The sequence below is a fragment of the Bombina bombina genome, chromosome 9, assembly GCF_027579735.1.
Source record: "Bombina bombina isolate aBomBom1 chromosome 9, aBomBom1.pri, whole genome shotgun sequence".
Classification (NCBI taxonomy): domain Eukaryota; kingdom Metazoa; phylum Chordata; class Amphibia; order Anura; family Bombinatoridae; genus Bombina; species Bombina bombina.
This window is the reverse complement of record NC_069507.1, coordinates 158,855,983-159,144,340: the sequence shown is the minus strand read 5'-3', so window position 1 is coordinate 159,144,340 and position 288,358 is coordinate 158,855,983. Positions and strand designations below refer to the sequence as shown.

Here is a 288,358-nt window from a genome sequence, read left to right as displayed (position 1 = left end):
TTTTTGGCTTAGGAGTATCATCCGTTTGGCATATGAGACTGCTGGACAGTAAGGATTTACTATTGAAATAAATAAAGGGCACTTTCATTCATGAAGTGTAAGATACTTAATGTAGAAAGCTCCTTTATTTGATTCAATCGATTGCCGCTCTTAGCTCCTACAGCAGAGCACGGCTAAAAAATGTTTTGGCTAAGAGGTGACGTTTTTCACCTTTTAGCCAATAGCTGTGCGGTAAATCCGGCTCCCATGGGCACCAAGTCGGATTTACTGCACGGCTATTGGCTAAGAGGTGAAAACGTCACCTCTTAGTTAAAAAATTTTTTAGCCGTGGGCTGCTGTAGGAGCTAAGAGCGGTGATCAATTGAATCAAATAAAGGAGCTTTCTACATGAAGTATCTTATACTTCATGAATGAAAGTGCCCTTTATTTGTTTCAATAGTAAATCCTAGCGTTTGTAAAACACTAGGATTTACTTTCACTTTAAGGTCAAAAGAAGAACCCTGCAATAGTGCAGGATGTTATTAATTACGTGCAAGTGTAGTCTGGCAAAATAATGCTTTGGTTCATACGAGAGTTTGAACTGAAAGCTGCAAATCTAAATTTAAAATATTTTTTCCTTACAAAATAGGCTGTGTCTAAGACTTCAAGGACCTGAGAGAAACATCTAAACTGTCCTGAAGAAATCCAAGGATCTGGGAACCAGTGGTAGAGTCTCAATGAAATCGGAAAAAATAGTTATGTATCATGAGTTCTCAGCCAAAGGTGTCACACAGAATAAGGGCAGAAAAAAAATGAATTTGTTATTTTTGTAATGTTTTTAGAGGGGTTGCAGTGTTCTCCACAGCAAAGTTTGCCAGCTGGGTCTGGGTAGGGGCAGTGTAATATTTTCTAATAATATATTATTTTCTGCTATCCAAAGCACAAAATAATTGCATAATTTAAAATAAATGTATCTAATGATAATTTGTGCAATACGAATTTAACATTTTTAATATTAGCTAATTTTAGTTTAATATAGGCTAAAATTTTAGCGGGGTAGTCAGTAAAATCAGCTGGGTGGTGCACCCGCTAAAAAGGTCCTGGAGAACACTGGGTTGCGTGACCTTTTCTCTTACACACATCTCCTGTTTTATTGTATCTGATTTTAAGGACTCGCTTAGCCCGTGTAAGGCATACGCAATAGTATGTAAATGGTCATCAGTTTATGCATGGGATAGCCCTTTTTAAATGCTTATATTCTTGTATAAGAGACTGTATATATTGCAGACAAATTAATTACCCACCTGCATTCTGCTAACATATAGGGGTCGATTTATCAAAGGCTTACGCCAGCCTTCGACCCCCTATGACTGCAGGTTCTCACAAGAACCTGTGCCAGACTGGGGTGTGTATGTCCGCTGTAGCATGATAAATTGACCCCATAGACTGCACTATACATTGTCACTTATATCTTTGGTTTGGTTAGTTTTGGCATTCACTCTGTGTTTTTACATCTGCTTAGAAAAAAAACAATAATCATGAGTTCCAAGTTAAATCTCAAAGTATATGAATTGTGTCGTAAAGCAACCCCCCCCCCCAAAAAAAAAACACAACACAACTTTGCTTCCTGACCACAGTAATACGTCCAAAATATTGATACCACTTTAAGTGTTGTAAATCCATTTTCTATCAAAAGTTCAATAGTTCTATTTTCTGTCTGCATTCAGACTACAAACACTGTCCATAACACAAGCGTATCTGTCGTCATTAGTTTAATTACAAAAGGATTGTGTATAACCTTGAAGTTGCTGTTGCCAGAATTAAACCAATTAAGTCTAAATAATAGTGCCTGTCTAGACAAAGATGCAGAGTTCTCAAAGGGCAAGAAAAATTGCGTAATATTTTTCTACACTTTCAAATAACCATGGCTAATGTGGTAGTCAGTCAACAATACTATGATTATGTTTTCAGAACTCAAAACAAACCTGTTACTATGGCTACCGACTATCAGTAGTTTCTACAAAATACTTCAATCTGTAATAAAGGCATATCGCAGTGATGGTGGAGCTGTATAATGTACTTTATTAAATAGTCCAAAATATTACTGCTCTTTAAATTATGATAAAAGCAGCATTTTCTTTTATACATTTGTTAAAGGGGCATTGGAATGGAAAAATGACATGCTTTTATTTGTTAGAAAATGTCATTTTTATACTACTCACCATGGAATACAAAGGGGTTAAACATATTGGTAAAGTCCTGCTTTGGAGCTGCTGGAGTCAGTTGGCAACAAACGTCACACCGCCAATTACTGTCTGTGTTCAGCTGGAGAGATCCAGTGTTTTGGGCTCCAAAGCTGGACTTTACCTATGTGTTTAAATAAAATAACCTGCATGCCTTCTGCATCAGACACATTAAATATAATTTCCTTTAACCACTGCTGAGACATTTCATACCTTTTCTAAGTAGGTTGTATGCTATTGCTCTTTTTGTACAGGAATTTCAATCTCTCGTTATGTGACATCAATGCCAATCATATATTTATTTCATCAGATCAGACCATTCACTTTCAGAAGATACCTTTTAGTCTTCATATATTGTCCAAGACTATCAGGCAGTCACCATCCAGGAGGAATAAAGTAATTTTGACTGAGTAATTTTTAATGTCCTTTTATAGGCCTCTAGTTATCAATGTTTGTCGGACCTGATCCGAAAGTGCGGATCAGGTCCGACAGACCTCGCTGAATAAGGCGAGCAATACGCTCGCTGTATTCAGCATTGCACCAGCAGCTCACAAGAGCTGCTGGTGCAACGCCGCCCCCTGCAGACTCACGGGGAAATAGGCCGCCAGCAGGGGGGTGTCAATCAACCCGATCGTACTCGATCGGGTTGATTTCCGGCGATGTCTGTCCGTCTGCTCAGAGCAGGCAGACAGGTTATGGAGCAGCGGTCTTTGTGACCGCTGCTTCATAACTGCTGTTTCTGGCGAGCCTGCAGGCTCACCAGAAACACGGGGCATCAAGCTCCATTCGGAGCTCGATACATATGCCCCAATGTCTTCATGGCAAGCAATGCCATAAACCTTTAAATAATATTTGTTGTCTTCATATTGTATACCCTCACAAACTGTATAAAGAAAATAAGTAGGAATAAAGCACAGTTCTACAATTCTAAATACGTTTTAAAATTACATAAACTTATTGGAGAGGAGTGACCAAGTTCCTTGAAATGGTGCTATATACAGTTGGTCTAGCATAAAACGTTGCTTATTTGTACACTTTGACAATTCACTTAAAGGGATACTGAACCCAATTTTATTCTTTCATGATTCAGATAGAGCATGCAATTTTAATCAACCTTCTAATTTACTCCTATTAGCAAATTTTCTTCATTCTCTTGGTATCTTAATTTCAAAAAGAATGATTGTAAGCTTACGAGCCGTCCCATTTTTGGTTCAGAACCCCGGATAACGCTTGCTGATTAGTGGGTACATTTAGCCACCATTCAGCAAGCAGTACCCAGGTGGTGAACCAAAGATGGGCCAGCTCATAAGCTTACTGTATTTGTACATGTATGCTGTATCTGAATTATGAAAGCTGAAAATTGGGTTTAGTATCCCTTAAATTATATAGAAGTTCTAAATATGTGTTTATTTACTGAAATTAGAATTTAGGAATCTCAAAATAAATCCTGTCTAGTGCTTTTTCCCAAGTGATGTATGATGATAACATGACTGCCATATGGAACTACAACCTTGTGTTGAAATGTTAGGTCCTGTGTCTTTCCAAGCTGAAAATACAATTTACCTAGGGGCAGGCCCATATGATCGTATAAAGCTATATTGAATAAGCACAAACAAGAGGCTAAAACAGATTGCTATTTGAATACAGGTTCAAAGACATTTAAACCTGCTGATATACTGAGTTGAAAGTCCTTTTAATAAAATGCTAGCACATCTATTCAAGTACAGTTCTTGATGTCTGTAAGAATCTGCTCATGTATACTTCTCAGTACACAAATTAAACCACAAATTTTCTCTTGAATTTTATTTGTCTGAAATGGTGTTTTGAAAACAGTAATGAATTAAATCTTTTTTTTGTGATCCTGAAACTGGCCTAAACTATTGAAGTGTAATCTATCTTTTTTCCTGGCCTGCTGCCACATTTCTGTGGGCCCCAGGTGCCCTATGACAAGCTTTGAATTCAGGGAAGTCAAACTGATAAAGGACTTTTTATGTCCCACAAACAAAATAACTATTTCTTGTCAGAGGGAAGTAGTTGGCAACTGTACCAAAACTGGAAATTCTGCTGACCTAAAACTGATTGCTACTAATAATGTGATTGAATATTTCTGTGCTTTCTAAACAAAGATTAAATTGCTTTAGTTTTCTCTTTTTATAGGAGATAGATAATATTCTTGTAGCTAATCCTTTTAGAAAACTAATTTTTGTACATAGCAGAAATCTCTCAATACAGAAGTCACTGTCCAATAACACTACAGCACAAGTATGTATTTACCTCCATCTGTTGTATTCGAGTAGGAAAATATCACATAACACTTTTACAACTGGGTGTTAGTATTAAGCTCTACAGGGGTTAAATACATATCAATATCAACACCGCCACCATTATAATATTTCCTTTTAATTCTTCTGCAAGATCACCTAAACCAGGGGTCAGCAACCTTGGCTCTCCAGATGTTTTAGAACTACATTTACCATGATGCTTAAGTGTCTTTAAGCTGCCTAAGCGTCATGGGAAATGTAGTTCTAAAACATCTGGAGAGCCAAGGTTGCTGACCCCTGACCTAAACTAATATAAAGGTGGAATCTTAGTGGTAGGTGTATGTTTGTTTGTTTTTCAAAAGGATTATGAGTATCTCTGATCCTGTGTATTTTGAACAAAAAGGCACTACTTCACAATTATGTGTTATTGCTCCTGAAATCCAAAGCTAGAATTACTTCTCTGCAATGAAAAACAGGGTGTTACTCTTGACTGTTCCCAGTTAAATATTTTTGGGAGCCTGTGGTAGAATTTTAAGCTCTGGACACGCGCATTAAAATACAGAAGCAGAGACATGAGGATGGATAATCTGTTGACACTAATTAGCATATCTCCACAAACCTTTAGGATTACAGAGAATGTAGAAGGCACATGACTGTATAACAGTTTTCAGTTTGCCTTTTGGACTTTCAGCATTGCCAACAATTATTATAAAGGTTCTAATTATGCATATTGTAGAAGTTACAGAAGGCATAGAAGATCATTCTTAGTATCTTAGCTGCAAACATTAAGACTTTGTGACATCATATTTGGTCAGGCATGTGTATATGTTTAAACTGGAAAGAAACATTATATTTCCTTCAGAATGTTTTTGTGGGTCTTCAGTGTGCACTTACAGTTCTGAGTATAGGAAAACCCTCAATTTTTACAGTTAAATTACAGGAAAAGTGGGCAAAATAATGAATACAATATTTTGCAAAGTTGTTTTACTAGGCATAACTAAACATTTTACATTACAATTTAAAAATGTTTTATGTCCCTTTAAGGTCTTTTAACCCCTTGGGCTATTTGGACGTAGGTACTACGTCATACAGTACTTTGCCCAGCATACTGTGCTGATGTAGTACCATGTCCAACACATAGGTGCATGCTGTCAGCTTAGACAGCGGTGACTGCACCTGGAGGCAGAAGGCATCTGCCTTCATATGGTAAGGGAGCACTGATCATGCTCCATTACCATATGATGGCAGATCACTGATCATGACAGTCTGTCACTCTCTGTAGCAATCATGGAGGGGTGACCCTACACTACAGAAAAAATCGATCTTGAAGGGGCCACTACACTAAAGAATAGAAAAATATACAAAAAATTGTAAACAAAAAATGTTATTTGCTAATGGCACACTGGCTGCCAGTAACAAATATGGCGGGGGGAGGGTAAGAGAGCTGTTGTGGGGGATGAGGGAGGTGATCACTACACCAAAAAAAAAAAGAAGAAGAAAATAATTTAAAATTAAAAAAACAAACTAAACTGCATACTGGCAGACAGTCTGCCAGTACCTAAGATGGTGGTGACCAGAAGGTACAAGGACCTTAGGGTCTCTGAGCAAGTGCTCTGTTTAAAGTGCTGGTGCACGGTACATACTTAAATACACTTTTAAAACGGCTATATCTTTTATTAGAAGCATTTTTGTTAATACATGTACTGTATATTGCAAAAATGCTTCTATTCGAAACTGAAATGCATCCATGTGGATTCCAATTTTGGCTGGAATGTCCCTTTAATACAGTTCTTCTAATAGATTGGGATGGACTACATAATACACTATAAATTTTAAATACATTGTGATATTGGAAAAATGCTTTTATTTAAACTTTAGATTTTAATGTGCATGTACATTGTTATTGTAATAGAATGACTAAAAGAATTTGTGATATATATGCTACATTTGGTAGGCCACTCACCTAATTACATTTCTTGACATGCAAAATACATTTTACTACAGTAGAGCAATGTTTATTGATACACTATGGGGACGATTTTTCAAGCTCCGAATGGAGATTGATGCCCCTTGCAGAAGTTATGAACCAGTGGTCTAAAGACCGCTGCTCCATAACTTGTCCGCCTGCTCTAAGGCGGCGGACAGAAATCAACCCGATCAAATATGATCGGGTTGATTGACACCCCCTGTTAGCGGCCAATCTGCAGGGGGCGGTATTGCACAAGCAGTTCTGGTGAACTGCTTGTGCAATGATAAATGAATGTGCAGCGGACATAATACGCTACATCGTATCATGTCCGCTCGCACTTTCATAAATAGACCCCTTTTGTATCCAGTTCCAGTGCTAAATTATTTTAACCTCTTTGGGATTAATACAATCATAAATGTAAAACTTGAAAATACAAGTTGAACATATTTCTAAGGACAGTTGAAATGTAACTTTTTTTTTTTTGGTATAGATATATAGACGATATATTCCTATTATGGACAGGAGAAGAACAGACTCTTACACACTTTTTAGAGACCCTGAATTCAAAAACAGATTACCTAAAATTTACCATGGAAAGCAGTACAGATAGAATTAGCTTCTTAGACACAATGGTATATATTGAAGAAGGTAGATTAGAATGTGATATATTCTCAAAAGCAACAGATCGCAATAATTTACTTAGCTTTGATAGTTTTCATCCTCCTAATACCATAAGAAGCCTACCATATAGCCAGCTACTCAGAACGAAAAGAATCGTATCCGATTCCAACAAATTACAAATCAGATTAGATGAAATGGCAAGCAAATTTAGGGAAAGAGGATATCCGAATCAAATAATACAAGAAAATTTGGAAAGAGTGGATCAGATTGAGAGAGATTCTCTCCTTGAACCTAAATTCAGGGAAAAGAAACAATTCTCGGTACCCCTGGTAACACAATATGGGTTCCATAGTAGAAAACTAAAAACCTGTATTAATAAACATTGGTACCTTCTTAAAGAAGAACCACAATTGGCAGAAACTTTTAAAGATCCGCCCCTTTTATCATACAAGAGAAACAAAAACCTGAAAGATGTACTCGTTAGAGCTGACCTAGGGACTAGAGGTCTAGCTCCATCTTTACAAAAGAAAGGTTGTTTCCCTTGCTATAATTGTGCACAATGCAATTCTATGATAAGAGGTGATATTGTGACACATCCACACACTGGACGTAAGATAGAAATTAAAAACACATACACATGCAACTCAAGTTATGTGATATATGTTATTAAGTGTCCATGTGGATTAGCTTACGTGGGAGAGACCACCCAATGTGTCCGTGACAGGGTCAGACAACATAAAGCTGCCATAGGCAACTCAGATTGGGATGCTCCAGTATCTCACCATTTCACAATGGCATCCCACAACAAAAGCCAATTGCGGTTCCAAATAGTAGATGATGTCCCTCCTTTTAGGAGAGGAGGGGATAGACAAAAAGCATTGTTCAAGAAAGAAGCACAATGGATAAGAAAATTGGACACACTGTCACCTAGGGGTCTCAATAGAGATATTTCTTGGGGACATTTTGTATGAATAAGATTTTTCCAGCTTAAATAAATATTCAATGGGTGCTTAAAACACAATAATAAATATTTATTTTGTCTGCATAAAATAATCCCCTTGTAGATATTTATTTTGCCCCCCTCTGTTAGTCTTACAACCCTATACAGCAAAAAGTATTGGTTATATAGAGTCTAATTTAGGTTTACATCTAGACAGGTAGATCAAATCTAAATATCCAATAGGCCAAGTGAGAATTTAATCCCTTATAAAGAGACCCTATCCGTGTAATTGGGTCAACACATATTTAAGTAACGAAAAATATGTATACCAAGAACGAACGTTTATTTTCATATGTTCGTTTGGTTTAAGATAACTGTGTCATTTTGTTGCATCGTTGCTGCCTCAATAATCACTATGCTCGTGTAGTGAGATTATCACATTTAGTTAGTTTTTATATAGCTTTAAGTCACATTATTTTTGTTTCGTATAATAGTCGAATGGGTGACGTATTAGATGGGTGTGTGTGTATGCACCAATAGATTCACGTTTGGGCCTTTCTAAAAGAGGCCGGTTCCATGATGACGTATACTCCTTGAGAAAGGGCGGAGTCCCGAAACGCGCGTCGGAGTGTAAGGCTGCTCACTGAACCGCTTGTCGATACAAGGACTTTGATGCAAAAAGATTACAGAAAAGAGCCGTGGTTTCATAAAGACACAAGACCGAAACAAGTGTTTGTTCTCCCGTCCGCATGAGTGGATAAAAGTCGGGGGCATCTCCAGTTATCCAAAAGGATGTGAAATCGCAAGTATTATAAAGCTAATTAACATGCATGTTCTAACTGGCCAGCTTCTATACTAACACAGACGCAATACAGATGATTGGTAACACACCTGCTGATTTAACACACGGCTTCCATCACATTAGAGACGCTTTAATTTATTAACACTCTAATACCTGGAAAGGGTCAGAAACTTTATGCATATGTTACAACATGAACTGTTAGAATACTTACGTACCGATACCCGGGCTGAACACTACCCAACCGCAAGTGTGGTTTAAAGAGGGGAACTTGGAAAGAGCCTTGGAGTATATAGAGTGTTAACATATAGTTGAATACATATGCTGGATGAACTAACGGCTTTTTGTTCTGTTTTGCACTAACCCATAAATGTGCTTATACTCATCATAAAAAGGTGTATGCTGAATAAGGGAATAATTACAGAGCTCAAAATGTTATTCAAATTTCATGTATAAGAAGATACATTTATAATCGAAAAAGAATCTCCTTACAGCAACCATATCTGAAAAATTGCATCTAAGAGTTTAAATTCAAAACCACTGTGAAAGTTTTACATGTCTAAGGGACTGTTCACCGTTTCATCTACATGAACTTTCTAAGACATTAATAGCGGTTTTTCTGAGAGCCTTGGTTGATTCTTCCAGGGACGCCTGGGTTGAATCTTATTATTTTATGAATGAAAGTAGTTTGCATGTGTGGATGGACTGAAAGTTGTGGATTCATATTATAGTATTGTAATTAGATACCTTGTAATAAATTACATTTATACTTTTGCTAAATTGAGGTGTGCTGAGTTTCATTTTTTGGTCCCTTTAATACAGTTCTTCTAATAGATTGGGATGGACTACATAATACACTATAAATTTTAAATACATTGTGATATTGGAAAAATGCTTTTATTTAAACTTTAGATTTTAATGTGCATGTACATTGTTATTGTAATAGAATGACTAAAAGAATTTGTGATATATATGCTACATTTGGTAGGCCACTCACCTAATTACATTTCTTGACATGCAAAATACATTTTACTACAGTAGAGCAATGTTTATTGATACACTATGGGGACGATTTTTCAAGCTCCGAATGGAGATTGATGCCCCTTGCAGAAGTTATGAACCAGTGGTCTAAAGACCGCTGCTCCATAACTTGTCCGCCTGCTCTAAGGCGGCGGACAGAAATCAACCCGATCAAATATGATCGGGTTGATTGACACCCCCTGTTAGCGGCCAATCTGCAGGGGGCGGTATTGCACAAGCAGTTCTGGTGAACTGCTTGTGCAATGATAAATGAATGTGCAGCGGACATAATACGCTACATCGTATCATGTCCGCTCGCACTTTCATAAATAGACCCCTTTTGTATCCAGTTCCAGTGCTAAATTATTTTAACCTCTTTGGGATTAATACAATCATAAATGTAAAACTTGAAAATACAAGTTGAACATATTTCTAAGGACAGTTGAAATGTAACTTTTTTTTTTTTGGTATAGATATATAGACGATATATTCCTATTATGGACAGGAGAAGAACAGACTCTTACACACTTTTTAGAGACCCTGAATTCAAAAACAGATTACCTAAAATTTACCATGGAAAGCAGTACAGATAGAATTAGCTTCTTAGACACAATGGTATATATTGAAGAAGGTAGATTAGAATGTGATATATTCTCAAAAGCAACAGATCGCAATAATTTACTTAGCTTTGATAGTTTTCATCCTCCTAATACCATAAGAAGCCTACCATATAGCCAGCTACTCAGAACGAAAAGAATCGTATCCGATTCCAACAAATTACAAATCAGATTAGATGAAATGGCAAGCAAATTTAGGGAAAGAGGATATCCGAATCAAATAATACAAGAAAATTTGGAAAGAGTGGATCAGATTGAGAGAGATTCTCTCCTTGAACCTAAATTCAGGGAAAAGAAACAATTCTCGGTACCCCTGGTAACACAATATGGGTTCCATAGTAGAAAACTAAAAACCTGTATTAATAAACATTGGTACCTTCTTAAAGAAGAACCACAATTGGCAGAAACTTTTAAAGATCCGCCCCTTTTATCATACAAGAGAAACAAAAACCTGAAAGATGTACTCGTTAGAGCTGACCTAGGGACTAGAGGTCTAGCTCCATCTTTACAAAAGAAAGGTTGTTTCCCTTGCTATAATTGTGCACAATGCAATTCTATGATAAGAGGTGATATTGTGACACATCCACACACTGGACGTAAGATAGAAATTAAAAACACATACACATGCAACTCAAGTTATGTGATATATGTTATTAAGTGTCCATGTGGATTAGCTTACGTGGGAGAGACCACCCAATGTGTCCGTGACAGGGTCAGACAACATAAAGCTGCCATAGGCAACTCAGATTGGGATGCTCCAGTATCTCACCATTTCACAATGGCATCCCACAACAAAAGCCAATTGCGGTTCCAAATAGTAGATGATGTCCCTCCTTTTAGGAGAGGAGGGGATAGACAAAAAGCATTGTTCAAGAAAGAAGCACAATGGATAAGAAAATTGGACACACTGTCACCTAGGGGTCTCAATAGAGATATTTCTTGGGGACATTTTGTATGAATAAGATTTTTCCAGCTTAAATAAATATTCAATGGGTGCTTAAAACACAATAATAAATATTTATTTTGTCTGCATAAAATAATCCCCTTGTAGATATTTATTTTGCCCCCCTCTGTTAGTCTTACAACCCTATACAGCAAAAAGTATTGGTTATATAGAGTCTAATTTAGGTTTACATCTAGACAGGTAGATCAAATCTAAATATCCAATAGGCCAAGTGAGAATTTAATCCCTTATAAAGAGACCCTATCCGTGTAATTGGGTCAACACATATTTAAGTAACGAAAAATATGTATACCAAGAACGAACGTTTATTTTCATATGTTCGTTTGGTTTAAGATAACTGTGTCATTTTGTTGCATCGTTGCTGCCTCAATAATCACTATGCTCGTGTAGTGAGATTATCACATTTAGTTAGTTTTTATATAGCTTTAAGTCACATTATTTTTGTTTCGTATAATAGTCGAATGGGTGACGTATTAGATGGGTGTGTGTGTATGCACCAATAGATTCACGTTTGGGCCTTTCTAAAAGAGGCCGGTTCCATGATGACGTATACTCCTTGAGAAAGGGCGGAGTCCCGAAACGCGCGTCGGAGTGTAAGGCTGCTCACTGAACCGCTTGTCGATACAAGGACTTTGATGCAAAAAGATTACAGAAAAGAGCCGTGGTTTCATAAAGACACAAGACCGAAACAAGTGTTTGTTCTCCCGTCCGCATGAGTGGATAAAAGTCGGGGGCATCTCCAGTTATCCAAAAGGATGTGAAATCGCAAGTATTATAAAGCTAATTAACATGCATGTTCTAACTGGCCAGCTTCTATACTAACACAGACGCAATACAGATGATTGGTAACACACCTGCTGATTTAACACACGGCTTCCATCACATTAGAGACGCTTTAATTTATTAACACTCTAATACCTGGAAAGGGTCAGAAACTTTATGCATATGTTACAACATGAACTGTTAGAATACTTACGTACCGATACCCGGGCTGAACACTACCCAACCGCAAGTGTGGTTTAAAGAGGGGAACTTGGAAAGAGCCTTGGAGTATATAGAGTGTTAACATATAGTTGAATACATATGCTGGATGAACTAACGGCTTTTTGTTCTGTTTTGCACTAACCCATAAATGTGCTTATACTCATCATAAAAAGGTGTATGCTGAATAAGGGAATAATTACAGAGCTCAAAATGTTATTCAAATTTCATGTATAAGAAGATACATTTATAATCGAAAAAGAATCTCCTTACAGCAACCATATCTGAAAAATTGCATCTAAGAGTTTAAATTCAAAACCACTGTGAAAGTTTTACATGTCTAAGGGACTGTTCACCGTTTCATCTACATGAACTTTCTAAGACATTAATAGCGGTTTTTCTGAGAGCCTTGGTTGATTCTTCCAGGGACGCCTGGGTTGAATCTTATTATTTTATGAATGAAAGTAGTTTGCATGTGTGGATGGACTGAAAGTTGTGGATTCATATTATAGTATTGTAATTAGATACCTTGTAATAAATTACATTTATACTTTTGCTAAATTGAGGTGTGCTGAGTTTCATTTTTTGGTCCCTTTAATACAGTTCTTCTAATAGATTGGGATGGACTACATAATACACTATAAATTTTAAATACATTGTGATATTGGAAAAATGCTTTTATTTAAACTTTAGATTTTAATGTGCATGTACATTGTTATTGTAATAGAATGACTAAAAGAATTTGTGATATATATGCTACATTTGGTAGGCCACTCACCTAATTACATTTCTTGACATGCAAAATACATTTTACTACAGTAGAGCAATGTTTATTGATACACTATGGGGACGATTTTTCAAGCTCCGAATGGAGATTGATGCCCCTTGCAGAAGTTATGAACCAGTGGTCTAAAGACCGCTGCTCCATAACTTGTCCGCCTGCTCTAAGGCGGCGGACAGAAATCAACCCGATCAAATATGATCGGGTTGATTGACACCCCCTGTTAGCGGCCAATCTGCAGGGGGCGGTATTGCACAAGCAGTTCTGGTGAACTGCTTGTGCAATGATAAATGAATGTGCAGCGGACATAATACGCTACATCGTATCATGTCCGCTCGCACTTTCATAAATAGACCCCTTTTGTATCCAGTTCCAGTGCTAAATTATTTTAACCTCTTTGGGATTAATACAATCATAAATGTAAAACTTGAAAATACAAGTTGAACATATTTCTAAGGACAGTTGAAATGTAACTTTTTTTTTAAGGAATGCATTTTATGTTAAAAACATTAACAAATATATTTAGTGTTTTATACCATTATGAAGCAGTATGAAAACCCAACAGATGTGTAAAAAAAATGTATTCAGTTTATCATAAGAGATAGAAGAAATAGAACGTTGTGTTCAAATGACAATAGAAAAGAATGTTCCTAACAAATATGCAGGAGACTGCTGCATCTAATCTGTGACCTTGCTAAACTGTCTTGGGATGGAATATTAACTCAAAGAAAAGTCATTCATTTTTATATAAAATTTAAAATTAGGTTTCTGAAAGGTGGTCTTGAAACACTTAAAATACTAAATACTTCTTAAAAATGTTTCTTTCATTTTGGAAGAAACACTAATGCAAAATGTAGAAATCTCTTTAAAATGAAGCTCCAGAGATTCAGAAATCAAATGAATGACATTAGTGCCTGAAAACTCACCTGTAAGTCACCTGTAAATCATCATCTGACCTGTACCTGACCAAAACCATGACTTGCATAGTAATCTTAGAGGCAATATTATATTACATTTTAGGTTCTCTTAAACATTTTTTGTGAGTGCACTGAACAAGACAATTCTCGGATGTGTTTTCTTGTAGGTCAGAGTGAAATTAAATAAAACTTCCTCTTTCTTCAGCCCAATCAGAACTAAACTTTATTCTATTTATACAGTGTGTATGTATTTTTTTTATATATATATATATATATATATATATATATATATATATATATATATATATATATATATATATAAAGATTGTTGGAGAGCACTCTCACTTAATGCCACAACTGCCAGGGTGCTAGTACAGAGTGAATATAATATAACAAAAAACTTGCACTCACTGGTCCTTTTTCAAAAAACTCTCTTACTGTGAAAAGTAGTAACGCTTCAGGGACAAAGTCTGAGGAGTGGGATACTTTGTCCCAGAAGCGTTACTACTTTTCACAGTAAAAGTTTTTTGAAAAAGGACCAGCGAGTGCAAGTTTTTTGTTATATTATATTCACTCTGTACTAGCACCCTGGCAGTTGTGGCATTAAGTGGGAGTGCTCTCCAACGAATATATATATATATATATCCTTCTTCCAAAAACGTAGGCACTCACTGGTCTTGTGAAAAAATCCAATTTATTTAATCCATAGAAAAAGAATTACATGACATTTCGGTACATTCCTGTACCTTTATCAAATGTAACACAATAAAATATTAAAACTTCCTAACAAACTTACCTACATCCTCCACCTAAATACCCCCGGTATTTACTGCGCTGCCGCCACATTGTCGTGAGAGAAGTCGGCGTCTGACGTCATCAAGGCGCGTCATGCAACAGTGCCGAAATCGCCATGGTAACGTGTATATACATCTCGATCCGTGCGGCAGTGCTAATGAAACCTGTCATTTCTAATTGACAAGCTGCGCTAAGTGTGCAATGTGACAAACGCACATTAATTACTATTATACCTGATCAAAATGCATATGTATTTGTAATATATAAACTTACACATTTATATTAGCGCAGCGGCAATAGGAAATGGCTAAGTGAAATAAATATAAAACACTAACTATATACATAAGTGTATCGTTACATTATCGCTATCAAAACAATGCAATAGAGCTGAAACTGGTTATTTATCATAACATCGGAATGACAGTATCTACTACATATATTACTCAATTAGCTAGCTTACATTCATACCTGATCATCGTATGATAGAAAGATAGGAACCACAGTGAGACCCATTATAGTCCATGGATATGTCTATATGATCAGATGAAAATGCGAGATAAGTATAATTGCCAATATGTGTGTCCAAGGATATGTGACATTTTAGTAAAAAGGACTAAAATCCAGAGGGGTATTAAGGCTATTAGGAATAATAGTGTCCAACCTGTAAATCCATTTGGTTTCATATTGAAGCAAGAGATTTCCTCTGTCACCACCCCTAATTAGGGGGGGTATGTGGTCAATGAGCATTGTGCGTAAGCTGGAAACCGCATGTTTATGCTGAAGGCAATGCCGTGCCACTGGCTGGTCTGATTCACCTGTACGTGTATATATATATATATATAAATATAAATGTACAGAAGATCAGCACTCACCACTAGGACAGGATCCGGTGACAATCCTCTGCATCCCAAACAATGGCAGCCAGCACCAGGATGCCTGTCTTGTTTCATGTGACCAAGGCCTCCTAGTGGGGCCGAAACGTTATGTTTTTTTAACTAATAAATAGTGATCTCTGGTGCTGGCTGTCATGGTTTGGGATGCAAAGGATTGTCACCGGATCCTGTCCAATGATGCTGTCTAATATATATATATATATATATATATATATATATATATATATATATATATATATATATATATATATAAATGTTAAAGAGAACCTAAAATGTAATATAATAATGACTCTTTAAGATTAATATGTGAGTCAGTTATTCAGTTTTTGTTATATACTATGGGTAAAGTCAGATATTGGGTATTCCTCGGATTACCCGGGTAAAATGGACATTACCCAAGTGGCTGTGGGTAAAGCCTGATGTAAGATCATAAATCCCTTAGAGTGCAAGTGCTTCATCGAATCACCGCATCAAAGATGCACTGTATTTCCCCCATCTTCACTATCTTTTTTGCCTCCGCCTGGGGGGTTCAATGAGGGCAAAGTGGAGGTCAGCGGATCTGCGGGATGCCCCCTTCAAGCCCCCAGGTGGAGGAAAAAAATATAGTGTAGATAGGGAAATTATAGTACATCAGGCTTTACCCACAGCCAATTGGATAATGTCCTAGGATTACCTGAATATCTTACTTTACCTATAATAAATATATATATATATATATATATACACATACCATACACACACAAATAGATAGTTTATTAAAAACAAAGGTTATTTCTAATTTTTGTAAAAAGAAAATTCAGTCTTACTGGATTTCTTCGCCAGCAATCTTGCAGTCTACTGCAGACAATGGGCCTATTTATTAAATGTCTGTCCGACATAATCCGATCAGCGGATCATGTCCGACAGACATCACTGAATGCGGAGAGCAATACACTCTCCGCATTCAGCATTGCACCAGCAGCTCTTGTAAATTGCTGGTGCAACGCCGCCTCCTGTAGATTCGCGGCCAATCGGCCGCTAGCAGGGGGTGTCAATCAACCCTTTCGTATTCGATTGGGTTGATTTCACGCGATCTTTGTCCGCCTCCTTAGAGCAGGCGGACAGGTTATGGAGCAGCGGTCTTTAGACCGCTGCTTTATAACTGGTGTTTCTAACGAGTCTGAAGGCTCGCTAGAAACACGGCCCTTCAAACTCCATACAGAGCTTGATAAATGGGCCCCAATATATGAAGCAATAAGACTCCTCAATGTATAGGGGACATATAACTCATTACACCAAGATTAAGCCCCTCTTTTCTTGGTGACTGAATTAATGCAGAGGTAAACGAAAGAAACAGAGCAAATGATTCTTGGAACAGAGATTATTGCTGCAAATAGCTATTACAAATTGGTTTATTATCCCATTAAAATACGAGGTTCAGAGCTATGGGGTTTGTGAAGAGGGTGTGTAGGGTCCCTTTTGCAGCTTGATTTAGATTTTGTTGTGTGACTCCTCTGAAAGAAGAAAGCGCAAGTTTTCTATAATTACGGGACCCTGTTTATAACAAAGAGTGAGGAGACAGGTGTGAGAGGACCAGAAACTAAATAGGGAAGGTCAATTTTAAATAAAAAGCAGCAGTTTAGTTGTACTGATACCTGTTGAAAATAGATTGGGGCTTTATTTTAATTGCTTATAATTACTTCTTTGTTTCTTCACACAGGAAATCGTCAGGGATCCATTTCAATTTGCTGAACAAACAAAGTCTCTTAAGACCTCCAGCGCTACCAGCTGCTGCGGACCTAAAGGCTGTTGCTAAGAAATATTATTCAGAGATGTCTGTTAGGACTGTCATTTTCATTTTATAGAACAAATTAATGAAAAATAATCAGGCTATAATTATGCTTTATTTGTGTCTAATACTTAATATTAAGTGATTTTTCTACCTCAATTTTTAAACAATCATCATCCAGGTCATTTTATTTTTTTATTACAAATTAGTAAAGAGATTAATTCATGTAGAATCTATCTATTAATAAAATATGGGGCCATTTAGTAGTCCAAAATGTTGACCTTATGGTTCTTGTATTTTCTTCATTCTTCCAGTGTGACAGACTGTATTTTCCATCTTTTACACAATAAAGTGCTAGATTACAAGTGGCAAGCTAAATATTGCTTGCATGCAAGCTATATTAGCGCTTCACTTTGTAATACCAGCACACGGTATTACAAGAACACGCTTCCATAGGTTCCTATGGGAGCCTCGTTAAGATGCCATCAGATATGGCATTAGAACCACGCACAGCGAAGGGGGTAAGTAGAACCGTGATGGGCAGCATTTTTAAATATATATATATATGAATATATATATATTTATATGTTAATATGTGTATATACACATATTAACACATAAATATATAAGCATATGCAGTTCCCATAGACTGCAATGTAAAAGCACTTTTCAGTGACGATTTAAAAAAAATAATTAACACCGCACTCCCACCAACTGTAAAGCCTCAAAACTGCAGTGCAGTTTTTTTTTATTTTATTTTAAAATAAATTGCTAGATTTGTTTTAATAAAAAACGAATGCCCTATTTTGAGGGCATTTGGGGCACTTTTAGAAAATTTAACCAAAGATCAGATCTCTAGTTAATTTTCTGAGTACTAATTACTACCGCTAGCCACTTGTAATGGCTGGTTAATTATCGTGCTCCCAGAAATGGGAAAATGTGCTCGTTTGCGGGAGCGTGATAATTTAGTGCTCCACTTGTAATCTAGCCCACATTTGATAGACTTTATTGCATCTGTATATCTTACTTCCAACACAGAAATGACATGATTTTCCGCAATTACATTTTTGTGCTATTGGTAAAGAGCCATTATAGTGAAAAAATGACATGCTCTAATTCGATAGAGCATGTTATTTCTTTCATAGGGTGATGAGAGTCCACAAGCCATTACTCCTGGGATTCAACTCCCGCCCACTACCTCCAGGAAAAGATAACCAACATTCCACAAGCTTTTATTCCCTCTCACCTTTCTGGTAACCCAGTCTTATCTTTACCTCTCAAGAGAAAGGTGAAAAAAGGAGGTGCTCCAGTTTCTTCATGAACAGGGGTTCTCAGACCTAAGTGAGGCCCTTTCACCCTCTCAGGAACCCTGGATTTACTTATAGGGGAACATTAGAGTACTTAAGCAGTGAATATAATTCTTCTGCAGGAGTTTATTACTAGCCTACCACGGGTGTCGCGTGGGCTGGCCCCTTAACCTCATGCTGTTGGATTGGACTGTCACAGGTGTCTCAGGGACTGTTGGCTCGCCCGTGTACTCTTTGTGATATCCTCTGCTGTTGTTGGCAAAGTACTGGATCGGCTCTCTACTGGAAGCAGTCTATTCTGCAGCTGTAAGAACAGTACAGTGGGTGCATCTGATATAAGTGCAGCCATTTCATGCACTCACATAACCCAAAGGCTATTAGCAGGTAAACCAATTTTGAGGTACATCATAGCCAGGGGACACATATACAGTGGGCAGTGACGTGCAGTGACGTCAGAGGCTGGTGAGGCAGTGGCTAGGATACGCCTTCATTCTTTAGATATCCTTTGTTGAAGAAATAGCAATGCACATGGGTGAGCCATTCACATGAGGTATCTATGTGCAGCCACCAATCAGCAGCTACTGAGCATATTTAGATATGATTTTCAACAAAGGATATAAAAAGAATGAAGAAAATTAGATATTAGATGTAAATTGGAAAGTTATTTAAATTTGCATATGGGTTTCATATGGGTTTCATGTCCCTTTAAATGGTGTCTTGGAAAACTGGTCAACTTAGTAAACATCTGATTTTAGTCTAAAAGGATTGTAACAGAAACTCTTGCCAGATAACACAATGCTTGCTCTGATTATGAGATCTAGAAATCCATGCCCATTAAAATATGTTTAAAACATACTTTTTACTTTAATGCTGCAAATTATGCTTATAGATTCTTTAATTATTCAGTAAATATAAAAATGTCTTGATCCAGTGGCAGCTGTTGAAATTAAAAGATGGTGGGGCGCTTGACCCCACCCCTTTAAACAAAGCCACACCATCAGATGGCACTACCAATTCATTAATTAAATAAATAAAAGGTAGACAGAAACACAGAAAAGCACTCGGGGGGAAAGGGAGAGAGAGACGGGGGGAGAGAGACACAGAGGGTTAGAGAGAAAGAGAGAGAGAGACAAAATCACACACAGAGGGTTAGAGAGAGAGAGACACAATAACACACAGAGGGTTAGAGAGAGAGAGACACAATCACACACAAAGGGTTAGAGAATGAGAGAGAGACACAATCACACACAGAGGGTTAGAGAGAGAGAAAGAGAGAGAGACACAAACACACACAGAGGGTTAGAGAGAAAGAGAGACACAATCACATACACAGGGTTAGAGAAAGAGAGACACAATCACACACAGAGGGTTAGAGAGAGAGAGAGACACAATCACACACAGAGGGTTAGAGAGAGAGAGAAATAGAGAGAGACACAATCATACACAGAGGGTTAGAGAGAGAAAGAAAGAGAGAGAGACACAATCTCACACAGAGGGTTAGAGAGAAAGAGAGAGAGAGACAATCATACACAGAGGGTTAGAGAGAGAGAGAGACACACAATCACACACAGAGGGTTAGAGAGAGAGAGAGAAAGAAACACAATCACACACAGAGGGTTAGAGAGAGAGAGAGAAAGAAACACAATCACACACAGAGGGTTAGAGAGAGAGAGAGAAACAGAGAGACACAATCACACACAGAGGGTTAGAGAGAAAGAGAGAGAGACACACAATCACACACAGAGGGTTAGAGAGAGAGAGAGACACAATCACACACAGAGGGTTAGAGAGAGAGAGAGAAAGAGAGAGATACACAATCACACACAGAGGATTAGAGAGAGAGACACAATCACACACAGAGGGTTAGAGAGAGAGAAAGAGAGACACAATCATACACAGAGGGTTAGAGAGAGAGAGAGAGACAATCACACAGAGAGGGTGAGAGAGAAAGAGAGAGACACAATCACACACAGAGGGTTAGAGAGAGAAAGAGACACAATCACACACAGAGGGTGAGAGAGAAAGAGAGAGACACAATCACACACAGAGGGTTAGAGAGAGAAAGAGACACAATCATACACAGAAGGTTAGAGAGAGAGAAAGAGAGACACAATCACACACAGAGGGTTAGAGAGAGAGACACAATCACACACAGAGGGTTAGAGAGAGAGAGACACACACACAATCACACACAGAGGGTTAGAGAGAGAGACACAATCATACACAGAAGGTTAGAGAGAGAGAGAAAGAGAGATACAATCACACACAGAGGGTTAGAGAGAGAGAGAGAGAGAGAGACACACAATCACAAACACAGAGGGTTAGAGAGACACATAAGGGATGAGAGTCAGAGGGGGAGGAAGAGAGACAGAGAGAGAAAGAGACCATGGGGGAGAACAACACATAAGGAGAGAGATGGATAGATAGAGAGACACACACACACACACACAAGGGGGGGGGGGAGAGGGACCACTGCATTTTAAAGTAATAAAACAGCAGAGCTACAGAGAGTTCAGAAAATGAGTCTATAATTTAGTGTGAAGTACAGAGGCAAGCTGCTAAGTTAGTGGGTGCAAATTTTGAGTAAACAAAATACAAAAACGACCCTGCTGTAAAAGAGTAAAAAAACACTAAACCACATTCATTAAATTATCATTTTCACTAACAGAATCCCTTTCAGTAAAATCTTACTTTAATAAGATGTGGCTGAAACACTGCTCTCTCTGCCTCTCTTCCTGCTCTGTAAGGATTCAGGAAGTGACAGTGGCACATTCCACTGCACTTAGAGGGGAAGAACAGAACTCTCTTTTTCACTTTAGCAAAGCTAGCAGGTTCACAGGACAGCAACAAAATATATCAAAGTTGTTTTTTTCCGTTTTTGTTTTGTTTTATATGATTTAACATCCAGCCCCAACCCTATGTTCCACTTACTAATGCGTCTCGCTGGATTGGTTCAGCCCAAATAGGACAGCCTCAAATAAGCAGTTAATGGGCCATGCAATGATCTTAACCACTTGCATCCAGTAGGTGGCGCAGCATGTTGTGTAATGGTGGGCAGACCTGCTTGTGCCTCTCCATTGCACAACATATAGCTGTGAGAGAGAAAAATGCTGGGGGAAAAAAAATTCAAATTTTTTTTTTTTTTAAAGCCAATAAAAAAATATATATTTTTGCCCATATGAGAGGTGAAGCACTGCCTCACCTGCCTCTAGTGACTGCACATCACTGACAGTGGGTATTGTAATACCAGCCTTACCGACAAAACTTTTAAGCTAGGCGAATGTTTTTACCAGTATTGTGTTAGAATTTTCAGGATTTTTTAAGTTATCTGACATTCAGATCTATGTTCTAGATCTAGTCAAAGAAAGTCAATGGGGCCTATTTCTTAAAGTGCGAGCGGACATTATACGATGTAGCGTATCATGTCTCCCGCACATCGATAAATGCCGACAATTTATCATTGCACATGCAGTTCTTGTGAACTGCTTTTGCATTGCCGCCCCCTGCAGATTCGCGGCCAATCGGCAGCTAGCAGGGGGTGTCAATCAACCTGATCGTATAGGATTGGGTGGATTGATGTCCGCAGCCTCAGAGGCAGCGGGCCAGTTAAGGAGCAGCAGTCTTAAGACCGCTGCTTCATAACTGCTGTTTCAGGCGAGCCTGAAGGCTCACACGGAAACAAGGGCATCAAGCTCCGTTTGGATCTGGATAATTCGACCCTTAATAGTTAAGAGATTTTCTTTTCCTGAGAACTTAATTTTAAGAATTTTTTTCACACTCATATTTGTGGTTTAAACATTCTGATTGCTCCTTTTGGAATAATTTTACCAGCAGAGTGTCTAGTTTATTTATCTTTCTTGTGAGATTCCTTATCTTCTATGAAAAGGTATTTATCTTTGTCCTATTTACATTTTTAAAGATCATTTCCTTAAAAAATGATTTGGCTATGTATGAGTCAGGCAGGACCGTCTTTAACACAGGGCAAAAGGGGCAGCTGCCCAGGGCCCAGTTTCTGTTGAGGGGCCCAAGAGTCCTAAAAAAAATTTTTTTATTTTTTTTTTAATGGTTCATACCAGACTGCTGATTTGACATGGGGAACACACACATTCAGTCCTAATACTGTCACAGTCAAATTACTCTGCTTATATAGATTTTTTTTTAAACTGTGCCAGACCGTGCCGGTGTCATGTGATATGCCAAGCTATTGCCATGTGCTGTTTTAGATGTGCACTGTGCAGCACTGAATGCAAAGCCCTAACTCGGCATCCAGCCATTCCCACTGCATCATAAAAGGTCCTACTGGGGTTACCACTGTTACCCAGGTAACTGCTCTGGTGGTAGGTATTGTTTCTGGGTAGGGCTGACTGTAGGCGCAATCAGCAGAAAGCTGGAGCGGCAAGCAAGTGAGGATTTGAGCATCTGTGCAACTGCATACACTGCTCTCTTCAGTCTTGAGGCTGTATGACACATCTCACACTGTATCCATGCAGCCTTGGTCAGACAGCATCCAGTCTGCTAGTCCCCTTAGCCCTGCTCTTTCTGCTGTTGTCCTAAGATCAACTAACTGAAGTTTGTTAGGGGAACAGTGCTTTGTAGAAAGGTGTCAGTTTGAAGAATAAGTGAGTGCACACAAAACTACTCCCCATGCAGCATTGTCTAGTGCAAGGTGAGAGGGAACTTGTTCCTAGCAAAGAAGTGACATGTGCTGCTGTGGCTGATGTATAGTGTCATGCTGATACTTCACACATTAACATAAGGTTTATTTTTATAGTTTTTGTTTTCTCTCTGTCTCAGATTTTACAGCTTCCCATAGTAGTTCTGCTGTTCCAGTCAGTAAAGTTATACTGCACCTCCATGCTTCCTCCTCAGTCTTTACCTTGCTTTGCTCCTGTTGTCTGCCCTAAATCTCTTTAACCAGCTAACCTCACACCAGAATCACATTCAAAAGAATATTAAATGAATCCATAGTGGAGGAATTTATATATTTATTTACTTATTAGTACTGCTTAGGTCCAGTTTCACATATTGCAATTTATTTCATTTTTTAAAATGATTAGCTCAGCAGTAGATAATCCACTGCTGGGCTAATAATTAAAAAAAAATTAACTTAGTTGTTTTTTTGGATGTTGGGGTGGAGAGCGAAATTGCATGGGGGGGGCCCAAGAAAATTTTCGCCCAGGGTCCAGTCAATATTAAAGACGGCCCTGGAGTCAGGCATAACATACACTTGTTACTTTATCTTCCTGGTTAAAGTTTACATTAAGTATAGCTCCATTGAAAGCAGGGAATTTTACAGTTTTGTTTCACTAGATTAGTTCCACTTTTGGAGCCTTTTTGTAAAATGAGACTTCTGTTATGTAGATTACACAGCAGCAACTTGGTCTTCTTTGCTCACTTTTCTTTTGGGGTAGCTTTTCACTCTTAGTGGCTGACATAGATGCCATGCCTTCATTTTTGTCCCACCCATTTATTCGTGGACTCCACTGCTTGGGTATTAAATCCAAGGAGTTATGGTTCATTGACTCTCACCACCTTATAAAAGAAGACAACATTTATGTTTACCTGGGGAAAGTCCACAAGACCAGCCCTTTTATATTTTTCCATTTGGTCGGCAGTTTTAGTATGCACATCATTTACTCTTCTTTGACCTTTCTTACTTCTCTATTTTCTCTTTTTCTTAGATATATGTCAGACTGGGTTACCAGAGACGTGAGAGGGATAAAAAGCTTGTGGAATGTTGTGTATCTTTGCCTCCTCCTAGTGGCCAGGAGTTGAATCACCACCATGAAAGAAATTAATTTATCAGAGAAGCATACATTTTGTTTTATAACCAGCAACCCTGAAATGTTATGTGTTTAAGCCATGCAAAGGGATTAATACATAGTTAAAGTACCACTCTGGAGCAGCAGAGAACTGCTGGTCCTGAGCAGAAACTGACGCTCACCCAGTCGGCAGTGCTAGTTGCATAGCTGGGACGTGCGATTAGAGCTGCTGATTGTATCACATAAGGTAATTTGTTGTGATATATTAATGTCCCGAGAATCTCTGTCTGGTACACTATGGGGCCGATTTAACATTGCACAAGCACTTCTGGTGAACTGTTTGTGCAATGCCGCCCCCTGCAGATTCGTGGCCGAATAGCAGGGGGTGTCAATCAACCCTGATCGTACACAATCTGGTGGATTGCAGACCGCAGCCTCAGAGGAGGCGTATGAGTTAACAGGCAGTGGTCTTAAGACCACTGTTTCTTAACTTCTGTTTCTGGTGACCCTGGAGGCTTGCGCAGAAACAGCTGCATTTGGGGCCGTTTCGGGCAATGATAAATCGGCCCCTATGTCTTTCACTTCCATAATGTCTGTCAGTATTCATACACTTAATAAAGTTTTTTTGTCTGTTAGTTTCTGTGGAGTGTTATGCACTTCTCTCATGTAATTAATACCAGTGTTTGGGCTATATGTCCCTCTACAGTAAGGGTGGAGATTTTCTTTCAAATTAGATATTTGCTAACATGGAGATAGATATAAATATAGGTATTAGCCCAATTAAACAACTGATATATTATGTTCTCTGCTTTATTGTCTTCTTTGCACAGTTGAAGTTCAGTGTTATAGTCCTTAATTCAACTTCATTATTAATATCCTTTGTTAATTTAAAGGGACATTAAACACCTTGAGCTGGTAATATAAAATAATAAATCGTATATAAAAAAACTCTGCAATATACTTTCATTATTTATTTTGTCCCATTTTCTTGTAATTCCATTTTGAAATTGTGAGCTTTTCAGTTCCTGTTAGAAATGGAAGTGCAGAACACTGTTATATTCCACACAGCCATTGGCTGCACACTCTAATGATCTATTTATAGCTGTCCCTAATTGGTCACAGCAGAGAAGGTAACCTAAGTTACAACATGGCAGCTCCCATTGTTTTATAGACACTAAAACTTTACACTTATTTTGTCACTATTTAAACAACTAATGAAACTTTAAAAAATACATCTACATGTTATTCTTAGACTAATCTTTTCTTTGAATGCATTATTCTATCTAGCATTTATTTGGTGTTTAATGTCCCTTTAATTGCTCTCACAGGCCTTACAGAGCTTTAACATTTATCTTCAATCTAATTTGCAGTGTAAATTATTAATAGTACATGTCAGACTCGATAAATGCAATAAGTGTGTTCAAAGGGACATAGACCTCCAAATTTTTCTTTCTTTATTCAGATATAAAATACAATTTTATACAACATTCCAATGTTCTTCTATTTTCTTCATTATCTTTGTATTCTTTGTTGAAAATCAGGGAGATAAGCTCAGGAACATAAACATTTCTTTAGTTCTATATGAAAGCAGTTTTGCAAGACCAGTAGATGGCAGAACTTTTTCCTGCCATGCAGTGCTCCAAACATGTGCATTCTATCTACCTAGGTATCTTCTGAACAAAGAATAACAGGAGAACAAAGCAAATTTGCTAATAAAAGTAAATTGTAAACTTTTTTTAAATTGTATGAAAGAAATTTTTTTTGAGAAATTTCTGTCTGTAACCAATACTTAATTTGATTTCTTAACTTTCTGTCATTGCCTTTCATATGGGGTTAGTTATAAACAAGAGAGACGCTGCTTCCAAAGGGCCCGATTACAAGTGGAGCGGTATTTAATGTTTCCACTCACGCGCTATCTCTGATAGAGGCTTTTTTGTGTGCGTTGGGTAGCACGCATATTTCAAGTTGAAAGTAAAAAGGTTTTGCTCACGCGCTTACCCGACACAAGTAAAAATCTGAAGTTAGAATATGGTGCACGCGTTAATGTATTCCCCATAGAAGTCAATAGAGCTAAAAATGTGGAAAAAAACAAACACAATAACCACCACACTTGACACATACCTGATCACATATTCTTAAGTGCGCTAATTCAAAATGAAAATAACAGAATTTATGTTTACCTGATAAATTACTTTCTCCAACGGTGTGTCCGGTCCACGGCGTCATCCTTACTTGTGGGATATTCTCTTCCCCAACAGGAAATGGCAAAGAGCCCAGCAAAGCTGGTCACATGATCTCTCCTAGGCTCCGCCTTCCCCAGTCATTCAACCGACGTAAAGGAGGAATATTTGCATAGGAGAAATCATATGATACCGTGGTGACTGTAGTTAAAGAAAATAAATTATCAGACCTGATTAAAAAACCAGGGCGGGCCGTGGACCGGACACACCGTTGGAGAAAGTAATTTATCAGGTAAACATAAATTCTGTTTTCTCCAACATAGGTGTGTCCGGTCCACGGCGTCATCCTTACTTGTGGGAACCAATACCAAAGCTTTAGGACACGGATGAAGGGAGGGAGCAAATCAGGTCACCTAGATGGAAGGCACCACGGCTTGCAAAACCTTTCTCCCAAAAATAGCCTCAGAAGAAGCAAAAGTATCAAATTTGTAAAATTTAGTAAAAGTGTGCAGTGAAGACCAAGTCGCTGCCTTACATATCTGATCAACAGAAGCCTCGTTCTTGAAGGCCCATGTGGAAGCCACAGCCCTAGTGGAATGAGCTGTGATTCTTTCAGGAGGCTGCCGTCCGGCAGTCTCGTAAGCCAATCTGATGATGCTTTTAAGCCAAAAAGAGAGAGAGGTAGAAGTTGCTTTTTGACCTCTCCTTTTACCAGAATAAACAACAAACAAGGAAGATGTTTGTCTAAAATCCTTTGTAGCATCTAAATAGAATTTTAGAGCACGAACTACGTCCAAATTGTGCAACAAACGTTCCTTCTTTGAAACTGGATTCGGACACAAAGAAGGCACGACTATCTCCTGGTTAATGTTTTTGTTAGAAACAACTTTCGGAAGAAAACCAGGTTTAGTACGCAAAACCACCTTATCTGCATGGAACACCAGATAAGGAGGAGAACACTGCAGAGCAGATAATTCTGAAACTCTTCTAGCAGAAGAAATTGCAACCAAAAACAAAACTTTCCAAGATAATAACTTAATATCAACGGAATGTAAGGGTTCAAACGGAACCCCCTGAAGAACTGAAAGAACTAAATTGAGACTCCAAGGAGGAGTCAAAGGTTTGTAAACAGGCTTGATTCTAACCAGAGCCTGAACAAAGGCTTGAACATCTGGCACAGCTGCCAGCTTTTTGTGAAGTAACACAGACAAGGCAGAAATCTGTCCCTTCAAAGAACTTGCAGATAATCCTTTCTCCAAACCTTCTTGAAGAAAGGATAGAATCTTAGGAATTTTTATCTTGTCCCAAGGGAATCCTTTAGATTCACACCAACAGATATATTTTTTCCATATTTTGTGGTAGATTTTTCTAGTTACAGGCTTTCTGGCCTGAACAAGAGTATCAATGACAGAATCTGAGAACCCTCGCTTTGATAAGATCAAGCGTTCAATCTCCAAGCAGTCAGTTGGAGTGAGACCAGATTCGGATGTTCGAACGGACCTTGAACAAGAAGGTCCCGTCTCAAAGGTAGCTTCCATGGTGGAGCCGATGACATATTCACCAGGTCTGCATACCAAGTCCTGCGTGGCCACGCAGGAGCTATCAAGATCACCGATGCCCTCTCCTGATTGATCCTGGCTACCAGCCTGGGGATGAGAGGAAACGGCGGGAATACATAAGCTAGTTTGAAGGTCCAAGGTGCTACTAGTGCATCTACTAGAGTCGCCTTGGGATCCCTGGATCTGGACCCGTAGCAAGGAACCTTGAAGTTCTGACGAGAGGCCATCAGATCCATGTCTGGAATGCCCCCCAACTGAGTAATTTGGGCAAAGATTTCCGGATGGAGTTCCCACTCCCCCGGATGAAATGTCTGACGACTCAGAAAATCCGCTTCCCAATTTTCCACTCCTGGGATGTGGATTGCAGACAAGTGGCAGGAGTGAGTCTCCGCCCATTGAATGATTTTGGTCACTTCTTCCATCGCCAGGGAACTCCTTGTTCCCCCCTGATGGTTGATGTACGCAACAGTCGTCATGTTGTCTGATTGAAACCGTATGAATTTGGCCTTTGCTAGCTGAGGCCAAGCCTTGAGAGCATTGAATATCGCTCTCAGTTCCAGAATATTTATCGGGAGAAGAGATTCTTCCCGAGACCAAAGACCCTGAGCTTTCAGGGGTCCCCAGACCGCGCCCCAGCCCACCAGACTGGCGTCGGTCGTGACAATGACCCACTCTGGTCTGCGGAAGCTCATCCCCTGTGACAGGTTGTCCAGGGACAGCCACCAACGGAGTGAATCTCTGGTCCTCTGATCTACTTGTATCGTCGGAGACAAGTCTGTATAATCCCCATTCCACTGACTGAGCATGCACAGTTGTAATGGTCTTAGATGAATTCGCGCAAAAGGAACTATGTCCATTGCCGCTACCATCAAACCTATTACTTCCATGCACTGCGCTATGGAAGGAAGAGGAACAGAATGAAGTATTTGACAAGAGTTTAGAAGTTTTGATTTTCTGGCCTCTGTCAGAAAAATCCTCATTTCTAAGGAGTCTATTATTGTTCCCAAGAAGGGAACCCTTGTTGACGGAGATAGAGAACTTTTTTCTACGTTCACTTTCCACCCGTGAGATCTGAGAAAGGCCAGGACAATGTCCGTGTGAGCCTTTGCTTGTGGAAGGGACGACGCTTGAATCAGAATGTCGTCCAAGTAAGGTACTACTGCAATGCCCCTTGGTCTTAGCACCGCTAGAAGGGACCCTAGTACCTTTGTGAAAATTCTTGGAGCAGTGGCTAATCCGAACGGAAGTGCCACAAACTGGTAATGCTTGTCCAGAAATGCGAACCTTAGGAACCGATGATGTTCCTTGTGGATAGGAATATGTAGATACGCATCCTTTAAATCCACCGTGGTCATGAATTGACCTTCCTGGATGGAAGGAAGAATTGTTCGAATGGTTTCCATTTTGAACGATGGAACCTTGAGAAACTTGTTTAGGATCTTGAGATCTAAGATTGGTCTGAATGTTCCCTCTTTTTTGGGAACTACGAACAGATTGGAGTAGAACCCCATCCCTTGTTCTCCTAATGGAACAGGATGAATCACTCCCATTTTTAACAGGTCTTCTACACAATGTAAGAATGCCTGTTTTTTTATGTGGTCTGAAGACAATTGAGACCTGTGGAACCTCCCCCTTGGGGGAAGCCCCTTGAATTCCAGAAGATAACCTTGGGAGACTATTTCTAGCGCCCAAGGATCCAGAACATCTCTTGCCCAAGCCTGAGCGAAGAGAGAGAGTCTGCCCCCCACCAGATCCGGTCCCGGATCGGGGGCCAACATCTCATGCTGTCTTGGTAGCAGTGCCAGGTTTCTTGGCCTGCTTACCTTTGTTCCAGCCTTGCATTGGCCTCCAGGCTGGCTTGGCTTGAGAAGTATTACCCTCTTGCTTAGAGGACGTAGCACTTGGGGCTGGTCCGTTTCTGCGAAAGGGACGAAAATTAGGTTTATTTTTGGCCTTGAAAGACCTATCCTGAGGAAGGGCGTGGCCCTTGCCCCCAGTGATATCAGAAATAATCTCTTTCAAGTCAGGGCCAAACAGCGTTTTCCCCTTGAAAGGAATGTTAAGCAATTTGTTCTTGGAAGACGCATCCGCTGACCAAGATTTTAGCCAAAGCGCTCTGCGCGCCACAATAGCAAACCCAGAATTTTTCGCCGCTAATCTAGCCAATTGCAAAGTGGCGTCTAGGGTGAAAGAGTTAGCCAATTTGAGAGCATGAATTCTGTCCAAAATCTCCTCATAAGAAGAATCTTTATTGAGCGCCTTTTCTAGTTCATCGAACCAGAAACACGCTGCTGTAGTGACAGGAACAATGCATGAAATTGGTTGTAGAAGGTAACCTTGCTGAACAAACATCTTTTTAAGCAAACCCTCTAATTTTTTATCCATAGGATCTTTGAAAGCACAACTATCTTCTATGGGTATAGTGGTGCGTTTGTTTAGAGTAGAAACCGCCCCCTCGACCTTGGGGACTGTCTGCCATAAGTCCTTTCTGGGGTCGACCATAGGAAACAATTTCTTAAATATAGGGGGAGGGACGAAAGGTATGCCGGGCCTTTCCCATTCTTTGTTTACAATGTCCGCCACCCGCTTGGGTATAGGAAAAGCTTCGGGGGGCCCCGGGACCTCTAGGAACTTGTCCATTTTACATAATTTCTCTGGAATGACCAAATTCTCACAATCATCCAGAGTAGATAACACCTCCTTAAGCAGGGCGCGGAGATGTTCCAATTTAAATTTGAATGTAATCACATCAGGTTCAGCTTGTTGAAAAATTTTCCCTGAATCTGAAATTTCTCCCTCAGACAAAACCTCCCTGGCCCCCTCAGACTGGTGTAGGGGCACTTCAGAACCAATATCATCAGCGTCCTCATGCTCTTCAGTATTTTCTAAAACAGAGCAGTCGCGCTTTCGCTGATAAGTGGGCATTTTGGCTAAAATGTTTTTGATAGAATTATCCATTACAGCCGTTAATTGTTGCATAGTAAGGAGTATTGGCGCACTAGATGTACTAGGGGCCTCCTGTGTGGGCAAGACTGGTGTAGACGAAGGAGGGGATGATGCAGTACCATGCTTACTCCCCTCACTTGAGGAATCATCTTGGGCATCATTTTCTCTAAATTTTGTGTCACATAAATCACATCTATTTAAATGAGAAGGAACCTTGGCTTCCCCACATCCTGTACAACGGCAAAGAGAATGACTGGGGAAGGCGGAGCCTAGGAGGGATCATGTGACCAGCTTTGCTGGGCTCTTTGCCATTTCCTGTTGGGGAAGAGAATATCCCACAAGTAAGGATGACGCCGTGGACCGGACACACCTATGTTGGAGAAATGAACATTTCACATTCCAGTGTTCTTCAAATAGCAGAATGTGTTCTATTTATTCATAAACACACATATACATATATATATATATATATATATATACATACATGATTATATGTTAGTATAGATATATGCAGATATATATATATAGGAATATCTACAGTATTTATAAATACAGAGAATATATTCTGCTATGTGCAGAACAATGAAATGTGAAATATTTACAGTAAATACACAGTATAGAATACTATATATATATATATATATATATATATATATATATATATATATATACACAGTATGTCTAGATATGTGTATATATGTATTTACACAAATAAATATATATATATACACAAATAAAATGTATATATATATATATATATTTATTTATATATGTATTTGTATCTCTATGTTAAAGCCCTTTGCCTGCCTTTTTCCCTAACTTCTGGGATCTCATATCTTTGAGCCCTTATAACTTGTGACGGATACCACAACTACCCCGACTGGGTAGCTCCACCAAACAGGTCCTTCCTCTGCCTGGAACAGGCTGCTATGTAGCCCAGGAAAGTGATTTTAGCTGGAGCCCACCCAAATAACTAGACATACTAGCATTCAGGTGAAACAGGGACAGGTTTTATTGGGAAACACACATCTTTTATACACACAACTCATCTTGATTAGACACTGGACAATCCCACAATTTTCCCGCCACTCCCGCCCCTCCAGACAGGCTGGCACCGGCCATAGCCACGGTCCCACAGATTCCCAGTACCCAGGGGTGGCGGTTTCGTGGTGATCCCGGTGGAGCGGCGGCACTTCCATGGTATCATTTTAAAGCTCTCGGTCCCCAAATGCTACAGTCCAAAAAGCTGGGGACCGGAGTTATTCTGGTTTGAACGTCCACTGGGAAGTCCAGGGAGAATAGGGTTTATAGGGGGAACCGGAACCCCCGTTCCCAAAGGAGCTCCCTTAAGGCAATCACCCCACCTCTGGCCCACCCTAAGAGGCACTAAACCCACGGAAGAACAGAGTTGTGGGACAAAGGGCCACTGGAGCGACCTGGGTCAAAGAGCACCAGTAATCCTGGATGATGCAGCCGACCGGTAGTTCCAGGGGCCCGGCCGGCCGAAGGGGAAAGTGGCAGTCAGCGACCAGCTCTTCCAAGATGATATTCTACACATAAAACAAGGGGAACAGAAGGTCTGGGGAATCGTGGTTGCTTTGAGGAGCCCAAAACCGCAGAGAAACAGCAGGGGTAAGGCCATAGTGGGGTAATGGTTTTACCCCTACAGCCCAGTATCTGTGACAACTCCCCCCTCCCAGTGCGGCAGACCCGGCTAGATCCACATACGGGTTGGCCTGGGGATGTCCGAGGAGTTTATGCCGCTTCAGTCCGCCGGCAAAGTCCGTCAGCATTCCCATTGCTCTTTCCCGGTCGGTACTGAATGTCAAAGTTAAATGGCTGCAGGGCTAGGCTCCACCTCATCAGTCTCCCGTTGTCCCCGGAAACTCGGTTGAGCCACACAAGGGGATTATGGTCAGTGAGGATGGTGAAGGGTCTTCCATATAGGTAGGGCTGCAACATCTTCAAAGCCCATACCAGCGCCAGACACTTTCTTGACCGCCGCGTAGCCTACTTCCCGGGGTAGCAGTTTTCGACTGATGTAGGCAACGGGTGGTCCTGTCCTTCCTCATCCGCCTGACTTAGTATGGCCCCCAACCCCAACATAGAGGCATCTGTGTGGACAGAAAAGCATTTGGCTGGGTTAGGAGCAACCAGTACTGGAGCAGAGATTAAGGCAGATTTAAGACTCTGGAAGGCTTTTTCACACTCAGGGGACCACAGGACCTGTTGGGGAAGTCGTTTATGGGTCAGGTCAGTCAGGGGTTTGGCGAGGGGGCTTTAATTGGGGACAAACCTCTGGTAGTAGCCTGCAGTACCCAGAAAGGCAAGGACTTGGGTTTTGGTCCTGGGGTGGGCCAGTTAGCCACTGCCTCGACCTTGGCCAGTTTGGGTCACTGCTTTACCGCAGCCGACTCGGTGGCCCAAGTACTGAACCTCCAAGCGCCCAATGGTACACTTATCTGGCTTCAAGGTTAGGCCGGTGGCTCGAAGATGATCTAAGACGACGCCTAGGTGGACCAGATGATCTTCCCAGGTCTCGCTATAGATCGCTATGTCATCCAGGTATGCACAGGCATAGTCCTGGAGGCCATCTAACATGCGGTTTAGCATTCTCTGGAAAGTGGCTGGGGCGTTCTTCATTCCAAACGGCATGACCTTAAACTGGTATAAGTCGAAAGGAGTGATGAAGGTGGACTTGGGGATGGATTCAGGGTCGAGGGGGATTTGCCAATAACCCTTGCATAGGTCGAGGGTGGTCAGGAAGTGGCCCCGAGTCATTTGATCTAACAGGTCATCTACTCGGGGCATAGGATAGGCGTCAGTGGTGGTTCTGTCGTAGAGTTTTCGGTAGTCAACGCGGAGCTGGGTAGTTCCGTCCTTTTTGGGCACTAACACTACCAGGGAGGCCCAGGGACTGTTGGATGGTTCAATGACACAGAGGTCCAACATTCCCCAGAGCTCCCAGTGCATACTTTCCCTGATGGTCTCTGGGACCCTGTAGGCAGCCTGTCGCAGGGGAGTCTGTCCTGGGGTCTCCACCCGGTGGATGGCTGTGGTAGTAAACCCAGGGACAGTAGAGAACATGTTGCTTCTCTGTTCCAGGAGTCGCCGGACCTGCCTTTTCTGTTCGGGTTCTAACCTGTCATCTAGGGATATGTCATCCACCCCCTGGGGGTGTCAGTTGGTCCGGGAAGCTCCGGCATTGGGAGACTTTCAGAGTCCTCCACTGCTGGCGCACAGATAGCGGCCACATCCCTGGGTCTTTCTATGTATGTAATTAACAAGTTCACATGAAGGTCCAACGGATCTTTTCATATGAACACTTCGCTACCAGGTATGTAGTGTTGTTCAGTTGTTCCACAACCCGGTAAGGTCCTTGGCAAGAGGCCTGTAGCTTGTCTGTTTTGACAGGCTTCAGGGCAAGGACCTTCTGTCCCACTATCAGGATTCAGGTACGGGCATTGCGATCGTACCATCTCTTCTGTTTGTGTTGAGAGGCTTGAAGGTTTTCGCGGACCTGGGCAGCCAGGTCCTGCAGCCGGTCCCTGAGCTGGAGTATGTACCCCATGACAGGGTGCTCTTCCCTCCCTGTGGCTCCCTCCCAGTGGGCTCGTACCAAATCTAGCGGGCCCCTAACCTTTCGACCATACAGTAGCTCAAAGGGGGAAAACCCTGTGGTTTCCTGAGGCATCTCTCGATATGCAAAGAGGAGGTGCGGCAGAAATCTTTCCCAGTCCTTGTGAATGGCCGAGAACGTCTGAAGCAGTTGCTTTAGGGTCCCATTAAACCTCTCACACAGCCCATTTGTCTGGGGATGGTAAGGGGTGCTGTTCAGGGGTTTAATCCCTCACAACTTCCAGAGTTGTTGAGTGATTTCAACAGTGAACTGTGTTTCCTGATCGGAAACTACTTCCCGAGGGAAACCTACGCTGGTGAATATCCAGAGCATCGCATCTGCTATGGTCTCCACCTAGATATTGGCCAAGGGGATTGCCTCTGAGTATCGGTTGCATAGTCTACTACTGTAAGGATGTATTTCTTCCCTGAGGGGCTGGGCGAAGCCAATGGCCCCACGATGTCTACTGCCACTCGGCTAAAGGGTTCATTAATAATGGGCAGAGGATGGAGGGGGGCTTTCGTATGGTCTCCCGTCTTTCCTACCTTCTGGCAAACCTCACAGGATTTACAGTATTCCTTAATATCGGCTTTAATGCCTGGCCAGAAGAAGGTTTGAGTCAAGCGGTGGTGGGTCCATTGCTTTCCTAAGTGGCCGGCTAAGGGAATGTCATGCCCTATTTTCAGCAGGTTGGACCAAAACTTCTTCAGTACAACCAGCTGGCATTTGGGCACCGGTCCTTTTCTCCTCTTGGAGATCCGGTACAAGAGCTCTCCCTCCCACTGGAACCGTTCGGCTCTGGGGCCCTGGGCATCAGCACCTACTCGGTCTCAGTAAGGGGCCAGAGTCGGGTCGCTCAAGGTCTCTATGGCGAAGTCAGGAGGGGTTGCCCAGGAGAGGGTGTCGGCAAGTTCGGGGTTAGTAGGGACGGGCAGTGGGTCTTACCTGGGTCCCCAGAGTTGGTGAGGTGGCTTGGCATCTGCTGGTGGGTAGTCACTGGGCAGGTGTCCAGAGAGGTATCCCCCAAAAAGACAGAGACAAGGTGGCTGAGGTCATTTCCCAGCAGGACCACGGCAGGGATGTGTTGCATAACCCCCACTTCTACATTGCGGGAGTCGGTTTTCCAGTCCAAATGGACCCAGGTTGTAGGGACCCTCAGAACAGCACCTCCCGCTACCCCTACAGCAAGGGTCCGCCCAGTGCGACCTGAGAGAGGAACGAGATGAGGCTGAATCAAAGAAACGGTGGCCTCAGTATCCCTCATTCCTTGAGCCACCTGCCCGTTGACCCATACATCTTGCCGATGTTATTGTCAGTTGTCTTGGTCCACTGAGTTGATGTGGTGCAAGACACCCACTTCTTCTGGCCACTCAGCATAAGGGTCGGAGCACACTGTATAGGTACAATGGGCAGTGGCCTGGTAGGTGCGGGCTTGATGAGTTCCCCATGGAGTTGGGGTGGGGTTCCTTGGTGGCTGGACTGGGGGATTTCTTTGTCTTGTTGGGCAGTTCCTTATAATATGGCCGAGGTGTCCACACCCATAACACCCCGGGGGATTTCTGTCTCCAGCCGGGTAGACAGGGGGTGACCGGGTCTGGTGCTGCCGAAAAGCTGTTGGGGGTCGAGCTGGGGCTGGACAGAGCTGGTTGCTGGCCGGAGGTCTGTGGCCACCTGGCGCCAGGCATCCACATACTGATCGGCCAGGGCGGCGGCTTGGTCAGCTGTTCTGGGTCCCTTGTCCTTTACCCAGTCCCTTATCTCCGCTGGAGTCCGGTTGTAGAACTGCTCCAGAAGGATGAGTTGAACAGCTTCGTCTAGGGTGTTGATGTGCACCCAGGAGTTCAAGGACCGAGCTAAGCGGGCAAACTTGGTATAAGGCTGCTCCTCTTGCCTTTGTAGCCCCCTGAATCTTAGCCGGTGAGCCTCCGGTGTGAGTCCATACCGGACAAGGATGCGCTCCTTCACCCGGTCAAAGTTGTCTTGATCTCCGGAGGGGACAGTGTGGAAAGCCTCCAGGGTCCTACCGGACAGTTTCCCAATTAGGATAGTAACCCTATCAGCATCGGTGACCCCTTGCATCCGGCACTGGGTCTCAAACAGTTGTAGGTAGCGGTCGATATCCTTGCTCTCATCATCCTGAAAGGCTCGGAAAGCCCTGTGAGGTAGTTTCTTGGACCGGGAAGGGGGGTCCAGGGGATCCGGCATGACTCCCCCATAGACTTCTGAAGCTCCATCATATGTACCTTAATGGCTTCAGTTACTACCCGAGTAATGATCTCCTCGGGGGGGGGGGGGGGTAGATCCATAGAGATCCAGTCGCCATTGTATCTGCCGCTGAAGGTCAGACACTGTAGTCCCCTGAGTGGAGGCTGTACTGGGCCGTCCCCCACTTTGGTCGCTGTCCGACCCACCAGCCTGCTCGCTAGCCCGATCGTCCCCTATCAGTTCGGCTAGGAGCACTGCCTTTGTTTTGTCGCCAGCGACTTTCCCTCAAGCCTGCAGCAAAGTTCTCAATTCTTCCTTCCGGAGCCCGTGGTACTGCTCCATCCGGCAAGATATTCAGTTGGTGGTTTGGACGTTCTAGGTAGATGGAAGCATCCCACCGCTGCCAACCAATGTGACAGATACCCCAGCTACCCCGACTGGGTAGCTCCGCCAAACGGGTCCTTCCTCTGCCTGGAACAGGTTGCTATGTATGAAAGTGATTTTAGCTGTAACCCACCCAAATAACTAGACACATTGAGGTGAAACAGGAACAGGTTTTATTGGGAAATACACACATCTTTTATACACACAACTCATCTTGATAAGACACTGGACAATCAAACAATTTTCCTGCCATTCCCACCCCTCCAGACAGGCTGGCACCGGCCATAGCAGCCACGGTCCCACAGATTCCCAGTACCAAGGGGTGGTGATTTCAGGGTGATCCCAGTGGAGCGGCGGCACTTCCAGGGTGTCATTTTAAAGCTCTCGGTCCCCAAAAGCTGCAGTCCAAAAAGAAGTCCAGGGAGAATAGGGTTTATAGGGGAACCGGATCCCCGGTTCCCAAGGGAGCTCCCTTAAGGCAATCACCCTAAAAAGCACCAAACCCTGGAAGAGCGGAGTTCTGGGACAAAGGGCCACTGGAGTGACCGGTAATCCTGGATGATGCGGCCGACTGGTAGTTCCAGGGGCCCGGCCGGCCGAAGGGGAAAGTGGCAGTCAGCGACCAGCTCTTCCAAGATGATATTCAACACATAAAACAAGGGGAACAGAAGGTCTGGGGAATCGTGATTGCTCTGAGGAGCCCAAAACTGCAGAGAAACAGCAGGGGTGAGGCCATAGGGGGGTAAGGGTTCAACCCCTACAGCCCAGTATCCGTGACATAACTTTTTTGTGCAATTTGTTTTTAAAATATTTTTATTAGATGGTGTTACTATAAGTGTAATTGTACTTTTACATGTATTTGTTAGTGTTTTTTGACATTTTTTTTTAACATTTACCGAAACGCTAAGGTTGTGCTATCCCGAGGAACATTAAACTCAATTGTGCTCAAGGGATCGCGTTTACTTTCAACTTGTAATAAGAGTGATATATCCAATGCACACAAACAGACACAATAAACCCCTTATCGCTCATGCATAACTGTTAGCGCCACTCGTAGTCTGGCCCTAAATGTTTTATATGTGCTTTAGCTCTGTAATTGATATGTTTCTTTCTTTATAAGTCACTCTGCTCCCTTATCTTATATATATGCTAATAGTAGGGTCCCTGAGTGACCTCTCACAAGGCAATGACAATCACATAAGGTAACGGACATACTATTTATATAAGAAAATAAATTCCAGATCTACTATGATCTTGTTATAACACTGCCTTGAAAATGTTAGATAGATCATCAAACTGATTTCCATTACATGAATGCCTGAAATACCATGTGTATCATAACTATTGCATCATGCTGCAGAGTATAAAAACAGGCTATGGAATTTATAAATAAGGATCCAATAGCTTCAAGGGCATTGACGCATTTCTGACATATTTATATATATACACCCTTCAAAACATTTTTTTTGTGCCAAGTTACAAGTGACCTCATTAGCCCCTTTGCTATTGTGAATTTCAGAGAATAACTTGCCCAAAGTATCATAGAATTCTTGAGTAAAAACTACATTACCTTGAGTTAAAAAATTACTGCTTGTCAGTTTAGTGAGTTAGGATACATCTTTGGGGAAAACATTTACAAGCACAAAGGGTGAAGAGAGACGAGAGATCTTACAAAGACTTATAAATAAAATGTGCATGAATGCATTTCAATTAAAAATTGAAGCATTTTATTTCAAAATGCTTCCATTAGAAAAAAAAATCCTTCTAGTAAAAGTTATTACTGTTACAGTGGCATACACACATGTGATGAGAGGATCAGGGTTCAAACACACTCAGGGCTAGATTTATCATTGAAGTCCTCCTCTATTTTCTCCTTAATTTTCTTCTGAGAATGAATCCCCTTATTTATCATGGGAAAATGTGCCTAAAATAAGGACAATTCAACTCTAGAATTCTAGGTACACTGGTGTGCCAAAAAAGTGTTAATTCTAGCCGTTGCAGGCACATTTTTAAGACTACGCCGTGTAATACGACTAGTCACAAATTTATCATCTACACGTGCCTTGCGAAAACACAGTATTTTCTCTCAAAAATGTGCGAACAACAGTTCTCCATAAGTACTGTGGAGAACAGCATTGAAAATTAGTTATATTTCTGATCTGGTTGTGCGTGCATCTAGCTTTATCATAGAGGGCTTTTTTAACACTAGCATCAGGTATATCTGTTGTCAAGAGGTTGCATATGGTTGAACTTAAATTAAAACTTTTATTATATATATATATATATATATATATATATATATATATATATATATATATATCTATAGGCAAAGTCCAGAACCGAAACATTATGGGTTAAGGCCCTACTATTTTACACTTTGTGGATTAAAAGGCTTGTTACAAAGTTTCCTGTGCTGCCTACTTTTTTCTGGATACACAATATACCCGTAAGCCAGGTTTGTGACTTTGTCTGTATTTACCTCTGTTGTAGAGCACCAGGCTGCTGGATGGATGGTGTGAGCCACTTTGCCTAATTCTATTTGGATGTTCTAATTTTTTTAAGTGAGCACCCTTTTCAAAATTTAATAATTTTATCATTCCCTGGAGTAGGGATATTGCTTCTTTGTGGAACTTTCATTCTAGACTTTGCATATATATACCCCACTGGTCTATATTACGCTAGTGACTGTTATACTGTTACTTCAATATCCATCTAATTGGCCTATGGAATCTGCTCTGTATACCCAGGATAATCCCAAAGATGATCCCTTTGCGAACAAAGAAGAGTTCGCCTTCACAGAGGAGGATGCAGCTTGCATTCGGTGTGACGCTGACATTCAGGAGCTGCGAGAGACACGAGGTGAGGCACCTACATATATTTATCATAAGTTTTTGCACTTAGAAAAGAAGGAGATTGATTTTTACCTTTATGCAGTTTACCTATCTAAATACCACAAACTAAAGTATATACCCCATTGTTTTAGGGTATTTTATATTTATATTGGATTTTGCAGGCGGTGGTGTGGGATACTCAGTAAGTGCTCACATAACCAGATGCTCCTTGTCATAGAGGAAGTTTCCAGACTTAAACAAACGGTTCAACAAGAAATTGCCACAGTTAAAGAGACACTGCTTAACATCCTTACGGCCGATACCGGTACAGACTGGGTATCTAAGTTACAGACTCAAGTCACTAAATATAAACAAGACCTTTTGACATTTAAAAATAAAACGTTTGCCACAGTGGAAACCGACTATAGGTAGAAAAGGGTATATAGGTGGCTGTATGGTAAAGATAATAGCGCCCCCTATAGTCGTAGAAGACCTTTCAATAAGAATAGGAGAGTGAATTTCACCACAGTAGACAGTAGTGGAGGAGACTCTTCTGAAGGTGACACTGTCCCTCCTGTACAAGCAAACTCACAAGTAGGAGTCAACACTAGGTCATCACAAAAGCCCCTTTACCACAGGTCCCAGACGCGGACACATCAGGAGGGGGAGGGGGAGCAAGAAAAAAAGTGACGAACAAAAAGCTGAAACAATAGTATTTAATTTAAGTACACGACCACTTTGTACTGATGAATATAGTGTCCTTAATAAAGGTCTTTTTTTTGTGCCACGCTCCCAAAGCAGTTTATTTAATTTAAATGTTGATTTTGGTAGGTTTCAGTGACAACTGAAACTAAAAGATTTTTACAAGGATAAAGGTGATTACACCCATAAACGCTTTAGAGGATCTAGCACATTTCTTTTAGGTGTATATCTTTTTTAGATACACACAATCCCCTCTCCCTGCATCGTATCGCTACAAACGGCTGTTTACCGTTGCTATGCCAACACTCACGGCCTGCTCCATTGTCGGCTGTGACTGATGACGTTAATATGCGTGGACACGCATGAAGCTTTAGTAGCGTGACAGGAGGTCCGATGTGGAGCGAGATGGCAGGCATCAGGGTAATTATTTACTTTGATATTGTCATTACACTGGGTATATAAGGTGGGTTTGTTTGGGAGTTATTTATGTCTTCCATGGGCTCCATTTGAGAAAGGTTTGTTTCAGAACCGAAACGTTATGGGTTAAGGCCCTACTACTTTAAAATGTATGCATGTGTATGTGTGTATATATTTATATATATATATATATATATATATATATATATATATATATATATACAAAACATATTGGAAAGAACCTTGACGAGGTACCTGGGCTTGTCCCATTTGGCCAGATTCGGTAACTAACCTTTCCATTTTTGCTTTTAAATCTTAGCTGAGAGCTTGTAAGTGAGTGCTGGGTTTTCTCTGTGTGTTGTATTAATTTGTTTTGTAATTTTCCCTATGGTTCTTGCACCCAGACCTGACTGGGGTTAACTGCCTGTGGCTCTGGGAACAGCACAGCTTCCTGTGAGTGCCAGTGGCACCCAGGGCTGAGCATGTTGCAGGGTCATGGGATGTGTACCCGGTCCAGTATGAGAGTGCAGTTCCCTTCCGTGTTTTGTATATGTCTAGGGGGATTACATATTCCTGTGCACCCTTCCCTTGTTCTAAGTTTGTTTGGATTTGAAAGCTTGCATTGTGTGGCTGTTTTAGGGTCCCAGATATTGGATAGGACCTTGACGAGGTACCTGGGCTTGTCCCATTTGGCTAGATGCGATAACTAACCTTTCCATTTTTGTTTTTAAATCTTAGCTGAGAGCTTGTAAGTGAGTGCTGGGTTTTCTCTGTGTGTTGTATTAATTTGTTTTGTAATTTTCCCTATGGTTCTTGCACCCAGACCTGACTGGGGTTAACTGCCTGTGGCTCTGGGAACAGCACAGCTTCCTGTGAGTGCTAGTGGCACCCAGGGCTGAACATGTTGCAGGGTCATGGGATGTGTACCTGGTCCAGTATGAGAGTGCAGTGCCCTTCCGTGTTTGTATATGTCTAGGGTGATTACATATTCCTGTGCACCCTTCCCTTGTTCCCAGTTTGTTTGGATTTGAAAGCTTGCATTGTGTGGCTGTTTTAGGGTCCCAGGTATTGGAAAGGACCTTGACGAGGTACCTGGGCTTGTCCCATTTGGCCAGATGCGGTAACTAACCTTTCCGTTTTTGCTTTTAAATCTTAGCTGAGAGCTTGTAAGTAAGTGCTGGGTTTTCTCTGTGTGTTGTATTAATTTGTTTTTTAATTTTCCCTATGGTTCTTGCACTCAAACCTGACTGGGGTTAACTGCCTCTGGCTCTGGGAACAGCACAGCTTCCTGTGAGTGCCAGTGGCACCCAGGGCTGAGCATGTTGCAGGGTCATGGGATGTGTACCCGGTCCAGTATGAGAGTGCAGTTCCCTTCCGTGTTTTGTATATGTCTAGGGTGATTACATATTCCTGTGCACCCTTCCCTTGTTCTCAGTTTGTTTGGATTTGAAAGCTTGCATTGTGTGGCTGTTTTAGGGTCCCAGGTATTGGAAAGGACCTTGACGAGGTACCTGGGCTTGTCCCATTTGTCCAGATGCGGTAACTAACCTTTCCATTTTTGCTTTTAAATCTTAGCTGAGAGCTTGTAAGTGAGTGCTGGGTTTTCTCTGTGTGTTGTATTAATTTGTTTTGTAATTTTCCCTATGGTTCTTGCACCCAGACCTGACTGGGGTTAACTGCCTGTGGCTCTGGGAACAGCACAGCTTCCTGTGAGTGCCAGTGGCACACATGGCTGAGCATGTTGCAGGATCATGGGATGTGTACCCGGTCCAGTATGAGAGTGCAGTTCCCTTCCGTGTTTTGTATATGTCTAGGGTGATTACATATTCCTGTGCACCCTTCCCTTGTTCCCAGTTTGTTTGGATTTGAAAGCTTGCATTATGTGGCTGTTTTAGGGTCCCAGGTATTGGAAAGGACCTTGACGAGGTACTTGGGCTTGTCCCATTTGGCCAGATGCGGTAACTAACCTTTCTATTTTTGCTTTTAAATCTTAGCTGAGAGTTTGTAAGTGAGTGCTGGGTTTTCTCTGTGTGTTGTGTGTGTATATATATATATATATATATATATATATATATATATATATATGTATACAAAAAAAAGTTTTTAAAAGGCGAGAGATATCACGTATACCACTAATTTCAAAAGTATACAAAGTTAAGTAGTTCGATGTAGTCACATCTTATGGTGCAGACCCTATAAAATTTTGATATAAATGGCCTTAACAAGCAAGATATGGTTATGGAATTTCAACAAATTCCACAAAAAGATAAGGGATTTCAGCACTCTTTTTGAAAAAAAGTCATAAATTTATTTCAGAAACAGATCCAACAAACAACGGACCCCTGTCTCATCCATGAGCAGAATTCCTGTACATGATGAAAACACATTAAAACAGATGCATTTAACACTTATGACTGGCCAGTCTTATCTAGCAATAACCCAATCAGAATAATGTTACTCTCATGCAAACAACAAAAATGTTAAAGATTGGGGCTGCTCCAAAATTACAAACTAGTAAAACAGCAAATTATCAATAGCTCGTAAAGGGTAAAGGGTTAACATAGGAATAGAGACACTGAACCGATAATTTCTGCAGCTGGCTTTTACAACTTTGTTGAAAGGATCAGACTGTCCCATAGACTTCTAGCATGTAATTCCAGTTAAAGAACTCCTTGTTCTTTAGGAGGATTGCCTGCTGTTTCTGCACTGGACTGACCTTAATATGTGGGACCAGACTGATATACTTCAGGAAAGTTTTCCTTTGTGAAAAGCAAAATTTGGCTAAAAGAGGCTGCTCCTGGATGGTAACTCAACATAAAACAAGCAACAAGCAACTGAGCTGTTGTTCGTTCCTGGTAGAGCTCTTCTCTTTCTGTATGCATTTGTATTATGATCATGGGGAAGTCTCCCTAAGGGTGATGGGGGAAACCAGACGTGGACCCCTTGCCCAATGTGCTTAGAGAAATGTGGCTGAACCTCACTGACGGGCTCAATGAAGGCCGAAACGTTCGTCTGAGGTTGTCATGGTCCTTGTTCAGAGGAGGATTGCCAGATATTTCAGCGCTGAACTGACCTTAATAGGTGGGATCAGATTGATATACTACAGGACAGTTCTCCTTTGTGAAAAGCACAATTGGGCTAAAAGAGTCTGCTCCTTGGTGGTAACTTGCCATAAAACAAGCTACTGAGCTGTAGAGCAGCAAAGCACTACTGGGAGCTAGCTGGACACATCTGGTGAGACAATGACAAATAGCTCTCATTCCTATTGGCTGATTACATTTTTTTCAGCCAATAGGAATGCAACGGTACCCCAATATAAAAGGGATACCTTGCATTGAATCCTCAGTGTGCAGCAGACGATCGCATGAAGAGGACCTCCACGTCAGACTGATGGACCTCTGCCTGGACCTCCGCCTCCGTGCATCCACCGACCGCTCCGCCTCCACAGGGATGAAGAAGATGCCAGCCCCGCGATGGATGAAGATGGAGCCGTCTGGATGAAGATCTTTTGGCGGACTTCAGTAACTGTGAGTAACGATTTTGGGGTTAGTGTTAGTTGTTTTTTTTTTTGGGGGGGGGGGTTAGATTAGGGTTTTAATGGGATTGTAAAAGAGCTAAATGCCTTTTTAAGGGCAATGCCCAAACAAATGCCCTTTTCAGGGCAATGGGTAGATTGGGTTTTTCTTTAGTTAGTTTTTTTTTATTTTTGTGGGTTGGGGGGGGTGGGGTTTGTAATGTTAGGGGGTGTTTGTTTTAATTTTTTTGCAAAAGTACTGTTAATTTTAGGACAATGCCCTACAAAAGGCCCTTTTAAGGGCCATTGGTAGTTTATTATAGATTAGGGGGTTTTTTTGTTGTTGTTTTTTTAACGGGGTATTAGAATAGGAATAATTTTTATTATTTTGGATAATTTTGTTAGTGTTTTTTGTAATTTTAGTCTTTATTATTTTTTGTAATTGTAGTTTTAATTTTTTTGTAATGTTAGTTTTTTTATTTTTATTAATGTTATTTTTTTTTATTTTAAGCTTAGGGTTTTATTTTTAGTTCACAGGAAAGTTTCTATTTATTTTAACTAAGTAGTTAGTAAATAGTGATATTGTAAATAGCTTAGGTTTTATTTTTATTTCACCGGTAAGTTTGTATTTATTTTTAAATAGGTAGTTAGTTAATTATTGTAACTTTAATTTAGGTGTATTTCTTTCCTAAGATATGGTGAGTCCACGGCATCATCAATTACTGTTGGGAATATCAATCCTGGCCAGCAGGAGGAGGCAAAGAGCACCACAGTTAAACTGTTAAGTATTTACTCCCTTACCCACAACCCTCAGTCATTCTCTTTGCCTTTGTTCATGGAGGAGGTGAAGATTTTGGTGTGTGATTAAATGATTTTCTACAAACAAGTTTTGGGGTCTAGCCGTGTTCCATGTTAATCTCTTGAGTAAGGGTTGTGGTGGCTTTCAAGCAGTTAGGAACTTGTAAGGTGGGCCTTACTGGGTTTTTTCTAACATTGTGTTGCCCTATTATAGAAGATCAGAGTAGGTGACTCTGTGCTCTCTTTCATACAGGTCTTTGTGAGGAACTTGCATACCTAGTAAGCTGTCTACATGCCGGACAGCAGAATTGGCAGGTAAGTGCCTGTTTTTCTTACAGGTGGGGAGACTATGCACTTACAGTATTATCTGCTTTTATTAAAAGGGACAGAACAATCTTTAAGGAAGGATAAGTTGGGCATGGTACAGGGCATTGTGACTGTGACTTGCCCCTTCAGGAATGAAAGGGTTAATTATTGAGGCTCGTTTTAATTGGGGCAATTTTTCTTTTTAAATGAGAAGGGTTATTTTTCTTTTATTAAAATAGAGGGTCAGTAGAGGGGTTAAGGAATTAGGATTCCGGTCTGGTGCCGGCAGTTAATTACGATCAGCTTAGTAGGTTACACTGTATGACGTAACCAGGAAGTAGCTTGATTTTTGTTTCGCGCCTCTCTGTGGCGTAGTTGAACTGCTGCCAATCCCGTGATATTCTTTCGGCTTTGGCTTCAGAGCTGTGTCGGCGATCAGAGTGTGAGCTTCTTAATTGCGGTTCTCTCTCCGAAGTTGGTGACAGGTAGGAGCCTTCAGTTAAGACTGAGGTGTGTGGTCCCTGAGGTTTTAGAGTACATAGTTGCTCATTAATTATACAATCTTTTTCTCTGGGAGTAAAGTTTAAGACCCTTGAAAAAAAAAGGATTGCAGTATGTCACTTGTATTTTTTGGACCTCAGTGTACAGTGAATTTTTACTGTGATCATGTCTGATAAAGAGGATCATGATCAGTTAAATGCTTGTCTATTGTGTTTAGAAGCTCAGATTGCTGCGCCTTTGCAATTCTGTTCCTCATGTGTTAAAAAGACTTTACAGTGTAAAGAAAGAATTTTAATTGCTGAGCCTAATTTCTCTCAGGATGATGCTGTCCAGACTATGCCACAGCCCTCTCCTGTAACGTCCCAAGTCTCAATGGCGTCACATGCAATGCCCTGCGGTTCCTCTATGGCTCCTAGTGGAGCATATTTGAAGGCAGAAATTGCTGCACAAGTATCCTTAGCGGTATCTGCAGCACTAGCTGCTTTTCCTATGTTAAAGGGAAAGCGTAGAGGAAAAGGAATTCAGAGTGGCGCTAACAAGCTGAGGATATAGATATATTTAACAAGCTAATTAACAAAAAAATGGAAAGATATATAAGACCATATGTGTATATGTATATAAGGATATATTTACCTATACAGTAGAAATGTTAATACAATAGATATAATTAAAAATAAAAATAATTTGTTAAAAGTTGTGGCCACAACTCAACTTGATATACAATCATAAAATGAATAAAATATAATGGACTCAAATATACAATGCTCCTAAAAGAATCAATAGTAAAACGTATATTTAGTAAAACATAGATATGTGCAACCAAAGTAGAATAAGATACTAGTATCTGTATTTATCAAAAACAATTGTGTAATAACAATGTAACATCCAGTGAAAGTGATACAATGTATCCAAACGATGTTTAGCTCCCTTAATGCCGTCCCAATATTATTGAAATAGAGGAAATCAATGTTGGATATAATAATGTCCGATGACTGATACTTTGTAAAGTATAATTGTGTTGCTTTTTTGATAATATCCCTGATGTTTCAAAACTGGGGAGATCCGTTATATTAATAAAACAATTCCAAATCTCCTTGATTATATTAGTGTCTCTATACAGATAGAGTGAGCTTGTAGAAAAAGATGTGATTTTTAAACCATATGCAAATCCATGTGCATTCTGAAAGTGAACAAGTGACAAATAATTTCCTAAGTGAGCATAAGTGAAAGTCTCTTGACCGGTCAAGTATATTAGCGGATTTCTGTTTCCAGGCTTATCGATATCGCCGACTCGTCAGCTTAAAGACTCTGCTGTTTGGCAGACTTACCTGGCTGTGTTCCCTGGCCAGCATGTTATCCGTGCCTGGCGGAATACTCGCAGCGTCTTCACTGCCTCTCTCTCACAGCTTGGTCTATTGACTTGAAGCAGCTTATCAGAGGATTTCATCCACGTCTTTTTCTGACGATAATATCTTTGGTTTCTCCGGATTTTCTTTTTCAGATCATACGATCCGTCCGGTACTCCAAAAAGTTATGGCTCCACACTGTTACTTCTACGCGTTTCAGCACCAAAGTTCCTTTATTAAGATCTATCAAGATCTTTTATTTGACTGCGTGGAGAGATCACGGTCTATATTTGAGAGGCTAAGAGAATTTGACTAGGCCCAGATTTCCAATTTTTGATATGAGAGCACCTTGTTCGTTGGGCCCGGGGAATCAAGGGACAGCTGAGCCATCTGCCTCTGGGGGTCCCGTCCTCTGAGAGGGGAGTTCCCTACCGCTACATGCTTCTACACATGCGGGTAACCTAGTTTATGATAATTTTTCGCTTCCACATATTTTTGGCAATTATTCATCTGCAGAGTCCAGACATTTATGCGCGTTTGTGCTCGTGCCCTATTGTCCCAAGTCTGCCACCTTGGAGAGGGCCTGTACAGTTCCCTGCGGGTGTAACTGTCCCTGAGTGTTGTGCCTTTCATTATAGAGTGGCGAGCCTTCACGTCTTACTCAGACATGTTTTCAGTTATTAAATTATCCTATCCTTCTCAGATATGGGAATTTTCAGTCTGCTTCGAATGATGCACCTCAGTAGAGGTGGGGATGATGTAATCTCCTGACTGTTCTTTCTTGAGATCCTTCACAGTTTTTTGGAAGATCAGGGCTCCGTTTGGCTGGTCCTGCGGTAGGCCTGTATTCTTATTGGGCGTTAACCTACGGGTTGCCTTAAATTTTCTTTTTATCCGATTAGGATGTCTTTTAATTTGTTTATATTTTCCTTTAGGGAATCTTAAAATGGGATAGATACTCTCTGTTACTTCTGCGAAAGTGTTTTTGGGGACATGTTAGTCCTATGTTTGTCTGATTTCCCTTCTTCCCCTCTGAGGGAGGATTTATGCAGCTTGACGGTTAGGACCTGGGTGCAGGCTGGTTCTGTTGGGTTTGGTTCTCTCTTGTGACTGTTCAGACACATGGCACCGTTCTGATTGGCTGGCCCAGTCGAGGTGCAGAGTGCTCATGTTATCATTTGTTTTACATTCAACTAAGCATTCTAGAGGACCTGTGGGTCTACAAGGCAGTAAGTATTGTCTCAGTCCTTATAGCCTTCAATTTTGATGACTGGGTCAGTGGAGTTTAGGCTGCGTCATTTGCTATGGCGTCTGGTATTGTCGGAACCTAGAGTTCCTCTCCCACGTAGTGGAGAGTTGGTGGGCTTAGCGCCTTCTTCCTGTCAAGTGAGCAGTTTGGCCTTTTTCTTTTGCGGCTCGAGGATTGTCATTGGACTTGGTCCTCAGCAGCTAGTAGTTTTAAGGGTAGTTCGTCTGCCTTGCAGTGGTTGGGTTGAAGAATGTAACCAGCTGCAGCTATTGCACATCGACTGTGTACTGTGTTGCTGTTTTTCTGAGACTTTTTGGTCTTCCTTTGTGGTGTCCATGTTAGGTCTCCTTTTAGGGGCCTGGGAGATATTTGTTCCCTGTTAGGGACACTGGGCGTGGTCTCCTTGGGTTTGCTTTGGGTTCCTCCCGGAACTGGGGTTGGCTTGCACCCCTTTCTCCCTGTGAACATCTGCTTGCACGGAGGTGATGTGGAGACTAGCCTTTGCTCGAGTGGTTTTGACCTCGAGATATCCCCTCGCCTTATTGTCCTGAGGCTGTTAGTGAATCTATAAGCTCTAGCGTTGTTGTACAACTTTTACCGCCTTGGCTCCTTGGAGAGTGGGACTTCGGCAAGGGGTGGTCTCTTCCTTAGGTTGGGACTTGCAAGTTTTTCTTGTTATCCGGGTTGATCTGGATACTGCATTAGTATCCCCTTTGGTCTGGGTTGTTATTCAGACGGGGTGTCTAGGTTGCAGATATTGTTTGTCTAAACAGTTGGGGTTTGGACCTGTTATCCCTGGGGCTTCAGGTTGCTGGGTTTCATTCAGCATTTTCCCTTGTGGATCCCTTTGTGGGTTGTTACCGGACCTTTAGGCTCCAGGGTTGGTTCGGGGTTCCCCAGTTCCTGCAAACCTTTTACTCGGATTAATTGACCTTGTCTTGGTTGGCCAGGTTTTCTGAGTGTCGTTGCTTGTTGGGCTTGTGTTGCACCCTTAGGTGGTTTCCCTTGGTCAGCTTGCTGTAGTTATCATTGAATTCACGACTCTGCAGGTGAATGGACTTGCAGTGTCTCTGCTGCTACTATTGCACATTGCATGTTAGCAGGCTAGTTTTTAGGGGAATCACTTTCAACAGGGGTTTTGAGTTGGGGATTGATCTCTCCTTTAACATGTGGCTTTGTGGCTTGTGGAGGGTGCTGCCTTTTAGCCCTTTCCCCCTCTTGGGTGAGAGCTTAGTCTCTTTTTTATGGAGATGTGGTCTTTTCTTAAGGCTTCTCCTGGTTAAGGAGATGGGACCTGTGAGTTTCCCTAGCCGAGAGGGATTTTCTCTCTGGGTTACGTTCCATTTGGAGTATTGCTGGCTCTGTGTCAAGACTAAGTTGGACTTTTTTGCTAGATCCTTTGGGTCTACGGTCCTGTTGTCTGTTCTAAGGAGTCTGGTTACACCCGTGCTCTGTTGGATTGGCTGTGGCCATTCTTCTGCTCATTTTTGAGCTGGTTTTGGGTTTCTTCTGTTCCCCTGTTTCAGACCTGCCATTGCTGGGGCTGGCCCGACTGGGAGTGGGTTCTGAGAGATGTTGTCATCTCCAGGATCTAGCCGGGCATAGTAGCTAGCATAGTAGCTAGCTAGCTAGCTAGCTCCCTAAGTTTACAAGCAGAGGGTCTAGGATTGCTCCACCTCGGGTTCGGGGTGTCACTTCTCTTTCTTGGGGACCTTATGGAGGTTATGATTCCTCCTTTTTTAGAAGACCTGTGGGTAGGTCTGGCAACTTGGATTGACTAGAGTGTGCCCTCTGTCTGGGAATTGTCTTTTGCAATCTGTTCTTTTGCTGTCCGTTTGTTCTCAGCAAGTATTTCCTGTGTCATCCTGAGGATAGGGGCGTGTTCTTGACTCAAGGTTTTTCATCTCGGTCTGTTACATCATCTTTTGTAGTGGAATACTTCAGTGTTCCAAGTTCGCACTATGTGAGGACTCTGTCTTCTGTTGTCTTTGGTGCTTTTGCACGACGTTTGAGAGAATTTTTTTCTCTGTTTCTATGCCCGGTCCTATACCTCCGGTTCCCTAGTCTAGGCGTAGTCTCCCCTTGTCTGTCAGGACCCATTTGGGCCCTTGTGAGCTAGGCTCGCTCTGGGGGGGGGTTCCTTTTATGGATGTTGTGACCTTTTTTTTTTTCCTTTGGTTCTTCCTGGCCCTCTCCCTTTGGGAGTTTAGGCTGGTGTTCCCTTTAGTGAGGGGTGAGTGGGGAGGGACCACTTATTGGGCAATGTTGTCTCCTGGAGGCCTGTTGGCTCAGTTGTGTCTGATTTTGCGGTTTCTAGCTAGGCTCTGGACTACCTGCAGGTGAGTGTTCTCTGGGCTTTTCCTTTCAAAGTTTTCTCGGCTTCGGCCGAAGCTGGGGTTTTTGTGGGCAGTGGTTTCAGGCTTGGTGCCCTCAAAATGTACCCTCCCGTCTTGGCATTCATTGTCCTCTATAGCTTGGGTATTGTTTTCCCAAAAGTAATGAATGCAGCTGTGGACTCTTCCCATATAAGAAGAAAAACATAAATTATTCTTACCTGATAATTTTTCTTCTGATAGAAAGAGTCCACAGCTCCCCACCCGTAATTTTTATGTGGGACATCCTTATTTTATTCTTCTGGCACCTTTCATCCTGATATTTCTTCTACTGTTCCTTGCTCCTCGGCAGAATGACTGGGGGATGAGGGGAGTGGGAGGAGTATTTAAGACTTTGACTGGGTTGTCTTTGCCTCCTCCTTGTGGCCAGATTCTTATTTCCCAAAAGTAATGAATGCAGTTGTGGACTATTTCCATCAGAAGAAAAGAAAATTATCAGGTAAGCATAATTTATGTTTTTTAATGTGCACCCCGTTTCCCTTCTAACCTCACTCTCCAAGTGAAGTTTCCCTTTCTTTTGAGCCCCAATACTTTATATGGGAAACATCTCAAAAATATCAGGGACAGCCCCCTTTTTTATAGAATTCAATGAGTGCTGCCCCTGTGAGTGTTGGCATGGAAAACCCCATCTAGCCAGGCAAAGTTCTATCTGTCACTCACTATCTATCTATTTGTCTGTCTATCTCTTTGTCTATCTCTTACTCTCTGTTTATCTATTTCTCTGTACAGCTTTTCCAAGGACCAGCTGTACCTTACAGCCTTTAAAAGTTACAAAAGTCTTCATTTCTTTGTACAAAAGGTAAATAAGGCTCACATAAACACAAATAAATCCTGGTTCTTTTGAGCACTAACTTTTACAGAAAAACAAAACTGACTACAGTTGGTCGGCTAGTCCATAGCCAACAATTTAAACACAAATAATTATTGAACAGACCTTTACATTTTGCACTGAGACAATTTTCATCTCTCAGGAAAAAAACATGCAGATACACTCTTTGCCCTTTGTCTGTCTCCCAGCCACAGGATTTTTTACTAGCAGCCTCTGCTAATCAATACTGTCAGGTGAGAATTGTTCCATTAAACTTGTGTACCACATATAAAATGTATGATAGAGCACTGGCCCACAGAGTTTTCCAAATGCTTTTACCATCTATTTGTAATAGCTTCAATACATTAACACAAATTAAAACTTTCTCCCTGGGGTTATAATACCGGATACCTGCCCTGCAGCACTAATTGAGAGATATAAATGCCATCCATTATGACGCCACAAATCCTCACCTTAGCTCAGAGCTAGTGGGATGAGTGACCATTACCAAAAGGCTATCAGCATTTCCTTGCAAAGAATTCTAAGTGAATAAAACCAAATAATCAAATAATCAAAATAAGCATATATAGTCCAAGATATAGGAGTGGAACGGCTTATTCAAGTTGATAAATTATCCATATAGGTTGAAATATGGCAACTGTACAGTCCACCAAAGTTGCTCAAAAGAAAAGAAGTATAATAGTGAAGTCTGTATAGTAGGTTAAACATTGGCGAGGAGGAGATGTGGCTAACAATCTTGTAAAAGCAGAAATTAGATGGTTTAAATACATTAAAGGGACATGAAATCCAAATTTTTTCTTTCATGATTTAAAAGAGCATGCAGTTTTAAACAACTTTCTAATTTACTTCTATTATCTAATTTACTTCATTCTCTTGGTATTCTTTGCTGAAAAGCATATCTAGATAGGCTCAGTAGCTGCTGATTGGTGGCTGCACATAGATGCCTCGTGTGATTGGTCCGCCCATGTGCATTGCTATTTTTTCAATAAAAGATATCAAAAGAATGAAGCAAATTATATAATAGAAGTACATTTGAATATTGTTTAAAATTGTATTCTCTATCTCAATCATGAAAGAAAAATTTTGGGTTTAATGTCCCTTTAATACCAAAGGGTTTAAGCAAAAATTTTGAATTGTGCCATTTCTTGTGACGATAAATATATATGTGAAGTTTTCCCTGTTTCAAATTGAGATAGTGTAGTGGGTTAGTAATTTTCCTCTAATCTTTTTAAGTATAGCAGTCAAGAGTTGAATCCATGGAGGAACTATATGTGTATATATATATATATACTGTATATATATATATATATATATATATACACATATATATATATATAAATGTCATTTTCATACATGTGAGTTTATATCTTATATATGGTATAAAGGATATTCTTAGTGGATTAATGAATACTTTTCAGGCGAAATACACAAGGGAGATTATTTTTAATATATTTTTAATTTAATTCCCAAAATTGGATTTATGATGTATAAAAAAGGAACTATTTTTAGATACACCATGTTGGTGTAGTGGTAAAGTAACAACCTGAAAAAGTTTGAACCCAAGCAGAAATGATGTAATAACAATATATGTTTTTAGAACGGAGTAAGATTTCTAATAAATATGATGGCTAGATATGGAATATTTTTTAAAATTGTATTGATATTTAGAATTACCTTTGAAACTATTTTCCTAAATGTATCTGAAAAGACTGTGACTCATGCTGATGATAAAAAAAGGCTGAACCAATTGTTGTTCAGTAGGACATTTAAAAAGCCAGAGAGTAATGGAGAGAATTAATCTTTGAAAAAGCTATTTACGTGTGGTGAAACGATCGTCGGATGTTTGGAGGTTAATGTTGACTACGGACATTAGTTTCACTAGAAGTGCAGATCTATATAGGAAACACCACTCAGCTTCTCTGCTGATTCTCTTACTGGATTGTACTGTGTTGAAGCTTCTCTGCTTAGCGGTTGTTACATATATATGCTGAACACTGTGAATACTGGTCTGTTATTTGTCCATTTTTTTTAATAAATATATTTTATACATTACCTCTGGAGTTCTAGTATTTCTATAGTGGCCGGGGGCTTGGTACCTACATGCCCATTTCACTTAAAACTAGGTCAAAGCTCTTGAGAGTGTGAGTATAACCTGTCTTGAGAGAAGCGTGTAACCTGCCATACAAATTTTACTATTATCCATATTTTCTTTTGAGAAATGCTGGTGGACTGTACAGATGCCATTTCAACCTATCTGGATAATTTTATCCACTCTTATATCTTGGACTATATATCCTTATTTTGATTATTTGGTTTTATTGACTTATAATTATTTGCATTTTAGTTTCACCTTTTTTAGTGTTTATTACCAGTTGTGTTTACCTTTATTATTTGTATTTAACAGCATTTCCTTGTTTACATCCTTCCCCTGTGTTCTATGGAGAAATTGTAGGGTTGAAAGCTAAGGAACCACTGTGTAACTCTTCTGTTTTTCTCCTTATTTTGAATCATCCATATGAGTAATGCATAGTTTGTTGCCAACTTTAACTTCCTGCCCAACAGATAGTAATATTTAAGAGTATCAACCACTCCCACTTTAAAGCTAGACATTCCTTCTCTACAATAGAAGAGTTTCTCTCTTGGGGTAGAAATTGTCTGCTAAGGTATAATATTGGGTTGAACACCCTCTGCAACTACAACAAGTCCCACCTCGGAGACTTAAGTTTTTAAGATTATTTCTTTGGAGTAGATCAGGTGAGATCAGCACTGAATAGACACATATGGCTTTCTTGTAAGGGGCTTTACTTGTAAGGTCAGTTAAGGGACTTGCTACAGTAGCAATGTTGGAGATAAATCTCCTCAAATAGCCAATAAGACAAAGCAATTTTCTCACCGATTTCTTAGTCAAAGCCTAGGCCAATCCCTTATGGCTTCTACTTTAGCCAGCTGTGTAATCACTAATCCTCTTCCAATAAAAATAACCTAAATATTTGGCTTCCTTCAAGCCAATAGTACTTTTACTAGGGTAAGCAGTCAGGGCAGCATTTTATATGGAATGCAGAACTTTTTTGAACATTTGGGATGTGAGATTCCCAATATCCATTGTGTATTACCACATCATCTAAATATTCTGCTGTATAATGTGCATGTGGCCTCAGGGTTTTCTCCCTCATTCTTTGGAATGTAGTTGGAGTCCCATGTAGGCCAAAAGACTTTGCACTGAAAAAGACTGTCAAGAGTAGATGAGGCAGTCTTTTCTTTAGCTTGTTCTGTAAATGATACTTTTCAGAAAAGACATAGTCCTAGATTACAAGTGCAGCTCTATCTTAAAGTGCGCCCATAAACGGGAAAATGTGCCCGTTTACAGGCGCAGGTTAAATTACCAGCCATTACAAGTGGCTGGTTAATGCTCCCCTGAGCTTGCGGTTTCACTTTGCACTTAGTGCAATTAAAGTGAGGGGATGTGGGGTGTTTGAAAAAAAAAGGCACCTAACTACCTTGAGGTCAATGTGGGACAGTGTTTTCACTATAAATATATGTGTATATGCGTATATACATATATATTTATGTGTTAATATACACATATAAACACATAATTATACAGTATATGTATTTATTCATATACATATATATTTATTTATTGCTGCCCAACACTGCACAATTTGCCCCCTGCACTGCGCTAGGTAGTTTGCCGCATCTATCTTACGGGCAATGAGAATGCAAGGTTTGGTTTGCATTGTGATGCATTTGTAATACTAGCGCAAATTTACGTGTGTTGGTATTACTGAGTGGATCGCAAATTTTTCGCACTCACATAAGCGCATTCTTGCACTTCACTCGTAATCTAGCCCATAATATTTTATAACTTTGGTTCGTCTTGGAACTGTAGAGAAAATGGGGCCTATCTATCAAGCTTCGAATGGAGCTTGATGCCCCATGTTTCTGGCAAGCCTGCAGGCTCGCAAGAAACAGCAGTTATGAAGCAGCGGTCACAAAGACCGCTGCTCCATAACCCTGTCCGCCTGCTCTGAGCAGGCGGACAGACATCGCCGGAATTCAACCCGATTGTCTTTATTTAGCCTAATACAGGGCTAGATTACAAGCGGTGTGCTAACTGTTGCGCGTAAGCAATATTGTCTTTTTTCAGGCTTTTTGCACGCATGGAAATAGCATTCGTATTACAAGTTGAAAGAGAATGTGATTGCGCTCTCGCAATCATGAGTTAGCGCGACTGAAGACCTTGCGTAGAGGGTAGTGCGTTAAAAAACAGTTGCACTTAAGACAACATAAATACATTTAAAATTACAGCTACACTCATATAAACAATATCTGATAAAAAAAAAATGTCACATAAATATTAAAAACAAACATTATAAGGGATCAAAGGTATATGGTATATGACAAGGTGTTTGACTGCAAAGGGCTATAATGTATATATACATATATATATACATGTCCAAATATGTGTATGTATGTGATTATATATGTATATATGTGTTTACATATGTATTTATGTGTTTTACTGTGTATATACTGTACATATTTTACACTTATAGGAATATGTTATTTTTATTGTATATATCTGTATATACTTATACATTTATAACTATCACTACAGAAATCTACATATCGATATATATTTTTCATTAAAATTATCAGATATATAGACAATATATATATTTAATAATAAATATTAAAAAAAAACAATACGTGTTTTGCGCTTAAGGTCTAATGTGGTGTTCGGTTAGGGCACATGAAGAATTGCTAATCTCAAAGTGCGTTTTTGAAATATTACATATAAAATATTAAAAAATATTGATAATTATTAAAAATTATTATAGATACTGTTAAAAAGTTTAAATAATCTGTAGAATGTATATATTTTTTTACACTATATAATAATTTCTAATAGTTATAATACATTTTTTTTAATACTTTATATGTAATATTTCAAAAATGTGTGTTGAGAGTAGCAATTCTTCATGTGCGCTAACCCGACACCCCTTTAGACCTGAAGCACAAACCACAAATCGCGTTACGCATACTTTAATTCCTATGTTCTTAGAATTTCAAATCTTAAAGGAATATGAAACCCAATTTTTTTATTCATGATTCAGATAGAGGTGTAGATTTAGTAAATGCTGGGCAGCCATGATTTGCTGTAGCTGTCTGCACTTAAAGGGACAGTACGCTGTAAAATTGTTTTTATATGAATGTATTTTCAATGACTTGTTATACCAGCTGCAGAGTATAACATTTATGAGAAATTGCATTTTTCGTTTTATTTGTGTATCTGAAGTAGCTGTTTTTGTGATTTTAAACCACAGTCTATTACAATGGGTTGAGCTTCAGGTAACATCAGATATCATTATGTTATCACTTTTATGTACACAGACTAGATTCTTTATCTTATATTTGTCTAGAAAACCAAAGCTCAATACTACTAGAGAGAACAATGGCAAATTATCATATTATTACTTAACTATCATGCTCCCCATTTAGAGTGTAATCTCTTCTACTGGTTGTGTTTACTGGCTATTCAATAGAATATACTCCAGTATAGAAACTTTCAATATAGGTTGCGATACCACATCCTAAATCAGCTATTTCAAATGCCAAAATAGGGGTAAAGGAGCTACTTGTAAACAATTTAAAACACTCCAGCAGATAAAATGAATCATTGGGAACAATTTAAAGGGGAGAACATTTTTGGGTGAACTGTCCCTTTAACATTGCAAAAGCATTTCTTGTGAAAGGCTTGTGCAATGCCGCCCCCTGCACATTCACATCCAATGGGCCGCTAGCAGGGACAAGTTAAGGAACAGCAATCTTACGACCGCTGCTTTTTTTACTTCAGTTTCTGGCAAGCCAGAAACTTCAGGCAGAGACAGCAGCATCTGTTGTTTGTTAAATCACCCAGGGCTGAGCATGTTGCAGAGTCATGGGATGTGTATCCAGTCCAGTCTGAGAGTGCAGTCCCCTTCCAAGTTTTGTATATATATATATATATATATATATATATATATATTACAATAATATCATCAGATATGCTGTAAGTCTAATGCTGCAGTGCCGGGTTTACGCACATGAAGAATGAGTTATCTTAAGGCGCGTTATGTAAATATTTAAAGGGACAGTCTAGTCCAAAATAAACTTTCATGATTCAGAATTTCATGGGCATACAATGTTAAACAACTTTCCAATTTACTTTTATTACCAATGTTACTTTGTACTCTTGTTATTCTTAGTTGAAAGCTAACCCTAGGAGGTTCATATGCTAATTTCTTAGACCTTGAAGGCTGCCTCTTATCTGAATGCATTTTGACAATCTTTCACAACTAGAGGGCTTTAGTTCATGTGTGTCATATAGATAACATTGTGCTAACTTACGTGGAGTTACCTAGGAGTCAGCACTGATTGGCTAAAATGCAAGTCTGTCAAAAGAACTGAAGTAAGGGGGGCAGTTTGCAGAGGCTTGGATACAAGGTAATCACAGAGGTAAAAAAAGATCTTGATAAAGGCAGCTAACACTGCCGAAACGCGTAGATTGGCTTACTCCTGTCATTTTAGAATTTTATTATTGATAGTGTTACACTCCACAGGTTCATCCCTATCTCTATGATAAATATAGAGGGAGGACATATGAATAATTCCTGTGTGTAACCAATTATCCACTAAGGCTATTGAACTGCTGAATTGTTCTATTGGCACAAAAACAGGTTCATTTCTATCTCCTTGATTCAACACTGAGATCGATGTATGAATAATTCCTGTGTGCCCCCCTGTTTCTTCCTTGCTCCCATTATAGCCCTAATAAACACTAAAAGTGGGGATAAAAACCAAGTGCTTAGGAGCTTCTTCGAAAAAGGACAAGTTTCATATTCCAGAACGGACATAAAACTAAACGGATCAACACTTCATAGGATTCAGAGCTGCTGATAAAACAAACCTGTTTTAAAAATTTGGACAGATTTTTGGACACTGGACATTCGCAAGTATTGATACTAACCATCACACAATCAACTATACTTTGTTATAACTAAGAATTGGATACATTTTTCAAATTTGTTGTGTTTAAGCATATAACAGGGATTGGAGGAATACAATAGTCAGGTGACGTGACGTCACACCTCACGATCCATCACTCACAGTTACTCCTAACGGCTGAACAGATCAGACGCCTCCACCGAATACTGTGATCAAATATCTCATTGCTTAAATAAAATACTGGTAACATTTAGCCGAGTTAACTTTACTGTGCTAAGAGTCATTTACCTTTATCAAGTTTATTCATATTCATATATATTTTTAAGGCACACTCAGGGAACTTTTTAAAAATGTTATATCGGCTGTATTTCTCTGTTTTTAATATGATTAGTATGTTTTACTGTTATTGATGCCGGCATCTCATGTAATTGGGTATATGCTAACATATTCTGTATGCGTTAACAAGTTATCCATTTAAATTGCTATATAAATTCTCTTTTTTTAGTACCATTGGGTCCTCTTGTTATTTCATTTTATTTGCATAATAATCTGGTTGGCTCTACTTAGCTGGAGCGCTTATCCCACACCATTCTCACCTCTTTAAGGGGGGCAGTTTGCAGAGGCTTGGATACAAGGTAATCACAGAGGTAAAAAAGTATATTAATATAACTGTGCTGGTTATGCAAAACTAGGGAATGGGTAATAAAGGGATTATCTATCTTTTAAAACAATAAAAATTCTGGTGTAGACTGTCCCTTTAATATAACGTATTGAAATTTTTTTTAATAATAATTATTAATAATTATTATAGTTATTGTAAAATATACATTTATATTCAAATGTTTTTATTTAGAATTTTTGTGAACAACTATAATAATTATATACATAAATTAAATAATATTTTATATTTAATTAATACATAACGCACATTAATATAACTCATGTTGGGTTAGAGCACATGAATAATTAGTGCACTCCTGTCCGGTTTATGTGCACAAAACCAACAGAAGTAAACTAATTCTTCATGTGTTATCACAACTCTAGCCCTGATTGTATTACATTCTATGGGGCCTATTTATCAAAGGTCTTACGGACCTGATCCGACAGTGCGGACCAGGTCCGCAAGACCTCGCTGAATGCGGAGAGCAATACACTCTCCGTATTCAGCATTGCACCAGCAGCTCACAAGAGCTGCTGGTGCAACGCCGCCCCCTGCAGACTCACGGCCAATGGGCGTCCAGCAGGGAGGTGTCAATCAACCCGATCGTACTCGATCAGGTTGAATTCCGGCGATTCCTGTCCGCCTTATCAGAGCAGACGGACAGGGTTATGGAGCAGCGGTCTTTGTGACCGCTGCTTCATAACTGCTGTTTCTGGCGAGTCTGAAGACTCGCCAGAAACACGGGCTCACAAGCTCCGTTCGGAGCTAGATACATATGCCCCTATAAAGTAACACAAATGAAAACTTTCTCCATGGGATTATAATACCAGATATCCACAATGCAACACTAAGGGAGAGATATAAATCCAATCTATGATGATGCCCTGCACTGTCACAGTAAGTGTATATATATATATATATATATATATATATATATATATAACATTTGGTGTAAATATATACACAGTGGTTAAAACATGATGAGTTGCGGAAATGTATAGTAAATGAAGAATAAAGTTAGTTTAAAAATATATGAGGGAGTAAGAAGGGGTTAAGAATTTCTTTCTTTCAAATTGATAATTGGCTAAATTATTTGTGTATTTATACTATTAGGAATAAGGATTACTAATTATTTTTATTGTATTTTACTATATGTTTTTTTCCAACCTAGTAAGGAATTATAAAAAAAAAATTAAAAAAACAAGTTTGTATCTTTACATCATTCATTATCAGACAATTTTTTTTGTTAAATTATGCATAAATATGTTTTATTGTTTTATTTTTTTACCACTAGATGGTGATATTGCAATAACTTTTAAAGATCTGTTTCCATAAACTGTTATTTTGATATATAAAGGTACTCAGTCACAGATCTTTACAGCATGACAAATAGATATCATATAACTAAAATATTGGTGCATACTTTTATGGTTAGTGATCCAAATAAAACATTCGGTTGATAAAACTGGAATAAATAAGTTCCTTCTGTTTTTATAGTATGATGATATGTTGGACAAATATCCAACTGTATATACCTATAATATGACATCCCCCTTTTTTATTTTCAGGGTCCACACCTCTTTGAAGTCAAAGACCAATATCACTTCAATATCAATATCAAGTTTTGATATTTGTTTTTATGGATTTTAAGCTCTCAGGTATCAAAGAACATTCAGGTAGATTACGAGTTTTGCGTTTGTGTTTTAACGCAAAAAAAATGGCCATTTCAGAGTTAAAACAGCAACACAGCCATTACGAGTCTTGTCAGTATAGCTGTACAGCAAGCCTTTTAGTCAGTCCCGCACTTAAAAAAATGACGTTTTTGCGTGGGATTTCCATAGCGCTGGTATTACAAGTTTTGCGGTGAGGCTAAAATGCTTGCGATATAGCCTATACCGACAAGATCCTTACCGCCTTCTGAGACCAGTATTTTTGGGTTTTGTGCAACAAAAGTGTTACATAAAACTCATAACTAAAGTGTTACAAAGTACACTAACACCCATAAACTACCTATTATTATTATTATAATTATTATACTTTATTTATGAAGCGCCAACATATTGCGCAGCGCTGTACATGGATACAATTCATTTAGATAAAACAATAATAAAAAAACTTGTAGGAGACAGGACAACATTTACAAACACATACAGGAGGAATTGAGGGCCCTATTCCCGTGGGAACTTACAATCTATTAACCCTTTAATTCGCAAACTATTTAAATATTATTAACCCCTAATCTGCCGTCCGCCCACATCGCCCCCACTATAATAAAGGTATTAACCCCCATTCTGCTGCTCTCCGCCGCCCCCACCACAAAATAAACCTATTAACCCCTAAACCGAAAGCCCCCCACATCTAAATAAACTAATTTAAACTATAATCCCCTAAACCGAAAGCCCACCACATCGCAATAAACTAATTTAAACTAGTAACCCCTAAACCTAACGCCTCCCTAACTTTATATTAAAATTACAATTTCCCTATCTTAAATTAAATTAAAACTTACCTGTCAAATTAAAAAACTAAAGTTAACTTATTAAAGTAGGTAAACTAATATAACTATTAAACTAAAATTAAATTAACTACCAATTAAAGAAAACTAAACTACACATTAAAAAAATCCTAACACTACTATAAAAATTGCAAAGTATCTAATAACAAAAAATAAAAAATACTAAATTTACAAAAAATAACAAGCACTAAATTATGAAAAATAATAAACGAAATTATCAAAAATAAAAAAAGAATTACACCTAATCTAATAGCCCTATAAAAATAAAAAAGCCCACCCAAAATAAAAAAACCTAGCCAACAATAAACTACCAATAGCCCTTAAAAGGGCCTTTTGTGGGGCATTGCCCCAAATAAATCAGCTCTTTTACCTGTAAAAAAAACACAAAGACCCCCCAACAGTAAAACCCACCACCCAACCAACCCCCAAAAATAATAAACCTAACTCTAACAAAAACCTAAGCTACTCATTGCCCTGAAAAGGGCATTCAGCTCTTTTGCTTGCTCTGAAAAGGACATTCAGCTCTTTTAAGAAAAGCCCAAACTCTAAACTAAAAAAAAAAAACACCAAAAAAGTTTAAATTCTAACACTAGCCCCCAAAGATCCACTTACAATTTCTGAAGTCCGGACATCCAGGTGGCGAGAAGTCTTCATCCAGGCGGCAAGGTCTTCATCCATTCAGACGGCGTCTTCTATCTTCATCCAAGCGGCATCTTCTATCTTCATCCCGGCGGTGTCTTCTATCATCATCCCGGCGGCGCGGAGCGGGTTCATCCTGAAGACATCCGGCGTGGAGCATCCTCTTCATACGGTCGCCGCCGTATACTGATTCTTCAATGCAAGAGAGCCTTTTCAAAATGGTGCCCCTTGCATTCCTATTGGCTGATTTGATTTTGGAAATCCTATTGGCTGTTCAAAACAGCCAATAGGATGAGAGCTTCTGAAATTCTATTGGCTGTTCATAGTGGCGGCGATGTCGGGAGCAACAGATTAGGGGTTAATAACTTTATTTAGGTGTCGTGATGTCAGGGTGGCAGATTAGGGGTGTTTAGACGTGTTTTTTTTTCCCATAGACATTAATGGGGCTGCGTTAAGGAGCTTTTCATTCCGCAATCGCAGGTGTTAGTTTTTTTCTAACACTCTCTCCCCATTGATGTCTATGGGGAAAGCGTGCACGAGCACGTCAAAACAGCGCTTGGATTTTGTGCGGTATGAAGCTTATCGCCACCATATCGCACGCACAAGGCGGCTGTTTGAAAACTTGTAATGGCAGCACAATGGTGGGTGAAATAACCTTTTGTTGCGTTCGTTTCGCACCCCGTTGCGCCCATAACTTGTAATCTACCTGATTGTTAATAAAAATACTAAAGAAAAAAAAAACTGAGATCAGTTCCATTCTAAGAAAGTTCCTGTACAAAAATATTGTATTGTAGTTTTTGAATTTGTATGCATTTTTTTAATTTATTTTTAATGCATGTATTTATGTATGTATTTATTTATACATTTTTTATCTAAGATATTCCAGTCCATTAGAAGAGCTGTTGATTTAATTAGCTAGAGCACTTGCTTTAGTTTCAGTTGGAGTAATTCTATATTTATGTAAAACTAAGTAAGTATCTATTGTGTTCAATCTAGATTGTGATTCTTCCCCCTCCCTCTGGATGTTCAGCAACAGATGCAGGCCTGCTATATTGCTGTATTTTGTCTGCTCATTTGTGCACATAGGGTTGCCAGGTGTCTTGGTAACTGACTGGACAGTCCAGTATTTGAGCTGATTGCCCAGTAAAAACTATAGAAAAAAATTGACTTTTTTTTCTTTTACATCTTCTGAATATCTAGCTTAATTTCAGAGGAAGAAGCCCAGCATGCTGGGAATTATAGTTTACTGCTTCACTCTCAGTATTGTATCACTCTATTTCCCACATACAGTGCACAGCAGTGTGGGGAGTGGGCTCCCTGGGAAAACAGGAAGCTTTTGAATGAGGCCCAGCCCTCTCCAGTTTGTGTATAAGCCCCTGTCCCACAATACGGAAGGCAGCTGAGATTGTGATTAGTCCCTCTGCACATGTGGGGGAGGTTGAACTGTCTCAGTAATTCTGTCTTGTACTATGACTTGCATATATATGTATTTCCACTCCCAGCACAATTTTAACAACAGCAAATAAGGAGGTGTGAAATTATTATTATTTTTTTCCTTTTCATAACTATATAATACAGCAGATCAAATTTGTAATTTTTTGTAATTTGGAGCTGTAGACACACTCTTCCATTGACTTAAAATATTTGATTAAGTCTGTCAAACCTCTCCATTGTGGGATATTGAGTTTCTTCCAGTTTCTGGCAATTGTGAGCTTAACTGCCATTAAAATATGGATAAGAAAGGCAGCGTCTAGGGTGAGGGAATTTCTTAAGGTTAGGTGGAGGAGAGCAACCTCCGAGCACAGAGCCTCAATCATGTCAAGGAGTTGGCATAGTTTAAGTATTTTGGACCAGAAAGGTTAAATGGTGGGTCAGGTCCACCAGATATGAAAGGTGTCCCCGGGTTTGTGAGCATCCCTGCCAGCACAGTGGAGAAGAGGTGGGAAACATCTTGTGTAATTTGAGTGGAACAAAGTGCCATCTGGTCACGAGCTTATAAAAAAAGCTGATAGAGTGTTATACAATGAATAGCATGCTTACGGTGTGCTATCACTTTGACCCAGCTTTTTGAGCAAAAGATTTGTTTCCAGTCTTTCTAAAAAGAGAGAGAGATGCACTCAGCTGAGACAGAACAAAAGCTAGAAATACTTCCGTGCCTGTTCATTTTAGGGTGCCACTCAGCGTGCATATTCTTTTAGCACACTATGCCCCTTCACAGAGAAAAAATATCCTGTAGCAGATCCCTCTCTGAACAAGAGAAACAACAACCCCAGACGATCGTTTCAGCCTTCTGTGGGCCTCATCGGTGAGGTGCAGTCACATCTCTCTAAGAGCATGTGTGCAAGGAGTCCACCTCTGGTTTCCCCTTTTACTCTTAGGGAGACCCAAGAGCAATTTGCATAAATATAAAGAGAGAGAGAGAGAGATGCACTCAGCTGAGAGAGAACAAAAGCTAGAAAAACTTCTGTGCCTGTTCATTTTAGGGTGCCACTCAGGGTGCATACTCTTTTAGCACACTATGCCCCTTCACAGAGAAAAAATATCCTGTAGCATATCAGTCTGACCCTGCCCAATGACAGTCCAGCACCGAAATACCAGGCAATTCCTCTCTGAACAAGAGAAACAACAACCCCAGACAATCGTTTCGGCCTTCTGTGGGCCTCGTCAGTGAGGTGCAGTCGCATCTCTCTAAGGGTTGTTGTTTCTCTTGTTCAGAGAGGAATTGCCTGGTATTTCGGTGCTGGACTGTCATTGGGCAGGGTCAGACTGATATGCTACAGGATATTTTTTATCTGTGAAGGGGCATAGTGTGCTAAAAGAGTATGCACCCTGAGTGGCACTGAAAATGAACAGGCACGGAAGATTTCTAGCTTTTGTTCTCTCTCAGCTGAGTGCATATCTCACTCTTTTTATATTTATGCAAATTGTTTTTGGGTCTCCCTAAGAGTAAAAGGGGAAACCAGACATGGACTCCTTGCACACATGCCCTTAGAGAGATGCGACTGCACCTCACTGACGAGGCTCACAGAAGGCTGAAATGATCGTCTGGGGTTGTTGTTGCGACTGCACCTCACTGACAAGGCTCACAGAAGGCCAAAATGATTGTCTGGGGTTGTTGTTTCTATTGTTCAGAGAGGAATTGCCTGGTATTTCGGTGCTGGACTGTCATTGGGCAGGGTCAGACTGATATGCTACATGATATTTTTTCTCTGTGAAGGGGCATATTGTGCTAAAAGAGTATGCACCCTGAGTGGCACTGAAAATGAACAGGCACAGAAGTTTTTCTAGCTTTTTTTTCTGTCTCAGCTGAGTGCATCTCTCTCTCTCTTTATATTTTTCCAGTCTTTCTCTCACACACTGATATATTTGGTTTTAGTAAGATATTTGGAGTTAAGCAAGCAGTGGTAATGGTGGATAGTGGGGACAATAGTTGGGTTCCCAGTGTGTTCCCAAGCTGGGAACGAAGCTTGCTCGATTTCCAACCATTGGGTGGGAGGGAGAAAAGTGCCCCATGCAGACACATCGTAGAGCATTGCTGCTTCATAATATAACCAGACATTATGGATGCCTAGGGCACCCATAAAGAGGGGGCATTGAAGTAGGCTGGCCACTATCCTTGGCCTTTTACTATTACAAACGTATCTATTGATTGTGGGCGGGCATTTATTAAGTAAAATAGTTGGGAGCTTAATAGGTAAGCACCGAAAGAAACTGCATCATTTTAACAGCTGCGATTCTACCAAACCAGGAGACCTCTTCATATCTTTTAGAATTCAGGTCTTGATGGATATTAGTTAGTTGCTGGTTGAAGTTTCTATCAATTATTTCCTTGAGGTCATGCAATAGGAATACCCCTAAGTGTCTAAGTGCTTTTAGGAAGCATTTAAAGTTGTAGGAACTTTGGAGATACATATTTATTTTATTGCTAAAAAAAAAGTGTATTAAAATTTAGCCTATGACGACTCAAAAATTAATATTATTTCAATTTGTTTGTGTAACGCTGCTAAATTTTGTAGCGTTGGACTAATCAACCGCTGCATGAATATATTATTATTGTTGATATCTTGCTCCCTGGAAAAATTTCTGTGGATGCCCATGTGCATATTTTTTTTAAACAATTTCTATTTTGTGAGGAAGCATTATTTTGTTTTAGACTCACAGTATTTAAACTCCTGTCTATGTTTAACCTCCATGACTGGTGAATTAATAGAAGAATTTTATTTATTTATTTATTTCCACGTTTTTAGATGTTTGTTTAATAATAAAAATGTATCATCATTTCAATTGTGCTTTATAGATTAATATCCACATCTGTGCTACTTGTACTTAATTTTATGTTTAACAGAAGAAAATGTTATCTATCTATCTATCTATCTATCTATATATCTATCTATCTATAATATATATAATATCCACACCAAAGTGCACTCTCACCTCCAACGTCTCCTGCCAGAGTGGCAGCAATATTAATGTATAAGACAAGAGGTCAGCCCTCCCCTCACTGGACTTTCCATACTTCACACACTTTTATTTGTGCAATGTAACGATTCAGGGATGCCGCCTCTTCCTCAGACAAAAGTGAAATAAACATAGTGCTACTTATATATCAATAACCCCTTTCTGAAGGAAGAACCCCCCCCCCCCCCAGTAAGAGTTTTCAAAGCAACCAATTAAATGCTACAAAACAATAATATTTTAATACTTGATAAATTGCTTAATCACAAACCTTTTTTCTAGTGACTATATCAGTAATAATCATAGCATGGGGCAAATAATAATAATAACAATCAACAAATGGACTCCACAAGCCTCTCCACTATCTGTCTAACTATGCTTCACATGCCAATCCACTGAACATAGGGCTAGATTATGAGTGGAGTGCAATTTATCGCTCCCGCTCACATGCTAACTGGGCTAAAAGTAAGCTTTTTGAGCGTATCAGATACCGCGCATATTACAAGCTGAAAGTAAAAAGTCGAAGATAGAATATGAGGTTCACGTTAACGTATTCCTCCAACTTCAATGGAGAGTGAAAACTGGAGAAAAAAAATAGCACCCAACAAGTCGCTCAAACTTGATCGCATTTTCTCATGTGCGCTAACCCGACATGAAATATTAGTATTTCACATTCCAATGTTCTTCACATAGAAGAATGTTCTATTTATTCATAAATATACAGTAAGGTGGAAAAGTCTTAGACCGCCATTAGATTTGTTGTTTTAGCAAAGTTTTAATGAACATCCATATTTATTTTTTGGTCTCTTTATTAAGATACAAACAGAAAATACAGGAAATATGTACACAACATATAACTCCCACCACCACAATTTTCAGAACAAAATGGCTTCTTCAGGCAAAATTCAGTATTTAGTGTGACCTCCCTTGGCACTAAACACAACAGCTCAAGATAAATAGTTCTATTGTGCAGACCTCAGGCAAACTGGATACAGACAATGACAAATGCTTAAAGCAAAATATACCATTTATTAAAAACAAAAGTCAAGGATATTATTCGTGTGATAGTCCGTTGTTACAGACCGCATGAAGCTCCACATCGTATCTGTAGTCTTTCTGTACCAGACAAGTACCCCTCCTTGTGAACAATTAGAACAATGCTTAAATGACTCCAACAATCATTTCACCAACTGCCTTTTTCAAGGAGATCCTGTGTCTGCCGGGGGTCTGAGGTATAGAGTTCTGGATCTAATAACCCTTAACAGCCATAAAATAATTTATTTTTCATGCAACAAAGAGAAAAGCAGTCCCAAAAGATCAATGCTACCAATAGTAACTATAAGGCATAGCCCAAAATGGAAAGAATAAAGACTTGCTAAAAAAACTCCTATAATTAGTCCCACATGAAAGATCATCACTGTTACTATGTGTCTCTATACTACTCTAGTTAACATACAGACAGTCATATTTGTAAATACCACATCATAATGCAAAAAGATACCAGCTCCACAATGGTTGCACCAGTGAACACTGCCATGTACATGGTCTGCTCTGCTGGTTAATTCAAATTCGAACAGGTGATCAATGTGTTTCAGCATGTGACCTGATCGACTTTTTAAATAAACCAGAAAAAACTTAAAATGCTGAAATGTTTTTTGTGCACCCATTATGGACAAATACCTGGCTATACCATTTAGACTATATAATGCCCCAGCCATGTCAGCATTTATTGAGTGACATTTTTAAAAACATATTGGATACATTTAGGGCCAGATTACAAGTTGAGCGCTAAATATCGCTTTCAAGAAAGCGATATTAGCGCTCCACTGTGTAATACCACGGCGGGTACTAGGCAAGCTGGTTGTCCTAATACCTCATCATGCTCCATTAGAGCCCCAATCACATTCCTACAGTTATACAGCACCAGGAATGTGACCGGAGAGGAAGAGGGAGGAGCATGTTGAACCCGCTGGCAGTTCAGCCCCTAGGACATAGAGAGGAGGAAGAGAGGGGGCAGACAGCAGCTGCAGCACTATGCACTATTTTGCAACAGGCATCTGAACAAATTTGAAGCCTGAACTCGGATCTAGGGTATGTAAGAAAGCTAAAGGTAGAAAGTACTCAATCCTTTACCTGTTCTTCTTCTTCTTCAAAAAAGGCAAGTGCAACAACTAGCTAGATCCTCCCAATGCACAATCCTTATCTTATTCTGAATCAATGGATTGAAATAAATACATGTCTATATATATATATATATATATATATATATATATATATATATATATATATATATATATATATATACACAAGAGTCAACAGAAAACAAAGCAAGGCTGCTTCCTCTTTCCCTGCTAGATGTGCTCTGTGTGGCTGTAGAAAAAGCCTAGGATTTCATTCCCAGACACAGCAGCCCCTCTGCTTTTCCTGGAAACACTCTGAGACTGTCAGAGAGAAAGAGATAAATCCAGCGGCTCTTATGGGGAGAATCCTCTTTCCATAGAGAAATGGGGACAATTTTGTAGAGATAGGGTCACACAAACAGTGTAGCTTCAAATATATTATTTTGAGGGTAACGTTTTACAGGTTACTTCAAGGTAAACAGACCCACTCTAGTTGACCCCATGAGCCGTCAAGACTTTTGGCCCTAACAACTTGACACATACCACCTCCAACATTTACTTTTTCCCTTCCACCAATAAATAATGACACAACACCTTATTTTTTTGGTAAAATCTTTTTGGCTGTAGCTTGTTTATTAAAAACAACTTAATTTTCACAAAACATTAACCATAACAGTAAAAACTTCCAGCGGTGCTAGTCCAGCCTCATCACCCAACTTTTTGTTTTCATTTCTTTTGTTACATGGCCGTAACTTTTTTCCTTTTAAGCATATCTGCATATGCCTAGACACAACACAGGAATTCTGCTCTGTCCGTTACATCCTTCTTAACCACCCTGCTCTAAGGAACCCCAGGCCCCCAGAGCTACATTCAACTGCTCTCTCACCCCATGGAGAGGCACTTAATATTAACAATAGCATCCCCCGCCAGATTAAACTTTGACAAATAGCATGTTACATTGAATATCCAAAAACCAAATCCTCAGCGGGAGGGTGGGTGGGCAACTCGGATACCTTTTGCCTCACAAAATGTATTTCCTCTCAGCTCCGTGCTTACGCACCTTGGCTCCACCCCTCTACTAGCAACCAATCCCCACCGAGGGCCTCCCTTCCTCCAGGGGTCAAATGCCCCTTCCCTTTAGGCTCTGCCCAGTCCAGGGACAATCTTGACCCCTTGAGTCATCAAGACTTTCGGCCCTTACAACTTGACATATACCACCTCCAACATTTACTTTTTCCCTTCCACCAATAAATAATGACACAACACCTTATTTTTTTTAGTAAAATCCTTTTGTCTGCAGCTTGTTTATTAAAAACAACTTAATACAACCATATATAAGTTAATTTTTACAATAACTTAACCATAACAGTAAAAACTTCCAGCGGTGCTAGTCCAGCCTCATCATTCAACTGTTTGTTTTCTTTTGTAACATGGCCGTAACATTTTTCCTTTTAAGCATATCTGCATATGCCTGGACACAGCACAGGAATTCTGCTCTGTCTGTTACTTCCTTCTTAACCACCCTGCTCTAAGGAACCCCATGCCCCCAGAGCTACATCCAACTGCTCTCCCACCCCATGAAGAGGCACTTAATATGAACAATGGCCATACCTACGCTGTGCAAGAGGGAGGCGGACTAGCATCCCCCGCCAACGACTGGCATGACATTATCAGCCCAGTCCGGCCAACCTACAGGATGGTCTGCAAACCTTCCTGAATCCCCAAAATAAACAGCAGCAGGCCAAATTCATTAAAATGCACCCTGTCTTCCCTATAAAACTCCCCTTTTCCAACATCCTCCAACTCAGGATAACGAATCACAGTCCCATTAATCCTCCTCATGAATGACCCAACCAATTTATTGACTTTTTTCTACTCTTATCCAACCTAGATGGGTCCCACGCTGCCCTCCATCTTAACCTAGGAACAATATCGGATCAAACTATTCTCATGGCAGGAAACAATGCCATCAACCTAGCCAAATCACTTTTTATCCTCCTCACCAATTCCTTTTGTGGCATAAAACCCAAATCATTAACTCCTGCATGAACCAACAATATATTGGGATGTCGCCATCTCCTACAATAATCGACTACCATCAACAACACCTGGCTCCAATGTAGACCCCGAACCCCAAACTATTTAACTTCAAAACCTGCCCTAGAGAAACCCAGCTAAAGATCATTCTCTCTGTCTGCTGCCATCTTCCTGACCTAGTATATAAAAGAATGACCCACCAACCAGATCCTCTGAAAACCTACAAAACAAGCACAAAAAAGAAAACAAACACAAAACACACTAAATTCAAATGTCTAACTCTGGGCGAATATACAAACGATAACTTTTTGATCCCAACCTACCAATATTCATCAGCACCCTCTCATCCAGACCAAAAGCAGCTGCCTCCATAGCTGCCCTAATCCTAAATAAATGGGAGCCAAACTCTGATGGAACCAGCCAACTTTGAAAACACCCTACTTAGAACAGCACGGAACTGAAATTGAGACAATGAACCCCCATCCTGGTGAACTAACAGGGAACCCCCATTTGAGGACGTAAACGCAAGAACTTCCCCAAGGGGGGGAAAACTGATTGCCCCCTACCACTTTGATTTGTTTTGCTTCTTCTCAAAAAAAATTCCACTCTAGAAACAGACCACACAACATCAGTTACTAATAATCCACCTTGTCACCTTTGACCAGCACACCAATGACCTTGGAAAAAAGCCCCAAAACCAACACTTCCTGCAGAATCCGTCATTAAACCCAACTCCTTGTTTGTCACTCTCACCTCCTGAATCAATGTCGACCCATTAAAACTCCACAAAAAACACAGCTATACCCTCAAATCTTCCTTAAATTCCTTGCTAAGCCTAATGAAATGATGCAGTTTTTTTTACACCCGCCGTCACCAGGGATGCAAAATTTAACTTTCCTAAAAGTGACTGAAGATTCTTTAACGTCACTTTTGCGACCCCCAACAGACATTTAATGATCTCCGTTAGATCTTCAACCTTTTCCCCCGGGAGCCTACATTCCATTTTTTCTGAGTCAATCAATATACCCAAAAAACACAAGGAAGAAACCGGGCCCTCCGACTTGTCCAATGCAATTGGAACCCCAAATTTGTAAGCAATCCGATAAAATGCATCTCTCATGTTTATACACACCTCCGACCCAGCCGGGCCAACGAACAAACAATCGTAGAGATAATGCACTACTGATTTGAAACCTGACTGCTCAAACACCACTAATTCCAAAAAAGTGCTAAAACACTCAGGGAGCAAGATATAGAGCACCCCATGGGAAGGCAAAGGTCAACGTAAAAAGATCCCTCAAAAAAACAACCGAGCAGATGATGCGAGACCGGGTGCACTGGCAATAGCCTGAAGGCAGCCTCAATGTCAACCTTTGCTAAGAGCGCCGAGAGTCCAGCAGCTCTAACTAGCTCCAGGGCCCTATCAAAAGATGCATACTTTACTGTTGCCAACTCGTCCGGAATTCCAACATTTACCGAACTCCCTTTTGGGTACAATAGATGGTGAATCAACCTGAATTTTCCTGAACCCCCCGAGCGGGAATATTTTTAAATTTGCTAAAGGAGGAACAGTGAATGGGCCAGCCACATGTCCCAGAGAAACCCCCTTCGCCAACTTCTCCCGAACCACCCCCGGCCAAACCTTTGCCGATTTTAAATTCCTCCCAAACTTCTCAGACCTGCCACTTGATAGTATGACAAAACCAAAACGAAACCCCATGTAACAACGACGCCGCATTTTCCCTACACCCTTTTTTCTTAGCGTAACAGCTTAACCAATGTTTCATCATCTCTACTTTCACCAGAGTTACCCCCCTTTTCAATCTGGTCCTGCTTTCCCCCAAACTTACTCTTTCTGAAACACTTAGCATAGGGGTGGGCCCCCCCGCATCGGGAACATCGTGAACATCGTGCCGAAATTTGCAGGACGATCCCCACTTACATGTCCGTTCATTGAACGCAAAGCAAAACCCCTTCTTACCACTTGCCGATGAACCACTGACCGAAGGCCTGCTGGCCCCAGCCCGAAAGGGCTGCGACCCATGTAGTGGTGTCATAATCTTTAACCACAAACCCATATCGCGGTCAAACCATTTAATTTAATTTCCGGTTTGACTGCTAACCTCTGACAAAAATGCTCGTCATAGATCCACCAGGCTATCCCCCCATAAATCCTCTGTGCAGCAGCTATCTCATCAAGATAGCAGAACAAAGGAGCCCCCTGATCTGGAAACTTTCCTACTATGACACTGGCATAGTTGACAAAAGCCTGGAACCAATTTGTAAATGTTTTGGGCAATTTCCGATAACGTTTTTTACGCTCCTCTTCCTCTTTTTTTTGCAGAATCCTTCTTAGAATCCTCAGGAACCTCAAACAACTGCTCTAATGGCAGAAAAGAGAAAATCTCTATAAACTTCCTCTTAAAAATCTTGTCCCTAACCTCACTAGACAAATGCAAACCCAAAGGGCCAATGAAGGAAAGACAGGACCTCGCCATAGTAGTATCTGCCACCCGCAACTCAGGCCCCCCTTTTGACTTAACCGAATTATCTCCCAATTGGCTCCCCAAATTCGCAACCTGTATAACTCCTTGACATTTACCTGGGCCTGCCTCCACTTTTTCTTGACTTCCAGTAGAACCAACACCTATACCCACACCCGAACATGTACCCCCTGAGGGGGCCCAAACCCTAGCAACCGAAGGAACTGCCGACTGAGTTCCAGAGCTTTCAAGCTTAGCCAATAATTCCCTCAAGCTAGCCACTAAAGACCCTGACAAAGAATCCCCCACAGACACTCCAACACTTGAGCCGCAAGACCTTGCCTCCCCTGACAGCCCCAATATCTCCTTACCTGCCACTTTTTCTATCTCCTGGGTTCTGTGGGAAGCCGTAATGATGCCTGATGCTTGAACTTCCATGCCGTGCAGCCCACTCCTGTGTGGCTTCATCACCTGTCCTCTTAATCCAGTAGAAACATTCCAATCTTCACTTCTAACCACCCCTGACTGACCAAGCGGCTGCATTCAATTCTGTAAAATAGGGACACATGAGATACCCCCTTCCGGAGGAAGGAAACCACCCTCCCGTCTGTATTGAAAATACCCTTACTCCATTTAGGAGCATAACCACTTAACTCCTCAGCCCCAGCTATACACCTCCTGCGAGGTCTACCTCTATTACTCCCATCACATTCTCCTGGCTAAAAGGGCTGTCCCACCCCCCACTCCTATCAAACCCTAGACTGGCCTCACGCGCCATAACAATACTAACCCTCCTCCCTCTCAGGCTCGAACCCCATTGCTGGGCGGTGCTCACCTGTTTCACAGAAGAATTAATTGGGTGTAACAAACCACTTAGGAGACCCTCATCTGGATCCACACTGATGGTCTCTGTCCAGCAATCCCAAAGGCCTAGAGATGTCCCCTCTAGGCCGTGCTGACGGAATACTAGGATGTTTCACTCCCGCTTGAAAACCTGCGGAAGACAAACTCAAATCTGAAAAAAACAGCCCCCCCTTCCCACCCTCTTTTTAACAGAGTCACCCCTATGACCTGAAACAGAATGAAAAACCTCCCCCCTAATTTTTTTACACACCTCATAAACCTGCCTTTTCTTTTTACTAGAAAAAACAATGAGATTTGGGTGTAGGAGGGACAACCTCATCATCTGCAAAACCCTGAACCTCAACACCCACATTGCTAGAAAAATTAACTTCTTTACAACTGGGCAATATTGCCTGACCTACCACTATAGTTACCCCTTCAAGAGCTATAGGCTTCCTAAAGACAAATGCAGGCTCTTGACTGTAAACCCCCATGCTGCTTATTAGGCTCAGATAGGCCGTGCCTTTGCTCCTGTCCTGTGACACCTGTTACTGTCTCAGCCCCAACCTCAGGCCCCATTAGGCCGTACGACCCTTCCCGCTCCTGCAACTCACTGGATTGCTGGTATTGACGAATCCTAGGCCTGTCATCCAATTTCTGGGCCTCAATTTAACTCTTTTTGGCAGAACCCGCCCTGAACCCACCAAGGCCTCTTCTACTGCTTGCCGCTACTGCTGAGCTCCCGCCAACTCCTCCCACACTAGGACTGCGCCTTCTTCTTCTGGAAACACCCCCTGCCTCAGGACTGAGGCGAGCAGGGGGTCGAGAACGCCGAACAGGTCGTGGTCTTACCGCCTAAGCATTCTCCAAAGTCTCTGCCGGGAGAACTCCACGAAGCTGCTCCGCTAACCAGTCGTAAACTAGAACTTCAATGCAAGTGACGTCATCCAAGATGGCGTCCCTTGCATTCCTATTGGCTGAAAGATTTTCAATCAGCCAATAGGATGAGAGCTGCTCAAATCCTATTGGCTAGGTTTTTTTTATTTTGGGGGGCTTTTTTATTTTGATAGGGCTATTAGATTAGGTGTAATTCTTTTTTATTTTTGATAATTTGTTTCTTATTTTTCGTAATTTAGTGTTTGTTTTTGTAATTTAGTTTTTTTTTGTAATTAGATACATTTTTTAGAGTAGTGTTAGGATTTTTTTTAATGTGTAGTTTAGTTTAATTTAATTGGTAGTTTAATAATTATCTTAGTTTAATTGTTAGTTTAAAATGTATTTATTTAATTTGACAGGTAAATTTTAATTTAATTTAAGATAGGAAAATTGTAATTTTAATATAAAGTTAGGGGGTCGTTAGGTTTAGGGGTTAATAGTTTATTTTAGTATATTTCGTTGTGGGGGCTTTCGGTTTAGGGGTTAATAATTTATTTAAATATATTTCATTGTGGGGGGCTTGCGGTTTAGGGGTAAATAGGTTTAATATAGTGGCGGTGTGGGCGGACGGCAGATTAGGGGTAAATTATATTTAAATAGTGTTTGCGATGCGGGAGGACGGCGGTTTAGGGGTTAATAGGTTTATTATAGTGGCGACGATGTTGGGGAGCGGCGGAATAGGGGTTAATACATTTTAATAGTGGCTGCGATGTCCGGAGTGGCAGATTAGGGGTTAATAAATTCATTATAGTGTGTGCGATGCGGGAGGGCCTCGGTTTTGGGGTTTATAGGTAGTTTATGGGTGTTAATGTACTTTTTAACACTTTAGTTATGAGTTTTATGTTACAGCTTTGTAACGTAAAACTCATAACTACTGACTTTAGATGGCGGTACGGATCTTGTCAGTATAGGCTGTACCGCTCACTTTTTGGCCTCCCAGGCAAACTCGTAATACCAGCGCTATAGAAGATCCATTGAAAAATGACTTTTTTAAAAGTGCGGTACTGACGTTGCGTGACAGGCTAAAAGGTGTGCGGTACACCTATACCTACAAGACTTGTAATAGCAGCGTTATGGGCCATAACGCTGCTTTTTCAATCATAAAGCCAATCTCGTAATCTTTAAGGCTATAAGATATACATTATCTCCTCAATTTTTAGCCACTATTAGAGGAAATTCGCACTATCGTATTTATATAGGTCAATGGTCCACAATGGGATGATTAATTGTTTAGATGGATAAATAAACATGGGATTATACAATAACAAATAAATAGGTACACTGGTATCTTTGATAAACATTGTTTTATTATAAGCTAATGATCTATAGTGAGATTTACATATTGTCTCCCAACACAGAAAATGCTGATAGGGTGTTCCCAAATGGGAGTTGCCTTATGCCACTCCCTGTACAGGTGTGTCCATTTTTAGTTGATACATTGTTTGGTTATAAATAGCAAGTGTTTGTATTATATGTTATAAGCCTGATGAAACAGCCTGTGTGCTGAGAAACGCGTCGCTTGTTTTTACTTGTTTTTACTTGTTTTTATTAGTAAGTACAATACTTTATTAAAACACACTTGCTCTTGTGCATTTTGTGGACCAATTTATTTTGGCCCAATCTATTGGACACCTGCTGATTGCTTCCTGTGGATACCTATTCTAAAAGTCTGTTGGGTGACTACATTAATCCCATCCTGCTCGATTAGCATCACTGTAGATGCTTTTTCAAATGTGAGTATATTACTTTAAACACTGTAATATATCCTGAGTTCAAACTGTACTAGGCCATATAGGCACCTTTGTGTCTCTCTATATATCCACTACAGATAACTCCACCTTATCCTAGAGGTCGGTCTGCTGGGTGACTGTGATTGATCCCAGGCTGCTTCTATTGCACTGATTGAAGTGCTTCCTGAATTGTGAGTCTGCATTAACACGACCAGATTATATATACTGCTTTGAACAAACAATATTGGGCCATGTGGCGCATCTGTCTTTCTTTTGTTTCGTAATCTAGCTGAGTGTGAACAAAAAGCAGTGTTTAAATAGCCAGTGACCCAATCCCCAGGAAGTGACACAATCCATGGAGTGCAGTATCCATGGAGACACAAAATGAGTACATAAAAACATTTCACAATGGAAGTGTTATTCATATAAATGTGTATATAAAGTGTAAATGTAGTGTTTATTCAGGGAACCGAAAAAAACAAGGAAATGTACTCTCAATATGGAATAGAAGCTGAGGGTTTGATCCTAAAGTGTACATGTATTCATCAATAGCATAGCATATAAACAAATATATTAAAGTGTTCTCCACCTAATGCACTATATGTCAGCACTGTCACTGATGACCAATTATTCTCCTAGGATGCAGTGGAAATAATGTATGCAAAAACTTGCAGCTCCTACCTGTGATTGCAGAGCAAGCATACCAAGCAAGGAGCTTACTTCCATGTGTGGAATACAAAATAAGCACACCCATTATTCAGTGATGCAAGAGAGGGAGTGTAACAGTACAATATAGATAGTCAATACATTACAAGTATATGGAAGTGGAAGGCCCTCTAGTGGGTCTGTAGCAAAACTAAGGGACAAAGGACTTGAAGTCTGGATGGTTATAGGTTACTACAATGTTGCAAGTAAGGGGGCGGGGGTTTCTGCTCACCTTTAAAGGTTCTTGTTGCAGTATATCCGGCCTCTTTGTTCCTGCGTCCAGACTTCAAGAAGAACTTTGGTCCAGTGGCAAGATGAAGCGTGTGAAGAGGAAGTCTGTTCCACCGAAGAGATATGCAGCAGTGGTGCAGGAGGTTCCGGGGATGCGAGGCCCTGCAAGAGACATTGAGGAATCAGGTTCTGAAGAGGTTATCCCTCCCTCCCCATGTGCTAGACCCCTAATAGAACAAGGCCTGGTCTTAGGCCCACAGCTAGGAGGGGTGCACAGGGGAAGGTAAGGGGTATGGGGGTTCAGCAGGGGCCTAGAACCCCGGTCTCCCATGCCCCAGGCTTACTAGGGGTTTCATCCCAGGATAGGCAGGCTTCCACTGTCACTAGGCCTACTGGTAGCGAGATAGCACCGGTGGGCCTCATTAACATTACAGGCGCTACCCAGCAACTGGCAATTAATACTGCGGTTGCTTCGATTACCCCCATTGTTGCTCCGGAGGGCGGTGCGGCCCCAGTGCGGCGGGGCTGGATCCAGTGTCGGAGGTTGGCCATGTGTCAGCACTTGAGGGCCTTGCCGCCCGGGTCCTTGGCGTCCATCGCCACATTGGCCCAGTCCCTAGATGCGGTGATGGCCCAGGGTGGGGCTGAGACAAGCGGTGGCGGTGGGGGAGGTTCCGGCACTCTCGGCGGCCCTCCAGACTCCTCTAGGCCGCGTGGTGCATCTCCAGTAGGCTCCGCCCTCTTGTACACGTCACGCACTACCTCCCCCTGTGAGTTATCCAGCGGGGAGGAGCGTGGACGCTCAAGGAGACGGCGCAGGGCCTACAGCAGAGACAGGAGCGGGTCTTCATCCGGAGGAGCCCCAAGTAAGTTGAGGAGGCTCCGGGTGGAGGATGGCACTCCTGAGGGGAGGGGGGTCAGGCAGGTGGGCAGAAAGGTCGCAGCTAAGACCCCGGAAGGAAGGAGAGGCAGGGTGGCAATGGAGGATATATGTGTGGGTCAGCAGGGCCAGGGGGCGTGTGTTGTGAGAGGTATGGCTGGCGCAGGGTATAATAATATTGAGCAAGGCAGACATAACCAGTCGGCCACAATGCAAGGGGGCACTGGTGGGCTTCATTGCAGTGTCAAGAGATGTTGGGATCAGCGATGGGGCAACCTGTGTGTGTGAATGAGGATTTAATACGAAGGGCTGTGGCATCTGCGTTGGGCATGAATGGGGGGAGGCTACTGGGGGGCAGTTGTCTGGGGGTACGGTAGCAGGGGGCCCCTTAGGGGTTCCATCTCACACCCAGAGTACTCCCCATATTCCTTTATCTCCACAGGCTGTCGTGAGAGATACAGATGGCGGCAGCAAGCATGCAAGGAGCAGCTGGTTCACAACCGGTCAACCCCTCTACCTCAGCGGCTTCAGCACAGATCAGGGCTGGACCCATGCCACCATTGGCTCCCAGAGGTGAGTACCTGCTTGGCACATCCACACACGCAGAACACACTGTAGCGGCAAGTGATTCAGGTTCAGAAAGTGAGGGGGACAAGGTGGCACAAGCGGCGGGGTCAGAGGCGGTTCCATTTGTCACTGAGGGGACTGTAAATCCCACCCTACTAGCCGCTAATGTAGCCAGAAAGGTTGCATCACATGGGGACACTTACCCGTGCTTAGTCCATTCACTGTATGGGCACTTGAAGGCTAAAGTGGTGGCAAGGATTCAGGATGGTCACTATGTGAACATCTTTGAACTTTCACCGGAGGCCTGTAGGGCAAAAGAGAGGGCGGCAGATGGCAAAGGCCCTAAGAAAGTACAGAGGCCTGAAACTTATGAAGAATGGCAAGGTGCTTCAGGGTGTTGGCAACCTGTTATTTGGATAAATAGCAAACGCAAGGGCACAACCTGTTTAAGTACGAGGACACAATTGACGATGTTCACGCTAGGTTTAGAGAAGGCGCATGGTGGGAGTACGACATGGCCTTCCGTAGAAAGATGGTAGGGAATCCCATGCTCCATTTTGGGACTCAGGATCTGTACCTGTGGTCCAAATTGGGGCAGGAAGGGTCTAATGTGCAGGCAATGGGAGTGCGTGCTGGTTCGGTTTGCCCTGGTCCCCATCCTAAGAGATGGGGGTGGGAATGTTGGAAGTTCCAGGACAAACAGTGTGACAAAGGGGCAAGTTGCTCCTTTCGTCACATCTGCAAGCGGACCACACCCACGGACTGAATGTAATAAGAAGCGAGAAGCCGGTGGGGTAAGACAGTTCTCCAAGGGGGGCCCTGGAAACAAGGGCGCCAAGTCCCCTTAGGCCGGAGGCCATGTCCATCTGGCTGGCACAGTACCCGAATAAGGTGGTAGATGAGCTTCTCAGACAAGGATTGAATGAGGGGTTTAGGATCCCTGTGTCGGGCCAGGTGGTAGGTTCCATGGTGCATAGGAATTTAAAATCAGCCTATGAGTTCCCGGGGGTGGTTAGGGATAAATTGGCCAAAGAGTTATTGTTAGGTAGAGTGGCGGGTCCTTTTGCGGTTAAGCCTCTACCGGATTTGGTGGTGTCCCCTCTGGGGGTCGTACCAAAAAAGGACACGGGCAAGCTCAGGTTGATACATTACCTGTCTTACCCTAAAGGGGCGTCGGTGAATGATGCCATTGACACCGAGGTCAGTTTGGTGCACTACAAGTCCTTCGACAAGGCCTTGGAGCTAGTCAAGGGCAAGGGAACGGGAGCCCTGATGGCCAAGCTGGACATAGAATCAGCTTTCAGGCTGCTCCCCTTGCATCCGTCGGCGTTTAGGCTGATGGGCATAAAGATTGATGGCGACTTCTACGTTGATCGTTCCCTGCCCATGGGGTGCTCGTTGTCATGCGCTCTATTAGAGAGTTTTAGCACGTTTTTACACTGGGTGGTACAGAAGGCGTTGGGAGGTGGGGCCGTGGCCCACTATTTGGACGACTTCCTCCTGGTGGGAAGTGCGGGCTCTGTGGAATGTGAGAACCTGATGGAGGTAATGCATGACATGATGGGTAGATTTGGGGTCCCTTTGGCGGCCGATAAGATGCAGGGGCCATGCACATGTCTCACATTTATGGGCATAGAAATTGACACACTTACAGCGGTCTGCAGGCTTCCAAAAGACAAGGTCGACCGCTTATTAGAAGTGGTTTTGTCAGTAAAGGGGGCATCTTGGGTGTCCCTTAGGGAGTTGCAATCCTTGCTTGGCATGCTAAATTTTGCTGGCAGGGCTATTCCTATGGGGAGGGGAGTGTTTTGGTCAGATAATATGAGCGTGGTGTACGCCATTAATAGATTATCTGCTTCCTCTCCTAGAGTAGTCACTTACTTGAGACACTTGGTGTTGCGCTGTTTGCTGCTGAACATTTGCTTTGTGGCACGGCACGTTAAATGAGGGTTTGGGGTCGCTCTGGGGTACATAGCTATTTGCAGGGGTGCGCAATCATTGTCAGCGCTTTTGCTCAGCATTTCATATCATGTACTTACAGGCAAGAATTCCCCCCCAACTCGCGTTTGGATAGTGGGGTACTCATTCATTCATTGGGCGGGCATCAGAGCGCTGCGGCTACCGGATGGGCAGCAGCTGGGATTTCCGGCGTCGAGAGGTTTGGGTGAAGATCTCTAGAGTTTTGCAACTATCTCTCTCTTCCAATTGAGCGCAAGCAACCCGTGCTGCGCTGCAGTCCCCCGAATAGGGGTCCTGGCCGGCTGGCAGCAGGGGTTAGGTTAGGAGTTAGATGCCACCACCAATTTATACTGAACTTGTTACAAGTTAATAAAATTTGAAAAAGTTGCCTGATATGGCATTTTGCTGTGATAAAGGTTTATGTAAATAAATGCGAGCGTGACCGGTCTTTCCCCACACATGGTGTTGTGTATTTATTTTCAGTAAAGTGTCTAGAATAAGTAAAGACGTAATAGGAAATTTGTCCCTTATGGAAGTGGAAGGCCCTCTTGTGGGTCTGTAGCAAAATTAAGGGACAAAGGACTTGAAGTCTGGATGGTTCTAGGTTACAACAATGTTGCAAGTAAGGGGGTGGGGTTTCTACTCACCTTTAAAGGTTCTTGTTGCAGTAGATCCGGCCTCTTTGTTCCTGCGTCCAGACTTCAAGAAGAGCTTTCCCACCCGCCCATCCCGGAGAGAAGAAATGGCGGCATAGTAGTGGTAATGGTAAGGGCTTAGTTAGACTTGGCTCGGATAGGTTTATGTGAGCTAGCCCATTAAGTCCAGGTCTGGTACATTAGCTTCCACCTCGTGATGGCGTGTTTTATGACTCGCCAGGCGTGGGCACCTTCTCGGGCTGGAATTGGATACCCTAGCTGGTGGTCGACCAGGACCCTTGAAGAGGGCGGAGAGAGATGTGAGTGACGTCCTTAGATAGGGGAGGGACGCCCACCGGGTGCCGACCTGGGGGGTTCTCCCCCTTATGAATCTTTGGGTGAAGATCACTAGAGTTTTGTAACTATCTCTCTCTGCCAATTGAGCGCAAGCAACCCGTGCTGCGCTGCAGTCCCCCGAATGGGGGTCCTGGCCGGCTGGCAGTAGGGGTTAGGTTAGGAGTTAGATGCCGCCACCAAGTTTTACTGAATTTGTTACAAGTTAATAAAATTTGAAAAAGTTGCCTGATATGGCATTATGCTGTGATAAAGGTTTATGTTAATAAACGCGACCGTGACCGGTCTTTCCCCACACATGGTGTTGTGTATTTATTTTCAGTAAAGTGTCTAGAATAAGTTAAGACGTAATAGGAGATTTGTCCCTTAAGCCTGTGGCATATAGCATAGCATGTAACAAATATGTAACAGTGGTCTCTAACCTGTGCCCTATATGTCATTACTGTCACTGATCCCTAGTTATCTATTAAACATTGCAATGTGAATAGTATATACAAAAACATGCAGCTCGTAACTCTAATTGCAGAGAGATCATAGAGCTTACTTCCCTCATAAGACAGTGACGATGGAAAAAATAAATAAATTTATATACATATATATATATATATATATATATATATATATATATATCTCCACTCCTCCAAAGCAGACTTAATCACAAGCAAATCCTGATCTCCTATATCATAATTATCTTCAGCAGATATCTAAAAAAAAAGGCAACTGGATACATCTGGTCCTCCAGACAGTGGAACAAGATAAGTCCAGTAGCAATATTAGAAGCATCCACCATACAATTTTCATTTCAACAGCTTGTCAACTTCTTTTATCAAATGTTCTTCATTCTTTTGATATCCTTTGTTGAAGAAGCAGCAAAAGCACATCTGGGAGATAGCTGAAAATATCAGGTGGACCAATGACAAGTGGTATAAATGTGCAGCTACCAATCAACATCTAGCTCCCAGTAGTACATTTCTGCTTCTGAGACAACATAGACATGCTTTTAAACAAAGGATACCAAGAGAATGAAGCAAATTAGGTAATAGAAGTAATTGAAAAGTTGTTTAAAATAGGATGCTTTATTTGCATCATAAAAGAAAAATGTGGGTTTCATATCCCTTTAAGTCTTCACTAATGCAATACACACCACCGCCAGCTCTCTAAGCCCACATGGTGTTTGAACGCTGGCGACACATAGCATATGTGTGTATGCCCCTGAAACATTTTTTGCTAATGGACGTATTTGGGAAAAAAAAATTCTATTTTAAAATTGAAATGCGTTCATGCAAATTATATTTACAAGGTTTTGCAAGCTCTCCCTCCCTCTACACCCTTTGTGCTTGTAAACGTCTTCCCCAAAGATCTATCCTAAGAACTCACTAAACTTAGTCATTTTCTAACTCAAGTTAAAGTATAACTCACTAGAGCTCTTAAAATTCCTCCAATACTAGAAATAATGCATGCAAAGAAATATATATAAATGTCAGAAATGCGTCAATGCCCTTGGGCTTCTTGTTTATAATTTCCATAGCCTGTTTTATTCTCTGCAGCGTGATGCAATATTTACGATACACGTGGTATTTCAGGCATTCATGTAATGGAAATCAGTTTGATGATCTAACTAACATTTTCAAGGTAGTTTCATAACCAGATCATAGTCGATCTTGAATTTATTTTCTTATATAAATAGTATGTCCGTTACCTTATGTGATTGTCATTGCCTCTTGGACCCATCTATTAGCATATCCATAAGATAAGGGAGCAGAGTAATTTATAAAGAAAGAAAAATATCAATTGTAGATCAAAAGTACCTTTCAAAATATTTAAGAGGCAGAGACTCTCTTGTTTATAATGAACCTCATATGAGAATCAAATGAAGTATTGGTTACAGACACAAATCTCTCAAATAGTATCAGAAATATTGTTAAAGGGATAAGAAACCCAACATTTTTATTTCATGATCCAGACAGAGCATACAATTGAACAAAGTTTCCAATTTGCTTTGTTCTCATGTTATTATTTGTTGAGGAGATACTTAGGTAGGTAGCATGTACATACTTGGCGCACTAAATGGCAGTAAAAAGTGCTGCCATCTACTGGTCTTGCAAAACTGCTGCCATATAGTGCTGCAGAAATGTGCACACTCATGAGGCTACCTCCCTGCTTTTTAACAAAAGATACAAAAGGAATGAAGCAAATTTGATTATAGAAGTGTTCTATCTGAATCACATTTTTGGGGGGTTTATGTCCCTTTGAACTCATATAAATTAGAATGCACTTATTGCAGTTTAGTTATCGAGTCTGACTTGTATTCTTAATCATTTATACTGCAACTTAGATAGAAGATAGCTGTTAAAGGGATATGAAATCCACATTTTTTTCTTTCATGATTTAGAAAGAGCATGCAATTTAAAAAAAAAAATTTCCAAATCACTTCTTTTATCCAATTTGCTTAATTCTCTTGATATCCTTTGTCTAAATAGGCACAGTAGTTGCTGATTGGTGGCTGGCTGCACATAGTTGTCATGTGTGGTTGGCTCACCCATGTGCAATGCTATTTCTTTAACAAAGGATATCTGAAGAATGAAGCAAATCAAATAATAGAATAAAATTGAAATGTTGTTTAAAATTATATTCTCTATCTGAATTATGAAATACATTTTTGGGGTTTCATGTCCCTGTAATGATCTGTGAGAGCAATTAAACTTACTAAGGATATTAATAGTGATCTTGAACTATGGAGATTAGCATTGAACTTTAGTTGTGCAGAGAAGACAAACCTAACAACAAAATAACTGGAGGAATAAAACAGTGAAGAGACTATGCGGCCCATTTATTAAGCTCCGGACGGAGCTCGCCAGAAACAGCAGTTATGAAGCAGCCCCTGTGAAGTCTGAACTGTAATTTCTCTTTAAACTGTAGAACCTTGGAATATAAGGGCCTCTATGTCATATACAGGATTCTGTAATGATAGAGAACTCACCCTTTCTTTCTTCAGAGGAGTCGCACAACAATATCTAAATCAAACAGCAATAGGGACTCACAAACCATCTTCAACCTCCATCCATGTTTTACCTCTGCATTAATTCAGTCACCAAGAAAAGAGGGGCTAAACCTTGGTGCAATAAGGTATTTATCCCCTATACACTAAGGAGTCTTATTGCTTCATATAGTGGGGCCCATTTATCAAGCTCCGGATGGAGCTTGAGGGCCCGTGTTTCTGGCGAGCCTGCAGGCTCACCAGAATCACCAGTTATGAAGCAGTGGTCTAAAGGCCGCTGCTCCATAACCTGTCCGCCTGCTCTGAGCAAACGGACACACATCGCCGAAAAATCAACACGATCGAGTACGATCGGGTTGATTGACACCTCCCTGCTGGCGACCGATTGGCCGCGAATCTGCAGGGGGCGGCGTTCAATGCTGAATACAGAGAGCGTATTGCTCTCCGCATTCAGTGAGGTCTGGCAGACCTGATCCGCACTGTCGGATCAGGTCCGCCAGACCTTTGATAAATATCCCCCATTGTCTGCTGTAGACTGCAAGATTGCTAGTGAAGAGACCCAGTGAGACTGAAAACATTGTTACAAAAATTGGAAATAACCTTTGTTTTTAATGTTTTTAATAAACTTTATTTTCTTTCTCTCTCTCTAGTATAGTATATATCTATATTTTTATATATAGGATAAAGTTGTGTTCTGCGTGGGCTGAACATAGAGGAAGTTTTATTTCATTCCACTCTTGTTCAGTGCACTCCGAACACTTTATATATGTTAAAGAGAACCAAACAATATTAGAATGCCTCTTTAACCCCTTAATGACCACAATGTACCCTGTATGTCACTGGTCGTTAAGGGTTTTTTCAGGACATAATAGCACAAGTCTAGCAAGAACACGCTATTAATGCCCTCCCTCCAGCAGGCTTTGTGGAATAGAGCAGTCTCAAAGCTGGTGACAAGACCGCGTTATAAAACAATCAAGTTCCAAAAAAAGGCCAGTGACATACAGGGTACGTCGCTGGTCCTTAAGGGGTTAAGATCGCTGCTCGAGTCAGTTATTCATTACCATGCTTACAGGTCAGGTGATAAAATCTTTGTTAATGAAAAGTGCTGACTTACAGGTGAGTTTTCTGACACTAGTGTCAAATATCTCTGAATCTCTGTAGTTTCATTTTAAGGAGTTTTCTCCAATTAGCATTACAGTGTGTCTTCCAAAATGAAAGAAAATGTTTTAAAAAGTATATTTAAAAGCATTGACATCAACCCTTTTCAAGACCACCTCCATTCTTGCTAATGGAAGTATTTGGGGGGAAAAATTTCTATTTAAAATTGAAATGCACTCATTCACATTTTATTTATAAGGCTTTGCAAGCTCTGATCTTTGTCTCCACCCTTTGTGCTTGTAAACATATTCCCTAAAGATGTATCCTAAGAACTCACTAAACTTACAAGCAGTCATTATCTAACTCAAGTTAAAGTATTACCCGCTAGAGCTTTTAAAATTTCCTTCAATACTAGAAATAATGCATGCAAAGAGATATAAAAAAATTCTGTTTTATTTTTGTGATAAAACACCGAGCAGTGGGTTATGCTTAATGAAAATCAGTGCAATATGTATTATTCATCATTTTAAAAGGATTTTACTTTTTTACCTTTTTTTTTTTTTAACTTAATTTGTGCAGGGCCCATTACTTCTTGTTACAACATCACAAGGGGGCTGGGGTCTCTACAGGAAGGTCTATCTAACATGATGTCATTAAATTTTCTAGATTAACTTCAGCTGGTTTACTAATCAGGTAATGCTGGAGAGACAGTAAGTCTGTTTTGCTCATGCTCAGAAGAGGTAGAATGCAACTTAAGTTCAAAACACGCCCCCTCTCATCTCCCTGGGGGCAGTGGCTTCCATTAGAAATTCTCAGTGCTCATTTTGCAAGAAAATAAGTAGTCTGTTTGCTGTTTTTTTCACACAATCTGTTTCTTTTTTACATTACTTGGATTTAACACGTGTTTTTACTAAACAAGCACTGTTTCATATCCCTTTAACCCCTTCACCCAGATCACCATGGTTCTACACCATGCGATGCAAGTGCCAGTGTACAGCATAACGTAGAGCTATGGCAATCCAATCTGGCTCAGGTTGCGGTTCCGCAGTCAGCTTTGATAACGAGAGCCACACCTCGGGCGTATAAGCCATCTGCCTTAATATGGTAAGGGAGCACTAATCATGCTCCATTACCATATGAAGCAGTGCCGATATAGAGAGTGTAACTGTCTATATTAGATACTCTGTTGGTGGTTCGGAGGGGTGAGATGTGAAGATCAGAGTTGGTCGGGTGGTAATCATGGAAGGGGGGTAGTTCCCTACCGTACAGAAAAATTAGTAAGAGGATGAGGAGGGAGCGGTCAGTCCCTACACTACATAAAAAAAAGTTATGATTGGAGGAAGTCCCTAAACTAAAAATGAAAAAAAGTAAACAAAATAATTTGAAAAAGGCCCTACACAGACAGTCTGCCAGTGCCTAAGATAACGGTAACCAGTGGAAGGGTGCAAGGTTAGAGTGCTGTTTGAGAGACCAGGGAGGTGGGAGGGTGAAGAGGGATCCCTGCAATACAGAAAAAATAAAATAAATAAGACCCTACACTGGGTACAGGCAGAATGTCTAAGATTGTGGTCGTAACCAATGAGGGGTGTTGAAGGAAAAACTGCTGTTTGGGAGGGATCAGACAGGTGGAAGGGTAATACCTGCATTGCAATAAATATTACCCCTAACAACTGAGAGATTAACCCCTTCAGTCAGGAATTTCAGATGTGTGGTGCACAGCTGCAATGCACTGCCTTCTAATTACCAAAAACGAATGGCAAAACGATGCATGTCTGCTATTTTTGAAGAAAGGGGAACCCAGTTAAAGGGACATAAAACCCAATTTTTTTCTTTCATGATTTAGATAGAACATACCATTTTATACAACTTTCTAATTTACTTCTATTATCATATTTTCTTTGTTATCTTGTTATCCTTATTTGAAAAGCAGAAATGTAAGCGCAAGAGTGTGCACATGTCGGCAGCACTATATAGCAGCAGTTTTGCAACAATGTTATATATTAGCAGTAGCACTAGATGGCAGCACTGTTTCCTGTCATGTAGTGCTTCAGGCATGTGCACGCTACCTACCTAGGTATCTCTTCAACAAAGAATAACATAAGAATGAAAACAATTTGATAATAGAAGTAAATTGGAAACTTTTAAAAATTGTATTCTCTATCAGAATAATTAAAGAATTTTTGGGGATTTAATGTCCCTGGCTTTTACAACCATATGTCTTATGATTGCAGTAGTTGTGTGTAAATAATTTCTGTGAGAAACAAAACTTCAACAATTTTTTTGAGTTGTCTACTTAAAAAAAAATAATAATAAAAAAAAAAAAAAAAAATATATATATATATATATATATATACATATAAATAAATAAATAAAGCGTTGGGGGTCAATTTTGAGAATTTGGTCAGTTCTACTACACCAAATGAGAGTTACCCATTACATCATTTTAGACATAGCTGCAGATAAAGAACTTACAATAATAAAAACAGAATTTATGTTTACCTGATAAATTACTTTCTCCAACGGTGTGTCCGGTCCACGGCGTCATCCTTACTTGTGGGATATTCTCTTCCCCAACAGGAAATGGCAAAGAGCCCAGCAAAGCTGGTCACATGATCCCTCCTAGGCTCCGCCTTCCCCAGTCATTCGACCGACGTAAAGGAGGAATATTTGCATAGGAGAAATCATATGATACCGTGGTGACTGTAGTTAGAGAAAATAAATCATCAGACCTGACTAAAAAACCAGGGCGGGCCGTGGACCGGACACACCGTTGGAGAAAGTAATTTATCAGGTAAACATAAATTCTGTTTTCTCCAACATAGGTGTGTCCGGTCCACGGCGTCATCCTTACTTGTGGGAACCAATACCAAAGCTTTAGGACACGGATGATGGGAGGGAGCAAATCAGGTCACCTAGATGGAAGGCACCACGGCTTGCAAAACCTTTCTCCCAAAAATAGCCTCAGAAGAAGCAAAAGTATCAAATTTGTAAAATTTGGTAAAAGTGTGCAGTGAACACCAAGTCGCTGCCTTACATATCTGATCAACAGCAGCCTCGTTCTTGAAGGCCCATGTGGAAGCCACGGCCCTAGTGGAATGAGCTGTGATTCTTTCAGGAGGCTGCCGTCCGGCAGTCTCATAAGCCAATCTGATGATGCTTTTAAGCCAAAAAGAGAGAGAGGTAGAAGTTGCTTTTTGACCTCTCCTTTTACCAGAATAAACAACAAACAAGGAAGATGTTTGTCTGAAATCCTTTGTAGCCTCTAAATAGAATTTTAGAGCACGAACTACATCCAAATTGTGCAACAAACGTTCCTTCTTTGAAACTGGATTCGGACACAAAGAAGGCACGACTATCTCCTGGTTAATATTTTTGTTAGAAACAACTTTCGGAAGAAAACCAGGTTTAGTACGCAAAACCACCTTATCTGCATGGAACACCAGATAAGGAGGAGAACACTGCAGAGCAGATAACTCTGAAACTCTTCTAGCAGAAGAAATTGCAACCAAAAACAAAACTTTCCAAGATAATAACTTGATATCAACGGAATGTAGGGGTTCAAACGGAACCCCCTGAAGAACTGAAAGAACTAAATTGAGACTCCAAGGAGGAGTCAAAGGTTTGTAAACAGGCTTGATTCTAACCAGAGCCTGAACAAAAGCTTGAACATCTGGCACAGCCGCCAGCTTTTTGTGAAGTAAAATAGATAAAGCAGAAATCTGTCCCTTCAAAGAACTTGCAGATAATCCTTTCTCCAAACCTTCTTGAAGAAAGGATAGAATCTTAGGAATTTTTATCTTGTTCCATGGGAATCCTTTAGATTCACACCAACAGATATATTTTTTCCATATTTTATGGTAGATTTTTCTAGTTACAGGCTTTCTAGCCTGAACAAGAGTATCAATGACAGAATCTGAGAACCCTCGCTTTGATAAAATCAAGCGTTCAATCTCCAAGCAGTCAGTTGGAGTGAGGCCAGATTCAGATGTGTCTCAAAGGTAGCTTCCATGGTGGAGCCGATGACATATTCACCAGATCTGCATACCAAGTCCTGCGTGGCCACGCAGGAGCTATCAAGATCACCGATACCCTCTCCTGTTTGATCCTGGCTACCAGCCTGGGAATGAGAGGAAACGGTGGGAACACATAAGCTAGGTTGAAGCTCCAAGGTGCTACTAGTGCATCCACTAGAGTCGCCTTGGGATCCCTGGATCTGGACCCGTAGCAAGGAACCTTGAAGTTCTGACGAGACGCCATCAGATCCATGTCTGGAATGCCCCACAATTGAATTATTTGGGCAAAGATTTCCGGATGGAGTTCCCACTCCCCCGGATGAAATGTCTGACGACTCAGAAAATCCGCTTCCCAATTTTCCACTCCTGGGATGTGGATTGCAGACAAGTGGCAGGAGTGAGTCTCCGCCCATTGAATTATTTTGGTCACTTCTTCCATCGCCAGGGAACTCCTTGTTCCCCCCTGATGGTTGATATACGCAACAGTCGTCATGTTGTCTGATTGAAACCGTATGAATTTGGCCCTTGCTAGCTGAGGCCAAGCCTTGAGAGCATTGAATATCGCTCTCAGTTCCAGAATATTTATCGGGAGAAGAGATTCTTCCCGAGACCAAAGACCCTGAGCTTTCAGGGGTTCCCAGACCGCGCCCCAGCCCACCAGACTGGCGTCGGTCGTGACAATGACCCACTCTGGTCTGCGGAAGCTCATCCCTTGTGACAGGTTGTCCAGGGTCAGCCACCAACGGAGTGAATCTCTGGTCCTCTGATCTACTTGTATCGTCAGAGACAAGTCTGTATAATCCCCATTCCACTGACTGAGCATGCACAGTTGTAATGGTCTTAGATGAATTCGCGCAAAAGGAACTATGTCCATTGCCGCGACCATCAAACCTATTACTTCCATGCACTGCGCTATGGAAGGAAGAAGAACAGAATGAAGTACTTGACAAGAGCTTAGAAGTTTTGATTTTCTGGCCTCTGTCAGAAAAATCCTCATTTCTAAGGAGTCTATTATTGTTCCCAAGAAGGGAACTCTTGTTGACGGAGATAGAGAACTTTTTTCTACGTTCACTTTCCACCCGTGAGATCTGAGAAAGGCCAGGACAATGTCCGTATGAGCCTTTGCTTGTGGTAGAGACGACGCTTGAATCAGTATGTCGTCCAAGTAAGGTACTACTGCAATGCCCCTTGGTCTTAGTACCGCTAGAAGGGACCCTAGTACCTTTGTGAAAATTCTTGGAGCAGTGGCTAATCCGAATGAAAGTGCCACAAACTGGTAATGCTTGTCCAGAAAGGCGAACCTTAGGAACCGATGATGTTCCTTGTGGATAGGAATATGTAGATACGCATCCTTTAAATCCACCGTGGTCATGAATTGACCTTCCTGGATGGTAGGAAGAATTGTCCGAATGGTTTCCATTTTGAACGATGGAACCTTGAGAAATTTGTTTAGGATCCTGAGATCTAAGATTTGTCTGAATGTTCCCTCTTTTTTGGGAACTATGAACAGATTGGAGTAGAATCCCATCCCTTGTTCTCCTAATGGAACAGGATGAATCACTCCCATTTTTAACAGGTCTTCTACACAATGTAAGAATGCCTGTCTTTTTATGTGGTCTGAAGACAATTGAGACCTGTGGAACCTTCCCCTTGGGGGTAGCTCCTTGAATTCCAGAAGATAACCTTGGGAGACTATTTCTAGCGCCCAAGGATCCAGAACATCTCTTGCCCAAGCCTGAGCGAAGAGAGAAAGTCTGCCCCCCACCAGATCCGGTCCCGGATCGGGGGCCAACATCTCATGCTGTCTTGGTAGCAGTGGCAGGTTTCTTGGCCTGCTTACCTTTGTTCCAGCCTTGCATTGGCCTCCAGGCTGGCTTGGTTTGAGAAGTATTACCCTCTTGCTTAGAGGATGTAGAACTTGAGGCTGGTCCGTTTCTGCGAAAGGGACGAAAATGTGGTTTATTTTTAGCCTTAAAAGACCTATCCTGAGGAAGGGCGTGGCCCTTACCCCCAGTGATATCTGAAATAATCTCTTTCAAGTCAGGGCCAAACAGCGTTTTCCCCTTGAAAGGTATGTTAAGCAATTTGTTCTTGGAGGACGCATCCGCTGACCAAGACTTTAGCCAAAGCGCTCTGCGCGCCACAATAGCAAACCCTGAATTTTTCGCCGCTAATCTAGCTAATTGCAAAGTGGCGTCTAAGGTAAAAGAGTTAGCCAACTTAAGTGCTTGAACTCTGCCCATAACCTCCTCATAAGAGGATGCTTGATTGAGCGACTTTTCTAGTTCCTCGAACCAGAAACACGCTGCTGTAGTGACAGGAACAATGCATGAAATTGGTTGTAGAAGGTAACCTTGCTGAACAAACATCTTTTTAAGCAAACCCTCTAATTTTTTGTCCATAGGATCTTTAAAAGCACAACTATCTTCTATAGGGATAGTGGTGCGTTTGTTTAGAGTAGAAACCGCCCCCTCGACCTTGGGGACTGTCTGCCATAAGTCCTTCCTGGGGTCGACCATAGGAAATAATTTCTTAAATATAGGGGGAGGGACAAAAGGTATGCCGGGCCTTTCCCATTCTTTATTTACAATGTCCGCCACCCGCTTGGGTATAGGAAAAGCTTCGGGGGGCACCGGGACCTCTAGGAACCTGTCCATTTTACATAATTTCTCTGGAATGACCAAATTGTCACAATCATCCAGAGTAGATAACACCTCCTTAAGCAGAGCGCGGAGATGTTCCAATTTAAATTTAAATGTAATAACATCAGGTTCAGCTTGTTGAGAAATTTTTCCTGAATCTGAAATTTCTCCCTCAGACAAAACCTCCCTAGCCCCTTCAGACTGGTGTAAGGGCATGTCAGAACCATTATCATCAGCGTCCTCATGCTCTTCAGTATCTAAAACAGAGCAGTCGCGCTTTCGCTGATAAGTGGGCATTTTGGCTAAAATGTTTTTAATAGAATTATCCATTACAGCCGTTAATTGTTGCATAGTAAGGAGGATTGGCGCACTAGATGTACTAGGGGCCTCCTGAGTGGGCAAGACTGGTGTAGACATAGAAGGGGATGATGCAGTACCATGCTTACTCCCCTCACTTAAGGAATCGTTTTGGGCAACATTATTATCAGTGGTATCATTGTCCCTACTTTGTTTGTCACATTTATCACATATATTTAAATGGATAGGAACCTTGGCTTCCGAACATACAGAACATCGTCTATCTGATAGTTCAGACATGTTAATAGGCATAAACTTGGTAACAAAGCACAAAAAACGTTTTAAAATAAAACCGTTACTGTCTCTTTAAATTTTAAACTGAACACACTTTTTTACTGAATATACGCAAAAGTATGAAGGAAATGTTCAAAATTCACCAAAATTTCACCACAGTGTCATAAAGCCTTAAAAGTATTGCACACCAAATTTGAAAGCTTTAACTCTTAAAATAACGGAACCGGAGCCGTTTTTACATTTAACCCCTATACAGTCCCTGGTATCTGCTTTGCTGAGACCCAACCAAGCCCAGAGGGGAATACGATACCAAATGACGCCTTCAATAAGCTTTTTCAGTGGATCTGAGCTCCTCACACATGCATCTGCATGCCTTGCTTCTCAAAAACAACTGCGCATTAGTGGCGCGAAAATGAGGCTCTGCCTATGACTAGAAAAGGCCCCCAGTGAAAAAGGTGTCCAATACAGTGCCTGTCCGTTTTTTTAACAATTTGCCAAGATTAAAATAACTCTCCTAAGTTATAAACCATTAAACATGCTTATATAGTAATCGTTTTGGCCCAGAAAAATGTCTACCAGTCTTTAAAGCCCTTGTATTCTTATATTGAAAATTAAGAAAATGGCTTACCGGATCCCATAGGGAAAATGACAGCTTCCAGCATTACCAAGTCTTGTTAGAAATGTGTCATACCTCAAGCAGCCAAAGTCTGCTCACTGTTTCCCCCAACTGAAGTTAATTCCTCTCAACAGTCCTGTGTGGAAACAGCCATCGATTTTAGTAACGGTTGCTAAAATCATTTTCCTCTTACAAACAGAAATCTTCATCTCTTTTCTGTTTCAGAGTAAATAGTACATACCAGCACTATTTTAAAATAACAAACTCTTGATTGAAGAATAAAAACTACATTTAAACACCAAAAAACTCTGAGCCATCTCCGTGGAGATGTTGCCTGTGCAACGGCAAAGAGAATGACTGGGGAAGGCGGAGCCTAGGAGGGATCATGTGACCAGCTTTGCTGGGCTCTTTGCCATTTCCTGTTGGGGAAGAGAATATCCCACAAGTAAGGATGACGCCGTGGACCGGACACACCTATGTTGGAGAAAAAACAATACAAATTGTGTTCATGTTTGTTCTTAGTTGAATCAGATGATGCCATTGAACACATTTTGAGATTATTTTTCTAGTTAGAAAGCTACAGGTTTTTTTGTGGAATGTGATAGTCTTTTATATACATTTGTTAATTTTTTATTGTTAATTTTACAATAATTTCCAAATTCTGTGAATAAATAGCTAGTTGAAATTGTCATCCTCTGAAAGCTCTTTTTATCCCAAAAATATGTACAGTTTTCACAGGTATATAATAAAAAAAAAACAAAGGTTCTATTTCTTTTTAAAGGGAGTGGTAACAAAAATACTTACATTTTTTTTGGCACTTTAGGCAGGGTTTTCTCTGAACTTAGGGTTTAAGAGGTCACGTGTGACGGCAAAAAAATAAAATATATTTTTTAGGGCTATATATATATATATATATATATATATATATATATACACACACAGTATGTGTCATAAATGCGTCAATACCCTTGAAGCTATGGGCTCCTTGTTTATAATTTCCATGGCATGTTTTTATACTCTGCAGTGTGATGCAATATTTACGATAAACATGGTATTTCAGACATTCATGTAATGGAAATTAGCTTTATGATTTATCTAACATTTTCAAGGTAGTGTCCTAACAAGATCATAGCATATCTGTAATTTATTTCATTATATAAATAGTATGTTTGTTACCTGATATGATTGCCATTGCCTCGTGAGAGGACACTGTATAACCCTACTATTAGCATATATATAAAATAAGGAAACAGAGTGTTTAAAGCTAACCCCATATGAGAGGCAATGACAGAAATCTTTCAAATGGTATCAGAAACCCAAACAATCTACACTGCAAATTAAATAGATTATAACTGTTAAAGCTTTGTAAGGCCTGTGAGGGCAATAAAAATTACTAAGGATATTAATAGTGATCTTGAACTAATGAGGTTGGTTAACACTGACCTTCAAATGTGCAGAGAAGACAAACCTACCAACAAAATAACTGGAGGAATAAAGCAGAGAACATAATATATCAGTTCTTTGTGCCCCACTCTACAGAATATTTAACCTTTATTCTTTAAAGTTCATGTTAGCAATTATCTCATGTGAAAGAAAATCTCCACTCTTACTGTAAAGGGAAATATAGCCCAAACCCTGGTATTACTTACATGAGACAAGTGCATGTAACTCCACAAAAATGTGATTTCAGAAACTTTAATGCCATTTTCGGTGTTATAAGTAGGATATCCAGATGCAATAAAGTCTATCAAATGTAATGTATTCTATTTATTGTTTAAAGGTGGAAAACGCAGCCATCGTAACACAAGATGAATGAAGAACATACAAGAACGATGAGGTTGACATTTTGGACTATTGAATTTTCAAATATTTTATTTATAGATAATTTCTGCATAATATATGATGGTGCAAATTGACAAAATTAATCTTTTTGCTAATTTGTAATAAAAAAATAAATGTCTTGGATGACAATTGCTTGTGAACTAAGGGTTTAAGATTTATTTATTTTCAATGGACCATTTTCTGATGAATTATAAACTTAGTAAGCGTGCATAGTATAGCACAAACACACTGCTGAGAACTCTCAGCTAGATTATGAGTTTTTGTTATGAGTGAAAAAGCTTCATAACGCTACTTTTTCCCTACCGCTGCTATAGTATAGTCTTGCAGGTATAGGTGTACCACATACTTTTTTGGCCGTCATGCAACGTCAGTACCACACTTTTAAAAAAGTCCTTTTTCAATGGGACTTCCATAGTGCCGCTATTATGAGTTTTGCCTGGGTAACCAAAAAGTGAGCGGTACACCCTATACCGTCAAGATACGTACCGCCATCTAAAGTCAGTAGTTATGAGTTTTACGCTACAAAGCTGTAGCATAAAACTCATAACTAAAGTGTTAAAAAGTACACTAACACCCATAAACTACCTATTAACCCCTAAACCAAGGCTCTCCCACATCGCAAACACTAAAATAGAATTATTAAACCCTAATCTGCCACTCTGGACATCGCTGCCACGATGCAAGATGGCGTCCCTTGAATTCCGATTGGCTGATAGAATTCTATCAGCCAATAGGAATTAAAGGGTAAAGAATCATATTGGCTGATGCAATCAGCCAATAGGATTGAGCTTCAATCCTATTGGCTGACCCAATCAGCCAATGGGATTGAGCTCGCATTCTATTGGCTGTTACAATCAGCCAATAGAATGCAAGCTCAATCCTATTGGCTGTAGGTTTTATTTAGAATTATTTTAATTATGTTAAAGTTAGGGGTGTTAGCGTTACGTTAGGGTTAGACTTAGGGTTAGGTTTAGGGGTTAATATATTTATTTAGTGTTAGTAAAGTGGGAGGCCTGAGGTTTAGGGGTTAATAACTTTAGTATAGTGGCAGCGGCGATATTGGGGGCGGCAGATTAGGGGTTAATAAATTTATGTAGGTGGCATAGACATTGGGGGCAGCAGATAAGGGGTTAATAAGTTTAATGTAGGTGTCTGCAATGTCGGGGGCAGCAGATTGGGGTGTTTAGACATGGGGTTTATGTTAGGGTGTTAGGTTTAAACATACATTTTCTTTCCCCATAGACATCAATGGTGCTGCGTTACAGAGCTTTATGCTTCGCGATTGCAGGTGTTAGGCTTTTTTTTAGCCGGCTCTCCCCATTGATGTCTATGGGGAAATCGTGCACGAGCACGTCAAAGCAGCTCAAAGCGCTTCTTGTATTTGTGTGCGGTATGGAGCTCAACGCAGCCATATAACCCGCAAACGCCGGGTTTTTGCAAACATGTAATAGCAGCGCTATTAAAGATGAGCGGTGGAAATAACTTCAAGTTATTAGCGAGACATTTATAACACAAAACTCGTAATCTGGCTGTTAACTAAATGATACATGGAATTCTGGGTACACCTCCAATTAAATTATGGTTTAGTACTGGCATAAAAAATAGTAATGGAAAAAATTGAGGTAGAAAATCACTTTTAATATTGGCATTAGACAAAAATTAAACAACATATTAACATATGCATAATTATAGACTAATTATGTTTAATTAATTTGTTCTATAAAATGAAAATTTGACGGTCCTAACATAGACCTCTCTAAATCATCTTTCTTAGCAACAGCCTTTTGATTCACAGCAGCTGGTAGCGCTGGGGGTCTTAAGTGACTTTGTTTGTTCAGCAAATTGAAATGGATCTCTGATGATTTCCTGTGTGAAGAGAAAAAGAAGAAGATATTTACAATATAATTATCATAAAGCCTCATTGTATGTTCAACAGGTACAGTACAACTAAACTGCTGCTTTTTATTTAAATTGACCTTCCCTATTTAATTCCTGGTCCTCTAACACCTTTCTCCTCACTCTTTGTTATAAACAGGATCCCATATTTATAGAAAACTCTCTCGCTCCTCTCTCTCTCTCCTCTCTTTCTCAACACTTTATATATCTTAAACTTTTGAGGACCATTAAACTTGACATTTCAACAATGCGTATATACTTAATTATTGCAAGTGAACCAATATTGCAATGTACATTAATTATTTATTTTGCATCCTTTTGCTGTAAAGTACATTTAAAATTTGTACTTGTTTCACTTTCTCCCAGGGAGGCTTGGGTTAATACTTTGGGGCAATTTATTTGAGCATTTGTTTACTTTTTCCTCACTCCCTAAGCTTCTGTGGTGTCACATGCTGTTAAAAGGTGGATTATCAGTTTTGCATTAACAATCATGATAGGAAAATAATTCTTTGCAATAGTAATTAAGTTAAATCAGTATTAAACCTCCTTAAGGGAATACAAGTGGCCAGGCTACTCCAGTCTACACATGTGCAAACAGAGTTTGTGCTATATCTGAATATTAGTTTGTAAATGATTAGCAGGGGTTCATTTGATCTGGGGGACAGGGAATCAGTTAAAAGAATAAACATAAAACAATATAGTCATTTGACAAAACAAAGCTGCAGTTTAAATTGTAAAATTATTCTTATATATGAAGGTTCCTAATCATGTAGTTTACAATTTGTGTTTAATGTCACTTTAAAGAGAACCTAACAATATTACAGTGCCTCTTTACTCAAGTCAGTTATTCATTACCATGGTTTTATAGTCAGTTATAGATCAAGTGATAAAAGCTTTGTTAATGAAAAGTGCTGACTTACGGTTTAAGATTTCCCCATTTAGCATTAGTGTTTCTTCCAAAATGGGAAAAAAAAGTTTTAAGAAGTATAAGGTATTTTAAAAACGTTGAAATCAACCCTTTTCCAGACCACCTTTGAGAAAGCTAATTTAAAATTTTATATATACTTAAAAATGAATGACTTGTCTTTGAGTTAATATTGCATCCCAAGGTTATTTACATAGCAAGGTCACAGATTAGATGCAGCAGTCTCTATATTCGTTAAGAACATTCTTTTCTATTGCAATTTGAACACAACATTCTATTCTATCTCATGATAAACCAAATACAACATTTTTTTTTACACATCTGTAAATAAAACTCTAAATATACAGTATTTGCTAATGTTTTCAAAATAATGAAATGTATTCCGCATACAGTTACATTTAATCTTTCAACTATCCTTAGGAATATGTTGAACTTGTATTTTTAAGTTTTAAATTTATGATTGTATAAATCTCAAAGATGTTAAAATAATTTAGAGCTGGAAATCGATAAAAAAAAGTTATTAAAAACAAAGTGTATCATTAAACATTTAATTTGACTTTAGTAAAACATATTTTTTTATATCAAGTAATTTAATTAGGTGAGTGGCCTATTAAATATGTCATTGAGGAAGTTCTGTTGCAAACAAAACGCGTTTGACCATGTCTGCTGCCTGTTTTCTTAACAGTGTGCTCTTTATCTGACTGTTTTGCTACGTGACGGCTTTGTATGAATAAAACTTTTTAACAGCCTTCTTTTCTTCGCTGTTTCTGTGGGCTGGGTGCGTTTGTTGCTGGACTACATATCCCAGGAATATAAGTAGCATTTCCCATTTGTCAGGTTTTTATCAAGAGAAAATGGGGCAGATAAAGATCTTCTGAAGCACAAAACCTTGAAACTGGCTTTTGCTAAGAAATAGCAGACCTTGTATAAGTGGGTCTAATGCACTGGGTTTCAAACCTGTTCTCAGGCCTCCCTAACTGGCCAGATTTTGAGGATATCTGAACTGGAGCCCCGGATGAAATAATTAGGTTATTAGTAGACATGAAAAGTAACCTGCTCTCGCCCAAGGTAATCCTCAAAATCTGGCCTGTTAGGGAGGCTTGAGCACAGATTTGAAATCCAGTGGTCTAAAAGCATTGGCAGAGACCATGGTACAGCTACATCCAACTTTGCCAGGAGAGGGAACCATTTATGAATCAGCACTAATTGACTAAAATGCAAGTCTGTAAAAGCACTGAGATAAGGGGACACAGTCTGCAGAGGCTTCGATACAAGGTAATCACATTGGTAAAAGTATATTAATATAACTGTGTTGGTTAAGCAAAACTGGGGAATGGGTAATAAAGGGATTATCTATGTTTTTAAACAGTAACGATTTTTGAATAAAAACAGAATTTATGCTTACCTGATAAATTACTTTCTCCAACGGTGTGTCCGGTCCACGGCGTCATCCATTACTTGTGGGAAATATTCTCCCCCACAGGGAAAGGCAAGGAGAGCACACAGCAAGAGCTGTCCATATAGCTCCCCCTCTGGCTCCGCCCCCCAGTCATTCGACCGACGGTTAGGAGAAAAAGGAGAAACTATAGGGTGCCGTGGTGACTGTAGTGTATAAAGAAAAATTTTTCAACCTGATTAAAAAACCAGGGCGGGCCGTGGACCGGACACACCGTTGGAGAAAGTAATTTATCAGGTAAGCATAAATTCTGTTTTCTCCAACATTGGTGTGTCCGGTCCACGGCGTCATCCATTACTTGTGGGAACCAATACCAAAGCTTTAGGACACGGATGAAGGGAGGGAGCAAATCAGGTTACCTAAACGGAAGGCACCACGGCTTGCAAAACCTTTCTCCCAAAAATAGCCTCCGAAGAAGCAAAAGTATCAAATTTGTAGAATTTGGCAAAAGTGTGCAGAGAAGACCAAGTTGCTGCCTTACATATCTGGTCAACAGAAGCCTCGTTCTTGTAGGCCCATGTGGAAGCCACAGCCCTAGTAGAGTGAGCTGTGATACGGTCAGGAGGCTGCCGTCCGGCAGTCTCATAAGCCAAGCGGATAATGCTTTTCAGCCAGAAAGAGAGAGAGGTAGCAGTAGCTTTTTGACCTCTCCTCTTACCAGAGTAAACGACAAACAAAGATGAGGTTTGTCTAAAATCTTTTGTTGCTTCTAAATAGAACTTTAAAGCACGAACAACATCTAAATTGTGTAATAAACGTTCCTTCTTTGAAACTGGATTCGGACACAAAGAAGGAACAACTATTTCCTGGTTGATGTTCTTGTTGGAAACAACTTTTGGAAGAAAACCAGGCTAAGTACGCAAAACAACCTTATCTGAATGAAAAACCAGATATGGTGGATTACACTGCAAAGCAGATAATTCAGAAACTCTTCTAGCAGAAGAAATAGCAACCAAAAACAGAACTTTCCAAGATAATAACTTAATATCTATGGAATGTAAAGGTTCAAACGGAACCCCTTGAAGAACTGAAAGAACTAAATTTAGACTCCAAGGAGGAGTCATGGGTCTGTAAACAGGCTTGATTCTAACCAAAGCCTGAACAAAAGCTTGTACATCTGGCAAAGCTGCCAGTCGTTTGTGCAACAAGACGGATAATGCAGAAATCTGTCCTTTTAGAGAACTAGCTGACAACCCTTTATCCAAACCTTCTTGGAGAAAGGAGAGAATCTTTGGAATTTTAATCTTACTCCAGGAGAATCCTTTGGATTCACACCAACAGATATATCTTTTCCATATTTTATGGTAAATCTTTCTAGTCACAGGTTTTCTGGCTTGGACCAGAGTATCTATCACAGAATTTGAAAACCCACGGTTGGATAAAATCAAGCGTTCAATTTCCAAGCAGTCAGCTGCAGAGAAACTAGATTTGGATGTTCGAATGGACCTTGTACTAGAAGATTCTGTCTCAAAGGTAGCTTCCATGGTGGAGCCGATGACATATTCACCAGGTCTGCATACCAAGTCCTGCGTGGCCACGCAGGAGCTATCAGAATCACAGAGGCCTTCTCCTGTTTGATCCTGGCTATGAGCCTGGGAAGGAGAGGAAACGGTGGAAACACATATGCTAGTTTGAACGACCAAGGCGCCACTAATGCATCCACTAGAGTCGCCTTGGGATCCCTGGATCTGGACCCGTAGCAAGGTATCTTGAAGTTCTGACGGGACGCCATTAGATCCATGTCTGGAATGCCCCATAATTGGGTTAACTGAGCAAAGACCTCCGGATGGAGTTCCCACTCCCCCGGATGGAAAGTCTGACGACTCAAATAGTCCGCCTCCCAGTTGTCTACTCCTGGGATGTGAATAACAGATAGATGGCAGGAGTGATTCTCTGCCCATTGGATTATCTTGGTTACTTCCTTCATCGCTAGGGAACTCTTTGTTCCCCCCTGATGATTGATGTACGCAACAGTCGTTATGTTGTCCGACTGAAATCTTATGAACCTGGCTTCCGCTAGCTGAGGCCAAGCCAGGAGCGCATTGAATATAGCTCTTAGTTCCAAAATGTTTATCGGGAGAAGCGACTCTTCCCGCGACCATAGGCCCTGAGCTTTCAGGGAGTCCCAGACCGCGCCCCACCCCAAGAGGCTGGCGTCGGTCATGACGATGACCCACTCCGGTCTGCGGAAACTCATTCCCTGAGACAGGTGATCCTGGGTCAACCATCAGAGAAGTGAGTCCCTGGTTACCTGATCTACTTGAATTTGGGGAGACAAGTCTGTATAGTCCCCATTCCACTGATTGAGCATGCATAGCTGTAATGGTCTTAGATGAATTCGAGCAAAAGGAACCACATCCATTGCTGCGACCATTAGTCCTATTACTTCCATGCATTGAGCTATGGAGGGTTGAGGAATAGAATGAAGAACTCGACAAGCTTTTAGAAGCTTTGCCTTTCTGACTTCTGTGAGAAAGATCTTCATTTCCACAGAATCTATTATTGTTCCCAGAAAAGGAACCCTTGTGGATGGTGACAGTGAACTTTTTTTCTATGTTCACCTTCCACCCGTGAGATCTGAGAAAGGCCAACACAATGTCTGTATGAGCCCTCGCTTTGGAAAGGGACGACGCTTGGATTAGGATGTCGTGTAGATAAAGTGCTACAGCGATGCCCCTCGGCCTTAGGACCGCTAGAAGGGACCCTAGCACCTTTGTGAAAATTCTGGGAGCGGTGGCTAAACTGAATGGAAGAGCCACAAACTGGTAATGTTTGTCCAGAAAGGCGAACCTCAGGAACTGATGATGAGATTTGTGGATTGGGATATGCAGATACGCATCCTTTAGATCCACGGTAGTCAAAAATTGACCCTGCTGGATTGTCGGTAAGATTGTCCGAATGGTTTCCATCTTGAAGGATGGAACTCTGAGGAACTTGTTTAATATCTTTAAATCCAGAATTGGCCTGAAAGTTCCCTCTTTTTTGGGAACCACAAACAGGTTTGAGTAAAAACCTAGACCTTGTTCCCCGGAGGGGACTGGGTTTATCACTCCCATCTTTGATAGGTCTCTTACACAATGTAAGAATGCCTGTTTCTTTATCTGGTCTGAAGATAAGCGAGACAGGTGGAACCTTCCCTTTGGAGGAAGTCCCTTGAATTCTAACAGGTATCCCTTGGAAACTATCTCTAGTGCCCAGGGATCCAGAACATCTCTTGCCCAAGCCTGAGCGAAGAGAGATAGTCTGCCCCCTACCAGATCCGGTCCCGGATCGGGGGCTACCCCTTCATGCTGTCTTGGTAGCAGCAGCAGGTTTGTTGGTTTGTTTACCCTTGTTCCAGCCTTGCATGGGCTTCCAAGCGGGTTTGGGCTGGGCCGCGTTACCTTCTTGTCTAGCGGCAGTGGAGTTATTAGCCGGTCCGTTCCTGAAATTGCGAAAGGAACGAAAATTAGACTTGTTCTTAGCCTTAAAAGGCCTATCCTGTGGGAGGGCATGGCTCTTACCCCCAGTGATGTCTGAAATAATTTCCTTCAATTCCGGCCCAAAAAGGGTCTTACCCTTGAAAGGAATATTCAGTAACTTAGTCTTGGACGAAACATCTGCCGACCAGGATTTTAGCCAAAGCGCCCTCTGCGCTACTATAGCAAAACCTGAGTTTTTCGCCGCCAATTTCGTTATTTGAAAGGCGGCATCCAATATAAAGGAATTAGCTAACTTTAATGCGTGAATTCTGTCCATGACTTCTTCATAGGAAGTCTCTTTCTGGAGCGACCTTTCTAGTTCTTCGAACCAAAAGGACGCCGCTGAAGTGACAGTAATAACACACGTAGCTGGTTGAAGGATGAACCCTTGCTGAACAAAAATCTTTTTAAGCAATCCTTCCAATTTTTTATCCATAGGATCTTTGAAAGCGCAGCTGTCCTCTATAGGAATAGTTGTGCGCTTCGCTAGTGTTGAAACGGCTCCCTCAACCTTCGGGACCGTTTGCCATGCGTCCCTTCTAGGGTCTACTATGGGAAACATTTTCTTAAATATAGGAGGTGGGGCAAAGGGTACACCTGGCTTCTCCCACTCCTTTTCCACTATGTTCGCTACCCTCTTAGGTATTGGAAAAGCGTCGTCGTGCACTGGGACCTCTAAAAATTTGTCCAATTTGCACAACTTCTCTGGTACTACCATGGAATCACAGTCATCCAGAGTAGCTAATACCTCCTTAAGCAAAGCGCGGAGATGTTCTAGTTTAAACTTAAATGCCACTAGATCAGGTTCTGCCTGTTGAGAAATTTTTCCTGAATCTGAAATTTCACCCTCAGACAGCCCTTCCCTTACAGCCAATTCCGATTGATGCAAGGGTAAAATAGATAAGGCATCGTCAGCGTCTGATTGTTCATCCTTTTTATCTGTATTTAAAACTGAACAATCACGCTTTCTCTGAAAAGCTGGCAGTTTGGATAAAAGATTTGCTATAGAATTATCCACTACTACTGATAATTGTTGCATAGAAATAAGCACTGGCGCGCTAGGTGTCGCCTGCGCGGGCAAAGCTGGTGTAGACACAGAAGGAGAGGATGTAGAGCTATCCCCACTACCTTCATTAGATAAATCATCTTGGGCAACATTATGAAAAATAACAGAGCTGTCCTGATTTTGTTTGGACGCTATGGCGCAATTATCACAAACACTCGAAGGGGGAACCACATTTGTCTCTATACACACAGAACATAGGTTATCTGATGGAACAGACATGTTAAACAGATTTAGGCAGGCAAACAATGCAATAAAAACGATTTTAAACAAAAACGTTACTGTCTCTTTAAATAATAAAATGACACATTTATTTCTGAATGTTCAAAAAACTATGAAGGCAATATCCGATTTTTCTGAAATTTGGACCCCAGTGTCTTAATGCTTAGAAAGTATTGCACAGCAAATATGGAGACTCTAGCTCTTAAAACAAGCAAACCGGAGCTAATTGTTGGATTTAACCGTTTTTATACACTACAATCCCTGCTACAGCCTTGTTGCAGCTTTTTACCTTCCTTAGGGGTCACCATTCACAGAAAAAAGCCTTTTGGAGTCACTTTCTGAGCCACAGGACCCTATCTGCATGCACTGCCTTGTAAATCAACTGTGCAGCTGAAGCACCAAAATGAGGCTTCCTCCCTCAGCACACTAGAGTGAAGGGGCCTTCCTGACTAGATTTAGGTGTCTAAAACAAGCCAGATCAATAAAAAAAATGTTCCCCAGTGTATGTGAGCTTATAAAATATTTCAAATGGTATCATATTGTAATAAAAACCAATCGATTTTGCCCCTAACAGTGTCTACCAGCATAAAAAACAAAAAGGGGAAGCCTGTTATCTTTTTTGCTGAGGTGAAAGAAAAATGGCTTACCTTTTCCCCTGAGGGGAAATATGACTGTCATCTAGCATTAGCCTGTGTTGTTAGAAGGAGACCAGTCATACCTGAAGCAGATGAGTCTGCAAACTGTTACCCCCAACTGAAGTTCTCTTGTTTCAACAGTCCTGCGTGATAACAGTAATGGATTTTAGTTACTGTCTGCTAAAATCATAGCCCTCTTAAACAGAAATCTTCATCACTTTTCTGTTATAGAGTAAATAGTACAAGCCAGCACTATTTTAAAATAACAAACTCTTGATAGAAGAATAAAAAACTACAACTAACACCACAAACTCCTCGCCATCCCCGTGGTAGATGCTACTTGTTCAGAGCGGCAAGGAGAATGACTGGGGGGCGGAGCCAGAGGGGGAGCTATATGGACAGCTCTTGCTGTGTGCTCTCCTTGCCTTTCCCTGTGGGGGAGAATATTTCCCACAAGTAATGGATGACGCCGTGGACCGGACACACCAATGTTGGAGAAATGTCCCTTTAAAGGGACAGTCAAGTCCAAAAACAACTTTCATTATTTAAAAAGGGAATGCAATTTTAAACAACTTTCCAATTTACTTTTATCACCAATTTTGCTTTGTACTCTTGGTATTCTTAGTTGAAAGCTAAACCTAGGAGGTTCATATGCTAATTTCTTAGACCTTGAAGACTGCCTCTAACTTAAATGCATTTTGACCACTAGAGGGCATTAGTTCATGCGTTTCATATAGATAACATTGAACTCATGCACGTGAAGTTACCCTGGAGTGAACACTGATTTGCTAAAATACAAGTCTGTCAAAAGAACTGAAATAAGGGGGCAGTTTGAGGAGACGCTACATGGTAATTACAGAGGTAAAAAGTGTATTTCTATAGAACTGTTGGTTATGCAAAACTGGGGAATGGGTAATAAAGGGATTATCTTTCTTTTTAAACAACAAAAACTCTAGTGTTGACTGTCCCTTTAAGTATTGGCTATACAAAAGTTGTGTAAACATAGCCAGCAGAAGAAATTACACTACCAGTGAAATGCCTAGAATACGAGTTTTGAGTACTATAGGGAAATTAACTAACGCAAGAAAAGTTGCGTTATTTAACTCCCTATATCGCAGCCATTACAAGTTTTTCAAAACCCGTCTTGTGCGTGCGACATGGGGTTTTTAAGCTCTATACCGCACACAAAACAAGCGCTGTTTTGATGTGCTCGTGCAAGCTTTCTCCATAAACATCAATGGGGAGAGAGGGACAGAAAAAAATCTAACACCTGTGATCACGGAAAGAAAAGCTCCGTAACGCAGCCCCATTGATGTCTATGAGGAAAAAGAAACTAACGTTTAAACCTAACACCCTAACATAAACCCCAAGTCTAAACACCCCTAACCTGCCCCCCGACATCGCCGACACCTACCTACAGTTATTAACCCCTAATCTGCCGCTCCCGATATCGCCGCCACCTAAATAAAGCTATTAACCCCTAATCTGCCGCTCCCGATATCGCCGCCACTATACTAAAGTTATTAACCCCTATTACACTGCACCCCAACATCGCTGCCACTATATTAAAGTTATTAACCCCTATTCCGCCGCTCCCCGACAATGCCGCAGCTAAATAAAGTTATTAACCCCTAAACCTCTGGCCTCCCACATCACTACCTAATCTGCTGCTCCCGATATTGCCGCCACTATACTAAAGTTATTAACACCATTCCGCTGCAGCCCAACATCGCCGCCACTATATTAAAGTTATTAACCCCTATTCCGCCACTCACCGACAACGCCGCAACTAAATAAAGTTATTAACCCCTAAACCTCTGGCCTCCCACATCACTACCACTAAATAAACCTATTAACCCCTAAACCGCCAGCCCCCCACATCGCAACAACCTAAATTAAACTATTAACCCCTACACCTACCCTTAAAACTAACCCTAAACTTAACCCTAACCCTAGCACCCCCTAACTTTAACATAATTACAATAGAGCTAAATTAAACTTACAATTCTTAACTACATACCGGTAATACCTATTTAAAACTAAATACCTGTAAAATAAAACCTAATGGCTAGATTACGAGTTTAGCATTATCAGCGGCTCAGTACTAACTTGCAAGTTATTTCCACCGCTCACCTCCCTATAGCGCTGTTATTACAGGTTTACAAAAACCCGGCGTTAGCAGGCAATATAGCAGCGTTGAGCAAACTTGAGCTCCATACCGCACTCAAATACCAGCGCTGCTTTGAGCTGGTTTTACGTGCTCGTGCACGATTTCCCCATAGACATCAATGGGGAGAGCTGGCTAAAAATAAGCACCTGCAATAAAGAAGCGTAAAGCTCCATAACGCAGCCCCATTGATTCCTATGGGGAAACAAAATTTATGTTTACACCTAACACCCTAACATAAACCCCAAGTCTAAACACCCATAATCTGCCACCCCCGACATCGCCGACACCTACATTACACGTATTAACCCCTAATCTGCCGCCCCCAACGTCGCCATCAACTACCTACACTTATTAACCCCTAATCTGCCGCCCCCAACGTCGCCGTCACCTACATTACACTTATTAACCCCTAATCTGCCGCTCCCAACGTCGGCGCCACTATACAAAAGTTATTAACCCCTAACCGTAAGTCTAACCCTAACACCCCTAACTTTAATATCATTAAAATAAATATACATAAAAATAACTATCATTACCTAAATAATTCCTATTTAAAACTAAATACTTACATATAAAATAAACCCTAAGCTAGCTACAATATAACTAATAGTTACATTGTAGCTATCTTAGGTTTTATGTTTATTTCACAGGTAAGTTTGTATTTATTTTAACTAGGTAGACTAGTTAGTAAATAGTTATTAACTATTTACTAGCTACCTAGCTAAAAACAGAATTTATGTTTACCTGATAAATTACTTTCTCCAACGGTGTGTCCGGTCCACGGCGTCATCCTTACTTGTGGGATATTCTCCTCCCCAACAGGAAATGGCAAAGAGCCCAGCAAAGCTGGTCACATGATCCCTCCTAGGCTCCGCCTACCCCAGTCATTCGACCGACGTTAAGGAGGAATATTTGCATAGGAGAAACCATATGTTACCGTGGTGACTGTAGTTAAAGAAAATAAATTATCAGACCTGATTAAAAAAACCAGGGCGGGCCGTGGACCGGACACACCGTTGGAGAAAGTAATTTATCAGGTAAACATAAATTCTGTTTTCTCCAACATAGGTGTGTCCGGTCCACGGCGTCATCCTTACTTGTGGGAACCAATACCAAAGCTTTAGGACACGGATGAAGGGAGGGAGCAAATCAGGTCACCTAAATGGAAGGCACCACGGCTTGCAAAACCTTTCTCCCAAAAATAGCCTCAGAAGAAGCAAAAATATCAAATTTGTAAAATTTAGAAAAAGTGTGCAGTGAAGACCAAGTCACTGCCTTACATATCTGATCAACAGAAGCCTCATTCTTGAAGGCCCATGTGGAAGCCACAGCCCTAGTGGAGTGAGCTGTGAGTCTTTCAGGAGGCTGCCGTCCGGCAGTCTCATAAGCCAATCGGATAATGCTTTTAATCCAGAAGGAGAGAGAGGTAGAAGTTGCTTTTTGACCTCTCCGTTTACCAGAATAAACAACAAACAAAGACAAAGTTTGTCTGAAATCCTTAGTAGCTGCTAAGTAAAATTTGAGAGCACGAACTACATCCAAGTTGTGCAACAAACGTTCCTTCTTTGAAACTGGATTAGGACACAAAGAAGGCACAACTATCTCCAGGTTAATGTTTTTGTTAGAAACAACTTTTGGAAGAAAACCAGGTTTAGTACGCAAAACCACCTTATCTGCATAGAACCCCAGATAAGGAGAAGAACACAGCAGAGCAGATAATTCTGAAACTCTTCTAGCAGAAGAATTTGCAACCAAAAACAAAACTTTCCAAGATAATAACTTAATATCAACGGAATGTAAGGGTTCAAACGGAACCCCCTAAAGAACTGAAAGAACTAGGTTGAGACTCCAAGGAGGAGTCAAAATTTTGTAAACAGGCTTGATTCTAACCAGAGCCTGAACAAAGGCTAGAACATCTGGCACAGCTGCCAGCTTTTTGTGAAGTAACACAGACAAGGCAGAAATCTGTCCCATCAAGGAACTTGCAGATAATCCTTTTTCCAATCCTTCTCGAAGGAAGGATAGACTCATAGGAATCTTAACCTTGTCCCAAGGGAATCCTGCAGATTCACACCAACAGATATACCAAATTATGTGGTAATTTTTCTGGTTACAGGCTTTCAGGCCTGAACAAGAGTATTAATAACAGAATCTGAGAACCCTCGCTTTGATAAGATCAAGCGTTCAATCTCCAAGCAGTCAGCTGGAGTGGGTCGAACGGACCTAGAACAAGAAGGTCTCGCCTCCAAGGTAGCTACCATGGTGGAGCCGATGACATATTCACCAGATCTGCATACCAAGTCCTGCGTGGCCACGCAGGAGCTATCAAAATCACCGACGCCCTCTCCTGATTGATCCTGGCTACCAGCCTGGGGATGAGAGGAAACGGCGGGAACACATAAGCTAGTTTGAAGGTCCAAGGTGCTACTAGTGCATCCACTAGAGCCGCCTTGGGATCCCTGGATCTGTACCCGTAGTAAGGAACTCTGAAGTTCTGACGAGAGGCCATCAGATCCATGTCTGGAATGCCCCACGGTTGAGTGACTTGGGCAAAGATTTCCGGATGGAGTTCCCACTCCCCCGGATGCAATCTCTGACGACTCAGAAAATCCGCTTCCCAATTTTCCACTCCTGGGATGTGGATAGCAGACAGGTGGCAGGAGTGAGACTCCGCCCATAGAATGATCTTGGTCACTTCTTCCATCGCTAGGGAACCCCCCCTGATGGTTGATGTATGAACTTGGCCCTCGCTAGCTGAGGCCAAGCTTTGAGAGCATTGAATATCGCTCTCAGTTCCAGAATATTTATCGGTAGAAGAGATTCTACCCGAGACCAAAGACCCTGAGCTTTCAGGGATCCCCAGACCGCGCCCCAGCCCATCAGACTGGCGTCGGTCGTGACAATGACCCACTCTGGTCTGCGGAAGGTCATCCCTTGTGACAGGGTGTCCAGGGACAGCCACCAACGGAATGAGTCTCTGGTCCTCTGATTTACTTGTATCTTCGGAGACAAGTCTGAATAGTCCCCATTCCACTGACTGAGCATGAACAGTTGTAATGGTCTTAGATGAATGCGCACAAAAGGAACTATGTCCATTGCCGCTACCATCAAACCTATCACTTCCATGCACTGCGCTATGGAAGGAAGAGGAACGGAATGAAGTATCCGACAAGAGTCTAGAAGTTTTGTTTTTCTGGCTTCTGTCAGAAAAATCCTCATTTCTAAGGAGTCTATTATAGTTCCCAAGAAGGGAACCCTCGTTGACGGAGATAGAGAACTCTTGTTCACTTTCCATCCGTGAGATCTGAGAAAGGCCAGGACAATGTCCGTGTGAGCCTTTACTAGAGGAAGGGACGACGCTCGAATCAGAACGTCGTCCAAGTAAGGAACTACAGCAATGCCCCTTGGCCTTAGCACCGCCAGAAGGGACCCTAGTACCTATGAGAAAATCCTAGGAGCAGTGGCTAATCCGAAAGAAAACGCCACGAACTGGAAATGCTTGTCCAGGAATTCAAACCTTAGGAACCGATGATGTTCCTTGTGGATAGGAATATATAGATACGCATCCTTAAAATCCACCTTGGTCATGAATTGACCTTCCTGGATGGAAGGAAGGAGTGTTCGAATGGTTTCCATCTTGAACGATGGAACCTTGAGAAACTTGTTCAAGATCTTGAGATCTAAGATTGGTCTGAACATTCCCTCTTTTTTGGGAACTATGAACAGATTGGAGTAGAACCCCATCCCTTGTTCTCCTAATAGAACAGGATGAATCACTCCCATTTTTAGCAGGTCTTCTACCCAATGTAAGAATGCCTGTCTTCTTATGTGATCTGAAGACAACTGAGACCTGTGGAACCTCCCCGTTGGAGGAAGCCCCTTGAACTCCAGAGAATAACCTTGGGAGACTATTTCTAGCGCCCAAGGATCCAGAACATCTCTTGCCCCAGCCTGAGCGAAGAGAGAGAGTCTGCCCCCCACCAGATCCGGTCCCGGATCGGGGGCCCGCATTTCATGCTGTCTTGGTAGCAGTGGCAGGTATCCTGGCCTGCTTTCCTTTGTTCCAGCCTTGCCTAGGTCTCCAGGCTGGATTGGCTTGAGAAGAATTACCTTCCTGCTTAGAGGACGTAGCCCTTGGGGCTGATCCGTTTCTGCGAAAGGGACGAAACTTAGGTTTATTTTTGGTCTTGAAAAGACCTATCCTGAGGAAGGGCGTGGCCCTTGCCCCCAGTGATATCAGAGATAATCTCATTCAAGTCAGGGCCAAAGAGAGTTTTCCCCTTGAAAGGAATGTCAAGCAATTTGTTCTTGGAAGACGCATCCGCTGCCCAAGATTTTAACCAAAGCGCTCTGCGCCACAATAGCAAACCCAAAATTTTTTCACCGCTAACCTAGCCAATTGCAAGGTGGCGTCTAGGGTGAAAGAATTAGCCAATTTAAGAGCACGAATTCTGTCCATAATCTCCTCATAAGAAGAAGAATTACTAATAATCGCCTTTCCTAGCTCATCAAACTCGAAACACGCGGCTGCAGTGACAGGGACAATGCATGCAATTGGTTGTAGAAGGGAACCTTGCTGAACAAACATATTTAGCAGACCTTCTAATTTTTTATCCATAGGATCTTGGAAAGCACAACTATCTTCTATGGGTATAGTGGCGCGCTTGTGTAGAGTAGAAACCGCCCCCTCGACCTTGGGGACTGTCTGCCATCAGTCCTTTCTGGGGTCGACTATAGGAAAACAATTTTATAAATATGGGGGGAGGTACTAAAGGTATACCGGGCCTGTCCCATTCTTTACTAACAATGTACGCCACCCGCTTGGATATAGGAAAAGCTTCGGGGGGCCCCGGGGCCTCTAAGAACTTTTCCATTTTACATAGTGGATCTGGAATAACCAGATAATCACAATCATCCAAATTGGATAACACCTCCTTAAGCAGAGCGCGGAGATGTTCCAACTTAAATTTAAAAGTAATCACATCAGGTTCAGCTTGTTGAGAAATGTTTCCTGAATCTGAAATTTCTCCCTCAGACAAAACCTCCCTGGCCCCCTCAGACTGGTGTAGGGGCCCTTCAGAAACCATATCATCAGCGTTCTCATGCTCTACAGAATTTTCTAAAACAGAGCAGTCGCGCTTTCACTGATAAGTGGGCATATTGGCTAAAATGTTTTTGATAGAATTATCCATTACAGCCGTTAAATGTTGCATAGTAAGGAGTATTGGCGCACTAGATGTACTAGGGGCCTCCTGTATGGGCAAGACTGGTGTAGACGAAGGAGGGGATGATGCAGTACCATGCTTACTCCCCTCACTTGAGGAATCATCTTGGGCATCATTTTTACTAAATTTTTTTATGACATAAAATACATATAGTTAAATGAGAAGGAACCTTGGTTTCCCCACAGTCAGAACACAATCTATCTGGTAGTTCAGACATGTTAAACAGGCATAAACTTGATAACAAAGCACAAAAAACGTTTTAAAATAAAACCGTTACTGTCACTTTAAATTTTAAACTAAACACACTTTATTACTGCAATTGCGAAAAAGTATGAAGGAATTGTTCAAAATTCACCAAAATTTCACCACAGTGTCTTAAAGCCTTAAAAGTATTGCACACCAAATTTGGAAGCTTTAACCCTTAAAATAACGGAACCGGAGCCGTTTTTATATTTAACCCCTTTACAGTCCCTGGAATCTGCTTTGCTGAGACCCAACCAAGCCCAAAGGGGAATACGATACCAAATGATGCCTTCAGAAAGACTTTTCTATGTATCAGAGCTCCACACACATGCAGTTGCATGCCATGCTTCCTCAAAAACAAGTGCGCCATACCGGCGCGAAAATGAGGCTCTGACTATGATTAGGGAAAGTCCCTAAAGAATAAGGTGTCAAAAACAGTGCCTGCCGATATAATCATATCAAAATACCCAGAATAAATGATTCCTCAAGGCTAAATATGTGTTAATAATGAATCGATTTAGCCCAGAAAAAGTCTACAGTCTTAATAAGCCCTTGTGAAGCCCTTATTTACTATCTTAATAAACATGGCTTACCGGATCCCATAGGGAAAATGACAGCTTCCAGCATTACATCGTCTTGTTAGAATGTGTCATACCTCAAGCAGTAAGAGACTGCACACTGTTCCCCCAACTGAAGTTAATTGCTCTCAACAGTCCTGTGTGGAACAGCCATGGATTTTAGTTACGGTGCTAAAATCATTTTCCTCATACAAACAGAAATCTTCATCTCTTTTCTGTTTCTGAGTAAATAGTACATACCAGCACTATTTTAAAATAACAAACTCTTGATTGAATAATAAAAACTACAGTTAAACACTAAAAAACTCTAAGCCATCTCCGTGGAGATGTTGCCTGTACAACGGCAAAGAGAATGACTGGGGTAGGCGGAGCCTAGGAGGGATCATGTGACCAGCTTTGCTGGGCTCTTTGCCATTTCCTGTTGGGGAGGAGAATATCCCACAAGTAAGGATGACGCCGTGGACCGGACACACCTATGTTGGAGAAATAAATACATATTTACCTGTAAAATAAAACCTAACCTGTCTTACACTAACACCTAAACTTACACTACAATTAAATAAATTACATTAATTAAAAACAATTAACTAAATTACAACCCCCCCCACTAAATTACACAAAATAAAAAATAAATTATCAAATATTTAAACTAATTACACCTACAATCAGCCAATAGAATGTGAGCTCAATCCTATTGGCTGCTTGGATCAACCAATAGGATTGAAGCTCAATCCTATTGGCTGATTGCATCAGCCAATAGGAATTTTTCACCTTTAATTCCGATTGGCTGATAGAATTCTATCAGCCAATCGGATTTCAAGAGACACCATCTTGGATGATGTCCCTTAAAGGTACCTTCATTCTTCGTTAGCCGTCAGACTTCTGCTGGCTTGGATGAAGACTTCGGCCCACTTGGATGAAGACTTCTGCCGGCTTCGCTGAGGCCTTCTGCCGCTTTGTTGAGGATAGATGTCCGGTCTTCAAAAACTGTAAGTGGATCTTTGGGGGTTAGTGTTAGGTTTTTTTAAGGGTTTATTGGGTGGGTTTTATTTTTAGCTTAGGGTTTGGGCTGAAAAAGAGCTAAATACCCTTTTAAGGGCAATGCCCATCCAAATGCCCTTTTCAGAGCAATGGGGAGCTTAGGTTTTTTAGATAGGTTTTTATTTGGGGGGTTTGGTGGTGTGGGTGGTGGGTTTTACTGTTGGGGGGGTGTTTGTATTTTTTTTTACAGTTAAAAGAGCTGATTTCTTTGGGGCAATGCACCGCAAAAGGCCCTTTTAAGGGCTATTGGTAGTTTAGTTTAGGCTAGGGTTTTTTTTTTATTTTGGGGGGCTTTTTTATTTTGATAGGGCTATTAGATTAGGTGAAATTAGTTTAAATATTTGATAATTTCTTTTTTATTTTGTGTAATTTAGTGTTTGTTTTTTTTTGTAATTTAGTTAATTGTATTTAATTAATGAAATTTATTTAATTGTAGTGTAAGGTTAGATGTTAGTGTAAGACAGGTTAGGTTTTATTTTACAGGTAACTGTATTTATTTTAGCTAGGTAGCTAGTAAATAGTTAATAACTATTTACTAACTAGTCTACCTAGTTAAAATAAATACAAGCTTACCTGTGAAATAAAAATAAAACCTAAGATAGATACAATATAACTATTAGTTATATTGTAGCTAGCTTAGGGTTTATTTTACAGGTAAGTATTTAGTTTTAAATAGGAATTATTTAGGTATTAATTGTAATTTTTATTTAGATTTATTTTAATTATGTTAAAGTTAGGGGCGTTAGGGTTAGGTTTAGGGGTTTAGGGGTTAATAACTTTAGTATAGTGGCGGCGATTTTGGGGGCGGCAGATTAGGGGTTAATAACAGTAATGTAGGTTGCGGCGATGTTAGGGACAGCAGATTAGGGGTTAATAATATTTAACTAGTGTTTGCGATGCGGGAAGGCAGCAGTTTAGGGGTTAATATGTTTTATTATAGTGGCGGCGATGTCCGGAGCGGCAGATTAGGGGTTAATAATTTTATTTTAGTGTTTGCAATGCGGGAGGGCCTCGGTTTAGGGGTTAATAGGTAGTTTATGGGTGTTAGTGTACTTTTTAGCACTTTAGTTATGAGTTTTATGCTACAGCTTTGTAGCGCAAAACCCATAACTACTGACTTTAGATGGCGGAACGAATCTTTTCGGTATAGGCTGTACCGCTCACTTTTGGGCCTCCCAGGCAAAACTCGTAATACCAGCGCTATGGAAGTCCCATTGAAAAATAACTTTTTGAAAGGTGCGGTAGTTATGTTGTGTTATGGCCAAAAAGGTGTGCGGTACAGCTATACCTACAAGACTTGTAATAGCAGTGGTAGTGAAAAAGCAGCGTTATTAGCCATAACGCAAAACTCGTAATCTGGCCGAATGTGTTCACGCCCGAGGAGTTATTTAAGAGTTAGCACAACACAGTACTAAATGCAATTCAATAGATAAAAAAAAATAGTCATGTGATCAGGGGGCAGTCAGAAGATGCTTAGATACAAGGTAATCACAGAGGTAAAAAGTATATTACTATAACTGTGTTGGTTATGCAAAACTGGGGAATGGACAATAAAGGGATTATCTATCTTTTAAAACAATAAAAATTATATTGTAGAATGTCCCTTTAAAATGCGGTGAGCTTTTATCAAAATACTTTACACTAATTACTCTGAAAGGAAAACTATGCATACGAAAATAACAGCAATTTTAAGGTACAGTGCACTGAAAACAGTGTATTTTGATTTGTATTAGGTGTAATAGGGACACTGAACCCAAAAAAATTATTTTGTGATTTAGATAGAGCATGAAATTTTAAGCAACTTTCTATTGTAATCCTATTGTCAAATGTTCTTTATTCTCTTGGTATCTTTATTTGAAATGCAAGAATGTAAGTTTAGATGCCGGTCCATTTTTGGTGAACAACCTAGGTTGTCCTTGCTGATTGGTGGATACATTCATCCACCAATCAAAATCTGCTGTCCAGAATTCTGAACCAAGAAAAAAAGCTTAGATGCCTTCTTTTTCATATAAAGATAGCAAGAGAACGAAGAAAAATTGATAATAGGAGTAAATTAGAAAGTTGCTTAAAATTGCATGCTCTATCTGAATCACAAAAGAAAAATTTTGTGTTCAGTGTCCCTTTAATGTTTAAGCATACAATGGTCTCTCCCTGTATAATTTGTTCTCGTTGCGCACTTTTACATAGCAGAGAGCTCTAATTATTTCTATGGCAGACATCTAGCCACTCACAGGGACAGACTCCTTTTTGACATAGAATTCCATGAGGGCTGCCCCTAAAAGTGTTAAAGTGGAAAAACAAGTCTAGATGTAGAGACCATCCTAACTGGGCTGCAGAGGTTACAATGGATTATTTTCCTTAAATAAATGTCACACACCTCTCAGATCATTGTTAACAAGTATTAGTGAGTATGAATAATATTTTTGTCTGTTATTATGCTAGGAATGTAGTTATATAATTAATACATTAAAGGGACATTAAACACTTGGAGATGGTAACATGAAATGATAAATCGTATATTAAAAAATTACTCTGCAATATACTTTCATTATTTATTTTGTCCCCTTTTCCTGTAATTCCATTCTGAAATTGTGAGCTTTTCAGTTCCTATTATAAATGGAAGTGCAGAGCACTTTTATATTCCACACAACCATTGGCTGCACACTCTAGTGACCTATTTATAACTGTCCCTAATTGGCCACAGCAGAGAAGGTAACCTAAGTTACAACATGGCAGCTCCCATTGCTTTAGAGGCACTAAAACTGTATACTTATTTTGTCAATATTTAAACAGCTAATGAAACTTTAAAAAATACATCTACATGTTATTTTCAGACTAATCTTTTCTTGGAATGCTTCATTCTATCTCCAATTTATTTAGTGTTTAATGTTCCTTTAATTAGCATAATATTGGGGGCGGAGTTTGCCTACATCTAAGATGGACGTGTCTCCCTAGAGCTCTGCACTCCTGTCCGGGGAGAAACGCCATCACCCGCTCAAATCACCTTAATGAGGAAAACAAAAGTGTTAGCCGTCACTATGAATATGTGGTGCATTGATCGATACCACTTATATGCCTCATACTGCTGAACATCAAGCCCTACTGAGAGCGCAAAGGCCCGGTGGTAGTCGCCATCTTTTCTTTTAACACCGGAGCCGCGCCACCGCATCAGCGCAGCCTCACCCCAGCTCAGCTAAGCCGACGAAGTGTACTACCGGACAAAGCTTCAGAGCTACATTACCTCCGGAGCGTGAGTATGGGCCTGATGGCGTCTCTACACTCTGCCTAACAACACTTTAATGAATCTCAGGGGGACTAACCACATGCTAATCAAAAGGCCATAAAGTCTCTAAAACGGCCTCTCTAACCTTATCCTCAAAACGGCTCCTAAGCAGCTAAATCGAACCTCTAAACCACAAACAAATTTATAAGGGACTCTAAACATTTATAAATCTCCTAATGCACCTAGACAACAAACTTGTGAACTCACAATAGAATGGTCTAGAAACCTGAAATATAGAGATTCTCCACGTGGCAATTCCTACTCATGCTTATACTATTGGGATCTAGTCATGCACAGTTCCACCTTCAGCAACTAAACATTTATTAGTTTTACTCCCCTAACAATACAGCACAAAATTGGTGGGGAATTGTGCTTGGACTATCAGTTTTTGAAAAGTTCTACATGTTTCTTTTCCTTGCACTTATTTCTGTCGGCTCTTTTCATTGAGATAGATCATATATAACCCTTGCCTGCCATCTTGTGGTCAAAAGTGAAGCAACTTGTAGAAGATTCATTTCCCCTTGCACCCTTTTATTTCTTATACAAGATTGCCACCCAGTGGACCAAAGGTGTTATTACAGATAAAGGTCCTCAGACCTCTCAGCAATTTTTTCATTCCTAATACAAGTCTGACATCTAGTGGTCATAGTTGGTATCACACTGAACTGCTCTTAATACACAATAAAAGCCCAAGAGAATTAAGAAACCACAACTAACCTACAAAAAGCATTCTCACGTCATCACTAAATTAGCATCTTGTATGACAACCCACTCAGGAATATCAGAATGACATCAAAGAGATTGAATAAGACGGAGAAGATAGGCGGTGGAAAAAACACTCATGTAACCTCTTTTTTCAAGCAAACGCAGAATGACAACCCTGCTGAATCCTCCCCTGAGTCTAGGGTATTGGAGGAAGTTGCTTTAACAGAGCCTAACACTACAGAGGACAACACACCTCTAACAAGAGCTGATCTCCACCTACTAGTATCAAAACAAGATATCACCAACAGTTTTGACAAACTGTGGGCAAAGATGGATGCCATGCACACTTCCATGAATGAGAGCCTCAATGATATCAAGAAGGATATGTCTGACCTGGGCGCAAGAATCGACTCCCTGGAGGAAAACAATGACAACATTATAGAAGATGTAGAGATGGCGGTCCAACAGACATCCCAACAACAGCAAGTTGTGACGGAACTACTAGACAAGTTGGAGGATATGGAGAACAGGAGCAGACGCTGTAACATCCGTCTTAAAGGCATCCCAGAATCAGTAACATCTACAGACCTCCCTTCATACCTTCACCAACTATTTTGTGCAATCACAAGAATAGACTCATCCACAGAAATTGAAATTGAGAGGGCCCACAGAGCACTCAAACCCAAGCCCAAAGCAGATCTCCCACCCAGAGATGTCATTGTGGCCTTCCTGAGATTCCCTGAAAAAGACAAAATCATCAGAGAAGCAGCAAAACAACCTACTTTTAAATTCAGAGGTAATGTGGTACACTTTTTCCAAGATCTTAGTAATAGAACTTTACAAAGAAGGGGTGCCCTGAGACCCCTAACAACTCTTCTACGGAAAAATCAAATCCAATATAGATGGGGTTACCCCTTTGCACTTCACATATCAAAGGACAACAAATTGCTGACAATAAAGGACGCTGAAGGGATCCCAGATATATGTGAAGCTCTGGGTTTGGAGCTACCTCCTGCTCAGGGCCCCACACCTTCCACGGACATACCAAAACCACAAAGGATACCTATGAAGTCACAGAGATCTCAATGGACAAGAAATCCTTCAAAGAAATCTAAAAACAACTGATGGACTGTTTTGAAACCTTCATGCACTAATTCTCTTTCAGCCTCACCCGAGATTCTCTGGTTGGAGGGACATGGTGACTGAATCTTCAGGCACCCCATTTACAACCAGAAGCTGCCTCTCTACAACATGGACATAGAGTCAGGAATCTGTTGGGTTTGTGGTTGGGTTGTTGTTTAGTTTAACCATTAGAGTTTAATTCTTGTTAAGTTTGTGCAAGGTTCAAGGAACTGTAACAGGGTGGCCAGAACTAATATCTATAATATTACCACTACGTTCTCTAAAAAACCTCTTACAATAAGTAGTACTTTAAGCAACAAGAGGGTAGATAGGTGAAGTCTCCTCGGACTCAAGGTCCCCTTGGAAATTACTTTTTTTTCAATGTTTAGTCAAGCTATAGTTTTTTTGTTATTTGTTCCAGGTTTAATAATATGGACCGAGAATGTAATGTATAATTTGATTAACCTGTTTTATTTTTTCTTCTTCTTCCTCCTTTTTCTGTATCTCCCCCTCTTTACCTCTTCTCTCCTTCCCTCACTCCCACTCCCAAAAAGACCACAGATACTCCGCAAATACAGAAGCAGAGCTGATACTCATCTGGGAACTCTGGATTCACCAACTTCAGATAGGTCTCACACTTGGGGTCAGGTAACCAAGAACGCACCAATACATACTGATTCTAAGACACCACTCAATTACTCAGATGGCTAGTACCAACATCACGTTAGTCTCACACAATGTGAGAGGCCTTAACTCAGACACTAAAAGGAGGAAGTCTATGACACAATATAAACATTTAGGGGCCAATGTTATTTTCCTCCAAGAAACCCACTTCATGACCTCCCAAATACCGAAATATTGGGAAAGACAATTCCCTTTACACTATCACTCGACAGTTAATCAGAAAAAAAGAGGGGTGTCTATACTCCTCCACTCCTCTCTAAATTTTTGTCTCACTGACTCCATTATAGACAAGGAAGGGAGATTTCTTATCATTAAGGGCACTATAAATGATACAGAAATAATCTTTTGCAATGTATACGCACCTAATGAACACCAAGAACAGTTTTTCACTAACCTGTCCTACCTCCTGACTAGCTGGAATGCAACTAGAATCCTCCTAGCAGGGGACTTTAATGTACCTCTTTATACACAGACTCAAGCCTCAAACACCCACATCACGGCTGCCCAACATAGAATGAATAAAAAGACACTATCAATTCTCAACACGATGGCAGGACATAACTTACTCGACACATGGCAGGCAATATACGGCAATACAGCTGACCACACATTTTACTCCTCAGCACACCGTAAATACTTCCGCTTAGATTATATCTTCTCAAGCCAGATCCTAATATCAAACATTGTATCTTCCTCTATTCAACCATGTGTATGGTCTGATCACTCAATAGTCTCACTTAAATTGTCAGGAATTCTTCTGCACAACAATACTAAAAGCTGGTCATTTGACCCATTATCTTTAAAATATCCAAACCACAAAGAGACGGTCCTCAGACACATGGAGGAATACTGGAAACTTAACACAAACACAGTAGATAACCCTTTACAGGTGTGGGCGGCTCATAAAGCGGTTATAAGGGGACTATTAATCCACATGAAGTCACTGGCTAAACGCAAAACTAAAACTATCTTTGACTCACTTCAACGGGACATAGCTAACCTTGAGAAACGCCACAAAATTTCTGGCTCACCCAATCTCTATAAGACACTATTAGAAAAACGACAAGCACTCGACAAATTGCTTTCTGACCAATCTTCCAGGGCGGGGTTGAGGCTTCAGTCTAAATATTTTCTTTACGCAAATAAGCCAGACAAATTCATGGCCCATAAAATTAGAAACAGAACAAGAGACATGTCAATCCCATATTTATATAATACTCAGGGGGTCCTTACATCAAACCCCAAAGATATAGTTGCCTCATTTGCAGCCTACTATGGTTCCCTGTATGATGGCCAGAAGGTAACCAAATCAGAATCCACAAGGAACTCCCTTGACACTTTCCTAGAGGAAGCGACTTTACCCAAGATAAGCGAACAAGACTTAGAATCCTTAAATGCTGACATAACAGACAGAGAGGTCCTAGGGGTACTCAAAGATCTAAAACCAGGCAAGGCAGCAGGCCCTGACGGGTTCCCAGGAGATTATTACAAACAGTTCAAACCCATCCTCACCAAACATATTGTTCAATTCTGTAATTCTATCCTAAAAGGTCAAAAAATCCCTTCTGAATTGTTAAACGCTAAAATTATAGTACTCCCGAAACCAGGCAAAGATAAGATGGTGTGTCAAAATTACAGACCAATATCCCTCATAAATCAAGACCTCAAAATTTTCACCAAAATCTTAGCCAACAGACTCAAACCTCTACTCCCCAAAATGATCCACCCAGACCAGGTAGGCTTCATTCAAAATAGAGAGGCGCCAGACAACGTTAGGAGAATGGTATCCCTGATTGATTATATACAAGAATCAAAAACGCCTTCTCTGCTCCTATCCCTGGACGCTGAGAAGGCGTTTGACAGGGTCGACTGGACTTATATGCAAGCAGTGCTGACCAAAGTAGGCATTTCGGGAGAATTCATGAGTGCAATACAAAGTATATATTCCACCCCTTCAGCAAGCGTAAGAGCTATGGGTCACCAATCCGAAAGCTTTCCTGTCCTCAATGGAACCCGTCAGGGATGTCCTCTGTCTCCATTGCTATTCGCAATATGCATAGAACCCTTGGCCCAACAAATTAGACGATCCCCTGACATAACTGGTATCAAAATAAAACAGAAGGAATACAAACTTACGCTCTTTGCAGACGATGTCCTCCTCTCCCTGACGAGACCAATGATAACACTGCCGAACCTCTACCAAACCCTTAATTCCTTTTCCTCTATATCAGGTTATAAAATCAACCTGGAAAAGTGTATGGCATTACCTATACACATCCCAGATCACACCAAAAAGCTCATAGAGGCTAATTTTGAGTTCAAATGGGCCAAACACTCTCTCAGATATCTGGGGATTAATCTGACTACAAGTTCCAAAACACTATATAAGGAAAATTACCCTTCTATATATAAATCTATTAAACAAGATTTAAATAAATGGAGCAAACTACGATTTTCATGGTATGGTAGACTCTCGGCAATCAAAATGATGGTATTACCAAGGATCCTATACTTATTCCGTACCCTACCAATCAGTATACCAGCCCCAGACCTAGAGGATCTCCAAAGACACATAACTAGCTTCATTAGAGGAAATAAAAAAGCTAGGATACCCTCGTCAGTTCTCTCTAGAAACAGACAATTGGGGGGGGTGGGAGCACCAAATCTCAAGCATTATTATCAGGCAGCCAGACTCGCACAGACAGCTCTCCTAAATGATCCTGAAGAGGACATTATTTGGACGCAGCTGGAAACAGACATCTTAGGACTTTCCCCACGTGACCTGATCCTCTGGGCCCCTAAACGATGCTTTAGAAGGAAACAATACGAACACCCAATAATAGACTTCATGATCAAGCAATGGTCTAGGCTGACTACCTCCTTGAATCTACTCCCCACGTACTCCGCTAAAGCCACACTCACAAGCCAAGTTAGACAAGAATTGGTCCCTACCATCAAAAAATGGGAAAATAGGGGTCTCTATAGGATAGCCGACATTATCGAGGGAGGCAAACTGATGAGTTATACACAATTACAAGAAAAACTCCAACCAATTAAATTAGAATGGTTCCTATACTTACAACTAACTTCCACAATTCATCCCCTACTACCTCTTATAACTAAGAACTTGCCCTCCACATTAGAAAACATCTGCAGCACCTCATCCAGACCCAAGAACACCATTTCCAAGCTTTACCAAGCGATTCAACTAACATCAGACAACTCCAAAACCTCTATACAAATCAAATGGGAAAAGGATACTAGTAAAGATTATGAGATACAGGAGTGGTATACAACTCTTTCAAGTGCAGGGAGAGGATTATTGAGCGCAGATATGTGGGAAAACTGCATCAAAACCAACTTCAGATGGTATTTAACACCGTTGATAACCTCACACTCTACTAAAGATAAATCCAGACTTTGCTACAGAGGCTGCGGGGAGATGGGGGACTATAGACACATGTGGTGGGACTGCACTTATTCACATAGGGTATGGAACCGACTATCTAGATTCTTAAGCTCACTCCTAGACAGCCCGATAAGACTGACCATGGAACAAGCCTTGCTCCATGCCAGACTTAAAGAATTCAACAAATATATTAATCTGTTTATCAGAATCACTTGCACAGCCACTAGGATTTGCATAGCCCGTCATTGGAGGGAGGGTGCCCCTTCCTGGGAAGAAATCCAACTTAAAATTAAATTTTATTACAATATGTCGGAGCAGGCAGCTTTCCTCCTAAACACCCAAGAAACGTTCCAGAAAGTATGGTACTACTGGATGTTAAATAACGTATCTTAACAGACTAGCCTACTAGGTTAGGACTCCCCACACAGATAGAATTGCACTCTAGTTCAACAGGGTCCCCAAACAAGATAGTTACAACAAAGTTCACCAGGTGACAAAATAACCCCACTTACAATAAAGGTCTTCTTTTCCTACACAAACTGGTGTGGAATGGTCTGGAGATATTCCCTTACCCACTCCCCACCTTTCCCTCTCCCTCTGTCCCACTCTACTTTTCCCCTATTTTCTAACACTTTATTTCATCTTTTCTTTTTTGGTATCAGGTATTAGAAATGGGCCCTTAGTGTCAAGAAGGACACAATATAATTCTCTATCTAGATTAAATAAGAGATGCCATGTCATAGGACTATTGGTCCACAATGTATGCTATCAATAAATTATCTCATGTTAGAGCGGCCCTACTAGTTTGGTCTAGATGTAGTAATTGAACGATTCATTGCTATGTAGATTGCATTATTTCACTTACTATGTAACTTAAGAAAACCAAGATCTTTGTTTTCTTGATTTGTTTTTTCATGTATATTTCTTTTCTCTTGTAATTATACCTTTCACAACAAAAATTAATAAAGAATACTTTATCATAATTAGCATAATATACATAAGATATTAATCAGTTAAAATGTCACTTTAATGACAATCAAGCGTTTGCAAATTTGCTATTCCATAGATAGAATACACAATACACTGCATATTATGACACATTTTAATAGATGAGAATAGTACATAGGAAATCATTACATATAGTTATGGAGTTCCATATATGGATTCTGTTAATAAATTACACAATAACCATAGTAAGGAACAAAGCTTTGTTAGCTATTTAAGATCAGAAGCTGATCTGTATAAAATCTGTCAAACTGTAACCAACAGCTGTCATTAGATACTCACAGTATAGGGACTGGTTACTAATACTTATTGCATTTAAGATAAAATTATTAATGTATTCTAAATAACAATGTCACATTATATTAAAATTCTTACGGCCAGATTACGAGTTTTGCGTTATGAGGGGTGCGGTGCTAACTTGCACGTTATTGTCACCCCTCCAAGCCGGCAGAAGTGGTCCTCCAGATGGCCAGAAGTCTTCATCCAGACGACATCTTCTATCTTCATCCATCCGGCGCGGAGCGGGTCAATCAGCCAATAGGATTGAGCTCACATTCTATTGGCTGATTGGAACAGCCAATAGAATGCGAGCTCAATCATATTGGCTGATTGGATCAGTCAATAGGATTGATGTTCAATCCTATTGGCTGATTGCATCAGCCAATAGGATGCAAGTTGGTTATATTGTAGCTAGCTTAGGGTTTATTTTATAGGTAAGTATTTAGTTTTAAATAGAAATTATTTAGTTATTAATAGTAGGTTTGATTTAGATTTAATTATATTTAAATTAGGGGGTGTTAGGGTTAGACTTAGGTTTAGGGGTTAATACAGGGAGTGCAGAATTATTAGGCAAATGAGTATTTTGACCACATCAACCTCTTTATGCATGTTGTCTTACTCCAAGCTGTATAGGCTCGAAAGCCTACTACCAATTAAGCATATTAGGTGATGTGCATCTCTGTAATGAGAAGGGGTGTGGTCTAATGACATCAACACCCTATATCAGGTGTGCATAATTATTAGGCAACTTCCTTTCCTTTGGCAAAATGGGTCAAAAGAAGGACTTGACAGGCTCAGAAAAGTCAAAAATAGTGAGATATCTTGCAGAGGAATGCAGCACTCTTAAAATTGCAAAGCTTCTGAAGCGTGATCATCGTACAATCAAGCGTTTCATTCAAATTAGTCAACAGGGTCGCAAGAAGCGTGTGGAAAAACCAAGGCGCAAAATAACTGCCCATGAACTGAGAAAAGTCAAGCGTGCAGCTGCCAAGATGCCACTTGCCACCAGTTTGGCCATATTTCAGAGCTGCAACATCACTGGAGTGCCCAAAAGCATAAGGTGTACAATACTCAGAGACATGGCCAAGGTAAGAAAGGCTGAAAGACGACCACCACTGAACAAGACACACAAGCTGAAACATCAAGACTGGGCCAAGAAATATCTCAAGACTGATTTTTCTAAGGTTTTATGGACTGATGAAATGAGAGTGAGTCTTGATGGGCCAGATGGATGGGCCCGTGGCTGGATTGGTAAAGGGCAGAGAGCTCAAAGTCCGACTCAGACGCCAGCAAGGTGGAGGTGGAGTACTGGTTTGGGCTGGTATCATCCAAGATGAGCTTGTGGGGCCTTTTCGGGTTGAGGATGGAGTCAAGCTCAACTCCCAGTCCTACTGCCAGTTTCTGGAAGACACCTTCTTCAAGCAGTGGTACAGGAAGAAGTCTGCATCCTTCAAGAAAAACATGATTTTCATGCAGGACAATGCTCCATCACACGCGTCCAAGTACTCCACAGCGTGGCTGGCAAGAAAGGGTATAAAAGAAGAAAATCTAATGACATGGCCTCCTTGTTCACCTGATCTGAACCCCATTGAGAACCTGTGGTCCATCATCAAATGTGAGATTTACAAGGAGGGAAAACAGTACACCTCTCTGAACAGTGTCTGGGAGGCTGTGGTTGCTGCTGCACGCAATGTTGATGGTGAACAGATCAAAACACTGACAGAATCCATGGATGGCAGGCTTTTGAGTGTCCTTGCAAAGAAAGGTGGCTATATTGGTCACTGATTTGTTTTTGTTTTGTTTTTGAATGTCAGAAATGTATATTTGTGAATGTTGAGATGTTATATTGGTTTCACTGGTAAAAATAAATAATTGAAATGGGTATATATTTGTTTTTTGTTAAGTTGCCTAATAATTATGCACAGTAATAGTCACCTGCACACACAGATATCCCCCTAAAATAGCTATAACTAAAAACAAACTAAAAACTACTTCCAAAACTATTCAGCTTTGATATTAATGAGTTTTTTGGGTTCATTGAGAACATGGTTGTTGTTCAATAATAAAATTAATCCTCAAAAATACAACTTGCCTAATAATTCTGCACTCCCTGTAAATTTAGTATAGTGGCGGCGACGTTAAGGGCGGCAGATTAGGGGTTAATAAATGTAGGTAGGTGGCGGCGATGTTAGGGGCAGCAGATTAGGGTTTAATAATATTTAACAAGTGTTTGCGAGGCGGGAGTGCGGCGGTTTAGGGGTTAATATGTTTATTATAGTGGCGACGATGTCGGGAGCTGCAGATTAGGAGTTAATATTTTTATTTTAGTGTTTTCAATGCGGGAGGGCCTCAGTTTAGGGGTTAATAGGTAGTTTATGGGTGTTAGTGTACTTTTTAGCACTTTAGTTATGAGTTTTATGCTACAGCTTTGTAGTGTAAAACTCATAACTATTGACTTTAGAATGCGTTACGAATCGTTCTCTGTGTCTGTATTTGACAATAGGTTCTAAATCTTTATAGAAAAATCACAATTATTGTTCTTTCTGCATTGACAAAAAACAGCTATGGTAGTAACATATGTTTACTTCACAAATCCTTTTTGACACTTTGTTTCTTTCTTCACATATTTATTTGAAAAACCAAGAATGTAAGCTTAGGAGCCGGCCCATTTTTGGTTCAGAACCTGGGTAGTGCTGATTGGTGGTTACATTTAGATACCAATCAGCAAGCGCTACCCAGGTGCTGAACCACAAATGGGCTGGCTCCAAAGCTTACATTCCTGTTTTTTTTTAAAGATACAAAAAGAATAAAGAAAATTTGATAATAGGAGTAAATCAGAAAGCTGCTTAAAATTGCATGTTCTATCTGAATCATGAAAGTTTAAATTTGACTAGACAATCCCTTTAATGAATCCAGGGCAGTACAATCCCCAGCCTTTGGCATGAACACAAAAATCCATTATTCAGTGTTCTCTAGGATACCATGACGGTAAATTAATGTTTTGCTCATTATATTCCAATACGTCTAATTATATATAATATATATTATAGCTCTCACATTCCCACGTTTCAATTCAGTAGTATTTTCTATGGCTTTGTCTACAAGTTTTTCTGGGAGAAAAAAAATACCAAGAACAGATTCAGTCAATCATAAAAATCTAAAGTACTGGACAGATTTTTATAATTAGTTGCTTTCTAGGATTAATCATAAATATCAGGCTTTTTTTTTATTAAACAAAGGCTCAACATCAACCACATATATCACACAGATCACATTCTAACACTTGTGGTCACAACTCATTTCCTCCACATTTCCAAATGATAATGATAACCTTTAAAAAAAACAAAAACTTTTAGATAAGAATTCTGTATGTTCAAGGGCTTCATCAAACCATGGTTCTGATTTAAAATCCCATTCCTCCCCAGTAAACTACAGTTAATTCAAGTACATACCAGAGGCCCACAAATGTTATGACTGGGATAGCTGCAAGAAATCTGTTTAGCTGAAAACATTATTCTAAGCTTTTGCAGGCTCCTAATGAGGATATATGGCCTGTTATGTTTGTCAAGACTGTAGCATATTCTACTGATTATACTAAGTCTAAAGGTAAAGACACAGATTAATTACCCATAGCACCTTTAATGTAGTATGAAGACATACATGAAATATACACAGTGCAATTTCAAATGTAAGTATTTCAGGTTGAAAAATACCAGTATGCCTGAAATATCCGTAAGATGGTGGCGCCACCAGAATTCCCACAGACAATGGGAAAGATAAAGGTCCCCAGTAAGTGCATGTGCCCATGAACACCAAGCAGAAAGGAGCAATGTTTCACTGCATTACTTAAAGGGCCATAATACCCAAATGTTTAAACACTTGAAAGTGATGCAGCATAGCTGTTAAAAGCTGACTAGAAAATATCACCTGAACATCTCTTTGTTAAAAAGAAAGATATTTTACCTCAAAAGTTCCTCAGTAGCCACATCCCATTGTAAAGGATTTCTAAGCAGCATATTAGTATGTCTGTCCCGGGACAGCTGAAAGGATGAGCCTCGTGCACTCTCATGTTATTTCCCTATTCAGTGTAACAATGAAATCTCATGAGAGTTAAGTGAAATCTCCTGAGATCACAGTAAAAGAGTTCATGACCTCAGCACTGCTGATTGGCTGCTGTTCATTTCTTCATTTTTTTTTTTTTTTTACCTGCAGCTGGGCAGCAGCTGAGTATAACTTTTTACACAGAACTTACTCTGCTGAGGAGATTGTGAAGTAAAATATCTTCCTTTTTTACATAGAGATGCTCAGGTGATATTTTCCTATCAGCTTTTTACAGTTATACTGCATCAGTTTCAAGTGATTTAGCATATGAGTATTATGTCCCTTTAAGCATTTAATCTTTAGAGAAACTGCAGACTATGTTCCTAGTCCTGTTCAACTGCAGGATGTACAGAACTAGGAGTAGGGGAGGGGTCAGTACTACCTATGAACAGGTAATTGTGGGTGTGATTAGTTTTGTCCAGTCCCTTTAGGAAGGGGTAAACATTGGTGACAGGAGCATGTGCTAATTTATGTGCCAGTAAGATCACACTAACCTTTTTCTTAGGTTGACAGCCATTTAAAATACTTTTACTTTCAAGGGGCTGAAATAAAAACGCATCAGCAAATCTCGACTTCTTCAAAATGGCAGATAATTCCTCATCTATTTCGGTGACAGTACCTTCCTAAAAACATAAAAGAGTAAAGAAACATTTAAATTGCTAAAGATATCATAATCATTATCTTTTTTTTACTTTAAATTTAGCACGGGCATCAAGCAAATTATAGTGATGAATATTTATAGCTTACAGATATGGAAAGAAAATCTTTAAACATTTTGAAGTGAATGATAAAACTCAAATCAGGCCTTACATAAAATTTTAACATGAATGTAAATCAATTTATAGTTTAGATTCTGATTTTCAAAATATCTGTATCTGCATTAAAGGGACGCTGAACCCACATTTTTTCTTTCATGATTTAGATAGAGCATGCAATTTTAAGCAACTTTATATTTACTCCTATTATCAAATTTTCTTCATTCTCTTGGTATCTTTATTTGAAATGCAAGAATGTAAGTTTAGATGCCGGCCCATTTTTGGTGAACAACCTGGGTTGTTCTTGCTGATTGGTGGATACATTTACCCACCAATAAACAAGTGCTATCCAGGGTTCTTAACCAAAAAATAGCTTAGCTGCCTTCTTTTTCAAATAAAGATAGCAAGAGAACGATGAAAATTTGATAATAGGAGTAAATTAGAAAGTTGCTTAAAATTGCATGTTCTATCTAAATCGCAAAATAAAAAATTTGGGTTCAGTGTCCCTTTAAGAATAAACCATTATCTCACATGAAGAAGTGTATTCTTCATAGGAAAGCAAGCTGAGACGGGTATGCACAACGATAGGGACAGACACACAGAAACAGGCAGGGACAGACACACAGAAACAGGCAGGGACAGACACACACAGAGACAGGAATACACACTGTGGGGGGTAGTTATCAACGTGTCTACTTTTCCTGCCTTCGCCGGCCCAATACGCCCGCCTAAGCTCGCCTCACATCGCCGCTGCGGACCTGCAAAAATTCACCTAAGTTATCAAAAAAGCTGTCAAAAAGCCGCGCACCAAGTACGGGGTGATGAGAAGCGGACTGTGAGAGTTATCACTCATCCGATCTCGCTGCTCTTCTGCTTTTTTATAGCTTTCTTGCTAGCCTGTCACTAAGCACCCACACTAACTACACTGTTTTACCCCCTATACCGGCGCCCCCGGAGCCTCCTACAACTAAATAAAGTTACTAACCCCTAAACCGCCACTCCTAGACCCCGCCGCAACTCTTATAAATGTATTAACCCCTAAACCGCCGCTCCTAGACCCCGCCGCAACTCTTATAAATGTATTAACCCCTAAACCGCCGCTCCCGGACACCGCTGCCACCTACATTATACCTAGTAACCCCTATCCTGCCCCCCTATACCGTCGCCCTCTATAATAAAGTTATTAACCCCTATCCTGCTGATCCCGCACCTCGCCGCAACTAAATAAATAGTTTAACCCCTAAACCGCCGCTCCCTGACCCCGCCGCAACCTATATTAAATTTATTAACCCCTATCCTGCCCCCCCTACACCGTCGCCACCTATAATAAATTTATTAACCCCTATCCTGCCCCCCACTACACCGCCGCCACTGTAATAAAATTATTAACCCCTAAACCTAAGTCTAACACTAACCCTAACACCCCCTAACTTAAATATTAATTAAATAAATCTAAATAATATTTCTATTACGAACTAAATTAATCCTATTTAAAACTAAATACTTACCTTTAAAATAAACCCTAATATAGCTACAATATAAATAATAATTATATTGTAGCTATCTTAGGATTTATTTTTATTTTACAGGCAAATTTCAATTTATTTTAAATAGGTACAATAGCTATTAAATAGTTATTAACTATTTAATAGCTTACCTAGCTAAAATAAAGAGAAATTTACCTGTAAAATAAAAACTAACCTAAGTTACAATTACACCTAACACTACACTATACTTAAATAAATTATTCCTATTTAAAACTAAATACTTACCTGTAAAATAAACCCTAAGATAGCTACAATGTAATTAATAATTACATTGTAGCTATCTTAGGATTTATATTTATTTTACAGGTAACATTGTATTTATTTTAGCTAGTTAGAATAGTTATTAAATAGTTATTAACTATTTAATAACTGCCTAGCTAAAAGAAATACAAAATTACCTGTAAAATAAATCCTAACCTAAGTTACAATTAAACCTAACACTACACTATCATTAAATTAATTAAATAAATTAACTACAAATAACTAAAATTAAATACAATTACATAAACTAACTAAAGTACAAAAAAATAAAAAAAGCTAAGTTACAAAAAAATAAAAAAAATAAGTTACAAACATTTTAAAAATATTACAACAATTTTAAGCTACTTACACCTAATCTAAGCCCCCTAATAAAATAACAAACCCCCCCAAAATAAAAAAATGCCCTACCCTATTCTAAATTAAAAAAGTTCAAAGCTCTTTTACCTTACCAGCCCTTAAAAGGGCCTTTTGTGGGGCATGCCCCAAAGAATTCAGCTCTTTTGCCTGTAAAAGAAAAATACAACGCCCCCCAACATTAAAACCCACCACCCACATACCCCTAATCTAACCCAAACCCCCCTTAAAATAACCTAACACTAATCCCCTGAAGATCATCCTACCTTGAGTCTTCTTCACTCAGCCGAGCAGCGATGGAACCGAAGAGGAGATCCGGAGCGGCAGAAGTTATCCTCCAAGGGGCGCTGAAGAAATCTTCCATCCGATGAAGTGATCCTCCAGTCGGCGCTGAAGAAGTCTTCCATCCGGGCGATGTCATCTTCCAAGAGGCGCTGAAGAAGTCTTCTATCCGGGCGATGTCATCTTCCAAGCGGGGTCTTCAATCTTCATCCTGCCGACGCGGAACATCCTTCTTTACCGACGGACTACCGACGAATGAAGGCTCCTTTAAGGGACGTCATCCAAGATGGCGTCCCTTCAATTCTGATTGGCTGATAGGATTCTATCAGCCAATCGGAATTAAGGTAGGAAAAATCTGATTGGCTGATTTAATCAGCCAATCAGATTCAAGTTCAATCCGATTGGCTGATCCAATCAGCCAATCAGATTGAGCTCGCATTCTATTGGCTGTTCCGATCAGCCAATAGAATGCAAGCTCAATCTGATTAGCTGATTGGATGTTCCGCGTCGGAGGGATGAAGATTGAAGATTGAAGACCCCGCTTGGAAGATGACATCGCCCGGATAGAAGACTTCTTCAGCGCCTCTTGGAAGATGACATCGCTCGGATGGAAGACTTCTTCAGCGCCGACTGGAGGATCACTTCATCGGATGGAAGATTTCTTCAGCGCCCCTTGGATGATGACTTCTGCCGCTCCGGGCATGCCCCACAAAAGGCCCTTTTAAGGGCTGGTAAGGTAAAAGAGCTTTGAACTTTTTTAATTTAGAATAGGGTAGGGCATTTTTTTATTTTGGGGGGGTTTGTTATTTTATTAGGGGGCTTAGATTAGGTGTAATTAGCTTAAAATTGTTGTAATATTTTTTAAATGTTTGTAACCTATTTTTTTATTTTTTGTAACTTAGCTTTTTTTATTTTTTGTACTTTAGTTAGTTTATGTAATTGTATTTAATTGTAGTTATTTGTAGTTAATTTATTTAATTTATTTAATGATAGTGTAGTGTTAGGTTTAATTGTAACTTAGGTTAGGATTTATTTTACAGGTAATTTTGTATTTCTTTTAGCTAGGTAGTTATTAAATAGTTAATAACTATTTAATAACTATTTTAACTAGCTAAAAATAAATACAAAGTTACCTGTAAAATAAATATAATTCCTAAAATAGCTACAATGTAATTATTAATTACATTGTAGCTATCTTAGGGTTTATTTTACAGGTCAGTATTTAGTTTTAAATAGGAATAATTTATTAAAGTATAGTGTAGTGTTAGGTGTAATTGTAACTTAGGTTAGTTTTTATTTTACAGGTAAATTTCTCTTTATTTTAGCTAGGTAAGCTATTAAATAGTTAATAACTATTTAATAGCTATTGTACCTAGTTAAAATAAATTGAAAGATGCCTGTAAAATAAAAATAAATCCTAAGATAGCTACAATATAATTATTATTTATATTAGGGTTTATTTTAAAGGTAAGTATTTTGTTTTAAATAGGATTAATTTAGTTCATAATAGAAATATTATTTAGATTTATTTAATTAATACTTAAGTTAGGGGGTGTTAGGGTTAGTGTTAGACTTAGGTTTAGGGGTTAATAAATTTATTACAGTGGCGGCGGTGTAGTGGGGGGCAGGATAGGGGTTAATAAATGTATTATAGGTGGCGACGGTGTAGGGGGGGCAGATTAGGGGTTAATACATTTAATATAGGTTGCGGCAGGGTCTGGGAGCGGCGGTTTAGGGGTTAAACTATTTATTTAGTTGCGGCGAGGTGCGGGATCGGCAGGATAGGGGTTAATAACTTTATTATAGAGGGCGGCAGTATAGGGGGGGCAGGATAGGGGTTACTAGGTATAATGTAGGTGGCGGTGGGCTCGGGGAGTGGCGGTTTAGGGGTTAATACATTTATTATAGTTGCGGCGGGGTCAGGGAGCGGCGGTTTAGTGGTTAATATGTATAGAGTAGCTTGCGGTGGGCTCCGGGAGCGGCGGTTTAGGGGGTAATAACTTTATTTAGTTGCGGCGGTGTAGGGGGGCAGATTAGGGGTGTTTAGACTCGGGGTACATGTTAGGGTGTTAGATGTAGACAGCTCCCATAGGAATCAATGGGATATCTGGCAGCAGCAAACTTGTACTTTCACTATGGTCAGACTCCCATTGATTCCTATGGGATCCGCCGCCTCCAGGGTGGCGGTTTGAAAACCAGGTACACTGGGCCGGAAAAGTGCAGAGCGTACCTGCTAGTTTTTTGATAACTAGCAAAAGTAGTCAGATTGTGCCGAACTTGTGTGCGGAACATCTGGAGTGACGTAAGAATCGATCTGTGTCGGACTGAGTCCGGCGGATCGAAGTTTACGTCACAAAATTCTACTTTTGCCGGTCTCTAGCCTTTGATAACGAAGGCGAATCAGCCTCGCCACAAATACGCTGCGGAATTCCAGCGTATTTGAGGTTGACGGCTTGATAACTAGGCCCCTGTGTATAATTATATTGCTATGGAAAAAAATGTATTTTGCATTTTAAATGGTATAAATTAAAGACAATAATAGAAATAAGCAGATTTTTTTTTTCCATATATTTCATAAATGACAAAGTTGAATACTTTGGCAAGTTGAGTGATTTTTAGCTATGTGTGAATGAGCAGTACCTTAAATGTAAAATTTACATCGAAGTTCAGTTCAGTCTCACAGCCAGTGATGCCCCCTTTGTAGATAGCCAGGCATTTTTCTTTAACAGTTCCCTGGGGAAGCTTAAACAGACGAAAGGTAGCAGAGACAAACTTGTAGTTACCTAAAATACACATAAAATAAACTGTTTTATAAGAATTAACATTTTATGCAAAACATGCTAATAAGTGACTGCTTGCAGGTCAATACATGTGTCTTTGTGTCACGTGGGTTAAAATCAGATGTATTTTTTGTGAGATTTCCACCAACACAGTCTACTGGTGTTTTCTACAAAATGGCATAACATAAAACTCAAAGGCTTTCTAGGACAGGTAGGTGACGAGGAAGGGGCCACAGGTGTTTGATGGACAGAGTCGAGATAGGAGGGGTAGAGCCGCAGGTGTTATGGGTCACCATTGGGTTCAGGTGTGTCATAGGCGGCGTCCCTGACTGATTGTCAGCGGGCAGATGATTCAACAAGTGACAGTGCCACAAGATCGAGGACTGTTGGGAGGACACCCTAACATTTATAAAATTATATTTGACTTTTGATGTTGTTTTCTTTTCCAGATAAACTCTGGCTTAAAGGGAGAGTCTACATCAGAAAGTTTATTGTTTTATAAGATAGATAATCCCTTTATTACCCATTCCCTAGTTTTGCATAACCAACACAGTTATATTAATACAATTTTTACCTCTGTGATTATCTTGTATCCAAGCCTCTGCAGACTGCCCCTTTATTTCAGTTCTTTGACAGACTTGCCTTTTAGCCAATCAGTGCAGAGTCCTCCTAGGTAACTCCACGTGGGTGAGCACAGTGTTATCTATACAACACACATTAACTAATACCCTCTAGTGGTGAAAAACTGTCAAAATGTATTCATATAAGAGGCAGCCTTCAAAGTCTAAGGCCTAGATTTGGAGTTTTGCGGTAGCCGTGAAAACCAGCGTTAGAGGCCCCTAACGCTGGTTTTAGGCTACCGCCGGTATTTGGAGTCAGTCAGGAAAGGGTCTAACGCTCACTTTTCAGCCGCGACTTTTCCATACCGCAGATCCCCTTACGTCAATTGCATATCCTATCTTTTCAATGGGATCTTTCTAACGCCGGTATTTAGAGTCTTTGTTGGAGTGAGAGTTAGAACTCTAAAGACAAAACTCCAGCCGCAGAAAAAAGTCAGTAGTTAAGAGCTTTATGGGCTAACGCCGGTTCATAAAGCTCTTAACTACTGTGCTCTAAAGTACACTAACACCCATAAACTACCTATGTACCCCTAAACCGAAGTCCCCCCACATCGCCGACACTCTATTAATTTTTTTTAACCCCTAATCTGCCGACCGCCACCTACGTTATCCTTATGTACCCCTAATCTGCTGCGCCCAACACCGCCGACCCCTATATTATATTTATTAACCCCTAATCTGCCCCCCTCAACGTCGCCTCCACCTGCCTACACTTATTAACCCCTAATCTGCCGACCGCACCGCGCCGTTATTATAATAAAGTTATTAACCCCTAATCCGCCTCACTCCGGCCTCAATAACCCTATAATAAATAGTATTAACCCCTAATCTGCCCTCCCTAACATCGCCGACACCTAACTTCAAACATTAACCCCTAATCTGCCGACCGGAGCTCACCGCTATTCTAATACATTTTTTAACCCCTAAAGCTAAGTCTAACCCTAACACTAACACCCCCCTAAGTTAAATATAATTTAAATCTAACGAAATAAATTAACTCTTATTATATAAATTATTCCTATTTAAAGCTAAATACTTACCTGTAAAATAAACCCTAATATAGCTAGAATATAAATTATAATTATATTGTAGCTATTTTAGGATTAATATTTATTTTACAGGTAACTTTGTATTTATTTTAACCAGGTACAATAGCTATTAAATAGTTAAGAACTATTTAATAGCTAAAATAGTTAAAATAATTTCAAAATCACCTGTAAAATAAATCCTAACCTAAGTTACAATTAAACCTAACACTACACTATCAATAAATTAATTAAATAAAATACCTACAATTATTTACAATTAAGCCTAACACTACACTATCAATAAATTAATTAAATACAATATCTACAAATAAATACAATGAAATAAACTAACTAAAGTACAAAAAATAAAAAAGAACTAAGTTACAAAAAATAAAAAAATATTTACAAACATTAGAAAAATATTACAACAATGTTAAACTAATTACACCTACTCTAAGCCCCCTAATAAAATAACAAAGCTCCCCAAAATAAAAAAATGCCCTACCCTATTCTAAATTAAAAAAGTTCAAAGCTCTTTTACCTTACCAGCCCTGAACAGGGCCCTTTGCGGGGCATGCCCCAAATAATTCAGCTCTTTTGCCTGTAAAAAAAAACATACAATACCCCCCCCCCCCAACATTACAACCCACCACCCACATACCCCTAATCTAACCCAAACCCCCCTTAAATAAACCTAACACTAAGCCCCTGAAGATCTTCCTACCTTGTCTTCACCATGCCAGGTTCACCGATCGGTCCAGAGTCTTAATCCAAGCCCAAGCGGGGGGCTGAAGAGTGACGTCCATCCTCGGGCTGAAGTCTGGATCCAAGCGGCGGCTGAAGAAATCCATCATCGGGCTGAAGTCGGAAGTCCATCATCGGGATGAAGTCTTCTATCAAGCCGCATCTTCAATCTTCTTTCTTCTGGAGCGGAGCGGAGACATCTTCTTTCCAACCGACGCGGATCCAACCTCTTCAACCGACGCCTACTCGCCGTATGAAGGTTCCTTTAAGGGACGTCATCCAAGATGGCGTCCCTCGAATTCCGATTGGCTGATAGGATTCTATCAGCCAATCGGAATTAAGGTAGGAAAATTCTGATTGGCTGATGGAATCAGCCAATCAGAATCAAGTTCAATCCGATTGGCTGATCCGATCAGCCAATCAGATTGAGCTCGCATTCTATTGGCTGATCGGAACAGCCAATAGAATGCGAGCTCAATCTGATTGGCTGATTGGATCGACGTCCCTTAAAGGAACCTTCATTCTTCAGTTGTCGGAAGAAGATGGGTCCGCGCTGGAGGTCTTCACGATGGAGCCGGTCCTCATCGGATGAAGATAGAAGATGCCGCTTGGAAGAAGATGGTTGCCGGTCCGGATCTACTCTTCTTCCCGGATAGGATGAAGACTTTGGACCCTTTTCTGGACTTCTTCAGCCGTCGGATGATGGATGTCTAGCCCCCGCTTGGGCTTGGATGAAGATTTTGTAGCCAGGACGGATCGGTGATACCCGGTGAGGTGAAGATAAGGTAGGAAGATCTTCAGGGGCTTAGTGTTAGGTTTATTTAAGGGGGGTTTGGCTTAGATTAGGGGTATGTGGGTGGTGGGTTGTAATGTTGGGGGGGGGGGGTATTGTATGTGTTTTTTTACAGGCAAAAGAGCTGAATTTCTTGGGGCGTGCCCCGCAAAGGGCCCTGTTCAGGGCTGGTAAGGTAAAAGAGCTTTGAACTTTTGTAATTTAGAATAGGTTAGGGCATTTTTTTTATTTTGGGGGGCTTTGTTATTTTATTAGGGGGCTTAGAGTAGGTGTAATTAGTTTAAAATTGTTGTAATATTTTTCTAATGTTTGCAAATATTTTTTTATTTTTTGTAACTTAGTTCTTTTTTATTTTTTGTACTTTAGTTAGTTTATTTAATTGTATTTATTTGTAGATATTGTATTTAATTAATTTATTGATAGTGTAGTGTTAGGTTTAATTGTAACTTAGGTTAGGATTTATTTTACAGGTAATTTTGTAATATTTTAACTATTTTAGCTATTAAATAGTTCTTAACTATTTAATAGCTATTGTACCTGGTTAAAATAAATACAAAGTTACCTGTAAAATAAATATAAATCCTAAAATAGCTATAATATAAATATAATTTATATTGTAGCTATATTAGGATTTATTTTACAGGTAAGTATTTAGCTTTAAATAGGAATAATTTATTTAATAAGAGTTAATAAATTTTGTTAGATTTAAATTATATTTAACTTAGGGGGGTGTTAGTGTTAGGGTTAGACTTAGCTTTAGGGGTTAATACATTTATTAGAATAGCGGTGAGCTCCAGTCGGCAGATTAGGGGTTAATGTTTGAAGTTAGGTGTCGGCGATGTTAGGGAGGGCAGATTAGGAGTTAATACTATTTATTATAGGGTTAGTGAGGCGGATTAGGCGTTAATAACTTTATTATAATAGCGGTGCGGTCCGCTCGGCAGATTAGGGGTTAATAAGTATAGGCAGGTGGAGGCGACGTTGTGGGGGGCAGATTTTGGGGTTAATAAATATAATATAGGGGTCGGCGGTGTTAGGGGCAGCAGATTAGGGGTACATAGGGATAATGTAAGTAGCGGTGGTTTACGGAGCGGCAGATTAGGGGTTAATAATAATATGCAGGTGTCAGCGATAGCGGGGGCGGCAGAATAGGGGTTAATAAGTGTAAGGTTAGGGGTGTTTAGACTTGGGGTACATGTTAGAGTGTTAGGTGCAGACGTAGGAAGTGTTTCCCCATAGGAAACAATGGGGCTGCGTTAGGAGCTGAACGCGGCTTTTTTGCAGGTGTTAGGTTTTTTTTCAGCTCAAACAGCCCCATTGTTTTCTATGGGGGAATCGTGCACGAGCACGTTTTTGAAGCTGGCCGCGTCCGTAAGCAACTCTGGTATCGAGAGTTGCAGTGGCGGTAAATATGCCTCTACGCTCCCTTTTTGGAGCCTAACGCAGCCATTCTGTGAACTCTCAATACCAGAGGTATTTAAAAGGTGCGGCCAGAAAAAAGCACGCGTAGCTAACGCACCCCTTCTAACGCAAAACTCCAAATCTAGGCCTATGAAATTAGCATATGAACCTCCTATGTTAAACTTTCAACTAAGAATACTAAGGGAACAAAGCAAAATTGGTAATAAAAGTAAATTGGAAAGTTGTTTAAAATGATATGCCCTATCTGAACCATGAACGTTTATTTTGGACTAGACTATCCCTTTAAAAATTCTATGCTCTGTCTGATTCAGGATTTCTAATTTGTTTCTATTATCAAGTTTGCTTTGCTCTCATATTATTCTTTGTTGGAGAGATACCTATACAGGTAGTGTGCACAAGCTTCGAGAACATGGCAGGAAAAAGTGCTGCCATCTAGTGCTCTTGCTGATCTATGACAATTTTGCAAAACTGCTGCCATATAGTGCTGCAGACACGTGCATTCTCCTGAGCTTTACCTTCCTGCTTTTTAACAAAGGATACCACAAAAACATAGAAAATCTGATAACATAAGTACAATGGAAAGTTGTTAAAAATTGTATGTTCTATCTGAATCATAAAGAAGAAAATTGGGTTTTATTGCAAACACTGCAGTCTAAGGCCTAGATTTGGAGTTTGGCGTTAGCCGTGAAAACCAGCGTTAGAGGCTCCTAATGCTGGTTTTAGGCTACCTCCTGTATTTGGAGTCACTCAAAAAAGGGTCTAACGCTCACTTTTCAGCCGCGACTTTTCCATACCGCAGATCCCCTTACGTCAATTGCGTATCCTATCTTTTCAATGGGATCTTTCTAACTCCGGTATTTAGAGTCGTGTCTGAAGTGAGCGTTAGAAATCTAACGACAAAACTCCAGCCGCAGAAAAAAAGTCAGTAGTTAAGAGCTTTTTGGGCTAACGCCGGTTCATAAAGCTCTTAACTACTGTACTCTAAAGTACACTAACACCCATAAACTACCTATGTACCCCTAAACTGAGGTCCCCCCACATCGCCGCCACTCGATTAAATTTTTTTAACCCCTAATCTGCCGACCGCCACCTACGTTATACTTATGTACCCCTAATCTGCTGCCCCTAACACCACCGACCCCTGTATTATATTTATTAACCCCTAACCTGCCCCCCACAACGTCGCCGCCAGCTACCTACAATAATTAACCCCTAATCTGCCGACCGCAGGACATCTACTATATCCCTAGTTATCCAGTCCCCTGCGTGCTACCAGCACTAAGTGCAGGGCTCATCAAAGAGGACCGTGATCATAGCGCATAGAAGGGAGCGCAGGAATCGGCCTCTTCCTATAGCCGGAACACCTTTCCGTGACGTCAGACGCCAAAAGTTTCAGTCAGCCCCGCTCGAGGTGAGGACCGGGCGAGGGGGAAAGATCTTCACTGACGTATCTTCATCTGGTAAAGTACACGGCTTAATAATTTTGGCATAGAGTCATCTTACATAGTAAGAGAGATTTGGATTTCGAACTGACTTTATTTTAGACTTCACATTTGGCAGCTACGGTTTTACTCTTTAAGGCAGCTTGGTGGTATTATTCACTAACGGAACACTAACTACTGTTTCGGTTCTATGGAGAATAGACATTAACGTTTGTATTAATCACAACGAACCACATAGGCACATCCGAATATTAATGGTTTTTATACCTGTGGATATTTTATCGATCTTATCAAACATTTATCTACAGCTTTATTTAAGGTTGGGGAGACGTCCCTTTATATATGTACCAATATTTATGTATATGTTTTTATTAAATTTATTTTAGTGTTGATACCTTTAGCTTTAGGCGCCTCCCTTATTACTTTTTATCGTTTTACTTCTGTTTAGACATCTGCAGGGATTTGTCTTTTAAGGGGGTGTGTGGTTATCATTTTGGCCTAGCGCACCTTTCTACCTTTCTCTTTTATTAAACATATTGTATGGTTTTCCTATAAGAGAGCAGATAAGGCGTCACATAGCATAATTCTGTGGGGTTATATAACCTGTGGGCTACACATACGCCGACCTATCCTGACGGAGGAGGGATCAAGGACAGAATGAGAGGAGAGTTTACACGGCAACTCTGAGGATCCGGTCTGCTCAGCCAGCACTACGTTTTAGCGCTTTATGACATGTGAGTGTATACTATCCTACACATATTGATATATACCCCCACGGAATGGCCTTATACTCGAGGACAGCTGCCTGTCTGATATATATATGATACAACTGGCCTACATTGATTCACTGCATATTCACATATGCTAGTATCATATGTATTCTGTATATACATGCTTTATTTTTTAGATCTATTGAGGCATATTTAACAAATGTCTGTCGGACCTGATCCGACAGTGCGGATCAGGTCCGACAGACATCGCTGAATGCGGAGAGCAATACGCTCTCCGTATTCAGCATTGCACCAGCAGCTCACAAGAGCTGCTGGTGCAACGCCGCCCCCTGCAGACTCGCGGCCAATCGGCCGCCAGCAGGGAGGTGTCAATCAACCCGATCGTACTTGATTGGGTTGAATTCCGGCAATTCCTGTCCGCCTCATCAGAGCAGGCGGACAGGGTTATGGAGCAGCAGTCTTTAGACCGCTGCTTCATAACTGCTGTTTCTGGCGAGCCTGCAGGCTCGCCAGAAATACGGGGCCTCAAGCTCCGTACGGAGCTTAATACATAGGCCCCTTTGTATCTAAAAAGGAAAAAGTGAGCAGCAATGTGCAAGTGTGGTAGCCCCACACGAAACATGTCTGCTTGTTTTTTTCTTCACTGAACCCTTTTTTGACATAATGGGCTGCGAGCCCTATTTGTTTTTAAACTGTTTCTCACAATAAAGTTTGTATGTTTTTTACGAAACTACCCCTGTATGCACCTTTTTGCTACTCTACCTCCGTGTGATGCCCGGCAGCTTGCTTCATACATTGCCTGTACAGCTGCCGTCTGAGCACTCTACCTTCCACTGCTGCCTGATGAGCTCCTGTCAGGGCTGATCTCCGATTTTGCTGCAGCATGTGTCTGTCTTTACTATGGCTAGTGCACTATGCTTTGCTTGTCAGCCTCTCTCTTCAAGGACCACAGCATCACATAGCTTAACTAGCCAACTTGCACCTAACACATGGGACAGGGAGGATTGCACATAACAGATAGTATATTCAGCCTGGCACAGCTCCCTCCACCAACATAAATTTTACTGACTGCAGGAGTTAGAAAAAACAAACGGCACAGGAGAGATATGTGGCAGAATAAAGTGAATGAGTACTGCAGGCTGTGATATGTATATGCCTCAGTGAGTGCACACAACATCTCCTGGTATATTATATGCATCATTTTCTCACTTGTCTTGTTTTGTTTATACTTTTATTAAATCTTCCACAAGCACTGAAAAAAACTGTGCACTGCTGAACACGGATGTGCATTTATTGAGTGCTGGTCCGTGTTCACAATAGCAGTGACATCATCGCGCGGGGGGGGGGGGGGTGTAATGTGCTGCAGGGAGAGAGACAGAGTGGCCATACAGCCAAAAAATACTGTTAGGAGTATGGAAAAGATTGTAGAAAACTGAGTTTTCAAAAAGTATTTATGAACATAGGAAGTGATATATCCTTTTTGCCCAGCACCAACATAATTAACTATGTTATAGAGAGAGGGCCAATGGCACTACTAATATCATTTATAAACCCTTTAAGAACCCCTGTGTTGTAAAAGATTAGGTAACCTGAATATATGGGGTATAGGTGCTTAGTTTATTAAAAATGACTACACAATATTGAGAGTAGGGAGAGACTTACTCTAAAAAAGAATACACATATAGCACTCTGGGTTAGAAAAACAAATTACAGCTTAAGTAGCTGATACTAAATTAACAGCTTATATTTTAAATGAACTTGTGGAAAAACAGTAAAACATAACTTTTTTAGTTATCACGTAAAATAGGAATTTGCTATTAAAACCACGCCTCAGACCCACTCCGCTTCAGTTCCGGCTTTGTTCAAATCAGCCAATAGAATTTCAGTAGCTCTCATCCTATTGGCTGAGTTGAACAGCCAGTAGGATTTCAGTAGCTTTCATCCTATTGGCTGATTTGAATTTCCAAAATCAAATCAGCCAATGGTAATGCAAGGGACGCCATCTTGATTCGCGTACCTTGCATTGAAGATTCAGTATACGGCGGCGACCATATGAAGAGGATGCTCTGTGCCGGATGTCTTTATGATGGACCCGCTCCGCGTCGCCGGGATAAAGATAGAAGATGCCGCCTGGATGAAGATAGAAGAGGCCGCCTGGATGAAGACTTCTTGCCGCCTCGATGAGGACTTCGCCGCCTGGATGAAGATAGAAGAGACCGCTTGTATGAAGACTTCTCGCCGCCTGGATAAAGATCGTTCAAGCTGTACTTAAAAAACTGTAAGTGGATCTTCGGCGGGGGGGGGGGGGGTTTAAGTTTTTTTTTGGGTGGGGTTTTTTTTAGTTTAGGGTTTAGGCTTTTCATAAAAGAGCTAAATGTCCTTTTCAGGGCAATGCAAAAGAGCTAAATGTCCTTTTCAGGGCAATGCAAAAGAGCTAAATGCCCTTTACAGGGCAATGGTTAGCTTAGGTTTTTTTAGATAGTTTTTTTTTATTTTGTGGGTTTGGGGGGGGTGGGGGTTTGTAATGTTAGTGGAACTTTGTATTTTTTTTCAGGTAAAAGAGCTTTTAATTTAGGGCAATGCCCTACAAAACATAATTTATGCTTACCTGATAAATTCCTTTCTCCTGTAGTGTAGTCAGTCCACGGGTCATCCATTACTTATGGGATTATATCTCCTCCCTAACAGGAAGTGCAAGAGGATCACCCAAGCAGAGCTGCTATATAGCTCCTCCCCTCTACGTCATACCCAGTCATTCGACCGAAACCAAACGAGAAAGGAGAAACTATAGGGTGCAGTGGTGACTGGAGTTTAATTTAAAATTTAGACCTGCCGTAAAAACAGGGCGGGCCGTGGACTGACTACACTACAGGAGAAAGGAATTTATCAGGTAAGCATAAATTATGTTTTCTCCTGTTAAGTGTAGTCAGTCCACGGGTCATCCATTACTTATGGGATACCAATACCAAAGCTAAAAGTACACGGATGACGGGAGGGACAGGCAGGACCTTTACACGGAAGGAACCACTGCCTGAAGAACCTTTCTCCCAAAAACAGCCTCGAAGAAGCAAAAGTGTCAAATTTGTAAAATTTTGAAAAGGTGTGAAGTGAAGACCAAGTTGCAGCCTTGCAAATCTGTTCAACAGAGGCCTCATTTTTAAAGGCCCAAGTGGAAGCCACAGCTCTGGTAGAATGAGCTGTAATTCTTTCAGGAGGCTGCTGTCCAGCAGTCTCATAGGCTAAACGTATTATGCTACGAAGCCAGAAGGAGAGAGAGGTAGCCGAAGCCTTTTGACCTCTCCTCTGTCCCGAATAAACGACAAGCAGGGAAGAAGTTTGTCGAAAATCTTTAGTTGCCTGTAAATAGAATTTCAGGGCACGGAAGACGTCCAGATTGTGCAGAAGTCGTTCCTTCTTTGAGGAAGGATTAGGGCACAATGAAGGAACAACAATCTCTTGATTGATATTCTTGTTAGTGACTACCTTAGGTAAGAACCCAGGTTTAGTACGCAGAACTACCTTGTCTGAATGAAAAATCAGATAAGGGGAATCACAATGTAAGGCTGATAACTCAGAGACTCTTCGAGCCGAGGAAATAGCCATTAGGAACAGAACTTTCCAAGATAACAGCTTGATATCAATGGAATGAAGGGGTTCAAACGGAACACCCTGTAAAACGTTAAGAACTAAGTTTAAGCTCCATGGTGGAGCAACAGTTTTAAACACAGGCTTAATCCTGGCTAAAGCCTGACAAAAAGCCTGAACGTCTGGAACTTCTGACAGACGCTTGTGTAAAAGAATGGACAGAGCTGAGATCTGTCCCTTTAACGAACTAGCAGATAAACCCTTTTCTAAGCCTTCTTGTAGAAAAGACAATATCCTAGGAATCCTAACCTTACTCCATGAGTAACTCTTGGATTCGCACCAATGTAAGTATTTACGCCATATTTTATGGTAAATTTTCCTGGTAACAGGTTTCCTAGCCTGTATTAAGGTATCAATCACTGACTCCGAGAATCCACGCTTTGATAGAATCAAGCGTTCAATCTCCATGCAGTCAGCCTCAGAGAAATTAGATTTGGATGTTTGAAAGGACCCTGAACCAGAAGGTCCTGTCTCAGAAGCAGAGACCATGGTGGACAGGACGACATGTCCACTAGATCTGCATACCAGGTCCTGCGTGGCCACGCAGGCGCTATTAGAATCACCGATGCTCTCTCCTGTTTGATCCTGGCAATCAGTCGAGGAAGTATCGGGAAGGGTGGAAACACATAAGCCATGTTGAAGACCCAAGGTGCTGTCAGAGCATCTATAAGAACCGCGTCCGGGTCCCTGGATCTTGATCCGTAACAAGGAAGCTTGGCGTTCTGGCGAGACGCCATGAGATCCAGATCTGGTTTGCCCCAACGCCGAAGCAGTTGTGCAAATACCTCCGGGTGAAGTTGCCACTCCCCCGGATGAAAAGTCTGGCGACTTAGGAAATCCGCCTCCCAGTTCTCCACGCCTGGGATGTGGATCGCTGACAGGTGGCAAGAGTGAGACTCTGCCCAGCGAATTATCTTTGAGACTTCCATCATCGCTAGGGAACTCCTTGTCCCTCCCTGATGGTTGATGTAGGCCACAGTCGTGATGTTGTCCGACTGGAACCTGATGAACCTCAGATTTGCTAGCTGAGGCCAAGCCAGAAGAGCATTGAGAACTGCTCTTAATTCCAGAATGTTTATTGGAAGGAGACTCTCCTCCTGAGTCCATGATCCCTGAGCCTTCAGGGAATTCCAGACAGCGCCCCAACCTAGTAGGCTGGTGTCTGTTGTTACAATTGTCCAGTCTGGCCTGCTGAAGGGCATCCCCCTGGACAGATGTGGCCGAGAAAGCCACCATAGAAGAGAATCTCTGGTCTCTTGATCCAGATTCAGCATAGGGGACAAATCTGAGTAATCCCCATTCCACTGACTTAGCATGCACAATTGTAGTGGTCTGAGATGCAGGCGTGCAAAAGGTACTATGTCCATTGCCGCTACCATTAAGCAGATTACCTCCATGCATTGAACCACTGACGGGTGTTGAATGGAATGAAGGACACGGCAAGCATTTAGAAGTTTTGTTAACCTGTCTTCTGTCAGGTAAATTTTCATTTCTACAGAATCTATAAGAGTCCCCAAGAAGGGAACTCTTGTGAGTGGCAATAGAGAACTCTTTTCTATGTTCACCTTCCACCCATGCGACCTTAGAAATGCCAGAACCAACTCTGTATGAGACTTGGCAGTCTGGAAACTTGACGCTTGAATCAGAATGTCGTCTAGGTACGGAGCTACCGAAATTCCTCGCGGTCTTAGTACCGCCAGAAGAGAGCCCAGAACCTTTGTAAAGATTCTTGGAGCCGTGGCTAACCCGAAGGGAAGAGCTACAAACTGGTAATGCCTGTCTAGGAAGGCAAACCTTAGGTACCGATAATGATCCTTGTGAATCGGTATGTGAAGGTAGGCATCCTTTAAATCCACTGTGGTCATGTATTGACCCCTTTGGATCATAGGTAAGATTGTCCGAATAGTTTCCATTTTGAACGATGGAACTCTTAGGAATTTGTTTAGGATCTTTAAGTCCAAAATTGGTCTGAAGGTTCCCTCTTTTTTGGGAACCACAAACAGATTTGAGTAAAACCCTTGTCCGTGTTTCGACCGCGGAACTGGATGGATCACTCCCATTAGTAAAAGGTCTTGTACACAGCGTAGAAACGCTTCTCTCTTTAGCTGGTTTGCTGACAGCCTTGAAAGATGAAATCTCCCTTTTGGGGGAGAAGCTTTGAAGTCCAGAAGATATCCCTGAGATATGATCTCTAACGCCCAGGGATCCTGGACATCTCTTGCCCAAGCCTGGGCGAAGAGAGAAAGTCTGCCCCCCACTAGATCCGTTTCCGGATCGGGGGCCCTCACTTCATGCTGTCTTAGGGGCAGCAGCAGGTTTTCTGGCCTGCTTGCCCTTGTTCCAGGACTGGTTAGGTTTCCAGCCCTGTCTGTAGCGGGCAACAGTTCCTTCCTGCTTTGGAGCTGAGGAAGTTGATGCTGCTCCTGCCTTGAAGTTACGAAAGGCACGAAAATTAGACTGTCTAGCCCTTGGTTTGGCTCTGTCTTGAGGCAGGGCATGACCCTTACCTCCAGTAATGTCAGCGATAATTTCTTTCAAACCGGGCCCGAATAATGTCTGCCCTTTGAAAGGTATGTTAAGCAATTTAGATTTAGAGGTCACATCGGCTGACCAAGATTTAAGCCACAGCGCTCTGCGCGCTTGAATGGCGAATCCTGAATTCTTAGCCGTAAGTTTAATTAAGTGTACTACGGCATCGGAAATAAATGAATTGGCTAGCTTAAGCACTCTAAGCTTGTCTGTAATCTCATCCAATGTAACTGAGTTAATGGTCTCTTCCAGAGACTCAAACCAGAATGCCGCCGCAGCCGTGACAGGCGCAATGCATGCAAGGGGTTGTAATATAAAACCTTGTTGAACAAACATTTTCTTAAGGTAACCCTCTAACTTTTTATCCATTGGATCTGAAAAAGCACAGCTATCCTCCACCGGGATAGTGGTGCGTTTAGCCAGAGTAGAAACTGCTCCCTCTACCTTAGGGACCGTCTGCCATAAGTCCCGTGTGGTGGCGTCTATTGGAAACATTTTTCTAAATATAGGAGGGGGAGAAAAGGGCACACCAGGTCTATCCCACTCCTTGTTAATAATTTCTGTAAGCCTTTTAGGAATAGGAAAAACGTCAGTACACGTCGGTACCGCAAAATATTTATCCAGCCTACACATCTTCTCTGGAATTGCAACCGTGTTACAATCATTCAGAGCCGCTAATACCTCCCCTAGCAATACACGGAGGTTCTCAAGCTTAAATTTAAAATTTGAAATGTCTGAATCCAGCTTACTTGGATCAGATCCGTCACCCACAGAATGAAGCTCTCCGTCCTCATGTTCTGCAAAATGTGACGCAGTATCAGACATGGCTCTAATATTATCAGCACACTCTGTTCTCACCCCAGAGTGGTCGCGTTTACCCCTAATTTCTGGCAATTTAGATAATACTTCAGTCATAAAATTAGCCATGTCTTGCAAAGTGATTTGTATGGGCCGCCCTGATGTACTTGGCGCCACAATATCACGCACCTCCTGAGCGGGAGACGAAGGTACTGACACGTGAGGAGAGTTAGTCGGCATAACTTTCCCCTCGTTGTCTGGTGAAATTTTCTTTACATGTACACTTTTATTTAAAGTAGCATCAATGCAATTAGTACACAAATTTCTATTGGGCTCCACATTGGCCTTTAAACATATTGCACAAAGAGTTTCCTCTGCGTCAGACATGTTTAACAGACTAGCAATGAAACTAGCAAGCTTGGAAAATACTTTTGAAATAAATTTACAAGCAATATAAAAAACGTTACTGTGCCTTTAAGAAGCACCAATAAACTGTCACAGTTGAAATCACAATGAACCAAATTTGTTATAGCAACCAAATTTTCACAGTAAATGCATTAACTTAGCCAAGGATTGCACCCACCAGCAAATGGATGATTAACCCCTTAATACCCAAAAAACGGATAACAGAATATAAACGTTTTAACACAGTCAAAAGCACAGTCTCACAGGTCTGCTGTGAGTGATTACCTCCCTCAAAACTAGTTTTGGAGACCCCTGGGCTCTGTAGAGACGTCCTGAATCATGGAGGAAGGAATAGGAAGACTGTGAGTGAATTCTTACTGCGCAAGAAAGCGCCAAAATAGGCCCCTCCCACTCATATTATAACAGTGGGGAAGCTCAGTAAACTGAATTTATTCATAAATAAACGACAGCCATGTGGAAAAATAATGCCCAAAAATTTTTTATCACCAAGTACCTCAGAGAAAAACGATTAACATGCCAGTAAAACGTTTTAAAATAAAATTATGAAATGATACTAATAAGCCTGCTGCTAGTCGCTTTCACTGCAGTGGGGGCTCAAATATAAGTTAAATGTATACAGTATTTTCTTAGTGAAGTTCCATTCCCCAGAAATACCTCAGTGTAACATACATACATATCAGCCTGATACCAGTCGCTACTACTGCATTTAAGGCTGCACTTACATTATATGGGTATTAGCAGTATTTTCTCAGTCAATTCCATTCCTTAGAAAATAATATACTGCAACATACCTCCTTGCAGGTGAACCCTGCCCGCTGTCACCTGTTCTGAAGTTACCTCACTCCTCAGAATGGCCGAGAACAGCAAATGGATCTTAGTTACGACCGCTAAGATCATACATAAACTCAGGTAGATTCTTCTTCTAATGCTGCCTGAGAAAAAACAACACACTCCGGTGCTGTTTAAAATAACAAACTTTTGATTGAAGATATAAAAACTAATTTTAATAACCACAGTCCTCTCACACGTCCTATCTATTAGTTAGGTGCAAGAGAATGACTGGGTATGACGTAGAGGGGAGGAGCTATATAGCAGCTCTGCTTGGGTGATCCTCTTGCACTTCCTGTTAGGGAGGAGATATAATCCCATAAGTAATGGATGACCCGTGGACTGACTACACTTAACAGGAGAAAAAGCCTTTTTAAGGGCTATTGGTAGTTTATTGCAAATTAAGGCCTAGATTTAGAGTTTGGCGTTAGCCGTGAAAACCAGCGTTAGAGGCTCCTAACGCTGGTTTTAGGCTACCTTCGGTATTTGGAGTCACTCAAAAAAGGGTCTAACGCTCACTTTTCAGCCGCAAATTTTCCATACCGCAGATCCCCTTACGTAAATTGCGTATCCTATCTTTTCAATGGGATTTTTCTAACTCCGTTATTTAGAGTCGTGTCTGAAGTGAGCGTTAGACATCTAACGACAAAACTCCAGCCGCAGGAAAAAAGTCAGTAGTTAAGAGCTTTCTGGGCTAACGCCGGTTTATAAAGCTCTTAACTACTGTACTCTAAAGTACACTAACACCCATAAACTACCTATGTACTCCTAAACCGAGGTCCCCCCACATCGCCGCAACTCGATTAAATTTTTTTAACCCCTAATCTGCCGACCGCCAACTACGTTATCCTTATGTACCCCTAATCTGCTGCCCCTAACACCGCCGACCCCTATATTATATTTATTAACCCCTAATCTGCCCCCCACAACGTCGCCGCCAGCTACCTACAATAATTAACCCCTAATCTGCTGACCGCAAAGAGCCGCCACCTACATTATAGCTATGTACCCCTAATCTGCTGCCCCTAACACCGCCGACCCCTATATTATATTTATTAACCCCTAATCTGCCCCCCTCAACGTTGCCTCCACCTGCCTACACTTATTAACCCCTAATCTGCCGACCGCACCGCTATTATTATAAAGTTATTAACCCCTAATCCGCCTCACTAACCCTATAATAAATAGTATTAACCCCTAATCTGCCCTCCCTAACATCGCCGACACCTAACTTCAAACATTAACCCCTAATCTGCCGACTGGAGCTCACCGCTATTCTAATAAATGTATTAACCCCTAAAGCTAAGTCTAACCCTAACACTAACACCCCCCTAACTTAAATATAATTTTAATCTAACAAAATGAATTAACTCTTATTAAATAAATTATTCCTATTTAAAGATAAATACTTACCTGTAAAATAAATCCTAATATAGCTACAATATAAATTATAATTACATTGTAGCTATTTTAGGATTAATATTTATTTTACAGGCAACTTTGTAATTATTTTAACCAGGTACAATAGCTATTAAATAGTTAAGAACTATTTAATAGCTACCTAGTTAAAATAATTACAAAATTACCTGTAAAATAAATCCTAACCTAAGTTACAATTAAACCTAACACTATACTATCATTAAATTAATTAAATAAAATACCTACAATTACCTACAATTAAACCTAACACTACACTATCAATAAATAAATTAAATACAATTCCTACAAATAACTACAATGAAATAAACTAACTAAAGTACAAAAAATAAAAAAGAACTAAGTTACAAAAAATAAAAAAATATTTAAAAACATAAGAAAAATATTACAACAATTTTAAACTAATTACACCTACTCTAAGCCCCCTAATAAAATAACAAAGACCCCCAAAATAAAAAATGCCCTACCCTATTCTAAATTACTAAAGTTCAAAGCTCTTTTACCTTACCAGCCCTGAACAGGGCCCTTTGCAGGGCATGCCCCAAGAAGTTCAGCTCTTTTGCCTGTAAAAAAAACATACAATACCCCCCCAACATTACAACCCACCACCCACATACCCCTAATCTAACCCAAACCCCCCTTAAATAAACCTAACACTAATCCCCTGAAGATCATCCTACCTTGTCTTCACCTCACCAGGTATCACCGATCCGTCCTGGCTCCAAAATCTTCATCCAACCCAAGCGGGGGCTGGGGATCCATCATCCGGTGGCTGAAGAGGTCCAGAAGAGGCTCCAAAGTCTTCATCCTATCCGGAAAGAAGAGGCGATCTGGACCGGCAACCATCTTGATCCAAGCGGCATCTTCTATCTTCATCCGATGACGACCGGCTCCATCCTGAAGACCTCCACCGCAGACCCATCTTCTTCCGGCAACGTCCAACTGAAGAATGACGGTTCCTTTAAGGGACGTCATCCAAGATGGCGTCCCTCGAATTCCGATTGGCTGATAGGATTCTATCAGCCAATCAGAATTAAGGTAGGAATATTCTGATTGGCTGATGGAATCAGCCAATCAGAATCAAGTTCAATCCGATTGTCTGATCCAATCAGCCAATCAGATTGAGCTCGCATTCTATTGGCTGTTCCGATCAGCCAATCAGATTGAGCTCGCATTCTATTGGCTGTTCCGATCAGCCAATAGAATGCGAGCTCAATCTGATTGGCTGATTGGATCAGCCAATCGGATTGAACTTGATTCTGATTGGCTGATTCCATCAGCCAATCAGAATATTCCTACCTTAATTCCGATTGGCTGATAGAATCTTATCAGCCAATCGGAATTCGAGGGACGCCATCTTGGATGACGTCCCTTAAAGGAACCGTCATTCTTCAGTTGGACGTCGCCGGAAGAAGATGGGTCCGCGGTGGAGGTCTTCAGGATGGAGCCGGTCGTCATCGGATGAAGATAGAAGATGCCGCTTGGATCAAGATGGTTGCCGGTCCGGATCGCCTCTTCTTCCCGGATAGGATGAAGACTTTGGAGCCTCTTCTGGACCTCTTCAGCCACCGGATAATGGATCGCCAGCCCCCGCTTGGGTTGGATGAAGATTTTGGAGCCAGGACGGATCGGTGATACCTGGTGAGGTGAAGACAAGGTAGGATGATCTTCAGGGGCTTAGTGTTAGGTTTATTTAAGGGGGGTTTGGGTTAGATTAGGGGTATGTGGGTGGTGGGTTGTAATGTTGGGGGGGGTATTGTATGTTTTTTTTTACAGGCAAAAGAGCTGAACTTCTTGGGGCATGCCCCGCAAAGGGCCCTGTTCAGGGCTGGTAAGGTAAAAGAGCTTTGAACTTTAGTAATTTAGAATAGGGTAGGGCATTTTTTATTTTGGGGGTCTTTGTTATTTTATTAGGGGGCTTAGAGTAGGTGTAATTAGTTTAAAATTGTTGTAATATTTTTCTTATGTTTGTAAATATTTTTTTATTTTTTGTAACTTAGTTCTTTTTTATTTTTTGTACTTTAGTTAGTTTATTTCATTGTAGTTATTTGTAGGAATTGTATTTAATTTATTTATTGATAGTGTAGTGTTAGGTTTAATTGTAGGTAATTGTAGATATTTTATTTAATTTATTTATTGATAGTGTAGTGTTAGGTTTAATTGTAACTTAGGTTAGGATTTATTTTACAGGTAAATTTGTAATTATTTTAACTAGGTAACTATTAAATAGTTCTCAACTATTTAATAGCTATTGTACATGGTTAAAATAATTACAAAGTTGCCTGTAAAATAAATATTAATCCTAAAATAGCTATAATATAAATATAATTTATATTGTAGCTATATTAGGATTTATTTTACAGGTAAGTATTTAGCTTTAAATAGGAATAAATTATTTAATAAGAGATAATTAATTTCGTTAGATGTAAATTATATTTAACTTAGGGGGGTGTTAGTGTTAGGGTTAGACTTAGCTTTAGGGGTTAATACATTTATTAGAATAGCGGTGAGCTCCAGTCGGCAGATTAGGGGTTAATAATTGAAGTTAGGTGTCGGCGATGCTAGGGAGGGCAGATTAGGGGTTAATACTATTTATTATAGGGTTAGTGAGGCGGATTAAGGGTTAATAACTTTATTATAGTAGCGCTGAGGTCCGCTCGGCAGATTAGGGGTTAATAAGTGTAGGCAGGTGGAGGCGACGTTGTGGGGGGCAGATTAGGGGTTAATAAATATAATATAGGGGTCGGCGATGTTAGGGCAGCAGATTAGGGGTACATAGGGATAATGTAAGTAGCGGCGGTTTACGGAGCGGCAGATTAGGGGTTAATAATAATATGCAGGGGTCAGCGATAGCGGGGGCGGCAGATTAGGGGTTAATAAGTGTAAGGTTAGGGGTGTTTAGACTCGGGGTACATGTTAGAGTGTTAGGTGCAGACGTAGGAAGTGTTTCCGCATAGCAAACAATGGGGCTGCGTTAGGAGCTGAACGCGGCTTTTTTGCAGGTGTTAGTTTTTTTTTCAGCTCACACAGCCCCATTGTTTTCTATGGGGGAATTGTGCACGAGCACGTTTTTGAGGCTGGCCGCTTGCGTAAGCAACTCTGGTATCTGCGTTAAATATGCTCTACGCTCCTTTTTTGGAGCCTAACGCAGCCTTTATGTGGACTCTCAATACCAGAGTTATTTTTATGGTGCGGCCAGAAAAAAACGGTGTTAGATTTTCGGGTCGTTACCGACAAAACTCTAAATCTAGCCGTGTGTTTTTATTTTGGGGTGTTTTTTTTTAAAATGGGTTTTAGAATAGGAATCATTTTTATTATTTTTGATAATTCGTTTGTTATCTTGTGTAATGTTTATTTTTCGTTTTGGGGTGGGTTTTTATTTTTAGATTAGGGCTTGGGCATTTCATAAAAGAGGTGAATGCAGGAAAAGGAGCTAAATGCCTTTTTAAGGGCAATGTCCATACAAATGCCATTTTCAGGACAATGGGTAGATTAGGGTTTACTTTATTTTTATTTTGTGGGTTTGGGGGGTGGGGGTTTGTATACTGTTAGGGGGTATTTGTTTTGTTTTGTATGAAAAGAGCTGTTAACTTTAGGGCAATGCCCTACAAAAGCCCCTTTTAAAGGGCCCTTGGTAGTTTATTATAGATTAGGCTTTTTATTTTGGAGTGGGTTTTAGAATAGGAATCATTTTTATTGTTTTGTATAATTTTGTTTGTTATTTTTTGTAATGGTAGGTTTTTTTATTTTTATTAATTTTAGTGTTTTTTATTTTTTGTAATGTTATGTTTCAGTGTAAGGCAGGTTAGGTTTTATTTTACAGGTAAGTTTGTATTTATTTTAACTAGGTAGTTAGTAAATAGTTAATAACTATTTACTAACTAGTCTACCTAGTCAAAATAAATACAAACTTACCTGTGAAATAAAAATAAAGCCTAAGCTAGCTACAATATAACTATTAGTTATCTTGTAGCTAGTTTAGGTTTTATTTCACAGGTAAGTTTTTAGTTTTAAATAGGAATTATTTAGTTAAAGGGACATTAAACCCAAAAATATTATTTCATGATTCAGATAGAGGATACCATTTTTAAAAAATTTCCAATTTACTTCTATTATCAATTTTATTTTATTCTCATGTTATTCTTTGTTGAAGAAATGCTTAGGTAGGTAGCATGCACATGCTTGAAGCACTACATGACAGGAAATAGTGCTGCCATCTAGTGCCCCAGCTTATGTATAACATTGTTGCAAAACTGCTGCTATATAGTGCTGCAGACACGTGCACACTCTTGAGCTTGCATTTCTGCTTTTCCACAAAGTATAACAAGAAAACTAAGAAAATTTGATAATAGAAGTAAATTAGAAAGTTGTTAAAAATGTTATGTTCTATCTAAATCATGAAAGAAAAAAATTGGGGTTTATGTTCCTTTAATAATTGTAAGTTTAATTTAGGTCTATTTTAATTATGTTAAAGTTAGGTGGTGTTAGGGTTACGGTTATGTTAGGGTTAGGCTTAGGTTTAGGGGTTAATATATAGTTTAATTTAGGTTGTTGTGATGTGGGGGCTGGCGGTTTAGGGGTTAATAGCTTTATTTAGTGGCAGTGATGTGGGAGGCCAGAGGTTTAGGGGTTAATAACTTTATTTAGTGGTGGCGATGTTGGGGAGCAGCGGAATAGGGGTTAATAGATTTATTATAGTGTGGGCGATGTTTGGGTGCAGGGGAATAGGAGTTAATAACTTTAGTATAGTGGTGGCGATGTTAGGGGCAGCAGATTAGGGGTTAATAGTTTTATTTAGGTGGCGGCGATATCGGAAACAGAAGATTAGGGGTTAATAACATTATGTAGGTGGTGGCGATGTTGGGGGCTGCAGATTAGGGGTGTTAAGACTCAGGGTTTATGTTAGGGTGTTAGGTTTAAACGTAACTTTATTTTTCCCCATAGACATCAATGGGGCTGCGTTACGGACCTTTTCATTCCGCGATCGCAGGTGTTAGTTTTTTTTCTTACCCGCTCTCCCCATTGATGTCTATGAGAAAAGCGTGCACGAGCACGTCAAAACAGCGATTGTATTGTGTGCAGTATGGAGCTCAAGGCAGCCATATCGCACGCACAAGCCGGCTGTTTGAAATCTTGCAATGGCTGCAACTTTTTTATAGTCAGTTTTGGGGCCTGTTTTGTTTAACATATTTATCAGAGAAATCAGCAAAGGGCTATAGGGGAAGGTTTATCTGTTTGCAGATGATACCATTTTTTTTAATAGAGTAGATGTTCCAGTGGGGTAGACAAAATGAGAAGTGATATAAAACAATTGGAGGATTGGACAAATGACTGGGATCAAAAGTTTAACACTGCAAAGTGTAAATTTATGCATTTAGGGAAGAAAAATCCAAACTTTAATTACAGATTCAATGAAACTTTACTGACTGTTACAAATGAGGAACGGGACTTGGGAATTATTATTTCAGATTATAGTATTGCAGTGTTTAAGGCAAGTAGAATGCTTAGATGTATTGGTAGATGTATTTGCAGCAGAAATAGTAAGGTCCTTATACCACTTTACAAATCATTTGTTAGACCTCATCTTGAGTATTGAGTGCAGTTCTGGATTTATTTAAAAAGCTTTATTTAAAAAGCAGTAATGTAAAGCTTAAGAGTCGGCCCATTTTTTCAGAACCTGGGTTACAATTGCCTAATAGTTTGCTAAATGTAGCCACCAATAAGCAAGCGCTATCCGGGGTGCTGAACCTAAAATGGGCTGCTTTTTTAAATAAAGATAGCAAGAGAACGAAGAAAAATTGATAGCAGGAGTAAATTAGAAAGTTGCTTAAAATTGCATGCTCTATCTTAATCATGAAAGAAAAAAATTGGGTTTAGTGTCCCTTTTAACCTTTATACACCTGCTGTGTGCCCTTTCACTCCTCAAGATTGGAAACATTTTACTTTTCAGATTTGAATTACAGCGAATGTGGGTGAAAAATAAATAACGAAAGTGTATTGCAAAGTTGTTTTTCATTAAATGTTTTATATCACAATATAAAAGTTTTTAATGTCTCTTTAAGGTATAATTAACTAACAGTTTTTAACCACTAGGGATGGGCGAATACTTTGCAACATTCAAAAAATTAAACACATACGTTTATTTTGAATCTTTGTACAACATTCTAACATTCGTTTAATGTAATAGTATTTCTAATGCTATCTTTAAATGTAATTTTCAATTAAAAAATTTCTAATAATTTGATTCAAATTATGTAACATTTAAATTAGAGCATTTTGAATTAATATATTTGTAATAGTATTCCTAATGCTCTCTTTAAATGGAATATTCAAATTATTTCATGTTCAAAATAGAAATATTTGAATCAATATATTTGTATCCATTATGCATTAATTTACTAAATTCCCTATTGAACTTCTGAATAGTACCAGTTAAATCAAATGTTACATTCTATGGGGCCAATTTATCATGGCCTGAATGGGGCCAAATACCTCTGTTTCCGGGCGAGCTTTCAGGCTCACCGGAAACAGGAGTTACGAAGCAGCGGTCTTAAGACCACTGCTCCTTAAATCTTCCGCTACCTCTGAGGCTGCGGACAAAAATCGGCACGATCATGTTGATTGACACCCCCTGCTAGCGGCCAATCTGCAGGGGGCAGCATTGCACAAGCAGTTCATCAGAACTGCTTGGGCAATGTTAAATGCCGACAGTGTAAGCTGTCGGCATACAGCTATGTCTGGCGGACATGATCCGCTACAACGGATAATGTCCACCAGACATTGATAAATCGGCCCCTAAGTTTCAAATGTGGATATTAAATTTAATTATAAAGTGTAGAAAATGAAAGTGACATTCAAAAACTGAAAATAACATTTGATTACTAATTTTCAATGGATTTTCCTTCTTATCAACATTCGATTGTTCAAAACAAATGTCCACATGACAATTCGTTTTACCAAACGAATTGCACTTGCAGCACATTCGTCCATCCCTACTTACAACCACACAAACTACCACCAAATGATTCAGCGCAATAGTATCTCAGCAAAGGTTACTTACAACCAGATAAATCTTCTACACCAGGCTCCTTATATATTTCAATCAGAAACAAGTTAATTAACTCTATAGATGTTAATACAGGAATCTCGGCATTTGTAATGGTTAAGACAGTTTAGCTCATTTTAGCATTACAAATAAGAACAACAGTAAAATAGTAAAAATACTTGAAGCTATAAAACACAGAAAACCTCCCTAAAGTGCAGGGCTCAGGGCTGGTGCCCCTCTTGTCCTTCCTAACAGAGCAGGGCTGCCTATTAAAGGAGAACTCTTGTTGATATAGGATAGCTGGGTAAACTAATATAACAGAATTACCAAGCATATACAAACTATAAATTATCACTGTCTTCAGAACTCCAGTTTCCACAAAAATCCTTCTATTAAAAATATGACAATAATACAGTTGTTAACCAAAATCTAGAGTTACCGTATAAAACCAATTGCAGCGAAGACAGCATTTGTATATCACTTACTTACCAATAGCGTCTTCCAGCTCCTTGTTATTTACAGTGATGTAACTAGCGGTGACTAAACGCGGAGCGGTAAAACCAATTTCTTTTCCAATGCTGAAGAGGTCTTCCCACCACAGTGCACCACTCATACCTTCCCCTGTGCAATAAAAGATACAACTGTCATATGGGATTAAAAAAAAACAGAGACCTGACAAGCATATATATTAAGGGATATAAATGGTTGTTTTCAAAATTAACATGTTCAAATAGCATGAGTTTTTTTGGGAGGGATCAGGGAGGTGGGAAGTTAAGGGGTAATCACACACTGAAATTTAAATAAAAAATAAAAAAAAGACTAACCCTGCATACTGGCAGACTGTCTGCCATTACCTAAGGTGGGAGTGACAAGTGGCGTGTGAGGGAGGGAAGAGAGCTGTGGGAGGGATCAGGTAAGGATCAGGGGGTGGGAAGTGTCAGGTGGGAGGGTAATCTCTTCACTAAAGCTAAAATTAATCTTACAAACTACCTGCTTAACCCCTTCACTGCTGGGAATAATAAAAGTGTGGTGCGCAGCTGCAATAAGCGACCTTCTAATTACCAAAAAGCAATGGCAAAGCCATATATGTCTGCTATTTCTGAACAAAGGGGATCCCAGAGAAGCTTTAACAACCATTTATGCCATGATTGTACAAGCAGATAGTAAATAATTTCAGTGAGAGACCTAAAGTTTGTGAAAAAGTTAACATTTTTTTTTTATTTTATCACATTTGTGAGTGAGATGGTGGCATGACGTATACCAAAATGGGCCTAGATCAATGCTTTGTGATGTCTACTAAAAATATTTATATATAGTTTTGATAGGTAAATAAAACAAAACAACAAAGCTCTATTTCTGTTTAAATGGAGTGATGGCAAACATGCTAAAAATGCTCTGGTCTTTTGGGGAAGTTTTAGTCTGAAATGCCTGGTACTTAAGAGGCTAAAATAAACTTGCTGAATGCTACTCAATTTGAGAATGTTAGAACTGATTAAAGTCATTTACAAATATAATATCGCTACGTATTTTCTGTCCAACATCTCTCTGAAAAACTGACTACAAAATCAAAATGATCATAGGACTAAAAAGTAGTAAATAAAATAATAAAACTGATCAGTTATAGCTTAAAAAAAGAACAAAAACTAAATAAGCTTTAAAAATGATTGATTTACTTAGCAAAGATGATAATAATAATAATAATATTAATATCAACAACAAAGTTACAGTGTTTTCCCCTAAAATTGATTCTGAGTGCTTAAAGGGATACGAAACACAACAATTTTCTTTTGTGATCTAGACAGAGTAAACCATTTAAAAAAGTTTCCAATTTAATTCTATTATCAAATTTGCTTTGTTCACATGATATTCTTTGTTGAAGAGATACCTAGGTAGGCAGTAAATAGTGCTGCTATCTAGTGCTTTTGCAAATGAATAACATTTTTGCAAAACTGCTGTCATATAGTGCTCCAGTAATGGGCTGGCTCCTAAGGATACATTCCTACTTTTCAACAAAAGATACCAAGAGAACAAATAAAAATTGAAAATAGAAGTAAATAAGATAATTGTTTAAAAGGGACAGTCTACTTCACAATTTTATTATTTATTTAATATAAATATAGATAATCCCTTTAGCAACCATTCCCCAGTTTTGCATAAACAACACAGTTATATTAATATATATTTTTACCTCTTTGATTACCTTGTATCTAAGCCTCTGCAGACTGCCCCTTATTTCAGTTATTTTGACAGACTTGCATTTTAGCCAATCAGTGCTGACTCCTATATAACTCCATGGGAATGAGCACAATGTTATCTATATGGCACACATAAAATAGCGCTGTCTAGATGTAAAAAACTGTCAAAATGCCTTCAAGGGCTTAGAAATTAGCATATGAAATACGTCTGTGTCTAAACACTGATAAGAGGGGGTGGAGCAGACTGCTCCAGGCAGCATTGCTATTTAAGTATTTTTGCTTATTTTTGAAAATGACTTTAAAATACTTGCCAGCAATTTTTAAACAATTTTTTTATGCAAACTATTTTTACTTATTTAGCCCTTTTAGGATATGCACAGATCTATTCTTAACATGTTTTATGGCACTTTGAGCAATTAATCAATTAAGTACTTCCTGATCTCTTGTGATTGGCTTCTCTCCAGTATTTTTCATAGAACAAATATGAACAAATGTATGAATGAAATTTGTTTGTTCAAACATTCATTTATTCATTCATATGGTGATTTGTTCATAAGTTCATAAATGAATGCAACTAATAAAATTTTTTTTATTTTAGCATTTATTTCTGAACAAATGCACATACTGTATATAGTGCTAAAAAGTGATTGTCAATTTTAGCATTTTTGAAACGCTAGCCATTATCTAAAGAATAAATAAAAGGCACCTTTTATTCATGGTTTTTAAGTAAATATGCCATAAACGTACCTTTATTTTGCTGATCTTTCAACTAAAATACCCTGTTCTGGCCACCCACATCAAAGCTAATTATTTTGGCATATTAACTTAAAAACCATGAATGAAGGTTGCCTTTCATTTATTCTTTAGATAATGGCTAGTGTTGCAAAATGCAAAGAATTATAATCATTTTAACATTCCAGAAAAGGGAACCTAACGTAAAGCTCTGGGTAGATAGGGAAGAGGTTCTCTAAAGTTATAGTGTACTAGCTGTTGCCCGTGGCTTCGCTCGCATGGAGTTTGTGATTTGGTATAATTGTTTTTAAAAGAAACATGATTTTTGTTTTGTCCAAAATGTACAAAATATAATTTACAGGTTGATGTCTTAACGTAATAAGCAATGTTTATTGGAGACATTAGTCGGGGCATATTGGCTACAAAACAAAGATAGTTGTTCCATTGATATGAGTACAGGATTTTTTTTATTGTTGTAAATACCAACAAAGAATGAGACACACAAAAACACAACCGCTCGCAATGACGTATGTACTCACATGTGTGCCCGTTCGGGTTGCACACTCGCTAACATTAAGTTTGTGAGTTTTTGTTAATTCTCTGTGTTTCTTGTACATGTGCACCAATCAGCTAAGTTGTGCGTGGGGGCGTCCGTCTGGCACATTAAAAATACGCAAAAAACGCGACCTCTCGCAACATTGTGTGCCTTTATGTGTTTGCCCGTTTGGGTTGCACACTCGCTGACATTAACTTTGTGAGATTTCATTAATTCTTGGGTGTTTCTCGTACATGGGCACCAAGCAGGTAAGTTGTGGGCGGGTCATCTTGAGCGCTTGAAGCACATTAAAAAAATGTTTTTTAATTCTGTTTGCAATTACTTTAATATTAAATTGTAATTATATATTATGACTCAATTATTATTATTATCAGGTATTTGTAGTGCGCCAACAGATTCCGCAGCGCTATAAACTTATGGTATACAAGATAACATTTACACGGATCAAATGGGTATAGGGCCCTGCAGAGAGTTGCGCTGTTGTAGTTGGCTCCTATGAAGGTGAACTACAAGGGGTTCAAGGGGATAGCAGTGGAGATAGGAAGGTTAGTGTAGGTTGTAAGCATCCCTGAATAGTAGAGTCTTTAGGGAGCGCTTGAAGTTTTCAAAACTAGGGGACTTAACTGTAAGATGTAAAAAATATTCTGTTTACAATTAGTTTAATATTAAATTGTAATTATATATTATGGGGCCGATTTATCAATCTTTGTATGGAGCTTGATGCCCCTGTTTCCGCGCGAGCCTTCAGGCTCATCGGAAACAGGATTTATAAAGCAGCGGTCTAAAGACCGCTGCTCCATAACTTGTCTGTCTGCTCTGAGGCCGTGGACAGACATCAACCCGATTGAATAACATCAGGTTTATTGACACCCCCTGCTAGCGGCCGATTGGCCGCGAATCTGCAGGGGGCGGCATTGCACAAGCAGTTCACAAGAACTGCTGGTGCAATGATAAATGCCGACAGCGTATGCTGTCACCATTTATCGATGTGCAGCGGACATGATACGCTACATCGTATCATGTCTGCTCGCACTATGATAAATCTACCCCTATGACTCAACTGTCAGATGTGAAAAAATAGAATAATTTTTTTTAGTGATATCCATATCTTGAGAACTACTGACATTAGGAGCAAGGAATTTGGCATGTAAACTTACTTTATAATGCAGATTTTAATTTGTACTATTCTAACATCTTCGGTTTTTGAGATATAGGTATCCTTATAAATCACCCCCCTTAAAGGGACATAAAACAGGTTGAGATCTGTGCATATCCTAAAAGGGCTAATTAATTAAAATAGTTTGCATAAAACATTTTTTAAAAATTGCAAAATGAATTACATAGCTAAGCTACAAGGAGCAGCCAACTCCACCCCCCCCCCCTTTATCAGTGTTTAGACACAGGCATTGTATTTCAACTGAGTTCCCAGCTTCTAGGCATGCTCCAGCAGATAATCCCTATTCACTTTTGCATTTTTCCAAAACAACAATAGATATAGATACAGCCATAGAAGGAAATGTTTGGGGGAGTTAGAGCTTTACGATTCAGAAACTAAAAAGAAATGTTTAATGGCCAGGCACTTCAGTATAAATTTGCAGGTAAAGTAATTAAAGTACATATTATTATTGTTGTCTCTTTACCTGTGTTTTATGCCCCTTTAAGTTGATTTTTGGGAAATGGTAAAACGTCTTTCTTTATTTTTGTAGGAGAATCTAAATACCAATTTTCACGTCTGTAACATGTTTGGTTTTTGAGATATAGGTATCCTCATAAATCACCCCCCCCCCTTTTTTTACCCCCCTTAAGTGAATTTTCCGGAAATGGTAAAGCATGTGTTTATTTATTTTTTTAAAGGAGAATCTATATACTAACTTTCACGTCTGTACTAACATCATAAATAACTCGCCCTTTTTCATCCCTCCTTAATTTCCAAAAATCCTTCCTCAGTGGGTGCCTTTATCATAAAAACCATGTACCTTCCAATTTTTCATGTAAGCCACATACACATCTCCCTCACATATACATAACCCCTGACATTTGTGGATAGATATTAGGGAGTCAGCAGGTGTGGGGGGGGGCATCAATGTTTTGTGGGTGTGTCTGGGTGGTTTGTGGGAGTGTCTGGGTGCTCTATGGGTGGGGCTACATAAAATTCTGCAAATCGGGACATATGGCTGTCTCAGAGGGGCATAGCTCAGAGTTAGGGATGGTTAGGAGGTCTGAATATGCTCAGAGTGGTGGTGGTGATATAATAAAATCTGTGATCACTTTTCTCAGAATTCTTTATGTCATTTTAAATAAATCTTTTCTTTCAAAATAGAAGTATACTGTGTTATTTTCCCAGATCAGAGTCACTGCTCTACCGCCTAAATATATACTTTCAGAATGTTTTTCTCTTTACCCAACTGCTGTGTTTAAGATTTTTGTTAACCCAAAATATAATCATGTGTTTGTTATGTTATATTTTTACTTACCCCAGAGGACTTTGTTCTGCTTCATTTCTTCGGATATGACCTGGTTTGCATACATATCACTGAAGTACATTTCCCCACCATCCTAAGCAACAAAAATTACGTTTAAATACTAAGACATTAAGGGGTCGATTTATTAAAGCGCGGACGGACACGATACACATTAATTACATGATATTCTGTAAAATAAAAAAAGGATTTTAATAAAGTTTGGAATTCTGAATTCCTGAGATGTAGTGAAATATAAATTTATTAGCATATGTGAGGAATTCACAAAGATTTTCCCATTGCTGTAGTCCAAAAAAGTGTACCTTTAACACTCTGTATGCCTCATTCAGCACTTTCCTTTTGTCAGGTGAAAGATTTATCACACAGTTAGATCTGCAAGAGACAAAAATATCAGTCTACAGCATGAATTAATGGGCATAAAAAGTATAAAAAGAGAATGCTTTTATATTTAAGAGCATTTTATTATTGCATTATTCCTTGTACATAACTATTTCCCAGGTTACAAGTGGAGAACTATTAAAAGTGCAGGGTATTGTGGGGCCTTTGCTAAGAATATTGCACAATCTGACGTTACAAGTAAATGTTTTTATAAGCTTAACCAGAGAATGTTAGCACTAAAATTACAAGTGGTGCTTTATGTCTAGCGCTGGAGCCCATGTCTGGCTCATTATAGTGCTAAAAAGGTAAGCGTAACTGGAGATCTGAAGTGTTAGGGCTACAAACATATATATATATATACTGTATATTAAAAGTTAAATATGTGTTTATTTGAATTTTATTTAGTGATTTAACGGAATATGGTATATGACAAGGGGTTCAAATGTGAAGGGCTCAAAGGTGTGTATGTGTGTGTATATATATATATATATATATATATGTGTGTGTGTGTATATATATATATATATATATATATATATCCAGACACCAACTTAGTCCCACAAATGGACATCTGCCTGGGTGCAGACTTCTAAAATATACAGGGACCAAAAAGATGCACTCTCAAGACTTTTTTAGGTGAAGTAAAGATTACTTTATTCGGAACGTTTTCGGGGATCAAGTCCCCTTCGTCAGCATAAAAAACAGTGAACACAAACAAACATATAGTGTTAAGAAACCATATCAAACCATACCTAAATTGATCAGTGGCGCCAAAGCTCCGGCATGGAACGCTGCTTGCGTTCCACAGATCCGTCAAACCGGATGTAGTACATGTGTCACTTCCGGAAGTGAAATATAATACAAATATCGTGATCATTCTAATTCTTAATGTACGTGCAAAACATCAAAATACCTTATCATACTAAAAGACCCCACTCATAAACAAAAATACCCTTGTGGATGTCAAGTGTACAGGCTTATATTTTGATCCTAATGATTCTCAAAGTGACGTATCGAGACACAAGTTGCCATAGCAACGTATATACAAACTTAATAGGACCGAAAAAAAGGGGTTTAACAGCTTCGGTCAAGTCAATATGTGAATATGCTAATCAAAGACAGTGCTGCACTTAAGTGCCAACCTGATGGCATATCTGTGGTTCGCCATTGAGAGAGTTGAGAGAGAGAATGGCGAACCACAGATATGCCATCAGGTTGGCACTTAAGTCTGGGGACTCTGATCAACCCATAGCGAGACATTGTGCGCTAAGGAAACACCCAGTGTCATCTATCAGGTATACGCTGATCGACCATGTCCCCCCTCTGGATAGGGGTGGGGACCGGAATAAAATACTACAACAGCGGGAGGCACAATGGATTTACCGTCTAGGGACAATCTACCCAGGAGGTCCTCATGTAGTGCGGTATAAATGTGTAATACATACTTGGGGTACATCTTTTGAACCACTATGACTCTGTGTTTCGGGCTGTTGGTATGGGTTCCATTTCTGGTGTCCCGTCCGGTCTGGTTACACAGCACAAGCCATGGGGAATCTTTTGTATCCTCAGTGATCTTGTGGAAGTCGGGGGGGGGGGTTGTTAGAATGGTTACCCACGCATTATACACCTGACCGGCATCTTCACTACAGGGCTGACTGAGGAGAAACGAGTACTTTCATTATGTGGCTCTATGCGATAGTATCCTCAGGAACAGCCAGGAAGGACATTCCATGAATAGAGAAAGTGATACTGATCTCGGATGATACTTAAAGAGGACGCTGATCCCAGTGACCACATCTACAGGGTCACGTATAGAAATATCATGGATGCCATAACGCATGAGGTCCCACAACTGTGAAGGGAGCACTTTCAATTAGAATTACCACCTATGGCACAGTGTGATCAAACACTGCAGATTTTTCCGGGCAAACAGGTTTATTTGATGTAGTAATACAGCCTGTAGGTGTACTATATTGTGTATAATATAGACACTGAGGTTATTTTCTTTGTTTTTCTTTTAGTTATTTCTTAATTTCCATGTTGTATCGTGTTCGTGTGTGTGCTTTTATGTCTTTTACCTGGGCCTATATACCTATGGAGGTTATGTATAGCACAGTGTACAGAAGTAAAAATGTATGTGCTATAATAGACATCTGTCATTTAAGCTCCACACACCTGGTATATTGGTATATGAGAATATGTATGCACATTATAGAGTTAAGTGCAGTGGAGATTTTATTTGTTTGTGTCCCTGAACAATGTGTGAACTACTCACCAAAACACTATTTTTGTGTAATAGCCAAACAGGCGGCATTGCGTGAATATGATCTCCTTCCTGTATTACACCTTGTTAACTGTCACTTACACTTTAGTCATATTATTGCCTAGATATATGTTATAGGTCATATAATCTAATACATTTGAGTGTAGATGTATTAAGTACTGCAGCACTGTCTTTGATTAGCAAATTCACATATTGACTTGACCTAAGCTGTTAAACCCTTTTTTTTCGGTCCTATTGAGTTTGTATATACGTTGCTATGGCAACTTGTGTCTCCATACGTCACTTTGAGAATCATTAGGATCAAAATATAAGCCTGTACACTTGACATCCACAAGGGTATTTTTGTTTATGAGTGGGGTCTTTTAGTATGATAAGGTATTTTGATGTTTTGCACGTACATTAAGAATTAGAATGATCACGATATTTGTATAATATGTCACTACCGGAAGTGACACATGTACTACATCCGGTTTGACGGATCTGTGGAACGCAAGCAGCGTTCCATGCCGGAGCTTTGGCGTCACTGATCAATTTAGGTATGGTTTGATATGGTTTCTTAACACTATGGCCTAGATTTGGAGTTTGGCGGTAGCCGTGAAAACCAGCGTTAGAGGCTCCTAACGCTGGTTTTAGGCTACCGCCGGTATTTGGAGTCATTAAAAAAAGGGTCTAACGCTCACTTTTCAGCCACGACTTTTCCATACCGCAGATCCCCTTACGTCAATTGCGTATCCTATCTTTTCAATGGGATCTTTCTAACTCCGGTATTTAGAGTTGTGTCTGAAGTGAGCGTTAGAAATCTAACGACAAAACTCCAGCCGCAGAAAAAAGTCAGTAGTTAAGAGCTTTCTGGGCTAACGCCGGTTCATAAAGCTCTTAACTACTGTGCCCTAAAGTACACTAACACCCATAAACTACCTATGTACCCCTAAACTGAGGTCCCCCCACATCGCCGACACTCGATTAAATTTTTTTAACCCCTAATCTGCCGACCGCCACCTACGTTATACTTATGTACCCCTAATCTGCTGCCCCTAACACCGCCGACCCCTATATTATATTTATTAACCCCTAACCTGCCCCCCACAACGTCGCAGCCAGCTACCTACATTAACCCCTAATCTGCCGACCGCAAAGAGCCGCCACCTACATTATAGCTATGTACCCCTAATCTGCTGCCCCTAACACCGCCGACCCCTATATTATATTTATTAACCCCTAATCTGCCCCCCACAACGTCGCCGCTACCTACCTACACTTATTAACCCCTAATCTGCCGACCGCAAAGCGCCGCCACCTACGTTATCCTTATGTACCCCTAATCTGCTGCCCCTAACACCGCCGACCCCTATATTATATTTATTAACTCCTAACCTGCCCCCCACAACGTTGCAGCCAGCTACCTACAATAATTAAACCCTAATCTGCCGACCGGAGCTCACCGCTATTCTAATAAATCTTTTAACCCCTAAAGCTAATTCTAACCCTAACCCTAACACCCCCCTAAATTAAATATAATTTTATTCTAACGAAATAAATTAACTCTTATTAAATAACTTATTCCTATTTAAAACTAAATACTTACCTGTAAAATAAATCCTAATATAGCTACAATATAAATTATAATTACATTGTAGCTATTTTAGGATTAATATTTATTTTACAGGCAACTTTGTAATTATTTTAACCAGGCACAATAGCTATTAAATAGTTAAGAACTATTTAATAGTTACCTTGTTAAAATAAGTACAAAATTACCTGTAAAATAAATCCTAACCTAAGTTACAATTAAACCTAACACTATACTATTATTAAATTAATTAAATAAAATACCTACAATTACCTACAATTAAACCTAACACTACACTATCAATAAATTAATTAAATACAATACTTACAAATAACTACAATGAAATAAACTAACTAAAGTACAAAAAATAAAAAAGAACTAAGTTACAAAAAATAAAAAAATATTTACAAACATAAGAAAAATATTACAACAATTTTAAACTAATTACACCTACTCTAAGCCCCCTAATAAAATAACAAAGCCCCCAAAATAAAAAAATGCCCTACCCTATTCTAAATTACTAAAGTTCAAAGCTCTTTTACCTTACCAGCCCTGAGCATGCCCCAAGAAGTTCAGCTCTTTTGCCTGTAAAAAAAAACATACAATACCCCCCCCCACATTACAACCCGCCACCCACATACCGCTAATCTAACCCAAACCCCCCTTAAATAAACCTAACACTAAGCCCCTGAAGATCTCCCTACCTTGAGTTGTCTTCACCCAGCCGAGCCAAATTCTTCATCCAAGCGGAGCAAGAAGAGGTCCTCCATCCGGTAGCCGACGACTGAACGACGAATGACGGTTCCTTTAAATGACGTCATCCAAGATGGCGTCCCTCGAATTCCGATTGGCTGATAGGATTCTATCAGCCAATCGGAATTAAGGTAGGAATATTCTGATTGGCTGATGGAATCAGCCAATCAGAATCAAGTTCAATCCGATTGGCTGATCCAATCAGCCAATCAGATTGAGCTTGCATTCTATTGGCTGTTCCGATCAGCCAATAGAATGCGAGCTCAATCTGATTGGCTGATTGGATCAGCCAATCGGATTGAACTTGATTCTGATTGGCTGACTCCATCAGCCAATCGGAATTCGAGGGACGCCATCTTGGATGACGTCATTTAAAGGAACCGTCATTCGTCGTTCAGTCGTCGGCCAGGATGGATGTTCCGCGTCGGAGGTCTTCAGGATGCTGCCGCTCCGCTCCGGATGGATGACGATAGAAGATGCCGCTTGGATGAAGACTTCAATCGGATGGAAGACCTCTTCTGCACCGCTTGGATGAAGACTTCTACCGGATGGAGGACCTCTTCTTGCTCCGCTTGGATGAAGAATTTGGCTCGGCTGGGTGAAGACGACTCAAGGTAGGGAGATCTTCAGGGGCTTAGTGTTAGGTTTATTTAAGGGGGGTTTGGGTTAGATTAGAGGTATGTGGGTGGTGGGTTGTAATGTTGGGGGGGGGTATTGTATGTTTTTTTTTACAGGCAAAAGAGCTGAACTTCTTGGGGCATGCCCCGCAAAGGGCCCTGTTCAGGGCTGGTAAGGTAAAAGAGCTTTGAACTTTAGTAATTTAGAATAGGGTAGGGCATTTTTTTATTTTGGGGGGCTTTGTTATTTTATTAGGGGGCTTAGAGTAGGTGTAATTAGTTTAAAATTGTTGTAATATTTTTCTTATGTTTGTAAATATTTTTTTATTTTTTGTAACTTAGTTCTTTTTTATTTTTTGTACTTTAGTTAGTTTATTTCATTGTAGTTATTTGTAGGTATTGTATTTAATTAATTTATTGATAGTGTAGTGTTAGGTTTAATTGTAGGTAATTGTAGGTATTTTATTTAATTAATTTAATGATAGTATAGTGTTAGGTTTAATTGTAACTTAGGTTAGGATTTATTTTACAGGTAATTTTGTACTTATTTTAACTAGGTAACTATTAAATAGTTCTTAACTATTTAATAGCTATTGTACCTGGTTAAAATAAATACAAAGTTGCCTGTAAAATAAATATTAATCCTAAAATAGCTACAATGTAATTATAATTTATATTGTAGCTATATTAGGATTTATTTTACAGGTAAGTATTTAGTTTTAAATAGGAATAAGTTATTTAATAAGAGTTAATTTATTTCGTTAGAATAAAATTATATTTAATTTAGGGGGGTGTTAGGGTTAGGGTTAGAATTAGCTTTAGGGGTTAAAAGATTTATTAGAATAGCGGTGAGCTCCGGTCGGCAGATTAGGGGTTAATTATTGTAGGTAGCTGGCGGCGACGTTGTGGGGGGCAGATTAGAGGTTAATAAATATAATATAGGGGTCGGCGGTGTTAGGGGCAGCAGATTAGGGGTACATAAGGATAACGTAGGTGGCGGCGCTTTGCGGTCGGCAGATTAGGGGTTAATAAGTGTAGGTAGGTAGCGGCGACGTTGTGGGGGGCAGATTAGGGGTTAATAAATATAACATAGGGGTCGGCGGTGTTAGGGGCAGCAGATTAGGGGTACATAGGGATAATGTAAGTAGCGGCGGTTTACAGAGCGGCAGATTAGGGGTTAATAATAATATGCAGGGATCAGCGATAGCGGGGGCGGCAGATTAGGGGTTAATAAGTGTAAGGTTAGGGGTGTTTAGACTCGGGGTACATGTTAGGGTGTTAGGTGCAGACGTAGGAAGTGTTTCCCCATAGCAAACAATGGGGCTGCGTTAGGAGCTGAACGCGGCTTTTTTGCAGGTGTTAGGTTTTTTTTCAGCTCAAACAGCCCCATTGTTTTATATGGGGGAATCGTGCACGAGCACGTTTTTGAGGCTGGCCGCGTCCGTAAGCAACTCTGGTATCGAGAGTTGGAGTGGCGTTAAATATGCCTCTACGCTCCTTTTTTGGAGCCTAACGCAGCCATTCTGTGGACTCTCAATACCAGAGTTATTTTAAAGGTGCGGCCAGAAAAAAGTCAGCGTTAGCTACGCGGGTCGTTACCGACAAAACTCTAAATCTAGCCGTATATAAGTTTGTTTGTGTTCACTGTTTTTTATGCTGACGAAGGGGACTTGATCCCCGAAAACATTCTGAATAAAGTAATCTTTACTTCACCTAAAAAAGTCCTGAGAGTGCATCTTTTTGGTTCCTATATATATATATATATATATATATATATATATATATATATATATATATATATATATATATATATATATATATATATATATATATATATATATATATAAATATATATACACAGTGTATATATATATATATATATTTATACACAGCTCTGGAAAGAAATAAGAGACTACTGCAAAATTATCACTTTCTTTGTCTGGTATAACTATTTATAGGTATGTGTTTGAGTAAAATGAATTCCAATTAAAAATATTGTCATTTAGAGCATTTATTTGCAGAAAATGACAACTGGTCAAAATAACAAAAAAAAAAAGCAGTTTTCGGACCTCAAATAATGCAAAGTTCATATTCATTTTTAAACAACACAATAATAATGTTTTAACCTAGAAAGTTTTTAGAAATCAATATTTGGTGGAACAGCTTTCATGCGTCTTGGCATGCTCTCCACCAGTCTTTCACATTGCTGTTGGGTGACTTTATGCCACTCCTGGAGCACATATTCAAGCAACTCAGTTTTGTTAGATGGTTTGTGACCATCCATCTTACTCTTGGAGGCCAATTTACCAAATGTCTGTCGGACCTGATCAGACAGTGCGGATCAGGTCCAACAGACATCGCTGAATGCGGAGAGCAATACGCTCTCCGTATTCAGCATTGCACCAGCAGCTCTTGTGAGCTGCTGGCGCAAAGCCGCCCCCTGCAGACTCGCGGCCAATGGGCCGCCAGCAGGGAGATGTCAATCAACCCGATCGTACTCGATCGGGTTGAATTGTGGCGATTCCTGTCCGCCTTATCAGAGCAGGCAGACAGGGTTATGGAGGAGTGGTCTTTAGACCGCTGCTCCATAACTTGTGTTTCTGGTGAGTCTGAAGACTCGCCAGAAACACGGGCCCTCAAGCTCCATCCGGAGCTTGATAAATGGGCCTCTTGATCTCATTCCAGAGGTTTTCAATGGGGTTTAGGTCTGGAGATTGGGCTGGTCATGACAGGGTCTTGATTTCTTGATTTAGTGGTCCTCCATCCACATTGACCTGGCTGTGTCGCATGGAGCATTGCCTTGCTGGAAAAAACAATCCACAGGGTTGGAAACATTATCAGAGCAGAAGGTTTCTTCCAGGATAACCTTATGCGTGGCTTGATTCATGCGTCCTTCACGAAGATAAATCTGCCCGATTCCAGCAGATTTCTGAATTATTGCTAAGTTAAAACATTAGTATTGTTTAAAAATAAATCTAAACTTGTTTTCTTATATTATTCGAGGTCTGAAAACACTTTTTTTGTTATTTTGATCAGTTATCATTTTCTGCAATTAAATGCTCTAAATGACAATATTTTAAATTGGAATTTGGGAGAAATGTTGTCAGTAGTTTAAAGAATAACACAAAATGTTCATTTCACATAAACACATACATATAAATAGTAAAACTAGAGAAACTGATCATTTTGCAGTGGTTTCTTAATTTTTCCAGAGCTGTATATATATATATATATATATATATATATACTGTATATATGTGTGTGTATTTGTATGTGTGTACATACAGTATATGTGTGTATGTATGTGTACACATACATACTTACACATGTATACACATAAATACACATACAGTATATACATTCACACACATACATATACACATTTGAGACCTTTGCATTCAAATACCTTGTCATATACCATATCCCTTTAAAACAGTGTTTATATATATATATATATATATATATATATGTATTTATCTTGAGCGATACCATTTTACTTTTAACTTGCAATTTTAGAGCAGTGTTAGCATTCAATAGCACTGATATGTTTGTGATGAACTTGTAGTCTAGGCCTATGTGTTTAAAGCGACATTAAAGTAATCATTTTGTGCACTTCGGTTAGCGCACATATTATAATAAGTTGAAAGTAAAATGTTTGTGTGTGAGTGAAACCCAATGCCCGCTAACCAAAAGATTTTGTGATACTGTGACCACGTTAACGTATTCTCCCCATGGGAGTCAATGGAAAGCGCAGAAGATATAAAAAAAAAATCCTAGATGATATGTGAAAAGCACAAGTAAAATGATACCTACATAATTAAATCATAGCTGTTGTCTTTTAAATTGGCAGCATTGAGATCTTCAATGTATCCTTGGACAAAGTCCACGTTGGGTTGCTGATAGCCAAATTTCTGCATGTGAAAATCAATGTATTTCCTGGATACTTCCACCTTGAAACAGAGAATTTTTTATTTTTAAAAATATTTGATTTGTAAAAAATCAAGTAAAAGGTCCACTATGAAATAATTACATGATTTACAGAAATATATATATATATATATATATATTTATTTATATATACACGCACATATATATATATATATATATTTATTTATATAAAATAATGAGGAAGGCACCGGATTTAACCAAGGGAATTTTAATCCTTTACCGTTTTATCGTGACGTTTCTGAGTGTTACCCCCGTTTTCAAACTGCCAGTTCGAAAACGGGGGTAAAACTCTAAAACGTCACGATAATACGGTAAAGGATTAAAATCCCCTTGGTTAAATCCGGTGAGTGCCTTCCTCATTATTTTCTATTTGGATCATTTGTTGCGCAACCTGGTACTAAACGGTAACCGTGAGTGCTAGGCCACAAAAGACATATATATATATATATATATATATACAGTATATATATATATATATATATATATATATATATATATATATATATATAAATACAGTATATATATATATATATATACAATGGGGCAAAAAAGTATTTAGTCAGCCACCAATTGTGCAAGTTCTCCCACTTAAGAAGATGAGAGAGCCCTGTAATTTTCATCATAGGTATACCTCAACTATGAGAGACAAAATGTGGAAACAAATCCAGACAATCACATTGTCTGATTTGGAAAGAATTTATTTGCATATTATGGTGGAAAATAAGTATTTGGTCACCTACAAACAAGCAAGATTTCTGGCTCTCACAGACCTGTATCTTCTTCTTTAAGATGCTCCTCTGTCCTCCACTCATTACCTGTATTAATGGCACCTGTTTGAACTTGTTATCATTATAAAAGACACCTGTCCACAACCTCAAAAAGTCACACTCCAAACTCCACTATGGTGAAGACCAAAGAGCTGTCGAAGGACACCAGAAACAAAATTGTAGACCTGCACCAGACTGGGAAGACTGAATCTGCAATATGCAAGCAGCTTGGTGTGAAGAAATCAACTGTGGGAGCAATAATTAGAAAATGGAAGACATACAAGACCACTGATAATCTCCCTCGATCTGGGGCTCCATGCAAGATCTCACCCCGTGGGGTCAAAATGATCACAAGAACGGTGAGCAAACATCCCAGAATCACACGGGGGGACCTAGTGAATGACCTGCAGGGAGCTGGGACCAACGTAACAAAGGCTACCATCAGTAACACACTACGCCGCAAGGGACTCAGATCCTGCAGTGCCAGACGTGTCCCCCTGCTTAAGCCAGTACATGTCCGGGCCCGTCTGAAGTATGCTAGAGAGCATTTGGATGATCCAGAAGCGGATTGGGAGAATGTCATATGGTCAGATGAAACCAAAGTAGAACGGTTTGTAGAAACACAACTCATCATGTTTGGAGGAGAGAGAATGCTGAGTTGCAACCAAAGAACACCATACCTACTGTGAAGCATGGGGGTGGCAACATCATGCTTTGGGGCTGTTTCTCTGCAAAGGGAACAGGACGACTGATCCGTGTACATGAAAGAATGAATGGGGCCATGTATTGTGAGATTTTGAGTGCAAACCTCCTTCCATCAGCAAGGGCATTGAAGATGAAACGTGGCTGGGTCTTTCGTAAGAAGCATTTCAAGGTCCTGGAGTGGCCTAGCCAGTCTCCAGATCTCAACCCCATAGAAAACCTTTGGAGGGAGTTTAAAGTCTGTGTTGCCCAGCGACAGCCCCAAAACATCACTGCTCTAGAGGAGATCTGCATGCAGGAATGGGCCAACATACCAGCAACAGTGTGTGACAACCTTGTGAAGACTTACAGAAAACGTTTGACCTCTGTCATTGCCAACAAAGGATATATAACAAAGTATTGAGATGAACTTTTTATATTGACCAAATTCTTATTTTCCACCATAATTTGCAAATAAATTCTTTCCAAATCAGACAATGTGATTGTCTGGATTTGTTTCCACATTTTGTCTCTCATAGTTGAGGAATACCTATGATGAAAATTACAGGCCTCTCTCATCTTCTTAAGTATGAGAACTTGCACAATTGGTGGATGACTAAATACTTTTTTGCCCCACTGTATATATATATATATATATACATACATATAAAGACTGTTACCATAATATTCTACAAGCCCATTCTTTAGGGATAGACTGAACTAGCTATGGTTACTATGCAATCAAATTCATACATTGAGCAACGGAGCACACAAAAAATAAAAAACAGAATTTATGTTTACCTGATAAATTACTTTCTCCAACGGTGTGTCCGGTCCACGGCGTCATCCTTACTTGTGGGTTATTCTCTTCCCCAACAGGAAATGGCAAAGAGCCCAGCAAAGCTGGTCACATGATCCCTCCTAGGCTCCGCCTACCCCAGTCATTCGACCGACGTTAAGGAGGAATATTTGCATAGGAGAAACCATATGATACCGTGGTGACTGTAGTTAAAGAAAATAAATTATCAGACCTGATTAAAAAACCAGGGCGGGCCGTGGACCGGACACACCGTTGGAGAAAGTAATTTATCAGGTAAACATAAATTCTGTTTTCTCCAACATAGGTGTGTCCGGTCCACGGCGTCATCCTTACTTGTGGGAACCAATACCAAAGCTTTAGGACACGGATGAAGGGAGGGAGCAAATCAGGTCACCTAAATGGAAGGCACCACGGCTTGCAAAACCTTTCTCCCAAAAAATAGCCTCAGAAGAAGCAAAAGTATCAAACTTGTAAAATTTGGTAAAAGTGTGCAGTGAAGACCAAGTCGCTGCCCTACATATCTGATCAACAGAAGCCTCGTTCTTGAAGGCCCATGTGGAAGCCACAGCCCTAGTGGAATGAGCTGTGATTCTTTCAGGAGGCTGCCGTCCGGCAGTCTCGTAAGCCAATCTGATGATGCTTTTAATCCAAAAAGAGAGAGAGGTAGAAGTTGCTTTTTGACCTCTCCTTTTACCAGAATAAACAACAAACAAGGAAGATGTTTGTCTAAAATCCTTTGTAGCATCTAAATAGAATTTTAGAGCGCGAACAACATCCAAATTGTGCAACAAACGTTCCTTCTTCGAAACTGGTTTCGGACACAAAGAAGGCACGACTATCTCCTGGTTAATGTTTTTGTTAGAAACAACTTTTGGAAGAAAACCAGGTTTAGTACGTAAAACCACCTTATCTGCATGGAACACCAGATAAGGAGGAGAACACTGCAGAGCAGATAATTCTGAAACTCTTCTAGCAGAAGAAATTGCAACCAAAAACAAAACTTTCCAAGATAATAACTTAATATCAACGGAATGTAAGGGTTCAAACGGAACCCCCTGAAGAACTGAAAGAACTAAGTTGAGACTCCAAGGAGGAGTCAAAGGTTTGTAAACAGGCTTGATTCTAACCAGAGCCTGAACAAAGGCTTGAACATCTGGCACAGCTGCCAGCTTTTTGTGAAGTAACACAGACAAGGCAGAAATCTGTCCCTTCAAGGAACTTGCAGATAATCCTTTCTCCAATCCTTCTTGAAGAAAGGATAGAATCCTAGGAACTTGCAGATAATCCTTTCTCCAATCCTTCTTGAAGAAAGGATAGAATCCTAGGAATCTTTACCTTGTCCCAAGGGAATCCTTTAGATTCACACCAACAGATATATTTTTTCCATATTTTGTGGTAAATTTTTCTAGTTACAGGCTTTCTGGCCTGAACAAGAGTATCAATAACAGAATCTGAGAACCCTCGCTTTGATAAGATCAAGCGTTCAATCTCCAAGCAGTCAGCTGGAGTGGGACCAGATTCGGATGTTCGAACGGACCTTGAACAAGAAGGTCTCGTCTCAAAGGTAGCTTCCATGGTGGAGCCGATGACATATTCACCAGATCTGCATACCAAGTCCTGCGTGGCCACGCAGGAGCTATCAAGATCACCGACGCCCTCTCCTGATTGATCCTGGCTACCAGCCTGGGGATGAGAGGAAACGGCGGGAATACATAAGCTAGTTTGAAGGTCCAAGGTGCTACTAGTGCATCTACTAGAGTCGCCTTGGGATCCCTGGATCTGGACCCGTAGCAAGGAACCTTGAAGTTCTGACGAGAGGCCATCAGATCCATGTCTGGAATGCCCCACAGTTGAGTGATTTGGGCAAAGATTTCCGGATGGAGTTCCCACTCCCCCGGATGCAATGTCTGACGACTCAGAAAATCCGCTTCCCAATTTTCCACTCCTGGGATGTGGATTGCAGACAGGTGGCAGGAGCGAGTCTCCGCCCATTGAATGATTTTGGTCACTTCTTCCATCGCCAGGGAACTCCTTGTTCCCCCCTGATGGTTGATGTACGCAACAGTCGTCATGTTGTCTGATTGAAAACGTATGAACTTGGCCCTCGCTAGCTGAGGCCAAGCCTTGAGAGCATTGAATATCGCTCTCAGTTCCAGAATATTTATCGGTAGAAGAGATTCTTCCCGAGACCAAAGACCCTGAGCTTTCAGGGATCCCCAGACCGCGCCCCAGCCCATCAGACTGGCGTCGGTCGTGACAATGACCCACTCTGGTCTGCGGGAGGTCACCCCTTGTGACAGGTTGTCCAGGGACAGCCACCAACGGAGTGAGTCTCTGGTCCTCTGATTTACTTGTATCTTCGGAGACAAGTCTGTATAGTCCCCATTCCACTGACTGAGCATACACAGTTGTAATGGTCTTAGATGAATGCGCGCAAAAGGAACTATGTCCATTGCCGCTACCATCAAACCTATCACTTCCATGCACTGCGCTATGGAAGGAAGAGGAACGGAATGAAGTATCCGACAAGAGTTTAGAAGTTTTGTTTTTCTGGTCTCTGTCAGAAAAATCCTCATTTCTAAGGAGTCTATTATTGTTCCCAAGAAGGGAACTCTTGTCGACGGAGATAGAGAACTCTTTTCCACGTTCACTTTCCATCCGTGAGATCTGAGAAAGGCCAGGACTATGTCCGTGTGAGCCTTTGCTTGAGGAAGGGACGACGCTTGAATCAGAATGTCGTCCAAGTAAGGTACTACAGCAATGCCCCTTGGTCTTAGCACCGCCAGAAGGGACCCTAGTACCTTTGTGAAAATCCTTGGAGCAGTGGCTAATCCGAAAGGAAGCGCCACGAACTGGTAATGCTTGTCCAGGAATGCGAACCTTAGGAACCGATGATGTTCCTTGTGGACAGGAATATGTAGATACGCATCCTTTAAATCCACCGTGGTCAAGAATTGACCTTCCTGGATGGAAGGATAGTTCGAATGGTTTCCATTTTGGACGATGGAACCTTGAGAAACTTGTTTAGGATCTTGAGATCTAAGATTGGTCTGAACGTTCCCTCTTTTTTGGGAACTACGAACAGATTGGAGTAGAACCCCATCCCTCGTTCTTTTAATGGAACAGGATGAATCACTTCCAGAAGATAACCTTGGGAGACTATTTCTAGCGCCCAAGGATCCAGAACATCTCTTGCCCAAGCCTGAATGAAGAGAGAGAGTCTGCCCCCCACCAAATCCGGTCCCGGATCGGGGGCCCGCATCTCATGCTGTCTTGGGAGCAGTGGCAGGTTTCTTGGCCTGCTTTCCTTTGTTCCAGCCTTGCATTGGTCTCCAGGCTGGATTGGCTTGAGAAGTATTACCCTCCTGCTTAGAGGACGTAGCACTTGGGGCTGGTCCGTTTCTGCGAAAGGGACGAAAATTAGGTTTATTTTTGGCCTTGAAAGACCTATTCTGAGGAAGGGCGTGGCCCTTGCCCCCAGTGATATCAGAGATAATCTCTTTCAAGTCAGGGCCAAACAGTGTTTTCCCCTTGAAAGGAATGTCAAACAATTTGTTCTTGGAAGACGCATCCGCTGACCAAGATTTTAACCAAAGCGCTCTGCGCGCCACAATAGCAAACCCAGAATTTTTCGCCGCTAACCTAGCCAATTGCAAGGTGGCGTCTAGGGTGAAAGAATTAGCCAATTTAAGAGCACGAATTCTGTCCATAATCTCCTCATAAGAAGAAGAATTACTAATAATCGCCTTTTCTAGCTCATCGAACCAGAAACACGCGGCTGTAGTGACAGGGACAATGCATGCAATTGGTTGTAGAAGGTAACCTTGCTGAACAAACATCTTTTTTAGCAAACCTTCTAATTTTTTATCCATAGGATCTTGGAAAGCACAACTATCTTCTATGGGTATAGTGGTGCGCTTGTTTAGAGTAGAAACCGCCCCCTCGACCTTGGGGACTGTCTGCCATAAGTCCTTTCTAGGGTCGACTATAGGAAACAATTTTTTAAATATGGGGGGAGGTACGAAAGGTATACCGGGCCTGTCCCATTCTTTATTAACAATGTACGCCACCCGCTTGGGTATAGGAAAAGCTTCGGGGGGCCCCGGGGCCTCTAGGAACTTGTCCATTTTACATAGTGTTTCTGGAATGACCAGATAATCACAATCATCCAAATTGGATAACACCTCCTTAAGCAGAGCGCGGAGATGTTCCAACTTAAATTTAAAAGTAATCACATCAGGTTCAGCTTGTTGAGAAATTTTTCCTGAATCTGAAATTTCTCCCTCAGACAAAACCTCCCTGGCCCCCTCAGACTGGTGTAGGGGCCCTTCAGAAACAATATCATCAGCGTCCTCATGCTCTTCAGTATTTTCTAAAACAGAGCAGTCGCGCTTTCGCTGATAAGTGGGCATATTGGCTAAAATGTTTTTGATAGAATTATCCATTACAGCCGTTAATTGTTGCATAGTAAGGAGTATTGGCGCGCTAGATGTACTAGGGGCCTCCTGTATGGGCAAGACTGGTGTAGACGAAGGAGGGGATGATGCAGTACCATGCTTACTCCCCTCACTTGAGGAATCATCTTGGGCATCATTTTTACTAAATTTTTTATGACATAAATCACATCTATTTAAATGAGAAGGAACCTTGGCTTCCCCACAGTCAGAACACAATCTATCTGGTAGTTCAGACATGTTAAACAGGCATAAACTTGATAACAAAGCACAAAAAACGTTTTAAAATAAAACCGTTACTGTCACTTTAAATTTTAAACTGAACACACTTTATTACTGCAATTGCGAAAAAGTATGAAGGAATTGTTCAAAATTCACCAAAATTTCACCACAGTGTCTTAAAGCCTTAAAAGTATTGCACACCAAATTTGGAAGCTTTAACCCTTAAAATAACGGAACCGGAGCCGTTTTTATATTTAACCCCTTTACAGTCCCTGGAATCTGCTTTGCTGAGACCCAACCAAGCCCAAAGGGGAATACGATACCAAATGATGCCTTCAGAAGACTTTTCTATGTATCAGAGCTCCACACACATGCAGCTGCATGTCATGCTGTTCTCAAAAACAAGTGCGCCATACCGGCGCGAAAATGAGGCTCTGACTATGATTAGGGAAAGCCCCTATAGAATAAGGTGTCTAAAACAGTGCCTGCCGATATTATTTTACAAAAAATACCCAGATTAAATGATTCCTCAAGGCTAAATATGTGTAAATATGATCGATTTAGCCCAGAAAATGTCTACAGTCTTAATAAGCCCTTGTGAAGCCCTTATTTACTGTCTGAATAAAAATGGCTTACCGGATCCCATAGGGAAAATGACAGCTTCCAGCATTACATCGTCTTGTTAGAATGTGTCATACCTCAAGCAGCAAAAGACTGCTCACTGTTCCCCCAACTGAAGTTAATTCCTCTCAACAGTCCTGTGTGGAACAGCCATGGATTTTAGTAACGGTTGCTAAAATCATTTTCCTCATACAAACAGAAATCTTCATCTCTTTTCTGTTTCAGAGTAAATAGTACATACCAGCACTATTTTAAAATAACAAACTCTTGATTGAATAATAAAAACTACAGTTAAACACTAAAAAACTCTAAGCCATCTCCGTGGAGATGTTGCCTGTACAACGGCAAAGAGAATGACTGGGGTAGGCGGAGCCTAGGAGGGATCATGTGACCAGCTTTGCTGGGCTCTTTGCCATTTCCTGTTGGGGAAGAGAATAACCCACAAGTAAGGATGACGCCGTGGACCGGACACACCTATGTTGGAGAAATAATAATTATTTTTTTTTTTTTTTTTTTTTTATAATATTTTTATTGAAAAAGGAAATCCATGAGGGGTACAGAAAAAAAAAAGCAAAGGGGAAGGACATTGGGGTGTATTTACATCTCAAATTCACATATTTAGAAGTTATAGAAATACATTTTACATTCGAAGAAAGAGAGAAAAAAAAAAAAAAAAAAAAGAAAAGAAAAAAAAATTTCCTTCTATGTCATATACAGCCCTTTAACCAAGGGCTTACTCACAAAAACTAAGTAAAGTCTCAGTCCTTCAAATCCCCTATCCTTCTTAACAACACCAAAACAATTAATTCCTCCCTGCAAGAACAACCCTTTATTATATGGTATGTAAACAGCAAAACAAGATGGGGGGAAAGAGAAAAAGAGAAAAAAAAAAAAAAAAAAAAAAAAAAAAAAAAGGGGGATAAAATTATAATATAGTATCCTCAGTCTTCTCCTATACCCAGCTCAGTATACCAAGGGTAGCTCATTTCTAAGTATGGCATTCATTACGTACTCTGTAGATCTAAGTGGATAGATAATTTTCTTTTGCATATCCAATGACTGTGAATATATCAATATCTCCCATTTCTTAAAGAATCTCTCAACTTCGTTACTTTTGTCTGGTTCTAATAAGCATTGCTCTATAGTCATTTGTTTCATGATCTGATTCTTTACTTCAGATATAGCAGGCACTTTTTTCGAGATCCATGTTTTCAATAATAAGAACCTGGCCACCCCAATAGCTAATTCAATAAATTCCTTATTATTGATCTTTTCTTTTATATCTGGAGGGAATAGAAAAAATACTAAAGCTCGATGGATCTTAAACTCTTTTTTTAATATTCTTGATAGCCAAAAACTCGTTTTATTCCAATATTGTCTAATTAATGTGCATTCCCAAAAGTAGTGCACAATATCAGCCCCCCTGCTACCGCATTTAACACATTTATCTTGCGTTTTGCTATTCCATCTTGCCATGGCAGAAGGGGTAAGATATATTTGATTTATAATATTATTATTTACTTCTCTAAAGTTAGTAGAAATAAAGATCTTATTAGATCTCATGATACTATTTTGTATATATTCTTCATTACAGACTGTTAAGCCCTTCAAATGCCATTTCTTAACAATCAGTTGGAGATTTGAATTACCCTCCTGTCTTAATGATTCCCTGTACCATTTTTTTATTGAGAAATTCCCACCCTTACATAGATCCAGAAGATAAGTAAGTGGCGGCCAGCCCCATTCATTATTTTGATTCTGTAGTAATTTGTTAACAAGATCTCTTAATTGTAAATAAGCAAAAAAGTCTTTGCTAGGGAGGTCAAATTCACCTCTTAGCTCTTCAAATGTTTTAATCTGTGCTATAACTGAAGTAAAAATAATTATTTGACTGATATTAATTAAGCCCTTTCTTTTCCATCTATGGAATACTGCGGATTTTAAGGCTTCTGGAAACGGAGGGTAACCAGTTATTGTTAAAAACTTAGATACTGCAAAATTGACTCTTAATTTCTTGCAGAATTGTTGCCAAGCTTTTATAATGCTGAGATATGAAAACAGACGTTTGATTTTCTGAGGGATATCTTTAACTTGTGTGTGTAATAACGCTTTAGTTGTATAAGGTTTTACAATCTCTTCTTCTAATAATTTATCTGTGAAATATTCTTTATCTATCAGCCATTCAGCTGCTATTTTAACCAGGCATGCTAAGTTGTAATTCCTAATATCTGGTAATGCATAGCCCCCATATTCTTTGGAATATGATAGTGTTTTTAGAGAGATTTTTCTCCTTCCATTTCCCCACAGAAATTCTGTTATATTTTTATTAAACAGTGAGATATCGGCCTTCTTTAGAAGGAGGGGTAAATTCTGTAGTTTATAAAGGATCTTAGGGACAATAATCATTTTAATTAAACCAATCTTTCCAGATAGAGATAGTGGTAAATGTTTCCAGGCATTTAGCTGGAGATATATTTTCTGTAGAGTTGGAGTTAAATTTGAGTCATACCAACATTTTGGATTCTTATTAAGAATGATACCAAGATACAAGATTTGATCAACAACTTTAAATGGACTTTTATACGAATCCTTATAATTACTGAGCCATAAGAGTTCCGATTTATTAACATTTATTTTATAACCTGAGAAGGAGCTATATAGTTCTATCATTTCCATTAATTTTGGGATATTATACTTACTATTTCTTAAGAAGATCAGTATATCGTCCGCATATAATAAAATCTTTTCTTCTATATTTTTACATAAGACCCCTTGCAGCACCTGGCGGATTTTGATCGCTAGCGGCTCAATTGACAAATTAAATAAAAAGGGGGAAAGGGGGCAACCTTGTCTGGTACCTCTTTCCAATATTATTTCTGTAGAGACTAGCCCATTCACCGAGATTGTAGAAGCCGGATTGTTGTAAATGATTTTAATGAAATTTACGAATGGCCCTGAGAAACCAAATCTAAATAAAGAAGTAAAAAGATGATCCCACTGAACTGCATCAAAAGCTTTTTCAGCGTCTAGAGCTATTATAGCTGCGTCCTGGTTTAATTTATGAAGTTTCTCAGGTTGGTACGATAATTCTTTAAAGTATTCAATAATGAGACATGCCTTTCGAATATTAACTACAGAGCTTCTACCATTCATGAAGCCCACCTGGTTAGGATGTATAATATTACCCATGATATTTTTTAGTCTATCTGCTACTATAGTGGCCAGAATCTTATAATCCACATTAAGTAGAGAGATGGGCCTGTATGAGTCTACCCTTTCAGGGTCCCTTCCCTTCTTGAAGATCATAATTGTAACAGCCCTAGTAAAGTTCTTTGACATTACTCCATTCTCTACATAATAATAGTTAAATAATCTAGTCAAGTGTGGTGTGATTTCTTTATTTAATATTTTATAAAATTCAGCTGGAAGCTGATCTGGACCCGGGGCTTTGTTTAATTTAGATTTATATATTGTACCCTCTACTTCCTCCTCTGAAATTGGTGAATTAATTTTTTCCATTTCTTCTGCTGACAATTTAGGGGTTACAATAGTTTCCCAGAACAAATCCTTATTGACCATATCTATCTCCCGTGCACTGTAGAATTTCTGAAATGTATGATGGAAAGTCTCATTAATCTCTGTGGGATCATGTAGAAGTTTATCCTCTACTCTTAATGCAGATATTATACTACTTTTCTTCTCAGATTTCACTAATCTAGCCAGATAACTACCTGTCTTATTCCCAAACTTCATATGTTTTGCCTTTTTTTTTAGATCCTCTCTTGTAGCTTCGCCTAGATAGAAGAGATCTCTCTCCTGTTTCGCCTGGGTATATTTTAACCAGTTATTCTTTGAGCCGCATTGAAGATATCTATTATACATATTAGTTAATTGGTTAGTAAGTTGCTTTTCTCTTTCCTTTCTTTTTTTCTTAAATCTAGACATAAAACTTACAATTTCACCCCTTAATACAGCTTTTGCTGTTTCCCATAGCGTTTCTACTCTGTCGTCATATTCTCTATTTAGGTTTAGAAAGATATGCCATTTTTCTTTTAACATAGCTACAAAGGATGCATTTTTTAGCATGTATTTGGGAAAATAGAAAGAGTTACTTTTGTAACTACTAGTTCTTATATCATCTGCAAAAAATTCTAATGTGATGGGTGCGTGGTCAGAAATTGCGAAATCCTTTATATCAGTCTTGGGTTCTGTTTTAAGAATGGAGTCAACTACTAGGAAGTAGTCAATTCTAGAAAGTGATCTTAGTGATTTAGATAGACATGTGAATCTTTTGACATCTGGGTACTGAACTCGCCATATATCAGATACTTTAAGTGTTTTTTTAAATATATTTAAGATTCTCATTTCCTTCACTATTCTACAGTCCTTCTCTCTACCTTTTGTGCTCTTCCTATCTATTGGAAATTTAGGTGTTAAATTGAAATCTCCAGCTATTATTAAATTGGTCTCTACATACTTCAACAAAACTGCTTGGAGTTTGCCCCAGAAGTCCATATCTAAATTATTCGGACCATATACATTGCATATAGTATATATCTTCTTCCTAATTTCTAGTTGCACTATAAGATAGCGAGCATTTTCATCTAATTTAACCTCTAAAATTTTATAGTCCAGATTTTTGCTCAGTAAAATAGCGACTCCTTTTTTCCTTTCTGTACATGGTGTGGCTAGAATTTCTTTTACCCAGTTAATTTTTAATTTAACTATTTCCGCTGCCGATAATCTAATCTCTTGCAATAATCCAATGTCAGTATTAAGTTTTCTAAGATGTTTAATGATTGCCTTTCTTTTTATCGGGGATACAATTCCTCCGACATTCCATGATGTGAAATGAATTAGCGGTTTTAAACCAGTAGCCATATTATTATTCTAAACGGTTTTTATTATAGATGAATCCACCTTGGTTACTTCCGTTACTTTATTAAAACTACGTATATAGAGAAGGCTGAGGAAAAAAGAAAAAGAAAAAAAGAAAAAACAACAAAAAAAAAAAAAAAAAAAAAAAAAAAAAAAAAGGAAAAGGGGAAATAAAAATCATTTAGCACTGTCTGGGAATATATCATCGTGCCTTTCATGGTCTTTTAGCAAGATACTGTATAGCTTCTTCACTGTTTTGGAAAGATTTAAAACCTCCCTTATCCCCTATCTTTAAGATAGCAGGATAGATTACAAACGCTTGTATACCTTTTTGTATAAACTGTGAGCACAACTGGGACATTACTTTCCTTTTATTGGAAGTTTCCAGAGAAAAATCCTGGAAGATAAGAATCTTTCTATCCTCTAGCATTAGTGGTTCTGAAAGTTTTTTGTAGTGTTTTAAGATTTCTAGTTTATCTTTGTAGTTTAAGAATTTAGCTATCACAGGTCTAGAGAAAGACCTATTTGGGCGCTCTTCTGATACCAGCTGTTTATTGGGGCCTAGTCTATGAGCTCTTTCAACTAAAATTTCTGAGCCTTCCCTTAGTATTCCTAGACGTTTTGGGATTTCCTTTGTAATTAGAGCTTCTAGATCTGCATTTGCGAATTTTTCTGAAATACCTATGAATCTTAAATTGTTCCTTCTTGATCTATCTTCTGCTGTATCAGCTCTCTCTTGTAGTTTTGTAATTTGCTCTGATAGTGTCTCAATTATGTTACTTTTAATGCTTAATTTATCCTCTAAATCGGAGATTCGATTTTCTGCCTCTCCTAACCTCTGGTTAAATTGTTTTACTTCATTTGACACAGCTGAAAGTTCTAGTCTTAATTTGTCAAACTGGGGGAGCATTAGAGCTGATATCTGATCTATTAGTAATTGTGTGTCTATATTGCCATGTATTACATTTAGGCTTTCTGCGCTTTCTTGTGTTTGGTCATTAACAATTTTATTCCTATTTCTCTCTCTATTTTTTGCTGACGTCATAATTGGTGATTTATCTTTTAAATTATGGACAAATCTGTCCATTTATATTAATCTACTCCCTTTAAGTGAGATTTGTCTGTGTATGTGGAGATGAGGTACAAAACAGTGAAAATTTGTAACAAACAATTGGGAAAGTGAAAAGAAGAAGGACAAACGAAACCCCCCACAAGGGGAAGTAAGGAAAGAGAAAAAAAAAAAAAAAAAAAAAAAAAAAAAAAAGTGAGTCAGTAGCTAACCCTCTGACTAGTGAAATTAGAATGGTGAATCTCTGTGTCTGTTAGTGCTAAGTGATTTGTAGCTCCTCAGGCAGGAAGTGAAGAAGTGAAAAAAAAAAAAAAAAGAAAAGGGATCAAAACGTGAGCACACTAATGTAGTGTAGGGGGAGTCTTATAATATTTGCTCACCAGCTATTATTACATCTTATTATATACAGATAGAAAAATTGACTAAAAGTTGACTTAAGCTCTTTATACTCTAGGCCCTTGATTCCTTTTAGGCAAGTATTGTGAACCAATTACCATCAATATTAGGCCTAAAAGGTTAAGCCTCTACGCAGAAAAAAAAAAAAAAACAATATTTATCAAGCACAGTCTGGCTTTTTCATAGATTTAGACTATCTTAAAATAGAATATACAATCCTTATAGTAGTTTATATACCAGTCGAGTAGCACGCTCACTAACACCTCTGCAATAGGTTTACAGAGTAATGAGTCCCTTATGTGAGAAATACACAGCTAGCAAAAAGAAATGGGAAAGCATGGAGAAAAAAAGAGACCATGTAAACAATTCTTGCAGTTCTAAATTCTTTCCTTCCTCTTTTCTACCACCTTCCCCCTCCCCTTCCCTGAAAACCAGGATCTGTATCTTTAACTCTTTTACCAGACATTCAATATATATGAGACAGTATTTGAGATATTAATCATTAGCATCAACATATAGATACAGTTCTATGTATAATATAACACTTGGTTAAGAACTTTTACTGCAAAGAGCTTTTTTAAACCAGAAAACATTTTTCCAATACTATATACTCTCTATCTTTGATGTAGCTGCAGAAGCCTGATTATCCAGAGCAATTAGTATAGCTTACTACAGCAGATTAGCCTATAGCCAATTTTACACTGAATGCTGACATATCCACCAATAATTTTAAACTTATATATTTAGAGTCAAGTGCTCCCAGCTTGAGCATTTAACCATTTAAATAATCGGTTTGTAAGAGATCTTCTTTCTTGATAAGGAAAGTTCCAGCAAATTTTTTTTTAAGACTTTTTCCTTTTTTGCTTTTCCTGATGTTTAATCTGGGCACCGTCCGTTACACAGCCTTAATTAGAAAAGTTCCTAAAGAAAGTCACACATGCAGCTCTTATAAACTTTTCCTGTGTTCCTCCCTTCTTATTTTTTATTTTCCTTGCTTAGCCATTTTGCAGACAGTTCTGTAATTCCTTACAAGAAGGAGATAGGCATCCAAGAAATATGGAGAAAAAGCAAGACAGTCACTGTTAGCTAAGTGTATGCCTCTTCACTGGGACCTCTAGATAAGCTGAGGAATATGCGGTAATACTGAAACCTTTTAGGGCTCTGTGCAACGATATCTCAGTTCAGCTTATTATTGTTTTTTCATGCCGTGCCCACAGCGTGCCGTGAGAAATTATTACAACAAACTTTAAGGAGGGGTATGATAGGGTATAGCAGGGGTATATTTGTGAGGTCTTATACAGTGTGCAGCTTCACTGGCTTTTCCATAAAAACAAATATGCTTCCATATACACTTTTCGCATATTATGCTACCAGACTTCTATGCAACACTTAACCCTTACCAGCTCCTTTTCCTTTGCTGCTAGCACAGCTAATCTTGGCCACAGCAACCTTATTATACACAGGATAGCGACCTCTCTAACGCTTTTTCCACCCCAGCAGGTAAACAGTAATCAAAAGGTTGACACCTCAAGCTTAGATTATTCACCCAGACTTTAAACTTTACACTTTGCATACATTAGCCATTTTCCATGAAAAGCAGAAACACACTTATCTTTATAGCACCGAGCGTGAGCTTGTATTCAGCATGTTTCTCCTCAGCAACGTCAATCAGAGAGTGCTGCTTCAGCTACGAAGCTTTTTACGGCAAGTGAGAGACTTGGCGGAGTATCACTATACTCGTGTTCGCACGCCACTTTCAGTATGTGCTTCTCAGCACCGGCACACGGTCTTTAGTGGTGCTCCAAACTGGCTTGTAGCGCCTATGCCCGGCTCCAATAGCGGCCACTGGCTTGGAACTGGCGGGTTAGCTTTTCCCTCGGTCCGCGCGGCCTAGTCGCGCTCTACTGCCGTAGATCCCGCCCACCGGAAGTCTCCTCTCGAGAAATAATAATTATAATCTTTTTAGGCTTGAAAAGTGTTACCCTAATGCAAAGGACTGACAAAAACACACTTTTCTATATCCCTTTTAAGTCTGGTGGCTGTTTTTGTTGAGGCCTGTTCTATGTAGTAAAGCAAAATACATTAGGAAAAGATAAAACTAGATGCAATGATATTTTTTTTTATTATAACATACATGGGGCATGACTCTTGAGGTTATTCAAGTTATATTAATATTTTAGTAGAAAAAACTTAAATTATGCTTACCTGATAATTTTCTTTTCTTCAGATGGAAAGAGTCCACAACTGCACTCATTACTTTTGGGAATTCAGAACCTGGCCACCAGAAAGAGGCAAAGATACCCCAGCCAAAGGCTTAAATTCCTACATCACTTCTGTCATCCCCCAGTCATTCTGCCGAGGGAACAAGGAACAGTAGAAGGAATATTAGGGTGAAAAGGTGCCAGAAGAATAACAGACGCCCTGCAGAAAAAATACGGGGGGGAGCTGTGGACTCTTTCCATCTGAAGAAAAGAAAATGATCAGTTAAGCATAATTTAAGTTTTTCTTTATAAATGGAAAGAGTCTACAGCTGCATTCATTATTTTTGGGAAAACAATACCCAAGCTAGAGGACACTGAATGCAAACAAAGGGTGGGTACAAAAAAGGCGGCTCCTTCGACAGGCACCACAGCCTGAAATTACTTGACACCCCAAAAAAAACTACATACGTCAAGGGAAAAACCGGAAGCCCGGGTAACCACTCATCAGTTACGTAACCTGTAAAGCTGTACTAGAGACCACTCAGACTCAGAGCCTGCTGAGCACAAAGGCTTCCAAGGAGTCAACCCTGTGGCACTCAACTCCCACAGAAAACATTTCTGACCTAGAAACAAAAAACTTCTATCAACCCCTGAGAGGGAGAAAAGAAGAACCCGTAAATGATCCAAAGGATCATCCAACACAGGCTCTGTTAAACCAAACTTGGCAAAAATCCTATCTACCCCCGAGAGGGAGAATAGAAGACCCTATGATATATCAAAGGATCCAATCCCACTTATAGCAACCCGAGGTTGCCACAGGACCACTGTCCAGGGAAACAAATTCCATAAGAGGACAAGGACCAGAAGATAAGTCCCTAGTCAGGAGAAAAAACATCACTAGGATGACCAGAAAGTCACCCACATACCCTGACAATGCACCATACCAACCATGGTGATCCAGAAATCTGCGAGTTCTCCCTTGTAACCTTGACAAGTGAAAAACCATCCAGCTAAGCAAGCATAGACACGCAGAGACAGAGAACTGTCTTAGCCACTAAAAAATAGCTCACCAAGAGGGCACAGAATGTGCGCAAAACTCGTGATAATCAAACTCCAGGCAGCAAAGCTGTCCTGAGCCATCGTGGGACACCTCCCACTGAAAAGTGCCGAAAAAGTTTTCGACAACAGCTCCAGTTCAAAGAGCTTTCCATCCTGGCTACAGACGCAGCCAATAGAGAGATGGCACAAAGAGTCCCCCCAGTAACGGGGAGGACAAATGCAATACCAGCAAACGGTCCATACTGCAAAAGCAGACTGAACCCCAGGCCTCCTTCCAGGGTAACGGTCTCAGCCCAAAGGCTAGTAAAGAACGAAACAAGAGTCACAGACCCTTGAAAGAAAAAGGATGATCTACAAAGAATCAAATCCCCCGAGTAGAAACCTGACCGAACTATGGCTATCCTGAACTATGACAGGAACCTCATGCTTGGGTCCAAGGACCCCGACATAGCAGCCTTCCAAAAAGAAGGAACACTCCCAAAGGGAAGAAATATACTCTGACCCACAGCATCACAAAACTAGAATACATTCCGTAATTCTGAGGATGCAAGAGAGGGAAAAAACCCTACGAGGCGAGAAACAAGAACCCACAGGTCCTTAACAGATACTGAGGTACCTCCCCATAAAGGAGAACACACAAAAACCCCTTCCTCACCCCAGGTAAGAAGAATAGGATTTAGGCACGGAAACCACCCTACCAGTAGAGGCTAAACCCCAATATCGTCCACCCAGTTGGAACCGCAACTGGAGCCTCCCAGAAGCAACAGATATTCCAGCAGACAAGTAGGGATCTGTCAGAAACCTCAAACTGAAGCCCCAGGCTGATATAAATTTCCCATTAGAGACAGAAACCTCCTGCCCTCACCAAAGGGCCACGCGGGAGAACAAACCCTAGGGTTAAACAGGACCAGCCATAACCATTCCAGGCAAACAGACATGGTCCTAAGCTGGAGTCCTCAAAAAAACAGAACCGATCCCAAGTTGTAAAGCCCCTTTAGATTTGGACATCTAGCGCCAGCAGCTGGATATGAACCAACCAACATCCTTTGAGTTGCAAAGCCACAAAGCTCACCACTAGGCTACATGGGCTGCTTGGGCGAAAGCTGCCTCCTATGTTAGGAACGCACCCAGACAGTACCTTCCGCCGTCTAAATCCTTAGATGTAAAGAACCTAGCAACAGCCACTAAACCAAGAGTCCGAAAGAGGACTCCCTACCGGTTTCAGAAGGGGGGCAACCAGTACACCTGGATTGCAAGGTAATCCATGTAGACAGGCCCAACAACCTCACCCACACACTGGAGATATAAATGGTCAAATTTCTGACCCAGACAGGCGAAAAGACTGCAACTGACCCCAGACCTACATAGAGAGATCATAAGCTATGCTTTGAAGAAAGTAAAATCAGTATGATTGATATCCGACCAATCCCGGCTAGTTGTTGTTAACACATCCCCTGTGTGGCCAATCGGTGCATTTTAGACTCCATTGTAGACCAATCAGCACATCCAGCATCTAGCATCATATTAATGTGATGCAGATGCCGGTTTATAACTACAGACACACTCCCTTTACTTAATGAATTCTATAACAATTGCATGGGAAGTGCTAGTGATGGCTAGATATATCTAGCTTCAACTTAATATTCATATTAGTGTATAATAATAAACTTGGTGCTCAGAGAACTCAAATAATATCAATATGTGCCCTATTTTGATTAAGATACTATAATGTATGGATATGTTTCCTGAAATGACACATATGTCATGTCTTACATTAGGTTAAATGAAATATAAACACCTCAAATATATACATATACTTATTATATAAATAAAAATAAATATAGGACAATAATGTCTCATAAAATTAACAAGTGAATTTGTGAAATAGTCAGCAGCTGTAGTCAGGTTTGAACTCACAACTTTTGGGTTGGGAGGCAATGTACCTAGCCACTGGGCCACAGGACCCCCACACTAAATTAAATTATAATGAAAGACATATAACTATTGTGAAATTAAGACATTTTCATTAGTGTGTATAGTATAGTATAGTATAGTATAGTGTAGTATAGTGTATAGTGTGTAGTATTATGCACTAATATGAATATTAAGTTGAAGCTAGATATATCTAGCCATCACTAGCACTTCCCATGCAATTGTTATAGAATTCATTAAGTAAAGGGAGTGTGTCTGTAGTGATAAACCGGCATCTGCATCACATTAATATGATGCTAGATGCTGGATGTGCTGATTGGTCTACAATGGAGTCTAAAATGCACCAATTGGCCACACAGGGGGGGTGTTAACAACAATGAGCCGGGATTGGTCGAATATCGATCATACTGGTTTTACTTTCTTCAAAGCATAGCTTTATGATCTCTCTATGTAGTTACATTTGTGCTTCACTTTAGAGGGATAACAATAACACCAATATATTTGGGAGCCACATACTTTGCAAAGACTAAGCCTATTATATACTCTGTCTGCAACAAATAATAACGTTACTAAAACTCCACTAAGCCATTGTCTGAATAGAGGGTGTGTCTAAGTTCACACTCAGTGATTGGACAAGTATCGAATAAACATCCAGTACATGCATTGTACTGCACACCACCTAACCTCTCACTTCAAACATAGAAAGTTTATCACAAGAAATCGTTTGTATAAAAAGCACTTAGAACAGTCCTAAATCCCAAATGTGTGCTAAATACCTAGAGGAATGAGGATTACAAAAAATGTACTACAAACGAAATATTGCATCTACAATTGGTAGAGGTGTGTATTAATGCTAGTAATCACAATATATCACATATCTAAACCAAATGTATACTCTAGACCAATTATATTTGTAAGATCATTGGTGCTAAAAACTGGGGAGACCCATAAGCAATAATATCATGTTATATATGATTGGAACAACTGAAAGCTATATATTGTATTTCTGTTAAAATAAGTACTCATGCTGGAGGACTATATATCCTGCCAATATCAATAAGCACTGTCTCATATTGTCTTAGGCTTTGTCTGCTCGCATAGAATATTGCTAACACTCATGGGGAACAACTATCCATATTGCCAATATTATTAAGCACTGTGATTTATCTATATATATGTATACATTGATGTTATTTGCCTGTTATACACTAATTAATAACAAGATTAGTAACGCCCACTAGGGGTGTGTCCTGATTCACTATTGGATCAAGCTCTGTTTAAATGGATTGTCAGTTAGAAGGATCACTATGCCTGATGAAACAACCCATGCTAGGTTGAGAAACGCATTGCATGATTTTAAATTTTGCTTGCTATTGTTTTAAACGTATCAACATTTGTTTAAATAAACTGAACTTGTTTTATGCAAGCTTTGGTTCATTACGTTCTATAGCAGATTTACACACTGCTTCTGACTATCCATCAGCACATATTGTGACAAAGATCCCACTGCACTATCTACTCTGCACCAGGAGAGGTTTAACTGGTACACCTGAAGATACCAGCCAGCTCCTACTAGTACATACGTGTACTTGGGCCAATTGTGAGTATCCATTTGGCATTTTGTCTTTGATTTCACATATATGGATATATTGATGCACACATGAGGCGCCCCTCTTGTTCTTTATTATTATCTATACAGCTCTGGCTTTGTCTATGAGGAGAGCAGCCTAACTAATTGCTTCATGGTGAGATCATCTGGTTCTACTGAAAGGGTTAGCTGGTACACCCTAAGACTCCAGCCTGCACCTACCAGTACATAAGTGTACTATAGTCGCATGTGAGTACCCACTTGGCTTACTTGATTTACATCACTATATAGCATATTGATATGCACATGAGGCGCCCCTCTTGTTCTCTTTATCTTTTGACCCCAGACCTACTATCCCTAAGCCCAAAGGGCTAGATCTGCCTTAAGATCAGCGGGTAGCATCCGAGAGTCCAAAGACCCTGGTATGATAAGGGGTGATTCAAATCTTGAAAAAAACAACAGTTTCCAGAGATCTTAGCAGGATCGGTCTCCCGACATCCTTGAAATGGAATAACTACGGGAGCGTCGCAGCTATTGGTAGAAGACAGGGAGGCCCCTGTACTCTACAAACTAGAGCAAATGAAACACTGAGAAAGGAAGGAAGAAGGACATGCCCACACTTTCAGATAAATGCCCCCACCCAAGACGGGAGAGAAGAAAACATCGCCCATGGAGTCGTCATCTGGATATACCGCAAGTGGAGTTGCAAATCATCCACCCTATAGTGGACCTCCGGAAGACAATCTCATTTCCAAAGGAAAGGAAGCCAATTGTTCTGAGTCTCCAGTGACCCTAGGAACCACGATGTCATCTGCAAAAATCAGTGATGTATCTCAAGCTATAATGGTAGCAAGAACCAACTTATATCGGAGCTCACAACCTCCCTACCGGAAGCATTGAATGTACGCCCCAGGCCCCTTACTTCATAGTAGGATCCGAGCCTGGAGTCCATAACACTGGGCCATAAGAGACAGTTCTCTATTTTCTTTATCCCTTTTTTTTTTTTTTTTTTTTTTTAAACCAACAGGATAATCAGCACCACAAGGGTGACATGAACCCAAGAAACATCAGACAGCACCTGTACCAGTACCTGTCTGGTACAAGAGCACCCCAGAACTGTCTAAGGTTCAAGAAAAATCGACCTGAAGGTTCGATAATATGAACTATTCCGAGGAAGTGCCCAGGCGACCACAAAATCGCAAGTATCAGTTCCAGAGAAATAACATTCCCAAAACAGAAGTTATATCAAACGTGAGCTTATACAAAAAATCAAATACATCCTACCAGATTAAAAATAAACATAAGGCAGCACCTGTGGGTGAACACCCAAGGAAAAAAGGTACGCCAAACCGGACCAGCTGATCAGAGACCCCCCCAAGCTCAGATCTGGAACCGATTAACTTCATCCCCCAGCGTCATACCCAATGTGCCATCCAGCATCTAACGCCTTGGATCTCTCGGCCCACTAGGACTGGGATCCTCTGGTCCGGAAGGGGAGGAGGCATGGAGGCATGGGAGCGCTGTGCTGCTGCTCTACTGGGAAAGAGCTACCCCTGGTAATTTGAAACTCTGCAGGCATTTCCTAGGAGCCGCTCTGCTTCTCAGCTGGCTTCCGGATTACCGCACTTGTTGCAGCCTGCGTACACACCCGCCTTGACTTACCGGGGAGTGTGGTGTGATACCCGGTCACTTCAAAGGTGTCGCTCGGCCCTACCCCGGGCCCATCTGGGTAATACTCAGTCCCTATCTTACCCTAGGTCAAGCCCACAAGGACTCTGCATTCCCGCACATACCTGCACTTGAGAAGCCGGGGCTGTCCAGCCTGGTCTGGAGACTATACGGCAGCTGGTGAGTGACGAATCTGGGAGAGCCGGCAGGACGCAACCAGCTGCATGTAAACTGCCCCAACATCGTGTTTCGCATAGGAGGTGAAGGAGACCGCCACTGGAGACAGACATTCCCTCTCTGAGAGTGCTTAGCCTGCTGCTCGTAGCCATTCCCGCACATATCTGCACTTGAAAAGCCGGGGTTGTCCAGCCTGGTCTTGAGACTAAACGGCAGCTGGTGAGTGACGAGTCTGGGTGAGCGGGCAGGACGCAACCAGTTGCAAGTAAACTGCCCCAACATCGTGTCTCGTATAGGAGGTGAAGGAGGCCGCCATCGGAGACAGACGTTCCCTGTCTGAGAGTGCATAGCCTGCTGCACAGAAGGGTGCTATCTAAAACACCTAATTCACACCTTGGCTGCTTCAAGAATCTAGAGGGAGGCGCTCGTTTGCTGCAACCCGGGAACTATATGCTTACTGTGAGCCAGGCAGAGCTATCGAAACATCCCAAAAGGGCTTTCAGGCTAACTCTAAGGAGCTACACATAAGATCCTCTTCGTTTTGCATCTATATAACCCCCCTGTAAGAAGCAACATACTGAGGGAGCTGCATGCTTACTGTGAGCCAGCCAGAGTAATCAAAGTTTCCTCAAAAGGGTTTTCAGGTTAACCCTAAGGAGTTACAAATAAGATCTTATTCATTTGCATCTGTATTACCCTCCTGTAAGAAGCAACATACTGAGGGTATTGAAATTCTGGTGTCTATATATCCTGGAAAAGTCTGATTTACCCCTGCTGAAGCCTCTACAACCTGGTAAGACTGTTCCTGTTTGTGGGGGAATTTATAGCTTATCTGGAGAAAGCAACTCTGGAGCCAATGAGCCTGAATTTTCTTTTTTTTTGACTGTGTACCGGTTTTTGGGACCCCAATAAGTGTTTGACACTATTCTGACTTGCTACCTGAACTATTTGCTGACATAAGCATATCTGTCTACCATACCTGCCTACTGCATTATTTTATTTATTTAGTTATCTTTTTTTTTCTTCTCTTTTTTTTTTTTTGTTGCTGTGGTTGGTCAATAGGCTGTTACATTAGCAATAATACTGGCAAAGAGGTTTCTTTTTTTTTTTTTTTTTTTTTTTAGCATACCTTGACTATTTAGGATCTGGTTTTGTGTTGAATCCTAGATAGTATATTTGTCAATTTTTTTTTTCTCTTGCTACACCTGCTTTTCTGACTGGGAAAAAGGGAAAAAAAAGGATATAAAGAAGGAGAGGAAATAAAAAGGAAAAAAGGGATTTGTCCACTATAACACACGATCACGAACCCCAACATTCTTAACTTGAGGAATTGAGATGGAATAAAGATAAAACAGGGGGGGGGGGGGATTTATATATAGGTATATAGATACATATATATATATATATATATATATATATATATATATATATATAAACACACAAAGCTTTTTTTTTTTTTTCTCACACTTCCCTGTAACTTCTCATAGAGATCTCTCTTTCTCTCACCAGGAGACTCCTTAGTCACCCTTGAGGCTCACTCTGTACAATCACACGCACTTCCTCATATATTAATATACACACTCACTGCTTCACTTTGGTCTACTGACCACAGTTGAAAAAAATACAAAACGGGCATTGTAGCCCTCTCCTGTTTGCATAGCTAAATTTCACTACAAATATCTCACTTTTTGGCCATTTGGCTTTTTGCTTTATTTTCTATTATTTTTTTTTTACTCTTTTCTCCTTTGCTCACTGTTGTCACCTTTTGCACTCACTTTTCATGGACAAATTCATGACCAATCTTAAAACACACTCTCCCAATATGCCGCCTAAGTCAAGAGATAGGAGGGCCAGAACCAGTGTTGATAACTCAACAAACGTAGCCCATAATACTAATACACTGGATACGATAGCAACAGAACCACAAGATATTGTTAAACAAATCTCTGACCTCATGATTCCACAATTTGATCAGTTGAAACTTGATATATCCAATCTCGCTAGTGAATTTAAACACTTTACACATAGATTAAATGAGGCTGAACAGCGCATATCAGACCTAGAAGATACCAATAATCATCAAGCAACAATCATACAAGAACAAACAACACAACTAGTTAATATTCAGTATAAATTGAACGAGATCGAAGATTGCGCTAGACGCAATAACATCAGGGTTATTGGCGTCCCTGAATCTAGTGCGTACCAAGATCTCCTTGAATTTATATCAACTAGACTACCACAGGAACTCGGTGTGGACCCTAGCTTACTCCCGCTTGTAGTTGAGAGGGCGCACCGTATAGGAACCCCCAAAACCTTTCCTGATGGCACACTCAAAAATAGACCAGTGATTGCAAAGCTCCTGAACTACCAGGATAAACTCAGCATTTTGCAGTATTACAGGAAAAAGATCCCCTTCTCAATAAATGAGAAACCAATTTTAATTTTTCAAGATTTCTCGTCAGAAACTACACAAAAACGCAAAGAAATGTCGCCCCTTTGCACTAAATTGATTGCCAATGGCGTCAAAGCCACTGTCATCTATCCTGCCTGACTGCTGAGTTCGCCAGGTGAAGTCAGGGACTTTGCAAAAAAAAGGGGGTTCATATTTTCTTGACTAAATATATGCTATCCCTAAGCCAAGGGAGAACAGGAAAGAAAAGGGGTAGGGAAAAAAAAAAAAAAAAGCCTAAGAATGATAGATGTCAATATGCAGCTATTTAAGCTTGCTTTTTTATTTTATGTTCTATTAAACCTAAAACTGCCACTTATGATTTATAAATTATATGAGTATTCCAGATGTGTTTTTTCTTTTTCTATATGTTTTTTTTCTCTCTCTCCTCCCTCTCTCTCTCCCCCTCCACCTCCTGGCCCCTCCCTCCTAGCCCCCCCCCTTTTAGGGAATGAAAGCGGGGGAAAAGAAATCTGGTATTCTCTCTTTTTATACACCCTAGACCCCTACTTTAATGATTCCTAAACTTAATCTAGCAACATGGAATGTCGGCGGTATCACATCACCCCAAAAACGAAAAAAAAATAATCTCTCATTTAAATAGATACAAGCCAGACATAGTGTTTTTACAGGAGACACATTTACAAGAAACATAACTTACTAAACTTAAAGTAGGATGGATAGGTGCAGTAGTGGGTACCCCATGTAAAGCCAGGAAAAAAGGTGTGGCAATCCTTTTTAATAAAAAATTGCAATATAACATCTTAAGCTCCGAATTAGACCCAGATGAAAGATTCCTTATTATGCAGGTAATGATAGAAGGTACGCTTTTTAACTTTTGCAATATTTATGCCCCTAATAACCTGGATGAAAATTTCTGGGATAATCTCCAGAGGAAATTATTGCATCTTTACTCAAAAAATCTGATTATTGCAGGGGACTTTAATTTAACTGTCTATCCGACCTTAGACAGGCTTAAACCATCACTGAATAAAAATAGCAAACAGGAGTCTAAAATTTTCAAAAACTTTATCAGACTACTTCACATTAAGGATATCTGGCGCATTCATAACCCAGATGTAAGACGCTTCTCATGTGAATCCAAAGCACACCAAACAATGTCTAGAATAGATTATTTTTTTGTATCTGAAAATATGTTAAGCCTAGACATGACTACAGATATTAAGGAAATAGTTATATCGGATCATGCAATCTTAACATTATCTATCATATTAAAGCAGATCCAACTTCCGTCTAACAACAGACTTTTCTTCCCAAGACATCTGGCAGACAATGTTAAATTTAAAGCATGGCTGAAAATAAAATGGAAAGAGTTTTTTTATATAAATGTCTCCCCGTATATACACATTGAAACATTATGGGAATCATTTAAGGCCGTAATTAGGGGCGAGATTAAAGCATACTTAATTATCCAAAAAAAGAAAAGTATAATGCGGGATAACCAACTTGCTAACCAGTTACGTAACGCTTATAATACGTACATTAGTGACCCATCAAGAAAATTCTGGGAAGCGTATCAAGTTGTTAAAAAAGAAAGAGAAATCTTTCTAACACAAAAAAGCGCTCAAGATACACTTAGATCCAGGTTTTTCTATTATAGACATGGAGGGAAAGCAGGGAAATTCTTGGCTAATCTAACTAAATCAAAAGAAAAGAAATTCATGATTGAAGCGCTTAAATCTACGTCTGGTAGAACTGTTAAAAGTGAGGACATTGCCAGCTTAGTTATAAATTATTTTCAAGATCTTTATTCGGAAGAGAAAATAGATACATTGAGTAAAAATAATTTTTGGCACAAGATTAAAACTCCTAAAATATCAGATGACTAAAGAGAGATGCTGAATGCCCCTATTACTACTAATGAAGTATTAAATGCAATAAAGAAAGCAACATCTAACAAAGCTGCTGGGCCTGACCAGCTTCCTATAGAATTGTATAAAATACTGTCAGATGACATTGGACAAACTTTGGTCTCTCTTTTTAACAGTTATTATCTGGATAAAAAAATATGTTCTAGATACTTTGCCGCATCACAAATAGTTCTTATCCTTAAGAAAGGTAAGGACAAAGAGCAGATATCTTCATACAGACCGATATCGCTCCTTAACTGCGATTCTAAGATCCTGATGAGTATTATTGCTGATCGCTTAAAATCTTTTATCGGGCTCTTGATACATAAGGATCAGGTTGGGTTTATGTCAGGCAGGATTGCTACACGGAACTTACGGAAATTACAACTAATTCTAAACCAGTCCTGTCTGCATAAAAACCCAACATCGGATGCTGCCCTAATCTTAATCGATGCAGAAAAAGCCTTTGACTCCATCTCTTGGGATCACCTGTTTACAGCTCTCCCAGGATTTGGAGTCGAGGGGGCGTTTGTCGATTTTATTCGAACAATTTATAAATCCTCAACCTCATCTGTCTTGGTCAACGGTACCCCCACTGCATATTTTCCATTGAATAAAGGTGTACGACAGGGATGTCCATTATCCCCCTACCTTTTTAATCTAGCATTAGAACCACTCGTAATATCCATAAGAAAAGAGATTGAAGGGATTAACCTGGGACACAGGAAAGTCACTACACTTTTAGATGCTGATGACCTATTAGTCCTGACCGTTAACACTGCTAAGTATATCCCTTTACTAATCCATATCCTCCAATAATTTAGTGCATTCTAAGGTTACAAAGTTAACACTCATAAATCAGAAATTTTTTGGTTATGTAAAAATAAAGAATCATACCGGCAACATCATTTTAAAGAAGCTAAATTTAACTTTGTTTACCTGGGGATTAAACTCTCTAAAAACTATAATGAATGGTATGAACTTAGCTATTTACCAATTATTACTAAGATTAGGCAGGATTTAGACACTTGGTCGAAATTTTACCTAACTTTATCTGGCAAAATTAACATAATCAAGATGGTGATCTTCCCTAAGCTCCTCTATTTAATGCAAAATCTTCCAGTTATTATAAAGCAAAAAGATATAAAACTACTTAATCAGTTATTTGCACAATTTATTTGGGGGGGAAAAAGGAGGGCCATCGGATTAACAAGACTTGCTTTGCCTAGACAATATGGGGGATTGAGCTTCCCAGATATCGAGATCTATAATCTAGTATGCATTTCTAAAATTGCAATTGAATGGCTAACAAATGTAGAATATATAGTGGACCAGAAATTGGAAACAACTTTAACCAGACCCTATTCCTTAAAAGCATTATTACACTGTAATATGAATAAATGTCCAACCAAAATTAAACTCTTACCAACTATCTATAGCGTAATTAGGGCCTGGCAGAAACTCCTTAAAAAAATTCATATTAATTATAAATTCTCCAAATATCTAACAATTACGGGCAACCCTAATTTTCCAGCAGCATTGAACTCCCGTATCTTCAACGCCTGGGCTCAACAGGGCCTAATATATATAGATCAGTTAAGAGAAAGGGGCTCAGGGGCATGTAGATCACTACAGGAACTAGCTACTGAATATGCGATTTCAAAAAAAAGATTTTTTCCCCTATTTCCAAGCCCGTCATTTCTTAAAGGAATTTCCATTTGATCCTTCAGATGAATGTGCATGGAATATCCTGCAGATGCCTATTAATTTCTTTAAAATAGGGAAATATAACGTAACTTCATTATATAAAGCAATTATGCTAGAATATGGGAAGAAAAATTTGGAGCATATTGCCAAAAATTGGCAGGTGTCACCAGAAATTATATATAAAAGCTTCACATTTGCTGACTCAGCAACATTATCCACTTCATGGCGTGAGTCTCACACTAAATTAATAAATAGAACATATATTACTCCTAGTAAGAAAGTGAAATGGGATCACTCTGTGGCTTTATGTCATAAATGTAAAGCTCTTAATGCTGACCTGAGCCATTGCTTTTGGAGTTGCCCTAAAATCAAGAAGTTTTGGTATAAGACTAACGTCTGGCTGAATAGAATTAATCATATACACCTCCAACTTAAGCTGGAACATATAATGTTCTTCATAGATGGACAAAAAATAGGTACATATAAACATTCACGTCAATTAAACTCAGCAATAATGGTCGGTAGACTACTCATATTGAAATACTGGAAATCTAGTAAAGCCCCAACTTTAACAGAATTTATTCAAAAACTGAAAAATATACTGATTATGGAGCAAATGGACACATCTATAAATTCAAAAACACAAGTCAATCGCTTTATACTAAAATGGCGGAATGTAATTGCCAGCTTCCTGAAGGAAATACAACTACAACTGATTTCCCCCTTTCGGGGATCAGTGTCCATGGAGCTTGCTATTGCCAATAAACATCTCTTAGATGATAGAGCCTAGACCTGAACCGGTATAGAACGCAGAGTGCGGACAATATGGAATTGGGATGGGTGGGGAGATGCGGGCGTATTTAAATCTAAATGTTCAGAATACAAAGCTGGTATTATTGGGATTTTGGTAATTGGACATGATGTTGGGGAGCTGGGGGGGGGGACACGAGCGGGGAACCTTCCCTTTTCTCCCCCCCTTTTTTTTTTTTTTTTTTCTTTCTCCTTTCGCTGCTTGTTTTGTTTCGTCTTGTTTTTGTTTGGTTCTGTTTAGTATTGTTCAGAGAAGTATATAAAATATAATTCAACAGGGAAATATTAGAGATGAAGGAATGCTTGACTCAAAATTCTGTTGATAAGAATATTATTATGTGGACCCTTCATGGATGTTTTGATTTCTCTTTTCTTATTGCTTATATATCCTTTTTCTCTTTTTTTGGAAAATGCATAAAAATGTATAACTGTGTTGAATTATAATAAAAAAAAAAAAAAAAAAAAGGACTGGGATCCTCTAGCAATGCTAAAACATGCCATAGTAAGACACGAAGACGTGCCTACCTACAATGGAAGGCAAAATCATCCCTCGCCGGATCAACAAACGACTCCGGCCCAAAGGTTGGGGCCCCTGAAGCCTCAGAGGCCAACGCTTCCCCAGGAAACTAAACTGAGTCAGGCGATCTCATGCCCGACGGGTCCTGGTTAACAGAACACAGACAGTATCTTAAAAATATTTCACTTGGTAGATACAAATGAGCTAAGGCCGCAGATATGGCCATGCAGAACCATGCCGTAACCTCTGGAGGAAACAAGCCACCTTCCGGAGAAGGAGTAAAGGCCATAGGGACACCTGCTTGCATAGCAAAGGAAAGTTCTGGGGCACGTGCCTCACAGGACCTAGAATCCTCGGTGGCGGATGGCTCCACGCACTCTGAGGACCTTGAATCGGGAGAAGAGAGTACTCTTGAACGGCAATCAGAACATAACTGATGGGCGTGAATAACCCGGGCCATTTAATATTCATCACAAGACTCATTCTCTGCATCGGAGACATCCATGTCTAAAAAATCAGAATCCTCCATTTTGGGATCACAAAAATGACAAACACTAACTTGCACCTCTTTTACACCCCCAATGGCTGGGGCACTCACCACCTCCTGTGAACCAGACAACCGACAAGCAGACTCTCTCTGTCGCCACACAGTCAGCATACGGAAGTGAAAAACAATGTAACCGCACCCGGTCACGAGGTGCACCGTGCAAGTCATAAAAAGAGCGCGCAAATCTAAGAACACACCAATTGGTGATAAGGCCGTAATGTTCCGAAAAGCCATGGGCCTAAAGTATGACAACACAATCAGCAGATAGAACCATATTGCAAACTTGATTAAAGTCCCCCCTGTTCAATAACCCCCCTCAGACCCATGATTTCCAATTTAAGATTAAAGGAGTCCCACTGGGACCCTACTCATGTTGACATCACATAATGAAGTAAAATGAAACGATCTTACCAGAATCTACGCTGTGGAAAAGGAACACAGCCCTTCAAGTGTGACAGATAGTAGCCTCGCCTCTGACATGGACTTGAGTGAATAAAGACAGGCAGCGAAACTTGTCAACACTGATTGCCAAGGAGCTGTTAATATGAGTCGGGATGGCTTCGCAGAAAGACTCTCCCTGCATCTCTGGACTCTAACCTTCATCCATGCTCTCGCTAAGAGGCTGACAGGAATACTTAAAACTCCAGTCCCATTTCAAAGAGTACTACCCTCCATAAGAGACAATCTCGAACTTCTGACACTTCTCTGCCAACCTCCTGTGACGAAAGGCAAAGAATGACTGGGGGATGAGGGAAGTGGGGGGAGGTATTTAAGCCATTGGCTGGGGTGTATTTGCCTCCTCCTAGTGGCCAGGTTCTGAATTCCCAAAAGTAATGAATGCAGCTGTGGACTCTTTCCATTTATGAAGAAAATATATAAAAGGAATACAATGATCTACTGGTAAACAGAATTATACTGTTCTGATTAACCAACAATATGCAATGTGTTAAGCCACATATTCTATTACATATCAGTATATAAATTATAGAAAGTTTTGTTACTTTTGAATTATGCACTATGGCATTTGGTGGCGCTATACAAATAAATTATAATAATCATACACAATGCTCATAATATACCTGTTCATCAGTCATATCTATTCCGGTGACATGGCCTTTCTGTCCAACGAGCTTGCTCAACATATAACAATCCCTTCCACTTCCACTGCCAAGATCCAAAATTCTACAGTTCTCCAAGCATTCTGGTACCGTAAGCCCACAGCCATAGTACCTATTCAAAGATGTGCATATAAAGGCAGTTATAATGATTATAATTGCTCATATAACTATAACTGTTTGCTGACATATTTTAAAATAATTACCATACTCTAAAATATTATGTCTAGTTAAAGATATATTAAACAGTTTCATTGCTGTATTAAAAAAAAACACTAAGCCGTTGCTTATACTTAATAGAAAACATTGCAATATGTATTAATAATATATTTAAATGGATTTTTACCTTTTATTTATTTTTTACACTATATTTGTTCAGTGTCTATTACTTCCTGTCACAGCCTTACAAGGAGAAAGAGGCATTTGCAGGAAGGTTTATCTTAGCCTGATGCCATAAAACTTCTAGGCTAGTGAATAGAGTAAAAACTTAGCCTTTCAAATGTTTGTCCCTTTAAGGTTACATTCTGACTAATCTGAGTTTAGACAATTCTGAATTTGTTTTATCTAGTCCACATAGTAAACCAGCTCATACTATTGTAGAAGTTTTAAGACATCAGGATAAACCTTCCTGCAAAGGCCACATTCACCTTGTAGGGTTATGAAAGGAAGTAATGGACACTGCTCAAATAAAAAAAGGTAAAATCCATATTTAAAATGAAGAATAATACATTTGCAATTATTTCTATTAAGTATAAACCACTGTTTAGTGCATTTTTATTACAACAATGAAACAGACTGTTTAACATCCCTTTAATTTAGTATTTTGTGTTCCTTTAATGTCAGTAAATATTCCACCTTAAATATTTTGAGGCCATTTACTTGTTTAGCATGTAATGAGCTAGAAGCTAGCCACCATGCATCCTCTTTTTGTAAACCAGGTAGAAAGAGAGAGACAGATATAAAGCAACAAAAAGAGAAAAATAAGTTATTGGAGTAGACCACATGTCTGCAGTGCTAGTGGGAAACATCATTAAAGGGACACTGAACCCACATTTTTTCTTTCATGCTTCAGATAGAGCATGACATTTTAGGTAACTTTCTAATTTACTCCTATTATCAAATTTTCATCATTCTCTTGGTATCTTTATTTGAAATGCAAGAATGTAAGTTTAGATGCCGGCCCATTTTTGGTGAACAACCTGGTTTGTTCTTGCTGATTGGTGGATTAATTCATCCACCAATAAAAAAGTGCTGTCCAGAGTCTGAACTAATAAAAAAGCTTGGATGCCTTCTTTTTCAAATAAAGATAGCAAGAGAATGAAGAAAAAATTTGGGTTCAGTGTCCCTTTAAGTGTAGTCTTGTCAACTACTGCACCAGTAAGAACGGGATCATTAGGTGCAGCTAGCATCAACTGTGTGAAATAGATATCAAGCAACAATAGCAGTTACACCAGATGTTTGCAGTCCAGGCAAGAGAGCAAGAGAAAGCATAGGATAAAGCCATACCATGTCAAATGTGCTTATAGATTCAGCCACAAAGAAGGCCATTCAGAGGAGACAGTGCTAGATGACACGTGTGCTGCTTTATTGTGCATCTGGAATGCAGACTGAGCAGGTCACATTAATGGCCACACTCAAACCATGTTTCTCAAGAAATGGGTTGGGTAGAAAATCAGCAACCCTACACCTACCTAAAGAGGCAGTCTTTCTAGGAGAGCAATACTAGGGTAAACCAAGATATTTAATTATTTATAAAAAAAACACTTACATTCACAAACAGCATGAGAGATGACTGGCTTTACCTATTAACATTATATAGCATTCTGTGTATTGTATTACTGAGCTAACATACCTTGAGGAAATATCTTCATGTACTTCACCAAGCGCATCTCTTATATATTTTGGCAATGTCTTAGCTGGGGTTACACAAGCATTGGTTTGTAGGTCCTCTGAACTTTTCAGGTGTTTCCCATAGTAATCCTGGTGATACAGTAAATGCTTTCATTTGAAATATTTAATCAAAGTTTATTGAAATGAATCTAATTTCTGAAACTGAAGACAAAACAACATTGAAGTTATATTTTTCTAGTTATAGCAAAAATGTAACCAATGCAGGGCTAAATTACAAGTGTAGCGCAAAATAACACTTGGGGGCATATTGAACAATGTGCGAGTGGACATGATACAAAGTAGCGTATTATGCCCGCTGCACATCGATAAATGCCGACAGCGTATCATTGCACCAGCAGTTCTTGTGCACTGCTGGAGCAATGCTGCCCCCTGCAGTTTTGCACGCTAGCAGGGGTGTCAATCAACCCGATTGTATTCGATCGGGTCGATTTCTGTCCGGCGCCTCAGAGCAGGCGGACAAGTTATGGAGCAGCTGTCTTTAGACCGCTGCTTCATAACTTCTGTTTCAGGCGAGCGTGAAGGCTTGCCGGAAACAAGGGGCCTCAAGCTCCATACGGAACTTGATAAATATGCCCCTTGGGCTTGAGTGTTAATTGCGCTAGAAGTAAGCTTTTTGCACATGTGAAGTTGCGCTCATATTACAAGTTGAAAATAAACTGTTATCACTCTTGCGCTAACCGGACAAACGCAAAAAGCTGCAGTTAGAATATCACATGCGTGTTCACGTTCACCCCACTTTCACGCAAACCTAATTGCATATTCTCATTTGTGCTAACGAGACGTAAAAATATGAATATGTCATGTTCCAATGTTGTTCACATAGAAGAATATGTTTTATTTATTCATAATTACATATTTCTACCTATATCTGATGATATTTTGGTAAAATATATATCTACATATACCTATATATAGATGATTATACATAGGTATATACAGAAATATACAGATATATATATATATATGAATAGCATAATAGAAATACTAGGGCCCCTATTTATCAAAGGTCTTGCGGACCTGATCCGACAGTGCGGATCAGGTCCGCAAGACCTCGCTAAATGCGGAGAGCAATACGCTCTCCACATTTAACATTGCACCAGCAGCTCACAAGAGCTGCTGGTGCAACGCCACCCCCTGCTGACTCGCGGCCGCCAGCAGGGAGGTGTCAATCAACCAGATCGTACTCGATCGGGTTAATTTCCGGCGATTCCTGTCCGCCTGCTCAGAGCAGGCTGACAGGGTTATGGAGCAGTGGTCTTTAGACCGCTGCTTCATAACTTGTGTTTCTGGCGAGTCTGAAGACTCGCCAGAAACACGGCCCTTCAAGCTCCGTACAGAGCTTGATAAATATGGGCCAAAGAACGTATTCTGCTATGTGCAGGACATTGGAATGTCAAATATTTACACTAAATACATAGTTAAAACTTTTAATAAAAATGAATATTGCATAAATATACTTTAACATGTTTTCCTCTACTTAACTGCAAAGGGCTCAAATGCACTTGTATTTATGTCTATATATGTGTACATATGTATGTATGTGCTTATATGTGTATATATGTTTGTAAATACATATAAACACATATAAATACATATGTACACATATATAGACACATATCTATACATATAGTATATACATAAACATATTAGGGATGTATCTCAAGGTTAAAGCCCTTTGCCTGCCTTTATAACTTTTTAAATAATTTTTTTTTAAACCTAAAACTTTTATTAGTATACATTAAAATGAGGGGAAAAACCCACCATCCATTAGCCCCCCTGTGTTTTCACAGTGGTTTGTTGCTAATGGTTGGTGGATTTTCCTCCTCATTTTTATGTATACTAATAAAAGTTATAGGTTTTAACTTTATGATTCACTATTACTTTGATAGGAAGGAGTGCTTTTAAGCCCCTTACTCTTTTTCTTTCCCAAGTATCAGTATCCCAGTAGTTCACATTCTGACTGACTTCGATACTGCCCACTGGGTTAAATGTGTAAATGGTTGTGGTGGGTGGCATAGAAGTCAGTCAGAATGTGAACTACTGGGATACTAGAGTTCCTGAAGTTCACATTACTTTGCCTTGTATTCCATGCAGCGTGCGGCACAAACTACTGGAAAAGGAAACTCCAGACATTGCAACAACGAGCGCTCCCTGCCCATCATTACTAACAGTCTCCTTGGCAACCAACGCACCTGCCCAGTTCCCGCCTCTGTTTCAGTGAGACTGCAGCCCATACTAAGACATTTATGTTTTTAACACGTAGTTAACTCTGTCTGTGACTCGCTACTGCAGTTACTCCCAATCTAGTTCTACCTCCTCATAAATATTCATATTCCCTCTGTAAAGCAGGGTCTTCGTACTTGTTCATGAGAAATAGCCACTCCCCCGCCTCTGGGCTATCTCTACAGCTTTTTCTGCTGCTCCTATGCAGCTTTTTACGCTTCCTGCTGCTTTACAGGGGGAATATGAATATTTATGAGGAGGCAGGAGAGTGGGAGCATCTGGGGGGCGGAGCTCAGGATGTTCCCGAGGTGCTGTAGAAACGGCTTGCTTTGAGTGAACAATTTTTTATACAACACTTGGTCCAGTGCACTGCTAGCCCGCAGCAGGGCTAAAGGTGGGCAAAATCCACCTGCCTGGTGCCCGGAACTGAATGTACAGGCGTCGGGCGATATAAATTGCACATCCCTGTTTGTAATGTCTTTTTTATGTATTTTGTGCAACTTTTATGTTTCGCAAAACAGTTAAGTAGAGCTCTAAGTTGCGATAATCATTCTAGCGTAAAGCGTGATTGTATCAAGCAATCACCTTAACTTTCAACTTGTAATACCAGATAGTAAGCCCGACCAGTGTAACCCCCCCGCAATAAACCCCTTATCGCTCGGGCATAAATATTTTGAGATCAGCCAATCAGATTGAGCTCGCATTCTATTGGCTGTTCCGATCAGCCAATAGAATGCAAGCTCAATCTGATTGGCTAATCGGATCGGCCAATCGGATTGAACTTGATTCTGATTGGCTGATTCCATCAGCCAATCAGAATTTTCCTACCTTAATTCCGATTGGCTGATAGAATCCTATCAGCCAATCGGAATTCGAGGGACGCCATCTTGGATGACGTCCCTTAAAGGAGCCTTCATTCGTCGGTAGTCCGTCGGCCAGCAGGATATTCCGCGTCGGAGGTCTGCAAGATGGATCCGGAAGAAAGAAGATTGAAGATGCCGTTGATAGAAGACTTCAGCCGGATCATGGACCTCTTCAGCTCCCGCTTGGATGATGACTTCAGCCAGATCATGGACATCTTCAGCCCCCCGCTTGGGCTTGGATCAGGACATCGGAGGAGCTCTTCTGGATCGATCGGTGAACCTGGTATGGTGAAGATAAGGTAGGAAGATCTTCAGGGGCTTAGTGTTAGGTTTATTTAAGGGGGGTTTGGGTTAGATTAGGGGTATGTGGGTGGTGGGTTGTAATGTTGGGGGGGGGTATTGTATGTGTTTTTTTTTACAGGCAAAAGAGCTGAATTCTTTGGGGCATGCCCCGCAAAGGGCCCTGTTCAGGGCTGGTAAGGTAAAAGAGCTTTGAACTTTAGTAATTTAGAATAGGGTAGGGCATTTTTTTATTTTGGGGGTCTTTGTTATTTTATTAGGGGGCTTAGAGTAGGTGTAATTAGTTTAAAATTGTTGTAATATTTTTATGATGTTTGTAAATATTTTTTTATTTTTTGTAACTTAGTTCTTTTTTATTTTTTGTACTTTAGTTAGTTTATTTAATTGTAGTTATTTGTAGGAATTGTATTTAATTAATTTATAGATAGTGTAGTGTTAGGTTTAATTGTAGATAATTGTAGGTATTTTATTTAATTAATTTAATGATAGTATAGTGTTAGGTTTAATTGTAACTTAGGTTAGGATTTATTTTACAGGTAATTTTGTAATTATTTTAACTATTTTAGCTATTAAATAGTTCTTAACTATTTAATAGCTATTGTACCTGGTTAAAATAATTACAAAGTTGCCTGTAAAATAAATATTAATCCTAAAATAGCTACAATGTAATTATTCGTTATATTGTAGCTATATTAGGGTTTATTTTACAGGTAAGTAGCTTTAAATAGGAATAAGTTATTTAATAAGAGTTAATTTATTTCGTTAGAATAAAATTATATTTAACTTAGGGGGGTGTTCGGGTTAGGGTTAGAATTAGCTTTAGGAGTTAATAAATTTAATAGAGTAGCGGTGAGGTCCGGTCGGCAGATTAGGGGTTAATGTTTGAAGTTAGGTGTCGGCGATGTTAGGGAGGGCAGATTAGGGGTTAATACTATTTATTATAGGGTTAGTGAGGCGGATTAGGGGTTAATAACTTTATTATAATAGCGGTGCGGTCCGCTCGGCAGATTAGGGGTTAATAAGTGTAGGCAGGTGGAGGCGACGTTGTGGGGGGCAGATTTGGGGATAATAAATATAATATAGGGGTCGGGGGTGTTAGGGGCAGCAGATTAGGGGTACATAAGGATAACGTAAGTAGCGGCGCTTTGCGGTCGGCAGATTAGGGGTTAATTATTGTAGGTAGCTGGCGGCGACGTTGTGGGGGGCAGATTAGGGGTTAATAAATATAATATAGGGGTCGGCGGTGTTAGGGGCAGCAGATTAGGGGTACATAAGTATAATGTAGGTGGCGGTCGGCAGATTATGGGTTAAAAAAATGTAATCGAGTGGCGGCGATGTGGGGGGACCTCGGTTTAGGGGTACATAGGTAGTTTATGGGTGTTAGTGTACTTTAGAGCACAGTAGTTAAGAGCTTTATGAACCGGCGTTAGCCCAGAAAGCTCTTAACTACTGACTTTTTTCTGCGGCTGGAGTTTGGTCGTTAGAATTCTAACGCTCACTTCAGACAAGACTCTAAATACCGGAGTTAGAAAGATCCCATTGAAAAGATAGGATACGCAATTGACGTAAGGGGATCTGCGGTATGGAAAAGTCGCGGCTGAAAAGTGAACGTTAGACCCTTTCATGACTGACTCCAAATACCGGCGGTAGCCTAAAACCAGCGTTAGGAGCCTCTAACGCTGGTTTTGACGGCTACCACCAAACTCTAAATCTAGGCCTAGGTTTGCATAATGTATTTCAACACATAAAACTTCTGATTGCCAAAAATATATATTATTCAGTACTAAAGCACTTTTAGCACATTTATAATGTCACTACATCCTCAAAAAACATATTTTTGCTTAATTAAAGTAGGCAATAACATTTTAAAGAGACATTAAACAATAAATCTCTTTTGCTCCAAACCCTCCAATCCTTCGGCATCTGTGACACAGCCCTCTCGTGGTTCTCTTCCTACCTGTCAAACCGTACCTTTAGTGTAGCCTTCTCTGGGGCCTCCTCTGCCCCGTCACCACTTTCTGTCAGAGTACCGCAAGGCTCTGTCCTCGGTCCCCTTCTCTTCTCAATCTACACGTCATCACTAGGTTCCCTAATAAAGTCCCACGGTTTACAATATCATTTGTATGCCGACGACACCCAAATCTACTTCTCTGCACCTGACCTATCTCCTTCCTTGCTAACCCGTGTCACTAACTGTCTTTCTCACATCTCTAACTGGATGTCCTCTCACTACCTCAAGCTAAATCTCTCCAAAACTGAGCTCCTTATTTTCCCCCTTCCTCAAAACTCTCCACCCCCAATCTCACTTTAACTGTTGACAACTCCATCATTACCCCCACCCTGCTCGCCCGATGTCTCGGGGTCACATTTGACTCAGATCTTTCTTTCACTCCTCACATTCATTCCTTGGCTAAAGCCTGCCGCTTCCACCTTAAAAACATCTCTAAAATTAGACACTTCCTTACACAAGACACATCTAGGATTTTAATCCACTCTCTCATTCTTTCCCGCCTTGATTACTGCAACTCTGTCCTCTCTGGTCTCCCCACCTGCCGCCTAGCTCCTTTACAATCCATAATGAATGCCTCTGCCAGACTCATCTTCCTTACACGTCGCTCTTCATCTGCTGCACCTCTCTGCCAATCCCTTCACTGGCTTCCTCTTGCCTCTAGGATCAAACACAAAATTCTCATTCTGACATACAAAGCCCTCAACTGCACTGCTCCCCCCTATATCTCAGACCTTGTCTCCAGATACTCTCCCTCCCGTCCCCTTCGCTCTGCTCATGACCTCCTTCTCTCCTACTCTCTTGTCACCTCATCACACTCCCGTTTACAGGACTTCTCCAGACTGGCTCCCATCTTGTGGAACTCTCTGCCTCGCTCCACAAGACTCTCTTCTAGTTTTAAAAGCTTCAAGTGCTCCCTAAAGACTCTACTGTTCAGGGATGCATACAACCTACACTAACCTTTCCTAATACCAGTTCCTCTCCTCCATTGCTATCCCCTGAACCCCCTTAGCATGTAAGCCTAAGAGTCCAACTGTTTGTAGATCACCTTCTTAAGAGCTGACTACAACAGTGCAACTCTTGGCAGGGCCCTCTACCCATTTGATCCCTATAATTGTTTTGTTGTACTCCCCCTTTGTTTATAGCGCTGCAGAATCTGTTGGCGCTCTACAAATAACTGATAATAATAATAATAAATACTTTGAGGCCTATTTATCAAATGTCTGTTGGACCTGATCCGACACTGCGGATCAGGTCCGACAGACATCGCTGAATTACGGAGAGCAATACGCTCTCTGTATTCAGCATTGCACCAGCAGCTCTTGTGAGCTGCTGGTGCAACGCCGCCCCCTGCAGACTCGCGGCCAATCGGCCACCAGCAGGGGGGTGTCAATAGTAGATCGGTTTGAATTGTGGCAATCTCTGTCCGCCTGCTCAGAGCAGGCGGATCGGGTTATGGAGCAGCGGTTTTTAGACCACTGCTCCATAACTTGCGTTTCTGGCGAGTCTGAAGACTCGCCAGAAACACGGGCCCTCAAGCTCCGTTCGGAGCTTGATAAATGGGCCTCATTGTATAAGTATAGTATTGAGTTTATTCCACTCCTCCCTCTTATCATGGATTCAGCCATGTTGAAATCTAGCTTTCACTACATTCCAGTGCTGATATGTTTGCACATGTGCAGAAACTCCTCTTCTGATCAGATGTATGCAGTGTAAACTAAGATTTAAAATGACAACACCAAAGATTATAGTGAAGTTCATGAAATGTATTTACTGTAGATTTTAGTGTCCCTTTAAATGGAGAAAATATAAACTTATAAATTATATTAAATGAAAAAATCCTTGCTTCATGGTTGCATTACCTTGACATCTTGATAAATTTGAAGACCTTGTGTAGAACAGCTGGATGTGGTGGAACTAAGCAAAGAAAATATATGAAGGGAAATAAAGAAACACCATTACAATTTATTCATAATAAAAGACTGAAGAAACTATACTAAACTTCTTCTAAAGTAGTAGTATCCATTTCAGCATAAAAACTTGACTCAGCAACAAAAAAGGTAATATTTCACATTCTGCATAATATGGTGTCCCTTTTTAAAATGATAAGACTTCTTGAGAAAGTTTGCCCACCGGTGTTCTGTATTATTCCCCAACTGCGTTACACTTGCCTACCTCCGGCCACGCCTCCAAAATAGTTTCAAAGGCGGTTGTTCACACATGCGCTCACTGCAGTATTCCTACAATAAAATTGAAAATTACACCAAAGAGCATGCATGCGCCCATGCCGCAGTCAGCAAATATTACAGAAGCGGGACCTACACAATATGGGCACTAGCTGTGTGGCATACAAATAGATCGTACTTACTTTTAATAATATAAATAGTTAAAAACATTCTTGGGACCTACACAACTAAAATGGGCATGTATTATGATTTCATCATGAAAGGGAATATTTGTAATTATTTATATAATTTTTTTATTATATGTAAAACGTTCACTCATTTACTCATTTTTTGGCCAGTGGTAATTAGAGAATTTTTTTGGGGTAGAGAGATTTTTTTGTGTGTGTGGGGGGGGGGGGGGGTAATTTTGAATGTAATGATGTAATTAACATGATTTAATGCGTACTTGTAACAAACTACGTTATAGCCCAAAGTTAAAAATCATAACCATAAAAATTTTTTGAAATATACTTTCAATTGCTTCAGATGAAGTTACATATATCACTAAATTTTTTATTCTGCTTCATTCCCTAGCAAAATAAAGCAAGCAATATCAGCCAGCACCTGGGTCACTTGCACGTCACGTAGGGGTACCACCAAACCCTACTAATTATATCAAATAAAATCCAAAGGATGTGGCAGCAATAGGTGAAGTCAAATGATTTTATTCAAGCACAGCAAACACATCGACGTTTCGGGAACACCTTCCCTTAATCATTCCCTAACAAACACTGTGCTTATGAAAAATAAATGACAAATACATTTATTATAAAAAATGTCAATGGCAATCAATAACATATAGAGAATAAAGGTAGCACACGTTTTAAAAGGCTGAGCCTTTTATTAGAGCAACGTTTCGGGGCTCCTGCCCCTATCTCAAGCTAATTTACAACTGACACACATACCCTTTTTAAAGGGTCAAACATAAAACAGGAAACCAATTACAAAGCAGGGGTGTGTCTAACGGATGCTTCACATCATCACATATCCTGTGGAAAAAGAAAAAAAGCCAACACATCATTTTTTTAACCGTTATCACCCCTTAACAAGAATAGGACAACCTATTAAAAACACTTGCAGCAAGTCGCCAACCATATAAACCTTACTGCATCAAAAGCAAAAACAAAAAGTACATTGAATCAGCTTTTCATAAGCACAGCAACGTTTCGGGAACACCTTCCCTTAATCATTCCCTAACAAACACTGTGCTTATGAAAAATAAATGACAAATACATTTATTATAACAAATGGCAATGGCAATCAATAACGTCAGTCAGTAATGGAAGTTTGTCACAACAAAAAAATATTAATACAAAACCTAAATAGCATATGGTTAGTGACCACTGCTTCCATTCTTAATCACAAATACTATAAAGCACACACACAACGCTAATTAGTCACACATTTAACTAATATTATAAAATAACCCAAAAAGCCAAAGCTGTCACCTGCACTGCGCCATTTTCTTGCTCCTGTAGAAATAGTTCTATATTTCTCAAAATGCTTTGCTGCTTAAAGCTGTATTTTTTTTATACCCCTCACTTAGCAGAGGCGCGGTCTGCACTATATTGTGCAAGTTAGAACTAACAGACAAGCTGTAAATGTTTAACCTTCTAATGACTTGCATTTTAAAGAATCTAATGTATAGAGAACTGTCTATGGACTTTGTAACAGTTGTATTCTAGTGGCGCTCCACAGTATACAGCTAGTAAGTGATATGCCAGTCTTGATTGACAGGAAAACTGAATCCTCATTTGGAGTGGTAAAGTTACCACCCATTTAGTATTTACTGGCATGACAGGTATTTGTAAGGTTCAGATGAATGAGGCTATTAGAGAATTCATATAGAAAAATACTAGAAATAAAAGTCTTGTTATGGTAAAACTTCTTTAAAGTGGGTAGGGATCAATTATACACAAATGATTGTTTAAAATTACTTCTGTAGTTATTGTTGCACATATTTAATTTTTCCAAACATAGGGATCTATTCAAATATTTCCTCTTTTTTTTTGTTTGTTTGCTAACAAAGTGATTACAATCTTTCCGAACTGGATAACTATAATCTGCATTTACCAGCACCCTGAACTACCGATAATGAATAATGATCACAGAAAACCGAGAAGAGTTAAAGGGGTTTACAGAGTTCATGAGGCCGAATTATCAAATGTCTGTTGGACCTGATCCGACAATGCGGATCAGGTCCGACAGACATCGCTGAATGCGGAGTGCAATGCCACCCCCTGCAGACTCACGGCCAATGGGCCGCCAGCAGGGAGGTGTCAATCACGTACTCGACCGGGTTGAATTGTGGCGATTCGTGTCCGCCTCATCAGAGCAGGCGGACAGGGTTATGGAGCAGCGGTCTTTAGACCGCTTCTCCATAACTTGTATTTTTGGCGAGTCTGAAAACTCGCTAGAAACACGGGCCCTCAAGCTCCATACAGAACTTGATAAATGGGCCTCCATGTGTTGGTTTTGCAATTGAATAGACTGGTGTTTATGATAACATATGATTAAATAGATATGAAACACAAAAAATTATTTTGTAATTCAAACCGATCGTACAATTTTAGTCAAAGTTTCCAATTTACTTCTATTATCAAATTTACTTTGTTCCAATGGTATTCTTTGTTGAAGAGATACCTAGGTAGGTGTGTGGAGCACTATATGGCAGGAAATAGTTCTGTCAACTAGTGCTCTTGCAAATGGATAACAATCTTGCAAAACGTCTGCCATATAGTGCTCCAAACACATGCACACTCCTGAGCTTTATTCAACAAAACAACAACATGAATAAAATTTGAATAGAAGTAAATTAGAAAGTTGTTTACAATTGCATGTTCTATCTGAGTCATGAAAGAAAAATGTTGTGTTTCGTGTCCCTTTAAATAATCTGGGCTCCATGTATGTAGCGAAGCCGGGCGGACAGCTTCGCAAGTTGAGAAGCTGTCCGCCCGCATTTTAATACATGGGGCCCTCTGAATCCCATTTGTTTGTGGGCATCATGGGTATATAAACCAGGGATAGGCACAGACCAAGGCTGTGGCGGACATTTTCCAAAGTACAGACCTTAGTGAAGGACACCAAGGTACATTTCAAATTAAAAACATCAAAAAACACTCTCTTGGGGGCGTGTCTAGGTGGAGGCCATGGATAGTCACAATTTTAAGAGCTCCTGACACGATAACGACAATCCGCTGATTATCTTTACAACACCAAGCCATCCAGACACAAAATTACTAACTATACATAATACGAGATTTGAGGATTCAGATAATATTTTGTATGGTGTTTACATGACTGTAGGCTCTTGAACTGGACCACTGAGACTCGTGGCAGCGGACACAATTTGGATCTCAGCACCCCCCCCCCAGCCTAACAGCGGGGTATCGCAGCCATGAGTAGGCTGTTTGATCTAAAGAAGGGAACCATCTACCTCAGTAAATCAGTTATAACCTAAAAGCTTTAGTGCAGATACCTCTGGTACTGACCGGCACAATGGAAGTTGGGAAAGCAAGATAGCTCAGTTTTTGGAGGACTCTTACCGAAGCTTAGCAGCAGATCTATGCATACTCTTACTTGCTTCACAATCTGCAGAGGCAGCACAATCTGCAAGTATAACCAAGTCACCTAGCATTTGCTGTTGCGGATCTAACTTGGCAGATGCGGTCAGCGTTAAAACCCTTTGCCCCACCGAGCAAACAGAGATTTCCCACCCTGCGCGTGGGAATTCCTGGTTCGGCTTGGAGTACTGGTGTGAACAATCTATAGCTTCCAGTGACAAGACAAGAGCACCAGAACCGTCAAATGACCAAGCTCTAAAGGGGATGAGAGCAGTGGCTATGTTTGAACCTAACGTGAGGATCGTCCCTTGGATGGAATCAGAATGGCAGCTACGGATCGATCAGACATCCGCTTCAAAATTGAGACAGGCTGTACTGATCTTTTGGGTGCTTGCGTGGATGTAGCTGAGGTGAGACGACCAATTTTTGCAGTGCCTCAGGAGACTGGGAAACCTGTATGCACGAAGTCCACGTTTGAGGGCTGTTTTCAACTTTGTGGAGACTCACAGGCGCAATCATTATGCTCTCCTTAAATTTGTCGCCTTTTCACACCCTTCTATATACTATCAAAATGGGACCCTGGGGGGCTTCCTCTAACCTTCAAGAACGTGGAGGCGGTAAGAAAAACAGGTATCGTATAAGAGGGTCTGCAAGGTACCATGCTACTCTTGCGGGCTATTTCATGAAAGATCGATATACTTTTATGCATGCTGGACTTACCTTTACACTTAATAAGAACAATTAACCTCTGCTCATGATGTGTCTGGGGTTATTTATATACTACTATAGATATCTGTCAAAATGTTGTTGTTTAACTAAGCGACTCATCAAGGGTTAGTTTATGTTTCATTTATATTCAATATTACACATGCTGGACTTACTTATATGGCTAATTAGAATATTTAATCTCTACCCATATTGTGTCTGGGGTTATTTACTGTTATGTATGGGGATACAATGTTGTTTTTTAACTACGTGGTTTCTTGGGGGTCTATGTATATTTCCCTTATAATTTTGTTTTTAAGCAGATCTCTTTGTTTTATATGGCGCATATAATGCTTGAACAGCTCCACATGGATCACGCATGTTGCTCTACTTTAATATTGACCTTAGTGGTGACATATACTAGTCTTTGTGAAAATGACGCAGAGTTGCTTTCTGACAAATTGTAATATGTCTAGCTATGGAAAACAGATGGACTGTAGCCAGATAATATTGTTTTAAGCTGCAACACATTGCTTTAAGGGAGCCCTAATATTTTCTCTTTTGGCTTTTGCGGCTGTCTTCCGCTTGTTGGGCTGGCTGCACATACCCCTTCTTTGAGTGGGTCCGCTTCACCACTTTCCCCCTTACCCGACGGACGCCTTCTATAGCAGCACTTCCTCTACTACAAGCCCTAATATGCAGTATTTTCAGCTCATGATTAGTTAATTTCTGGAGGGGACAAACTTATTCACAGCCCATTACATATGGAAATATTACCAGGTTACAGAGTTCAATATAGTGCCTCCCATATTTCAAAGCTTTTTAGTAATACAAGCACTGTATTATTGTCCTAATATGTGGTATTGTGTGCTACTTACACCCTGCATTAGGTACTTCTCAACCTGCACTCAATAATTGTTGCCTACTTACTCGGTGATTTAGCACATTATGACATATATTTCCTTTATTCTATGCTATCTACAGGTTAACACATTCCCCAAACGTAATACTGTTCACACTTTAATTTAGCTGAGCTCCATTGGACTCAGACTAGAAGTGCCTCTTGGCTAATTACATATTATAAAGAGATCTCTGATTGCATGAGAACTGCGAATAAATGCACCCATAATTCGCCATATAAACCCCTACTGCAAAATAATTTATAACCCATATATCGGCTATAGGTTAATACCACACTTCTATGTCCATATATATATATATATTATATTTGCTGGTTGTCAAGCTAACTCCACTCTCTCTTTTTTATTTATTGTCTCCTCCTAAGATGCCTGTACCCAATAGGCTACTTAAGTCTCGCAATGCTAACATCTATGAATTGTTTAACCCTGAATATGTACAAAACAAGTATGACTCTAACCTCACGATTTAGGTCTATAAGTCATGAACATACAGTTATGTTAGTAGAGCTTACAGCCAGTCCCTAACCGTGGTAAATAGAGCTATTGACCACAGGTGTAGTCCATAAGAGCTGATTATATACTTAAAACTCTAGCTATATATAGAAGCGAAGTTCAGAGTACTATCTATAGTCTTATGCACACAATATTTATAAATGGGGAGAGTTAACTCAGACCACAATAATCTATATTAATAATTATTGCTTTTAGATGGTGTGCTACCGGCGGCCGAGGTGGCATGTCCTCACCTAAAGACATTATGGGTTGTGGTCTGTAGGAACTCATTTATAGAATAACGTTTGTGCCGACTTTTGTGTTAGTATAACCTCCTTGAGCTAGACTAAACAAACCCAGAGCTACAGCTTGCACAGGTCTCCCTTTATATATCTGAATACCTGCCTATAGGGTAGACTCTCTTACTTACCCTCTGTGGTACAACACTTATACTTTCAGAGCCACTTTCATATTGTATAACACCCATCATGACTAGGGTGTCCTCCAAGGTTTATAAGATGGTTCCCCATAATATAGCTTACTATAACTATTTATTCCCAGCTGCTATTTATTTATCTTATTATGTGTCATGGTCCAAAAGAGGCCGTATATCACTCTAGTTTTTTCACCTCCAGCCATTCAAGACCTATTGCATTGGTTCTTAAGTAACCCATATATTACTTGGGATGTTCATAAAATTATATATCATTCTAGTTTACCGCCGTCAATACTGGATATTACGTGTGGGTCCAAGAGAGGCCTATTATTAATATAGGAGGTTCATATAAATATATAAAAGGAGGTTTAGGGTGTATGTGCCTATCATTCCTTTTATTTATTGGTTATTATCTGAATATGTTTGTACTGTAGTACCTATATTACTATACTTGGTGACTATGTTCTCTCCAATATGTCACTGTGTTGTATATTTTTTTCTTTCATTATGGTACAAAAATTGTTGTTATACCTTTTTGTATTGAACTGTGGCAAATTTTATTTGCTATGTAATTTTTGCTAAAAACCTCAATAAAAAAAAAACACTCTCTTTACCGAAAGGGTGGTGGATGCATGGTGGAATAGTCATCCAGCAGAAGTGGTAGAGACAGTGAAGGAGTTTAACAATGCATGGGATAGGCATAAGGCTATGCTAGGTATAAGATAAGGCCAGGAAATAATAAAAGTATTCAGAAAATTGGGCAGACTAGATGGGCCGAATGGTTCCTATGTGCCAACACATTCTAAGTTTCTATAAGTCAGGAGAGCGGCACTTTGCTGTCAAATGGGCTGCTTGTTGGATGCCCCTGGTCTAGTTCCACAAGTACAAATTAGTCATCTAATCAGACAAGTTTAAAATAACATTTATATAAAGACTGCTTGTGGTATACTAGTATAAAATGTTTTCAAAAGTCTAACCTTTTTTTTTTTGTATTGAGAGTCTGCAACTCCTAACCAAACGTGCCCACCTTGATGTTAATCACATGATCATCATGGTTGGTTACCTACTTGGTTAGGTAAGGTTTATCAGAGTAGGTGGCGGTCTTCTACACACAGACACCAGCATCACGCTGCCGTACAGATCAAGGAATCGGGATGGGTCGCGGTGGTTGACACAGGCTGCACTGCAGGCAGCTTGCTTGAACTTCTTCCCTCTCTCTCACTCACTTTCCCTCTACTGAGCGGCGTCACGTGGGCACAGCCCAAAGCCCGCAAAATGTGGTTTCGCCTGCATCAAGTAGGAGTCAGGACCAGCATTCATCTGTCCTACTCCTCCCTCCCCACTGCAAAACGGGTGGTGGACACTAAAGGGCCAGTCATGGACACCAGTATCCGTGTACGGACACCTGGCCTATCCTTGATATAAACATGTTTGCTTAATGTTGTTTTAAAAAAACTATGATTGCTTTAAAAGTTTTTTTTTTATTATTAATTGAGAAAACCTTTATATTCCATTTTGGCAAAAAGAACACTGTGGGACAGTCAAAGTTCTTATTAATGTTACATAATTCTGTACATTAACGTAGCTGTACTTGTAGTAAATAAAGCAAAAGATTCAACACCCCCAAAAACCTTACCTTCTGTCCTCTTCTGCTACGCTGTTTTTTTTTTTTTTCAAAAGCGTGTCATGAATCATAAGAAGAAAAAAATGGTTTTCATGTCTGTTTAATGTTGCATAATAATGAACATAGTGCAGAATTATTTAGCACTAATAAGAACATTGACTGTCCCTTTAATTTCCATAAGAAGAAAGTGGTTGAAACTTTGATCAACTTCAGTTACAGCATTTTAATAGTTCTAAAAATAGTGTAGATTATGAAATCCCTAAGTGATGAGGTTTAAAATATTGGCTAAAGTTCCAAACCACACTGTATAGAACAACGTTTGTCTTCGCTAAATTTCAATGACTGTAATTAAATGGCGCTATAGGGTTCTATAAACTTTAAATTACAGCTAAACAAGGGGACTTCTCAGAGAGGTGGCAGTGGTGTGCATTACTTCTAAAGATGTGACTGGTGATATACAAGCTACTGCTAACCTACACCTAGATTACGAGTTTTGCGTTATGAGTCAAATAGCAGCGTTGTGACCCATAACGCATCTTTTTCCCTAACGCAGCCATTAAAAGTCTTGTCGGTATTACTGTACCGCAAGCCTTTTAGCCTGTAACGCAACGTCAGTACCGCACTCCTAAAAATTATGTTTTTTCATGGGATTCCCATAGCGCTGGTATTACGAGTTTTGCATTCTGGCTAAAAAGGCCACATTGAAATAAACTAAATTAAACTATTTACCCCTAAACCTAACAACCCCCTAACCTTACAATTTCCCTATCTTAAATTAAATTAAAATGTAACTGTCAAATTAAAAAAACTAAGTTTAAACTAACAATTGAACTAAAATAATAATTAAACTAAAATTAACTAACTACCAATTAAATTAAACTAAACTACACATTAAAAAAATCCTAAAACTACTCTAAAAATTACATTCACCTAGATTTAGAGTTCTGCGTTAGCCGTCAAAAGCAGCGTTAAGGGGTCCTGACGCTGCTTTTTACCGCCCGCTGGTATTTAGAGTCAGGCAGGAAAGGGTCTAACACTCACTTCCCTACCGCGATTCCAGGCTACCGCAGATCCCCTTACGACAATTGCGTATCCTATCTTTTCAATGGGATCTGCCTAACGATGGTATTTGGAGTCTTGGGAGAAGTGAGCGGTAGACCCTCTACTGACAAGACTCCAACCGCAAAAAAAAGTCAGTAGTTAAGATCTTTATGGGCTAACGCGTGAATATAAAGCTCTTAACTACTGTGCTATAAAGTACACTAATACCCATAAACTACCTATGTACCCCTAAACTGAGGCCCCCCCACATCGCCGCCACTATAAAAAAAAAATTAACCCCTAATCTGCCGACCGGACACAGCCGCCACCTACATTATAGCTATGAACCCCTAATCTGCTGCCCCTAACATCGCCGACCCCTATATTATAAAAAATCCTAAAAAGACAAGATCTGTAACGCCATCTAAAGTCAGTAGTTATGAGTTTTACGCTACAAAGCTGTAACATAAAACTCATAACTAATGTGTTAAAAAGTTCACTAACACCCATAAACTACCTATTAACCCCTAAACCAAGGCCTTCCTGCATCGCAAACACTAAATTAAATGTATTAACCCCTAATATGTCGCTCCCGATATTGCCGCCACTTTTAAAACATATTAACCCCTATTCAGCCTCTCCCTGACATCCTCACCACTATACTAAAGTTATTAACCCCTAAACCGCCACCCTCCCGCATCGCAAACACTATTTATTATTAACCCCTAATCTGCCGTCATTAACCCCGCTATTCTAAAGTTATTAAGCCCTACATCGCTGCCACTATAATAAACCTATTAACCCCTAAACCGAAAGCCCCCCACATTGAAATAAACTAAATTAAACTATTTACCCCTAAACCTAACAACCCCCTAACTTATATTAAAATTACAATTTCCCTATCTTAAATTAAATTAAAATGTACCTGTCAAATTAAAAAAACTAAGTTTAAACTAACAATTGAACTAAAATAATAATTAAACTAAAATGAACTAACTACCAATTAAATTAAACTAAACTACACATTAAAAAAATCCTAAAAATTACATTCACCTATATTTAGAGTTCTGCGTTAGCCGTCAAAAGCAGCGTTAAGGGGTCCTAACGTTGCTTTTTACCGCCCGCTGGTATTTAGAGTCAGGCAGGAAAGAGTCTAACACTCACTTCCCTACCGCGATTCCAGGCTACTGCAGATCCCCTTACGCCAATTGCGTATCCTATCTTTTCAATGGGATCTGCCTAACGCTGGTATTTCGAGTCTTGGGAGAAGTGAGCGGTAGACCCTCTACTGACAAGACTCCAACCGCAAAAAAAAGTCAGTAGTTAAGAGCTTTATGGGCTAACACGTGAATATAAAGCTCTTAACTACTGTGCTATAAAGTACACTAATACCCATAAACTACCTATGTACCCCTAAACCGAGGCCCCCCCACATCGCCGCCACTATAAAAAAAATTTTTAACCCCTAATCTGCCGACCGGACACCGCCGCCACCTACATTATAGCTATGAACCCCTAATCTGCTGCCCCTAACATCGCCGACCCCTATATTATAAAAAATCCTAAGCTACCCATTGCCCATAAAAGGGCATTTGTATGGGCATTGCCCTTAAAAGGGCATTTAGCTCTTTTACTGCACAGACCCTAAACTAAAAAAAACCCCACCCAAAAACCCTTAAAAAAGCCTAACACTAACCCCCTGACGATCCACTTACAGTTTTTGAAGTCCCGCTTGAACGATCTTCATCCCGTAGTTGAAGTCCTGATCCAGGCGGCGATAAGTCTTCATCCAGACGGCCTCTTCAATCTTCATCTTAATTCGAATTACCCAATAGAATGTGAGCTGCTTAAATCCTATTGGCTGATTTGAATAGCCAATAGGATTTTAGCAGCCCTAATTCCTATTGGCTGATTATAATTTTTCAGCCAATAGGAATGCAAGGGACATCATCTTGGATCGCGTCCCTTGCATTGAAGATTCAGTGTACGACAGCAACCATATGAAGAGGATGTTCCGCACCCTGATATCTTCAGTATGGACCAGCTCCACGCCTCTGGGATCAAGAGAGAAGATGCCGCCTGGATGAAGATTGAAGAAGCCACCTGGATGAAGACTTCTCGCTGCCTGGATCATGACTTCAACTCCGGGATGAAGATCGTTCAAGCGGGACTTCAAAAACTGTAAGTGGATTGTCAGGGGGTTAGTGTTAGGCTTTTTAAGGGGTTTTTGGGTTGTTGTTTTTTTAGCTTAGGGTCTGGGCAGTAAAAGAGCTAACTGCACCCAGTGAAAGACAGACACCCCCATTTGCATATATATACAATCACCACATGCACCCAGTGAAAGACAGACACCCCCATTTGCACATATATACAGTCACCACATGCACCCAGTGAAAGACAGACACCCCCATTTGCACATATATACAGGCACCACATGCACCTAGAGAGAGACAGACACGCAGATTTGCACATATATACAGTCACCACATGCACCCAGAGAGAGACAGACACCCCCATTTGCACATATATACAGTCACCACATGCACCCAGAGAGTCAGACCCCCCATTTGCACATATATACAGGCACCACATGCACCTAGAGAGAGACAGACACGCAGATTTGCACATATATACAGTCACCACATGCACCCAGAGAGAGACAGACACCCCCATTTGCAAATATATACAGGCACCACATGCACCCAGAGAGAGACAGACTCCCACATTTGCACATATATACAGTCACCACATGCACCCAGAGAGAGACAGACACCCCCATTTGCAAATATATACAGGCACCACATGCACCCAGAGAGAGACAGACTCCCACATTTGCACATATATACAGTCACCACATGCACCCAGAGAGAGTCAGACCCCCCATTTGCACATATATACAGGCACCACATGCACCTAGAGAGAGACAGACACACAGATTTGCACATATATACAGTCACCACATGCACCCAGAGAGAGACAGACACCCCCATTTGCAAATATATACAGGCACCACATGCACCCAGAGAGAGACAGACATCCCCATTTGCACATATATACGGGCACCACATGCACCCAGCGAGAGACAGACACCCCCATTTGCACATCTATACAGGCTTTTCACGCCTCTTAAAAAGCAGTTGCGAAACGCGCGTCAGGCGTTTGAACTGCTCCTCTCCTACAGTCCGGTTGTTTTAGCTTTAATTGTTGGCCTCTTTTAGGCACCTTATCCTTAACTTTAAAAAAATTTAAACTACTGCTAATCTACTTTAACGATAATTAGCCTGTAATGTCACTGACTTAGGCCTAGATTTGGAGTTTGGCGGTAGCCGTGAAAACCAGCGTTAGAGGCTCCTAATGCTGGTTTTAGGCTACCGCCGGTATTTGGAGTCATTCAAAAAAGGGTCTAACGCTCACTTTTCAGCCGCGACTTTTCCATACCGCAGATCCCCTTACGTAAATTGCGTATCCTATCTTTTCAATGGGATATTTCTAACTCCGGTATTTAGAGTCGTGGCTGAAGTGAGCGTTAGAAATCTAACGACAAAACTCCAGCCGCAGAAAAAAGTCAGGAGTTAAGAGCTTTTTGGGCTAACGCCGGTTCATAAAGCTCTTAACTACTGTACTCTAAAGTACACTAACACCCATAAACTACCTATGTACCCCTAAACCAAGGTCCCCCCACATCGCCGCCACTCGATTAAATTTTTTTAACCCCTAATCTGCCGACCGCCACCTACGTTATACTTATGTACCCCTAATCTGCTGCCCCTAACACCGCCGACCCCTGTATTATATTTATTAACCCCTAATCTGCCCCCCACAACGTCGCCGCCAACTACCTACAATAATTAACCCCTAATCTGCCGACCGCAAAGCGCTGCTACTTAAGTTATCCTTATGTACCCCTAATCTGCTGCCCCTAACACCGCCGACCCCTATATTATATTTATTAACCCCTAATCTGCCCCCTCAACGTCGCCTCCACCTGCCTACACTTATTAACCCCTAATCTGCCGAGCGGACCGCACCGCTACTATTATAAAGTTATTAACCCCTAATCCGCCTCACTAACCCTATAATAAATAGTATTAACCCCTAATCTGCCCTCCCTAACATTGCCGACACCTAACTTCAATTATTAACCCCTAATCTGCCGACCGGAGCTCACCGCTATTCTAATAAATGTATTAACCCCTAAAGCTAAGTCTAACCCTAACACCCCCCTAAGTTAAATATAATTTTAAAACAAAATTAATTAACTCTTATTAAATAAATTATTCCTATTTAAAGCTAAATACTTACCTGTAAAATAAATCCTAATATAGCTACAATATAAATTATAATTACATTGTAGCTATTTTAGGATTAATATTTATTTTACAGGCAACTTTGTAATTATTTTAACCATGTACAATAGCTATTAAATAGTTAAGAACTATTTAATAGTTACCTAGTTAAAATAATTACAAATTTACCTGTAAAATAAATCCAAACCTAAGTTACAATTAAACCTAACACTATACTATCATTAAATTAATTAAATAAAATACCTACAATTACCTACAATTAAACCTAACACTACACTATCAATAAATTAATTAAATACAATATGTACAAATAACTACAATGAAATAAACTAACTAAAGTACAGAAAATAAAAAAGAACTAAGTTACAAAAAATAAAAAAATATTTACAAACATAAGAAAAATATTACAACGATTTTAAACTAATTACACCTACTCTTAAGCCCCCTAATAAAATAACAAAGCCCCCCAAAATAAAAAAATGCCCTACCCTATTCTAAATTACTAAAGTTCAAAGGTCTTTTACCTTACCAGCCCTGAACAGGGCCCTTTGCGGGGCATGCCCCAAGAAGTTCAGCTCTTTTGCCTGTAAAAAAAAACATACAATACCCCCCCCAACATTACAACCCACCACCCACATACCCCTAATCTAACCCAAACCCCCCTTAAATAAACCTAACACTAAGCCCCTGAAGATCATCCTACCTTGTCTTCACCTCACCAGGTATCACCGATCCGTCCTGGCTCCAAAATCTTCATCCAACCCAAGTGGGGGCTGGCGATCCATCATCCGGTGGCTGAAGAGGTCCAGAAGAGGCTCCAAAGTCTTCATCCTATCCGGGAAGAAGAGTAGATCCGGACCGGCAACCATCATCTTCCAAGCGGCATCTTCTATCTTCATCCGATGAGGACCGGCTCCATCCTGAAGACCTCCACCGCGGACCCATCTTCATCCGGCGACGTCCAACTGAAGAATGATGGTTCCTTTAAGGGACGTCATCCAAGATGGCGTCCCTCGAATTCCGATTGGCTGATAGGATTCTATCAGCCAATCGGAATTAAGGTAGGAATATTCTGATTGGCTGATGGAATCAGCCAATCAGAATCAAGTTCAATCCGATTGGCTGATCCAATCAGCCAATCAGATTGAGCTCGCATTCTATTGGCTGTTCCGATCAGCCAATAGAATGCAAGCTCAATCTGATTGGCTGATTGGATCAGCCAATCGGATTGATCTTGATTCTGATTGGTTGATTCCATCAGCCAATCAGAATATTCCTACCTTAATTCCGATTGGCTGATAGAATCCTATCAGCCAATCGGAATTCGAGGGACGCCATCTTGGATGACGTCCCTTAAAGGAACCGTCATTCTTCAGTTGGACGTCGCCGGATGAAGATGGGTCCGCGGTGGAGGTCTTCAGGATGGAGCCGGTCCTCATCGGATGAAGATAGAAGATGCCGCTTGGAAGATGATGGTTGCCGGTCCGGATCTACTCTTCTTCCCGGATAGGATGAAGACTTTGGAGCCTCTTCTGGACCTCTTCAGCCACCGGATGATGGATCGCCAGCCCCGGCTTGGGTTGGATGAAGATTTTGGAGCCAGGACGGATCGGTGATACCTGGTGAGGTGAAGACAAGGTAGGATGATCTTCAGGGGCTTAGTGTTAGGTTTACTTAAGGGGGGTTTGGGTTAGATTAGGGGTATGTGGGTTGTAATGTTGGGGGGGGTATTGTATGTTTTTTTTTACAGGCACAACAGCTGAACTTCTTGGGGCATGCCCCGCAAAGGGCCCTGTTCAGGGCTGGTAAGGTAAAAGAGCTTTGAACTTTAGTAATTTAGAATAGGGTAGGGCATTTTTTATTTTGGGGGTTTTTGTTATTTTATTAGGGGGCTTAGAGTAGGTGTAATTAGTTTAAAATTGTTGTAATATTTTTCTTATGTTTGTAAATATTTTTTTATTTTTTGTAACTTAGTTCTTTTTTATTTTTTGTACTTTAGTTAGTTTATTTCATTGTAGTTATTTGTACATATTGTATTTAATTAATTTATTGATAGTGTAGTGTTAGGTTTAATTGTAGGTAATTGTAGGTATTTTATTTAATTAATTTAATGATAGTATAGTGTTAGGTTTAATTGTAACTTAGGTTAGGATTTATTTTACAGGTAATTTTGTAATTATTTTAACTAGGTAACTATTAAATAGTTCTTAACTATTTAATAGCTATTGTACATGGTTAAAATAATTACAAAGTTGCCTGTAAAATAAATATTAATCCTAAAATAGCTACAATGTAATTATAATTTATATTGTAGCTATATTAGGATTTATTTTACAGGTAAGTATTTAGCTTTAAATAGGAATAATTTATTTAATAAGAGTTAATTAATTTCGTTAGATTAAAATTATATTTGACTTAGGGGGGTGTTAGTGTTAGGGTTAGACTTAGCTTTAGGGGTTAATACATTTATTAGAATAGCGGTGAGCTCCGGTCGGCAGATTAGGGGTTAATAATTGAAGTTAGGTGTCGGCGATGTTAGGGAGGGCAGATTAGGGGTTAATACTATTTATTATAGGGTTAGTGAGGCGGATTAGGGGTTAATAACTTTATTATAGTAGCGGTGCGGTCCGCTCGGCAGATTAAGGGTTAATAAGTGTAGGCAGGTGGAGGCGACGTTGTGGGGGGCAGATTAGGAGTTAATAAATATAATATAGGGGTCGGCGGTGTTAGGGGCAGCAGATTAGGGGTACATAAGGATAATGTAAGTAGCGGCGGTTTACGGAGCGGCAGATTAGGGGGTTAAAAATAATATGCAGGGGTCAGCGATAGCGGGGGCGGCAGAATAGGGGTTAATAAGTGTAAGGTTAGGGGTGTTTAGACTCGGGGTACATGTTAGGGTGTTAGGTGCAGATGTAGGAAGTGTTTCCCCATAGCAAACAATGGGGCTGCGTTAGGAGCTGAACGCGGCTTTTTTGCAGGTGTTAGGTTTTTTTTTCAGCTCAAACAGCCCCATTGTTTCCTATGGGGGAATCGTGCACGAGCACGTTTTTGAGGCTGGCCGCGTCCGTAAGCAACTCTGGTATCGAGAGTTGCAGTTGCGTTAAAAATGCTCTACGCTCCTTTTTTGGAGCCTAACGCAGCCATTCTGTGGACTCTCAATACCAGAGTTATTTTAAAGGTGCGGCCAGAAAAAAGCCAGCGTTAGCTACGAGGGTCGTTACCGACAAAACTCTAAATCTAGCCGTTAGGCTGCTTTTAGCCTGACCTTGTTGGAGCAATTTGCTCAAATCTAGGCTATAGTTATAGTTAATTTCTTGCAGTGCCACTTAATTCTGGAAACTATTTTGTTAACAATTCCACTAGTGCTCGCCTGTTTGAGCGACATTTAGCCTCAATACTTTATTGACTTAGGCTGTTTCTAGTCTTATGATATTGGAGCAGATAAACTTAGGCTAATCGCTTCATACAAGCTTTCATAATTTTTCATGATTGTGAAACAAATATATTTAGAATTCTACACCCCCCTGCATAAACCCACACATTTGACTTGGGTGAATACCCTAAACATAACAAATTGAGAATTTGGTTTCTTGGGGAAGACTCCAAGTGGAATAGTACAAGATAAATATATCATATAAATATATACTTTCCAACTAACAGTATAAACACCTTGGACATATATAATCTATATACTGACCACGTTGTGATAACATCGTATCCACATATAACCCCAACAACATTCCAGATTTAATAATAGAATGTCAATATGTGGAAATAAAGAAGGTTTTGAATAGATAAGAATAATTTGATATATTTTATTAACATCACTGATGATATTGGCACTCATACTATCTGTTAAAAACATACAGTTAAGGATACTCATACTTATTGTGTTAATTTAAGCTATCCAACCGGACAGTGTGATACAGACTGATCACTGTGTCACACTAGAGAGGAGCTCTTGCGTACCGAGTATTACTCGGACACAATTTTATTTATTTGTTTGTTGTTTTATCCTCACTGCTGGAAAATTCCACTCTTTTTTATTATAATTGATATAAAAGTTAAGTTTTAATAAATACACGACACACCACACCATCAATACAGCATTGGCTTTGACCCCAACAAGTGTGCCCAATATGCTTCACCTTTCCTGTCCTTCTTCTTATTAAACATCTATACAGGCACCACATGGACCCAGGGACAGACAGACCCCCGCATTTGCACATATATACAGTCACCACATGCACCCAAAGAGAGACAGAATCCCACATTTGCACATATATACAGTCACCACATGCACCCAGAGAGAGACAGACACCCCCATATGCACATATATACAGGCACCACATGCACCCAGAGAGAGACAGACACCCCCATATGCACATATATACAGTCACCACATGCACCCAGAGAGAGACAGACACCCCCATATGCACATATATACAGGCACCACATGCACCCAGAGAGAGACAGACACCCCCATATGCACATATATACAGGCACCACATGCACCCAGAGAGAGACAGACACCCCTATTTGCACATATATACAGGCACCACATGCACCCAAAGAGAGACAGACACCCCCATATGCACATATATACAGGCACCACATGCACCCAGAGAGAGACAGACACCCCTATTTGCACATATATACAGGCACCACATGCACCCAGAGAGAGACAGACACCCTCATTTGCACATATATACAGGCACCACATGCACCCAGAGAGAGACAGACACCCTCATTTGCACATATATACAGGCACCACATGCACCCAGAGAGAGACAGACACCCTCATTTGCACATATATACAGGCACCACGTGCACCCAGAGAGAGACAGACACCCCCATTTGCACATATATACAGGCACCACATGCACCCAGCGAGAGACAGACCCCCCATTTGCACATATATACAGGCACCACATGCACCCAGAGACAGACACCCCCATTTGCACATATATACAGGCACCACATGCACCCAGAGACAGACAGACACCCCCATATGCACATATATACAGGCACCACATGCACCCAGAGAGACAGACACCCCCATTTGCACATATATACAGGCAGCACATGCACCCAGAGAGAGAGAGAGACACCCTCATTTGCACACATATAGAGTCACCACATGCACCCAGAGACAGACCCCCCATTTGCACATATATACAGGCACCACATGCACCCAGAGAGAGAGAGACACCCTCATTTGCACATATATACAGGCACCACATGCACCCAGAGAGAGACAGACACCCCCCTTTGCACATATATACAGGCACCACATGCACCCAGAGAGAGACAGACACCCTCATTTGCACATATATACAGGCACCACATGCACCCAGAGACAGACACCCCCATTTGCACATATATACAGTCACCACGTTCACCCAGAGAGAGACAGACACCCCCATTTGCACATATATAGTCACCACGTGCACCCAGCGAGAGACAGACACCCCCATTTGCACATATATACAGTCACCACATGCACCCAGAGATAGACAGACCCCCCCATTTGCACATATATAGTCACCACGTGCACCCAGCGAGAGACAGACACCCCCATTTGCACATATATACAGTCACCACATGCACCCAGAGAGAGACAGACACCCCCATTTGCACATATATACTGTCACCACGTGCACCCAGCGAGAGACAGACACCCCCATTTGCACATATATACAGTCACCACGTGCACCCAGCGAGAGACAGACACCCCCATTTGCACATATATACAGTCACCACGTGCACCCAGCGAGAGACAGACACCCCCATTTGCACATATATACAGTCACCACGTGCACCCAGCGAGAGACAGACACCCCCATTTGCACATATATACAGTCACCACGTGCACCCAGAGAGAGACAGACACCCCCATTTGCACATATATACAGGCACCACATGCACCCAGAGAGAGACAGACACCCCCATATGCACATATATACAGGCACCACATGCACCCAGAGAGAGACAGACACCCCTATTTGCACATATATACAGGCACCACATGCACCCAGAGAGAGAGACACCCCCATTTGCACATATATACAGTCACCACATGCACCCTGAGAGAGACAGACCCCCCATTTGCACATATATACAGGCACCACATGCACCCAGAGACAGACAGACACCCCCATTTGCACATATATACAGTCACCACGTGCACCCAGAGAGAGACAGACACCCCCATTTGCACATATATACAGGCAACACATGCACCCAGAGACAGACAGACACCCCCATTTGCACATATATACAGTCACCACGTGCACCCAGAGAGAGACAGACACCCCCATTTGCACATATATACAGGCACCACATGCACCCAGAGACAGACACCCCCATTTGCACATATATACAGTCACCACATGCACCCAGAGACAGACACCCCCATTTGCACATATATACAGGCACCACATGCACCCAGAGAGAGACAGACACCTCCATTTGCACATATATACAGGCACCACATGCACCCAGAGAGAGACAGACACCCCCATTTGCACATATATACAGTCACCACATGCACTGAGAGAGAGACAGACACCCCCATTTGCACATATATACAGGCACCACGTGCACCCAGAGACAGACACCCCCATTTGCACATATATACAGGCACCACGTGCACCCAGAGACAGACCCCCCATTTGCACATATATACAGGCACCACATGCACCCAGAGAGAGACAGACACCTACATTTGCACATATATACAGGCACCACATGCACCCAGAGACAGACAGACACCCCCATATGCACATATATACAGGCACCACATGCACCCAGAGAGACAGACACCCCCATTTGCACATATATACAGGCACCACATGCACCCAGAGATAGACAGACACCCCCATATGCACATATATACAGGCACCACGTGCACCCAGAGAGAGACAGACACCCTCATTTGCACATATATACAGGCACCACGTGCACCCAGAGAGAGACAGACACCCCCATATGCACATATATACAGGCACCACGTGCACCCAGAGAGAGACAGACACCCCCATTTGCACATATATACAGGCACCACATGCACCCAGAGAGAGACAGACACCCTCATTTGCACATATATACAGGCACCACATGCACCCAGAGACAGACAGACACCCCCATATGCACATATATACAGGCACCACATGCACCTAGAGAGAGACAGACAGACCCCCATTTGCACATATATAGTCACCACGTGCACCCAGCGAGAGACAGACACCCCCATTTGCACATATATACAGTCACCACATGCACCCAGAGAGAGACAGACACCCCCATTTGCACATATATACTGTCACCACGTGCACCCAGCGAGAGACAGACACCCCCATTTGCACATATATACAGTCACCACGTGCACCCAGCGAGAGACAGACAACCCCATTTGCACATATATACAGTCACCACGTGCACCCAGCGAGAGACAGACACCCCCATTTGCACATATATACAGTCACCACGTGCACCCAGAGAGAGACAGACACCCCCATTTGCACATATATACAGTCACCACATGCACCCTGAGAGAGACAGACCCCCCATTTGCACATATATACAGGCACCACATGTACCCAGCGAGAGACAGACACCCCCATTTGCACATATATACAGGCACCACATGCACCCAGCGAGAGACAGACACCCCCATTTGCACATATATACAGGCACCATATGCACCCAGAGAGAGAGACAGACACCCCCATTTGCACATATATACAGTCACCACGTGCACCCAGAGAGAGACAGACACCCCCATTTGCACATATATACAGGCAACACATGCACCCAGAGACAGACAGACACCCCCATTTGCACATATATACAGTCACCACGTGCACCCAGAGAGAGACAGACACCCCCATTTGCACATATATACAGGCACCACATGCACCCAGAGACAGACACCCCCATTTGCACATATATACAGTCACCACATGCACCCAGAGACAGACACCCCCATTTGCACATATATACAGGCACCACATGCACCCAGAGAGAGACAGACACCTCCATTTGCACATATATACAGGCACCACATGCACCCAGAGAGAGACAGACACCCCCATTTGCACATATATACAGGCACCACATGCACCCAGAGAGAGACAGACACCCCCATTTGCACATATATACAGGCACCACATTCACCCAGAGAGAGACAGACACCCCCATTTGCACATATATACAGGCAGCACGTGCACCCAGAGAGAGACAGACACCCACATTTGCACACATATACAGTCACCACATGCACCCAGAGACAGACACCCGCATTTGCACATATATACAGGCACCACATGCACCCAGAGAGAGACAGACACCCATTTGCACATATATACAGTCACCACATGCACCCAGAGAGAGACAGACACCCACATTTGCACATATATACAGGCACCACATGCACCCAGAGACAGACAGACCCCCATTTGCACATATATACAGGCACCACATGCACCCAGAGAGAGACAGACACCCACATTTGCACACATATAGAGTCACCACATGCACCCAGAGAGAGACAGACACCCCCATTTGCACATATATACAGTCACCACGTGCACCCAGCGAGAGACAGACACCCCCATTTGCACATATATACAGTCACCACGTGCACCCAGAGAGAGACAGACACCCCCATTTGCACATATATACAGTCACCACATGCACCCTGAGAGAGACAGACCCCCCATTTGCACATATATACAGGCACCACATGTACCCAGCGAGAGACAGACACCCCCATTTGCACATATATACAGGCACCACATGCACCCAGCGAGAGACAGACACCCCCATTTGCACATATATACAGGCACCATATGCACCCAGAGAGAGAGACAGACACCCCCATTTGCACATATATACAGTCACCACGTGCACCCAGAGAGAGACAGACACCCCCATTTGCACATATATACAGGCAACACATGCACCCAGAGACAGACAGACACCCCCATTTGCACATATATACAGTCACCACGTGCACCCAGAGAGAGACAGACACCCCCATTTGCACATATATACAGGCACCACATGCACCCAGAGACAGACACCCCCATTTGCACATATATACAGTCACCACATGCACCCAGAGACAGACACCCCCATTTGCACATATATACAGGCACCACATGCACCCAGAGAGAGACAGACACCCCCATTTGCACATATATACAGGCACCACATGCACCCAGAGAGAGACAGACACCCCCATTTGCACATATATACAGGCACCACATGCACCCAGAGAGAGACAGACACCCCCATTTGCACATATATACAGGCACCACATTCACCCAGAGAGAGACAGACACCCCCATTTGCACATATATACAGGCAGCACGTGCACCCAGAGAGAGACAGACACCCACATTTGCACACATATACAGTCACCACATGCACCCAGAGACAGACACCCGCATTTGCACATATATACAGGCACCACATGCACCCAGCGAGAGACAGACACCCCCATTTGCACATATATACAGGCAGCACGTGCACCCAGAGAGAGACAGACACCCACATTTGCACACATATACAGTCACCACATGCACCCAGAGACAGACACCCGCATTTGCACATATATACAGGCACCACATGCACCCAGCGAGAGACAGACACCCTCATTTGCACATATATACAGGCAGCACGTGCACCCAGAGAGAGACAGACACCCACATTTGCACACATATACAGTCACCACATGCACCCAGAGACAGACACCCGCATTTGCACATATATACAGGCACCACATGCACCCAGAGAGAGACAGACACCCATTTGCACATATATACAGTCACCACATGCACCCAGAGAGAGACAGACACCCACATTTGCACATATATACAGGCACCACATGCACCCAGAGACAGACAGACCCCCATTTGCACATATATACAGGCACCACATGCACCCAGAGAGAGACAGACACCCACATTTGCACACATATAGAGTCACCACATGCACCCAGAGAGAGACAGACACCCCCATTTGCACATATATACAGGCACCACGTGCACCCAGAGAGAGACAGACACCCCCATTTGCACATATATACAGGCACCACATGCACCCAGAGAGAGACAGACACCCCCATTTGCACATATATACAGGCACCACGTGCACCCAGAGAGAGACAGACACCCCCATTTGCACATATATACAGGCACCACATGCACCCAGAGAGAGACAGACACCCACATTTGCACATATATACAGGCACCACGTGCACCCAGAGAGAGACAGACACCCCCATATGCACATATATACAGGCACCACATGCACCCAGAGAGAGACAGACACCCCCATATGCACATATATACAGGCACCACATGCACCCAGAGAGAGACAGACACCCCCATTTGCACATATATACAGGCACCACATGCACCCAGAGAGAGTCAGACACCCCCCATTTGCACATATATACAGGCACCACATGCACCCAGAGAGAGATAGACACCCTCATTTGCACATATATACAGGCAGCACGTGCACCCAGAGAGAGACAGACACCCACATTTGCACATATATACAGGCACCACATGCACCCAGAGAGAGAGAGACACCCTCATTTGCACATATATACAGGCACCACATGCACCCAGAGAGAGACAGACACCCCCATTTGCACATATATACAGGCACCACATGCACCCAGAGAGAGAGAGACACCCTCATTTGCACATATATACAGGCACCACATGCACCCAGCGAGAGACAGACACCCCCATTTGCACATATATACAGGCACCACATGCACTGAGAGAGAGACAGACACCCCTATTTGCACATATATACAGGCACCACATGCACCCAGAGAGAGACAGACACCCCCATTTGCACATATATACAGGCACCACATGCACCCAGAGAGAGACAGACACCCCCATTTGCACATATATACAGGCACCACATGCACCCAGAGAGAGACAGACACCCCCATTTGCACATATATACAGGCACCCCATGCACCCAGAGACAGACAGACCCCCATTTGCACATATATACAGGCACCACATGCACCCAGCGAGAGACAGACACCCCCATTTGCACATATATACAGGCACCACATGCACCCAGAGAGAGACAGACACCCCCATTTGCACATATATACAGGCACCACATGCACCCAGAGAGAGACAGACACCCACATTTGCACATATATACAGGCACCACATGCACCCAGAGAGAGAGAGACACCCTCATTTGCACATATATACAGGCAGCACGTGCACCCAGAGACAGACACCTACATTTGCACACATATACAGGCACCACATGCACCCAGAGAGAGAGAGACACCCCCATTTGCACATATATACAGGCACCACATGCACCCAGAGACAGACAGACACCCCCATTTGCACATATATACAGGCACCACATGCACCCAGAGACAGACAGACACCCCCATTTGCACATATATACAGGCACCACATGCACCCAGAGAGAGACAGACACCCCCATTTGCACATATATACAGGCACCATATGCACCCAGAGAGAGACAGACACCCCCATTTGCACATATATACAGGCACCACATGCACCCAGAGACAGACAGACCCCCATTTGCACATATATACAGGCACCACATGCAGCCAGAGAGAGACAGACACCCCCATATGCACATATATACGGGCACCACATGCACCCAGAGACAGACAGACACCCCCATTTGCACATATATACAGGCACCACATGCACCCAGAGAGAGACAGACACCCCCATTTGCACATATATACAGTCACCACATGCACCCAGAGAGAGACAGACACCCCCATTTGCACATATATACAGGCACCACATGCACCCAGAGAGAGACAGACACCCCCATTTGCACATATATACAGTCACCACGTGCACCCAGAGACAGACAGACACCCCCATTTGCACATATATACAGTCACCACGTGCACCCAGAGAGAGACAGACACCCCCATTTGCACATATATACAGGCACCACATGCACCCAGAGAGAGAGAGACACCCTCATTTGCACATATATACAGGCACCACATGCACCCAGAGAGAGAGAGACACCCTCATTTGCACATATATACAGTCACCACGTGCACCCAGAGAGAGACAGACACCCCCATTTGCACATATATACAGGCACCACGTGCACCCAGAGAGAGACAGACACCCCCAATTGCACATATATACAGGCACCACATGCACCCAGAGACAGACACCCCCATTTGCACATATATACAGTCACCACATGCACCCAGAGACAGACACCCCCATTTGCACATATATACAGGCACCACATGCACCCAGAGACAGACACCCCCACTTGCACATATATACAGGCACCACATGCACCCAGAGACAGACACCCCCATTTGCACATATATACAGTCACCACATGCACCCAGAGACAGACACCCCCATTTGCACATATATACAGTCACCACGTGCACCCAGAGAGAGACAGACACCCCCATTTGCACATATATACAGGCACCACGTGCACCCAGAGAGAGACAGACACCCCCATTTGCACATATATACAGGCACCACATGCACCCAGAGAGAGACAGACACCTCCATTTGCACATATATACAGTCACCACATGCACCCTGAGAGAGAGAGACACCCTCATTTGCACATATATACAGGCACCACATGCACCCAGAGAGAGAGAGACACCCTCATTTGCACATATATACAGTCACCACGTGCACCCAGAGAGAGACAGACACCCCCATTTGCACATATATACAGTCACCACGTGCACCCAGAGAGAGACAGACACCCCCATTTGCACATATATACAGGCAACACATGCACCCAGAGACAGACAGACACCCCCATTTGCACATATATACAGGCACCACATGCACCCAGAGAGAGACAGACACCCCCATTTGCACATATATACAGGCACCACGTGCACCCAGAGAGAGACAGACACCCCCATTTGCACATATATACAGGCACCACATGCACCCAGAGAGAGACAGACACCCCCATTTGCACATATATACAGGCACCACATGCACCCAGAGACAGACACCCCCAGTTGCACATATATACAGGCACCACATGCACCCAGAGACAGACACCCCCATTTGCACATATATACAGGCACCACATGCACCCAGAGACAGACACCCCCATTTGCACATATATACAGTCACCACATGCACCCAGAGACAGACACCCCCATTTGCACATATATACAGGCACCACATGCACCCAGAAAGAGACAGACACCTCCATTTGCACATATATACAGGCACCACATGCACCCAGAGACAGACACCCCCATTTGCACATATATACAGGCACCACATGCACCCAGAGAGAGACAGACACCCCCATTTGCACATATATACAGGCACCACATGCACCCAGAGAGAGACAGACACCCCCATTTGCACATATATACAGGCACCACATGCACCCAGAGAGAGACAGACACCCCCATTTGCACATATATACAGGCAGCACGTGCACCCAGAGAGAGACAGACACCCACATTTGCACACATATACAGTCACCACATGCACCCAGAGACAGACACCCGCATTTGCACATATATACAGGCACCACATGCACCCAGCGAGAGACAGACACCCCCATTTGCACATATATACAGGCAGCATGTGCACCCAGAGAGAGACAGACACCCACATTTGCACACATATACAATCACCACATGCACCCAGAGACAGACACCCGCATTTGCACATATATACAGGCACCACATGCACCCAGAGAGAGACAGACACCCATTTGCACATATATACAGTCACCACATGCACCCAGAGAGAGACAGACACCCACATTTGCACATATATACAGGCACCACATGCACCCAGAGACAGACAGACCCCCATTTGCACATATATACAGGCACCACATGCACCCAGAGAGAGACAGACACCCACATTTGCACACATATAGAGTCACCACATGCACCCAGAGAGAGACAGACACCCCCATTTGCACATATATACAGGCACCACGTGCACCCAGCGAGAGACAGACACCCCCATTTGCACATATATACAGGCACCACATGCACCCAGAGAGAGACAGACACCCCCATTTGCACATATATACAGGCACCACGCGCACCCAGAGAGAGACAGACACCCCCATTTGCACATATATACAGGCACCACATGCACCCAGAGAGAGACAGACACCCCCATTTGCACATATATACAGGCACCACGTGCACCCAGAGAGAGACAGACACCCCCATATGCACATATATACAGGCACCACATGCACCCAGAGAGAGACAGACACCCCCATTTGCACATATATACAGGCACCACATGCACCCAGCGAGAGACAGACACCCCCATTTGCACATATATACAGGCAGCACGTGCACCCAGAGAGAGACAGACACCCACATTTGCACACATATACAGTCACCACATGCACCCAGAGACAGACACCCGCATTTGCACATATATACAGGCACCACATGCACCCAGAGAGAGACAGACACCCATTTGCACATATATACAGTCACCACATGCACCCAGAGAGAGACAGACACCCACATTTGCACATATATACAGGCACCACATGCACCCAGAGACAGACAGACCCCCATTTGCACATATATACAGGCACCACATGCACCCAGAGAGAGACAGACACCCACATTTGCACACATATAGAGTCACCACATGCACCCAGAGAGAGACAGACACCCCCATTTGCACATATATACAGGCACCACGTGCACCCAGAGAGAGACAGACACCCCCATTTGCACATATATACAGGCACCACATGCACCCAGAGAGAGACAGACACCCCCATTTGCACATATATACAGGCACCACGTGCACCCAGAGAGAGACAGACACCCCCATTTGCACATATATACAGGCACCACATGCACCCAGAGAGAGACAGACACCCCCATTTGCACATATATACAGGCACCACGTGCACCCAGAGACAGAGAGACACCCTCATTTGCACATATATACAGGCAGCACGTGCACCCAGAGAGAGACAGACACCCACATTTGCACATATATACAGGCACCACATGCACCCAGAGAGAGAGAGACACCCTCATTTGCACATATATACAGGCACCACATGCACCCAGAGAGAGAGAGACACCCTCATTTGCACATATATACAGGCACCACATGCACCCAGAGAGAGACAGACACCCCCATTTGCACATATATACAGGCACCACATGCACCCAGAGAGAGAGAGACACCCTCATTTGCACATATATACAGGCACCACATGCACCCAGCGAGAGACAGACACCCCCATTTGCACATATATACAGGCACCACATGCACTGAGAGAGAGACAGACACCCCCATTTGCACATATATACAGGCACCACATGCACTGAGAGAGAGACAGACACCCCCATTTGCACATATATACAGGCACCACGTGCACCCAGAGAGAGACAGACACCCACATTTGCACATATATACAGGCACCACATGCACCCAGAGAGAGACAGACACCCCCATTTGCACATATATACAGGCACCACATGCACCCAGAGAGAGAGACAGACACCCCCATTTGCACATATATACAGGCACCACATGCACCCAGAGAGAGACAGACACCCACATTTGCACACATATAGAGTCACCACATGCACCCAGAGAGAGACAGACACCCCCATTTGCACATATATACAGGCACCACGTGCACCCAGCGAGAGACAGACACCCCCATTTGCACATATATACAGGCACCACATGCACCCAGAGAGAGACAGACACCCCCATTTGCACATATATACAGGCACCACGCGCACCCAGAGAGAGACAGACACCCCCATTTGCACATATATACAGGCACCACATGCACCCAGAGAGAGACAGACACCCCCATTTGCACATATATACAGGCACCACGTGCACCCAGAGAGAGACAGACACCCCCATATGCACATATATACAGGCACCACATGCACCCAGAGAGAGACAGACACCCCCATTTGCACATATATACAGGCACCACATGCACCCAGCGAGAGACAGACACCCCCATTTGCACATATATACAGGCAGCACGTGCACCCAGAGAGAGACAGACACCCACATTTGCACACATATACAGTCACCACATGCACCCAGAGACAGACACCCGCATTTGCACATATATACAGGCACCACATGCACCCAGAGAGAGACAGACACCCATTTGCACATATATACAGTCACCACATGCACCCAGAGAGAGACAGACACCCACATTTGCACATATATACAGGCACCACATGCACCCAGAGACAGACAGACCCCCATTTGCACATATATACAGGCACCACATGCACCCAGAGAGAGACAGACACCCACATTTGCACACATATAGAGTCACCACATGCACCCAGAGAGAGACAGACACCCCCATTTGCACATATATACAGGCACCACGTGCACCCAGAGAGAGACAGACACCCCCATTTGCACATATATACAGGCACCACATGCACCCAGAGAGAGACAGACACCCCCATTTGCACATATATACAGGCACCACGTGCACCCAGAGAGAGACAGACACCCCCATTTGCACATATATACAGGCACCACATGCACCCAGAGAGAGACAGACACCCCCATTTGCACATATATACAGGCACCACGTGCACCCAGAGAGAGACAGACACCCCCATTTGCACATATATACAGGCAGCACGTGCACCCAGAGAGAGACAGACACCCCCATTTGCACATATATACAGGCACCACGTGCACCCAGAGAGAGACAGACACCCGCATTTGCACATATATACAGGCACCACATGCACCCAGCGAGAGACAGACACCCCCATTTGCACATATATACAGGCAGCATGTGCACCCAGAGAGAGACAGACACCCACATTTGCACACATATACAATCACCACATGCACCCAGAGACAGACACCCGCATTTGCACATATATACAGGCACCACATGCACCCAGAGAGAGACAGACACCCATTTGCACATATATACAGTCACCACATGCACCCAGAGAGAGACAGACACCCACATTTGCACATATATACAGGCACCACATGCACCCAGAGACAGACAGACCCCCATTTGCACATATATACAGGCACCACATGCACCCAGAGAGAGACAGACACCCACATTTGCACACATATAGAGTCACCACATGCACCCAGAGAGAGACAGACACCCCCATTTGCACATATATACAGGCACCACGTGCACCCAGCGAGAGACAGACACCCCCATTTGCACATATATACAGGCACCACATGCACCCAGAGAGAGACAGACACCCCCATTTGCACATATATACAGGCACCACGCGCACCCAGAGAGAGACAGACACCCCCATTTGCACATATATACAGGCACCACATGCACCCAGAGAGAGACAGACACCCCCATTTGCACATATATACAGGCACCACGTGCACCCAGAGAGAGACAGACACCCCCATATGCACATATATACAGGCACCACATGCACCCAGAGAGAGACAGACACCCCCATTTGCACATATATACAGGCACCACATGCACCCAGCGAGAGACAGACACCCCCATTTGCACATATATACAGGCAGCACGTGCACCCAGAGAGAGACAGACACCCACATTTGCACACATATACAGTCACCACATGCACCCAGAGACAGACACCCGCATTTGCACATATATACAGGCACCACATGCACCCAGAGAGAGACAGACCCCCATTTGCACATATATACAGTCACCACATGCACCCAGAGAGAGACAGACACCCACATTTGCACATATATACAGGCACCACATGCACCCAGAGACAGACAGACCCCCATTTGCACATATATACAGGCACCACATGCACCCAGAGAGAGACAGACACCCACATTTGCACACATATAGAGTCACCACATGCACCCAGAGAGAGACAGACACCCCCATTTGCACATATATACAGGCACCACGTGCACCCAGAGAGAGACAGACACCCCCATTTGCACATATATACAGGCACCACATGCACCCAGAGAGAGACAGACACCCCCATTTGCACATATATACAGGCACCACGTGCACCCAGAGAGAGACAGACACCCCCATTTGCACATATATACAGGCACCACATGCACCCAGAGAGAGACAGACACCCCCATTTGCACATATATACAGGCACCACGTGCACCCAGAGAGAGACAGACACCCCCATATGCACATATATACAGGCACCACATGCACCCAGAGAGAGACAGACACCCCCATTTGCACATATATACAGGCACCATATGCACCCAGAGAGAGACAGACACCCCCATTTGCACATATATACAGGCACCACATGCACCCAGAGAGAGTCAGACACCCCCATTTGCACATATATACAGGCACCACATGCACCCAGAGAGAGAGAGACACCCTCATTTGCACATATATACAGGCAGCACGTGCACCCAGAGAGAGACAGACACCCACATTTGCACATATATACAGGCACCACATGCACCCAGAGAGAGAGAGACACCCTCATTTGCACATATATACAGGCACCACATGCACCCAGAGAGAGAGAGACACCCTCATTTGCACATATATACAGGCACCACATGCACCCAGAGAGAGACAGACACCCCCATTTGCACATATATACAGGCACCACATGCACCCAGAGAGAGAGAGACACCCTCATTTGCACATATATACAGGCACCACATGCACCCAGCGAGAGACAGACACCCCCATTTGCACATATATACAGGCACCACATGCACTGAGAGAGAGACAGACACCCCCATTTGCACATATATACAGGCACCACATGCACTGAGAGAGAGACAGACACCCCCATTTGCACATATATACAGGCACCACGTGCACCCAGAGAGAGACAGACACCCACATTTGCACATATATACAGGCACCACATGCACCCAGAGAGAGACAGACACCCCCATTTGCACATATATACAGGCACCACATGCACCCAGAGAGAGAGACAGACACCCCCATTTGCACATATATACAGGCACCACATGCACCCAGAGAGAGAGATACACCCTCATTTGCACATATATACAGGCACCACATGCACCCAGAGAGAGAGAGACACCCTCATTTGCACATATATACAGGCACCACGTGCACCCAGAGAGAGACAGACACCCCCATTTGCACATATATACAGGCACCACGTGCACCCAGAGAGAGACAGACACCCCCATTTGCACATATATACAGGCACCACATGCACTGAGAGAGAGACAGACACCCCCATTTGCACATATATATAGGCACCACATGCACCCAGAGAGAGACAGACACCCCCATTTGCACATATATACAGGCACCACATGCACCCAGAGAGAGACAGACACCCCCATTTGCACATATATACAGGCACCACATGCACCCAGAGAGACAGACACCCCCATTTGCACATATATACAGTCACCACATGCACCCAGAGATAGACAGACCCCCCCATTTGCACATATATAGTCACCACGTGCACCCAGCGAGAGACAGACACCCCCATTTGCACATATATACAGTCACCACATGCACCCAGAGAGAGACAGACACCCCCATTTGCACATATATACTGTCACCACGTGCACCCAGCGAGAGACAGACACCCCCATTTGCACATATATACAGTCACCACGTGCACCCAGCGAGAGACAGACACCCCCATTTGCACATATATACAGTCACCACATGCACCCAGAGATAGACAGACCCCCCCATTTGCACATATATAGTCACCACGTGCACCCAGCGAGAGACAGACACCCCCATTTGCACATATATACAGTCACCACATGCACCCAGAGAGAGACAGACACCCCCATTTGCACATATATACTGTCACCACGTGCACCCAGCGAGAGACAGACACCCCCATTTGCACATATATACAGTCACCACGTGCACCCAGCGAGAGACAGACACCCCCATTTGCACATATATACAGTCACCACGTGCACCCAGCGAGAGACAGACACCCCCATTTGCACATATATACAGTCACCACGTGCACCCAGCGAGAGACAGACACCCCCATTTGCACATATATACAGTCACCACGTGCACCCAGAGAGAGACAGACACCCCCATTTGCACATATATACAGGCACCACATGCACCCAGAGAGAGACAGACACCCCCATATGCACATATATACAGGCACCACATGCACCCAGAGAGAGACAGACACCCCCATTTGCACATATATACAGTCACCACATGCACCCAGAGAGACAGACACCCCCATTTGCACATATATACAGTCACCACATGCACCCTGAGAGAGACAGACCCCCCATTTGCACATATATACAGGCACCACATGCACCCAGAGACAGACAGACACCCCCATTTGCACATATATACAGTCACCACGTGCACCCAGAGAGAGACAGACACCCCCATTTGCACATATATACAGGCAACACATGCACCCAGAGACAGACAGACACCCCCATTTGCACATATATACAGTCACCACGTGCACCCAGAGAGAGACAGACACCCCCATTTGCACATATATACAGGCACCACATGCACCCAGAGACAGACACCCCCATTTGCACATATATACAGTCACCACATGCACCCAGAGACAGACACCCCCATTTGCACATATATACAGGCACCACATGCACCCAGAGAGAGACAGACACCTCCATTTGCACATATATACAGGCACCACATGCACCCAGAGAGAGACAGACACCCCCATTTGCACATATATACAGTCACCACATGCACTGAGAGAGAGACAGACACCCCCATTTGCACATATATACAGGCACCACGTGCACCCAGAGACAGACAGACACCCCCATTTGCACATATATACAGTCACCACGTGCACCCAGAGAGAGACAGACACCCCCATTTGCACATATATACAGGCAACACATGCACCCAGAGACAGACAGACACCCCCATTTGCACATATATACAGTCACCACGTGCACCCAGAGAGAGACAGACACCCCCATTTGCACATATATACAGGCACCACATGCACCCAGAGACAGACACCCCCATTTGCACATATATACAGTCACCACATGCACCCAGAGACAGACACCCCCATTTGCACATATATACAGGCACCACATGCACCCAGAGAGAGACAGACACCTCCATTTGCACATATATACAGGCACCACATGCACCCAGAGAGAGACAGACACCCCCATTTGCACATATATACAGTCACCACATGCACTGAGAGAGAGACAGACACCCCCATTTGCACATATATACAGGCACCACGTGCACCCAGAGACAGACACCCCCATTTGCACATATATACAGGCACCACGTGCACCCAGAGACAGACCCCCCATTTGCACATATATACAGGCACCACATGCACCCAGAGAGAGACAGACACCTCCATTTGCACATATATACAGGCACCACATGCACCCAGAGACAGACAGACACCCCCATATGCACATATATACAGGCACCACATGCACCCAGAGAGACAGACACCCCCATTTGCACATATATACAGGCACCACATGCACCCAGAGATAGACAGACACCCCCATATGCACATATATACAGGCACCACATGCACCCAGAGAGAGACAGACACCCCCATATGCACATATATACAGGCACCACATGCACCTAGAGAGAGACAGACAGACCCCCATTTGCACATATATAGTCACCACGTGCACCCAGCGAGAGACAGACACCCCCATTTGCACATATATACAGTCACCACATGCACCCAGAGAGAGACAGACACCCCCATTTGCACATATATACTGTCACCACGTGCACCCAGCGAGAGACAGACACCCCCATTTGCACATATATACAGTCACCACGTGCACCCAGCGAGAGACAGACACCCCCATTTGCACATATATACAGTCACCACGTGCACCCAGCGAGAGACAGACAACCCCATTTGCACATATATACAGTCACCACGTGCACCCAGCGAGAGACAGACACCCCCATTTGCACATATATACAGTCACCACGTGCACCCAGAGAGAGACAGACACCCCCATTTGCACATATATACAGTCACCACATGCACCCTGAGAGAGACAGACCCCCCATTTGCACATATATACAGGCACCACATGTACCCAGCGAGAGACAGACACCCCCATTTGCACATATATACAGGCACCACATGCACCCAGCGAGAGACAGACACCCCCATTTGCACATATATACAGGCACCATATGCACCCAGAGAGAGAGACAGACACCCCCATTTGCACATATATACAGTCACCACGTGCACCCAGAGAGAGACAGACACCCCCATTTGCACATATATACAGGCAACACATGCACCCAGAGACAGACAGACACCCCCATTTGCACATATATACAGTCACCACGTGCACCCAGAGAGAGACAGACACCCCCATTTGCACATATATACAGGCACCACATGCACCCAGAGACAGACACCCCCATTTGCACATATATACAGTCACCACATGCACCCAGAGACAGACACCCCCATTTGCACATATATACAGGCACCACATGCACCCAGAGAGAGACAGACACCTCCATTTGCACATATATACAGGCACCACATGCACCCAGAGAGAGACAGACACCCCCATTTGCACATATATACAGGCACCACATGCACCCAGAGACAGACACCTACATTTGCACACATATACAGGCACCACATGCACCCAGAGAGAGAGAGACACCCCCATTTGCACATATATACAGGCACCACATGCACCCAGAGACAGACAGACACCCCCATTTGCACATATATACAGGCACCACATGCACCCAGAGAGAGACAGACACCCCCATTTGCACATATATACAGTCACCACATGCACCCAGAGAGAGACAGACACCCCCATTTGCACATATATACAGGCACCACATGCACCCAGAGAGAGACAGACACCCCCATTTGCACATATATACAGTCACCACGTGCACCCAGAGACAGACAGACACCCCCATTTGCACATATATACAGTCACCACGTGCACCCAGAGAGAGACAGACACCCCCATTTGCACATATATACAGGCACCACATGCACCCAGAGAGAGAGAGACACCCTCATTTGCACATATATACAGGCACCACATGCACCCAGAGAGAGAGAGACACCCTCATTTGCACATATATACAGTCACCACGTGCACCCAGAGAGAGACAGACACCCCCATTTGCACATATATACAGGCACCACGTGCACCCAGAGAGAGACAGACACCCCCAATTGCACATATATACAGGCACCACATGCACCCAGAGACAGACACCCCCATTTGCACATATATACAGTCACCACATGCACCCAGAGACAGACACCCCCATTTGCACATATATACAGGCACCACATGCACCCAGAGACAGACACCCCCACTTGCACATATATACAGGCACCACATGCACCCAGAGACAGACACCCCCATTTGCACATATATATACAGTCACCACATGCACCCAGAGACAGACACCCCCATTTGCACATATATACAGTCACCACGTGCACCCAGAGAGAGACAGACACCCCCATTTGCACATATATACAGGCACCACGTGCACCCAGAGAGAGACAGACACCCCCATTTGCACATATATACAGGCACCACATGCACCCAGAGAGAGACAGACACCTCCATTTGCACATATATACAGTCACCACATGCACCCTGAGAGAGAGAGACACCCTCATTTGCACATATATACAGGCACCACATGCACCCAGAGAGAGAGAGACACCCTCATTTGCACATATATACAGTCACCACGTGCACCCAGAGTGAGACAGACACCCCCATTTGCACATATATACAGTCACCACGTGCACCCAGAGAGAGACAGACAACCCCATTTGCACATATATACAGGCACCACATGCACCCAGAGACAGACAGACACCCCCATTTGCACATATATACAGGCACCACATGCACCCAGAGAGAGACAGACACCCCCATTTGCACATATATACAGGCACCACGTGCACCCAGAGAGAGACAGACACCCCCATTTGCACATATATACAGGCACCACATGCACCCAGAGAGAGACAGACACCCCCATTTGCACATATATACAGGCACCACATGCACCCAGAGACAGACACCCCCATTTGCACATATATACAGGCACCACATGCACCCAGAGACAGACACCCCCATTTGCACATATATACAGGCACCACATGCACCCAGAGACAGACACCCCCATTTGCACATATATACAGTCACCACATGCACCCAGAGACAGACACCCCCATTTGCACATATATACAGGCACCACATGCACCCAGAAAGAGACAGACACCTCCATTTGCACATATATACAGGCACCACATGCACCCAGAGACAGACACCCCCATTTGCACATATATACAGGCACCACATGCACCCAGAGAGAGACAGACACCCCCATTTGCACATATATACAGGCACCACATGCACCCAGAGAGAGACAGACACCCCCATTTGCACATATATACAGGCACCACATGCACCCAGAGAGAGACAGACACCCCCATTTGCACATATATACAGGCAGCACGTGCACCCAGAGAGAGACAGACACCCACATTTGCACACATATACAGTCACCACATGCACCCAGAGACAGACACCCGCATTTGCACATATATACAGGCACCACATGCACCCAGCGAGAGACAGACACCCCCATTTGCACATATATACAGGCAGCACGTGCACCCAGAGAGAGACAGACACCCACATTTGCACACATATACAGTCACCACATGCACCCAGAGACAGACACCCGCATTTGCACATATATACAGGCACCACATGCACCCAGCGAGAGACAGACACCCCCATTTGCACATATATACAGGCAGCACGTGCACCCAGAGAGAGACAGACACCCACATTTGCACACATATACAGTCACCACATGCACCCAGAGACAGACACCCGCATTTGCACATATATACAGGCACCACATGCACCAGGAGAGAGACAGACACCCATTTGCACATATATACAGTCACCACATGCACCCAGAGAGAGACAGACACCCACATTTGCACATATATACAGGCACCACATGCACCCAGAGACAGACAGACCCCCATTTGCACATATATACAGGCACCACATGCACCCAGAGAGAGACAGACACCCACATTTGCACACATATAGAGTCACCACATGCACCCAGAGAGAGACAGACACCCCCATTTGCACATATATACAGGCACCACGTGCACCCAGCGAGAGACAGACACCCCCATTTGCACATATATACAGGCACCACATGCACCCAGAGAGAGACAGACACCCCCATTTGCACATATATACAGGCACCACGCGCACCCAGAGAGAGACAGACACCCCCATTTGCACATATATACAGGCACCACATGCACCCAGAGAGAGACAGACACCCCCATTTGCACATATATACAGGCACCACGTGCACCCAGAGAGAGACAGACACCCCCATATGCACATATATACAGGCACCACATGCACCCAGAGAGAGACAGACACCCCCATTTGCACATATATACAGGCACCACATGCACCCAGCGAGAGACAGACACCCCCATTTGCACATATATACAGGCAGCACGTGCACCCAGAGAGAGACAGACACCCACATTTGCACACATATACAGTCACCACATGCACCCAGAGACAGACACCCGCATTTGCACATATATACAGGCACCACATGCACCCAGAGAGAGACAGACACCCATTTGCACATATATACAGTCACCACATGCACCCAGAGAGAGACAGACACCCACATTTGCACATATATACAGGCACCACATGCACCCAGAGACAGACAGACCCCCATTTGCACATATATACAGGCACCACATGCACCCAGAGAGAGACAGACACCCACATTTGCACACATATAGAGTCACCACATGCACCCAGAGAGAGACAGACACCCCCATTTGCACATATATACAGGCACCACGTGCACCCAGAGAGAGACAGACACCCCCATTTGCACATATATACAGGCACCACATGCACCCAGAGAGAGACAGACACCCCCATTTGCACATATATACAGGCACCACGTGCACCCAGAGAGAGACAGACACCCCCATTTGCACATATATACAGGCACCACATGCACCCAGAGAGAGACAGACACCCCCATTTGCACATATATACAGGCACCACGTGCACCCAGAGAGAGACAGACACCCCCATATGCACATATATACAGGCACCACATGCACCCAGAGAGAGACAGACACCCCCATTTGCACATATATACAGGCACCATATGCACCCAGAGAGAGACAGACACCCCCATTTGCACATATATACAGGCACCACATGCACCCAGAGAGAGTCAGACACCCCCATTTGCACATATATACAGGCACCACATGCACCCAGAGAGAGAGAGACACCCTCATTTGCACATATATACAGGCAGCACGTGCACCCAGAGAGAGACAGACACCCACATTTGCACATATATACAGGCACCACATGCACCCAGAGAGAGAGAGACACCCTCATTTGCACATATATACAGGCACCACATGCACCCAGAGAGAGAGAGACACCCTCATTTGCACATATATACAGGCACCACATGCACCCAGAGAGAGACAGACACCCCCATTTGCACATATATACAGGTACCACATGCACCCAGAGAGAGACAAACACCCACATTTGCACATATATACAGGCACCACATGCACCCAGAGAGAGACAGACACCCCCATTTGCACATATATACAGGCACCACGTGCACCCAGCGAGAGACAGACACCCCCATTTGCACATATATACAGGCACCACATGCACCCAGAGAGAGACAGACACCCCCATTTGCACATATATACAGGCACCACGCGCACCCAGAGAGAGACAGACACCCCCATTTGCACATATATACAGGCACCACGTGCACCCAGAGAGAGACAGACACCCCCATTTGCACATATATACAGTCACCACGTGCACCCAGAGTGAGACAGACACCCCCATTTGCACATATATACAGTCACCACGTGCACCCAGAGAGAGACAGACACCCCCATTTGCACATATATACAGGCAACACATGCACCCAGAGACAGACAGACACCCCCATTTGCACATATATACAGGCACCACATGCACCCAGAGAGAGACAGACACCCCCATTTGCACATATATACAGGCACCACGTGCACCCAGAGAGAGACAGACACCCCCATTTGCACATATATACAGGCACCACATGCACCCAGAGAGAGACAGACACCCCCATTTGCACATATATACAGGCACCACATGCACCCAGAGACAGACACCCCCATTTGCACATATATACAGGCACCACATGCACCCAGAGACAGACACCCCCATTTGCACATATATACAGGCACCACATGCACCCAGAGACAGACACCCCCATTTGCACATATATACAGTCACCACATGCACCCAGAGACAGACACCCCCATTTGCACATATATACAGGCACCACATGCACCCAGAAAGAGACAGACACCTCCATTTGCACATATATACAGGCACCACATGCACCCAGAGACAGACACCCCCATTTGCACATATATACAGGCACCACATGCACCCAGAGAGAGACAGACACCCCCATTTGCACATATATACAGGCACCACATGCACCCAGAGAGAGACAGACACCCCCATTTGCACATATATACAGGCACCACATGCACCCAGAGAGAGACAGACACCCCCATTTGCACATATATACAGGCAGCACGTGCACCCAGAGAGAGACAGACACCCACATTTGCACACATATACAGTCACCACATGCACCCAGAGACAGACACCCGCATTTGCACATATATACAGGCACCACATGCACCCAGAGAGAGACAGACACCCCCATTTGCACATATATACAGGCAGCACGTGCACCCAGAGAGAGACAGACACCCACATTTGCACACATATACAGTCACCACATGCACCCAGAGACAGACACCCGCATTTGCACATATATACAGGCACCACATGCACCCAGCGAGAGACAGACACCCCCATTTGCACATATATACAGGCAGCACGTGCACCCAGAGAGAGACAGACACCCACATTTGCACACATATACAGTCACCACATGCACCCAGAGACAGACACCCGCATTTGCACATATATACAGGCACCACATGCACCAGGAGAGAGACAGACACCCATTTGCACATATATACAGTCACCACATGCACCCAGAGAGAGACAGACACCCACATTTGCACATATATACAGGCACCACATGCACCCAGAGACAGACAGACCCCCATTTGCACATATATACAGGCACCACATGCACCCAGAGAGAGACAGACACCCACATTTGCACACATATAGAGTCACCACATGCACCCAGAGAGAGACAGACACCCCCATTTGCACATATATACAGGCACCACGTGCACCCAGCGAGAGACAGACACCCCCATTTGCACATATATACAGGCACCACATGCACCCAGAGAGAGACAGACACCCCCATTTGCACATATATACAGGCACCACGCGCACCCAGAGAGAGACAGACACCCCCATTTGCACATATATACAGGCACCACATGCACCCAGAGAGAGACAGACACCCCCATTTGCACATATATACAGGCACCACGTGCACCCAGAGAGAGACAGACACCCCCATATGCACATATATACAGGCACCACATGCACCCAGAGAGAGACAGACACCCCCATTTGCACATATATACAGGCACCACATGCACCCAGCGAGAGACAGACACCCCCATTTGCACATATATACAGGCAGCACGTGCACCCAGAGAGAGACAGACACCCACATTTGCACACATATACAGTCACCACATGCACCCAGAGACAGACACCCGCATTTGCACATATATACAGGCACCACATGCACCCAGAGAGAGACAGACACCCATTTGCACATATATACAGTCACCACATGCACCCAGAGAGAGACAGACACCCACATTTGCACATATATACAGGCACCACATGCACCCAGAGACAGACAGACCCCCATTTGCACATATATACAGGCACCACATGCACCCAGAGAGAGACAGACACCCACATTTGCACACATATAGAGTCACCACATGCACCCAGAGAGAGACAGACACCCCCATTTGCACATATATACAGGCACCACGTGCACCCAGAGAGAGACAGACACCCCCATTTGCACATATATACAGGCACCACATGCACCCAGAGAGAGACAGACACCCCCATTTGCACATATATACAGGCACCACGTGCACCCAGAGAGAGACAGACACCCCCATTTGCACATATATACAGGCACCACATGCACCCAGAGAGAGACAGACACCCCCATTTGCACATATATACAGGCACCACGTGCACCCAGAGAGAGACAGACACCCCCATATGCACATATATACAGGCACCACATGCACCCAGAGAGAGACAGACACCCCCATTTGCACATATATACAGGCACCATATGCACCCAGAGAGAGACAGACACCCCCATTTGCACATATATACAGGCACCACATGCACCCAGAGAGAGACAGACACCCCCATTTGCACATATATACAGGCACCACATGCACCCAGAGAGAGAGAGACACCCTCATTTGCACATATATACAGGCAGCACGTGCACCCAGAGAGAGACAGACACCCACATTTGCACATATATACAGGCACCACATGCACCCAGAGAGAGAGAGACACCCTCATTTGCACATATATACAGGCACCACATGCACCCAGAGAGAGAGAGACACCCTCATTTGCACATATATACAGGCACCACATGCACCCAGAGAGAGACAGACACCCCCATTTGCACATATATACAGGCACCACATGCACCCAGAGAGAGAGAGACACCCTCATTTGCACATATATACAGGCACCACATGCACCCAGCGAGAGACAGACACCCCCATTTGCACATATATACAGGCACCACATGCACTGAGAGAGAGACAGACACCCCCATTTGCACATATATACAGGCACCACATGCACTGAGAGAGAGACAGACACCCCCATTTGCACATATATACAGGCACCACGTGCACCCAGAGAGAGACAGACACCCACATTTGCACATATATACAGGCACCACATGCACCCAGAGAGAGAGACAGACACCCCCATTTGCACATATATACAGGCACCACATGCACCCAGAGAGAGAGATACACCCTCATTTGCACATATATACAGGCACCACATGCACCCAGAGAGAGAGAGACACCCTCATTTGCACATATATACAGGCACCACGTGCACCCAGAGAGAGACAGACACCCCCATTTGCACATATATACAGGCACCACGTGCACCCAGAGAGAGACAGACACCCCCATTTGCACATATATACAGGCACCACATGCACTGAGAGAGAGACAGACACCCCCATTTGCACATATATACAGGCACCACATGCACCCAGAGAGAGACAGACACCCCCATTTGCACATATATACAGGCAGCACGTGCACCCAGAGAGAGACAGACACCCCCATTTGCACATATATACAGGCACCACGTGCACCCAGAGAGAGACAGACACCCCCATTTGCACATATATACAGGCACCACGTGCACCCAGAGAGGGACAGACACCCACATTTGCACACATATACAGGCACCACATGCACCCAGAGAGAGACAGACACCCCCATTTGCACATATATACAGGCACCACATGCACCCAGAGAGAGAGAGACACCCTCATTTGCACATATATACAGGCACCCCATGCACCCAGAGACAGACAGACACCCCCATATGCACATATATACAGGCACCACATGCACCCAGAGACAGACAGACACCCCCATTTGCACATATATACAGGCACCACATGCACCCAGAGACAGACAGACACCCCGATTTGCACATATATACAGGCACCACATGCACCCAGAGACAGACAGACACCCCCATTTGCACATATATACAGGCACCACGTGCACCCAGAGAGAGACAGACACCCCCATTTGCACATATATACAGTCACCACGTGCACCCAGAGACAGACAGACACCCCCATTTGCACATATATACAGTCACCACGTGCACCCAGAGAGAGACAGACACCCCCATTTGCACATATATACAGTCACCACGTGCACCCAGAGACAGACAGACACCCCCATTTGCACATATATACAGTCACCACATGCACCCAGAGAGAGACAGACACCCCCATTTGCACATATATACAGTCACCACGTGCACCCAGAGACAGACAGACACCCCCATTTGCACATATATACAGGCAACACATGCACCCAGAGAGAGACAGACACCCCCATTTGCACATATATACAGTCACCACGTGCACCCAGAGACAGACAGACACCCCCATTTGCACATATATACAGGCACCACATGCACCCAGAGAGAGACAGACACCCCCATTTGCACATATATACAGGCACCACATGCACCCAGAGAGAGAGAGACACCCTCATTTGCACATATATACAGGCACCACATGCACCCAGCGAGAGACAGACACCCCCATTTGCACATATATACAGGCACCATATGCACCCAGAGAGAGAGTCAGACACCCCCATTTGCACATATATACAGTCACCACGTGCACCCAGAGAGAGACAGACACCCCCATTTGCACATATATACAGGCACCACATGCACCCAGAGACAGACAGACACCCCCATTTGCACATATATACAGGCACCACATGCACCCAGAGAGAGACAGACACCCCCATTTGCACATATATACAGTCACCACATGCACCCAGAGAGAGACAGACACCCCCATTTGCACATATATACAGACACCACATGCACCCAGAGAGAGACAGACACCCCCATTTGCACATATATACAGGCACCACATGCACCCAGAGAGAGACAGACACCCCCATTTGCACATATATACAGGCACCACATGCACCCAGAGAGAGACAGACACCCCCATTTGCACATATATACAGGCAGCACGTGCACCCAGAGAGAGACAGACACCCACATTTGCACACATAAACAGTCACCACATGCACCCAGAGACAGACACCCGCATTTGCACATATATACAGGCACCACATGCACCCAGCGAGAGACAGACACCCCCATTTGCACATATATACAGGCAGCACGTGCACCCAGAGAGAGACAGACACCCACATTTGCACACATATACAGTCACCACATGCACCCAGAGACAGACACCAGCATTTGCACATATATACAGGCACCACATGCACCCAGCGAGAGACAGACACCCCCATTTGCACATATATACAGGCACCACATGCACCCAGAGACAGACACCCGCATTTGCACATATATACAGGCACCACATGCACCCAGAGAGAGACAGACACCCATTTGCACATATATACAGTCACCACATGCACCCAGAGAGAGACAGACACCCACATTTGCACATATATACAGGCACCACATGCACCCAGAGACAGACAGACCCCCATTTGCACATATTACAGGCACCACATGCACCCAGAGAGAGACAGACACCCCCATTTGCACATATATACAGTCACCACGTGCACCCAGAGACAGACAGACACCCCCATTTGCACATATATACAGTCACCACGTGCACCCAGAGAGAGACAGACACCCCCATTTGCACATATATACAGTCACCACGTGCACCCAGAGACAGACAGACACCCCCATTTGCACATATATACAGGCACCACATGCACCCAGAGAGAGAGAGACACCCTCATTTGCACATATATACAGGCACCACATGCACCCAGCGAGAGACAGACACCCCCATTTGCACATATATACAGGCACCACATGCACCCAGAGAGAGACAGACACCCCCATTTGCACATATATACAGTCACCACGTGCACCTAGAGAGAGACAGACACCCCCATTTGCACATATATACAGGCACCACATGCACCCAGCGAGAGACAGACACCCCCATTTGCACATATATACAGTCACCACGTGCACCCAGAGAGAGACAGACACCCCCATTTGCACATATATACAGGCACCACATGCACCCAGAGACAGACAGACACCCCCATTTGCACATATATACAGGCACCACATGCACCCAGAGAGAGACAGACACCCCCATTTGCACATATATACAGTCACCACATGCACCCAGAGACAGACACCCCCATTTGCACATATATACAGGCACCACATGCACCCAGAGAGAGACAGACACCACCATTTGCACATATATACAGGCACCACATGCACCCAGAGAGAGACAGACACCCCCATTTGCACATATATACAGGCACCACATGCACTAGAGAGAGACAGACACCCCCATTTGCACATATATACAGGCACCACATGCACCCAGAGAGAGACAGACACCCCCATTTGCACATATATACAGGCAGCACGTGCACCCAGAGAGAGACAGACACCCACATTTGCACACATATACAGTCACCACATGCACCCAGAGACAGACACCCGCATTTGCACATATATACAGGCACCACATGCACCCAGCGAGAGACAGACACCCCCATTTGCACATATATACAGGCACCACATGCACCCAGAGACAGACACCCGCATTTGCACATATATACAGGCACCACATGCACCCAGAGAGAGACAGACACCCATTTGCACATATATACAGTTACCACATGCACCCAGAGAGAGACAGACACCCACATTTGCACATATATACAGGCACCACATGCACCCAGAGACAGACAGACCCCCATTTGCACATATTACAGGCACCACATGCACCCAGAGAGAGACAGACACCCCCATTTGCACATATATACAGGCACCACATGCACCCAGAGAGACAGACACCCCCATTTGCACATATATACAGTCACCACATGCACCCAGAGAGAGACAGACACCCCCATTTGCACATATATACAGGCACCACATGCACCCATAGACAGACAGACCCCCATTTGCACATATATACAGGCACCACATGCACCCAGAGAGAGACAGACACCCCCATTTGCACATATATACAGGCACCACGTGCACCCAGAGAGAGACAGACACCCCCATTTGCACATATATACAGTCACCACATGCACCCAGAGAGAGACAGACACCCCCATTTGCACATATATACAGGCACCACGTGCACCCAGAGAGAGACAGACACCCCCATTTGCACATATATACAGGCACCACATGCACCCAGAGAGAGACAGACACCCCCATTTGCACACATATACAGGCACCACATGAACCCAGCGAGAGACAGACACCCCCATTTGCACATATATACAGGCACCACGTGCACCCAGAGAGAGACAGACACCCCCATTTGCACATATATACAGGCACCACATGCACCCAGAGAGAGACAGACACCCCCATTTGCACACATATACAGGCACCACGTGCACCCAGCGAGAGACAGACACCCGCATTTGCACATATATACAGGCACCACATGCACCCAGAGAGAGACAGACACCCACATTTGCACATATATACAGGCACCACATGCACCCAGAGAGAGAGACACGCACATTTGCACATATATACAGGCAGCACGTGCACCCAGAGAGAGACAGACACCCCCATTTGCACATATATACAGGCACCACATGCACCCAGAGAGAGAGACACGCACATTTGCACATATATACAGGCACCACATGCACCCAGAGAGAGAGACACGCACATTTGCACATATATACAGGCAGCACGTGCACCCAGAGAGAGACAGACACCCCCATTTGCACATATATACAGGCACCACATGCACCCAGAGAGAGACAGACACCCCCATATGCACATATATATACAGGCACCACATGCACCCAGAGACAGACACCCCCATTTGCACATATATACAGGCACCACATGCACCCAGAGAGAGACAAACACCCACATTTGCACATATATACAGGCACCACATGCACCCAGAGACAGACAGACCCCCATTTGCACATATATACAGGCACCACATGCACCCAGAGAGAGACAGACACCCACATTTGCACACATATAGAGTCACCACATGCACCCAGAGAGAGACAGACACCCCCATTTGCACATATATACAGGCACCACGTGCACCCAGAGAGAGACAGACACCCCCATTTGCACATATATACAGGCACCACATGCACCCAGAGAGAGACAGACACCCCCATTTGCACATATATACAGGCACCACGTGCACCCAGAGAGAGACAGACACCCCCATTTGCACATATATACAGGCACCACATGCACCCAGCGAGAGACAGACACCCCCATTTGCACATATATACAGGCACCACATGCACCCAGAGAGAGACAGACACCCCCATTTGCACATATATACAGGCACCACATGCACCCAGAGAGAGACAGACACCCCCATTTGCACATATATACAGGCAGCACGTGCACCCAGAGAGAGACAGACACCCACATTTGCACACATATAGAGTCACCACATGCACCCAGAGACAGACACCCGCATTTGCACATATATACAGGCACCACATGAACCCAGCGAGAGACAGACACCCCCATTTGCACATATATACAGGCAGCACGTGCACCCAGAGAGAGACAGACACCCACATTTGCACACATATACAGTCACCACATGCACCCAGAGACAGACACCCCCATTTGCACATATATACAGGCACCAGATGCACCCAGAGAGAGACAGACACCCCCATTTGCACATATATACAGGCACCACGTGCACCCAGAGAGAGAGAGACACCCGCATTTGCACATATATACAGGCACCACATGCACCCAGCGAGAGACAGACACCCCCATTTGCACATATATACAGGCAGCACGTGCACCCAGAGAGAGACAGACACCCACATTTGCACACATATACAGTCACCACATGCACCCAGAGACAGACACCCCCATTTGCACATATATACAGGCACCACATGCACCCAGCGAGAGGCAGACACCCCCATTTGCACATATATACAGGCACCACATGCACCCAGAGAGACAGACACCCCCATTTGCACATATATACAGTCACCACATGCACCCAGAGAGAGACAGACACCCCCATTTGCACATATATACAGGCACCACATGCACCCAGAGACAGACAGACCCCCATTTGCACATATATACAGGCACCACATGCACCCAGAGAGAGACAGACACCCCCATTTGCACATATATACAGGCACCACGTGCACCCAGAGAGAGACAGACACCCCCATTTGCACATATATACAGTCACCACATGCACCCAGAGAGAGACAGACACCCCCATTTGCACATATATACAGGCACCACGTGCACCCAGAGAGAGACAGACACCCCCATTTGCACATATATACAGGCACCACATGCACCCAGAGAGAGACAGACACCCCCATTTGCACACATATACAGGCACCACATGAACCCAGCGAGAGACAGACACCCCCATTTGCACATATATACAGGCACCACGTGCACCCAGCGAGAGACAGACACCCCCATTTGCACATATGTACAGGCACCACATGCACCCAGCGAGAGACAGACACCCGCATTTGCACATATATACAGGCACCACATGCACCCAGAGAGAGAGACACGCACATTTGCACATATATACAGGCAGCACGTGCACCCAGAGAGAGACAGACACCCCCATTTGCACATATATACAGGCACCACATGCACCCAGAGAGAGAGACACGCACATTTGCACATATATACAGGCACCACATGCACCCAGAGAGAGACACGCACATTTGCACATATATACAGGCAGCACGTGCACCCAGAGAGAGACAGACACCCCCATTTGCACATATATACAGGCACCACATGCACCCAGAGAGAGACAGACACCCCCATATGCACATATATACAGGCACCACATGCACCCAGAGACAGACACCCCCATTTGCACATATATACAGGCACCACATGCACCCAGAGAGAGACAAACACCCACATTTGCACATATATACAGGCACCACATGCACCCAGAGACAGACAGACCCCCATTTGCACATATATACAGGCACCACGTGCACCCAGAGAGAGACAGACACCCACATTTGCACACATATAGAGTCACCACATGCACCCAGAGAGAGACAGACACCCCCATTTGCACATATATACAGGCACCACGTGCACCCAGAGAGAGACAGACACCCCCATTTGCACATATATACAGGCACCACATGCACCCAGAGAGAGACAGACACCCCCATTTGCACATATATACAGGCACCACGTGCACCCAGAGAGTGACAGACACCCCCATTTGCACATATATACAGGCACCACATGCACCCAGCGAGAGACAGACACCCCCATTTGCACATATATACAGGCACCACATGCACCCAGAGAGAGACAGACACCCCCATTTGCACATATATACAGGCACCACATGCACCCAGAGAGAGACAGACACCCCCATTTGCACATATATACAGGCAGCACGTGCACCCAGAGAGAGACAGACACCCACATTTGCACACATATAGAGTCACCACATGCACCCAGAGACAGACACCCGCATTTGCACATATATACAGGCACCACATGCACCCAGCGAGAGACAGACACCCCCATTTGCACATATATACAGGCAGCATGTGCACCCAGAGAGAGACAGACACCCACATTTGCACACATATACAGTCACCACATGCACCCAGAGACAGACACCCCCATTTGCACATATATACAGGCACCAGATGCACCCAGAGAGAGACAGACACCCCCATTTGCACATATATACAGGCACCACGTGCACCCAGAGAGAGACAGACACCCCCATTTGCACATATATACAGGCACCACGTGCACCCAGAGAGAGACAGACACCCCCATTTGCACATATATACAGGCACCACATGCACCCAGAGAGAGACAGACACCCCCATTTGCACATATATACAGGCACCACGTGCACCCAGAGAGAGACAGACACCCCCATTTGCACATATATACAGGCACCACATGCACCCAGAGAGAGAGACACGCACATTTGCACATATATACAGGCACCACATGCACCCAGAGACAGACAGACCCTCATTTGCACATATATACAGGCACCACCTGCATCCAGAGACAGACAGACCCCCATTTGCACATATATACAGGCACCACATGCACCCAGAGAGAGACAGACACCCCCATTTGCACATATATACAGGCACCACGTGCACCCAGAGAGAGACAGACACCCCCATTTGCACATATATACAGTCACCACATGCACCCAGAGAGAGACAGACACCCCCATTTGCACATATATACAGTCACCACGTGCACCCAGAGAGAGACAGACACCCCCATTTGCACATATATACAGTCACCACGTGCACCCAGAGAGAGACAGACACCCCCATTTGCACATATATACAGTCACCACGTGCACCCAGAGAGAGACAGACACCCCCATTTGCACATATATACAGGCACCACATGCACCCAGAGAGAGACAGACACCCCCATTTGCACATATATACAGGCACCACATGCACCCAGAGAGAGACAGACACCCCCATTTGCACATATATACAGGCAGCACGTGCACCCAGAGAGAGACAGACACCCACATTTGCACACATATACAGTCACCACATGCACCCAGAGACAGACACCCCCATTTGCACATATATACAGGCACCACATGCACCCAGCGAGAGGCAGACACCCCCATTTGCACATATATACAGGCACCACATGCACCCAGAGAGACAGACACCCCCATTTGCACATATATACAGTCACCACATGCACCCAGAGAGAGACAGACACCCCCATTTGCACATATATACAGGCACCACATGCACCCAGAGACAGACAGACCCCCATTTGCACATATATACAGGCACCACATGCACCCAGAGAGAGACAGACACCCCCATTTGCACATATATACAGGCACCACGTGCACCCAGAGAGAGACAGACACCCCCATTTGCACATATATACAGTCACCACATGCACCCAGAGAGAGACAGACACCCCCATTTGCACATATATACAGGCACCACGTGCACCCAGAGAGAGACAGACACCCCCATTTGCACATATATACAGGCACCACATGCACCCAGAGAGAGACAGACACCCCCATTTGCACACATATACAGGCACCACATGAACCCAGCGAGAGACAGACACCCCCATTTGCACATATATACAGGCACCACGTGCACCCAGCGAGAGACAGACACCCCCATTTGCACATATGTACAGGCACCACATGCACCCAGCGAGAGACAGACACCCGCATTTGCACATATATACAGGCACCACATGCACCCAGAGAGAGAGACACGCACATTTGCACATATATACAGGCAGCACGTGCACCCAGAGAGAGACAGACACCCCCATTTGCACATATATACAGGCACCACATGCACCCAGAGAGAGAGACACGCACATTTGCACATATATACAGGCACCACATGCACCCAGAGAGAGACACGCACATTTGCACATATATACAGGCAGCACGTGCACCCAGAGAGAGACAGACACCCCCATTTGCACATATATACAGGCACCACATGCACCCAGAGAGAGACAGACACCCCCATATGCACATATATACAGGCACCACATGCACCCAGAGACAGACACCCCCATTTGCACATATATACAGGCACCACATGCACCCAGAGAGAGACAAACACCCACATTTGCACATATATACAGGCACCACATGCACCCAGAGACAGACAGACCCCCATTTGCACATATATACAGGCACCACGTGCACCCAGAGAGAGACAGACACCCACATTTGCACACATATAGAGTCACCACATGCACCCAGAGAGAGACAGACACCCCCATTTGCACATATATACAGGCACCACGTGCACCCAGAGAGAGACAGACACCCCCATTTGCACATATATACAGGCACCACATGCACCCAGAGAGAGACAGACACCCCCATTTGCACATATATACAGGCACCACGTGCACCCAGAGAGTGACAGACACCCCCATTTGCACATATATACAGGCACCACATGCACCCAGCGAGAGACAGACACCCCCATTTGCACATATATACAGGCACCACATGCACCCAGAGAGAGACAGACACCCCCATTTGCACATATATACAGGCACCACATGCACCCAGAGAGAGACAGACACCCCCATTTGCACATATATACAGGCAGCACGTGCACCCAGAGAGAGACAGACACCCACATTTGCACACATATAGAGTCACCACATGCACCCAGAGACAGACACCCGCATTTGCACATATATACAGGCACCACATGCACCCAGCGAGAGACAGACACCCCCATTTGCACATATATACAGGCAGCATGTGCACCCAGAGAGAGACAGACACCCACATTTGCACACATATACAGTCACCACATGCACCCAGAGACAGACACCCCCATTTGCACATATATACAGGCACCAGATGCACCCAGAGAGAGACAGACACCCCCATTTGCACATATATACAGGCACCACGTGCACCCAGAGAGAGACAGACACCCCCATTTGCACATATATACAGGCACCACGTGCACCCAGAGAGAGACAGACACCCCCATTTGCACATATATACAGGCACCACATGCACCCAGAGAGAGACAGACACCCCCATTTGCACATATATACAGGCACCACGTGCACCCAGAGAGAGACAGACACCCCCATTTGCACATATATACAGGCACCACATGCACCCAGAGAGAGAGACACGCACATTTGCACATATATACAGGCACCACATGCACCCAGAGACAGACAGACCCTCATTTGCACATATATACAGGCACCACCTGCATCCAGAGACAGACAGACCCCCATTTGCACATATATACAGGCACCACATGCACCCAGAGAGAGACAGACACCCCCATTTGCACATATATACAGGCACCACGTGCACCCAGAGAGAGACAGACACCCCCATTTGCACATATATACAGTCACCACATGCACCCAGAGAGAGACAGACACCCCCATTTGCACATATATACAGTCACCACGTGCACCCAGAGAGAGACAGACACCCCCATTTGCACATATATACAGTCACCACGTGCACCCAGAGAGAGACAGACACCCCCATTTGCACATATATACAGTCACCACGTGCACCCAGAGAGAGACAGACACCCCCATTTGCACATATATACAGGCACCACATGCACCCAGAGAGAGACAGACACCCCCATTTGCACATATATACAGGCACCACATGCACCCAGAGAGAGACAGACACCCCCATTTGCACATATATACAGGCACCACATGCACCCAGAGAGAGACAGACACCCCCATTTGCACATATATACAGGCACCACATGCACCCAGAGACAGACAGACACCCCCATTTGCACATATATACAGGCAGCACGTGCACCCAGAGAGAGACAGACACCCCCATTTGCACATATATACAGGCACCACATGTACACAGACACAAGCAAGTAGCCATGGGAATTTACTTTCCAATGTGCACAGATATAGACAGCCATAGAAACAGTCTTCCACAAATCTCTACATGAATATACACACAAGCATCCACAATCACATGCACAGCTATACTGGAATTCAGACATTAACAAGGACACATAAACACCACACACACATAAACCTAGAATAGACACACACACAAACACACCTACACAGGCAGACCCATTCTTCACAATACATTTTCTTTATGATCATTTTTTTTAATGATAAACCCTTCACCCTTCTTGGCAATGTAATTTTACCTCATGGCAGACATTTTCCAGCAGTAGTGTGCTCCTGTAGTGAGGTCAGAACAGGCAAATGACACCATCACTGAGGGGGAGGGGAGGAGATCAGAACAGGCTGAAAAGGAGGGGAAATAAGACAGTGCTGCTTCAGCCTTGCTCTGAATGGTTGCCCCTTCTTTGTTCATCCTCTCACCAGTTGTAGTACCATTTTCATCTTATCTCTACTAGATCTCCAGTATCTACAACTTTCAAAAGACTGAAAGCAAGAACATTTGGGTTGAGTGTCAATGAAACATTATTTTATCACTGGTCTAATTAACTGCTTAGTGTCTGTAATTCTTTAAATTCTGGCAACCTCCATAGGTAGAATAAATGAAGACTAGATATTAGTTTGAACTATACCATAACAAGCAAACTATTCGACCAATGTTGAATCATATAATTGCTGTATTCAAATAATTCCAAGTGACCAAAACACAGAAAATATAGCCAATACAAAACAGGAATATTAGGAATGATAGTATAACTACTAAATACAAGCCAATTATCACCCTCATCACAAAATGTTTTGATTATATTTAACATCCCAAGGCATGGCCATGGGTGGCACACTATCGCATAATATAAATATACTGTATGTATGGCCAACTGAATGTTACCTTGTTTGTAAGCTGTAACCACTAATTCTGGAGATGTTCTGTAGGCTAGAACTAGGAACAGGTATTAGAACCAGAGGGATGTTGTCAAGTGATTCTGGGTAGGACAATGTTCAGAAGAATCATCAGATAAAAGGCCAGGGTCAGGAACCAGGAAACCCATCAACGAGCAAATGGAGCAAGTAGAGGGATTTTTCAAGTAGCACGTCCAGAACTGGACAAGAAAGATGCTTATAATCTAACAGACATAACAGGCTAGGATCATGTACATTAATCACAGGTTCTCAGGAGCATTCTTCCATACTTTAACCTTTCCATTAAATAAGATATTGTAATTATTATCTGGTGTTGACAAAACAGATTGGAAACACAAAACTGGATGGATCTAAAAACTGGAAAGAAGATCCAACCATACAGCCACAGGATTAACAATTTGTGTAATCTTCTGGCTATCAACTTGTAATACCCCTATGGACAGCAGAATAAGATGAAAACTGTATGATGAAACTGTAGATCCTCCAAACGCATCAGAGGCGAAAAGAAAATCTTCCCTTTTTAGTACAACAAACCATATGCTGAGACCAATAGCACGAAAGAAGAAGGAATACTGCTGAAAGACTTCATCTTGTAAGTAAGAGAACGATGAGGAAAATGTCTGAGGGATGGTAATAGACTGGACAAGTGAATACTGTAAAACATGGAATTCTAGACAAAGCATCCTCTTTCATATTTTTAGACCCTGTGTGATATGTAATAAAGTTAAATCTGGTGTAGTATAAAGCCTAATGAGCATGCCAAGGATAGAGCCTTTTAGCAGAGCAAAAATATTCTAAATTGCGATAATCCATAAAGATTGTAATATGATAAATAAAACCGTTTAAAAAAAAATGCTCCCACTCCTCCAAAGCAGACTTGATGACAAGCAAATCCTGATCTCCAACGTCATAATTCTCCTCAGCAGAAGTCAGATGTCTCAAGAAATAGGCAACAGGATGCATTTGGTCTTTAGGCTCCAGGTGCAGGGACAAGATAACCCCAATAGCAATATAAGAAGTATCCACCTCTAAGGGAAAAAGTACCTTATTTGCTCTCCTTCTAGGGACTTATAGTGTGCAAAAAGTGACCAGGATTCCCACAGTAAACACATAGGTTTTAATATTTTGCTTTACTCACTCTGTGACAGGGTCTCATAAGTGAAAACAGGCATTAGTAAAAACAAATAACTTAAATCACAAACAAAAGTAATAATGTGAATAAATGTGATATAAAAGGATATCAAGTAGATGCTCCTCAATTCCTCAAAAGGAAAAAGAGAAAAGAAATACCAAATAGTGTAATATTGTTTAAACAGTAATAGTTAAAAATTGTGTGCCTAAATGGCTACTCACATATGCCTGAGCTATCATCAGCTCAGGTGTAAAGGCAGTCCTGGGTATAAAGCTGCCAGGATCAGCTGTATCTGTGTCTGGATCTCTTTCACAAACTCCTGAATCTCCATGGAAAGAAAAGTATAACAATAGTGTAATATTATTAGACACCCACTTATATAAGATCGATACTTGAAATACTACTCACACTTTGTGGGAGCTATTCCCAAGCTCCACTTAAAATGCAGACCTGAACTTATAGGCTATCAGGTAAAGCCTTAGAGAATAATTCCGGAACCGCCTCCAGTCAAAGATATTTTATTAAAAACATAATTTTTTTAAAACAAATGCAATCTGGAAAGTCTAGTCACTCGGGGTTACTGTGCAAAAATGTTACAGCGTACAAGTTACACTTTGTTATTTAGCAGGATGGCAACAGATTAATACAATGTATCCGTATAATAGCCAGAGTCCTTGCAATACAACACCCTTCACTATGACGTATTATCAGATGCATAATCTCGACGTACGTTTCGCCACGCCCCTGTGGCTTTTTCAAGAGTGACTCATAGCGGTTCCTGGTATCCTTTTATTGCTCCTTTTCAATTCAATTATTTTATTTAAGGTGGTAATGTTCTAAAGGGGGTATTATGAAAAACCATACACAATCTGATACTTATCAACCGTTTAATTTTTTCGGATCAAATATCTGGCAATTATTTCAAGGAATATACATATAAAACACAAACGTTTTTATGGACATATATCAATAGTATAAAACAACTTTATAAAAAACATTGCAAAAAATATTTTACTAACATTTCCAAGTTGACATCTTCAAACTAAAAAATGGCATAATTCAAAATCAGCATTCAATCCAAATGGTACCATCATATTAAGCTCAAAAATCCACTTAATTTCTAATTTAGATAGCTCATTTTCCCTATTAGATTTTCTCAAATGAATATTTAACTTACTAATCCCTATAAATGATAGGCTGCTCGGATCTTTTCCGTGCTTTTCTTTAAAATGTAGGGATACTGGATGTTTTAAAGATCCCTTTTTTATATTGTAAATATGTTTATATATTCTAGTTTTTAACAATCTAGTAGTTTTACCTATATAGAATAAATTGCATTTACAGGTCAGAAGATACACAAATTTGCTGTTGCATGTTATCAGTTGATTAATATCATATCTTTTCTTTCCATTAAGAAAGAAATCTACATTCTTTTGGTGATTGCCATTCTTGCAACCTGCACAATCCGTAGAATATTTAAAACCTTTCATTCCTGTTAACCAATTTCTTGGGACCTCATCCCTTATGTAAATTGTTGTTAGGTGTTCTTTTATTTCATTGCTTTTTTTAAAAATCAGACTCGGTTTATCAGGTAGGATGGTATTTAGGTGGCAGTCTCTTTTTAGGATTCCCCAATGTTTTTCTATAATGTTTTTCAATTCTTTATTTTGGTTATTATAACTAAAAACAAAACTTAAGTTATTATTCTCCCATTTTAATTTATCTTTGTATTTCAACATTTCTTTCCTCTCTAACTTGCAAATTTCTTCTATAGTAGTATTTAATTTATTTTCTGAAAAACCTTTCTTTCTAATGACACGGTGAGTCCACGGATCATCTTAATTACTGTTGGGAATATCACTCCTGACCAGCAGGAGGAGGCGAAGAGCACCATAGCAAAAGCTGTTAAATACCACTCCCCCTACCTACAATCCCCAGTCATTCTCTTTGCTTGAATCAGTTGCAAGGAGGGGTAAAGATAGGTGTCTGATTCTCCAATCAAGAGTTTGTTATTTTTTAAGCAGAGCAAGTTTGCTCTGGTTTTCTTTGGGGTTTAGCCGTAGTCCATGTCAGTCTCTTCAGTAGAGCAAGTGGTGGCTTTTAAGCATTTGGGAACTTGTGGGGTATAATCCCCACTGGGCCTCCCAAGTAATTTCATGCTGCCCTTGGTTGAAAGTTTGAGTAAGTTTACTCAGCCTTTTCTTTTTTCCACAGGTCCATGTGAGGTAGGATGCCCCTCTCATACCAAGTGAGCTGTCCTGCTGCCTATTTCTTTCCCTGTTTTGAAATCGGAGAATTTGACACTTTGACAGTTAATTCTGTCTAAATATACAATCAGCCTTCTAGGTTAAGGGTTTATTGTATGGCAGTTTTGCAGGCGCTGGGGATGTTTGGCTCAGTTTATTATGTTTTTCACTTTGGTGTATATGTTTTTTGTTTGTGTATTAATGGCTACCGGGAGGTTTGTTAGGCCATGCCCACAATGCGCGGGCTTATCTGAGATAGCAAGGATGTTTTTGGCGCCCTTTTAACGGTTTTCTGTTGTCGCTGGATGTTGCAGCTCCATACCTCCCAACATTTCAAAATTTGAAAGAGGGACACCCCCCGCGGCAAAAAATTTGAAATGTGGTGGGCGGGGCTTAAAAAGATCATAAGACCAAAGTAATATAAATAAAATTCTAAATAAATTCATATATTTTAATATACTTAGGCAGCAAATCAAACACAAGCTCAAACCACTGGTATGGCTATGTGAGCTATGTATTTAATTAACCTTTGCAAATACATTGCTAAATATTTTTATCTTAATTGGACATTTAATAATAAATTCTTTAAAACTGCTTTCTGCATTCCCCATTAATATTCTAGATTCTGTCCTTTAAAGTCAGCAAAAATGCACAGTAGCACACTACATAGCATACACTTACACATGCAGATACACACACACTACATAGCATACACTTATACATGCAGATACACACACACTACATAGCATATACTTACACATGCAGATACACACACACTACATAGCATACACGTATACAGGCAGATACACAGACACTACATAGTATACACTTATACATGCAGATACACACATTCCATAGCATACACTTATACATGCAGCATACACTTATACATGCAGATACACAGACACTACATAGTATACACTTATACATGCAGACACACACACACTACATAGCATACACTTATACATACAGATACACACTTATACATGCAGATACACATACACACACTACATAGCTTACATTTATACATGCAGACACACACTACATAGCATAAACTTATACATACAGATACACACACACAGTTATGGATACAGATAGACAGTGACACACACACTACATCATATATGGGTATCTGTAATTCATTGTATGGGGTCCTGGGGTTGGCAAGCACATTAGCTGGCAGTCTGCGGCTGCCACTGTTCGTTACCCTGGTATTAGCACTGCTCATTGTATAAAACTGAAGGCATGCTACTATTATCATCAGGGGTTAGACATCATCACTACCAGAGGTAGGTTAGAGAGGTCACCATTACCTGAGGTCAGAGGGTATACAGCCTTCTTACTCCTGCTTAACCCACACACCATTCCTTTTCCACAGGGAATCTAACAGGTATCTAACCCTGTGAGAGCAAAGCCAGCTGCTGTATGGGCCCAATAGAATTTTTTTTTTTTTAATGCTTGGGGCAAATCGGGACAGATGGCTAGCAACCCGGGACAGGGGGACAGACCCCTAAAATCAGGACTGTCCCGCGAAAATCGGGACAGCTGGGGGGTATGCAGCTCTGTTGCATAGCTCCTCAGAGGTGGTTTAGCGTTCTCTCCGGTGCGGCTGTGTGGGGGTCTGGATAATTTTCTGACTTTGTTTCCAGCAGCAAGGAGGTCAGGTAGGCACCTCAGCAGAGCTTGCTGAGGTGTGGAGGTTGCCTGTTGCTCTGTTTATATTTAAGTTTCTGTCTGATTTTCAGGGACTATAACGTTTGTGTCTCTTTTTGCATTCATTTTGTGAAAAATTGTTGCTGCAAGATTTATTGTGCAGTTTATTTAAGGATTTTCTAGTTTAAAAAAAAGTCTGTTTAAAATTTAAAGGGGCATTCTGATTTGAACTTATACATTTTATTGATTAAGGTTTTTTCCTTTGGAATAAGATGGACCAAGAGGCCCTGAAAGCTGTTGCTTGTTCTCTATGTTTAAATACTAATGTTGAGCCTCCTATCCCTTTTTTGTTCCTCTTGTATTGAGAGAACATAACATTACAAGGATAGACTTTTTGATTCTGAGCCTTCATTGTCTAGGGCGGATGTTGTTCAGGCTAATTTGCAGCTTTCTCCTCATACGTCCCAATCTTCTACAGTGCCCTGTGTTTTGTCTCACGTTGGTTTTCCCTTGCAGGATAGGGCTACCCATATATCCTCAGCAGTGTCTGAGGCTTTATCTGCTTTTTGTATGTTACAGGGGAAGCGCAAGAGGAAGTATAAGGTTTCTGATTCTGTTGCAATTGTGTCTAGTGTTTCTTCTCATAAGTCTGAGGAGGAAGATACTTCAGTAGCATCTGAGGTGAGATCTCGGATTCTGATAGTGTAAATCCTTCTTCTGAACCTGAGGTTGTTTCCTTCAGGTTTAAGCTGGAGCACCTCCGTTTGTTACACAAGGAGGTTTTGGCTACCTTGGATGACTCTGAGGCATCAGTCATGGTTATTCCTAAGAAATCTAGTAAAATTAATAAGTTTTTTGATGTCCCTTCCTCGGTGGAAGTTTTTCCTATACCAGATTATGTTTCAGATATTATTGCATGAGAATGGGAGAAGCCTGGGATTCCTTTTTCCCCTTCTCCAATTTTTAGGAAGCTGGTTTCTATTGCTGATTCTATTTAGGAATCTTGGCAGATGGTTCCTAAGGTGGAGGGAGCAGTTTGCACTCTGACCAAGAGGACCACTATTCCTATTGAGGACAGCTGTTCCTTTAAAGATCCTATGGATAAGAAGTTGGAAGCTTTGCTTAAAAAGATTTATGTTCACCAGGGGTATCAATGGCAACCGGCTGCATGTATTGCTACGGTTACTAGTGCGGCGGCATATTGGTTTGATGCATTGTCTGATTCTATTCAGCAAGATACTCCTCTTGAAGAAATTCAAGATAGAATCAAGGCTTTGAAGTTGGCTAATTCCTTTATTGCAGATGCTTCTCTACAGGTCATCAAGTTGGGAGCTAAAATTTCTGGTTTTGTCATTTTAGCTTGCAGAGCTTTATGGTTAAAATCCTGGTCTGCAAATATGTCCTCTAAGTCTAAGCTTTTGTCTATTCCTTACAAGGGTAAGCCCTTGTTTGGGCCAGGTTTGGCTGAGATTATTTTTTGATATTACGGGGGGGGAGGGGCATTCTCTTCCTCAGGATAAAAGAAATAAACAGAAGGGTCGGCAGAGTAATTTTCATTCCTTTCGTAACTTCTCTGGTAAATCTTCCTCTTCTTCCTCCAAGCAGGAACAGTCCAAGCCATCTTGGAAGTCAAATCAGTCTTGGAATAAGGCGAAGCAGTCCAGGAAGCCTGTTGCTGACTCAAAATCAGCATGAAGGGTCTGCCCCCGATCTGGGAATTAATCTTGTGGGGGGCAGACTCTCTTTCTTCGCTCAAGCTTGGGTTCGAGATGTTCAGGATCCCTTCTCTCCAGGTTATCTGTAAGGTTTCTTCTCTCCAGGTTATCTGTAAACCAGATAAAAGGAGAGGCATTCTTACGTTGTGTTCAGAATCTTTCTGACATGGGAGTGATAGTTCCTGATAGTTTGTAGCTCTTCCTTTTGGTCTGGCAACAGCTCTCGGAATTTTTTTAAAGGTCCTGGGAGCATTGTTGGCAGTGCTTCGATTGAAGAGTGTTGCAGTGGCTCCTTTTCTGGATGACATTCTAGTTCAGGCTCCATCTTTTTAACTAGAAAACTCCCACACGGAGTTGTTGTTGTCTTTTCTGCACTCCCATGGTTGGAAGGTGAATTTAGGAAAAAGTTCCTTAATTCCGGCTATAAGAGTGGTATTTTTGGGGACCATTATAGATTCTCTAGAGATGAAATTTTTTCTGACAGAAGCAAGAAAATCAAAGATTTTCAATACATGTCTTGCTCTTCAATCCCTTCCTCAGCCATCAGTGGCTCAGTGCATGGATGTTATTGGTCTGATGGTTTCAGTCATGGACATCATTCTGTTTGCTCGGTTCGATCTCAGACCTCTGCAGTTATGCTTGCTCAGGCAGTGGAACAGGGATTATGCGGCTCTATCTCCAAAGATTGTTCTAGATCAGATGTCCAGAGATTCTCTTCCATGGTGGTTGTCTTTGGATCTTCTCTCTCAGGGAACTTGCTTTCACAGACCTGCCTGGGTGATTGTAACCATGGATGACAGTTTGCTGGGCTGGGGTGCTGTCTGAGGTTCATTAAGGGCTCAGGGTCTATGGACTCGGGAAGAGTCGGTTCTTCCAATAAATGTTTTGGAACTGAGAGCAATTTTCAATGCTCTTCTAGCCTGGCCTCAGCTAGCTTCAACCCAGTTTATCAGGTTTCAGTCGGACAACATAACGTCAGTTGCTTACATCAATCATCAGGGAGGAACTCGGAGTTCCTTGGCCACGACAGAGGTAGCCAAGATTATTCAGTGGGCGGAGATTCACAACTGTTGTCTGTCTGCTATCCACATTCCAGGGGTGGACAATTGGGAAGCGGGTTTTCTGAGCAGACAGACTTTTTATCCGGGGGAGTGGGAACTTCATCCAGAGGTATTTTCCAGCTTGATTCTCAGTTGGGGGCAGCCGGAGTTGGATCTCATGGCATCTCGTCAGAATGCAAGCTCCCGAGGTACGGGTCGAGGTCAAAGGATCCTCAGGCTGTTCTGATAGATGCTCTGGCAGTTCCTTGGACTTTCAGTCTGGCATATGTGTTCCCTTCATTTGCTCTTCTTCCTCGGGTCATTGCTCGGGTCAAACAAGAGAGGGCATCAGTGATTCTCATCGCTCCAGCGTGGTCTTGCAGAATCTGGTTTGCAGATCTGGTGGAAAAGTCTTCCCATCCATTTTGGTGTCTTCCATTAAGGAAGGACCTGATTCTGTAGGGTCCCTTCCTTCGTCCAAATCTCGTTTCTCTGAAGCTGACTGCTTGGAGATTGAACGCTTGATTCTTTCTAAGCGTGGTTTTTCTGAGTCAGTCATTGAGACTATGATTCAGGCTCATAAGCCTGTGACTAGGAAGATTTGTTATAAGATTTGGCGTAAATATTTGTATTGGTGCAAATCCAAAGGCTACTCTTGGAGTAGAGTTAGGATTTCTAGGTTTTTGTCTTTTCTCCAGGAGGGTTTGGAGAAAGGTTTATCTGCTAGTACCCTGAAGGGTCAAATTTATGCTTTATCTATTATATTGCACAAGCATCTGGCGGATGTGGCAGATGTTCATTCTTTTTGTCAGGCCTTGGTTAGAATTCGGCCTGTGTTTAAGTGTACTACTCCACCTTGGAGTTTTAATTTGGTTCTTAGAGTCCTTCAGCAGGCTTCGTTTGAACCTATGCATTCTTTGGATGTTAAGATGTTATTTTGGAAGGTTTTGTTTCTGGTGGCTATTTCTTCGGCTCGAAGAGTTTCGGAGCTTTCAGCCTTACAGTATGAATCGCCTTTTCTTATTTTTCACTCTGATAAGGTAGTTCTGCGTACTGCCTTGAGTTTTCTTCCCAAGGTTGTTTCTGATAAGAATATTAATCAAGAGATTGTTGTTCCTTCTTTGTGTCTTAATTCTTCTTCTCAAAAGGAGTGTTTGTTGCACAACCTGGATGTGGTACGTGAATTGAAATATTATTTGCAAGCGACTAAGGATTTTCACCAGTCTTCTTCCTCCTGAGAGAATCACTGCTCATTCCATGAGGGGTGTTTCATCTTCTTGGGCTTTCAAAAATGGAGCTTCTGTAGATCAGCTTTGCAAGGCTGCGACTTGGTCATCTTTGCATACTTTTTCTAAATTTTCTAAATTTGATAATTTTGCTTCAGCAGAGGCTTCTTTTGGGAGAAAGGTTCTTTAAGCAGTGGTGCCTTCTGTTTAGGTTAACTGTCTTGTCCCTCCCTTATCATCTGTGTCCTCTAGCTTGGGTATTGGTTCCCAACAGTAATTAAGATGATCCGTGGACTCACCGTGTCATTAGAAAGAAAACATAATTTATTCTTACCTGACAAATTTATTTATTTCTTGACACAGTGAGTCCACGGCCCGCCCTGTTTTTCAGACAGTTTGCTTCTCTATAAACTTCAGACACCTCTGCACCTTAGATTACTTCCTTTCTCCTTTCCCTTTGGTCGAATGACTGGGGATTGTGGGTAGGGGGAGTGGTATTTAACAGCTTTTGCTGTGGTGCTCTTTGCCTCCTCCTTCTGGTCAGGAGTGATATTCCCAAAAGTAATTAAGATGATCCGTGGACTCACCGTGTCAATAAATAAATAAATTTATCAGGTAAGAATAAATTATGTTTTTTCTATAAATCTTTCTTTCAATAAGTTAGCCTGTTCTTTAAATGTTCTATTGTCCTTACAGTTTCTCTTTATTCTGTGGAATTGGCCCTTTGGCACATTTTCAATCCACCTTCTATGGTGGCAACTGTCTAAACCAATATAATTATTCACATCGTTTTTTTTAAATAATTTTTTGTAAATATTTCGTTATCATAAATGTATATCTCCAAATCCAAAAAATTTACCTTTTCTTTACTATAATCCCATGTAAAGTTTATATTCCAATCATTGGGTTGTAAAAACATTAAAAAGAAATCCAAAGTTAATTTTGGTCCCTTCCATATAACGAAAATATTGTATATGTACCGGCGATAGGCTACGATGTTTTGCCCCCAGCTATGTCCCCCAAAGGATTTTCCCACACTACCCTGAAAACCAAATCCCTATTTAATCCCACACACTGTAAATCAGCACCAATGGAGATATTCCTAAAACTAGTTGAAAGAGATTTACGTAATATGAAAGGTAATTATAATTGTAACTTGAACAAAGCAGAACAAAGAGCTTTAGATGAATTAAAATGGGACAATACCATAGTGATCAAAATGGCAGACAAGGGAGGGGGTGTGGTCATAATGGAAAAAGAAAAGTATTTAAATAAATGTGAGAAACTTTTAAAAGATGAAAAAACTTATGTAAAATTGACCAATAATTCTTTGACTAAATTCAAAACAAAATTGGAATCATATCTACTAAAAGGAAGAGATAAAGGAATATTGAATAAACAGGAGTATGATTGTATTAATATCAAATTCCCAAAAATAGCAACATTTTATATCTTTCCTAAATTACATAAAGATAGGGAGAACCCACAGGGAAGACCAATAGCATCCGGTATAAAATCTTTGACCAGTGAGCTATCCAAATATATAGATATGTTATCACAACCAATAGTGGTAAAAACTAACGGCTAGATTACGAGTTATGCGTTAGGGTAAAAAAGCAGCGTTAAGAGGTCCTAACGCTGCTTTTTTACGCCCGCTGCTATTACGAGTCTTTCAGGTTTAGGGTGACCGCACACTTCTTTGGCCTTACCACAAAACGACTTACGTAAACTTTGTTAAGTCTTTTTTCTATGGGACTTCCATAGCGCCGGTATCTCAAGTCTGTCCTGGGAGGCCAAAAAGTGAGCGGTACACCCTACCCTGTCAAGATCCCTATCGCATTTAAAAGTCAGTAGTTAAGAGTTTTATGGTACAACGCTGTAGCATAAAACTCATAACTAAAGTGCTAAAAAGTACACTAACACCCATAAACTACATATTAACCCCTAAACCGAGGACCTCCCGCATCGCAAATACTAAAATAAAAATTTTAACCCCTAATCTGCCGCTCCGGACACCGCCGCCACCTACATTATATTTATGAACCCCTAATCTGCTGCCCCCAACATCGCCGCCACCTACATTATATTTATTAACCCCTAATCTGCCGCCCCCAATGTCACCGCCACCTACCTACACTTATTGACCCCTAATCTGTCGCCCCCAACGTCGCCGCCACTATAATAAACATATTAACCCCTAAATCGCCGCACCCCCGCCTTGCAAACATTAGTTAAATATTATTAACCCCTAATCTGCCGTCCCTAACATCGCCGCTGTCACGCTCGGCCGCTGGGAAGCTCCAGCTGTCCTCTCTGTGTGCTTGATTGACAGGTAGTCTGAGCCGCCCCTTCCTGATGATGTCACTACCCGGCTTTTTATTCTGGGCTTCCTGTTTCTTCAGTTCCCGTTTGTTTGTTACTCTTTGTGGCTCCTGTGAGGACTTCGCTGTGGAATCTCTCTAACTGCCAAACTCTGCAAAGACTGACTATCCTGGGTTAATCCTCTAACTTCCTGATAACCTGTTGCCGAACATTGCAAGTACTATTTATTCTGTGAATCTCTCAATCTGCTTGTTTACCTGTTGCCAAAACTCTGCAAATACTGTTTACTGAGTGTAAACCTTCAAACTGCTTGATATCCTGTTGCCAAACATTGCAAAGACTGTTTATTCTGTGAAACTCTCAAACTGCATGTTTACCTGTTGCCAAAACTCTGCAAATACTGTTAATTCAGTGTAAACCTTCAAACTGCTTGATATCCTGTTGCCAAACATTGCAAAGACTGTTTATTCTGTGAAACTCTCAAACTGCATGTTTACCTGTTGCCAAAACTCTGCAAATACTGTTAATTCAGTGTAAACCTTCAAACTGCTTGATATCCTGTTGCCAAACATTGCAAAGACTGTCTATTCTGTGAAACTCTTAAACTGCATGACAACCTGTTGCCAATCCCTGCAAGTACTGATTAATCAGTATTAACCCTCAAACTACCTGTTATCCTGTTATCTAACTCTACATGTACTGACTATTCAGTATAAACCTACAAACTGCCTGATAACCTGTTGCCAAACTCTTCAAGGACTGACTACACAGTATTAACCCTCAAACTGCCTGATAACAAGTTACCTACTCCTGCATTATTAACTGTTTCTTGTTTACCCTTCCTCTGTCTGAGTATAAGTGACTATCCCTGCTCTCCTGATTCTGTGGAAGACTTTTCCGGAAACCAGTTCCTTACTCAGAAGTCTATTTGGCTGATAGCTTGAATTACTTTGGACTCAGGCTAACCCTGCTCCATATCGTGAGTTTTTTAGAGGTTGTCGTGGGGTCACGTCCTGGATTAAACTCAGAGTGCAAGGGTGTTGTTTAAGTTCGCCCTAGCATTTGGGTCTCCTTCTGGACTTTTCCTAACCTGACAGCCGCCACCTACCTACATTTATTAACCCCTAATCTGCCGCCCCCAACGTCGCCACCACTATATTAAAGTTATTAACCCCTAAACCTAAGTCTAACCCTAAACCTAACACCCACTAACTTAAATATAATTTAAATAAATCTAAATAAATATTCCTATCATTACCTAAATTATTCCTATTTAAAACTAAATACTTACTTATAAAATAAACCCTAAGCTAGCTCCAAAATAACTAATAGTTACATTGTATCTAGCTTAGGGTTTCTTTTTATTTTACAGGCAAGTTTGTATTTATTTTAACTAGGTAGAATAGTTACTAAATAGTTATTAACTATTTAATAACTTCCTAGTTAAAATAAATACAAATGTACCTTTAAAATAAAACCTAACCTAAGTTACACTAACACCTAACACTACACTATAATTAAATAAATTATCTAAACTAAATACAATTACCTAAATTAAATTAGCTAAAGTACAAAAACAAACAAACACTAAATTACTGAAAATAATAAACAAATTACACCTAATCTAATAGCCCTATAAAATAAAAAAATCCCCCCCAAAATAAAAAAAAAACCCTAGCCTAAACTAAACTACCAATAGCCCTTAAAAGGGCCGTTTGCGGGGCATTGCCCCAAAGTAATCAGCTCTTTTACCTGTAAAAATAAATAAAAATACAAACAACCCCCCCAACAGTAAAACCCACCACCCACACAACCAACCTCCCAAATAAAATACAATCTAAAAAAACCTAAGCTCCCCATTGCCCTGAAAAGGACATTTGGATGGGCATTGCCCTTAAAAGGGCAGTTAGCTCTTTTGCCGCTCAAACCCTAATCTAAAGTCTAACCCTAAACCTAACACCCACTAACTTAAATATAATTTAAATAAATCTAAATAAATATTCCTATCATTACCTAAATTATTCCTATTTAAAACTACTTACCTATAAAATAAACCCTAAGCTAGCTACAATATAACTAATAGTTACATTGTAGCTAGCTTAGGATTTATTTTTATTTTACAGGCAAGTTTGTATTTATTTTAACTAGGTAGAAAAGTTATTAAATAGTCATTATCTATTTAATAACTATCTAGCTAAAATAAATACAAATTTACCTGTAAAATAAAACCTAACCTAAGTTACACTAACACCTAACACTACACTATAATTAAATAAATTAACTAAATTAAATACAATTACCTAAATTAAATTAAATCAAATTAGCTAAAGTACAAAAACAACAAACACTAAATTACTGAAAATAATAAACAAATTACAGAAATTTAAACTAATTACACCTAATCTAATAGCCCTATTAAAATAAAAAAGCCCCCTCAAAATAAAAAAAACCCTAGCCTAAACTAAACTACCAATAGCCCTTAAAAGGGCCTTTTGTGGGGCATTGCCCCAAAGTAATTAGTTCTTTTACCTGTAAAATAAAAATACAAACAACCCCCCCAACAGTAAAACACACCACCCACACCACCAACCCCCAAATAAAATACTATCTAAAAAAAACTAAGCTCTCCATTGCCCTGACAAGGGCATTTGGATGGGCATTGCCCTTAAAAGGGCAGTTAGCTCTTTTGCTGCCCAAACCATAATCTAAAAAATAAAACCCACCCAATACACCCTTAAAAAAACCTAACACTAACCTCCTGAAGATCGACTTACTGGGAGACGTCTTCATCCAAGTCGGGCAAAGTGGTCCTCCAGACGGGTAGAAGTCTTCATCCAAGCCGGGCGAAGTGGTCCTCCAGACGGGCAGAAGTCTTCATCCAAGCCGGGCAGAAGTGGTACTCCAGACGGGCAGAAGTCTTCATATCTAGACGGCATCTTCTATCTTCATCCATCCGGCATGGAGCGGGTCCATCTTCAAGACATCCGATGCGGAGAATCCTCTTCATCCGACGACTAAAACAGAATGAAGGTATCTTTAAGTGATGTCATCCAAGATGGTGTCCCTTAGATTCCAATTGGCTGATAAAATTCTATCAGCCAATCGGAATTAAGGTAGAAAAAATCAAATTGGCTGATGCAATCAGCCAATAGGATTGAAGTTCAATCCTATTGGCTGATCCAATCAGCCAATAGGATTGAGCTCACATTCTATTGGCTGATTGGAACAGCCAATAGAATGCAAGCTCAATCCTATTGGCTGATTGGATCAGCCAATAGGATTGAACTTCAATCCTATTGGCTGATTGCATCAGCCAATAGGATTTTTTCTACCTTAATTCCGATTGGCTGATTTCTATCAGCCAATCGGAATCTAAGGGACGCCATCTTGGATGATGTCACTTAAAGGTACCTTCATTCTGTTTAGTCGTCAGATGAAGAGGATGCTCCGCGTCGGATGTCTTGAAGATGGACCCGCTCTGCGCCGGATGGATGAAGATAGAAGATGCCGTCTGGATGAAGACTTCTGCCCGTCTGGAGGACCTTTTCTGCCCGGCTTGGATGAAGACTTCTGCCCATCTGGAGGACCACTTCGCCTGGCTTGGATGAAGACGTCTCCCGGTAAGTCGATCTTCAGGGGGTTAGTGTTAGGTTTTTTTTTAAGAGTGTATTGGGTGGGTTTTATTTTTTAGATTAGGGTTTGAGCGGCAAAAGAGCTAACTGCCCTTTTAAGGGCAATGCCCATCCAAATGTCCTTTCAGGGCAATGGGGAGCTTAGGTTTTTTTAGATTGTATTTTATTTGGGAGGTTGGTTGTGTGGGTGGTGGGTTTTACTGTTGGGGGGGTTGTTTGTATTTTTATTTTTTTTTACAGGTAAAAGAGCTGATTACTTTGGGGCAATGCCCCGCAAACGGCCCTTTTAAGGGCTATTGGTAGTTTAGTTTAGGCTAGGGTTTTTTTTTTTATTTTGGGGGGGATTTTTTTATTTTATAGGGCTATTAGATTAGGTGTAATTTGTTTATTATTTTCAGTAATTTAGTGTTTGTTTGTTTTTGTACTTTAGCTAATTTAATTTAGGTAATTGTATTTAGTTTAGATAATTTATTTAATTATAGTGTAGTGTTAGGTGTTAGTGTAACTTAGGTTAGGTTTTATTTTAAAGGTACATTTGTATTTATTTTAACTAGGAAGTTATTAAATAGTTAATAACTATTTAGTAACTATTCTACCTAGTTAAAATAAATACAAACTTGCCTGTAAAATAAAAAGAAACCCTAAGCTAGATACAATGTAACTATTAGTTATTTTGGAGCTAGCTTAGGGTTTATTTTATAAGTAAGTATTTAGTTTTAAATAGGAATAATTTAGGTAATGATAGGAATATTTATTTAGATTTATTTAAATTATATTTAAGTTAGTGGGTGTTAGGTTTAGGGTTAGACTTAGGTTTAGGGGTTAATAACTTTAATATAGTGGCAGGGAAATTGGGGGCGGCAGATTAGGGGTTAATAAGTGTAGGTAGGTGGTGGCGACATTGGGGGCGGCAGATTAGGGGTTAATAAATATAATGTAGGTGTCGGCGATGTTGGGGGCAGCAGATTAGGGGTTAATAAGTATAATGTAGGTGGCAGCGGTGTCCGGAGCGGCAGATTAGGGGTTAATAAGAATAATATAGGTATTGGCGATGTCGGGGGTGGCAGATTAGGGGTTAAAAAGTGTAAGATTAGGGGTGTTTAGACTCGGGGTTCATGTTAGGGTGTTAGGTGTAGACATAAATTTTATTTCCCCATAGGAATCAATGGGGCTGCGTTAAGGTGTTTTACGCTGCTTTTTTGCAGGTGTTAGATATTTTTTCAGCTGGCTCTCCCCATTGATTCCTATGTGGAAATTGTGCACGAGCACGTTACACCAGCTCACCGCTGACTTAAGCAGCGCTGGTATTGGAGTGCGGTAATGAACAAAATTTTGCTCAACGCTCACTTCTTGTCTTTTAACGACGGGTTTCTGAAAACTCGTAATACCAGCGCTGCAGGTAAGTGAGCGGTGAGGGAAAACTGCTCGTTAGCACCACACAGCC

The 288,358-nt window shown here is 41.4% G+C and overlaps 2 protein-coding genes across 3 annotated transcripts in view; one reads left to right on the top strand and one right to left on the bottom strand.

Moving 5' to 3' along the window:
• The window catches only part of LOC128640116 (arsenite methyltransferase), a 159,448-nt gene extending 141,620 nt beyond the window's left edge, over positions 1–17,828 (top strand). For both annotated transcript variants that reach the window (XM_053692461.1, XM_053692462.1), the window contains exon 11: positions 17,480–17,828. In XM_053692461.1, the coding sequence (XP_053548436.1) occupies positions 17,480–17,575 (96 nt within the window). In that variant the 3' untranslated portion in view covers positions 17,576–17,828. The remainder of the gene's footprint in view (positions 1–17,479) is intronic.
• An 80,722-nt stretch (positions 17,829–98,550) lies between these two features.
• LOC128640114 (arsenite methyltransferase-like) lies at positions 98,551–271,342 on the bottom strand. The gene is made up of 11 exons (XM_053692460.1): positions 271,273–271,342; positions 216,136–216,190; positions 208,821–208,948; positions 206,933–207,083; positions 175,282–175,418; positions 166,169–166,238; positions 165,861–165,942; positions 160,393–160,524; positions 136,276–136,418; positions 130,931–131,059; positions 98,551–98,799 (listed from the first exon to the last, which is right to left on the bottom strand). Exons 1-11 carry the CDS (start codon positions 271,338–271,340, stop codon positions 98,704–98,706), a joined length of 1,191 nt encoding a protein of 396 aa, XP_053548435.1. The 5' UTR covers positions 271,341–271,342; the 3' UTR covers positions 98,551–98,703.
• Positions 271,343–288,358: the final 17,016 nt, after the last annotated feature.

What these genes read in the sequence shown, in the direction of transcription:
- LOC128640114 (XM_053692460.1), bottom strand. Translation starts at nt 271,340, where the DNA reads ATGGTGTCATTTGCCTGTTCTGACCTCACTACAGGAGCACACTACTGC. An exon ending in AACAGCTATGATTTAATTAT is followed by an intron (nt 166,239 to 175,281) that starts GTAGGTATCATT and finishes TGTCTCTTGCAG; the next exon opens with ATCTAACTGTGTGATAAATC. An exon ending in GGAGCTGGAAGACGCTATTG is followed by an intron (nt 136,419 to 160,392) that starts GTAAGTAAGTGA and finishes TGTGTATTTTAG; the next exon opens with GTAACTACAAGTTTGTCTCT.